At 39.1% G+C, this 288,358-nt stretch overlaps 5 protein-coding genes across 25 annotated transcripts; 4 read left to right on the top strand and 1 right to left on the bottom strand.

The window, feature by feature from the left end:
- Nucleotides 1-53,363: 53,363 nt before the first annotated feature.
- Nucleotides 53,364-71,489, top strand: epcip (exosomal polycystin 1 interacting protein). 6 transcript variants are annotated; one of them, XM_062975055.1, is made up of 4 exons: nucleotides 53,364-53,611; nucleotides 57,317-57,499; nucleotides 62,547-63,015; nucleotides 67,416-71,489. In XM_062975055.1, exon 4 carries the CDS (start codon nucleotides 67,973-67,975, stop codon nucleotides 68,648-68,650), a length of 678 nt encoding a protein of 225 aa, XP_062831125.1. In that variant the 5' UTR covers nucleotides 53,364-53,611; nucleotides 57,317-57,499; nucleotides 62,547-63,015; nucleotides 67,416-67,972; the 3' UTR covers nucleotides 68,651-71,489. The 6 variants fall into 6 exon arrangements, with proteins under 6 accessions (XP_062831125.1, XP_008105791.2, XP_062831126.1 ...); XM_008107584.3 differs by lacking the exon at nucleotides 57,317-57,499; XM_062975056.1 differs by lacking the exons at nucleotides 53,364-53,611; nucleotides 57,317-57,499 and adding an exon at nucleotides 58,041-58,501.
- Nucleotides 71,490-81,897: 10,408 nt separating this feature from the next.
- Nucleotides 81,898-122,695, top strand: paxbp1 (PAX3 and PAX7 binding protein 1). The gene is made up of 18 exons (XM_003219034.4): nucleotides 81,898-82,444; nucleotides 88,159-88,287; nucleotides 89,307-89,480; nucleotides 92,289-92,510; nucleotides 93,042-93,145; nucleotides 94,209-94,429; nucleotides 95,929-96,118; nucleotides 101,712-101,835; nucleotides 103,140-103,239; nucleotides 103,582-103,697; nucleotides 104,641-104,840; nucleotides 105,699-105,843; nucleotides 105,954-106,075; nucleotides 114,452-114,528; nucleotides 114,670-114,736; nucleotides 116,313-116,459; nucleotides 118,960-119,114; nucleotides 122,155-122,695. Exons 1-18 carry the CDS (start codon nucleotides 82,000-82,002, stop codon nucleotides 122,264-122,266), a joined length of 2,850 nt encoding a protein of 949 aa, XP_003219082.3. The 5' UTR covers nucleotides 81,898-81,999; the 3' UTR covers nucleotides 122,267-122,695.
- A 5,718-nt stretch (nucleotides 122,696-128,413) lies between these two features.
- Nucleotides 128,414-189,766, top strand: synj1 (synaptojanin 1). 11 transcript variants are annotated; one of them, XM_008107596.3, is made up of 33 exons: nucleotides 128,414-128,584; nucleotides 136,669-136,813; nucleotides 145,887-145,973; nucleotides 146,405-146,672; nucleotides 147,664-147,889; nucleotides 149,242-149,325; nucleotides 149,943-150,004; nucleotides 150,255-150,351; nucleotides 150,975-151,144; nucleotides 154,618-154,699; nucleotides 156,905-157,057; nucleotides 160,419-160,584; nucleotides 162,393-162,416; nucleotides 165,684-165,875; nucleotides 165,963-166,047; nucleotides 166,954-167,094; nucleotides 169,303-169,495; nucleotides 171,119-171,277; nucleotides 171,662-171,818; nucleotides 172,302-172,419; nucleotides 172,521-172,736; nucleotides 172,829-172,907; nucleotides 174,307-174,469; nucleotides 174,914-175,126; nucleotides 176,825-176,962; nucleotides 177,893-177,931; nucleotides 178,700-178,744; nucleotides 179,204-179,239; nucleotides 179,335-179,405; nucleotides 180,197-180,305; nucleotides 183,332-183,549; nucleotides 184,455-184,478; nucleotides 186,858-186,997. In XM_008107596.3, the coding sequence occupies exons 2-32, from the start codon at nucleotides 136,690-136,692 to the stop codon at nucleotides 184,473-184,475; spliced, it is 3,936 nt and encodes a 1,311-aa protein (XP_008105803.1). In that variant the 5' UTR covers nucleotides 128,414-128,584; nucleotides 136,669-136,689; the 3' UTR covers nucleotides 184,476-184,478; nucleotides 186,858-186,997. The 11 variants fall into 11 exon arrangements, with proteins under 11 accessions (XP_008105803.1, XP_008105805.1, XP_008105804.1 ...); XM_008107597.3 differs by having other exon boundaries at nucleotides 128,415-128,584; nucleotides 184,458-184,478; XM_008107598.3 differs by lacking the exon at nucleotides 178,700-178,744 and having other exon boundaries at nucleotides 160,428-160,584.
- A 5,354-nt stretch (nucleotides 189,767-195,120) lies between these two features.
- cfap298 (cilia and flagella associated protein 298) lies at nucleotides 195,121-208,610 on the top strand. Of its 3 annotated transcripts, none has more exons than XM_062975053.1 (8): nucleotides 195,121-195,312; nucleotides 197,766-197,906; nucleotides 199,144-199,311; nucleotides 200,083-200,150; nucleotides 201,537-201,695; nucleotides 202,613-202,744; nucleotides 203,705-203,800; nucleotides 206,788-208,610. In XM_062975053.1, the coding sequence occupies exons 2-8, from the start codon at nucleotides 197,768-197,770 to the stop codon at nucleotides 206,893-206,895; spliced, it is 870 nt and encodes a 289-aa protein (XP_062831123.1). In that variant the 5' UTR covers nucleotides 195,121-195,312; nucleotides 197,766-197,767; the 3' UTR covers nucleotides 206,896-208,610. The 3 variants fall into 3 exon arrangements, with proteins under 3 accessions (XP_062831123.1, XP_062831124.1, XP_003219100.1); XM_003219052.3 differs by lacking the exon at nucleotides 206,788-208,610 and adding an exon at nucleotides 203,897-204,244 and having other exon boundaries at nucleotides 195,123-195,312; XM_062975054.1 differs by lacking the exons at nucleotides 199,144-199,311; nucleotides 206,788-208,610 and adding an exon at nucleotides 203,897-204,244.
- A 6,664-nt stretch (nucleotides 208,611-215,274) lies between these two features.
- On the bottom strand, nucleotides 215,275-276,942 carry eva1c (eva-1 homolog C). 4 transcript variants are annotated; one of them, XM_008107599.3, is made up of 8 exons: nucleotides 276,541-276,938; nucleotides 246,507-246,703; nucleotides 238,380-238,503; nucleotides 235,308-235,460; nucleotides 224,062-224,205; nucleotides 217,372-217,443; nucleotides 216,996-217,085; nucleotides 215,275-215,824 (listed from the first exon to the last, which is right to left on the bottom strand). In XM_008107599.3, the coding sequence occupies exons 1-8, from the start codon at nucleotides 276,869-276,871 to the stop codon at nucleotides 215,394-215,396; spliced, it is 1,542 nt and encodes a 513-aa protein (XP_008105806.1). In that variant the 5' UTR covers nucleotides 276,872-276,938; the 3' UTR covers nucleotides 215,275-215,393. The 4 variants fall into 4 exon arrangements, with proteins under 4 accessions (XP_008105806.1, XP_008105809.1, XP_008105808.1 ...); XM_008107602.3 differs by lacking the exon at nucleotides 224,062-224,205 and having other exon boundaries at nucleotides 276,541-276,942; XM_008107601.3 differs by lacking the exon at nucleotides 216,996-217,085.
- Between the last annotated feature and the right edge of the window lie 11,416 nt (nucleotides 276,943-288,358).

The raw sequence follows: 288,358 nt of genomic DNA, 5'->3' as shown, positions 1-288,358 counted from the left end.
AGCATGACAGGTGGATGATATCAGTGGAGTGATGAAGGAGAAAACTGACAGGAAGTGTATAAACTCATTTGAAACATGGTGCTGGGGGAGATCCCTGAAGATAACCATGGCCTCCCAAAAAGACAAACATCTGAGACTAAACCTTCACCAGAAACCAAAATTACTAAACGGAGGCTATCATACTTTGACATAATAGATGCCTTAGCTCACTAAAGAAGAGAATAATGCTCAGTAAAGCAAAAGGTGATAGGAGAAGGGGAGAAGGTGGACTGGTTCAGTCAAAGAAGCCAATGGTCTAAGTTCACAAGACCTGAGCAGTACTTTTAATAAAAGGATCTCCTGGGGTTCATTGGGCAATCTTAAGTCAGAATCAATTTAAAAGCAAATAACAACAATGCATGTCTCTCTTCTCTGTGCAGCATAAAGCATTCAGTATCCCAACATTCTTGAGGACTGGGTTGTAAGAGATGGCACATAATGTAAGTGCTCAGTTTACGTGAGGAGGGAAATTAGCTTCAGAAGGTAAAACATCCTTTCCATCTCTGTGCTCTCAGGAAGCCACACAAACTTAAAAGGTCATAACCGGAAACTTATAGTGATGGATGACAGTGACAATGTCTTCTAATTAAAAAAATCATTCAGGTACCTTTGTAATAAGGGGGGGGCAATTGATTACAAGTAACTAGTTGTTTTTAGTGGCTTTTTACTTCTTGAGCTGTAATCACATCCATTACTAGATCACTTTGACAGGCAGGCTTAATTGTCACTGCCTATTTCCTTAGGTAGGCTGAACTGCCACTGAGGTTACAGATCAGGACTGGGTCTTTCTATGAAACATTGACCAAGGTCATGGATTTAGCCTTCACCTTGTGATCTGTGACAGGATGCATATTGCTGGACTCAGAAGAATAAATAATACTGCCAATAATAATAATAATAATAATAATAATAATAATCATAATCATCATCATCATCATCATCATCATCATCATCATCATCATCATCATCATCATCATCTTTATTTCTACCCCACCACCATCTCCCCAAAGGGGCTCAGGGCAGTTAACAAAATACAGCGAAGTGCTGCATATAGACAATACATAATCTAAAATGATAAAAATATAGAATTACAATCATACACACACATAATTACAATGTAAAACATTCAAATTCATAAAATGCAGTCATAGCTGTGGATAAAAACAAGTTGTTTCAATTGACAAAGCCCAGTACCGACATGATGCACACAATAAGTCCTCGGACTAATCCTTAATGCCAACAATTCTACACTTATATTAACTTTTTCTGATTTTCTGCAGATTTGACTAGGACAATGTTCTTGATTGTGTCTTGGTTTGATTCCTATAACTTACATCCTTAGAATTATGGAAACTGTTCCATTATTTCAGAATATGTCTACAACCATTGAGGCTGAGTGGAGATTTTTGGATTCAATAGCCAAAGGGATCCCTTCCAGCTCTTTGATTCTAACAGGTTCAGTAAAAGAAATATAATGACAATTAAGTGCTAATTTCTTTGGTCCCAAACCAGATCCTAAAGAAATCAATAACTAACAAAAGCCCCATCAAATACCTACTGTGTGAAGCTTTCCAGCATGAAAACTTTTCATTCTAAATCATTTGCAGACCACACAAAATTATAAAAAGGGTCCAGTGTGTGCACACTTTATCATTTCTGAACTAAACTTCAACCCTAACACATAAAAAATTCTCTGATATTAGAAACTGATCAGGGGCAGGCCTGGATAATATTTGAATGGAAGATGACGTAGGGTACATCTATTTGCAAAGTAGAATTAATGTAGTTTGATACCACCTTAATTGCCATGGTTTAATGCTATGGAATCATGGGAGTTGTAGTTTTGCAAGGACTTTAGCCTTCTCTGTTAAAGACAGCTGGTGCCTCACCAAACTGCAACTCCCAGGATTTCCTAGCATTGAGTAAGACCAGTTAAAGTGGTGTCAAACTGCACTAATTCTACATTATAGATGCACCTTTGGTAATGCAAAGGATCTCCAGGTGCAGTCGGGAAAGAATACTGTCTGCAGTCCTGCCACCTCATCACGTTTTTGGCATCTTTTTCCTCTTCTGGACAAAGCGGACTGAGCACCATCAGACAATGATGCTGGTTTAGCCCTAGCCCCATTCCTCCCAAAGTGGAAGGGAAGCGTCGCAAGTGTGTTTTTTGCTCTTTCCTCCATCTGATAAAGAAAAAGGCAAGTTTCCACCCTTTCCCCCATCTGATGGGAACAGGGTGCCAATGTGTCTTGTCCTGTCCCCACCATGTGATGGGGAAGGAGGGAGGGTGAACGGGGCGACTGCCAGCAAAATGGCATGGCCCCAGGAGCCGTGTGAAGAGGAGAGTCACTGTTAGTCAGAGAAAAATTAGATGGTAGCTATATAGTTAGCTAGCTATTGAGTGTCTCAAAATTATAATTTAAAAATGAATTTTGAAGGGGTGTGTGTCTATGTGTGTTGAAAATCCTTTTTCTATATCACAGAAAATACTTTCAAGTTAGTGTCATTACTTCTTTCCAAATTGCTCATTATAGAGGATGAACTATAGCACTGACAGGACTGCCCTAAGTGTCTGGTTTTAATGACACCGAGGCCAGTTGTTGTTTTTCTAAAATGGCTAAAACCATCTGTGTAATCATATGATATATAAAAACCATGTGGGTACATGCAAATGTAGATATGAAAGTTTAGCAAAAAAAAAAAAAACCCCAAAAAACCCCCCCACACATTCAAGTTTGTGGAATTATTCATAGAAATTAACATCATTACATTTGTCCGGTTTGCCAAAAAAAAAAAAAAAAATTAAGATGAGGCCATAAGCTCTTAATAAGGCTAGAAATAATAAACAGTGAAGCAATTAAATGAATGTGAAATAAAATGTCTTAGAGAAAGATTTCTACACAAATACTTTTATGCCAAATTAGTTATTACTGTGAGAAAGAGCCAGCATGCTATCCTTTTTTCTTTTTTCTTTTTCTTTTTGGAATGATGGACCAGGACTTCATGTAACTGTAAAAAGATTCCTGGCTTGTCTTCTCCTTTATATGCTAAAGTTTTTGCATGTAGAAAATATTCTACAAAGGGGCTGGACTTAAGGACATTGCACTCTCAATCTGGATGGTCCAGTCAAGGAAAAACGTAGCAAGTAAGGATGCTGTACACATAAGGCACTGCACAGTGGAGGCTACTTTTCATAAGGGAGAGGCACAAACTGTTATTGTGGTGTAGTACTTTGAGTACTGAACTAAAACTCCAGGAAACCAGAGTTTGAATCCTGGCTCAGACATGGAAATATACAGTGTCACCTAAATAAAGAATGCCAAGAAAACCTAGGACAGTATGACCATAAGTTAAAGACATATGACAACTTTTATATATAAAAAGATGGATATGTATCTAGCCATTTGTTAGGCCAAGGTAACCTCCTCTTTTGAACAAGTCTTGCCAAGAATACCGATGATAGATTCTATCTAGGGCACACATGTTAAATGCAAGGCCCGTGGGCCAAATATGTCATTTTATGTGGCCCTGGGGGCTTTCAATGCCAGGGCAACATAATCCCATGGATACAATCTTACAATTACAAACATCCCTTTGAAGGCAACCATAAGGCTGATGTGGCCTTTCCTGAAAATGAGTTTCACACTCCTGATCTAGGGTCACCATAAATTGGAAATGACTTGAAGGCATACAACAACAAATTTTTTTAAAAAACTGGTTTTATTACTTTATTTGAAGAACTTTCTTGAGATAGTATGAACTCATTCTTTATGAGTATGATATTTAATACCTGTTCCTTTTTGTGTTGAAAGTGCAAAAGAGCACAGCATTTGACTCTTTTCACTTTTAACGATTTTAGTATCATTTACGCAAGGCAGTATTAATAATAACCAGACATATTTTCCCGGAACCATGTCCAATTTATGTAGTTCCCATTTTGGTATAAACTCTGTTAGCCCGTTTCCTTTCTGCAATGGAATGAACACTCTTCTCTCCTTCGGGTGTCATGAATTAAGTCTACAGTCTAATGGACTGTCTGAAAGCTCTGTGGCGCACATGTGACACATCTCTCACATGTTAGGAAGGTGTCCTCAACAATATTCATCCCTGCCCCAGTGATGAAATTCATGGAAGAGGCCAGGCACTGGGCTGAAAGAATGGCAGCTCATGGCACCATATGCTGTGAGCACAAGGACTGTCAAGAAAGGAGTCCAACCTGCCTGTATTTAGAAGCTAATGATGGCTGAAACCCGGGTAGGAAAATTAGGGTTTTTGTTTTGGTGTTTTGCTTCTTGCAGCCTTGCACATATTGGTCCCTGCCTTCACCCCTTGTTGTGTGTGCCATTGGGGTCCAAATGTTATTACGCCAGGACAAAAAACTTCAGGTAGCCTGTCCCTCCTTCACAATGACAACAGTTAGAAAAGCTAGGCTCCCGCTGGGATGGACAAGGCCTCTGTGAAGGGAACTCGCCAAGGTCAATGGTGGGGATGCAGGCATCTGCAGACAAGCGCCCGCTCTCGTCACCCCACCCGCAATTCAACACTCATGGTCATTGTTGCTTTCCACTGACCAGCTGCCTACGATCCCTGGACCAAAAACAAAATGGGTAACACAGCCACCATTCAATGGAGATTAAATGCCTGAAATGAGCCACACCTCTGAACAATTGCTTTCTAGAAAGAGGAACAGCATTCAATAGCCCGCAAGCCCCATTGATCGGGTTATAAAAGAGGTGAAGGCCTGCATGAAAAAGGTTTCACACCGCCCCTTAAACTAGCTCAGATTCGCTGGCATCTCTTTCCATTCCCCCATTTTGACTGCCCATTTTGCCCACCGTGTGATCAAGTCTCTGTCCTCATTGCCCGAGATTCAAGCAGTAGTCTAAAAAAATGAAAGAAAAAATGAATTGCACAACCCTGCAAAGCAACTTATTCCTTGCTGAACACATTAGCACCATTATCGGTACAACTTTACTACTTAAAAAATTAGTTACTATCATTCACACTGTGCAATCAGCTGTTAAATCCTCATTTATGTTAATTTGAATTTGAATGTGCCACTGTGTGAAATGTTGGATTGCCATGTTTACAAATATACTACAGGTATTCAGAAATGTAGATGATACAAAACATGCTGTTTAATCTATTTGTGATGCAGTTTTAAATAAATTAAGCCTATTTATCTATTACTTAGCAATTCTGGGCACACATCCTCCCCTTTTTTACTTGTTACCACTCTATCAGTCAGATGTGAATTTAATAGATTTTGTGTTTTATGTTTTTAATAACTGGCACGAGAACTGATAGATATTCTATACTACTATAATTTAGATGGAACATATTCTACTAATCCATGGAGATATGGTTTGTAAACCAAGGAGTTGTATAAGGAGGAAAAGCATCTTCTTAGCTTGGTAAAAGTAGATGTAGTTTGGATATCTGTTGTTTTAGTATAAAACATTTTGTTTTAAACAATATACAATGTTCCTAAGAAAATTACAAAAAGACGTGTACAAGAAATACTTTGACTGTGCCAGTTGCTTCAACAATGTGGCAAATTTTAAAAGTTTGAATAATTTGTAGCAGTGCTTTAAGACCTGTTACACCCATCTAGAAGAATTTGGGGCAGAACAGACCAAGAGCAGTGTCAATCACAAATCAATGCAGCTCTGTTATGATAAGGCGGCAGCCTCAGGCAAAGGCAAACTGCTACAGCCTCTTCTAACTTGTATGTTCTTACTCATAAATAATCTTTGTCATCTTGACAACACTTGGATAAGTTTCCATTTCCGAAATATTGGGGTGTAAAAAGCACCTAAATACAGTAAAGGCACCAAAAATGTTATTGTGTCAGAAGCAACTTGAGAAGGTTGACTGGAAGGTTGCCGGTTCAAATCAGCAAGAAGCAACTTGAGAAGTTGCTTCTGGTATGAGAAAATTGGCCATCTACAGAAATGTTGCCCAGGGGACACCCGGGTGTGTTACCATCCTGCTAAGAGGCTTCTCCCATGTCCCCGCAAGCTAGAGCTGACAGATGGGAGCTCACCTCATCTTGCGGATTTGAACCGGCAACCTTCAGGTCAGCAACCCAATCTTCAGGTCAGAAGTTCAGCTGGCACAAGGGTTTAACCCAGTGGTTCCCAACCTTTTTTTGACCAGGGACCACTCTCCAACATTAGTACCAAAATTATTACGAATTGGTTTTTGGTCAACTTTAGATTCAGTTTGGTTATTTGGGGTGCTGATTTAGAAAATTGCATTGGATAGACCACATCAGCTCTAGTTTCTGTTACAAAACATATGTCATCCAGTAGTCTCCATCTGCTCACCCACATAAAACCATAGCTGATCTGGTCTATCCAATGCAATTTTCTGACTCAGCACCCCAAATAACCCCATGAACAGGTCTAAAAATTAAGACACCAAGAAAAAAATTCCCCAGCATGTCTCACAGACCTAATTTTAGGCCCTGCAGCCCACCAGTGACCCACTGCCCACTGGTTGGGAACCACTGGTTTAACTCATTGTGCCACTGCGTCTCCAACGCACCAAATACTGTCTAATCTTTGATGTTAAGCAGGGTTAACATAGATTGGAGACCCTGGGCAAATACCAGGTGCTGTAAGCTACATTTCAGAGGAATGAACAGGCAAAAACACCTCTGAATATTCCTTGCTTAAGAAAACTCAACGGAATTCATGAAGTTGCCATAAGTCAACAGGCAACTTGAAGGCACATGCACACACTCACAATGGGTGGGACTGAAAAATGTTTCTCTCTTAAATTTTGAACTGAAGGACCAGAAAACTGTAGACAGAAATTAAGATTTCTCTGAACTAATCTAACAAAAAAGGAGACTTCAGATCTACAAGCATGTTCTCTCTTTGGGAGTCTGGCATAGAACTGATGTAGCTCCAATTTGGAAGCCTATAATGTATACTCCAAATTTAGCAAGAATTAAGAGCAAATTAGCTCTGAGCACAAGGAGGTATGGAAATAATACGAAGTGCTTCACAGGATGATTTTAAACTATCTGATAAGAAGATAAAATATAATCTATCCACAAAAGTAGCATAGGGACATGGTTTAATGGAAATTGCAATATGAACTTCAGAACAAGATTTAATTTAGAAGCATATTGTTGGCTAATGTTATGAGGAACGACCTAAAGCTTTAAGAAAATTAGCAATTTAAAAACAAACTGAGAGATTAAATTGGGGAATGAAGACTGGTGAGCATTCAGAAAATCTACAGATCAATAAGAAATGCAGGTTTCTACATGCTACCCTTTTAGAAAATGTGCAGGTGTTAGACAGGCTAAAGTCTCCCAAGAACCTGTTCCAGTTTAGTCAAATGATATTGACTTTCTCAGTGCCTACATTTAATTAAGGAACTTATAATTTAAATGAAGGGTAAGTAACAGTTGCAACTATTTCTGCAGATCATTAAAATGCGATATTTCCTTTAATCTACTGAGAACATTTTTATTTGCTTCTCTTCATAATATGGCCTGACTGTTAGACTAGTCTAACTAGAAATATATTCATATTTAGTTAAAGATAGTTTCATGAAACTGGCCAAATACACATGAACAACATGCCTCTTTTTAGCTTTCAAAGTGCCCTCTTTCTATGAAGTTGTAATCCAGTGGGACTTTTAGTTCTCAGCAGAGCTTCATTTTTCTGTTCACACACCTTGAGACAAAGAATATATTTAAGACGAGGGAACGGTTGAAATGGGCTTTAGGGAAAGGGTTTTGTGCAAGATGTGGCACAAATTTATTCCAGAGAGTGCCTGAAATAGGCTTCAGAAACTGGATAGAGTGTCTTCTTGAAGAAAAGGCCTCTGAGTAAACTCTGGCACCATTCAAAAGATTTGCTCTGACACTTAACAAGTGGTGCAGGAAGAAAGAAAAATCTGTTGTCAGGTTTGGGGTGTTTATCAGCTACCCTCAAGACACTTGACCTGATGCCGCGGACCCCCTAATCCGCTGATCTGCATGCTACAAGTCCTGCGAGACTCAGGCCCACAACCGCTGCTGAAATTAACTGGAGCACTTGTCCTAATGCGCTGATCCCTGGGTACATTGTCTGCCACTCACCTACTCCCCCTTCCCTTCCAGACAACTCCTCCTAAATTTAATTCTGCTCACAAATTGTGAAATAAGTTGTTTGGGCTGGATTTGTCAAGTGAATTGTCCTCCTAATGAAACAGTCTGTTCATTATACAGTTGCAGAAGGAAGATTTAGCGCTCCCATACTCCCATACTCCAAGACTCATGCAGGTTAACGTTTTTAGGCTGGTGGTTGACAAAAGAATGAATAGCCCTGCGTTGTCAGGCTTACAAACAGCTTGGCATACAAACAGTTACTGCTTGTGTGCATGTGGATTTAAGTCCCCCAGTTTCTTAATGCCAAAGATTTGTCAGTACAAATGGGTTAGACTTCAAATTGTTTACCAAAGGAATAAAATGACCAAAAAAATTAGTTTGCGTTGGGCTATTCCCTCCACTTACCAGAAAGTAACTATGTTAAAACTGAGAGGATTCTGTGGTTACTCCGGCATACATCCTCTTGGTCACCTGAAAAATCTGCTCAATTCTTTTGTTTCCTTCTTTATAGGAGCTGCAGAAACACTGATCACATGGATAGTCAAATTTCAACAACTTGCTCAAAATAAAATTTGACGATACTCATGCAAAAACGTATTTGAAATCAAATTCAGATATCATTATTGAGAGAAGTCTGAGAATTAAGTTTTTTTTTATTGTTTGATTTCAGCAACAAGATAGGTTTTCTTCTAAATGGATATTGGATTCAGGATGTGAAGCCATTGCACAGAACAGAAAACTGAAAGGCCAATTTCATCATAAATACCCCCAAGGGTATTTGACACATTGGAATAAATGTTAGATACATTTCAGATACAATATAGCCCAGTACCTAGTTTCACCAGTGTGTATTTGAGAAAATATGTCCTCTCTACAAATTTTCTACATCCTCCAGACAATTATATGGCATGATTCCACCAATAGTTATCATAAAGTCAGACCACATCATACAGTAAGTCTCAGTCAAAGATGCAATAATCCTGCTCCAATTGTAATTTAGTGCCTCATATGATAAAGTCCTTACTCCTTGTTGGCTTGTTTGAAGTACTGGCTTGGTGTAACAACTTCTGGATCAGCTAATGACTTTGCTTTTATTCCTGCCTTGCTGGATAACTTATAAATTGAATTGTACTGAAAACCTTATATATCTTAGTTTTATAACCTTCTACTTTTAGGTCACTTGCTGACTGTAGCATAAGTCTAGACTGTTACTGTTACAGATCAGTTAACCAGGTCCACCTTAGCCACAACTAGTGTATCCTGTACTGGCGGAAAGGAGCGATAATAAATAAATAAATAAATATCATTTAAAATTGGGTCTAACTTCTTTGATATTTTGTCCTTCCTCTCCTCTAAATTCTATTTTTAATTTAGTGCAAATGATTCCACTTAAGCCTCAAAGACCTGCTTTGTGAAGTACATGCTTTTGTTATGTTTCCGAACTACATCGTATTAGTCTTTTCTGATTGCAGTACATAAGCTTGAATGGCTCCTAGTTTATTCTGATTACTCTGTGTGTTCTGCATAGCTTTACTGTTTTAATAATTTTAATAGTATGTTTTAAATTATTTTTAATGTTACAGAGTATTTATTTCCATTTTAATATTGACCTGTTTTACCTGTATATCATGTTTTAATTTATAATCTGCCTTGAAACCCACTTTTTTGGGGAAAGGCAGGATATAAATAATGACAGCAGCAGCAACAAAACAAATATTCTTTCTTAATCTCCTCTCCTTGTAAGTAAATCTACTTATAATTGATCTGTGCATATACATTGTTAGGAAGAGCCACTGTTCTAAATCCAGCACCTTATGATAGGAAATTGCTACATTATTGCTCATTTGTTGTGGCCCGGGACTTCTAGTGGGTAAAGGACTTGTTTCTCCTTGTCAGGGAGTCTCAAAGGTATTCTGTAAGATCTCATTATCACCCGAGTTTCACTGATTTGGACAAAAGCAGTGGTGACAGTTCTATCTTGCAGGATTGTTTCAGTCACATCAGAAATACCACTCCCTTACTAAATTGTCTAGTAGTAGACAGTGTTTACTACTTTTTCTTCCTCAACTGTAGCAGTTTAAGGGTTCCTTCTGAATAGGCTGGCCTAGAGCTCTTGGATTGTCATAATATGATGCTAGTTTTTATGATGATGCCTGTACTGATGAAAAAGGGTTCTTAGTTTGAATTATTTATATAATTTGATTTGTAGAACTACAAAAAGGATTTGTCAAGTAGACCACCACCTTCAATGATCAGCAGTGTTCAGTGGGAAATTTAAAACCCACTGGCTTGTGGGGTAATGAGATGAAAACAGTCAAAAAGAAGCATAAGGAAGGTGATGAAGAGCTAAGCACTAGGAGGTGTGTATGTGTGAAAGAATACTAGATGAGTGCATGAACATGAACAACATACAACAGTATGTAGGAGCATGCCCTTCCACTTTGTCTTACAAGAAGTAAATGGAAGCACTCAGAACCTATGATGGAGAAGATTGCAGCGAAAAAAACTATAACTATCCCTCCACATTTGTAGTTTTGACTTTTGTGAATTTGATTATTTAAAAATTTCTCTCCAGAAATCCAGTGTAATTTTATGGTCAACTTCTTTTACTCTAGAGAGAACACTTCTCTAGGAATCTGTTAGCACCTTCCATGTGATTTTTATGTTCAGTTGCACTGGATATTGACCATAGAATTATACTAGAAGAGTTAGAAATTCCTAAAGAGATGTCTCCTCAGGTAAAAAAATATAGAAATTACTTCTTCCTCCTCTTCCTTTTTTTCTTTGCAATGTTTCCAATTTCACAGGGGTCCTGTGTTCCTAATCCAGCAGTAGTTGCTTTTCCCTAGTTTGGTGCAGCACAGCTTCTGACAACTTGGTGTTTTCTAGGCATAACAACATTCCATGATAACAAAGCAGGTTTATAGAAGTTTGATGACCTCAAACTCAGTCTTCTCTTAATCTTTTCCCTGTTTCTCTATGCTGCTGAAATGGAGTCCCACAGAGTTCATCACATGATGTAAGGTAACTTCTGGTGGGACTCCATGGGGCTCTGTTTTGGCAGCATTGAGAAATGGAGCCCAGAGTGCCTTTTGACCCAACTCCAAATGGCAGAAAATGGGGGGAAAACAGATCTCTACAGGGAAAGGACATGGGATCGCAGAAGACAGATCTTGACAGGAGGAAACAGAGTAAGACAGTTCCCTCTGCTGTTCCACACTGTCCCCTGCTTTCCCCCTCTTTCCCTAGGCTCATGGCATGTGACCCCTAATCTAAAATGGATGTCATTGTCTTGAGGAAGTCTGGTACAGTGGACATCCATGTTGCCCAGGTTTAAATCCACACTCAACTTAGGATCTCATCAGACACAGTCCTCTCCCTGTCTCTACACACTTCTAATCCATTTCAAGGACAAAGTGCCACAGAGCCCAACAGATGATTTTTCTTGACTTCCAAGTATCATCTGTAGCATTTCATCCTCAAAATGAGTCTGAAGTGTGTAGAAATGGGGGAGAAGAGGAGACAGAGAAATCATCTTCTGGGCCCCTGAAGCACTCGAAAATGGGAGAAAGCGCTCAAAAACATGTGGGATGGGATCTGTCAGATTAATCCCACAGTGACATGGAGCAGTAGGCGGTCTTCTGGAGAGCATCGATGCTCTGATTCTTGTCCTGCGTCCTTTGGTTTGAGCCTTAATTCTTACTTTTTAAAATGTCACTGACAGAAATTGTACAATTGAAAGATATCAGTACTCCGATATAGCTGTATGCTCGCCATCTACAGTATGCTGTGCTTTCACAATACCGCTATAATAAACTTTAAATAATTTTTTTACCCACTGCTGTCAATTCAAAGTTTAGCAATACCTACTCACAATTATATTTCTTCCCTACATTTAATCATAGAACTGAGTAGCACTCTTTTTGTCTAGGTGCTTTAAACGATTATTTGAAAATACCTAACTAATTGTGCATGTTTGACAAATTTAATGTATGCATTCCTTGTATTGGAAAGAAAGCTTTAATATTTAATATTACATTTATAATGAGCGCCTTGCTTGAATGTTACGCAAATGTGAAGTACTGCGAGGTTTTGGAGTTTTAGAATTTTAAATATTTCCCTTTTTTTTGTAAAAAAAAATGGAATGGGCGGGGACAGTGGTTATGAACACAGGATACAATGGAGAAATGTCTAGGGAACATGTGTGTGTGATAGAAAGTCTATCAACAAAACAATACTTTTTGGGATAGAATGCTACAATTTGCTAGAAATACAATTCCACCTGCTTCCCACAGCTCATGTGATGAGGTCCTTACATTCACTCAGTAGTCAATCTAATCATTTATTTATTTATTTACCATATTTATATCCTGTCTTTCTCAACCCGGAGGGGACTCAAGGTAGCCTTACAACAGGCAGCAATTTGATACCATACACACATATATCAAAAAAAACAATTACAATTAAAACCAATAATTAAAACATGAATTATTAAAAACATCAATTAAAACATCAATTAAAATCACGCCATCCAAAACATAATCTGGGCCATTCCATTTGTCAATCACATATTGCACTGCTCCAACTACTTGTCAAAAGCTTGGTCCCATCTCTTGAGTTTTTTCCTGAAGGTCAGGAGAGAGGAGGCAAATCTGATCTCACTGAGCAGGGAGTTTCATAGTCGAGGGGCCACCACTGAGAAGGTCCTGTTTCTCGTCCCCACCAATCATGCCTGCGAAGGAGGTGGGACCAAGAGCAGAGCCTCCTCAGATGATCTTACTCTCCGAGGTGGTTCATAGAGGGAGATATGTTCAGATCATGTCCTCTTAAAGTTACACACTGCATAGAATTATGAGGATATGTAGGTATATATGTCCTTGAAGGTATGTTGCATTAAAGGAATAATAAGTGTTTACTAATTAACAGTAAACTAATATAGATCCACTTATTTTCTTAATAACTGCAGAAAATGTTTCACAAGTAAGGCCAAAAGCATTGTTAGGATGGTATCTTAAGTTTCTGCCCAAGCTTTATGGGCTTAAATCTAGAGTTTTACTCTAGCTGGATTAATATAGAATATAGGCCCACTTGATCCATGAAATAATACATTATTGCTACAGAAGAAGCAACAACTACACATGTAGAATGTTGAAGACAAGGAAAGGCAGCCTGCAGAAAATAATCCCTGTAATCCTCTCTAAGAAATATTTTGGGATGTTTGAGAACACTCATATTTTAAATAGAAGGCATTTGAATAAAATGGAACAATGCAAAATTTATTAGGATGAGCATTCATGAAAAATAGGAGCATTTTATACAGCCAGAGTCAACAGAAGTTCAATGATAGGTTTTCAGTATTCAGTCTTAAGAACAAGCAACACTTCATCCCAAAGATGAAAGATAATTGCACAATTAGCTGCTTGAGGTCAATCATGCCAGAGCTGGATGCTTCTGAGATCGAGATAATCAATTCCATGATGTATAAAAGACACAAAAAAAGAAACACAGAATAATATTGTGCGAGCATTTCAATATTATAATGATCATTATTCCATGTTATAGCACAAGCATTTATTTTGATCACCAACTTTTAAATTGTCCAGTTATTCTTTCTCTAAATTAGATTAAAAATGTGTATACCTGACCATATTTTTTCTTTCTGCTATGCAGCATCTCTATATCTAAGCCAATGTAAATTTCATAGGTAGCGTGATTAATACAGACCTTTCCTCCATTAGCCAAAGATAGGTTCCCTTTCTTCCTCAGTGTATGGACACAGGACCAAATTCTGGAATGAGAATTTGAAGTATGGATGGCATCCCAGATGTATGTAGGACATCCTGTACGAGGGCCTACTGAGCTCAGATCCACTGAAGCCAATACTTCAAGGGCAATGGGAAGGGTTACAGTGGCTGCTCCTATGGCAAAGCTGGATTTAACTGGGATTTTCATGTTATGTAAAGTTCTGATTTTTTTTGTCTGGAGTATTATTGATGGAATCTGTAGGATATGAGTTTAGTTTATATTTTGTAGATGAAGGTCTTTCATTGCTTTTCATTCATCTTTTGTGTGAATATTTCTTATTAACCTCACCCAGTTTGTTTTGGGACTGAGAGTACTGAGTGACATTTCCCCAAAGTCATGCAGTATTTTCTTCCTTCCAAAATTGCAAATACAGTAGCGTCTCGCTTATCCAAGCTTCTGAATTATCCAAGCCATTTTTGTAGTCAATGTTTTCAATATATCGTGATATTTTGGTGCTAAATTCATAAATACAGTAATTACAACATAACATTACTGCGTATTGAACTACTTTTTCTGTCAAATTTGTTGTATAACATGATGTTTTGGTGCTTAATTTGTAAAATCATAACCTAATTTGATGTTTAATAGGCTTTTCCTTAATCCCTCCTTATTATCCAAGATATTCGCTTATCCAAGCTTCTGCCAGCCCATTTAGCTTGGATAAGTGAGACTCTACTGTAGGATTTTAAATATTTATTCCAGTAAATTTAGAAATGCAAAATTATAAAATATTCATGACTGCAAATGTGATGTAGTGGTTTGAGTTGTTAGTCTATGGCTCGGAGAGACCAGAATTCAAATCCCTCATGAAAATCCATAAGGTGACTCTAGCCAAGTCACACTCTCTCAGCCTAAGGGGAAGGCAAAGACAAGCCACCTCAGAAGGGTCACAAGGCACATAATAACAATAACAAATAATAAACTTCCTCTTTTCCATAAGGCAAAGGTAAAGGTTTGCCCTGACATTAAGTCTAGTCGTGTCTGACTCTGGGACTCTGGTGTTCATCTTCATTTCTAAGCAGAAAAGCCAATGTTGTCTGTGGACACCTCCAAGGTCATGTGGCCAGCATGACTGCATGGAGCACCGTTAATCATGTTTTCCATGTAAACATGATTAATGTTGCATGCAATCTATTTTGAAAAGCTCTTTAAATCTATCTAGATGGGCCCCATCTACACTGCCATATATCGCAGTTTGAAACTACATTATATGGTGAGTGTAGACTTATATAATGCAGTTTAACTGCATTGAACTACATTATATAAGTCTATACTGACCATATAATGCAGTTATCCTCCCAAAGGCGCATGCAATCTATTTTATGCACATTTACTTATGAGTAAGTTACATTTTACATATGGAGGGCACTTCTAAGTACACACTATGCTCATAAGGATGTTCAAATAATAATGGATTGGAAAAATAATTGGTCCTCCTCTTGCAAGTAACCTGCCAGTGCTGAGCCACATTCAAAACAGTTCCAGAGTTCCCCAAAACAAATATAGCTTGAAAGCTGGAACTTTCTCCTAAATTTTCTGTGTGTATGTGTGTGTGTGTGTGTGTGTGTGTGAAAGAACACAAGTTACACTGGTTAAATGAATAACTTAACATTTTCCATGTTCATGCTCTTTGTTTACAAACAGTTTCCTAGACAGCAGACAATGTGGTATTTTAATAAACTCTCAGCCCAGTCTTAAGTATCCTTCTTGGAAGCAAGCCCCACTGTGTTCAATGGGATCTGCTTGCTAGTAAATATACTATGGGTTCCAACCTACAATATAATTCAACTGCAGTAATTAGAAGAATTAATTTAGTGATGTTAAAATCAGGCAAGGCCTTGTGATTCATTGTTCATCAATTATGGTCCTTGCCAACATGATGGCACATCATTCCCTCAAATTAAGCACAAAAGGGACATTTTAAAGAAACCATATGGCTCTACTTCAAAAGTTGTTAGCTGGCAAATTGAGCACATTGACTAGTCCTCGTTATCTATGAAACACATGAATAAGTAGATCAAATGAGTGTATGCGTGCGTTTGTTTCTCTCTTCAAATTAAATCTAATAGAAAGAGTCAGCTTTAATTGCTGTCATAAAGGAGAACTTCTCCGAGCTGCACATTGGTGGCATGGGAGAAAATGGTAGAATGGATGGCTCCTCTGGAAGTGAGGCTCTCGGGGTTCTTTCTTTTTTAACTAAGGAAAGCAAATAGGAAGTTAATTATATCATCATAACCAAACAGAAACAGAGCTTTGTAAACAGTTGTTAAACTCCTGATGAAAAGAGGAGGAGGGCGTGCTTAAAAGCCTGCCGCAGGATGCCGACTGTTGATATAGAGCCCCTCTAGAAGAGGTAAGTGACATTCTGGGAAAGAGTTACTTTATGACAATGCTTCCACTATAATGGTTTTGCTTGCTTTAAATAAACCCAGTCTTTTTTTTTTTTCTCCTTTCCTCTGCCATATTGCAAGGGACAGGGCTCAGCTCACTAACAGTGTTGAAGGGCAGAGGTGGCCTGAGGCATTTTACTATCTGAAATGCCAAGACGGCGTTCCTCCACCTCCAGTGTCCAAAAAGTTTATGTTGGACTAACTGTGAATTGGACACAAGCAGAGCTGGATGATCTGGACAGAAAAACAAGAAAACTGACAACAATCCATTACGCATTACACCCACGTAGTGATGTTGACAGACTTTACCTGCCCAGGAAATCAGGAGACAGAGGGCTTCTGCAAGTGAAAAAACGGTAGAAGAAGAGAAACATGCCCTGGCAGATTATGTGAAAGACAGTCAAGAACAAACATTGATGGGAATCAATAGGAGAAAACTGCTTAAAGTACAAATCAAAGAGTGAATACTGTAAAAATACAATGCTGAGCAGAGGAGAAACTGGCAAAAGGCAGCTCTCCGTGGACAGTTCCTGGGAAAAATTGAGAGCAAAATTGACAAGGAAAAACATGGATGTGGCTCACAAATGGAACTTTGAAAAGGAAAACCAAGGGCCTGATTCTTGCAGTCCAAGAACAAGCAATTAGAACCAGTGCCATCAAAGCCAGAATTGAAAAGCCGACTATAGATCCCAATTGTAGGTTATGCAAAGAAGCAGACAAACTGATGGATCACATCCTCAGCTGCTGCAAGAAGATCACACAGACAGAGTACAAGCAGAAGCATAATATTGTTGCTTAGATGATCCACTGGAACTTGTGCCACAAATAACATCTGCCTGTAACAAAGAACTGGTGGGATCACAAACCTGAAACATTTACAGAAAATGAACATGTAAAACTACTCTGGGACTTCCGAATTCAGGCCAACGGAGTTAGAGCACAATACTCCTGACCTCACCCTACTCAGATCTGCATGCATTATTTGCCAATACATCACAAAGTCCTAGACACTTGAGAAGTGTTCAGTGTGTGATCCAATACAAAAGCCAGCATAGTGATCTTATCTGCTGTGTACTAATCTTGTTGTGAACAAAATTATTATTATTATTATTATTAATAATAATAATAACAATAATAATATAGAGGCTCTAGCAGCTGTAATTGAAAGAGTAATTTTTCCAAGTTCTGCCCATTTCACAGAATTTTACTGGACTGGCAAATGGACCATGACATTGATTGACAGATAGCCCTGTTCTACAAATTATCATTGTCTGAGTGACCAATTCTCCTTATCCAGGGGCAGGGACAGCTCAATGACTTTTAACATGATAAAAATAATTAAATGTTAGATCATAAGAATGTGAGTACAGAAGGTACCATGTAATGATGATAGTTTTTTTCCTCTCCACTGATATATAACTAGGAATAGTTTCATAAAAAGTCATAGAATCATAGAGCTGGAAGACAACCCAAGGACCACTGAGTCCAATCCTGTCACTCTGGGATACACAACTAAAGCACTTCCAAAACATGCCCATCCAAGCTTTGCTTAATACCTGTCACCTTACAAAGCAGTCTATTCCATCTTAGAAGAATTCTTGCCATTAGGAAGGGTTTTTTTGGTCCAAATCTTCCTTCTTGTAATTTAAATCTATTAATTTGGGTCCTATCTTGTGAAGCAGCAGAAAACAACTTTATCTTCTGCATATCATCTTTTCATATATATTTTTTTAAATGGCTGTCATATCACCTTTCAGTGTTTCCTACGTTGTGCAAAACATACTGGACTCTTTCAATTATTTTGCATTGTGTGTAACAGTTAAAATGAAACCATGCTGAAATCAGGATGAAACTTGATCTTCTATTAATTGTTTTTTTATATATATACTTTTTATTTGTTTCTTTTAATACATTGATTAAAACTGAGAGGGGATAATCAGACATTAGGGAAGAGGGGGGGGCTGTCGCGGGGGAGGGTGTGAGAGGGAAGGGGTTTCATGCAGGGTCAATGAGGGAAGGGGGAAGGGAACGAGGGAGTGAGTAAGATGATTAGAGTGGGAGTGAGATTTCTTCTTTAGTATACTATGCCAGTTTCCGTTAGCGGTTTTCCATTTCCACTCATTTTGATTGTCCTGTTCATCCTTAGGTGTTTTCCTCATTTTTTGCCCGTTAACTTATTTCTTAGTGTATATTCTCTGTTTGTTCCTTTCTTTGCCTTATGTAATCCTCAAATTTGGACCAGTCCGTTTCTTTTATTGGGTTCCCTTGTTGTTTCTTCATTAGAAAAGTTAGTTTATCCATATTTTTTATGTCCCATATCTTTACTAACCATTCGTCCGTTGTTGGTATTTGGCTTTGTCTCCATAATCTGGCAAATACAATTCTAGCACTTGTAACTAAGAAGTTTAGCATCCTTTCGTCATTTGTTTCTAATTTTATATTTGTCAGGCCTAAGAGATATACTTCTGGTTTAAATGGGATCTCTTTTTTCAGAATTTTCCGACATTCTTTGTGAATTTCTTTCCAGTACTTCTTTGTTTTTATACACGTCCACCACATGTGGAAAAAGTTCCCCTCTTGTTCATGACATTTCCAGCATTTTGTATATATTTCCTTCTTGTAATACCCTAGCTTTTTCGGTGTTATATACCATCTGTACATCATTTTGTACAGGTTTTCTTTCGGATCCGAGGCGTAGCAAGTTTTTACATTTTTATTCCATATCTTTTCCCATTCTTCATACAGGATTGGTCTTCCAAAATCCCTTGCCCATTGGGTCATGCATGTCTTTACGTGCTCTGTTTCGGTATCCCATTCCAGTAGCTTTTTATATATCTTTGTGATCGTCTTATTTTCGGAATCCAAAATTTTTTCCCAATCTGAGTCTTTATTCATGAATCCTATTTGCTTATCCTTGTTGAATCGTTCTTTTATTTGCCTGTAATGTAGCCATGTTATTTGCGGGAATACTTTTTGTACCTCTTCTTGAGATTTTAGAAAGTAGTTATTATCGTGTCTTATTATAATATCTTTATACGTAGGCCAATTCGATTTTCTTCGGTGATACTTCAGGGTTACTTCTAAAGGCGAGAGCCACAGAGGGGTTTTTGGAAACATCCTGTTTTTATATTTCGTCCAGATCTTATTCAGGGAGTCTCTTATGGTGTGGTTCTTGAAGGTTCTCATTTCGGTTCTATCTGGAGTGCCCCATGTGTGAATGTGCCAGCCTGATTTGAGGTTATAGCCTTCTAAATTTAAAATTTTCTTACTCTTAAGAAACAACCAGTTTCTGACCCATGATAACGCACAGGCCTCGTAGTATAAGTGTAAGTTTGGAAGGTTCATTCCACCTCTAGTTCTATCATCTGTGAGGTTTTTGAGCTTTATCCTTGGCTTTCGTCCCTGCCATATGAATTTTGATATGTCTTTCTGCCATTCGGAGAAGGGTTTTAGGGTCTTAATTATAGGTAAGTTTTGGAATAAGAATAGCATCTTCGGAAGTATATAAGTCTTTATCGCTGCTATTCTCCCTAGTAAAGATAGTCCTTGGTTGTTCCAGATGTTAAGATCCTTCTTTATTTCTTTCCACTTACAATCGTAATTGTGTTTTATAAGATGGTTGTTGTTTGCTGATATGTAGATTCCCAGGTATTTCATCTTCGTTGTTATTTTTAGTCCTGTTTTTTCTATTAAACTTTTTTGTCTGATTTCAGTCATATTTTTCGTTATTGCTTGGGTTTTATCTAAATTTAGTTTGAGCCCTGATAGTTCTCCATAATCTTTCACTCTTTTTATCCACTTTTCTGTTGTGTTGATCGGGTCTTCGATGATACACATCATGTCATCTGCAAACGCTCTGCATTTGTATTTGTATCCTTGAATTTCGGCGCCCTTTAAGCTTTCATCTTCTCTGATGTTGTTTAGAAGTAGTTCCATGACCAATATATAAAGAAGGGATGACAGAGGGCATCCTTGTCTGGTTCCTCTCTGAATCTCAATGTTCTCCGACTCTAGTCCATTTGTTAATATTTTAGCTTCCTGAGTGTCATAAATTGTTTCTATTGCATTCTGTAGTTGGGGCCCAATATCTATCCTTTTTAATAATGTTTTAAGAAAAAGCCAATTTACACTATCAAATGCCTTTTCTATGTCTAATGATAGAAATAGTACTTCTTTCTGTTTTTGCTCTTCATAATATTCAATTAGGTCCAAAATAGTTCTTGTGTTATCACTTATTTTTCTGTGTGGTAGAAATCCGGATTGTTCTTCTTTTATCCATGTTTTTAAGAAATCCTTCAGTCTGTTTGCCAATATGTTTGCAAATAGTTTATAATCCACATTTAATAAAGAAATGGGTCTGTAACTCTTCATGTTACTCTCTGGTGAGTTCTCTTTATGGACCAATGTTATGGTTGCTTGCTTCCAGGTCTGCGGGATCTTTCGATCTATCATTACTTGGTTCATGATAATTTTTAAGTGTGGAATGAGAATCTCCTTATATGTTTTATAATATGCGGCGGTCAGGCCGTCTGGACCTGGCGCCTTCTGCGGGTTTAAGTTGTGGATTGCATCTTTAATTTCTCGGACCGTGATTTCTTTGTTCAGGACACTTTTTTGTTCTTCTGTAGTCTTGATTAGGTTTTGTTGGTCTAAAAACTTCTTGATTTCTTCTTCTTCCGTGTTTTCTCGCTTATAGAAGTTGCTATAGAAAATTCTGAATTGGTTCGATATGTCTTCTTCCTTTGTAAAAGTTGCTTCTTTCGTTTTTATAATATTTATATACGACTTTCCTTTCCTTTTCCTCAGTTTCCTCGTTAGCCACTTGCCTGGCTTGTTGGCATTACAAAAGTGGTATTGTTTTATGTATTTCAACTGTTTCGCTCCTTCTTCTTGTTCCCAAAGATCTCTTTGCTTTCGTAACGTTTCTAAATTGTGTCTAAGTTTATTATTTTCCGGTTCTTTCTTCCATGATTGTTCTGCTTCTCTTATTCCTGCTTCTATCTCTTGTTCTTTTGCTTTTCTTAATTTGTTTTTCCGTGCAGCATGTTGCAAGAAATATCCACGCATTACTGCTTTTCCCGCGTCCCAGAGTGTTTGTTCTGTAATGTCGGTTGTGGAGTTTAGTTCAAAATATTCTGTTAATATTTTCCTAAATTTTGTTATATCCTCTTCTTTTTTAAGTATATTGTCGTCTAATCTCCATCTTTGGGTTTTCTTCCTGTGGTTTAATATTAATTCAATTGCACAATGATCTGAGGTTGATCTGGGTAGTATTTTTATCGACTTTACTTTAGATGTCAGGGATTTTGAAGTCCATACCATGTCAATTCTGGACCAGCTTTTTTGTCTAGCTGAATAAAAAGTGTAGTCTTTTTCTCCTTCGTGATGGACTCGCCACGTATCTTACAGATCGTATTCTTTCTGGATGTTTTTTAACGACTGGGGAAGATTTCCAACTTTGTTTGTTTTTTTGGATTTTGTGGTTTGTGTTCTGTCCTGTTCTCTGTCAGTAACTGCGTTAAAATCACCCAGTATTATTAGATTGTCGAATTCTTGTTTCATTAGATGTTCTTTGAGTTCCCTGGCGAAATTTGTTTTTGAGTTGTTAGGTGCATATACACTGCATATTAGGAGTTTAGTGTTTTGGATGTCTATTAGGACTCCTATCATTCTGCCCTCTTTATCCTTAAATGCTAGTTTCGAGGAAAGTCCTTCTTTAATGTAGATAGCTACCCCTCTCTTTTTTTGCTTTGCAGACGAATAGTATTCTTTCCCAATCTCCGGCCTAATCAAAAAATTCCAGTGTTTTTGTGCAATATGTGATTCTTGAATGGCCACCACATCATAGTTCCCTTTTTTATTTCGTGAAATATTTTGTTTCTTTTTTTTTTGGTGAGTTTATCCCGTTTACGTTGTTAGATAAACATTTAAGTACTCTGTCCATCTAAAGTTTTTGGTGCTCAACGCAGATTTCCTCCTCTAGCGTTTTTTTATGTTCTGTTTCCTTTGATGAGAAAAGTTGTTCCAACTCTCTGTCTAATTCCAAGCTTGTCTTTTCCGGGGAGTTCGATCGAAGCCTTTTTTTCTTCTCTTTGTGTTCAGTGTCCGGTTCTTTTTCTTTTTTATTGCTTCGTTCCAGTATTCTGAGAAAGTCATTGGCTTTTTCTTCTGTTTCTATTTTCCATCTTTGTTCTTTGTAGAAGATTGTCAATCCTTCTTCTTGTTCCCATCTGTATCTAATTTGACGTATCCTTAACTCTCTTGTTAAATTAGTGTATTTTTTCCTTTTTTGTAGAACTGTATAAGGTACTTCTTTTAAGACCACTATACTTTTGTCTTTGAATGTAAACGTTTTTTCATGACTCTTTCTCAGAATTTCATCTCTCGTTGATTTTTTTACGAATCTCACGATGATGTCTCTTGGTGTGTTGAACCTTTTTTGCGTATCTAGTGCTTGTTCTGTAGCCTCTGTCTATGCCGTCTTTCGCCTCCTGTTTTGAACAGTCTAGTATTTGGGCTGTAATTTCTGAGATTACTTGTCTTATGTCTTCGTTTTTCTCTTCTACTATGTTCCGGTATCTTAGTTGAAATTCTAATTCCTTGGTTTCCAATCTGTCTTGTCTTAATTCTAATTTTGCACTTTTTGCTTTTATGTTTTCAACCTTTAAGTCTGTTTGTTCTATTCTGGTCTTCATTTCTGTTCTCAGTTCTGTTCTTTCTTGTCTCAATTCCTTAATCTCTTGTTGGATATTGTGGATCTCTTTTTTCATCGTTCCTAGTTCTTGTTGCATATCATTCTTGAAATCTAATAGTTGTTCTTGAGATATTTTTTGGTACATACTTTGAGTCTCTTGCATCTTCTGGAGTTCTCTCATGATGTCTCTAAGACTAATTTGCTCTGAGAGTGAAGACCTTCTTATTGGTTTTCCATTCGTAGGATCCCTGTCCATCTTCTTGTTTTTACTCCCTCGGAGTATATTTAATATATCTATCATTCGAGGGGATCACTGACCCGGAGTTTTGTTGAATGGTGAATGGAGGGAGTAGTGAAGACAATAGTAATATTTAAAATGATGAATAAGTATAGAGATGAAAAGAAGAATGATATTGAAAAAAAAGGGGGGGAGGGGGGAGGCAGGGGAGAGTGGGGAGCAGGGGAAGACGATTATATCGGTTATATATAATTTAATTCATTTTATAGAACCTTCTAGACAACAATATTTTCAAGTTGATTGGTTATCTGGATCAGGTTGAATTGATTAGTTTTTAATTGATTGATTAATTTAGTATTATATTTCTTCCGTTTGGCAGATGTAACGTTTCTAGGTTTATTCCAAGTTGGCCCTAAAGTCTGGTTTGCCTTTTGCTCTTCCTCCTTCTTATCCTTTATCCTTTTCTTTTTCTTCTTTTTTCCCTTATTGTTTGTGTCTTTCGTCTCCTCTGGAAGCTTTAGTTTTATTACTTTGTTGCCTCAATTAATTCCCTTGGTTTGCCCTCCGTTCCTGGTTTCCACTCTTTGAGGCTTCTGCGCTTTTTGTTCTCTCTCGCTTCCTTTGCTTTTTGTATTCTCCACCCCCTTTTGGTTTGATTGATTTCCTGTGGCTTGCGCTGCCGGCGTGCGTCTTCGTGTGGTGACGTCTCCACGCAGTGCACGTACTGGTACCTTTCTTTCTCTGAGGGGGGGGGAGTTTTTTTCCTTCTTTCCTCCTCCTCCTCCTCCCTCCCTCTTCTCTCCTCCTTCTTCTTCCTTTTTTCCTTTTGAACCGCCCCGAAGGCCTTGAGGGTGGCCTTGGAGACTGGTCCTAGACAGGACTATCTTGGGTTTACACCCCCCTGTCCATCTGGGAAAGGGAGAAGGCGTATTCAAGGTCAGTTAGCTTTTTTGACTCTTCCTCGCCATTTTGTCGTCCTGTTCCTCCTGTTCCTCCTGCTGCCCAGCTCAAGCCCTTACGGTCTCACCCCCTCCTCCTCCATCTGGGGGGGGGGGGGGAGAGAAGCTCGGACCTCCCGTCTTTGGTTTTCGGTTTGGGGGTTGGTCTGGGTCTGGGCTCAGGTTTGGGGGGGAAGGGTCTCTGTAAGTTTGAGTGGATTGTATTTTTCTGTGGAAATCTTGAGCAGTAAGGGGTATGACAGAACGGGGTTCTTACCGTTGCCGCTGCTCTGACTCCTTTCTCGCTCCTTTCGAGTCCTCTCGTCCCGTTCTCCCCTCTCTCTCCACCTTTGTTTACCCCTTGTTCCTGTGAGTTTTAAAAGAGGTGGGCGGCTGGAGATAGGACCTGTTGTGCCCAGGTTCGCCCGCCCGCGATCCGCCGTACCCTACGGTGCCTGTCCGGACCTTTTAAGGCACCCCCTCTTGAGGAGGGGGCCCCTTTTGAGGCCGTCGGTTGGCACCCCGGGTTGCGCTGTCTCCCGCTGCTGATTGCGCTAGGGAGAGGAAGCTAGGCTCTACCCAATCGCTTCGGGAAGGGCTGATCCACCGGCAGCTGCCAGTAGACCCATCTCTCCGCCATTCGCCCAAACCGGAAGTCGATCTTCTATTAATTGTTATCTCACATACAGATTTGTTAAGAGATAGCAAACCAGCTTTCTTCTCTCTATAAACACAAATTCTCATCTGTTTTCAAAATGTGCAGGCATCATATTTTTCAAAGCAATTTTCCCAGTCATGGCTTTGCACAGCAATTAATTGCTTCCTCTTGAAGCTTTAAATAAGAGATAGTTTCAAATCAAGGATGGTGTCTGTTAAATTTAATTAAGTTCTCATGCTGCTTCATGGCAAAAGGAGCATGGTGAAAGGCCAGGTACTAACTGAGAGCAGTTTCTGTGCTGTAGGAGAGGGAGCCATTCTGGCAAATGCAAAAGGCATTGCAAATATATGATCTGCTGTAGATTCTCTCCCCACAACCCACCCTGTAACCTCAAAATCCACTCTAGATGACTGGGGGAAAACGCCTTGGAGTAAGCTTTGGGGTAGAATTGAAGAGGTAGATAATGGCTACTTTGGGTCCCTAAGTCGGGAGAAAGGCAGATACCATCATATAAGAATTCAATTTCTGCCTTCTTTTTATTTAATTAGATATGAGTCTGAAAGTGTATTTTTTTCCCTCACACAACACACTCAAAACAGTAAAATTCAGATGGTATTGTATTGCCTGAACATCTCAGTATTTCAGCTGGTTGCATCACCAGACAAATTGTTCTAACAATTTCGAAATGTTGCCATTACCAAAATTGAAGTTTAAGTCTGAAGTTAAAAAGTGATTTAGAATTACAAATTTAATTGAGAAGAAAAGATGATTGTAATATAGTAGCACTCCAGGCTGTAACCTTTTTATTTCTTTTGATGAGGAGTTTCTTCCTTTTCATCTTAATGTTTTTTTAAAAAAACCAAAAAGTTAGCAAAAGTGACAGGAAAAGAAGGGAAGGTGCTAAGGTGGTAGTGTCTGGATACCCTGAACCCATGGCGTAAAACTACAGGACTTGGAGTTGATTTCAGAACCATGGAGAGCAACCCTGTACCTACTGTATAGTTCAGTGGTTCTCAGCCTGTGGGTCCCCAGATGTTTTGGCCTTCAACTCCCAGGAATCCTAACTGGCTGGGAATTCTGGGAATTGTAGGCCAAAACACCTGGGGACCCACAGGTTGAGAACCACTGATATAGATAAAACTGAAGATCAATTGACATATTTGTTAAGGCACACAGAAGAGGTTTCTCCAAAGCACTGTCTCTTCACATGTTGTATCTGGCTGTAAAAGGCCAATGCCTTTTTCTGTAGCTACTCACTTTTGTGGCAATTACAGAACTGCAAAAAGGAGTCCATCCTTGAAAACTAAGAGAGTAGCACATCGTGGGGGGGGGGGGGGGAGCATGTGAGCAGGATGTGGAACTGACAGCCTAGGCCCAATCTACACTGTCAAATACTGCAGTTTGAAACATTATTGGACTGGGTTGTATGAGTCTACACTGGCCATATAATACAGTTTCAAACTGTGTTATATGGCAGTGCAGATAGGGCCAAAGATCCCAGTTTAAAAGGATTGGAAAGTGGTTTTGACATCTCAGCACTTTACTCTCCAAGGGACCTTATGCCTGGATCTGGATACTTAAATAGGTAGAAGGTAAAGGTTTCCCCTGACGTTAAGTCCACTCGTGACCGATTCTGGGGATTGGTGCTCATCTCCATTTCTAAGCAGAAGAGCCAGCATTGTCCATAGACACCTCCAAGGTCATGTGGCCGGCATGACTGCATGGAGCACTGTTACCTTCCCGCTGGAGCAGTACCTATTGATCTACTCACATTTGCATGTTTTTGAACTGCTAGGTTGGCAGGAGCTGGGGCTAATAGTGGGGGCTCATTCTGCTCCCGGGATTTGAACCTGGGACCTTTTGGTCCGCATGTTCAGCAGCTAAGCGCTTTAACACACTGTGCCACCAGGGGCCCCTGGATACTTAAATAGTTCTTCAAAAAATACCTTTTGGAATAACTTTCTCTTTTTCTCTATGTGTGTATAGCTGTATGTGTATACACAAAACTATATTCTAGATATCCTGATAACTGTCATGCAATAAGAAGCTTTTCCATGCTATGTATCTCATTTATTAATGGGCCAAGCTGTTTTTTGTTGTGGTTGTCATTGTTTTGTACATTTAACTAGGAAACCTATCTTCCCTGCATAGCTTTTATTTCCTATACATTTGCTTAGCATAGAAAACAGAGCTACTCATTTGTAGTAACAGCACACAAATAACATTTCACCTTTCTGTCATGTTCAAAACATGTTTCTTATATATTAGGCAGTCAGTGAAGTTCATAACCCATCACAACCCATCAGGAAAGCTCTCTTCAGGGTCCATAGAAAAATGCTTTGTGCACCTCTCTTTCAATTAATTGAGACTAAGGCCCCTTCTACACTGCCATACAAAATCCATATTATCTGCTTTGAACTAGATTATATGGCAGTATAGACTCATACAATCCAGTTCAAAACAGATAATCTGTATTATCTGATTTGTTAATCTGAATTATATGGCAGTGTAGAAGGGGCCTTAGGATGCATTCCTAAACATCTGTACCTTTGAGGAATAAGTCTAATTGGTAAGACTTCCTTCTGAGTAGGCATGCACACGATTGCACTGTCACTTTCTTAGGGGATCAGAGTGAATAGTGAATACATCAAGAAAACAGTGCTTACCATCACAACAAGAGATGCCTCGCCTAGTAAATCCAGGGTCCTATTCACACACAACAGAGTGATGAGGCCCTGCTTTCAGTCCTACTTCCTTTGCAGGCACAATTGGTGGGGACGAGAGACAGGGCCTTCTCAGCGGTGGCCCCTCGACTATGAAATTCCCTCCCCAGTGAGATCAGATCTGCTTCCTCTCTCCTGAACTTCAGGAAAACACTCAAGACATGGCTTTGGGACCAAGCGTTTGACAAGTAGTTGGAGCAATGCAATCTGTAACTATGAAACAATGTGATTGACAGATGGAATTGCCATGAATTATGTTTCAGATGGTATGATTTTAACTGATGTTTTAATTGATGTTTTAAATAATTCATGTTTTAATTATTGGTTTTAATTGTAATTGTTTATTTGATATGTGTGTGTATGGCATCAAATTGCTGCCTGTTGTAAGGCTGCCTCTAGTCCCGCCCGGGATTGAGAAAGGTGGGATATAAGTATGATAAATCATAAATAAAATGTGCTATGATCCCACTTTGATACTATGGTTCCATCCTTTGGAGTCCTGAGATTTGAGGTTCAGAGGGATGCATTTTAAATTCTTATCCACAGGGCTCCTTAGTGCCTCACCAGTCCCAAAATTCCATAGAACAAAGCCACAATGGTTAGTTACAGTGGAATAATAGTACTATAATTCCACAGTGTGAATGGGCCCCAAGTACACAGATATTCCCTGCAAAACTTAAATTCCATGGAGATATTCATGGCATCCCTGGGTATCTAATTATGTTGCTACAATGCTTTCAAATGAAGACAAAACCTTTAATACATATATTCGTTTGAGAAACAATGTTAAAATATTTTTCAATTTGAATATATTCTTAAGGAAAAGCAAGAGTCTGTAATCTATGCACACTCTGCATATTTATCATAGATAATGTGCCATTCCTTTTTTTTTTCTACAGAGAAAGTAAAAGTCTTAATGATGTGAAAAATAATATTCTGCTGATTGGTTTATAAGAATGTTTGCATCAGGATACATCAAGATACTAATGAAACACCTTTCTCGATAGACAAAGGTCTTAACACCCAGAAGGGCTGATTAAAGTAATGTCTAGTTAATAGCTACCAGTGGGAGAAAAATACCCCTTTTTACAATAAGGAAGGGTTCTTAACCACTGGCTGTTAACAGATGCATGCAACCATATGAACTCCGCTTCACTTCGTTAGTCTTTACCACATCTCCCTGGAACTGTGACTAATCCTCTTTAAATGAACAACATCAGAGTCTTTGATTTGATGGATGCAACACAGATAGAAGAGATACCTTTCTGCTTCTAATTACCTGCTAGCAGTAACAACAAAAGTGGTGTCCGTAACAAATGGCTCGCTGCTCTAGTTAATGTTGCAGTTTCACAATAGGAATAATAAGAGAAAAAAACATACCAACCCTATGCCTGTTAGTATTGTCTCAAGAAAAGATTATATTTGTTTGCTTAAAATATGTATGGAGCAGCTCTTATCAAAAATTTCAGAACACTCTACAGCAATAAATATATACGAAACAACCAGCAGATAAAGGTGCAATTAAAAGTCAGCAGGATGGATCTCTAGATCTAGCTGTAGTATTTAGAAAATCCATGCAGCTTCTATCATCTGTGTCTAGAGTTAAGTCACATGTGAAGTCTCATTTATTTCAGTAAGTCTCTTCTAAGTATGACTAAATCTGGATTCAAGCCAGAGAGATTAAAAGTACTATTGTGATACTTGTAATGCATTGTAATACAGTAGAATCTCACTTATCCAATGTTTTGTATTATCCAACGCAGTCTACCTTTTAGTAGTCAATGTTTTTGTAGTCAATGTTTTCAATACATTGCAATGTTTTGGTGCTAAATTCGTAAATACAATAATTACTATGTAACGTTCTCATGTACTGAACTGCTTTTTCTGTCTATTTGTTGTAAAACATGATATTTCGGAGCGTAATTTGTAAAATCATAACATAATTTGACGTTTAATAGGATTTTCCTTAATCCCTTATTATTATCCAATATTTTAGCTTATCCAACGTTCTGAAGGCCTGTTTATGTTGGATAAGTGATACTCTACTGTATATACAATTGTAATAAAATAAAATGGTTGAGTAATATAAAAAGGGGATTGCCTAGTGGCTGAAAATATCAAGCATACCTCCTATTCTACAGGTGCAGTATCACTACAAAAATACCCTTTCCCTCTTAAAGAGCTTCATCTCCAATGGAGGTGATATTTGGATGAGAACTTGAATTAATTACCTTCATGTGAAACCAAGAAATGCTTGTTCAAGCACTTGGATTCCAGTGCTTTTAGGTCTTTAAGGGTAATCATCCGAACGTTGGATTTGGCTAGGAAACAAACAGGCAGCCAATGAAATTCCTTTAAGATTGTCAGGATGTGATCCCACTGTGCGTTAACAGTACCTTCAGACTTATTTTCAAAAGCTACTTGTGTAAGCTGTTGTGGTAGTCCAGATTATCAAAGGACTTTGTAAGACTGATTGCTTAAGGGTAAAGGGCCCTGAATATGTGCCAGGTTTTCTATTTGTCGTTTTCATTTTAAAGTTTTAGTTTTTGAAGAGTTTAATTTCATTTTAACTTTAGTGTGATTTTAGCTATTTTAACAGCTGTATGCAACCTTCAGTTACGAATGGAAAATGAATGATAGTTATCAGAACTTGGATTACCATGATGAAGGACAAGGTGGTCAAACAGCTACTTCTTGCAACAGTATTAATTATCATTAATTTTGTCCTGTTTCCCCATTGGTCATGTAGCTATCTCAACTTTTAGGTTAAATTTCTCTATTATTTCTTGAATCTTCTAGGGAAAATGTCATGTTCTATCCTTCACGTTGTTGTTGTTCCTGTTGTTATCTTCTTGTTTTTCTGCACTGGTTATAATAATAGTTCCCTTTGTCTTTGAGCCCATGTTGTGTACAAGATTCTGAGCCTATTTTGGCACCTTTTACTTTTGCTTCTGTTTTGAAAGTTGCATCTCTTCTTCAAATAGGCTTTTCTTCCTTTTTGGTCACACGTAGAAACTTTTTTTATTCTCTGTCTTCAGTCTAGAGTTCTCCTGGTTTCCTATCAACTAGCTGTAGTAGTGCAAATCTGTTTTTCTCATGACCTTTGAATTAGACAGGAATGTTCTTTAGATTGCATTTTGGCACCATGATTTACTGTACACTGTTTTCTGATATTACTAGTACACAATCTGTGCCATAATTCACAACTGCTCTTGTTTCCACTATTGGTCTTCATCCCAGTTGTGTAGTCTATTTGATTTCTGTATTGGCATCCTAGGTATATAGTACATTGCTTGAAGAATGTATTTGAAAAAACAAACTATTGGTCTTACAAAACCCAGTAAGTCACTCTCCCACTTCATTTTTTGATCATAGGCCAACTTTTTGAGCAATATGTGATTCTACTCTGTTTTTTACTTTTTGCATTCCAGTTTTGTATGGTTATCAGTAAGCCCTATCTTGGTGTGTGATGGGTTCTCTCTTGGACTCAGACACATTATCATTCAGTTTCTTCCTCTTCTGCTTCTGTATTTGGAGTATAAATTTAGTTTAAGTTTCTATTGATAGGCTTTCCCCGAAGTCTTATTAATATTATTCTATTAGACTTGGCTTTATACCCCTGACTGTTTTTGCTACAGCTCTCCTCATTATTACCATCCCCATTTATTCTCTTTCATTTTAGTAAAAGACTATGTAGTTATCTGACTGAAAATATTCCATTATTCCCAATTTTTGCCCACTGACCCCAATTATTTCAATGGTTACAGATATAACTCGGCCATCAAGATTATATAGTTTGTAAAACTGTGGGTCTGTTTAGCAAAATGCATAGAAGCATGGTATTCATGTCACACATACCAAAATGTGGCCAGTGGAGAGTAAGAAAATCACTATATTTATTTTGGAAATTGGGAAAGGGTAATAAAAAAAATCACAGCTCTGTCCACACAATATAGCTTTTTTTTAAAGTTCTAGGCAATCTATGTTCTATGTGTTGTCAAAAGCTTTCATGGCCAAAATCACTGGGTTGCTGTTAGTTTTCATGGCTGTATGGCCATGTTCCAGAAGCATTCTCTCCTGATGTTTTGCCCACATCTATGGCAGGAATCCTCAGAGGTTGGGAGACCTCACCATTGATGAGGATGCCTGCCATAGATGTGGGCGAAATGTCAGGAGAGAATGCTTTTGGAACATGGTCATACAGCCCAGAAAACTCACAGCAACCCAATCTACGTTCTTCTTGTCTTTCTGTCTCAGCCTTCCACCATTACTGAGTTTATCCACAAAAACAGCAAAGTATGGGGAAAGACTTCCAATACCATTCAAGAAGCTATAATATGAATAAAAAATGTAAGTGCTCTGTCATGAATAAAGCAATTAAATGCATGTATAAAATGATAGTTTTTGTTTGTATTTCCCCTAGCAATTCACTTTCTCCCCCCCCCATACATCTCTACTTTTGTTGCAATAAATGGCATGCAAATTCAAGAGCCTGTATAACACAGATTCTTGAAAGTGAGTGAATAGACCACAATTCCATTAGTATCACTCATAAACATATCCATGGGAGCCTGGATTTCACATGGACACACAAAACCATGTATAAGAACAAACCCTGTTGAAATAAAGGGTTTTTTTCCCCCAAGAATACCATAGAGTCATATTGGAGTACCTAGAAAATCCCTAGAGAGGATATATTTTGTTAAATGTGGATAATTGAAACTATAGGTACCAGTCCCAGAGATACAGGGGTCACACTGCAATGTGTTTCAAAACACATTCTGGCAAACTAATCATTAATATATTTTACACCAAGAGAAAATAAATCAAGTGATGATATTATACAGTTCTATAGAAACATAACCAAACCAAACCAAAGTGCTGAGTTTAACAGAGTACTAGCTAGATGCAGGAGGTCAGTCTCCCTGCCATGTGGTTTCTCCCTTGCATTAGATTTTCAGTGGCATTTGTTCAGTGTCAGTACTTGTTGATTCCTTCCATTACCTGGCATTAATTAACCCTCTAAAGTCTCTTTGTGTGGCTGGTGATGTCAGCTGCCACTCTGAATAGAAGCCACCCCTGTCAATAATTTTTGGAACAAGCTCTTTCTGAATGGGCCCAATGAGCCAGGAGGCCGTTCCTTCTTTAATCCTGCATTTAATAGCACGAGCTGAAGACAAGCAGCAGCTTCTTCAGACTCTTTAAGCCTGATTCCATTTGACAGATCCAGCCCCCTTTTGTCAGCCTCACAAGGATAGTCCACCTCCATGTACTCAACATAAGATTCACTTCACAAGTGTCATTGAGATGAAACGGCCAGAATGCTGGGATCGGCAATGCCAGGCTTCGACCTGAATGACCAGCACTGACACTCCTCTCCCATGCCTTTGTGACTATACACATCCAGTGAATAAACCCATTTTATTTTCTAGAGCCCTCATGCAGCTACGGTTATCAAAGCAGAGCCAACAAATACCGCTGTAGTACTTTCCCCCACTTTCCCATTCCTATCAGCGAATGAGGACATCTTTGCATCAAAGCATAAAGGATTATAGATTTCACCATGGCAACAAAGCATTATAAATTCAAATGTAATGTTGAAAAGGCAGTTAGTTCTCATACTTAACATTTCAAAAGGGCATAATATTGTATTTTCACTTTTTTAAAAAAACTTGCAGGCTCATACATTGCTTCATTCTTATAAAGCCTGTTTCGAAGAGAGGGTATTTTAAAAGACTTGTTCTTTTACACTTGCTCATATTTTATTCTGGGGGAAAAATCTAGAAAACCTATTCAGTTACCCTACATATATCCTTTTAAGAAAGATGTATTTTTTCTAGACAATAATAATAATAATCTTTATTTGTATACTGCCCTCTCTCTCTGACTCACGACAGCTTCCAACATGTAAGGCAAACATTCAATTGCCGGAAAGAAAACCAGACAATACATTGAAATAGACACATTTCATAATATAACACAACCTACTTAACTTAACAAACAAAATATCATCCTAAAATACTAAAAATCTGTTAATATGCACTAAAGGTAAAAATAACATATTTAAAAACCCATTTCATTGTAGCTCCATCAGTAAAACGTTCAACAAATCAATGGCCAAGATTACAAGATGAATGTGGCCAAGTATAAAAAGGGCTGGGCTAGGGATAGTGAATCAATGTATCATAGGGCCAGGAAAGTGGATGAGAAATAGAAAAATAGTATAGGTGAAGTATCCATTATTCAAAATGCTTGGGATCAGAGGTGCATTTCAGATTTTGGAATACTTGTACATACATAATGAGATGCCTTGGAAATGGGACTGAAGTCTAAACACAAAATTCATTTTTGTTTTGTATGTCCTACATGCATAGCCTAAAGGTAATTTTATACACAATATTTTTAATAATGGTGCAAAATATTTTCAATTATAAGTTGTCATTATCTCAGCCACTCATGTAGACAATTCTCAGATTTCAGAATATGGGACACTCAACCTGTATATAATTTTAAATTATGCAGAATTACAATTATTGTGGAAGATCCCAAGAATATAAGAAGTTTCTTAAGAGATATTTACAATGTTTATATTATATATTGATATGTTATAAGACATCTGAACTTACATTTTTGGGTTGGTTGGTTTTAACAAGCCATACATCTCTTAGAATTACTTCACAGGAGTAGCAACTGATAAATGAATTCTTTATACGTATTGGGAGTAGAGTTAGTTCTCTCTGAAAAAGATAACATTCCATATAAATAGAAAGCAGAAATCCTTTCCTGAAGTTTTGGATACTCTTCATAAAAATGGGAGGTTGGAGACAGGACGATAGTTGGCAAGGGTCATGGGATCCAAGCTAGGCTTCTTTAGCAAGGGACAAACCCTTGCCTCCTTTAGGTTGTCCGGGAATAATATAATAATAATAAAACTTTATTTATACCCCGCCACCATCTCCCCAGCGGGGACTCGGGGCGGCTAACATGGGGCCATGCCCAAAGCAATACAATATAATAAAATATAAAACAGCATATCATAACATAATTAAAAATAATACAATACATAATAATAAACATCACATCAAGAAATCAAGAAACAGTCAAACAAGAGCAGGCCGCATGAACACAAAGATAAAACCCGGAGTGTGAGGGACAGAGGGGTACTCCAATGTGTACAGGGACATATGAGAGTGGGGCAGTTTAGAGGATAGATGTTTGGAGGAAGTAACACCGAAATATATAACAGAAGTTACTCACCAAAAGCACAGCGGAAGAGCCATGTTTTCAGGTCTTTCCTAAAAGCTAACAAAGTGGGAGCTTGCCTGATTTCAGTAGGCAGTGAGTTCCATAGTCGGGGGGCCACAGCAGAAAAGGCCCTCTCCCTTGTACTCACAAGGCGGGCCTGGGATAATGACAGTGGTGATAAAAGGGCCTCCCCGGTTGATCGTAAAGATCGGGCAGGTTTATGGAGGGAGAGACGGTCACGGAGGTAGGTGGGTCCCGAACCGTTTAGGGCTTTATAGATGATGGTCTGCACCTTGAATTGGGACCGGAAGATGAACGGCAGCCAGTGGAGCTCCTTAAACAAGGGAGTGGATCTCTCCCTGTAACTTGCCCCCGTTATTAATCTGGCAGCCGAGCGTTGGACCAATTGTAATTTCCGGGCCGTCTTCAAGGGAAGCCCCACGTAGAGTGCATTACAGTAGTCCAGTCTAGAGGTAACTAAGGCATGTACCACCGTGATCAAGTCAGACTTCATGAGGTATGGTCGCAGTTGGCGCACAAGTTTGAGTTGTGCAAAGGCCCTCCCGGCCACCGCCGACACCTGAGCCTCAAGCGTCAACGCTGAGTCCAGGAGGACCCCCAAACTGCGGACCTGTGATTTCAGGGGGAGTGCAACCCCGTCCAGCACAGGCTGCCACCCAATACCCCGATCAGACGAGCGACTGACCAGGAGGGCCTCTGTCTTGTCGGGATTGATTCTCAGCTTGTTCCTCCTCATCCAGTCCGCCACAGCGGCCAGGCACTGGTTCAGCATCCAAGGGGCTTCCTTGGAGTCAGATGGGAACGAGTAGTGGATTTGCGTATCATCTGCGTAGAGATGGCAACGCCCTCCAAAACTCCGGATGACCTCTCCCAGTGGTTTCATGTAGATGTTAAAAAGCATGGACCCCCTGTTCAAGAGAGCCATTGATTATATTACTCAATGGATCGAGTAGACCTTCCAGGCAGCTCTTCACCAGCCAGGAGGGACACGGATCAAGGGAACAGGTGGTTGGTTTTGCAACAGCCAGGATTCTAGCGACATCTTCCTTGTCAAGCGGAGTAAATCAGTCAAAGATAGGCTGACTAAGCGGCCACAAAGTCTCAAGCTCACTTAAGGTATCAACTGTAGGGGACAGTTCCTGCCGAAGCACGGTGATTTTATCAGTGAAAAACTTCTGGAATGCCTCTGCTGTAAGAGCCATGGTTGCTGGGTTTTGGACTAAGGGAGCCGAACTGGTCAAAGCACGAACGATTTTGAATACTTGAGCTGGGCGCGATCTAGCAGAGGCTATTAAGGAGGAATTGTAAGATTTTTTAGCATCCTTGACGGCTGATTCGTAGGACCTGCGAAAAGCCTTGAAAGCGGGCAGTGACACCTCGTCGGGTTTCCGTCGCCACCGATGTTCCAGCCGCTTTCATACTTGCTTCATCGTCCGTAGCTCATTAGTGTACCAGGGGGAGCGATTTCGGTGAGGGCGAAGGAGGCGTCTGGGGGCAATCTCATCTAAGGCAGCCAACAAACTGACATTCCAGGTGTTGACTAGCTCATTGAGAGTGACGCACACAGTTCCCAGGCCCTTAAGGGCATTCAAGAACCTAGCAGGTTCCATGAGTCTCCTAGACCGGGCAAAGATTGGTGTGGCAGGATGGGGAGGAGGAGATGGATTCTCAATCCGGGCCTTCAGGACAGCGTGATCAGACCAGGGAACATCAATTACCGTGGATAGAGATGTTCGTACTCCGATATTAAAAATCAGGTCCAGAGTGTGGCCGGCCCGATGAGTAGGGCGAGTCTTGAGTAGTGAGAGCCCCAGAGCTTCAAAGGTTGGTACTAGGTCCTTAGTCACAGATGAAGATGGCAGTGCCTCGACATGTACATTAAAATTAATATTTTGAAAAAATATTTAATAATTTCTAAATTTTATTTTTAATATAACCCCTTTGTTCTATCTATTTTAAAAAACACTTCTGTCATTGTAAACACAACATGTACAGTGTTCCCCAATACCAATGATCAATAGACTGTTAGAGGCTTACTGGGCATGGAAAAGTCACTTTTTGGAACTGCAATTCCCAGACTGCCTACAAACATGGTCATTCCTCATGTGACTGGGGATTTTGAAATATTTAGTCTGAACAAGTAAACCTTCTCATGCTCTGCAGTCAAAAACTTAACCACATCTTTCTCTTTCCCAATACTGTCATTGAAAATCAATGAAAGTCTAGTTATTGGCACAAATGGATCATCCATTACTAAACTGATGCAGTGGCTCCAAGCTCTCAATGGATTAGGGCTCAGGGCTAAAGAGAAAAAAAGTAAAACTTCATTCCTTTTCTTTCTAAATCATTCCTTGGCAGAGTACTGGATATACCTCATGGTTGTCACAATATTCCTGATTGGGTGAGTCCTGGGTATATTCGGCATTCGAATGCAGAAGAAAAACTAAGGAAGACATTGGGGAGAATTGTTCTCTTGTCTTCAATAAATAGAAGCACTGGAACCTTCTTTAGTTATGCAGGCCTCAAGAATGGTACGCAGCAGCAGTAGCAGCTTAGAATCATAGAATAGTAGAGTTGGAAGAGACCTCATGGGCCATCCAGTCCAACCCCCTGCCAAGAAGCAGGAAATCGCATTCAAAGCACCCCCGACAGATGGCCATCCAGCCTCTGCTTAAAAGCCTCCAAAGAAGGAGCCTCCACCACAGTCCAGGGCAGAGAGTTCCACTGCCAAACAGCTCTCATAGTCAGGAAGTTCTTCCTGATGTTCAGGTGGAATCTCCTTTCCTGTAGTTTGAAGCCATTGTTCCGTGTCCTAGTCTCCAGGGCAGCAGAAAACAAGCTTGCTCCCTCTTCCCTATGACTTCCCCTCACATATTTGTACATGGCTATCATGTCTCCTCTTAGCCTTCTCTTCTGCAGGCTAAACATGCCCAGTTCTTTAAGCCTCTCCTCATAGGGCTTGTTCTCCAGACTCTTAATCATTTTAGTCGCCCTCCTCTGGACGCTTTCCAGCTTGTCAACATCTCCCTTCAACTGTGGTGCCCAGAATTGGACACAGTATTCCAGGTGTGGTCTGACCAAGGCAGAATAGAGGGATAGCATGACTTCCCTGGATCTAGACACTATACCCCTATTGATGCAGGCCAAAATCCCATTGGCTTTCTTAGCAGCCGCATCACATTGCTGGCTCATGTTTAACTTGTTGTCCACAAGCTCCTCCTCCTCCTCCTCCTCCTCTTCCTGGCACAAGATGGCCTAAGGTTGGTATTGTTAATGTGGGATTTGTGTATTAGTAGTGTTTAAATGAAATTTGTGTCTAGCATGTATTGCATCATCCAGGAAATGCTATAGTGTGTAAAGAGTTAATTTGGTAAGAAGCTGTATTGACCTTGGATATGTGGCTGGAGCACAGAGAGGAGTGTCCAGACTACAAGTGTGTTTGTATATAGCTGATTGCATCAGATGAGTTCTGTTCTGCCTGCTGAGAAGATCTGTGCTGTTTGACTAGTGTGGAAGTCCTATGTCTATTGTCTGCAAGTCAAATACTGCAAATACTTTTTAACATCATCTCTGACGTTCCTTCATTCTGCGCTCCACTGACGTCATTCATCTGCTGCTACGCTGTGCGCATTACTCTGACAGGTATCAAGGGGTTTCTTCTCCTTGATCTGCTCACCACATTGTACAAAGTGGTTGAGAAACCCTTACCAATGCACTGACCCCCAATACATTGGCACTGTTCTTAAAGTTGGATACCATCATGTACCAAACAAAAATTTACAAAATGTATGTAAGCCGTTACAAAATGTGAGGACTAAAAAACAGTTCTTGTTAGATGTCAGACCTCTAGCAATGGCACAAAAGGGATAATGGATAGTTTTTAATGTCCTAGGCCTAGAGGCAACAAATAACAGAAGAAGCAGATTTAAAGTGTTCAAAATTGTTTTTAATCACATTTTAAAATAATATTATTTCATTCTTTTAAAAATTTGGTTAACTAATGTTTTAGTTTGCTCTTTTAAAAAATTATTGTAAACCACCTTGAATCCCAACTTGGGAGAACGTGATTCAATCCATCAATATAGCTGGAGAAGCAATAATAATAATAATAATAATAATAATGATAATAATAATAATAATAATAATAATAATAATAATAATAATAATAATAATACCATATTTGTAGCCTGATCTATCTCCCCTAGGTGACTCAGGGCAGCTTCCAACATAATAGAGGCAAACATTCAAAATTTGTATAAAACAAAGCATACACACACACGCTATATAAACAAACAATACACTACACAAGTTAAAACAAGTAATTTAAATAATTGTCAGTTAAATAATCAACATTTAAGCCATTAAAAGCCAGCTAAGGTAGAAAAACTAACAGTCGAGCAGCCTTGCCCATATTTGGATTATCTAGAACAGTGGTTCCCAATCTTTGATCCTCCAGTTGTTTTGGACTTCAATTATAAGAAATTCCAGGCATCTTACCAGCTGTTGGGAATTGTGGGAGTTTAAGTCCAAAACAACAGGAGAACCAAAGTTGGGAACCACCGAGCCTTAGGAGATTCAACAGAAGACCTCATCAGATGGGCAAAATTACACTTTAATCTCACTTCTGGCACAGAGCCCATTGGATCCCATCACATGATGTTGATCTACTTCCAGCAGGGCTTTGTGCCTCAAGTGAAGTTGGCGACGTAAAAGGCAACACCGGCAATACGGGAGGCTTCCAGGAAACAACGGGAAGAAGTTGGGATGATGACATTTCCCCTTATGGGATGAGGTAAGGGCAATGCATGGCATGGGAAGTGACGGGTTCCTCCCACCCCACGCTGGATTCGCTATGAGCCATAGTGAATCCCCCAGCTATTGCCTGGATCAGGGACTGTCATGTGATGAGGTCCAAAGACAAAGAAAGCTGTTGTAGCCATGCCTAAAGCATTCCAGAATCTGTCATACAAAGTCAGCAAGTCACAGTCATGACAACCAAAAGGAATACTCTATGAGAGCCATTTCAGAAGGTAGGAATTCTCCATGAGGACAAAGAGCACTGAAACCACTGGTATAATGAACTATTTTATACAATATAACCTTCAATATTTCACAAGTGACCTACAAAGCCCTAAACGGTTCAGGCCCTGCCTATCTTTGTGATCGCATCTCGCAAACAATATCAGAGTTTGGTCAAGATGAAAAAGTATTAAGGAAGAACACGCAAGCTAGGAGAGGCTACAGCTTTTCAATTTTGCTGGAGTCAACACATGATTCTGCCACCATTCTTCGCCCTGCTGAGCTATTTGAACACAAACCACTTTTGCAATTTGACATTGGTTTGCATCAAAGGGCAAATGTGGGAGGTGGAGAAAGAACAGGACATTTTAGACGCAGCTGAAAAAGTGGGGCAAAAGAGGATTAACTGAGACTGCCCTGACTGGTGAGCAGCTGTCTTTCCTGTTGACTCACTCTGAACAATGGCAATGTCTTCTTGGTTTCTATCAATTTTGACTGATGCACAGGTCCATCTTCCTAAAAGTTTTACCCATTGTGTCTGTCATTAACTGCCCAGTTTCTGGAAGAAAACCATCAACTAGAGCAGGGCTTCTTAAACTTTTTCCACTCATGACCCCTTTCCACCCAATAAATGTTTAGGTGACCTCAGGTATATAGGTATATAAAATAGATACAAAAATCAAACATCTGCTGAAAATAAATCAGCATTTGCAAGGCTGGCTAAACAGGCTGATTTTTTCTTTTTTGTGGAGTACAACTGAAGTATTTTTTGCAGAGTCCACTGTAAACACTGTACATTGTTGCTAACAGACTTCTGTAAATGGGTGTCGTTCAGAAACATTTTACTGTTGCCATATTTTTGTGACCTTAGCATTGAGCTAAGGAGAACCCATTTGGAGTCAGGTCTTACAGTTTAAGAAGCAGCGATCTAGAGCAGGAGTTCTTAACCTTTTTCGTTTCATTGACCCCTTTTCCAGTCAGGTGACAACCATGGACACCTGCTCAGAATTTAACGGCAGATAGTTTTCTGACACAGGACATCGGCAAGTCTTTAAATTAAATTTTACTATTTTTCAAAATTATGTTTTACAGTTTTCCCACAATTTTAATACCTGATAACCTAACACAGTGCAACATATGTTCGAACAGTCATTTTCAGCAAACATATAAAAAATAGAGTTTTCCAAAGGCTTCTTAAAACCATCTCCGCCACCGGGTTGTTGTGTGTTTTCCAGGCTGTATGGCCATATGGCCATCTCCGGGCTGCATGGTTCATATGGCCATCTCCGCCATCCTTACCAACCTTTCTGAAAGCAGTTATCCACTACACCCAGAGCACGCTACATCAAAATAAAAATTGAACTGATTTTTCTACACTATATCAATTATTAGTCCACACTATCTATATATATAAAAGGGTAATGAAATTTCGGCCTAGGACAAAACAACAAAACTACACATCCCAGAAACACTAAACTTGGCAACACAACCCCTCATCCATGCCTCTACGTTCATACAACAAAAGGAAAAGAAAAATAAAGTCCTAATTAGAGGGAGAGGAATAATTGTTTTTATCCAATTGCTGCCAGTTAGAAGGCTAAGCTCCACCCACTTGGTCTCCTAGCAACCTACTCAGCCCAACAGATGGCTACCCAGCCTCATAATAATAATAATAATAATAATAATAATAATAATAATAATAATAATAATAATAATACAATCCTAAGGTTAGCAGATACCCCTAAGGATCATCCAGTTCAACTTCCTTATATCATGCAGGAGGACACAATCCAACCACTCCTGACAGATGGCCATCCAATATCTGCACAATAACAATACACATCGAATCATAGCATCAGGCAGTTAGGAGACACCCCTAAAGGTCATCCAGTCCAACCCAATTCTGCCATGCAGGACACAATCCAAGCACTCCCAACAGATGGCTACCCAGCCTCTCAATACTAATACTACTGCTACTACTACTACTAATAATAATAATAATAACAACATCATCATACAATCCTAAGGTTTGGAGTGACCCCTAAGGATCATCGAGATCAACTTCCTTCTACCATGCAGGAGGACACAATCCAAGCACTCCTGACAGATGGCCATCCAGCCTCAACAAGTTCTCACCAATACCACCAGACAACGCCACAGCAAAGTGTGGCTGGGCACAGCTAGTACTGTATATAGCAGTGGTTCTCAACCTTTTGATCTCCAGGTGTTTTGGACTTCAACTCCCAGAAATCACAGCCCAGCTTACCAGCTGTTAGGAACTGTGAGAGCTGAAGTCCAAAACACCTGGAGGCCCGAAGGTTGGGAACCACTGGTATATAGTTTCAATTCAAGTTCACACACACACACACACCCGGAAATATTTGGGTTCGATATGTGCTGCAGTGTGCATTGAGATAGATTCAAACTGCATTTTAATGCCTGCGTGGAACAACCCTTTGTATGCTTGCAACTGTGTTTTTTACAATTTGTTAAACTAGGCAAGTCTAAACCAAAAGTACTTTAACAAACCATTAAAATTATAGACTGTACTGTGATGGCAAAATCTGTTTTCAAGAATTTCATTTCATTTATTTATTTTATTACAATCAACAACTGAACTTCTGTTAAAGGATGGGTGCATTTTACCGTTGCTTTTAGTATTAAAATAGGCTTCTTTTTATTCTCACAAGAAAATGGTTACATTTGGAAAAGAAAGTACATTAATCATCATTTAGAATGGAATTCTGTGCACAAATGAGTAGGAGCAAAGCCATTGAATTTAGGGAAGCTCACTTCTGAATATACTTATTTTGGTTATATTTTGCAATGAGCAACATTTCTTATTCTGCAAAAAGTAAAAAAATCACCAGGCTTCTAAATAGGTAGTAGTTTCTTATTTCATGCCAAACATTGTATCAACATGGTTCATTTTACATTTACTCTTATTCACTAAATATGGCAAAACCCAGCAATTTTAAGTATTTTTCCAGAACTCTTGTAGTTCAGATATCCCTAAAGTTTTTGTATTCATACTGAGCTCTCAGTATCCTTAAAAGTTACCAGCAGCTGACCAAAATATTTAAGAATGACTGTATATCTCCAAACTAACCTCCCAAATACTTTTTGATTTATTCACTGCCTTGTTCTGTCCTGCTTTCATATATGAAAAATCTATGTCTATTCCGAATTTTTCTTCACTTTTGTATAGAAAACATATTTATGATTGTAGTAGGTCACTGTAGTTTTAAATGAATGAAAGTGGGAATACATGTGGTTTTTAAACTCTCACCCCTGAAAACTCTTTCAAAAACACAACTACTCAATTACAGTAGCCAGCATAACATAGATTGTAATACATAAATGCAGAGGTCAATTCTCTCCCCCCACATTTACTCTGCAAGCAATATTATCTGAAAGACTTGTATCACCTCACACAGTCCTTTCAAAATTTAGCACAAGAGGTTGCATCTTTCTGGATCCTATTGCATTCCATCCTATTCTCCAAGCTGTGTAAACATGCTTTATATCTGGCAATCTGGATATGCCCTTTATTGCTTATGAATAATAGGTCTATATCCTATTCTCCCCCCTTCCTATTTTTTATGCTGCCAGAGAATAACACTATGACTTGGATATGAAGAAATTAAACCCACAAATCATGAATTGTATAAAAATATGTAAAATGTGGGACACAGCTCTATTAGGAACATAGCAAGTCAGTGCACCCTTGCCTCATAGTAACCTTTGTTATTAATTGCCTCTGGAACGCTATCCAAACATACCCAGACCCCTTCCTTTAATTTCCATACTCCCCTCACCATGAACAGGGAGACAGGTAAGCACTCATTGGATTTGCATCAGGGTTCCTGGGTCCATTTCCTGCTCCCATTGATAAGATCAAAGATATCTGTGGGAAGATCTGTCATGCATGCCCAAGCCAGCCTCACCCATTGAAACAATTATCATCTTCATTGTGTACTTTGGACTAATCCCACTGTGTTCACCAGAGTCAGCCCAAGAAGCCCATCACAGACTCATTTCACAATGCCACACTATATTCCTTTAGGATTGCACCCCTTTCAGAGGTGGATCAATAAATAGACTGATACTTCCAATACTTCAATGACAGTTTATTGTATTTCCCACCGTATCAAGAGCCAACCAGCAATGGCATCTGACAGAGTCCTGAGCCACTCAGGATGCCGATTCTAGATGAGTAGTTTCTGGAACAATCAGGAGCTGGCTCAGGTTTCTGGAATATCTGTCAAATTCAATTTGCAATTGTAGTATGTCAGTGCTTTGGAGGGCTTTCCCCCACTCACATCCTCTTTAGCCATTGAGAACAAACCTCTGGTTTTTGCCTTTTACTTGTCTGTGTCTGATTTGGCCTTCTTGAAAGCTAGACATGTCGGGCTCCCAAATCCACGGTTTTAATGAAGCTGAAATCACTCAGCAACCTCTTTGAAAACTCATTTCAAATATTTTATCAAACTTTGAAGCAGCAAAGAAAGGTAAATAGTGCCCTCTTTGGATTTTATTTTGTCAATACAGACATTTCTTTGGCTGTCAGATAATGAGTTCAACAATACAGCCCTGCTTAAAATTTGTCCATAACCTGCCAGTAATGAAACAATATAATTTTCTGCCTGCTCTAAACTCCAAATCCTGGAATCACCTTGATGCTTGGATGATGGTTACACAAACCACAGAGCATTGATGTACATTAAGGGCTATCTTTCACATACTTTGTGGAAGTTTGTTGTCTGCTCATAGTAGTTTGAAGTTGCCTTAAAACTGCATTAAATGGTCAGTGCAGATGGTGCCTAAGGTGGCATGCATGTCTCTCCCCTCCGCTCTGTCCTCATAACAACCTTGTCAGGTCAATCAAGCATAAAGGATGCGATTGGCTCAAGTGGGTTCGATAGTTCTGTTTGATCTTCCTCGCCTAACCTGTTGGGACATGTACAGATTTTATTTATTACATGGTATTAAGTAGTTCATGGAAGGGAGCTGATTGTATCTTAAAGTTTGTTTTAATTATGAATTCATATAATACTTGTTGATTGAAAAATGACAAGTCAAAGCATACATAATATTTGTAGAAAAGCACTAATTATACAAGAAGCCTGTTCATATGGATTTAGGATAATTTCTGCAAAGAGCACAATACCATAGAATTAACACAAAATTCTAATTTTGCATTAAATACAAGTAAGATTTCCCAATTGATCAATCATATGCCTAGTTTAACAAATATAAATGTATTAATGCTCTCTGTTGTCTCCATCTGGTCAAATAAATCTTTGTCTGAATGGTGTCTCCAAACCACTGGGACTGTTTTCACCATATTTGAAAATGTAAACTGCTTAGTGATTACATTATAACCAGTGTTTTAAAAATTCATAGACAGATAGGCAATAGAAACAGAGAGACAGACAGACCAAAAGATGGAGTGCGGGGGGGGGGGGGGGAGAGAAAAAGAGATATTTACAAAAGATAAATATTGTATAAAAAAGTAAATCCCTGAAACAGGTTTAGTTTCTCCATCCTTGTTTAGAAGACTGAATGCTCTTGGTTTTTACTTATCAATTTGTATCTAACCTCAGAGTTCACTTTTTATTATTTCTGTTCCCAAGGTTGCAAACAATGATATTGCTTAATGAACAGATCATAGTCAACACCCCCCTTAAGTATATCTTAAGCTTTGGATTGGTATGTTAAGAAACTCCCACATGATTTAAGAAAAAGAAATAATACCCTGTGACAAAAGAAGAGTGAAGAACATTGTCATTAAAGTATATTTAAACTCTGGGTTGCTAAGAGTTTTCTGGGTTGTATGGCTATTTTCCAGAAACATTCCCTCCTGATGTTTCGCCCACATCTATGGCAGGCATCCTGAGAGGTTGTGAGGTCTGTTGGAAACTAGGCAAGTGGGGTTTATATATTTGTGGAATGTTCAGGGTGGGAGAAAAAAGTCTTGTCTGTTTGAAGCAAGTGTGAATGTTGCAATTGGCCAGCTTGATTAGCATTGAATAATCTTGCAACTTCAAGGTCTGGCCGCTTCCTGCCTGGGGGAATCCTTTGTTGGGAGGAGTTAACTGACCCTGGTTGTTTCTTGTCAGGAATTCCCGTCTTCTGAGTGTTGTTCTTTATTTACTGTCCTGATTTTAGAGTTTTGTATTTATTTACTTACTTTATTTCTACCCCACCTTTCTCTACCCAGGAGGGGACTCAATGCAGCTTAAGTAGCCAGATTTTGTTCATTTTCACGGTTTCCTCCATTCTGTTGAAATTGTCCACATGCTTGTGGATTTCAATGTATTTATTTAACTTCATTTGTATACCAAATAAGTGAGGCTGTCTGTGCTGTTCATACAACAAAGTTTAAAAGCATAAAAATCAGGTTTGAAACACAATATAAAATCAAAAATTCAACATCCACAGAATAAAATTCAAAGACGGCCTGCAGCAGCATAAGAATCTAAAAAAGTTCTAACAAGTTTTACCTTTGAGGGCTAAAGCTCCTGGTTTATATAATACAGTGGAGGTTACAGATATTACAGTACAATCTCATTCATATCTTATTCAGAATTAAGCCTTAATAGGTTCAGATAAATTAGTTTAGAACTGCTGCATTAATTGAGCATGATTAATATAAGAAAATATTTCATGTACTTATTTCATTTGTATTCTGCTTATCTCCCAGAGTCATTGAGAAGATATAACATTTAAAACAATTTAAATTACCACACAAAACAGTGCAAAATCATTTAAAAGACATGCAATTCGTTTTAAAAAGTCAGGAAATAAAAAAGCAAAAGAAAAAAGAAGGATTAAATAAATAAAGGAAAATGCATAATAATAGATGCTTTTAAAATAAACCCACATTTTGTTATGTCTTGCTACTTTGGGTGTTCTTCAAGTAAGCATAAAACTATTATTGCTGTTTTATCACACTGAACTTCATGATTTGACAACATAGCCTAAGAAAATGTGATTTTGAGAGAAATTGTGCCATCTGCTGACAAATTATTACAAATACATTCAGTACAAGCATTTATTTTTCCTACTGAATCACCCTCACAATCTTGGTTCCAAAATAATATTATCTCTCAATGCAGTGTCATTCTTGATCACTATTTGTGGCCTACTAACTTGCACTGGCTGCATTCCGTTCTACATAATTTGAATACGGTTTAAGTCGGAGCTATCTCTGATACCCATTCATCCTAAAGGTTCCACTCAGTTTCAATCTAGTTTAGGATCATGTAATGTGTTTACATGGACAGGACAGAGAGAAAAACCGCTGTAAGTTCTTGATCATTGACTGTTCAATCAGGAAAAACTGGTACTGTCTGAAGTACCAAGATCTTTTTGCTAGAAGAAAAGGAAGGAGGAAACCATTAGGATTCTCTTGAAGATGTGAGGGAATGTAGAATTCATGCAGTTTGACACCACTTTACCTGCCATGGTTTTATGCTACGGAACAATGGAATTTGCAGTTTGGTGAGGCACCAGCACTCTTTGGCAGAGAAGGCTAAATTACAATCCCTATGATTCCATAGCATGGAGCCATGACAGTTACAAGCTACATTAATTCTACAGTGTAGATAAGCCATGGGCAAACTTCGGACCTCCAGGTGTTTTGGACATGAGCTCTCACAATTCCTAACAACTATCCATTTTTATATTTTAAAATATAAATATATATTATTGTTTTTTAAAAAGGAGATAATGTGAGTTTTCCCATCTGTGTTATCCAGAATCACTTCCCTGTCTATTCCAAAGAGACAGTACTATAAAGTGGTGAGAGAAAGATAATCTTTTTCTAACAGAGCAGTTAGTTCTGACCATAATACATGATTACATATTAATTTTATTTATCCAAAGTATTTCTAATTGAAGTAAACAAATAAAGAAATGAATCCCTGGATCTAGGATGGATTAAGCAGCTGTATGGATTAAAAAGAGCTCTATACCTGGAAAGGGATTAGAGCATATAAATTTCTATCTCCCCTCCACCCCTTACTTTGCATATTAGCAGCTTGTTCTCTACAGCCAGTATTAACTAACGCCTCTGTAGGATTATTAGATCATTTTCCTCTGTAAATTGGGTCTTTCAGACTTATTTGTGTTTTAAAGCGTAGGAACACATTATAATAAAATGGGCATTACAGTGCAAAAGATACTAGGGCCAACTATGAAAGGATGTTATGAAGGGCGATAAAAGACAATTTCTGGTCAATAAATTATCTTCTTTAAAAGTCAGTGCTTAAGAGAGAACCCAAAACTCCTTGATCATACAGTAGGGTTTACTGAAAGGTAATGTCCTTGAGTTTCGTTAGGATTGTGTTAAGTGTAGTTAGTCTCAAAAGTTGAAACAGATTAATATTCTGTTTTTCTGCTCATATGAGCTGTCAAAAACAGCTCACAACGAAGTGAGCTGAAGATTTTAAAGCAGGAAGTGGATGGGCACCTGCCAGGAATGCTTTTGTTGTCTATTCCTTTGTGGCAGGGAATTGGACTGGATGGCCCTCATGGTATTTTCCAACTCTACTTCTGTGAAATATTCAAAATAACACATGCAATAATTAATTTGCAACTTGTGGGTACAAGTTATCAATCTCAAAGCTGTTGGAAATTCTCACCAGCTACAGTACCTGCTCTTCTGGATGGCTGGTGACTATATCTCTTTGGACCTTGCACAGTTTGATTCGCCTTCCAAGAACAAAATGCTGTGTCCTGAGCTTCCATGTGGAGCGGAGGTTGCACTTTCTTGGCAACTCTGTTCTTCCGTACATATGTATGTGTGTGAGGAGAGAGACTTTACTGGATGGTATGGAATCACTATTTCCTTCTGATCTTCAGCACTAGGGCACCTGATTCCTCATAGGAATGGATTGGAATGGGCCAGCCATGGAAGCCCCGCTGCCCTGCCACTGGGGAGAATGGAGGAGGAGAAAGAACGTGATCATGAAAGTATAATAGCCCTTTGCACACAAGAGCCACTACAACTGCCATCATCATCTTCCTTTGCTGATGCTGTGTTCCCCTTCTCCTCATTCCATCGTAAGGGACTTGTCTACATGGACTAAAAAAAATCATACCTGCCTCATAAGGACTCTAATGCTAAAACATGATGTCTGTAATTATTTATTTGCAATACATTTCTTGGGAATTTAATCTATTTCAGGAAACCTTGTCTTTTACCTCGAGGTTTTGCAGAATATCCCGATTTTATGACTGACACTCCAGACAGCATTGCTTTGCTTGGTTGTTTGGGGAAGATGCTAGTGGTAGGTAGAACTGGTTGGCAAGAGGTGAGCAATCCCACCAGGAAGTGGTTCTTTGTTGAGTTTTATAAGATTTGCCTGTGTAAATACGCACATATTAGTATATCAGTATTAGTGTACCTCTGCTTAAGAAAGAATACATTTATCCACATGCATAATGGGAAAACCAAAAAAAGGTCCATGGCTTTGGATTGGAATGAGGACCACCTCTAAAAGCGAGATGAGCTTGACAGGAAAAATGTTGGTTGCTTATGGCAATCTCATCACAATGTGTGTGTGATGAGTGTGGTGTTAACAGGGTTACTGCCCATCTTAGGCAAGTGGCCAGCCAATGCTGCAAGTAAAGCAGGAAAGGGCTGAGGTGGTTGCTCCTGCATTGGCTTTCTCTTGCTCCCCTCTCCCATACGCTTCCTTGTGTCCACACGGGAGACGTGTCCGCCTCCTGCTTCCCACCGCCTGCCCAAATGAGTGAATGAGAAAACCAGGCTCCCCTAACTCTCGCATACGTAGACTTAGACTGTGTTTAATAAAATAATAAAGATTTAATAAAATGTTAACTCTCACAACTCAGTGACTAGAAAAACTCAAACATTCAGATATGGAAAGTGGACAATGTTCACAGCTGGAGGATTACTTTGGCATCCACATCAGACAAGAATGGTATTAACATTATTAATTTTGAGTTCTATTCATATATGATTGTAGATCTTGACATATTTGAATAATATTTGAATAGGTTCTGAAATGGGAACCTCACTTTAGATATTCGAATATATGGAGACCTGCACACAAACATTTATATACTGAACTTTAAAAAAATGTCAACACCACACTTGTTGACAATATTTATTTATAACTGGCCACATAGTACTTAAGGAAGTGGTATACCAACACTAAGAGTATGTGACATCTCTCCTCTATCTTAATGTGATAAATCCTGAAGTCTTAAAGTACTGAAAAGTTACAAAGTGAAAGGTTAAAGCTATACTGCAACTGTAATGTACGAGCTTATAGCTTTCAAAGAAGCATGTAGTCATACTTTATTTATTTGAGAAATGAACTGATTAGAAACAACACAGAGAGACATGGAAACATATAGAGAGCTGGACTCCCGAGGTTAAGCAAAGTGAGGCAGTCTCCTGAGTGAATAGATTATGGATTTTATCAAATGGCAATATAATATTGTTTAACTTGAAATTTCCTTATAAATGCCTATTTACTCCCATGTAGGGGAAGAGGTATTTGCGGGACATTCTGCCTCAGGTGTGAAATAATGTAGCCTTTCCACTATGCACCACTGCTATTTCACCTCAACATTGAGCACAATGTTTTAAAATTGCCCTGAAAATACAAAAAGTCTTCCAATAGCTCACAACCTCTGAGGATGCCTGCCATAGATGTGGGCGAAACGTCAGGAAAGAATACTTCTAGAACATGGCCATACAGCCCAGAAAACATACAACAACCCTGTGATCCCGGCCATGAAAGCCTTCGACAACACAGCCTTTGAGTTAATCATAACAATGCTGAGCCACTAGATGGCACAATATTTCTACCTATAATGCCAATAAACATTCTTTTCTATCTCCCTTTGCCTGTAGTAAAAGAATTTTTGATACTGTTGAACTTTATATAAATAGTGTCAACTAAATGACTATATTCATTTTAAGACATTGGCTTAAAATGTTTCTACTTGTCTGTTTCTTTTGCAATGTGGGCAGGATCCAAACAATTGCGCAACTGTGCAAATTTTTTTCACACAAGAAGGTTTTGGACTTGTGTTCCTTGAACAGCAGACTCTTGTATCACAAACAGAGAAAATAATTTAGAAAAAGTGAAATTGAGATGATGGTGTGACATGCATGATGCACAAAAGCATTCATTGTAATTTCAGTAGCCAGAATTTCTGTACTCGTGGTAATGAATTGTCCATGTCTTCTGTATTGCATCCAGATCACAAGTAATGTGTGATTCAGATTGTAAAAGTCTCCAATTTCTATCACTTCCAAGAATAAAAAGATTGTGAGATCAAACCTATGTGTATACGAATCAGACCTCCTCTTCATATACAGGCATTCCCCAAGTTATGAACAAGATAGGTTTTGTAGGCTTGTTCTGAAGTTTATGTAACTATATGTAAGTCAGAACAGGTAAATTTTTAAGTATAACTCCAGCCACACCACACAAATACACATTAACACCCCTGTGGTGTTTGCTTTGCTGTCTATGCCCCTGTTCGGAAGATTTCACCTCACTATCTGTCCTTGTGATAATTGGATTTTGAAAAATTTGGCTTGTTCAGGAAATAAGAACTGGTGATAAAGCTTCAGTGGAGACACTTTTTCCCCATTTCCTTGGGCAAGGAAATAAATCACATGGCTTGAACTAGTACTTATTTCCTATCTAAAGTTGACAGCAAAAGAAAAGAAACTGGGTGCATAAACACAACCACTCCAAATGAGTTCCAGTAACCCCTGCAATATTGCTGGTGTATCTTATCATGAACACACATACATGCATACACATTCAAGCAATATTCCTAGATAGAGCAAGAGAAACTTTTACCTATCTATAGCCCTGTTGAGTGTGGTTCCATTAGTCCAACTAGCATCATGTAATGGCGAGGGATTGTGGAACTGACAGCAGAAAGTATCTGGAGAGCTGCTAACTTTTCCTAGTACAGACAGCCCCTGCTAATAAGCAAAATGTGGTGTCCATCTTAGGCAGTACAGTTTTGTGCTATTGTACTGGGTTGTTGTAGACATAAAGGAGGGAGGAGAAAATCATGCACATCATTTACTGGAGGAAGGTGAGATTGAAGTATTATTAAATGATTATCCAAAATAAGGGTGAGATACAAGAGCAGTCCAAAGTCCTTTCCAAGATGGTCTAAGCCAAGTAATCTCACCAACTGCAAGACAAAACAATCCACACACCAAAATCAAGATCCAATTAAAGGCAGAGTTCAACAGCAGAAATTCAGGAGATAGCAATTCCACCAGCATTGGTTCCAACACCCAGCTGATCTGCTCTCCAGCTATTTATGACACTTTCCCAAATGATGCCACCTGTTGGTCTTCCTCTCAGCCAACCAACTGGATCTGTTCAGGGGAATGGCATCTGTTCATAATTGCAGCCTAGCTGCTGGTTTGCTTCCTGAAACCCCTGATCCTGCCCTGTCTCTGCATCCCCCTCTTTCCTTGGGGCTGCTGCTCATGCTCTGCAGAAGTGGGTTCCTCGGTGTCAGACTGCTCGTACTGCTGATCTGTTTGCCACGGACTCAGATGCTGGATGAAGAAAGCCTTCCCCTTAAGCACAAGCCATGACATGCCAACTGTCCCAGTTTGACAGAGACAATCCTGTTAAATCCTCTGTTGTCCCACTTTTTCAACTTCTTTTAAAGCATCTCAGTTTTCTTTCCTCTCCACTTTTCCCCTTTGCCCTTAGCTTATTTCATTGTTGCGAATTGAGTTAATATTGCAAAAGTAGCTGAAATCAGTAGCGGGAGGCAAGACACAGAAGAGGAACTTTGCCCTTCCCAGTAAGTTCAGGTAAAAAGAAGCTGCTGAAGCCTGTCCTAACATCTGTGTTCTTCCACATCAGTAGCTTTAGCCATCTGGATTACAGTCTGCTTTTACTTGGCCACATATGTTCCAGTTTTTAATCCATGAGATATTGGAGTGTATGAAAGGTGCTTCTGGAGACTGCTGTGCCAAAAGTACTTTGCTGTGTGATCTGAGGGAGTTCAGTTGTCTCTGTGTGTGCATATGCCACATAATTTGCCATTCTGATTCAGGCACTAAAATGTGCTTGGCTATCCCTGCCAAGAAGTTGGTACTGTACTTAGCAAATCAGCACCCTTGTTGGGAACGCAAAACAATCCTGGTCTGTTCAAAGACTACCTTGAAATCCATATTCCTCCAGCTGCCATTCTCTTCCCCTGAATGCTGTCATGGGTTTCTTCCTTGAGCCTCTTCTACTCAAAAAGTGCTAATATAAAGAAGGGACTCATCTCTGCATCCAGTTCCTGCTAATGCAGACAATTGTCTGAAACATGGTGTGATTATTTTACTCCTCTATGCCTACCTTCCTAGGGAAGTTCTGTTATTTCCAAGGCACAATCTAAAGGTATTATGTTGCCAATTCGGGGGGGGGGGGAGGTGTGCAAAAAGGGCTAATAAATCCAGGTGTTTATTTTATCTGGGTATTAATGAAGTGGCGTAGTAGGCCTCAGGCGTCTCTCCTGGTTGTCATGGCAGCTTGGCGTGCCAGCTTCCAGAAAACATAAAAGAACAGCAAGTGCAAGACCACACATTCCTCTCTGCTGTGTCGATTAACCAGGCTGTCAAAGGAAAGGAAAGCATCTGTAAGGGCAGAGATAACATCTACAAAGGGAAGAGCAACACAGCAACACCGCCTCTGCTGGGAAGCAACAACCGTAAGTGCTCTTTGTTTGTTTCTAAATTCAAATGGTTACAAAAGCAGAATGCAACTCCTCACTACCAAACAAGTAGATCTAACCATAGTAATGTTATTTTGCTTGTCATCAAGAGGCTTGCAATCCCCATAGAATCTCCAACTTCAGTCTCAAGTTGTTTTGTTTTGTAGAAATCTGTAAACTGTTCAGGAAGATAGATCAGCCAAAATAGGATAGACATGTGTTACATTTTAAACAAAGTCAGTTGGCAAGCAATCCTGTATAAATATAAGCCCTAAATATGTGCGACTAGGAATGGCAACATCTCTGCTCTTACAAACTCTCTTAAAGACGGTGTGTTGACTCTACAGAGCAAAGATAGTCAAGCAAGAACTTAAAAAAATTAAATCAGTCTTTAGACAGTTATAATGGCCGGGATTAATTCAGGTCCTCCAATCCTGCAGTCGCCTCTAAATGCCAAAAATGCTTTCAGGAAGGTTGGGTGGTTTTCCTGAAAGACAAAAAAAATGTAGCCCTTTGAGTAAGTCTGGGTTTTGCTAGTTGTAATTTCCGTGTCCGTTTAAATTAGGCTGTTTAAGTGATTTCCTGGATCTTCACTAAAGATGCTTCTACCCTGTAGAATTAAAGCAGTTTGACACCATTTTATCTGCCATGTCTCCATCCAATGGATTCACGCTTCGACAAAGAAGGCTGAAGACCTTGTCAAACTACAACACCCATGATTTTCATAATGTTGAGCCATGGCAGTTAAAGTGGTGTTAAACTGCATTCATTTTACAGCGCAGATACACCCTAAAACTCTTCCAAGGCTTTTTAAAAACACTGGTTGGCTAAGATGATCTTATGGTTTGAAAAGCAAATTTTCTTATCTGATTTTTTTTTAATTCTTAGAGTAATATGGTTACAGTATTGTTGAGGCTCAGATGCGATACCCCTTTTTAAAGAAGGTAAACCTTGTAGAACCCCCTAGTGCCAGTTTTCCATTAAAGGAACTAGGAGGCAGAGGAGATAGAAATACACAGATTTATTTGCAAATAGAGCTGCGGGTGACCATCATGAAAAGGAGTGGCACACGAACTACTTAATGCCTTCTTTGCCTCGGTCTTCTCAGAAAAAGAAAGCCATCTTCAACCTCATCAACACGGAATGGACGAAGGATTGGGGGAAATCCAACCCCAAATAGGGAAACAAGTTGTCCAGGAACACTTGGCCTCTCTAAACGAATTCAAGTCCCCAGGGCCAGATCAGCTACACCCAAGAGTACTGAAGGAACTAGCGGAAGTTATTTCAGAACCACTGGCAATTATCTTCGAGAGTTCTTGGAGAACGGGAGAAGTCCCAACAGATTGGAGGAGGGCGAATGTGGTCCCTATCTTCAAGAAGGGAAAAAAGAACGACCCAAACAATTACCGTCCGGTCAGCCTCACATCAATACCAGGCAAAATTCTGGAAAAGATCATTAAGGAAGTGGTCTGCGAACACTTAGAAACAAATGCGGTCATTGCTAATAGTCAACACGGATTTACCAAAAACAAGTCATGCCAGACTAATCTGATCTCTTTTTTCGATAGAGTTACGAGTTGGGTCGATACAGGGAATGCTGTGGATGTAGCGTACCTGGATTTCAGTAAGGCCTTCGACAAAGTCCCCCACGACCTTCTGGCAAACAAACTAGTAAAATGTGGGCTAGACAAAACTACGGTTAGGTGGATCTGTAATTGGCTAAGCGAACGAACCCAAAGGGTGCTCACCAATGCGTCGTCTTCATCATGGAAAGAAGTGACAAGTGGAGTGCCGCAGGGCTCCGTCCTGGGCCCGGTTCTGTTCAACATCTTTATTAACGACTTAGACGAAGGGTTAGAAGGCACGATCATCAAGTTTGCAGACGACACAAAACTGGGAGGGATAGCTAACACTCCAGAAGACAGGAGCAGAATTCAAAACGATCTTGACAGACTAGAGAGATGGGCCAAAACTAACAAAATGAAGTTCAACAGGGACAAATGCAAGATACTTCACTTCGGCAGAAAAAATGGAAATCAAAGATACAGAATGGGGGACGCCTGGCTTGACAGCAGTGTGTGCGAAAAAGACCTTGGAGTCCTCGTGGACAACAAGTTAAACATGAGCCAACAATGTGATGCGGCTGCTAAAAAAGCCAATGGGATTCTGGCCTGCATCAATAGGGGAATAGCGTCTAGATCCAGGGAAGTTATGCTCCCCCTCTATTCTGCCTTGGTCAGACCACACCTGGAATACTGTGTCCAATTTTGGGCACCACAGTTGAAGGGAGATGTTGACAAGCTGGAAAGCGTCCAGAGGAGGGCGACTAAAATGATTAAGGGTCTGGAGAACAAGCCCTATGAGGAGCGGCTTAAAGAGCTGGGCATGTTTAGCCTGCAGAAGAGAAGGCTGAGAGGAGACATGATAGCCATGTACAAATATGTGAAGGGAAGTCATAGGGAAGAGGGAGCAAGCTTGTTTTCTGCTGCCCTGCAGACTAGGACACGGAACAATGGCTTCAAACTACAGGAAAGGAGATTCCACCTGAACATCAGGAAGAACTTCCTCACTGTGAGAGCTGTTCGACAGTGGAACTCTCTCCCCGGGGCCGTGGCGGAGGCTCCTTCCTTGGAAGCTTTTAAGCAGAGGCTGGATGGCCATCTGTCGGGGGTGCTTTGAATGCGATTTCCTGCTTCTTAGCAGGGGGTTGGACTAGATGGCCCATGTGGTCTCTTCCAACTCTACTATTCTATGATTCTATGATTCTATGTCCATCTATCAAAATCAAACTGAAACAGAATACCTTCTCTGATCCTCACATCTAGGACTGTTTCTAAGGTTTTATTGCCCTGCCTGCCTGTGTGAGTTCCTGGTCAATTGATTTCCTTTGCATCTCCAGGAAGGCAATGGGCTTGTTTATTAATGGCCATTTGGTGGTGTTTGTGGCAAACATTTCTTACCAACATCTTCTAACTATTAAGAAGACTATTTATTTAATCAAACCATTCTGAATACCATTGCTATTCATGAATCAGATTGAATCAAATTAAATCAGGCCTCTTGTGTCCCTTCAGTATAACTATATACACTATGAATATCTCTTATCCAAAATGTGTTTTGGATTTGGGATTTTGGAATACAGGAACTTGCATTTATTTATATGTACATAATGAGAATTTTTTCACATATCTTTTTTTAAATCCTGTTTATACCTTCTACATTATATTTTTATGACTGATGGCATTATCTCATGGTATTTTAATATTTTACTGATAATGTAAGCTAACTCTGTAATTTGGACTAGAATCTTATTGGGACACTACAAAGGCATAAAAATAATTGCACAAGCAGCAGTGCCTTTTCAAGCAATTGTTTATGTGGTCTTTTGGGCAATCATCATTTATAATAATATGCACAAACCTCTCTCACACTTTTCCCTTGGTGGTGAGCAGTGGCTTCTTGTCTGTTGTGTAATGGTGAGGCTAAAGGCCTTGGTGTAGATGCATGTGGGACCCAGTATGTACTATGTTAGGATAGGACTTTGGTTTCAGATTTAAAAATTAAAAATAACAGGTGATCAAGAACGAAGAGATAAAGTTGTATCCAATTATAGCTTTGCCTTAGAAAAAAATTCTGCTCATGTCAGCCAAAGCCTCTACTTTCAACCTACTTTTACTACGTATCTTCCTTTTTGACATGCAGATGAAACACTATTTTTGAAGTTTGGTGGAATCCCTGTGACTGTTATCACCTGGAGTAGAAAAAAAATGGGTTGTAGTATTGCTGAAAATCAGGTGTGCCAGTTTCAATGAATGCAAGGATTTTCCATTGAGATAAAGCTCCAATTGCATACAATCCTAACCTCAGAAACAAAGTGCAGCAGAGGTAAAATTTTATCCACTTGCAGAAACAAATTGAATATGTTGTTGTTGGGGAATCTAAACTCTGAGGGATAACTCAGGGAACCCTGCTACTTGTAGGGCAAATATATGACATGAATGTGGGGAAATGGACGAGATTCCCACACCCACGGTTTTTCACAAGCCTGAGGTTATATGGATGTGACCATGCCCTTGAGATCATCTCTTGGCATGTTGGTTGGGAACCGGGTTGGCTTTTCCACTCTGGCTTTCCCTTCCTCTCCTTTTGGCTTTCCCATGCAAGGCTGTCCAGGGCCAGCCCTAGATAATTTTCGAGTGTAAGCAAACAGTATTTTTGCCCCCCCCCCCCCCAAACCAATCATTTAAAAATAAAAGTTAGAAAGCAGAGGTGAATAGAATATATGTGTGTGTGTGTGTGTGTGTTTGTGTGTAATAATAATAATAATAATAGTAGTAATAATAATAGTAATAAATCATCCCAACAAAGGATTCCCCCAGACAAGAAGCAGCCAAACTTTGAAGCTGAAAGGTTATTCAGTGCTAATCAAGGTGGGCAACTGAAACATTCACACCTGCCTCCAAAGACAAGAGTTCTTTCTTTCTCCCACCTTGGACATCATTCCATAGATATATAAACCCCACTTGCCTAGTTCCCAAGAGACGTCACAACCTCTGAGGATGCCTGCCATAGATGCAGGTGAAACATCAGGAGAGAATGCTTCTGGAACATGGCCATACAGCCCAGAAAGCTCACATCAACCCACTTGTTTTGACCCTATTACACAAATGTAATGAGCACTTCAATTTTGGCATAGTCATTTAGACAAAAAAGGTGTGGCTTAGGCTGATGTATATATGATAGTTTTAGCCTTCTTACTAAGATAGAAGCTTGAATAGGGCTACAGTAACTAGGTTTTGGCATTTTGGAGAATATGCTCAGCATGATAACTATGGTGCTTGTTCTCTGATGAGCAGACCTTCTTCTCGGCCTCTGACAACTCTGATGGTAAGGCTGGGGTGACTTACTTGAAGTGGGGACAAAGTTAGTAGATGTGGGCAAAACGTCGGTATTTTAAAAACTCTAATATCAGGACAGTAAATAAAGAACACCACTCAGAAAACAGAGGAATTCCAGACAGGAAACAATCAGGGCCAGCTTACACCTCCCAACAAAGGATTACCCCAGGCAGAAAGCAGCCAGGCTTTAAAGCTGCAAGGCTACTTAATGCTAATCAAGCTGGCCAATTGCAACATTCACATCTGCCTCAGACAAGAGTACTTTTTCCCACCCTGAACATTCTACAGATATATAAACCCCACTTGCCTAGTTTCCAAGAGACCTCACAACCTCTGAGGATGCCTGCCATAGGTGCAGGTGAAACGGCAGGAGGGAATGCTTCTAGGCAGAAAGGGAGAGAAGAGGGAGGGTGCCAGGGGATCCTCAGCCACACCTCCTCCTCCCTGGCGGGCCACTCGCTCAGCGCCGAAGGTTCCAAGGGACTCCCTCCAAGGACCCTGGGAAGGAAGAAAGGAAGGGAGGGAAGGAGTCCCGACTTTCCCTCTCTCCCTCCCTGGAAGCCTTTCCCCGGCTCAGCCCTCCGTGTGCTCAGCTGGGCCCATGTGCGCTGCTCACCGTCCTGCGAGAGGCGGTGCCAGGGTGGAGGAATCAGAAGGGTGGCAGAAGCCCAGTGGAGGTGGTGGGAAACAAAAGGCTGAACCCGCTGCTGCTGCTGCTGGGCATCAGAGGGCAGAAAGGAGAGAGAGGCACATCGGGAACACAATTAAAGGGGCAAGGCGCAAATATGGCAGGGGAGCCAGGGAGGGAGGGAGGGAGGGATGCAGGCCCTGCGCCCTTCCAGGCTCTGCCAGCTCATGGCGCCTTCAGCAATTGCGTAATTTGCATATGGCTTGAGCCGGCCCTGGGGCTGACAGAAGGAAAGTCATTTTTTTTCTACCTCTGATCAGCGTTTAGCAAATGCAAGAAAGCAAGATTAGGCTCATAGGTTCCCGTTTTTATAGCGACCATCTGAGTTAGCTGAAGCTTTATGGAGGGCTGCACCCACTGATCTTAAACTCTAGGTAGCCCCCTATGGAGCCATCTGCCATGATATCTTGGGCGCGCATTCTGAGAGATAGCAAAATGTGAGCAAAGGTGTTAGTTAGTTAAAGTTATATGAAAATAAGCCAGCAATATGTACACCTTGTTTGGGATAAGGAGGAGAACTTTGGATTTGGAAAAGATGGGATAATTACATACCCAGAATTAAAAAATAGTAATCTAATTAATATCTAGGATTTCAAAACATTGGGATTTCATCAATTGTAAGAAATGTTATATTCCAGATGCATTCACCCACTGTAAATTTATCTAGTTTCAAACAGATTTTCAATTCTGCCTAGGATTATACAGGAAGCTCAAAATTAATTGTCAATTTGGAAACTGTAAATTATTACACTTTCCCTTGTACGCTTGACTTTGTTTTTTCAACTCCCGTTCATTATGAATTCCTACCTCCCCCCCCCCCCTTCTAGTTTAGGAGAGAGCTTTATATCGGGATCAGTAAAAACATTTCGTGGGAGTGACAGGCTGCTATGATACCACATGCTTGGATAAAACAAACATTGGCAGTGCAATCATTCCACTGGTATTTGCTAGTTTACCTAAAAGAGAAAAGAACTCCAAGACCTGAAACCTGTGAGTTTTTTTTACCCTTACAGTTTCTTCTCCTTATCATCTCTCACTTTAATGGCAGGGAAAGAAGTAGGGAAAAAGAAAAGGTATGTGTGTTTAAAAGCCTGTTAGACACTAAGCAGTGTTGGGAACCCTGAACCATATCATGGGGCTGCCCCAAAATGTTTTGCTGCCTGAGGCACAATAGCAAATCTTCCTTCCCTTCAACCAACCCAAGACAAAGTTCTTAGCATGCAGAATCTGCCATGATGCAAAAAATCCCACAAGTAAATCCATGTACTTGGTCTAGAATTTAATTACAGAAACATTTACCTTACAATTTTCAAGCAGAATGCTAAGACACCACAACACCAAACTGGAAAAAGGTATGTTATATGTAGCCAATCCATTACCAAATGTCCTATTAATTAATAATTATTATCATATTGACATTTTTTCTTATTTGCTTACTGGTAGGGTCCATCCTGCAAATCAGGGCTATGTGAACTGCGGCTATTAACTTAAGGTTGTAGCTACTTTACTGGCTGGTGAGGACACTGCTTGTTACTGGTTGGGTACTATATTCAAGTCAGGACACTTTTAAAACTAAAAAAAAACATATCTTTTGGTGCATTTACACTTTAGAATTAATGCAGTTTGATCCTGACTCAATGCTATGGGATCATGGGAATTGTAGTTTTACAAGGCCCTTAGCCTTCTCTGCCAAATGGCTCAGATGCCTCACCAATCTACAACTGCCACAAATCCATAGTACTGAGCCATGGCAACTACAGTAGTGTCAAACTGTATTAATTCTACAAGGTGGATTTATCATTTCTTGTGCTTTTAATTCCCTTCTGCTTTCATGGTTGGTGGTGTGCTTTAATTGAATTATTTTGATTACTCGATTGTGAGGTATCTTGAGTCTTGAGAAAAGGTGAGATATAAATTCAATAAACATGCAAGTTTCTTGGGGGGGGGGAGAGAGAGCTTAGAACTATAATTAACAACTTGTAAAAGTAGCATTCTGATCTGTAATATGAACATTTACGGTTTATCAGGAAACCAGAGCCTGAAGAGATTTCTGAAATGCCAAGAAGTACTTGGAAAACATTTTCCTTTAGACTAAGACCCTAGTGATTTATTTATTTGGATCAGACATTAAAGGGTCTGAGAGAAGTAACAGTGAGATGAACCATCTGTACACATGCCTCCTGATGTAGTCTCAGACCTAGAAATTATTTACAGGAAAATAGCTAACTTTTTTAGTAGCGGGGATGTGTGTGTGTGTGTGTGTGTTCTGAAGGACCAGGGAGCTACTATCTAGTTCTACTGGAATGTTATTTATTGAGTAAATAGATAAGTTTTTTAAAGGCCCACGTCCATTCGATCTGTTTAGGAGATACTGATTCCTATTCCTCCCACAGCAACTAATCCTGCCAACTAAATATGACATGTAAGACAGCTATTTAAAAACAAGCTTTAAAAGAGCTAGTAAAAAATAGGAACTTTTACTATATTAAATTCTAATCAGAGCTATCATTATCACCCAACTATGCCTTGAATTAATGGTTTCGCTGCATACACTGTTATTTCTGTTGCTTTTGTAGTCACTGATTATATCATTACATTCAGTGATATATGGGAATTATGATTTACGAGTAACATTAGTACAAAAAGCATTATCGAGGGCTGTGAATTGCCTGGTTTGAGAGGGGATCCATGGGGGTGGCACCAACTCTATTGATTCCACTAGAGAGGGACTGAACTGGGACCTTCTTCATACGCAGTGGGTTTTCTGTCCCTTGTTTCTGAATATTTCTTATTTTTGTTCACAAAAATATACATGCCTAGCTTGTTATAATTGTGTTGCTCGTAGCCACAAATGTGTACCAATATATTGTGAAGCTAAAATATTTTAAGGCCAGATCAGGCACATATATTTACTGCCAGTGTGTTGGTAGCCAAAGTGTTAATTACTCACACATTTAATTTGGACCAAAATATTAATGTCTTTTTTTTGTGAAGAATGACTGAGGGAAGCTGCAGTATTCAATAGAGCAGTAGTATGGGACAAGTAGTTATTCCTTAATAGCATTACAGTTTGTTATTTTATTTTAATTCTGATCATAAGGTGGGTGTTTTAATTCCTGTTTACTTTTTGGCTTATTTTTTGATCTTCTTTTTCTATTATATTATGATGTTGGTTTAGTGTTACTTTTATTTTCTACTGTATTTTTATATCTTTTTATTGTATTGCATTATGGCTTTTTCTTTTTAAAAATTCTATAATAAAGGTTTATAAATACAAATAACAAATAACATTTGCATATGTCTCAGCTGCAGCTCTTGCTCATGCACTTTTCTCTTTTGTTTAAAGGACGACACATCAAAGGAAGCATGAAGAACATGAACTGTGATTGATTGTAGCAATTTGTGGATGTTTTCAAACACACCTTCTGCTGTCAAATGCTTGTCAGTCACTACAGTGATACTATTTCCACAAATGCCAAATGATGCAAGCACTGAAGTAATTTGAGTAGGAGTCTTGTAACCACCAAAGCACATGAATATACACATGAACAATCTATGCAGGTAACCAGTGGATCAAGCGGCAGTGCACTGAAGAGTCTAGAGAAAAGAAGTTGCAGAAGAGTGTGTAGCTCAGAATAGGCGTTTCATGGTGCGATGCTTGCTGAGACCCAAAGATACTTTTTACCCAGGACCCACCAATACTAAGTTCATGTTGTAGACAATTGGAAGGCTCAAACAAGCATTTCCAAAGGACTATCCTCACACAGAATGGCTTTCACTCAGCTCAACTACTGTGACTACAATCAAAGTTTGAGGTGAGTAAACAAATGGAAAAAAATGATGAATAATGGCTTTTTTAAAACTTTAAATTTGTGTTACTATGATTTTATTTTTACTTTGTAAAATTTATTTCCTAAAATCACTCATTTTGACACACCAGGGACTGTGATTCTAAAACACCCTGGGTTATTCTGTTTGATAACACCACAGTCCAAGTCCTATATGGAATAAACCAGAGATCTTCAACCTTCTAAACTCACCTTTGGAAAGCTGATAGTTAACATTAGAATGTGGGTACTGTCCCAAAAAGTTTGTTGTGCTGGAATGACCTGTACATCCATAAAATGCTGTGGTGGGATTGACAAGCTATAGAATATCTAGTCCACAAGAGGCAAACCAAGGAAACTAAAAGACAAACAATTTCACCAAAAACTCAAGAACAAAGTGTAGTGGAAACTGCCCAAAGTGCTCCTTTAGTTCCAATTTTCAGGTCTCATTTCTCAGAAGACAAACAGACTTGGCTCAGAGACCTAACAAAAACTCTGAATACAAGACAAAGGTGAAATTTGAGCCTCAAATGGCATATCAAATATTTAGTCATCACAAAGCAAGACTGAAGTTCAAAGACACACATGCATACCACACACACACATACATACATACACACCAATGAACAAACATATATGCACAACATACCTGTCTTACATCCCACTCCTCTAACCTCAATGCCATCCTTCCTGGTCCTTTACTTTTCTACTTTGTCTTTTTCTAGAGTTTCAGCCTGCAACTGCCCTCCATTTTCATATTTTAAAATGCCAAGGGAGCATTATTTTGAATGTAAAAAAATAAAAAACATCATGGAGAATAAATGCTAAGGAAAATTACTTTGGCTATGAATCAAAGGCACCTAGGGCAAACAATACTTCTTATCCATGGAAGCCACACTGGCTTAATTGCTTCATATTGCCATAACTGTGCAATGGAGAACAGGCTGTCAGCAATACTTTACACCAGAATAGGAAGAAGCAGCTTTTGCCTTCAAAGGATGCCATTGCCCTTTTCTATGAGAAAGTGTGATAACTGTCCCATTAGCTGAATAAGGTTGTTTCCTTGGAAGACAGATTTTGAGCGTTATGCAAGGACCACAGATAGTCAAACATTTAATCTGTTTGATATTTACCATAGGCAGAGCACTGTTTCAATATTTGCAGACACCAAATGTCTTGGACATTTATTCAGGATGTAAGAGTTTTCATCTAGGTGGATAACAGGAAACTAATAGGTGACACAAAAGCTAAAACTGAGTTTAATGCTAATTTCTATTGCATGAGCTCTGATAAAAAATATTATATAGGCGCACACATATGGTCCTGTCCATCAGTTATGCCCACTGTTTCTTTTGTTGAAAACTATCATTGTCATTATCATTGTTAAAAAATGAGCAGGGCTGCTGTTATTTTAGATGGATAAATCCATTCAGAGCACAACAACATGTGAAAAATCTGGTAGAAGAGTAATTGGATCTGCTTGTTAATGCACGACTGAACTCTTAGACATTTGTTACTGGATCCACTACCGAGGGAATTCTATTGACCTTAGAGCCAAGATTATTTTGACCTTTGAAACTGAGCATCTCTAGTATATTTCACAAATGACATGAAGGGAGGGACAATGCCGGCTCTTCGGCTTGGAAATGGAGATGAGCAGCACACCCCAGAGTTGGACACAACTAGACTTGATGTCAGGGGGAAGCATATACCTTTATCTGAGTTATTAAAGATGTTAGAATGTCGGCTGCATACCTTAAATTGTTCATGTTCCTTCCCGCAATTTTCATACCTCCTTCCTCTGAGTCTACTCCTGTTTTACATATGATAAGCCCAGTGTTCACATTAAACAGAGGTGATCAAATGCAGCCTTGCCTGACTGTCTTGCCAATTGGAAACCATTTCATTTTTCCACATTCTGTCCTTGCAAGGGAAATGAACGCAATGATCTTGTGATTACTTCTTCTAATGTAGACAAAGCACAAATACTCTTAGGATAAGTGCAGTTATTTCAATTGTAGAATACAAGTCCTTCATACAACAAGACTGGATAAACACTAGAGTGGCCATAATACACTTTTCAAGAAGACATTCTGTATTCACCTATGCCCATTTCAAGAGTCTTAAATTTACCCATTAACGGTTATAATAGCACCTGGACAGATGCAAAAGTCTTCTGTACCACTGCCATGAGATGTTTTGAATTTTTATTCAAAATGATTTGAATTGTTTTAAAGTACAATGGAAAAGTACAATATGCAAATTTGTCCTGCTTTGCAGTCTTGCTTTATAACAATGTGGAAGTGAAGGGGATTGCAGTAGAAGGCCATTGAAGCAAAACTAGCAATTTTATAATACTTTGTGCAATGACAGCTTTATTTGGCATGTAGATACAGGCAGTCCACAAGTTATGAACAAGATAGGTTCTCTAGGTTTGTTCTTAAGTTGAATTTGTTTGTAAGTTTGAACTGGTACATTTTTGTGTTACTCCAGCCGTGTGTGTGTATGTGTGTGTGTGTATACAGTAGAGTCTCACTTATCCAAGCTAATTGGGCCAGCAGAACCTTGGATAAGTGAATATCTTGGATAATAAGGAGGGATTAAGGAAAAGCCTATTAAACATCAAATTAGGTTATGATTTTACAAATTAAGCACCAAAACATTATGTTATACAACAAATTTGACAGAAAAAGTAGTTCAATACATAGTAATGTTATGTTGTAATTACTGTATTTACGAATTTAGCACCAAAATATCATGATATATTGAAAACATTGACTACAAAAATGCCTTGGATAATCCAGAACCTTGTATAAGAGAATCTTGGATAAGTGAGACTCTACCGTATGTGTGTGTGTGTCTGTCTGTATGTGTATATATATCCATGCTTTGGATAGCATAGGGAAGGATTAATAATGCCATGGTGTTTGTTTTGCTGTCTGTGCTACAGTTCAGAAAATTTCACCTCACTTTCTGTCCCTATGATGATTTAATTTTGAAAAAAAATGATGTGTTGTGGAAACAGGGATTGGTGGGAAAGCTTCAGTGGAGACTCCTTTTCCCCATGATGACTCTTCCAGGAGTGAATTTCCCTTCTGAGGGGTAGATTTCTCTTCCCATTCCTGTTGTTTCACACCTGTTCTTAACTACAAGTTGTTTGTAAGTCTGATATTTGTAACTTGGGGACTGCCTGTACTGTAGCCCAGTTTATTAGATGCATAGAAGTACAGGGTATTGCTTGAATCATTATCATCAGTAATAAGTACAGGAACAGTACCTTAATTATAGTTATTAATAAATAATAGAGGGTGACAGACATTATGTAAAAAAAGCACATGCAACAAGCCCTTTGCATGGGTGAATTACAGGGATATAAGCAGTGGGGTGAAAGCAAGTGAAATACAAAAAGGTACCTAGATCACTAAATTAACATTGTTGCTAATACATAGTAGTTGGGTGAGAACACAGATATTATACATTTATGAACTAATTAACACATGTAGTGAGCCTTTGTCTCTGTTCAAGCCACAGCAGAAACATTTTAAGCTTTGATATTTCCTATTCATCTGTTTCCCATTGGAATTGTCTTTGAAATTCTTTTGTTCAAGGATGGCTTTTCAGGTGTTGTTGGACTATAACTCTTTATAGCCCTAGCCAGTACAGTCAATGGTGAGGAAGAATGGGAGTTATTGTCCAGTAACATCAGTAGCTTTATATAATTCCCACTGTGGGCCTCTGGACAACTGCTAGGCTCAAGTAGAGTAAAACAACTGAGTCAGTGAGATTTATACAAGTTGACTGATCATTCAGCAGTTGAGTCTACTTTAGTTATTATTATATTTGTTTATACCTCGCTTTATCTCTCCTGAAGGGGACTCAAAGTGGTTGGAGACTCAAAGCAGCTCAAAGTTGGGAATAGCAATTGTATTAAGGCTACCGTTTCCCAGAAAAATAATTTCTGAACAACAGGGATGTGAAAAAAAATTGGCAGGCTGCTGATCTGGAAAAACCACAAAGCTGAAGCTGATGCCTAGTTCCCTATATAACACAGAGTTTTTAAAGAATGGACTGAGGGTTCTGTATTGTTTTAACTGAATTGTTTTTTATTCCTTTTGTCTTTCGCATGGACTGGGCAAATGTCCAAGAACAGTACTTTTCCTGGAAAGAAGGGTTATAGGGTAGTTTACAAAAGCAAGAAGAAATGGAGTAGAAGGGAGAATTCTATCCGGCCTGCATTCTGGTATCAGTGCGGTTGGCGCTTGCATTGTTATCCTCCATGGATTGGCTTCAGAATTTAAGTACAGTGCACCTCACCCACATTTTATTGTGTTCTGGTGACTTAGTTAGAGAATGTGACCAAACAAATAAAACCTACTTACTTGTTTCAGGTCCCTTGAAGTGCTTACATGATGTCAGGATGCTTAATCGCAGCTATTCCAGGAAGAAGGAGTACCTACACAGAAGTTTCATTAGGAAAACAACAGATAAACTCTATTCTGTACTTTGTGGCAATTAAAAAATGATTCCAGACATATATTTTATTTGGATATTATATTAAAGACTGAAAAACTATTTAGACCGAGACCGATGAAGAAAGAAGAGAAGTTCATCATCAAAGAGTGCTTATTACTTGGCATACTTTCCATGTGCAGCATCCTTCATCTCATCTGCTCTTGTCATGACCCTGGGAACTAGACTGCTATTCCTCCCAAAGGAAGTCCCTCCTGTACCACAAGAATGAACGCAGGATTATTTACTGCCCCAACCCTATTGGTCTTGACTACTGCAAATGGAAATCAACTATAAACAGACAAGATATAACATTGTTGGAGAAAAATGCATTTGAATCCTATGTGCACTTTATGTTAATAATGCCACATCTACTCTCAGAAGCTGGCAGTTTTCATAAGATCCATTGATTTAAAGAAATGAGGTTGCCTGTCCTATGAACACTGCAATAATGATGGTAGTATTTGCCTACAGGCACTATTTATTTCTGGTTGGCTTGTTAAACTTCTGTGGGGACAGCTTTGCACAGGGTCAAATGAACAACACACTGATTTTCATTAAGGAGAACTCAATTCGCAATTGCATATGTCCTGATGATATGAGTGACAATGATTGTGATTACAGTCTAGCAAATCTGATCTGCAATTGTAAGACTGTTTTGCCTTCCATGATTGACAAAACTCACTACAGTAATCTGACCATTTGGTTTACAGAGCCATCTATACTGGGAATGCTGTTAAACGTTACAGCCATCTATGACCTGAAGCTCTCATTCTGCGGCTCTATTCCTGTATCATCAAAATATCTGGTTATTTGGGAACTACGGAGACTACAAATAAGAAGTGAGATCAATGGCCAGTTACAAGAGCAAATCTTAACAATCTGCAGTAGCTCTGATTATGAGCCACATGCGAAGTTCAAGATGTCATGCAGCGACAGGAACATGAACAATCATATTGCCATTTTGGACATATCTCTTTTCAATGGTTATGCCCCACTGAAATCATACAGTGTGGAAAACATTTCAAACATCACTGAACGCTTTCCAAAACTGCCACATTTGGATACATACTTCACTAGAAATAACAGCTTTATTGTAACATTTATTTACTGAAACAATATCCTTGGCCATTTCTGCAGTGCAGTATTTTTCCACACTGGAGGTACATGTAATCTATCGATTACAGAAATGTCTACCTGTCAGACCACTATATTCAGTTTAGCAGATAACTTAATACCTCCCTCAGTGCAAGCTCAGAATATGAGGATGGTGATGGACACTTACTGTATAGTACCTTTTTTAAGGAGCAAGATTTTAAACACTGTGTTACAAACTAGGTTTAATGTGCACTCAAACTAATGTATTTCTTTGGCTTATGGACAAAATATTTGTACTGGCCATTAATGTCAAATAAATTTTATAGAATTGCTCCAAGACATAGAACTTTGAACTACAAAACACACACACATATAAATAATAAGATATTATACATGAAATAAAAAATAGTTCTGAGCAAATTCTAATGTTGCATTAAGATACTTTTCAGACAAAATATTTTCAGACAAGATTCGACATACGGTTTTAGAAATGACTTTCATGCATAGTCATCATACACATATCTCTTCTTTTAAGACTATGACTCTTGATAGTGACTACTTAATAATACTCCTTGGATACTGCTCTTTGAAATATGATTTGGATGTGTGATATGAAGCCCAGTATGAAGCTGAACAAGACTATCTTTATGTCTATATATAGGCTCATGGCCAAATATGATTGTGTATCTTTATGATTTTACAATGTGTATATTCACTCAACAAAGCTAATTTCATTATTTCCTTGATTTTTGTGGTTAATATATAATGAGTGAAATACAGTTGTGAAGCAGTTTGTAATTGTTAAATTATTTTTTGCACTGCTACCCTATTTTAAAATTTCTATGTGGCTTGAAAATATGTGTGGTGATATATTAAAACAGATCTTTCACTAATATCGTATAATGTGATGTGACCAGTTGATTTCTTACTCTTACTAAACTGGTTTGTTTATCCTAATCATCCTCTTTTCTCTACTCCCCGCCCCCCATTTTCCAGTTTGCTCATACTTCAGCAATAGAGATGGCTGTCTTGTGCATAGTTCCGTAATTGCTCTCTGATATTATGGATGCCTCCTATTAGCAGGTTTTCACATCCTCATATTTCCATCAATAGTACATTAGATAGTAAACCAAATGTGAACTTTCCCATTAACAGATGCCAATGACTCCAACTTTTTCAATGCAAAGATATTGTATTAACAGTTAAAAATTTAATATACTGAAAACTCACGATTCTAAATATTTTTTCATTTATTTTTCCTTCATATTTTCTATTTTAATTTTTAATGTCCCTAAAAATGATTAACTTCTTGGAATCCCATTTATTTTAAAATAATTTATTTCTAGGCAATCCAAAAGTTGCCCTGATCCTGTTATATCTAAAGGCAGTGTTCTTCCTTTTATTAAAGCAAAGGTGGACATTTTGATCTTGTACTACAGACAACAAAAACATGCAAGTGAAGTAAAGTGCTTTGGTTCTGTGTTCCTGGCATGGCAAGGGGTTGGACTGGATGGCCTTTGTGATCTCTTCCAATGCTATGTTTCTATGAAAGTCAAACAAGTAGGGAAAATGGCAGAACTGGAAAAGTTGCTGGGCTAAGGAATATGAAGCTAATTTATAACAAATGCATATGATGTTTTCTCTATCATTTATTTCAGAAGTGTTTGTCATCATGGGCAGTGGGTGCCCAATGAGATTGATCAGGCAGATAATATGGCGACTAATTATACACCAGAACTAGGGTAATGATAGCTTAAGCCAGGGGTCCCCAAACTAAGGCCCGGGGGCCGGATGCGGCCCTCCATGGCCATTTACCTGGCCCCCGCTCTCAGTTTTAGACTTAGGCTCGCCCAAAGTCTGAAATGACTTGAAGGCATACAACAACAACAACAACAATCCTACTTGATTATCTCATTGGCCAGAAGCAGGCCCACACTTCCCACTGAAATCTTGATAGGTTTACAGTATATTGGTTAAAATTGTTTTTATTTTTAAATATTGTATTGTTCTTTCATTTACCAATATTGTAAATGAAATATTGTAAATGAATGATATGGTAATATAATATATATTATATAATACGATCCCTGGGGAAGGCAATGGCAAACCACCCCAGTATTCTTGCCATGAAAACTACATGGATCAGTACAATATATTGTGTATACATATAATATTAATAATATTATAATGTAATAACAATATAATATTTATTTATTTATTATTTATTTATTTGCAACATTTATATACCGCCCTTCTCACCCCGAAGGGGACTCAGGGCGGTTTACAAGTATATATACATACAATATATTATATTATACAACTATATCGCAATATTATTAGTAATATTGCATGTAATATAAATATACAATTATAATAGTCAATTATAATATTACATTGTATTACATCATATTATTATTAATATTACATGTATATACAATGTATTATAATATTAGTATAGTATAATATTATTATATATCATTATATCATTAAATTGATACAGGAGACATGGTGGAAAGATGTCTTCCCGGCCCCGCCTTCTTCATTCTGCTCCAGATATAAAACTAGCATAGCATGTTATTGCGGATAGGAGCCTCTAGCTAATGTAAAGAGACAAGATGGAACTGTCCTCATGGCTCCCTCTTAGCTCTGGCACCCGAGCGTCAGTTTGATGACCGTGGCGCCAGCTTTCAAATTGATTTGAACCCGCAGCGGAGAGTTCCGCAGATCCATCACCAAAGGAACAGAGCGGGACTGCAGCAGACTATTGTTAAAAGATCTTTTTTTCTTCACTTTCCCCTTCCCTGAACTATGTAACAAATCCCCCCAATAAAAGTAGCATTAATTTTTAACAGTAACACTCTCTATCTGGTTATTTTGTGTCTTTCCCTGACTCCTTCTTTTGCACGCCACCCCCCCCCCTCTCTCTCTCAAACCCGTCCGACCTTTAAAACCCTGGCGGAGGCTTCCCCGCCATAGGTTAATACGGCGGACGATACAAATTGGCTCATATCTTTATCAAAATTACCCCTAGCACGCTCCTCTTTTAGTCCTAACCCTTCCTAAGGCTCCTGACCCAAGGACCACCAGCGGAACCAAAATCGGTCCAGTTCTCGGCACCTCATCAGCTGACTGTCAAACGGAACCGACTGCTCTTTTCAAGCCAGACTGCTCTCTTCCAGCCTTATCCTGGACTTTCCTCTCCCCGCGACCCGCGGGATGGTTTTTAAGAGATCACTGGTCCCTTTCTGTGAACTGTGGATGGGGGATCGCTCTCCCGCTGGGGAGACATAGTTCTCCAAGGACCTTCACCCTCTCTACAGCTGCCAGGAGGGTGCCTGGACGGGCGCCCTCCACGTTTCATTCACACCTTCATAATTTTATGAATGAGAAGAACACTCTTCCCAGACCTACCCCTGAACTTATGAAACCCTATATTTCCAAAGACTGCAACCCACATGTACCTCTTCCCCATGCTATTTCTATGAATTCCTTCCACCACAGATGAACTCGTTTCCCAATGTATCCGTGAATTTTCATATTCTATGTACCTGGACACCCTCATGAATCACTGTTGTATGAATTTCTAATCGTTGGGCTAACTTCATGAATTGTAAAATCATGCTGCTAAAACTCCACTTTTATGAATTTCCATATTGGGTTCCCCAGATGTTGTGAACTTCGTTCTTATCAAATGTTTTCAATTGTTTATATCATTCATGATTCCCCTTTATGCAATGTAACCCACCTTTATGGATTCTCCCTTATTTCCTTGAAATCTATCTATCTGCCTATATGTATTTGTACTCTTTGGGATCCCCGGAAAATATGTATTTTTCCCAGCAGGGTTTATATTCCAACTTTATTTTATTTTTCATTTTATTTCATATAATTGTCAAGTCATGAAATCAAATAGGAAATATTTTGAACTCAACCTGAACCCCGGAACCCATCCCAGTTCCTATGACCCAGGCTTCCCTTCCCAAAAACAAAAGGATAATCCGCCACCGCTTAACCCAATCAAATTCAGATTGCATGGACAATATAGGGCTTGAGTCGCCGAATTCGGAGTATTGACCGAAAGGTGATTCGCCCCAAGGCAAACATTGTCATATCTCCTCCAAAGGAAAAACCAGGACACCTCAGGAAGGCGCCCTGCAGAGCCTGTCAATTATGGCCCATCACCACCCATCTCTACTTCCACCCCTGACACCTCAAGGCATATCTAAAATCTGTATACGTGACAGAAACTCGGACATCCTTGATTGCTGTCATTAATCCCTTTAGAAATCGGCCTGGCAGGAATTAATCCGATCTTTCCTGCTCAGTCACTTCATTGTTTCAATAACTCCCGCCTTCTCCTTCCTGATTGGCTCGAGTAGAGACAAAGAACAGCTCCCTATTGGGCCAACAGAGCAAGGCGGGAAACGAAAGCCCGCCTCGTTCAACCTTCTAGCCTATCAGCGATCAGATGGGCGGGGGAGCGGGGCGGGAAATTCAAAGGGCTGTCAGACTGAAACTTTGTATAAATATGGCTTTATTTTGATTATATGGTACCCTAGTAGACTGAATGATCACTACTAGAGTCCTTTTCAGCTGAATCGCTCAATAAAGACTCCTTGGCGGATTTTCCTTCAACTTTGGCGGACCTTCTTCATTTCGGCTTCAGGTTGTATTGCGGCTCATATTTTCCTATTGGCTCCGCCAAGGTCCGTTCTCTCCTCATGGCTCCCTCTTAGCTCTGGCACCCGAGCGTCAGTTGGAGATTGTGGGAGGGGCCTCAGCTGATGTAAAAAGACAAGATGGAACTGTCCTCATGGCTCCCTCTTAGCTCTATTACAGTATTTCTACCCCGTCCTTCTCACCCAATAGGAGACTCAGGGCGGCTAATAATAATAATACACTATAATAATCTATATATATAAAAGAGTGATGGCATCACGGCAATTCACAAAACAACAAAAGTACAGGCCCCCCAACCTTAAAATTTGACAACACAACCCATCATCCACGCCTCAAGGTTGATACAACAAAAAGAAAAGAAAAATAAAGTCCTAATTAGAGGGAGAGCAATAATTGTTTTTATCCAATTGCTGCCAGTTTAGAGGGCTAATCTCTGCCCACTTGGTTGCCTAGCAACCAGCCAAGGGACAGCCAGGTTTCAGTTAGGGGACAGGCAGACTTAGGCTTCACTTAGATTTCTTCCACAGATTATCTAATTTGCACTGGATTATATGGCAGTGTAGACTCAAGTCCCTTCCACACAGCTATATAACCCATTTATAATCTTATATTATCTGCTTTGCACTGGATTATCTTGACTCCACACTGCCATATAATCCACTTCAGTGGGCATTTTATACAGCTGTGAAGAAGGGGCCTCATATCATCCAGTTCTAAGCAGAGAATATAAGATTATCAATATAGAGTAGAGTCTCACTTATCCAACGTAAACAGGCCGGCAGGATAAGTGAATATGTTGGATAATAAGAAGGGATTCAGGAAAAGCCAATTAAACATCAAATTAGGTAATCGTTATACAAATTAAGCACCAAAACATCATATTATACAACAAATTTGACAGAAAAAGTAGTTCCATGCGCAGTAATGCTATGTAGTATTTACAGTAGAGTCTCACTTATCCAACACTTGCTTATCCAATGTTCTGGATTATCCAACGCATTTTTGTAGTCAATGCTTTCAATATATCGTGATATTTTGGTGCTAAATTCATAAATACAGTAATTTCTACATAGAATTACTGTGTATTGAACTACTTTTTCTTCCAAATTTGTTGTCTAACATGATGTTTTGGTCCTTAATTTTTGAAATCATAACTTAATTTGATGTTTAATAGGCTTATCCTTAATCCCTCCTTATTATCCAACATATTCGCTTATCCAACATTCTGCCGGCCCGTTTATGTTGGATAAGTGAGACTCTACTGTACTGTATTTACAAATTTACCACTAAAATATCACAATGAATTTAAAACACTGACTACAAAAACATTGATTATGAAAAGGCAGACTGCGTTGTATAAGCGAATGTTGGATAAGTTAGATTCTTCTTTAATATGAAATAATTACTGGGATAGAATAATGCAGAACAATATCATCTCTAAAACCAGGACAGTAAATAAACAGGGGAATTCCACACAGGAAACAATCGGGGCCAGCTAACACCTCCCAACAAAGTATTCCCATCATCAAAGTCTGGCAAATCCTGTTTTCTCAGGGCCAGACAGTAGAAACACATAAAATATCGCAAACAACACCACTCTGAAAACAAGGGAATTCCAAACAGGAAACAATCAGGGCCAGCTAACACCTCCCAACAAAAAATTCACTCAGGGAGGAAACAGCCAGGCTTTAAAGCTGCAAGGCCATTACATCCTAATCATTTTTCCTAATTGCAGCATTCATACTTGCCTCCAACAAACAAAAAAAAACCTTTCAGAAATATTGTTTATTCACAACCTTTAGGAAATAATATCCCCTGATGGCGCAGCATGTTAAAGCGCTGAGCTGCTGAACTTCTGGACTGAAAGGCCGCAGGTTTGAATTGGGGGAGCAGAGAGAGCCCCCACTGTTAGCTCCAGCTTCTGCCAACCCAGAAGTTCAAAAACATGCAAATGTGAGTGCATCAATAGGTACTGCTCCGGCGGGAAGGTAACGCCGCTCCATGCAGTCATCCCACATGACCTTGGAGGAGTCTACGGACAACGCCGGCTCTTCGGCTTAGAAATGGAGATGAGCACCAACCCCCAGAGTCAGACATGACTGTACTTAATGTCAGGGGAAAACCTTTACCCTTTACCTTAACGACCACCAATTCCTCAATACTTTATTTCCCAGACTACCAGACTTCGCCACAGCAACGCGTGGCCGGGCACAGCTAGTATTGTATAATATAATAATATTAATTATATATTATATATTAAATGTAATATTACTAATAATATTACGGTATAATGGTACAGTAGAGTCTCACTTATCCAACGTAAACGGGCCAGCAGAACGTTGGATAAGCGAATATGTTGGATAATAAGGAGAGATTAACAAAAAGCCTATTTAACATCAAAATAGGTTATGATTTTACAAATTAAGCACCCAAACATCATGTTATACAACAAATTTGACAGAAAAAGTAGTTCAATGGGCAGTAATGCCATGTAGTAATTACTGTATTTACGAATTTAGCACCAAAATATCACGATGTATTGAAAACATTGACTACAAAAATGTGTTGGATAATCCAGAACGTTGGATAAGTGAGTGTTGGATAAGTGAGACTCTACTGTATAGTACAATATAGTAATATATAATGCTAATATTGTGCTATGCTAATAATATAATATATTGTATGTACATACAACTTGTAAGCTGCTTTGAGTCCCCTTCAGGGTGAGAGAGGGTGGGGTATAAATGTAATAAATAAATACCGGTAAATAAGTAATTGTTGCTGGGTTTTATTTTTTTATTTTTTGCACTACAAATAAGACGTGTGCAGTGAGCATAGGAATTTGTTCGTGTTTTTTTTCAAATGATAATCTGGCCCCTTAACAATCCACTTAAAAAGTTTGAGGACCCCTGGCTTAAGCTAATTCTAGTTTTTGTCCCTATGTTCTGGTCTTGTAATCAAACTTAAAAAGTTATTTCTTTAGATTACAACTCCCAATGGTCACAGTAGCTACATGATTCTTAGGTTTGTATTACAAAAGGTAATGTTTATCAAAGTTCCAGTTACAATGACATCAGGTGTTGCAATTCACTTTACTTTCACCATATAAATGAATGTAAGAAGTCCCTTACCTTGGTTCAAAAACCTTGGGTGCTTCTCATATTTGATTTTCTGCTATGAAGAAAGATGTGGCCTTCACAGTAAATTCCAACCACTTCTGCCCTTCACTGATACCTCTAATCCATGTCCTACTCCTGACAGATACATTATCATAGATACATTATGGCTTCAATAATGAAACATTAGAATGGCATATTCCCTTTTTATTTCTTTTGGGATGTAACTGAATCTTTCCTTATGTTGATCTCACTTTTCACAGACACTTCAGAGAAGTGGAGGAAGGTGGGTCTTTTGTGGGACACAAGTGGAATGTGAGAAGTGAGCTAGACAAAGTTCAGTGTGGCAAACACCTTGGTCCACTTCTCTGTGTCACTGAATCTAGCCTCCAACCCCTGAACTATATTGCTGCCATATAATGAATGGGAGGATGTTATCATATTGTCTGTATTGAAGATTCACCTGTCAGCTCCTGTATAAAAATAGAAGAGGCCAAGTCCATTGTCTGAGAGGCAGTGCCACTTCTTACACTAGTAGAAGTGAAAAAGCAGGCAGAGGGAGGGACAGGGACTATTTCTAGTGGAGGAATGCTTCATTTTCTCTATTTGACCAATCATCTATAAACCAAAATGAGGGCTGTAGGTATTTCTATCCCATTCAAGCCTGTTAATGCTATTTCAATACAGACACAATGATTCCTTTAAAAACTCATCCAAATTTATTCATATATGTTGAGGAATTTCATGTCTGAAGAATGTGCATTTTATCTGGTAGTGTAAGAATGTTCAATAATTAAATGATCTATTTGACATTCTCCCATATACTAATACATTTATTTTCCATTTTATGTGTTCCATTTTCACTATTTCTCCCTAAGGCAAAACCTACCATTTAACAGTATCTATAATTTTGGTGTCCAATTAACATGAGATTGACATCAGAATGGATCCAAAATTCATTTCTCTGCATTACAGCCAATTAATAATTCCAAACAGGAATTTAAAATGATATTACATCATACTTTCTATATACAGTAGAAGTAAACTTGTAATAACTGGAAAGTGAAATTATACTGCCCTCTAGTTAAAAAGGGAGCTACTGTACTTACAAGTCAGTAGCAATGATGAAGAATAAAGAAGACAGTAGCAATGATGAAAGTGCATTTAATGTGAAAAAGGGAACATTTGAATAATGTATCAATTAAATCAGTGTAGATAGAAGAACAGTAAGTATACATTAGGCATGGGGAGCCCAAACTAAGGCCCGCAGGCGGGATGCAGCCTTCCAAGGTCATTTACCTGGCCCTTGTCTTAAACTTCAGACATGAAGGCATGCTACAACAATCCTAATTAACCTGACTCCCATCAGCCAAAAGTGGGCTCACACTTCCCATTGAAATACTGGTAACTTTTTGTTGGTTCAAATTGTTCTTCATTTTCAATACTGTATTGTTCTTTAATATTTTGGATACTACAAATAAGATATATGCAATGTGCATAGGAAAACAGTTCATGTTTTTTTCACACTATAGTCCGGCCCACAACAGTCGGAGGGACTGTGAACTGGCCCTCTACTTAAAATGTTTGAGGATCACTGCATTAGGCTTTGTATAGAAAGAACTGAAAATCTGGCAAAACAATATCAGTTGTATCCAACTGGGTGTTTTCAGGAATAAGACTGTTTGTGTTTAAACACCTTGGAGAAGGAAAAATCTCTCCAGCAGCCTTCAGGATATTTCAGCAGATATGGAGCCAGCATGGTGTAGTGGTTTGAATGCTGAACTATAAATCTGGAGATCAGGATTCAATTTCCTACTTGGCCACAGATATCTTTGGGCAAGTCTCACTCTTAGCTCCAGAAAACCCCAAGATAGAGTTTTCTTTAGGGCCATCATAGGTTAGGAAGGCACATAACTACAACTGGACTCAATAACCTGTGAGTAACTTCTTTGACCCCTTTCCCCACGGCATTCCTTCTAACCATGTTCTTAAAAAGACTCCAACCTTTGGTTCATATAAAGATCCTGTTTTCTGTCAGCTGTAGAAGTCAAAGATACAGCTAGATTTAGGCAGCCTGAGAATCATTGGCTGGTGCTAATAGCTGAGATTAATGCCATGACACTCAAATAAACCTTTCCAGTTATTACAAGTTCCCTTCTACGTAGAAAGTATGATGTAATATCATTTTAAATTCCTGTTTGGAATTATGAATTGGCTGTAATGCAGAGATATGTTCTGATGTCAATCCCATATTAATTGGACACCAATTCAATAAACATTGAATCTGTCACTGAAGGTAGCCAACATCAGATCAGGACCACACTTGGCACACAGACCCAACCTGGCCAACTGGGAATATTGGGGGAGTTTTGGGGGGATTGACCCAACATTTTTGAGGAATTGTAGTCCACCCACATCCTTCATATTATTACTGAATATCATTGCTATTGATTACAGCAGCCTGGGGCATGGGCCCTCTACTGAGCCCTGTCTTCTCCTGGTCCTTCTTCAAATCCCTGGACAGGAAGGGAGGGGCTTCAATCAGGGCCAGCTAACACCTCCAAACAAAGGATTCCCCAAAGGAGGAGGCAGCCAGGCTTAGAACCTGCGAAGACATTACATGCTAATCAAGGTGACTAATAACAGCATGCATACCTGCCACACTGAGACTATTCAGTGTATTCCAGCTCACCAAACTAGGATTCCATTAGGAAGAAAATGGCCAGGCTTTGCGGCTGCAAGGCTATGCACTGCTAATCCACCTGGCCAACAAACGAATCCAAAAAGCCACACCAACATGAATACAAAGCTTTCTATCAACAGATGCATCCAAACCCTATCTCCCAGGAGGCCACAGCCAATGCATAGAACCGTGTACACACACACAAACGCAATAAAGGGACAGAGCAACACCGACTCAGACACGACAACAACAGTAGAAAATTATAACACAAACAACAAATACCCAGACACATATATCTGGACACACGCTTACATACCAAGAAAACATGGACGCTGCATGTTTCACGACCTCCCGGACCATGTCCCACAAATATTCCCTCCTCGCATTGCACCCACATCTATGACAGACATCCTCATGACCTGTTAGGAAGCCTACCATAGATATGGCAAAAACGTCCGGATATAATACTTCTGAAACATGCCCAGGCAGCCCACAAAACAAATACAACACCCAAACACACATATAAAAAAAATGCCGACTACAAGGATACAACAGTATATTCAATACCACCACTTCCTCAACAATTTTTAGACACCACCACCAAACAACGCCACAGCAACGCATGACCGGGCACAGCTAGTACCTTTATAAACAAGCACCTTGGTATCCCTATGGATGTCCTGATCCTCAAACACACTCTGCTTCACACTTACAATGAATAGAAATTGTTTCGTTTTTGTACTTATCATAGTTTTGAAATTGGGATATATCTCACAGTTGAATATATAAATCCAGGGCAGCATCCAACTAAATTGTTTTTGGTGTCAGCATAAACAGGACAGATTTAAAACGATAGATGGACACAAAGGGGAGCATTGCAGGGCTGATAGCTTATCTGGCTACTGATGAGCATATCTCTATCAGTCCTAGCTGGAAGTCATTCAGTGGCAGATTCAAATTGATTTTTTAAAGCAGATGTACATTGAATTTCAATAAGACCTCTATATTCTGACACTGACTTTTTAATAATATTTTGAAGGCTTTTCGTGGTATCCCTAGGATCAGGCATGGGCAAACCTCGGCCCTCCAGGTGTTTTGGACTCCAACTCACACAATTCCTAACAGCCGGTAAGCTGGGTTGCTGTGTTTTCTGGGCTGTATGGCCAGGTTCCAGAAGCATTCTCTCCTGACGCTTCACCCACATCTATGGCAGGCATCCTCAGAAGTTGCGAGGTGTGTTGGAAACTAGGCAAGTGGGATTTATATATCTATGGAAGGTCCAGGGTGGGAGAAAGAACTCTTGTCAGCTTGAAGCAGGCGTGAATGTTGCAATTGGCCACCTTGATTAGCATTTAATGACCACACAGATTCAAAGCCTGGCTGCTTTCTGCCTGGCGGAATCATTTGTTGGGAGGTATTAGCTGGTCCTCATTGTTTCTTGTCTGAAATTCCACTGTATTTGAGTGCTGTTCTTTACTGCTATAGTTTTAAGTTATTGATTGTATGTTCTTATGTCAGCTGCCCCAAGTCCCTTTGGGGAGATGGATGTGGGATACAAAAATAAAGTTATTATTATTATATTATTATTATTATTTACTACCCTGATTTTTTAAAATACTGGTAGCCAGATTTTGTTCAATTGCATGGTTTCTTCCCTTCTGTTGAAATTGTCCACATGCTTGTGGATTTCAGTGGCTTCTCTGTGTAGTCTGACATGGTGGTTGTGAGAGTGGTCCAGCATTTCTGTGTTCTCCAATAATATGCTGTGTCCAGGTTGGTCCATCAAGTGCTCTGCTATGGCTGACTTCTCAGACTGAGATAGTTTGCAGTGCCTTTCATGTTCTTTGAGTTGTGTTCGGGCAATGCGGCATTTGGTGGTCCCTATGTAGACTTGCGCACAGCTGCAAAATCAGGACCGGCTAACACCTCTCAACAAAGGATTCCTCCAGGCAGGAAGTAGACAGGCTTTGAAGCTGAAAGGCCATTCAAAGCTAATCAAAGTTATCAACTGCAACATTCACACTTGCCTCAGACAGACAAGAGTGGGCGAAACGTCAGGAGATAATGCTTCTGGAACATAGCCATACAGCCCGGAAAACTCACAGCAACCCAGTGGTTCTGGCCATGAAAGCCTTCGACAATACAACCGGTAAGCTGGCTGGGATTTCTGGGAGTTGAAGTCTCAAACCCTTGGAGGGCCGAGGTTTGCCCGTGCCTGATCTAATGCACGGATTGTAGAAGGCTTTCATGGCCAGAATCACAGGCATCCTCAGAGGTTGTGGGGTATATTGGAAACTAGGCAAGGGAAACTAGGCCATATATCTGTGGAAGGGGTTTCCAAAAGAAGTCTCTGCATATGTAAGGATTTCTGACAGTCAAGCTGCCTGGAGCTCCATCACTGCATTAATTCTACAATGCAGACTATTGCATTCAACAGCCACCTTCAAATGATATCCCCTCCCTTGGAATCACGACGACCAAAGTCTCGGCCTCCATATTTGACGATTCTTTCTCTCTCTCCTGCTTTTTTTCCCGCGTTGCCTACAAGAGCGCTGACGTAATCCTTCTCCCGCCCCTTCCCTCGTTCTCAATATGGCCGCTCGGTCTCCAAACCACTCTTTCCCCTCACTCTATGGTGACGCGAGGTGACGTTCTATCCCCGGGTGGGGACTTAGTGGTAGAACAGGGCCGACGGTTTCCTTCCCCGCGTTAAGAGACAGGAGAGGGCGCTGTGGGAGGCTGACTGGGCCGGCAAGGTGACGCCGCTGCGGTGCGCGCGCATGCGCCCTGGCGGCCGTTTTGCGGTGGTTGCGCGCTTGCCTCTCTCCCTCCCTCCCTCCCTCGCTTGCTTCCTCGCTCTGCTCGTGTCGGTGTCGGTGGAGCAGAATGTTCCGCAAGGCGCGGCGCGTGAACGTGCGGAAGCGGAACGAGTCCGAGGAGGAGGAGGACGACGAGAAAGACGAGGCTCCGCCGCCTCAGGCACAGGCCTCTTCTCAGGCAGGCGGGGCTGGGCCCGAGGCGGAGGCCGAGCTAACCCCCTTTCCACCGCCGCCGCCGCCATCCCTACCGGCCCCGAAGCCGCCGCTCCTGCCGCTCCCGACGGGCTGCCTTCCCCTCGTCCCTCCCGGAAGGCCCCCGCCTCTGCCCCCGCCTCCCCCGGCCGTCGTTCTCCCTCCGCCTCCGCCGCCTTCGCAACCGGCCGGGAACAACGGGCTCGTGCTCAAGGCCAAGGAGCGGAGGAACAAGGGCAAGGAGGCCCCGACCCTCCAGGCGCCCCCGCCGCCCCCGCGAGGCAGCCTCAAGCTCCTCAGCTTCCAGGACGAAGAAGAGGGTAAGCCAGGCCCAGGCGCCCCTGGAGGCCCATGGAGGATGGAGGGCAGGCGGGCATGGGCAAACTTGGGCCCTCCCTCCGGGTGTCTTGGACTTCAACTCCCACAGTTCCGAACAGAGGCTATTAGGAATTGTGGGAGTTGAAGTCCAAAACACCCGGAGGGAGGGCCCAAGTTTGCCCAGGCCTGCTGTAGCACAAACCATATGTTCCCTCAGTCAAGTAGGACTTAAAAACATGACTGATGAAACAGGCTTTTGAGGTTAACTCTTTGACACTTTAGTTATGAATGGATGGCGGCTAGTTATCCATAGATGTTCTATGTTTTTAAATTGTGCCATTTTCATTTTAGGTTATGCTAGGTTGCAGGTCCATTGCCAGAAAAAACTTCATCGGAAGGGGGGCTTTTTTTTAACTGAATCATGAAGAATAGTTGCATAACGCAAAATAATTTAGAAATCAGGCTCCATCAATAAACTTCAGTTGGACACTCAAGACAGATAAACTTCAGTGGACACTCATGGGGATTTGGTTAGCCAGTTAAAATTCATGAGTAAACCAGTTTTTTTTTTAAACCTGAAATAATTCTTTTTTTTTTTTTAATCTGAAAAATTTCACCACCAACCCTGACTACAGCCCTGCTAGGTTGGGTACACGGCATTGCCCATTTTATTAGAAGAAGTCTATTTTTTTTACAAAATGCATAAGGTTGTGGGTGTACTACAACTCTCATCATGCCAGAGTAACCCCCTGAAACTCTATCAGTACTTAAAGTTAGTTATGCTAGGCAAGTTTGCTGTAGATCAGTGGTTCTCAACCTGTGAGTCCCCAGATGTTTTGGCCTTCAACTCCCAGAAATCCCAACAGCTGGTAAACTGGTTGGGATTTCAGGAAGTTGTCGGCCAAAACACCTGGGGACCCACAGGTTGAGAACCACTGCTCTAGATGTATCATCCGTAGGGTTCAGTGTGCTCTCTGGCTGCAGGGTAAACTACAACTCCCACTATAGTGAGTCAGTCCCCTCAAACCCCTCCAGTAGGTTGGGTTAGTCATGGGGATTCTGTGTGCCAAGTTTGGACCAGGTCCATCATCGGTGGGGTTCGTAGTGCTCTGCCATATAATCAAGTTTTACACAACTGTGTGTTAGATCTAGGGAAGGAGATATAGGGCCATTGACGGATCTCGATTAGAAAAGGGTTCTAAAGTGGAGAGTGGTTAAGAATCTTTCAATAAGATTAAAAGAAAATGTGTACAAAGTCATATGGAGATGGTATACCACACCAGTTAAATTACACCAGATGGATAGGAAGCAAAGTAACCTCTGCCGGAGATGTGGCATGCACAAAGGGACATATTTTCATTTATGGTGGAAATGCCCATAGCTGAAGGGTTTTTGGAACAATATATTTATGGAAATAGGTAACATTATAAGACTAAACATCACCTTAGATGCTAGGTTAGCATTACTAATGGACGCCACAAAGTTGAATTTAGAAATGGAAAAGAAAGAATTGGTGATTATTTTACTCACAGTGGTGAGATTTATAATTGCAACAAATTGGAAAATAGTATCCAATCTCTCACTGGAATCATGCTATGGGGAGGTATGGAACATAGCCTTAAACGATAAACTATCAATGGAAATGAGGGTGTTCAGGGGGAAACTAATACATTAGATTTTGATTCATAATGGTCGGTTTTTATTAAATATGTTTTAGGGAGTAAAAAGGGAAAACAGTACAACCTTGTTGGTCAAAACTTTTGTATATGACATTTGTTTACTGGTTGACTCGTAAATTTATGGCAAAGGGTTCAGGCCTTGGTAGTGGGGTTATCTGTTTGTAAAATGTTCATTGTTTTGTGTACTATTTACACTGTAAGCTGTTAATGTATGTAAATAAAAATTAACAAAAAATATACATCTGTGTTGAAGGGGCCATAGGGCTGAGCCAAATCCAAAGGACGAGCTTCTCTTCGGGGAACCACATCTTTCAATTAATGGCCAGGGCTCGATGCTATGAGATCCTGGGATTTGTCGTTTGGTGAGGCACCCACATTCTTTGACGGAGAAGGCTCAAGGCCTTATCAAACTACAGCCCCAAGACTCCATAGCATTGAGCCAGTGCAGTTAGAGTGGATTCATTCTACAGCAGGCATGGGCAAATCTGAAGTTTGCCCATGCCTGTTCTCTAGCATAGATACATCCAAGGTTTTTCTTTCCGTCACTGGAAGCTTTGGTGTTCAAGCACTTTTGTTTTTAAATAAGGAATTATAAGCATGCAGCCACTGTGATGCATACCTCTTTTGGCCAAATTACACTGTGATGCATACCCCTTTTGGCCAATTTGGCAGCAAATACCTTTTTTTGGATTTCAGGGTTTTGAAAACAGGTGCGCATTAGATGTGATGGCACATTATACTCAAGTAAATAGGGTGATTCAGAAGAGATATTACCATCAGATAATACCAACAGAAAACAATCTTGCATCACACACAGTAGATATTTCATAGAATCATAGAGTTAGAAGAGACCCTCACGGGCCATCCAATCCAACCCCCTGCCAGGAAGCAGGAAAATCACATTCAAAGCATCCCAGATAGGTATCCAGCCTCCGCTTAAAATCCTCCAAAGAAGGAGCCTCCACCACACTGGGGCAGAGAGTTCCCCTGCTGAACAGCTCTCACAGTTAGGAAGTTCTTCCTAATGTTCAGGTGGAATCTAGTTTCCTGTAGTTTGAATCTATTGTTCCACGTCCTAGTCTCCAGAGCAGCAGAAAACAAGCTTGCTCCCTCCTCCCTATGACTTCCCCTCACGTATTTATACATGGCCATCATGTATTATCTCAGCCTTCTCTTCTGCAGGCTAAACATGTCCAGCTCTTTTCGTACAAGAACCTGCCTTTCTGTTCTATTTTGTGGGAGGTTTCCAGAGTGGAAAAGACCAACGTTTTAGTTTTATCTTCCAGAAACATCTTAGAGTAGAAAGCAGAGACTACTTTAATCTCATAACATATACACCTTTGGTTCAGAGCACAGTAAAAATTGTAATTTTAGATTGTGTGCAGAGAAAGGTCTACATAATGCAAATATTCTATATTTTTAATTGTTTTAAAATTAATGTCATGAATAGTGTTGCTCTCTGGAAGTTATAAGAAACCATTTCTCCTAAAAACAGGTTGTATTAATATCAGTAGCTTAATGCCATAGAACCTTTACAGCAGAGCTTTCCAATGTTGGTGGTATACTTTTTAGACCTGCATAATTTCATGATACCATAATTCAGTTCTACGGCGCTCCATGCAGTCATGCTGGCCACATGACCTTGGAGGTGTCTACGGACAACGCCGGCTCTTCGTCTTAGAAATGGAAATGAGCACCAACCCCCAGAGTCGGACACGACTGGACTTAACGTCAGGGGAAACCTTTACCTTTTTTACTAGCAAATAAGGTGTTACATCAACTCCTTATAAAATATACATATATAAATTGTAATTGCAAAATGTATGGGGACACAGCACACCATGAAAATATTTCATTTATATATATTTAAAAACCTATGATTTATTGCTAATTTCACATAGATTCAATTTGTCATTGTGATCGCACGACTCACCCACACACTGCAGGTGACACAGTAACCTGTTGGAAAGCTCAGAGATAAGGAGTCAGAGGTTCCTTGATTAGAGGGATGTGTGGTCTGTTTGTGTTTTGTGCAAGTGTGTTTATGTGTGTGTTTTCCTTTGTGTTCATGTTCTGTTATTTTAGTAGGTATTTGGTTGTAGTACAAAATGTGGATATGTATGGGTTTTTTTAAAAAAAAAACATATAACCTAAAATAAACTTTTTTGTATGTTTTCTTTCTCTTGTGAAACCATGTTTTCTTTTTGTTAAAAAAATAAAAAGGATGGATGCACTTTGACACCAATTTAACTGCCATGACTTAATGCAATGGAATTCAGTGTGGCACCAGTATGAGTATGGTTGGCAGAGAAGGCCCAAGACCTTGTAAAAGTACAACTTCCAGGATGCTGTAGCACTGCGCCATTGCAGTCAAAGTTGTACCCAACTGCATTAATTCTACAGTGTAGATCAGGCATCCTCAAACTGTGGCTCTCCAACTCTCAGAATTCCTAACCATTCAAGTTGGCAAAGGTTTCTGGGAGTTGGAAGCCAAAACAGCTGGAGTGCGCCAGTTTGAGGATACCTGGTATAGATGCAGCTCCTCTTTCTCCCAAGGCCCAGCATTTCTCTTTTACTGGTTCCAGTAAGACTGAGAGGACTGGAGGGTCCCCTTCCCTGAGCAGCCTTCAACCCCCTCCTTTGGTTCTTAATAGAAATGGCAAGGCCTGGAAAATCCCCAGAAAACAAAACAGGTGTTGTTCCATTTTCTCCCCAATTTTTTTTTATTTTTCCTCCAATTTTTCTGTTTTTTCCCAAGCCTTTCCATCTCTAGATCTTAAATCTGAAATGCATGAGATACTTTTAGGAAAAAAAATCCAGGGTATAAAGCAACATAAAACATATGGCTGACAATCACGTGTGCTTTCCTTAGCATTTTCTGTTTAGATATGTCCCAGGACATTATTATCAGACTGTTAGCAGGGATAGGAACCTCTGGTCATTGCAGAAATTGTACTTCAGTTCCCATCACCCTTCTGGACTATAGTTCTTAACCGTTCGGACTACCATTTTTCCATTCCTCAACATTGATTGGCCAGGGCTGATGCAAGTTACAATCCAAAAATATGCTCACCCCTGAAATAGCATTGAATCTTTCGCATGAGATGATTTAAACAAAGGGGAAATATGTATTAGTAAAACAACTGGATCTGCAAAAAAGGGTATGTTTACCCAAGGCTTGGAGGCTGCAGAATGCAGTTTCAGAAGGTGAGGGTGATACAGCATGCAACACATCTCTTCCTAATATATGGTTAACAAAACTGAATTTACCTGTTCAAAGAACTCTTGTTACTGTGTTAAACTGGTGAAAAGCAATAAAACTCCAAGGGGACAAGGTCTGTTCTGTGCTTTTGAGAAAGGTGAGCTAACCTGCAGGAGTTCTTGGAATCCATTCTGCAACTAATGCAATCCAGATTAAGTTTGATTGTGGTATTGTGTTAAATGAGGCACCTTTGGTGGAAATCTGATGTTCTATGGGTGTTCTGTTCCATGGGGTCAGGCTGCCTTAATTTTATGGTGTAGACCAGGGATTCCCAAACTAAGGCCTGCGGGCCAGATGCAGCAGTCCAAGGTCCATTACCCAGCCCCCTCCCTAAACTTTAGACTTAGGGTCGCCCTAAGTCTGAAACGACTATTTCATCAGCCAAATGCAGGACCGCACTCCCCATTGAAATACTTGTATGTTTACGTTGGTTCAGATTGTTCTTAATTTTAAATATTGTATTGTTTTTTCAATTTTTTGCACTGCAAATAAGGTAAATGCAGCGTGCATAAGAATTCTTTCATGCTTTTTTCAAACTATAGCCAGGCCCTCCAGCAGCCTGAGGAATTGTGAACTGGCCCATGGCTTTAAAAGTTTGGAGACCCCTTTTCTATGGAGTAATTACTGTGCCAGAAAAATTAATCTTTATTTATAGCAAATTGATTGCTTTGTTATATTCTGTTGCATTATGGGGCACCTTTTCTAAAGCTAAATAGATTTCAGTTGAAATATGATCAATTTGTAATTATCCTCATTATTCATTATTCTCTTAAAGAAACTGAAGAGGTTTTTAAAGTGAAGAAGTCAAGTTACAGCAAAAAAATAGTAAAGTTGCTTAAGAAAGAATACAAAGAAGATCTTGAAAAATGCAAGACAAGACCAGAAACTAATTCTTCAGTAGATGGTAATTGTAATTATATCCTTTTAAAAATGTCTATCACATAATTTGGTTTGGGGTGGTTTACACTGATATTAATATTATTATTTTATTTCTATCCCACTTTTCTCAAAGCGGCATACAACATGTAAAATCAAGACAATTACAAACAAAAATATGAACTTGATAGAAAAATATCCATACAATTTTTAAAGAACACTTATTAAATATTCTGCCTTTCTGCCTAAAATTGTATTTATGGTAGGTAATAATGATAAAACCCAAATAAAATCAAGTGGCAGATAAAACAGAGGAGTCAAATCATTTTCAAGCCTAAGGAGAATAAAATTTGCTTTGACTTATGCCTTTAAAAAGAGCACTATTGCAGCTGGTCAAACCTGCCTGCGTGAGGCATTCCACAGATAAGCTGTCATGGTATTAAAACCCTGTTTTGTGGTTGTAATTCTGAAAAAGAGGAACCAGAGAGAAGGTGATTGACTGATTACCTTGTTTTGGACAGTATGATACAGGAGAAAGAGCTTATGTGGATATTTAAAAATCAATGTTACTCCCATGGAATTGGATTCAGAAGCAAACAGCTATCCAGTTCAACATCTTTTACACTGTTAAGATATGATTTGAATAAATATCTTCATTAAGATGCTGTCGGATGTGTCCTATTCTGACTGACATTTTAAATAATAAAAAGAAGCAATACAGTATGCTCTAATAATCTGTTTATCACTGCATTGATAGGTTCATTGAAAGATACTAAAAAGATAAATTCTGTGTCACAGAGACTTGTGTGTATAGTATCATAAGCATGCTCTGCATACAAATCTGCTTGTGATACGATACTTATATGCATATGCACACACACACACACACACACACACATACATATTGCAGTACAATAGAACTGTATGTTGACATTTTCAATATGACAGCAAATATATCAAAAGATGGAAGTAAATTTTACATTTCTCATGTTCAAATGTGAATTTTTTTTTTCAAAATGTCACTTTAAAAAGAGACTTGTTTTACAGTTGAACAATCTGCAGACAAAGGACAGGCTAAAGATGCCGTTCAAGAAGATGGTGTTGCCATTAGTGAACAAGGAGAAGAGGAGATGGAAGTTGAAAGTGAAAAAGAAGAAGAAAAATCAAAAGCTGCAGGAGCATTTTCAAGTGCTTTGTCATCTTTGAATGTTTTACGTCCAGGTTAGTTAATATTCCATCAGTGAAAAAGAGAGTCATGGAATGAGTTATTTCTTTTTCTTACTGCATAAGTAGGGTCATGTAAGCTATTGCATTTTTAATCTTCTGTTGGATGATACTTCATACAGTTGGATCTCAGTATTACTATTATTATTAAATTTTATTTCTACCCCTCCACCATCTCCCCGAAGGGACTCAAGGCGGCTAACAAAATACAGCAAAGTGCTTCATATAGACAATACATAAATCTAAAACGATAAAACCATAGTATTACAATCACACATATGCATAATTACAATGTAAAACATAAAAAAATCATAAAATGTAGTCATAGCTGCGAATAAAGACATGTTGTTTCGATTGACACAGCCCAGTGCAGACGTGATGCCCACAGTAAGTCCTCAGACTAATGCTTAAAAGCCTACATAAGATCAAAGGCTTGCTTAAAAAGCCATGTTTTTAAGCTGGAATGAAAGGCTTGAGGTGAAGAGGCTAGCCTGATCTCTCTAGGGAGGGCATTCCAGAACTGAGAAGGCCCTCTCTCGTCCCCACCAACTGTATTTGAGATGGTGGTGGGACCAAGAGAAGGGCCTCCCCAGAAAATCTCAATGCCCATGGCAGTTCATAAAAGGTGATGCTGTCTCAAAGATAGGTTGGACCCATGGATTGGTGAACCATACTTGAAAATATCTGGAAAATCAAGTCAAAAAGCAAACTTTGATTTTTCCAGACCACAATAACTACACTTATGCGTAGATGCACCCTGCTGTAACCCAACATTTAACAGCTTCTCAGATCTTTCCAGCACTTGTTGAGTTGTTCACCATTTTGTAGAAGAGCTGCCACTTTACTACACTATTATATACAGTGGTGGGAAAAGTATGTAGTCAGATACCAATTGTACAAGTTCTCCTGCTTAAAAAGATATGAGAGGCCTGGAATTGACATCATAGGTAGACCTCAACTATGAGAGACAACATGAGAAAGCACATCTTGAAAATCACATTGTCTGATTTTTCACGAATTTATTTATGGTGGAAAATTATGTATTTGGTCATATACGAACAAGCAAGATTTCTGGGTCTCACAGACCTATAACTTCTTCTTTAAGAAGCTGCTCTGTCCGCCACTCATTACCTGTAGTAATGGCACCTATTTGAACTTGTTATCGCTATAAAAGACACCTGTCCACAACCTCAAGCAGTCACACTCCAAACTCCACTATGGTGAAGACCAAAGAGCTGTCGAAGGACACCAGAAACAAAATTGTAGCCCTGCACCAGACTGGGAAGATTGAATCTGCAATAGGTAAGCAGCTTGGTGTGAAGTAATAAACTGTGGGAGCAATAATTAGAAAATGGAAGAGATACAAGACCACTGATAATCTCCCTCGATCTGGGGCTCCACGCAAGATCTCACTCCGTTGGGTCAAAATAGTCACAAGAACGGTGAGCAAAAATCCCAGAACCACACGGACAGGGGGACTTAGCGAATGACCTGCAGAGAGCTAGGACCAACATAACAAAGGCTACCATCGCCGCCAGGGACTCGGATCTAGTGGCAGACGTGTCCCCTGCTTAAGCCAGTACATGTCCGGGGCCAACTGAAGTTTGCTAGAGAGCATTTGGATGATCCAGAAGAGTATTGGGAGAATGTCATACGGTCAGATAAAACCAAAGTAGAACTGTTTGGCAGAAACACAACTCGTGTTTGGAGGAGAAAGAATGCTGAGTTTCATTCAAAGCACCATACCTACTGTGAAGCATGGGGGTGGCAACATCATGCTTTGGGGCTGTTCTCTGCAAAGGGACCAGGGCGACTGATCCGTATACATGAAAGAATGAATGGGGCCATGTATCATGAGTTTTTGAGTGCAAACCTCCTTCCATCAGCAAGGGCACTGAAGATGAAACGTAGCTGGGTCTTTCAGCATGACAGTGATCCCAAGCACACCGCCAGGGCAACGAAGGAGTGGCTTTGTAAGAAGCATTTCAAGGTCCTGGAGTGGCCTAGCCAGTCTCCAGCTCTCAACCCTATAGAAAACTTTTGGAGGACGTTGAAAGTCCGTGTTGCCAAGCGACAGCTCCAAAACATCACTGCTCTTGAGAAGATCTGCATGGAAGAATGGACCAACATACCAGCAACAGTGTGTGCCAACCTTGTGAGGACTTACAGAAAATGTTTGACTTCTGTCATTGCCAATAAAAGATATATAACAATATTGAGATGAACTTTTGTTATGGACCAAATATTTATTTTCCACCATAATTTGTAAATACATTTGTGAAAAATTAGACAATGTGATTTTCTGGATGTGTTTTCTCATGTTGTCTGTCATAGTCGAGGTTTACCTATGATGTCAATTACAAGCCTCTCATCTTTTTAAGCGGGAGAACTCGTACAATTGGTATCTGACTAAATACTCCCCCCCCCCCCCCAACTGTATAATGGGACTGAAACATCCACAAAATTAGGTATCTACAGGTGGGTTCTGGAAACATTCTGGAACATTCGTTCATTCTGCCTAAAATGTGGTAATGTTCTGGTTTCTATCACCTGTTTTAAATAGTAAAGGAGCAACAGAGCCTTTTATTTTTCTTTATTAATAGTGTTCATATTAATCCTTTGATTACTTAGTGCTGGGAGGGGAGGAGCTAATTGGCAGCTAACCCCAACTAAGTCTGTGGAGCAGATGATGACTTTTGCTATTTTCCATATTTAGCTAGATGGAATTATAGTCTTGCTTTAATGTGAATATCTATGGTTGGATATAAATGATTCCTTTAAAAAACATTAAACTATTTTTTCCAGGAGAAATCCCAGATGCTGCTTTTATTCATGCTGCTAGGAAAAAACGTCAAATGGCTCGTGAGCTTGGAGACTTTTTACCCCTTGACAATGACCCTGGGAAAGGACGCCTTATTAGAGAAGATGACAATGATGCTAGTGATGATGAAGATGATGATGAGAAGCGAAGAATAGTCTTTTCAGTGAAAGAAAAGTCTCAAAGACAAAAGATTGCAGAGGAAATAGGTGAGATGAAGGGAACAGTTGCATTGAATTGTTACTATTTGCTATTTGAATATCCTGTGTAATGCAGGGCTGGATAGTCTTGATGGACTAAAAAGTGGAGCATGTTTTATTGAGGGAAGGCCCATGGTATAACAGTGGATGGAGTAAGGGCCATTCCACACTGCCATATAACCCATAATATCTGCTTTGAATTGTGTTATCTTAGTCCACACTGCCATATATTTCAGTTCAAAGCAGATAATGTGGGATTTTATTCAGCTGTGTGGAAGGGGCTAGAGTTTTTCCTACCCATTATATTTTTCATTTGTTCGTTGAACAATCATTTAAAAAATACTTCTATAAAGCATCATCCACAACGTGGTGTAGGACAGTACATTCTTCACAGATTATTCTTATTTTGAAATGTTTCGCTGGAATCAATACATTTTGCTTATTTTTCACTGAAAACAATATATCTTTGAATATTGTACCGCATTTCCATATAATTCCATTATGTTATATTCCTGTTACTTGTTACACATTTGTGCTTAGGTATTGAGGGAAGTGATGACGACGCTCTAATCGCTGGAGAACAGGATGAAGAACTCAGTCGATGGGAGCAAGAACAGATACGTAAAGGCATTAATATACCTCAGGCATGTATTCAAATAACTGAAATCTAAATTTTGGGTCACATGACATGGGCACTTAGCCAGAACTAGCTCTCTGGTCTTCAACTTGCTCCAGTTGCCAGTTTTATAAGGAAAATGAGACATATCAGTGAAGAGCTTCTGAGGCACCAGGACAGACAGAAACAGAGCTATGCAGTTACAGTCTCAAAGCGTAATAATTTGCATTGGAATCAGTCATGTTGAACTAGAAAATGTAGTGATATATTTTACCATTGTCTTTGATTTGATTATCAGATTTTACTAGCTTTTATTTAATAATTGTGTTATTAGGCAACAACATGGTTTCTTTGGAGAGTGTAGCAGATAGCAGACTTTAAGGAGAATCAGTCCTCAAGACTTGGCTAAATCAATATCTCGCCCTCTAGTTGCTAGTTCAGAGGCAAGAGGGGCAAATGAAGAACGTTTATTTTGTGTCAAAAGCATTGCATAATAAGTTAAAAGTGATAAAAGAAAGGAATCACAAGCAGCTAAATAGTTTTAGACCAAAAGCGGGCAACAGCGACTGCATTGTCCGAGGCTTTAAACAACTCTTCCTCTGTACATGAGGCAGGACATTGTGGGCAAGCATACATATGCGGAGTTTGTTCTGAAGAATGTGATGGTTGCCACTATGGGCTTGGTAGCAGTGTACTTCTCAAGAGTATTTGAGGGGTCTTCCATCATCCTCCATCCTTCTGTCATCTTTCTGAGTGCCGCTTCAGTACAAAGAGAGACCACACTTTGAAGCCCCCAGTCAGTGTACTTGCTGATCAGAGATGCATGTATAGCTCACACATCAGATTCTCTAAGTAAATCTTTATTTGCTGATGTATTTTAGGAGTTGTGTGTGTGTGTATGTGTGGAGTAATGATAGTTTGGATGTCCATTTTTCATTGATATGTACTCATGTGTATAAGAAATGTGATAAGGTGGGTTGAATTTCAAGGATAATTTCTAAAAGTGAACTAGCTTTGTGGCCCATTGCTTTGATTTATAATACTGATATGATCTCAGTTTTACCATTACTAAACATATTCTATTTACTTAGGTTCAAGCAAGTCAGCCTGCAGATATGAACAACTTGTACTACCAGAATATTTACCAAGCAATGCCTTATGGGTCATCTTATGGCATTCCTTACACATATGCTGCTTATGGATCATCAGAAACAAAGGCTCCCAAAACAGATAACACAATACCTTTCAAAACTTCCAATAATGAGATGACTCCTGTTACTATTGATTTGGTAAAGAAACAGCTTAAAGACAGGTAGGACAGACCAGCTTCTTAAAATATAAGACCTGTCTTCTAGGTATCTGTCTGAGTGCCAAATGCAGAATTGCATCAACGGAAGCCCACAGACTATATCCTCATTATGAAAAGGAAGAAAGCAAAAACTTCTCAAGCAGCTACTTGGATGACTTCTCCGGGAGTGAAGATTGATGTATCTTCTGGACACAAAATACTCATATTGTAGCTGAGGAATTGAAAAAAAGACAGTGATAATTAGCTTACCACGTATTGAAATGAGCAGTATAAGTCAAGCTTTTCTGAATAGATCAACATTTTAGACAGAAGACACAAAATATATTTTGAAAAATCTTAAATACTATATTTTATTAATTGGAAATCCAGAGTGTCACACGAACACTTGTACCTCTTTCTCAATAGAAGCAAGTATATTATTGGTGTGAGTCAGATTACCAAAAAAAGGGGGGGATAGTTAAATCTGAGATCAGCTGTGTAAGAACTCATTATGTCAAGCTCCAAAAAAATTGATCTGTACCTCCCTAATTTCTATTGAGACCAACAAATACTCCTGTAGGTGTGAGAGAAGAAGCCATAGCTCAGTGGCGGAATACTTCTTTTGCATGCAGAAGGTTCCAGGTTCAGTTCCGGTCATCTCCAGGTAGGGCCTGGAAAGAATCCTGCCTGAAACCCTGGAGAGCTGCTGTTAGTCACTGTCAACAATGCTGAGATAGATGAGCCAGTGGTCTAACTTGATATAAGGCAGTTTACTTTCATTCTATTTCTCATGTTCCCTCTGCAGTGCTAAACTGGTATCTATATAGGTAAGATAATGGAATGCTTAGGAACTCTGTGGAAGGCAGTTCGTAGTGGGGGGTGGGTAACCAACCGAATTTCTATACTTCTTGTTGATCATTCCCTTTATGGGGCTCCTTGACACTTTAGGGATAGAGGTATATACAGAAAGAGGTAACAGCATTTCTCTTTGTGGTTGAGGATGAATGAAAGCATCGTCTGAGTGTGGAGGGTGTTTTGGGGATAAACAGGTCTTGGTTCTGCTTCTGGGGAAAGCACCAAGACTTTATGTTTTGGGGAGGATTGAGAAACCACATATTCAGGGGGTTTGATAGCTGCTTCTTCACATAAATGCCAGTGGTTCTCACTCTAAATCCAATTTACCAAAATAAATCCATTGAAATTAGTTGCTGTCTAGAACTAACCACTACAATCCCCATAGAATTTCCCCATTGTAAATACAGCTTTAAAACAGTTTTGTGGCACTTTGATTGTTTTATTATGGCTTAAGCTTTTGTAGACTAAAAGTTTTGTGCTGTAATTTTTTTTTAGTCTGTCAAAGTGCCATAAGCCTCTTAATCTGCTCCAGAATTTAAAAAAATAATGTTCATGGCTACTTCTCCAAAAATAGTTTGAAAATGTTGGTGTTTTATATTGTACTTCGTTGTCTCTAAGAAAGCTAAATATTGCAATACTGTAGCTTATAATGTTTGTGTCTCAATTAGGTTGGACTCAATGAAAGAACGTCACAGATCAAATCAACAACAACTCGAGAACCACCAACAAAGCCGTGATGACTCCATCAAGACCATTGAAAGATTGGAAGGGTCTTCTGGGGGTGTTGGTGAACGGTATAAATTTCTGCAAGAAATGCGAGGGTATGTCCAAGACTTGCTTGAGTGTTTCAGTGAAAAGGTAAGAATGCAAAATATATTAATCTTTTTCAGTAACGGGTTTAGTCTGTGATCAAACGTGTTCTCTTGTACATGCCAATGAATCAACTCTGCACATGTTTGAAGGTTTGTCCTTACATGTGTTGAAAGCAATGTAAGTCACTGTCAGAGTTCAAACAACAGAAGTTAAAGTAGAGATGCTAGCTATTTAATTTTTAGTAGATTGCCGTCCTAAAAAATATTTGTGGATCGTAGTCAGGTTGCTTTTTTAATGTTTGAATTTGATATTATGTACATATGAATGAAGCAATACAAGTGGGCGAAACGTCAGGAGAGAATACTTCTGGAACATGGCCACACAGCCCGAAAGACATACAACAACCCTCCAATACAAGTGTGATCATAAATAATCAGCACTGGTTTCTTAGTACATTAAATGAGAGCATTAAAAACTCTCGTTCTGTATTGAGATACCAAGGAGGTTTTCATAGGATTATAGACACTAAAAACTGCTAGAACTCTACAAGTGCTACTTTGTTTTTAACTGCACTATTTAGGTAGCTAAGTAGCATTTCTAATCCCCACTAGACATATTTTATCAGAGAGCATCTTCATGGAGAGAAGAGGGTTTGTTGCAGCCAGCAAGGCTGCAACAAGTGTCCAGCTTCTGGATGTTGCAGCTTTGCTGGCTAGAAATGTAATTCACCTGTGCCGCAGTCACCAACAGAACAAGTCCACCTCTTCCATGAGGCAGTTGCTCAGTAAAGTAGGTCAGGGACAATTACAACTTGGTCAGTAAGGCCTAAATTGTGACAACATAGGGACTGTTAAAACAGTTTCCACATGCCATTTTGTTAGGAGGTGCTGATTTAGTGTATACTACTATACAATATTTCCAGTACCCTGATTTGGGGTCATCTTCTACAAACCTATATTGTTTACTTGATTTGGTTAGTGTTGATCGATGTATAGGAAAATATGCAAAGCTTTATTATCAAATTGATGTTACAGTTCTGTGCATGTGTAGTCTGAAAAAAAATGTCTCAGTAAACATTTTTGCATGTTCAAGCTATTTCCATTATTTAGATAAAAGCTTAAAAACCTTTAAAGAAAACTGAATTAGAATTCTTAACTTTCATGTGCTGAAAATGTCTGTGTTAGATTGTAAGCTTTCTGGGCAGGAATGTGATACCTTGTTCTCTGAATAGTTTATAATTCTAGCATAATATAAATAGATAAGAATATTTGAGTTAGTAATAGTAATATTTGGCACACAGACATTTGAAATAGGATAACCTTAAGGAAGAGCATCAGAAGAATTAATTCTTCTATTCACAAAACACGAGCCGGCAAGGCTTCTTATTGGAGGAAAAGGGTAGTGGAAGTTTTCTTGCATTCCCTATGGCAGTGGTGGGAATCATGTGATGCCACAGATGTTGTTCAACTCCCAGCATTCACCACTCTGGACTATGCTGACTAAAGCTCCCATAACTGGAGAGCTGCTGTCCAAGGAGTCTGCCAACATAGTAGGAAATAGCACTGTTGTCTGAAGGAGAGAAAAAATGAGAAAACAATTACTTTTTTCTCCTTTCAAATTCCAGAAGAGCAAAGGGGGGAAAGAAGGAGCATGTCCACACAGGAAGATAATGCCTTAGTTAGATAATGAATCTGAGTTGTGGTTGCTTCAGGTCATAGTGGTCTATCTGCATATATAAGTGTTATAAATCATTGTTTGCAATAGTATATTCTGATTATGCAAACTTTCTACTATTTGCAGAAATCCTCTTTTATTATTTATTTACTTTTATTCCGCTTTTGTCCCGCAGATGGGACTCAAAGCGCAAAAATATTTTTTCTTTCCATATTTACACAGATTTCAAGTTCAGTACTGTGTTTCAGCTTGTGAAAGTCATTTGCATTTTCACAGCTCTCCATTAGGTATTGCCCCAATAGCACTTGTGTTGTTTCTAGCAGAATATGCAGCTTCTAGTAGAACAATGCCACCTCATGTACTATTTCTGCTATATAGCAGTATATTACATTTTATTTGTATTTGCATTTCTTATTCCAGACACTTATAAAATAGTCTGTCTTAGTCTGTAGCCTCACAAATTAAAATTTATCTTCTCCTATTGTGAAATAGAATTAAATATGCTGAAGCACCAGAACCTGTCTGATCTTATTTTATTTATTTACTTCATTTTATATCCCACCCTCTCACCCTCTCTGAGGGACTCAGAGCAACTAACACTTGGCATCAATTCTTGGAAGCTAATCAGGGATGGGAGAGAGCTGACATTTACCTGCTACTGTACTCTATATTTCAGAGAGAGGAAGTGACAAAACTACCTCAAGTATTCTTTGTCTAAGAAAATTTACATAAATTGATAGCCAACTTGAAGGCACATACATTTTCCCACTATTATTTGGCAACTGATGATTTTAGAAAAAAATATTTGATAATTTTATCTGTTTTACTATTTCTTATACTATTTCTAAAACAGCATTAAATCCTGCAACGTTGGCAGATGAATTATAACAAAAAGAAATTTCTAGAAATTAGTATGACGCTCACATGTATGCATAATTCACAGACCTGAAATATGTCAAAAGGCATAAGTTTAAGGGGGAAACATTAAGGGCCAAATAATGCTATCAGATAAAAAAAATTCTTGGGAGGCTATGTTATTATTGTGGAACAATAATAACATATCAAATGTCCAGTGCTATAGCTTGAGTCTGCTTGGCAGTGGAAATGTATGTGGAATTCAGTTCTGCTGCTGCAAGGGATAGTGACCTCTGATTTCATATGACTTCCCTTTTTCTACTTCAGTTTCCTGTATGACATGCATTGCTATTACCATTTTAGCCCCCAAACTTAGGAGGAGAATTTTCAAAATAAACAGATAATATTCAGATGCAGCTGTATAATTGAATGAACAACTTGGAGCAAATTTTACAATCCTAATCCTGCTCATTAGGCTGTAAATTTCATACCAGTAAATGTACATAGGGTTGTGTGTAAGTGAAGTAAATTTAGTTTTTCGTAAGGGTTTTACTGATTTTTCCTCTGTGGCAATCCAGATCTAGAGTTCTGTTTGTGAAATGACTTAAGAGCTTTGTTTGTATGATTATAATTTAAGAATAACATTTTTGCTCTGACTAAAACTTTGAATGTTTCAAACAAAGATGAGTGCAGGAGATGAAATAGGAAATTAACATAGGTAACCTGGCTCTGGTGGAAGAGGAGGGCAACTAAGTTGACAGTAAAATAACTGCTTATCTCATTGAAAATTGAAATGCATTGTGACTACACCAAGAATTCACCTTGCTTCGGTTCTGTGATCTTTTCTGAATTGTGAGGAACAGTTGGGGCAAAATTGTGATAACCTTTTTCTGCATAGAGTGCTCCTACTTGATAATCAGTAGCAGAATATACAGTCCTGCCATTTACCTTCTTTGGCTGTCTCCCCTTACATTTGTTGCCATTTTATTTTACCCCTTATGTTGACAAAATTTAACTTGCATACTTGGCAAAGTAAAATCTTTCTCAGGTTTCAGTTTTTGAATAAGGCAATAAGCATTATGTGAAAGTTTGAAGCAGGCATATGTTGTCGTACTTCTGGCTATTCAGTAGCCTGATATGGTTGGTCATATTCCAGTTGCTGGTAGCAGAATCCATCAGAACAAAAAAAATTATACGCAAAACAAAAACAAAACTGATGCTGACCACCCATGCCTTGGTTATTTTTGGTAATGTACGTGCCTTTAAATCTTTCTTCTGTTAAATAGTTTCTTCAAGTGATGTTCGGTTCAAATGATTCACAATTATTTTTAAAGGATTGTCCTTTAGATATTTTACTAAAATTCTGATAGAAGAAAAGCAATGACATATGTCCACAAAATATAAAGCTTATTTTATTATATTGATCTGAATTTACTATGTGCAAGTTCATGGGAATATTTTCTCTTAAAATGTTCTGGTTTTTCCCCCACTTCAGTTAAAAGGAAACTAGTTCTGGCTTTTGTGTATTTAATTAAAATACGTTTATGAAATCATTGGGAAGTCTCTGCCATAATACAGAACAATATTTTTAATATTGCTGTTAAAATAATTTCCAAATTACTTGGCTGGGACTGGAATTGGAAAATGAATTGTGGCTAGATTAAGATATCAAACAGTTGGGCTGTAGCAGTTTTTAAATCAGTTGGATAGTAAATTCTTAAATAACTTCCAAGTCCAGAATGAGAAATAGGCAGACGGCAGAATATCTCATCATTTGAAATACCTTAAAAATTTCCAGAATCGATTCTGAATCAGGACTCTGTCATCAGAAATGATGCAAAAAGCCAGGGTTTGTTGTTAACCTTTTTGAGTGCATTGTAGAATTTTAAGGAAATTACACAATCAATCCTAAGTGTGTCTGCAGTCATAAGCAGACTTGCTTCTAAATGTCATCAGAACAAATGATTTTCAAATGCCCCCTCCCCCAAAAGTTATTCAATTGCACTCGTCTCAACATTGTTCTTGATGGGCAAAATGCACCTTTACTTGAACATAGGGCCCATTGAAGTCAGTAGTACTTGCATTAAAACAAACGTTACACTCAGACAAAGTAAAATGAATTAAAACCCAACTTTGAGATTTTCCATATGATTGGAAATTTGATTTTAATGTGATTTTGCCTCAACAACGTTAATGAACTTTTATTGTACTCAGTTGAATAAAATTCAGGTTGTATGGGAAGGCATTGTGTACTCATTTCTGACAAGAAAATCATGTGATAGGTTTGCCTTAGGGATTCCAAAAATCTGAAATGACTGGAAGGTACAGAATACAACCACAAATGGGTAGATGTCAGGCTCGCACAATAAATCTTCCCTTCTCCCTGATTCCTTCTAAAAGCCTCCACAAAAAATTGGGAACGTTGTGAAATTTGCCTTATAGGCTGCAGTGGGAGATGGGTATTTCTGAATCAAAAACCTTATGTGGGCAGTGCAAGGTGCTGGCACCCAGTTTTGACCAATTCCTTTCTCCCATTGAAGCCCAGTAACATAGCTTTTATTGAGTTCTGTATTTCAACATTAAAAGCCTTCTGGATGTGCATTTGGAGGACATAGGTAATTTCAGGGGAGGGTATATGTGAGTCAACCTCTATTTGCACAACTTTGATGTTACCCTAAAAATACTTGATGAATGTCATCTGTTATGAGTGGTATATTTATTTTTAAATCCTCAAATTCCTTTGAAAAGGTGCTGCATTCATACTTGACTTTGGAGTAATTAGGAAGGTTTGGGTTGGAGTAGGAGTTCATTTTCCCCCTTTTAAGTCTAGTCCAAGTGAAACATGTGAGCAAATAATTTGAAAACATAATGTTCTTGTAATCTGCTTACTTCTCTGGACTTCTTTACAGGCCTGTCGTTTTGCTTTCAGCGAAATAACCTGTCATGCTTTTCTATACATTTTTCTTGAGCAAAATAATGCATAATTGAAAATAACAATAAAAGAAAGTGTCGCAGCTAAAAATGCAGCCGTACACTTTGGAATAGTGTGGCATCCCAGCCAGTTATGCACATGAAGATTTTTTTATTACGGAGTATTGTATTTTTACAGGTGATCCTGATAAACGAACTCGAATCATCAATGCACCAGCTGTACAAACAGCGAGCCTCCCGCCTTGTCCAAAGACGACAAGATGATATTAAAGATGAATCTTCGGAGTTTTCAAGCCATTCAAGTCAGTCCATCTTGAAGGTTTTTATTATTCATTAAACAACCTTGTTTATTTACTGCAGTTTTAAATTTAAAAGCTACAAAGTGTCTGGTTTAACTGTGGTAGAAAAAAAATGCATAGTTCAAACTATAAGGTGCCTTTCCTATTTTCTGTCCTGTGGTAATGGAAAGCAGTGCCGTCTTGCTTTAATTTCTTTTTAAAAAAGCAGTTTTTAATGTGATTATATGCAATCTTTAGTTCATCACCAAAAGTGTTTTACAGAATGTTCTATAAACCTGAAGAGAATGTAGACTGTTCTGCCAGTAATCTCCCTCCCAAAAATGTTGCTTTCTGGTTTTTTAGGAGCAAACATTTGTTTGCTACTGTTTACCATGACTTTCCTATTTTAAATATTGGATCTGAATAAAACAAGTAATTCTTCACCAAGAAGAAAAAAATTATGCAAACTATACATTGAAAGCAGTTATAACATTTCCTGTCAAATATTGTGCATTTGTAGGAGTATAGGAAGCAGCCTTATGCCGATTCAGACCTGTGGCCCATATTGCCCAGTATTATCAATCCTGATTGCAGAGGTTCTTCCGGATTTCACGCTGAATTCTGTCCTTGACATGACTGGTTTCCCATTCAGTGTTAACCAGGCCCAGTCTTGCTCAATTGCTAAAATCAAACAAGACATGGTGGCTTCAAGCAGTTGGCACTCTTGGGTCCCAGACTGCTAAATTATGGTTATCCAGTAGTCCCCTCCTCTTCAGTGTTTCCAGCTTCAGATTTTTTGTTGTTTTTGAATGTATACTATATGGCAACCATTTGCTATCAGGTAGCCTATTTCAGTACTGATAACATGACTTGAAAATCTGTTAATGTCTGTTATTTGTCAGTGTGACTCACCAGGATGAGACATCTGACCTGTTTTAGATGTGCTGAAAGCTTATTATTCTTTCTCTCTTTTTATAAATGTTGAACACTGTTTTTTCTAATACAAGTTTGTATTATAAATATATTCTAAGCATTTCTGTTTTCAGAAAAGGCGAGAGTAATGTTATGATGGTGGCTTTGTCTTTTTAAAATTTGCTTTGCACATGGTAATGAGGACACTGATTTTTTTCCCCACCAAATTGAAAATATTTTTAGAAGATAAATCACCTGCCATTGGGTTTTTTTATCTCTGGGAGGGAGAGTGAGGGTTATAGATCTATTGAGACTTGCTCTATCACATATACTCACGTATGCATACATTCACACTTAAAGTTATGCTTCTTTTAGCAGGAACAGAAATCCTAATTTCAGTATTTGTAAACTTATAGGTAAAGCATTGATGGCACCAAATCTAGATTCTTTTGGACGAGATAGAACACTGTACCAAGAACATGTAAAAAGAAGGACTGCAGAAAGGGAAGCCAGAAGGTAAAACATTATTGAACCTTTTTCTATATAAGTGCATTTCAAGTTATCTTGTGCAGAAACAGCAGTGACTTTTACCATATTTGAGCCCTTTGTTTGTTTGTTGTTTTCTTTTTATGAAAATCTGTCAGGGACTCACAGCCAGTGGCTTGTGTTCATAGTTCACGGACCACCAGTTCCCACTTCCCAACATGAAATACAATTTTTAGCTAAAATGACATGGCGGGCCAGTTTTGGGCCTTGCAAGTTTATACATGTGTCTTAGAGTATTGCATATCCTTAATTGCTAATGAATAGTCAGTGACTTAATATAGCACCCACAATGTTATGTTTTTTTTTCAACAGAGCTCGTCGTAGGCTTGCTAGAGAACAATCTGGGAAGATGGCTGATCACCTTGAAGGCCTTTCTAGTGATGATGAAGAAACCTCAACAGATACTACAAACTTTAATATGGAACGAGGTTGGATTATTCATATTAATATTAGAAATTACCATAATTGTTAAAATACAGGTTGGATATCCCATTTCTGAAATTCTGAAATATTCCAAAATCAGGAATTGTCCACATAAGTAGCTGAGATAGTGATGTCTTTGCTTTTTGATGGTTCAATATACAGTGTTCCCTCCCTACTTTGCAGTTCGCTTTTCGCTCTCTCACTGCTTTGCGGGTTTTTTCTGAGTGGCGGTGCCTGCCAGTTTCCCTTTTGCACATGTGCCCTTCCTCTCGTCGGCGTCCAGCCAGGCCACTCTGGATGCCGACGAGAGGGAGGCGCATGCGCAAAAGGGGAACTGGCAGGCGCCGAAGATGATGTAATGGTTTATGGGCGATTGTATTTTTTAAGTGGCTATTCCACTGAGAGATCAACCCATAAAATAAGTTATAAAATAATAAATTTAAGTTCCATAAATCGAGTGAAAATGCTGCTTGTACATTGAATATCTAAGGATAATAACAAAACCAGTTGTTGTTTTTTTAACAAAAAAACTACAACAGTTACTTCTTTTGAAAGAAAAAGGTTCTCCTTCATGGTCTCTGTGCCTTGCATAGTGCTCTTAGCACCTGTATTCCAAATGTTCCAGAGTTGAGTAACCTTGGAGGGAAATTCCATCTCCTTTCCAAAATGTGCATGCTCCAGTCTGCCACCCCATTCTCTCCTCAGTTTCCCTTCATTTCTGTAAGAGTAACTTGTTTGGAAATACAATTTGTTCAGATGTTAATGTCTTCTTTACAGTTCACTTGCTGGATCTCACTTTGAGAGAAAGGCAGAATATAAATGCAATAAATCAATAAATTGATAATTTGTTTATTAAACTACATTGTACACTTAAATCCTGTACAAAAAAAGGAAAGTCTTAGCAAACAAGGAGAGGCTGTTTATGATAATGAAATATTTCTTTTCTAGATCGTATTTTGAAGGAGTCCAGCAAAGTTTTTGAAGATGTATTAGAAAACTTTTCCTCTATTGACTGCATCAAGTCACAGTTTGAAGCCTGGCGTTCTAAGTATTTATCTACTTATAAGGATGCTTACATAGGCCTTTGTTTACCCAAGCTGTTAAATCCTTTAATAAGACTTCAGTTACTTACCTGGAATCCTTTGGAGGTGAGAATGTTTCCTAAGATGTTCAGTTTCTTGAACAAAGCAAAATGATTAAAGAATAATGGTATAACCCTGTGAAATGACTTTGAATTGATTAGATGCCTCATTTAAATTCTGCAATGAAATTTGCAATTTTAATCCATGATTTGTTTTATCTAAGCATCATTCTATAAATGTAATTATTAATTGGCGAGAAATGTCTACATGATATGCCTGAGCCAGCTGTTTATTTAGTCTACTTAGAGGAAGGGAAAGGAACCTCAGTTCCTAAGCCATGTCTGGTCTGCTGAGAGGCTAATTCGGTGAGATTTGTCTGACCCTCTGGATATTCTTCAACCAATTGCCAGTATCCCTTGCCAGCATAGCCAGTGGTGAAGAAAAACAGTGCCAATTAACAATATCGAGCTGAAATGGTCTAGCAGAAATCCCTCCTTCAGCCCATACAATCCACTGTGGGGCTGGATGCAGCAATGTTGTTGCCAACTTCTGCCCTTCTTTGGGTGGAGAGGCAATGAGAATGGGCAGGCTCACCTTTACTATTGATCTTTGGTAAATAACAATGTCATTAAGCCTGTAAGGGCTTAGTGGAAAGTTATGCAGATTTCCCACTCCCATTTAGATATAGTTTTCCACTTCTGGCTTAGAGAACAGAGTGGTGTTTTTCCAATGAAGTGGCTTTTGCAAATAGATAATGCAGTAAAGCAATCTGATTTCCATGCATTCACAAAACAAGATACAGTGTTAGCTTTGCAAAAATGTTCTGATGGAGCACAAAGCCTAAACATTTCAACTAGGAGGCGTTCGCAAATCATTTTTCTTTTGGTTAAAACGTCCAGTTGATGCTTGCATTTATTTTAATAGGGCAAGTGCCAAGATTTTGAGAGTATGTTGTGGTTTGAATCCTTGCTATTTTATGGATGTGAAGAAAATGATCAAGACAAAGATGATGCTGATGTTTCACTATTACCAACTATTGTGGAAAGAGTTCTCCTACCTAAATTAACAGGTACATTTATAAAAATGCAGTATTGAAAATAAACATTTTTAATATTATGTTTAACAATAGTTGGATTTTGGTATCTAGCTTTCAGTTACAATACTTTTTTTTTTTGCTAGTCCTTGCAGAAAATGTATGGGACCCTTTCTCTACAACACAGACATCAAGGATGGTAGCGATTACCCAGAAACTAGTTAATGGCTATCCTTCTGTGGTGCATGCAGAAAACAAAAACACACAGGTAAACATTTGCTTAATTTTATTGGTAGGTTGTTCCTTGCAGCATTTATCTGTGTTCTTCATGGATCATTCCAAATGTGGTAAAGTACAAAGCAGAACGGTAAAACTTTATTGCTAGAAGGACTAGCCTTGCTTTTTCGAGTTTGAAGTGCTTTGTTACAGGTAGTTACATACCATTTCACAGAGAAAAAGTGCTGTGGCACTTGTAGTAGATGCAGTTGAGGGTAGATGTACAAATATCAGATGGGATTGTAGATTTTTAACGCAGGAATGGAAAACCTACAGCTTGTCAGCAGAATTCAAACCATGCAAGCTTTTCTCTTTATTCTTTAATATAAACTGTAACTACCCCTTTCTAGTCCTGTTGGTTGCCTCTCCAGTATAGCCTTCGATACTTTCTGCATTCCATGTAGTAAGACTAGCTGGAGGCTGGATTCCAGGACCTCTGCTCTTTATTCTGTTTTCAGTAATTCCCATGTTGGATAAGCTGGGCATCGGGAGAAGAAAGGATACTTTCTTAAAGGAAAAAATAAACCAAACAAAAACAAAATTGTGATATTTTATATCAGGCAACCAAATGGGCGCAAAGTACATGACAGTAGTTTTTTTTAAATCAGGCAGAGATGGTTAAATAGCATGCAAGATGAAGAAACAGTTGAGATCACAGTTTCTACAGTTTGCTTTCGGATGTTATGTAAGAAGTTATGTAGATAAAAACAAGGACATCCCACAGTGACCATGAGTCTACTGGGAACAAAGGCAAAAAAATGAAGTTAGAAAGCATCCCAAACTGTATCTGCCGCTGTCTTGTATGAGACTCCAGGCCACTATAATGGAAAAGTGCCTTTATTTAGTCATTTAAAGCATATATTGCTTTAGTTTTGAACTTGGTTTTTACTGCAATTTTTAAAAAGAGAAATGTAATAATCTGGCTGCAATTAAACTACTTTAAAGGAACAATCAGTGAAATTTAAATTTTATTTAATTTGAATGAAATGTCCAGGACAGTATTTTATCATTTTTGGACAAGGGTTCAGTGACATCAGTAGGTGTGGGGCCATGGTTCTATTCCTGTGACCCTTTAGGGGCCCAAATTATCAAATGTGGAGGGAAAACCAAGTAGCCAGGGGTATTTTTGAAATACAGGCTTTAAAACAATGTTAAAACAGGGCTGGTGAACCAGTGTGATGACTCATGGGCCTTGTAGTCCTGCTCATGACATTGTAATGCCTGATGAAGAAGAAAACTTGGGTTTTTTACCTTCCCAGTCAGAACTGGAATCTTCTCAGTCAGATCTTTCCCAGGCAGATCTGGGAACCTTGCACCTGCAAGAAAGTTGTGTCCCAGAAGTATGTCAAACAAACCCTGAGCCTACATCTCCCGTGTTCTCTCGCCATGAGTTTTGTAAACAACAGAGGGGTTTGGAAGCAGCTTCGCGCAGGAGTGCGAGGATAGCAGCTAAGAATGTACCCAATTAAGTCTGCTTTTCGTGAGAATCTTTAAGGAGTCAAACATCTGGTCTCAGAGTTTAGCTTTCGTTTCTGGTTCCCAGAGAACTGCTTCGGTGGGAAAGTTAGACTCTATATAGGTGTTTTACCCGCGTAGTAACTTCGCGGAGTCAATTCGTCAGCCTCCGGAGCGAGTTGTGTTTGGACAGCGCACTCCGATTCAAGCCTCGTTCCTGCTCAAGCCTTGCCTTGTTTCCAGCCTTCGCTCCTGTTTCCCAGCCTTTGTTTACCTACGGACCTTGCCTTGTTTCCCAGGACTAAACCTTGCCTTGTTTCACGGATTTTACCAAGTTATTCCACGGACCTTGTTCTTGTTCCTCGTTACCTTGTTCCACGTTTCAAGCCTTGTTTCAAGTATCAAGTTATTTCCTAGCCTTGCTCAAGTTCATGGACTAAAGGACCTTGTCATCTCCCCTCACTTTGCCTGGCAAAGTGAGTGTTTCGGTTATTGGATTACAACTTTGGACCTTAATATTTCATATTGGACATTGTTTCTTTGGACTAAATTTGACCTTTCCTGAAAGGTCTGCTTCTGGACTAACTTTTACATTTGCTTTTACTAACTTTATATATTTCCTTAATAAAGATATTAGATAGAATCTGGCCTCTGCGTATGGTTATTGGTGCTCTGTAGCCTGGGTCGTGACAGTTTGACTCCGCCACCCTAAGCACCAATTAACCTCGGCCAGAATGTCCACCGGAACCGTACCTGGGCCGAGCGGCCAGCCGATTACCTACACCATCGACAAGGATGAGGTGGACCGAATCCGTGATAAGCTCAATGCACAGGATGGGGAAATAAAGGGTTTGAAGGAACGCGGAATCCGTCTTCCGGCCATGGCGTTGCCAACCAAGTTTACTGGAGAAGCTTCTAAGGTTCATGTTTTCCGTCGCCAATGCCAAGCTTATCTAGAGGCCCGTGATGCCGAGTTTCCCCAGGAAGACATCAAGGTGGCGTGGATTTACAGTCTCCTAGACGGGCCAGCGGCTAACTGGGCGACGGCTCTGTTCGACCAAGCCTCCCCACATCTAAGGTCAGCGCAACACTTCTTGGACCACCTTAAGGCGACCTGGGGAATCGAGGACAATTTGGAGGCCGCCGGGCACAAACTCCGCCGCCTCTTCCAAGGAGACAGACCCATGTCTCAGTACATAGCCGAGTTCCGAGTGCTGGCCCACAACACCGGCTGGAACGATGTTGCCCTCAGAGGACAATTTCGGGAGGGTCTCAACATTGAAATGCTGGAGGAAATCTCCAAGGTGGATCCTCCCCAAACGCTGGAAGCACTCATCGATCAATGTTTACGGGCTGAAGTCATGATTGCCAACAGAAAACAGTGGGTACGAGGCCAGAGCGGTAGAGCTGGGGCAAAACCCCCCGCTCCCGCCAGCGTTCAGCCGCGTCCAGTGTGGAGACCCCCACCACCATCCCCATACCCCAGAGGGAGCGAGGAGGTGCCGATGCAGTTGGGCAATGGGCGTCCCAGATTAGATGCCGCCGAGAAGGCCCCGCCGCCAACGCCTAAATCTCTGCTGGTATTGCGGGAATGGGGGCCACTTCGCCAGAGAGTGCCCAGCCAAAGGGAAGCCCGCCGCCCGTCTTGCGGCGGCGTCCTCCACGGAGACGAAGGCGTCTGAGGCGGCTGGCACACAGCCGGCGGGGGAAGCCAACGACCGGGCGTAGAGAGGCTCGCCAACCCGGTCAAGAAACCCGTTCAAGAGCCGCCAACCGGGGTCCTGTTCCTTCTAGTGGTCACCTTATGGTCAGCAAAAAGGGGACCCGTCATGATCCACGCCATGATAGACTCAGGAGCTACCAACAATTTCATTGATAGAGAGTATGCCGACTCTCTGGGATTACAATATCATGACTTCAAGAATGCCCGTGTGGTGCAAGCCATCGATGGCCGCCCTCTCAAGACGGGCCCCGTAAGCCAGTGGTCGGAACCCACCAGGATGTGGATAAGGGAACATATGGAAGAGATTTCCTTCTTTGTTACTGAGGTTCCCCATTTCCCTGTGATTTTGGGGATTCCATGGCTGACGCTTCACGACCCAAGCATCTGCTGGTCCAACAGAGAACTGCAGTTTGCTTCAAAGTACTGCCAAAACCATTGCCTCGTAGCCAAGGTCTGCCATGCCACAGACACCGAGCCCATTATCACCTTGCCAAAGAAGTACTCCGAGTATTGGGATGTATTCAATGAAAAAGAAGCCGAAAAGTTACCCCCACATAGACCTTATGACTGTGCCATTGACTTGGTGGAGGGGGCCCCGATCCCGCGAGGGCATCTCTACTCCCTGACTGAACCAGAGCAAGAAGCTCTCAGGGAATTCATAGAGACAAACCTTCGCAAGGGATTCATCAGACCCTCTCAATCCCCAGCCGCCTCCCCAGTGATGTTTGTGAAGAAGAAGTCAGGGGAATTACGCTTGGTGGTGGACTACAGAGCATTGAATAATATCACCAAGCGGAACAGCTATCCCCTGCCCTTAATCTCGGATCTACTAGACCGACTTCGAGGAGCCAAGGTTTACACCAAGCTGGATCTTCGGGGAGCTTACAACTTAGTTCGCATCAGAGAAGGGGACGAGTGGAAGACCGCCTTCCAGACCAAATTCGGATTATTCGAGTCCCGAGTTATGAATTATGGATTATGCGGAGCTCCCGCAACGTTCCAGCATTTTGTCAATGACATTTTCCAGGACTATCTAGATAGGTTCTTGATAATCTACCTGGACGATTTTTTGGTGTTTTCTAGATCACAATCAGAACATGAGAACCACGTCAAAATGGTGTTACAACGATTGCGGGATCATGGACTTTATGCCAAGCTGGAAAAATGCGCTTTTGATCTACAAGAGGTAGATTTCCTTGGATACCGTATCTCGCCTCTAGGGCTCTCCATGGATCCAGCCAAGGTTTCAGCAGTATTGGAATGGCGGGCGCCAACTAACAAGAAGGAGGTGCAGCGATTCTTGGGGTTCGCGAACTATTACCGCAAGTTCATTCCAGATTTTGCCCGCTGGTCTGACCCAATCACTAGCTGCATCCGTGGAAAACAGCCCTTCCGCTGGACTGATCAAGCAGAGAAAGGGTTCCAGCAACTAAAGAAATTATTCACATCCCAGCCAATCCTTCAGCATCCAGATCCTGAAACCCTTTTTGTGGTGCAAGCGGACGCCTCTGATGTGGCAATTGGGGCTGTGCTCCTACAACCGGTGGGAGATCACCTTCATCCTTGTGCCTATTATTCTCGTCAACTAACCGCACCAGAGAGGAACTATACCATTTGGGAAAAAGAACTATTAGCCATAAAGGCAGCTTTTGAAACTTGGAGACATTGGCTAGAAGGGGCCAAATTTCCCATTGAAGTCCACACTGATCATCGGAATCTAGAACATCTAAGAACTGCCCGCAAGCTAAATCAAAGGCAGCAACGTTGGGCTTTGTTCTTTGAACGTTTCAACTTCCAGATTCATTATGTGACCCCAGCCCAAACCAAGCAAGCAGACGCCCTGTCACGTAAACCGGAATACGCTGCAGGACGCAAGGAGACCTTTGAATCCCAACTACTACAACCCGAGAACTTTGCCACGCTCACAGTGGGGAACACCAAATCCACTCCCATTGATTCAACTCCCTCTACTCCAGGGCCCATCTGTGCTCAAGAAATCAGGGCTAGTCAGCAAGCAGATGCCTGGGCGCAGGACCAACTTCGTCAAGGTCTGCATTTTCCCTTTTCGCTTAAAGATGGACTGCTTTGCTATAGAAATCATGTTTATATCCCACCCGGACCGGGCAGGGAAAAAGCACTTCGTCTGTGTCATGACTGCAAACCAGCAGGGCATTTCGGACTATTTAAAACCATGCATTTGATCCTAAGAGATTTCTGGTGGCCCAAGATCCGCAAGGATGTGGAAAAATATGTTAACACCTGCCCAGTATGCCAGCGCTCCAAGATAAGAAGGGAGAAGCCCTCAGGGCTTCTACACCCCCTTCCTAACCCATCTCGCCCATGGGAAATAATTTCTGCGGATTTTATCACTGACTTACCACCTTCCTGCGGATTCACCACGATCCTAGTGGTGGTGGACCTTTTCACCAAATTAGCCCATTTCATTCCCTGTGAAGGTCTTCCCACGGCCCAAGAGACTGCAGATTTATTCCTCCAACATGTTTTCAGACTACATGGATTGCCCAAAAGTTTGGTCACAGACCGTGGATCCCAATTCACCTCTCGTTTCTGGAAGGCACTACAAAAACTATTGGGCATAGACTCTCGTTTATCTTCAGCTCATCATCCCCAAACGGATGGGCAAACGGAGCGCACCAACGCCACTTTGGAACAGTACCTTCGCTGTTATGTAAACTACCAACAGGACAATTGGGCTTCTCTGTTACCACTGTCGGAATTTGCCTACAACAATGGAGTCCAGGCTTCTACAAAAGAAACGCCGTTCTTTGCAAACTACGGCTTCCATCCACGTTTCTTTCCCCCTGTCATTGAAACTTCAGAAGTTCCCGCAGCAGAAGATTGGCTGCAGGAACTCACAGCGGTGCAACAACTTTTGCTCCAGCAACTGGAACAAGCCAAGAAGGACTATAAACGTCACGCGGACAAACATCGCCAGCCGGGCCCCGAAATCAAGGTAGGAGATCGGGTTTTTCTGTCCACTCGCTTTTTGCCCTCCCATCGCCCTTGCCGGAAGTTAGATGCCCGTTTCATTGGCCCCTATCCAGTGGTGGCGCAATTAAACCCCGTGACTTTCAAACTCCAACTTCCGCGTTCAATGCGCATTCACCCAGTGTTTCACCGCTCCCTGCTCCTTCCGGCGGATGGTGTGCGACCAGATGTAGACCGGCCGGCCCCTGTCCCTATTTTGGTGGATGGGGAGGACGAGTTCGAGGTTCAAGACATTTTGGATTCTCGCTTTCACCGCCGCCGCCTGCAATATCTCATTGACTGGGTGGGTTTTGGCCCTGAGGAACGCTCTTGGGAAGACGCCTCCACAGTCCATGCTCCTGATCTAACCCGTCGCTTTCATCAGACCTATCCCGCCAAACCACGACCTCGCGCCTCGGGGAGAGAGTCCCAGTTTGGGAGGGGCCTTGAGGAGGGGGATAGTGTGATGACTCATGGGCCTTGTAGTCCTGCTCATGACATTGTAATGCCTGATGAAGAAGAAAACTTGGGTTTTTTACCTTCCCAGTCAGAACTGGAATCTTCTCAGTCAGATCTTTCCCAGGCAGATCTGGGAACCTTGCACCTGCAAGAAAGTTGTGTCCCAGAAGTATGTCAAACAAACCCTGAGCCTACATCTCCCGTGTTCTCTCGCCATGAGTTTTGTAAACAACAGAGGGGTTTGGAAGCAGCTTCGCGCAGGAGTGCGAGGATAGCAGCTAAGAATGTACCCAATTAAGTCTGCTTTTCGTGAGAATCTTTAAGGAGTCAAACATCTGGTCTCAGAGTTTAGCTTTCGTTTCTGGTTCCCAGAGAACTGCTTCGGTGGGAAAGTTAGACTCTATATAGGTGTTTTACCCGCGTAGTAACTTCGCGGAGTCAATTCGTCAGCCTCCGGAGCGAGTTGTGTTTGGACAGCGCGCTCCGATTCAAGCCTCGTTCCTGCTCAAGCCTTGCCTTGTTTCCAGCCTTCGCTCCTGTTTCCCAGCCTTTGTTTACCTACGGACCTTGCCTTGTTTCCCAGGACTAAACCTTGCCTTGTTTCACGGATTTTACCAAGTTATTCCACGGACCTTGTTCTTGTTCCTCGTTACCTTGTTCCACGTTTCAAGCCTTGTTTCAAGTATCAAGTTATTTCCTAGCCTTGCTCAAGTTCATGGACTAAAGGACCTTGTCATCTCCCCTCACTTTGCCTGGCAAAGTGAGTGTTTCGGTTATTGGATTACAACTTTGGACCTTAATATTTCATATTGGACATTGTTTCTTTGGACTAAATTTGACCTTTCCTGAAAGGTCTGCTTCTGGACTAACTTTTACATTTGCTTTTACTAACTTTATATATTTCCTTAATAAAGATATTAGATAGAATCTGGCCTCTGCGTATGGTTATTGGTGCTCTGTAGCCTGGGTCGTGACAACCATGCCAGTGTAATTATATGTCCCATGGCTTCTAAGAGAAGTCCATTAACCCTCCTTTGCCAGAAAATGAAGAATAAAGAGGAGTATGGAAAAAGTCAAACATGGGGAAAGCAGCCACTCTTGCTGTCCTCTTGGTTTAGAAGTAATTTGATTTGATGATTAGCTGTTCAGTGCAGTTTCAAAACTAGAGCTACTGCTATACTGAGCCATTTACCTACCACCCCAGACCCACAACCTATTTATACCTGGTGAGGGAGCAAGAAGGGTCACAACAATGTCTGGCCATGTCCTCATAGCCAGATGTGAAGAAATTACCTCAGTCACTGAGTCCTCTGGAAGTTCCAGTAACTTATCAGTCTCTTTGCATCTGCCTTGGGAGACATATCCAGACACTGCTGGCCCCTTCCTTCTACTCCCTACCACACATGGCATGGATATAGGAAGGGGTGGTGTATGTAGAGGGAAAAGTGAATGCCGACCTCCACAGTGATCACAAATAAACATGTGTATGGATAATGTACACATTCATATGTTAGTGACAGGATGCTAATCAATGTGGGAAGAAGTCTTATTGAAGCCTGATCCCTAAAGTTCATAAAAGACTTGTTTAATGTAATGCATCTATGATTTTTTAAAAACTCTTGTTGTTTTATGAAAATCAGGGAACTAGTTAGAAAGAAAATGTTTGTGGTAGCCCTGGATTTGTTAGAAAGTGTATTTTGAAAGCATTCTGTAAAAATCTCTGTTAAATTTGAACTCTTTCAGACATTGCTAAAAGGCCTTTTACTTAGAATGAGGAGAACATTAGATGATGATGTATTCATGCCACTGTATCCTAAAAGGTAAGCTCGTTTTTCCTCTTTCAACTTCACTGATTTTCAAAGGTGTTCATAGATTAGATTTGCAGAACCTTTAATATTATGATCTTGAATAATCACAGTAATTTTTGTACCAATAAAACTTACAATGTCTTTGTTTTTCAGTGTATTGGAAAACAAGAATTCTGGACCTTATTTATTTTTTCAGCGTCAGTTCTGGTCTTCTGTTAAGGTAAGAAAAGGAATGCGTGTATCAATAATGGGAAACTGAAGAACACTGGCTAAAATTAATTCACTTTAGTTGGTAGGAAAACATTCATTATCCAAACCTGTGTCTTTAGATCACTTTGAAACTGAAAATTGCAATTCATGGTCTTTCTCTTTTCACATGCATGTGAGAAGCATCTTCAGAGTCTATGGAATCATCTTGATCAGCATGTGCTACGTCATGCCAGGCTGTTTGGGTAGATAACTTACACAAGCAGAACAAGGAAAAGGATTTGTTGCAAGCCAGGCTTAGAGCTTTTTCTTTAATTTTAGGAAGTGTCAATTGTTACATATAGTTAATATGAATATTTCTATCAGTTAAAGAAAATGCATTTTGGAAGGTTTATAAAAGCTCAAGAACTATTTAACGAATTATCAATTTTTGAGCTAAAGTAAAAGAAAAAAAGTGTAATTTGGATATTTCAGACTGAGTAATTGAGGACTTGGGAAATTGTTTTTCAAAAGTAATTTCTTCTGTTGCTCATTATAGTTTTAAAAAGGAACTCATTATTCATTCTGATGATGAAAAGGCTACTTCTTGCATTACCTTTTACTTTTATATTTCCTGTATATATTGGGGGAAAATACCTGAAGATTAATAAGAGAGTGTCTTAGAACTTTATGGCCTTTTACATAATTTTATGACTTTAATGTATATTTTAAAATAACTGCTACTTAGTATAAAGTAACTTTACTCTTATTACATTGCTTTTAATGTAACTTTATTACCTCTTCATTATTCCAAAAACCAGCTGGTTTTCAGTAACAACATATCTATAATTCTGTACTTCTATAACTCTTATAGAAGCAACTCTCCGTGTATCACTAGTAGAACTATTTGCTCCTCTGGAAGTAATTTAACACCCTAGTCCCATCCAGATACTTCTGCTTTGATTAGTACGGTAACATGTCAAATGTTCAAAGTACTCTCAAATTCTGATAGCTTATCTCTGATGTAAATTTGAGAGCAAATTTGCAGGTATATCTGTTCAGTAATTGAGCATGTAAGTGCCTACTTCTCTGCTGGCTGAAGTACTAAAAAGTTAAATGTTTTGCAGCTGGCAGATTTCTAGAAAAGGGGCTTATTGCTGGAGGAAAGAAGAAATTGCATGCATAACTTGAAAACCTAGGTATTAGTAAGATCCCCCTCTGCTTAATTTTGATTGGACCATGCAACTTCAATTGGGGATGTGCAAACGTGGCTCTCTACATGTTGCTGAACTTCTAAAATGCATCAACCATAGCTAGTATATAGAATGCTTGTAGTTGGTTAGCAATATCTGGAGCAATGTATGTTGGTCACCCCACCAAAAGTATTAGTTTATGTAGGTAAATAATTTCATAGGTTTCAGATAACCTGTTATCTTGGGGGGGAGGGGGGGGAGACAAAATAATCATGCCTATTTGAGTTGATTAATTTCATGTAATACACACGAGATATAGGTTGTAATGTTTTTTTCAATATATATAATGATTTGAAATTGCTCATACAGTTCTCTGTGTCATACTAATTCTTTCAACTTTATATTTTCTTTGCTTAGTTACTGGGAAACTTTCTGCAGTGGTATGGAATCCTTTCAAACAAAACCCTGCAAGAGTTAGCAATAGATGGCTTGCTAAACAGATACATTCTCATGGCTTTCCAGAATTCTGAGTATGGTGACGACAGTATTAAGAAAGCTCAAAGTGTAAGTCAACACTTAACTTCAGTAATCTCATTTATGTTTTTAAAAATACTGTCACAGTTGATGTTTGGGGTGTCAGAAATCTACATTGAAATATCCAATTAATCATGAAGTCCACTGAGTGAACACCAGGCCAATACCTTTTCAGCCTAAAATACTACACTGGACTTTTTTCTTTAGATGGGGAATTACTGAATTGAAAGGGTTGAAATGTTTTTACAAAAAAACATAAAAGTAGATAAAAGTTGAATAACCTTATCTGAGATTCTTGGGATTAGAAGTGTTCTGTATTATATAGGGCAATAAGATAATAATAACAATTACTGTAATAATTATTTATTTCTTGCCCACCTCTTCTCATGCCTTGAGGCAGGTTACAACATTACTAAAACATAAACAAACACATAATCATTTTAAAATATTCCGTAAAATACACATATTAAAACATACCTCCATAAAATATGTATCAAAATATAAAAAACAAAAACAAGGCATTCAGTGGAGTTTAAAATTCACCATTAAAACTGTCTGGGTAGGTCTGCCTGAAGAGATAGGGTTTCACTTGTACCTTAAATTCCAGGAGCTGATCCAGCTGTTGGAGCTCTACCAGCAGGTTGTTCCACAATCATGGAGCAGCCGATGAAAAGGTCCTCTGGGTGGTGGTTGCCAATCGAGTTTGGGCTAGCTGCCCCCCAGAGGACCTATGTGTGCGAAGTGGATTGTACAGGAGAAGGAGATCCTGTAGGTAACCTGGACCCAAACTATGTAGGGCTTTAAAGGTCAAAATCAATACCTTGTACTTTGCCTGGAAATTAATTGGCAGCCAGTGAAGTGACTTTAGGATTGATATAATATGCTCACTCCTAGGCTTAATCTGTGCAATTTCAATGTTTGATTATGCTTGTTTTTGTTTCCGAATGTACTTTATCTTGTTTTATTGTGGAAATTTGGGCTTGGCCCCATGTTAGTCGCCCCGAGTCCCTGTAGGGAGATGGTGGCGGGATACAAATATAAAGTTGTTGTTGTTGTTGTGTTGTCGAAGGCTTTCATGGCAGGGATCACAGGGTTGTGGTATGTTTTCTGGACTGTATGGCTATGTTCCAGAAGTATTCTCTCCTGACATTTCGCCCACATCTATGGCAGGCATCCTCGGAGGTTGTGAGGATGCACAAACTCTGAAGATGCCTGCCATAGATGTGGGCGAAATGTCAGGAGAGAATATTTCTGGAACATGGCCATACATCCCGGAAAACATACGACACTGTTGTTGTTGTTTTTGTTGTTGTTATTATTATTATTATGTTCCTGTAACCAGACTGGTTGCCATATTGTGAACCAGCTGGAGTTTCCAAACTTGATACAAGGGTAGCCCAATGTAGAGCGCGTTGCAGAAGTTCAACCTTGAGGTTACCAGTGTGTGCACTACCATTTTCAGGTCCCCCAAATCTAGGACAACTCCATTTGACAGACACACATTCGTTGGGCAGCACTGTCTCCAAAGAGAGATGCAAAGAGGGTGGAAAATGGCATGGCCCAGTTTGCAGTCAAACTTTTCAGAAGCCGCAGCTGCTGTGGTGGCTGCTGCTGTTCCTCTACTGCCACTTTTCAGCCAAAGTGATTTACACCGGGGCACAATAATTGCAACTGCTGCTGACCATCTCCAGCCTTAGCCAAGGGGAGAGCCCATGGCAAGAAAGGGCCCCTTCTCTGCCGTGCTTTCATCACGGGAGCCCGAATTTTCATCAGTTTCTTTCTATCCAAGTCTATTCCACATGATAACATGGTAATCATAGCGAAGCTGCCAGCCACGTATTTCTGCTTTTCAGGTTGCATCTATTGCATGCCTGTTCATTTGTTTGGCCCTAGACAAACGCAAAGATCTGTGAAATGGCAGGATATGTGGATGGCTGCCATTTCACAGATCCTTGCATCTCTTTCTAGCCTTGTAAATACAGTACAGGTATGTACATGCTATATTTCCAAAAGTGTTGGGATTTGGAACACTTTGAAATTTTGAATAAGTGGTACTCAACATGGAAAGAAATTTTGATGTATTATTGCTGTTAAATAATAAAATAGATTTTATTAATATTTTACCTTAGCTTCTATATCTTGCTTTTTATACAAATTTGATTTGGCAGCAGTCAATTTTGGCATGAAAGCCAGTGGAAAAATTCTTGAAAGTTAAGCATCCAAACTTCAAAGAATCAATTTAGTAGTTTAACAGGGACTCTGGAAGTTACTTACATTGTAAGCATCCTCTTAAGGAACCTCTCAAAGTAGATGATGATGTCTATTGTTGATACTAAATAGCATCAAGTATTTATACACTTAAGTTACATTGCCTTGAGTATCTTATATATAATCAGATTGTGTTTTTCACTTTTACAATGCAATCCTTGATTTGTCAACTCAGAAGTATACCCCACTAAATTAAATTGAGTTACCCCAGGAGTGAATATGGCATCACATTCATAACCTCTCTCTTTCCTTCATTCTCCAGGTGATCAGCTGCTTTCCTAAACAGTGGTTCACTAATCTAAAAGGAAATAAAACAATATCTCATCTAGAAAATCTCTGTAGATACCTTGTTCATCTTGCTGATACGATATACCGAAATAGCATTGGAAGCTCTGATGTAGAAAAAAGAAATGCAAGGTAACTGATCCTAAATAATGGTTAGATTCTGGAGGTGGGTTTCAAGTGGCATCTTGAATTGGGCTAGAATACAAATAGGAAGCCAGTAAAGTTGTTTCAAAACCAGTATTAAATGGTTTATAATATTCATAGTAAACCAAATTCTGTTTGCAGTTTTCTGCACTTGCTGTAGTTTCCCAACATGTTCCAAGAGCAGCAACATGTAAAGAACGTTAGTACTGATCTAAACAAAACACAAGATGAGTGAACCATGGGTTCCTGTGGCCTAGACTGGATTCCCTTTGGGTAGATAGGGTGGTAAATAAATAAAGTTTTTATTATTATTCCATGGGAAAGGGCATAATTAGTGCACCAGCTAAAACTGGGTAAGAGCACTTCTAATGGTTCCTGCCATCTAGTTTGGTCCACCTGAGTTTTAGTTTTGTCTACAGGCCCTCATTTTATTTCTTCACTGCACCCAATCTCCTACAGTCTCCTTCACATCAGAGAAAGAGAATGGCATGAATGGGTGGTGTCAACATTTTGATGAGACATGCAACCCTGCAGTGGCCAGCATTGGAGGACAAGTGCTACTTGTCCACGACCACAAAGGCTGTACTAGTGCATTCTGCAGAGGCTGATGGTGTTGTAACTTCAATTGTGTTTTGCTTTTAATGTTAAACCAGGTGGTTTCAAGTTTCCTCCTCACACCGAGGGAGTGTCAGGTAGTTGCGGGTAGATCCACTCATACTGTCATATTTGGGGAGCTATTTTGGAGCTGTACTTTGGTTTTTTTCTGACCAACAAGAGGGGTGTGTTTGCTTTGGAGGTGCTGTGGAAGTACTTGGTTGCTCAAAAAGGGTTGCAGTCCCTATGTAACTTGAAGGCTTCATCTTCTCACCTTTAATGGAAGTGTAAAAAAACCAGGAGATCAATATTCAAAGTTTTAAACAAATTGTAATACAGTTTTTTAAAATGTTTAATAGTTTTAACAGTATTCGATTTTCAGATTTATATGTTAATGTATCTGTCTTGTTTGTTTTAACTGGCATTTATTGCTAGTCACCTTTAATCCCTATATAGGGGAAAAGATGTGGTAAAGTAAATAAATACAGCAAAGTAGCTGCCCCATAAATGTGGAACACAGGTGATCCACAAAGAGATACCCTGATATTGAGAAGTGTAATGAGAAGAATGTAGAACTATTATCACCTCCTAATGGTCTGGCCCCTCCAGTAGGTCTTATAAAGCAGTATGACAGAGGTTTAAGGAATAGGTGATTGGCTTTTTACTTCCAAGCAAACTGTGTACATCCTCCAAGATAAACTTATCAATGCCATCGAAATGATTACATCTGGAACTTGATTAAAGTATGTGTTTAGAATGTGGAATCCAGAGTGGATCAAATATGATATTATCATCAGTCTTGTAAATTTGATCAGAACAGTTCTCAAAAGGTTGGACCTCATCAAGCTGGGAAACCTATTAGCCTTTGAACTAGTCAAAGTAGTTGTAAAACTTTTTTCTAATGGAAGAGGTCCTAAAAGAATTGTGTCAGCTGCCCAGATCATTTTCCCATATTATAAATCAGAGTTTCAACAAAATCGACAGACCTAGAATGCCTGAAAGAATTAAACCAACAGAATACTGTCTATTTTGCTGCTTTATTATCAAAATCTTTTGAAACTTCTTAGTAGAATACCTTGATAAGGGGCATGGATTCATCATAGAATACTGCAAATCAATCTCTTCTCATCACCATCTAGCGTTTTGCAACTTTTAAACTTATGGCTGCTGCTACAAACATTCTTGAAGATTGAGCCATAGTCCATTTCTAGTATTACCTGTATATACTTGAGTATAAGCCGACCTGAATATAAGCCGAGGCACCTAATTTTACCACAAAAAACTGGGTAAACTTTTTGACTCGGGTATAAGATGAGGCTGGGAAATGCAGCAGCTACTGATAAATTTCAAAAATAAAAATAGATACCAATAAAATTACATTAATTGAGGCATCAGTAAGTGAAATGTTTTTGAATATTTAATAAAACTGCAATTTAAGATAATAAGACTTTAATAAGATAAGACTGCCCAACTCTGATTACCTATATACTCAAGTATAAGCTGACCCAAATATAAACTGGCCAGTACCCTCACTTGAATATGAGCAGAGGGAGACTTTTTCAGCCTTTAAAAGGGCTGAAAAACTTGGTTTATACTCGAGTATATATGGTATATTGGACATTGACTATGATATATTATTTACCTGGCTAAATACATGATTATTATACAAATAACTTAAGTTCTAAAATATTTGATTCAGAATATAAACATCATAATTTTGAAAAAGTTGAGTATGCCTCAAGGGCATGTAATATATAAATATTACATATAAAGTGATTTATTACATAAAGTCCAGCATGGCATGGATGAACTCCAGATATGCTGCTTGCAATGATCTGTCTGCTTCTAATTGGGGAAGACTGAGAGAAAATAAATAAATTTCCATACTTGGATGACAGTTGTTGCCTAATACGAAAGCGGCATTACAGTACTCAGAATTGCCTTGCATGGTGCTACTGTTCTCAAGTGTAGTATTGTTTTCCTTTGTACAGTGCATTGCACAAAGTAGTATAGTGTAAAAATGTTTGTACATTCCAGTAGAAGGAATTATAAATCATGGTAGAAGTTCCAGAGTAGAGTGTGTTCCAGTAGTCCTTTATGGAAATAATTGATGATGATAACCCTAAACCATGGTATGGCTAGCTGGCCAGTATGTTATGAGAGCATCTGGCTATTTTATTTGTGTAGCTATGTATGTATATAATCTTTTTGGAAGATGAATGAATCACCACAAACATTACTTGAGAATCTTTTATTAGCCAGGGTGCTGATGCTGAGTACTGATCATGCTTTGACTTCAAATTTGAACAGTATTTCACCCCATTCACTGCAAGGGAGAAAGTGCATGTATCTGAAAATAATATCCAGAGTATTTAGTACTTTCTCACATATTAACCGTTTTTTAAAAATGCTGACTATTTTCTTTTCTTCTTAGGGAGCATATAAAACAGATAATAAAACTTCTATCAAGTATTCGAGCACTGGACCATGCTGTGACTGTGGCTAATGAACATAATGTGAAAGAGTTAAAAAGTGAGGGGAAATAAAGTTTTGCCATTAATTCTGGGATATAGAAATCATTCCTGAAGTGTAATTTTGTACATATGTAAAGTTTTATTAAACTGTAAACTATGGATTGTTTTTAATACAAAGTGCATTCTTATATACAGCATCTATACTACTAGATTGATGTCTCTGAGAAAGTGAAAAGAAAGCCAGGAAAATTTTGCGCCTACATCTTGTTTACGAAGACTTTTATACTCCATGGTGGCCATCTATTCAGTCGAATGTCCTTCCGTTAACAGGAAATTCCTTACTATAAAGCTCATTCACAGATCATCTGCAAAAAGTGTAACCCTCAAATTTGTGTTTTAGATAATGGAAGATTTCAAAGTAAGGTTTTCAGTTGGTGAAATTTGGTCAAAGATATATGTATATGGTGTGCCCTGCTCAGAGTAAAGAAATTTCCAAAACAATATCTTGTTTTCTGTTGATGTATTGATGATAATAACTAAAATTAACAATTGCAATTACATAACCGTCTTTTGGAGTTTGCAGTAAAATGCAGTTGTTTGCAGTGATAATACTTCATTATGTAAACAGAATTTTCATTCTGAAATGAACATTGCTAAATTAATGTATGTTTAATAATCACTAACTTCCACTGGAAATATTTTCTCATCTTATCTTAATTTAGCAGATTCCTATCCTAACTATGCATATACTTGATGCTAGTCCTGAATCTGCCTGATTAATTCTTGGCTAAAGCGTTTACATTCTATTTAGGCTGCCATATGATTTTAAAAAGCTGTTCTCGGGCATAATGAGGTGAAAAATAAGGTCCATGCCACACAAAGTAAATTTAAATATATGTCAAGACTCCCAGACAGTCATTTTTTTATTTTAAAAACTGCTCTTTTTTCAAGCTGTTTAAGTGGTAATCTGAGTGACAACCTACTATAGTCTTCTGTAGATTTGCTCAGCAATCATCAATTAATTATCATGCTCACATTTCATTAGTAGTCCCAGGCAATCAACATCAATTAAATTCTTTATTATAGGATAGGCACGGGCTGTTAGGAATTGTGGAAACATCTGGAGGGCCAAACTTTGCCCATGCCTATTACAGGACAAGAGCTCTTATGCAGATTAGGAGCTCCATTCCAATAACATATAGAGCTCCACCTATTTGCACATCTGTTTTAAAAATATACTGTCTCTATAAAACATTTATGCTATACAGAAGAAAAGTTAAACTTCTTTTATATTCTTTTAAACCACATTTCAGGTAGAAAAGTCAAAGAAGAGACTCTTAACTGAAAACCTTATCCTAGCATTTTATGTTAAGAGAATGAAATAGTACTAATTTATGAAAGGCAGATATAAATTATTATTTTACTGTTTGAATGTATTAACTCAAGTGAGAAAGTGATAGCTAGCTGTATCCAGTCTACTTTCGGTTTGCATACTTTCCCTTACTATTTTGATTTTGCTATTTCAATTTCTAAAAAGATACAGGTATAGAAGTCATGTACTTTGGGTTTCTAAAACCTGATGAATCATTTCGCTAAACTTGGGATCTGCATACAGACAACTGGGTAGATCTAATTCTGGCATAACCTTTCCACGTTAAGTAACTCGTGTCACCTAAAAATAGAACAAGACAGTGGCTATAGTCCTAAAGCTCTTAGAAAGAATAGGCCAGAAAGCAGTCTTGGCAGAAATTAAATATCAGAGTACAATGACAGATGCAGGGAGGTGTGATAGAGTTAATATGCGAAGCCTTCCTACTCTGACCTTCACTTTGTACACAATGATAAAGGCATTTAGTCATGCCATTAAAAAAGAAACACCATTAAAAAAGAAAAAAATCCCACTACCATAGGATTATGTAGTGTGACAGATCTGTCAAGTAATTATCCAGCAGCAATAAAACATTTTTAATATACAGGTAATACACTTTTTGACTTCATGCCTGTAATTACTACCTACTTTAATAAATTTGACAAAAAGCAGTGGTCCTGGGGGCCACATATACTTCTTCTGAGACAGTGGATGGCAACCCATGCTAAAAATGTGGGATTTTCTTTTTCAGATTCAAGCCACATAGCGTGGGGCTTTGGCATCTGTTGAGTTTGGTTCCAAGACCTGTTTATGAATCCATCAATGGTCAAGTCCCATTATTTACAATAGCATAATAAAATGGTGCCCCGTAAATGGAATAACAAAATCATGGCCTGCCTTTTGAAAAGTGTGTGTATATGTGTATAGTTAAAGAAATGGATGATTAAATCAATGGATACAGAGGGCCTACTTTACGCTCCGACTTTTTTTCCAAAGTAGGCTGAAAATCACTTCTCTTGTAGCATACTGCAAGTCACTTCTGGTGTGAGAGAATCAGCTGTCTTCAAATATGCTGAACAGACTGCACTCTGGCACCATGAGATGCAGAGTCAACCTTAAGAAATGAAGCTACAAAGTGAAGTCCACAACATTTGAGTGTGGAGAAGAACAAACCACAGGCCGCTTACTACAATGTAGCCTGAGTCCCACCACATGCTCAATGAAGGACCTTCTCGCTGCAAAACCAGAGGCACTCCAAGTGGCCAGCTTCTGGTCAAGGGAAATCTAGTATAATGTCAAGTTTTGTCTTTGTGTGTTTTTAAGATACATAATAACTGTACCCTCAATTCGCTTCTGACATGATCAATACTCTTGTTTTAAAGCGCACACACTTTTAAAGGCCCAAAACAGTCCAGTAACTTCCCAAACTGCATTTATTCCTTGATGCAATGTTGAGTTTTAAAATGTTTAAAATGACATAAAATTGGGAAATAAGGGCTGTAAGACAGACCATAGATGTGGCCCGTAAGGTATGCGTTTCTATAAGTAAATCCTACTGTCTTTGGACCCTTCCACACAGCCTTACAACCCATAATATTAAGGCTGAGGCCCCTGGTGGCACAGCAGGCTAAACCACTGAGCTGCTGAATGGGAAGCGGAGTGAGCTCCCGCTGTTAGCCCCAGCTTCTGCCAACCTAGCAGTTTGAAAACGTGAGTAGATCAATAGGTACTGCTCTGGCAGGAAGGTAATGGTACTCCATGCAGTCATGCCGGCCACATAACCTAGGAGGTGTCTATGGACAATGTCGGCTCTTTGGCTGAGAAATGGAGATGAGCACCAATCCTCAAGAGTCAGTCAAAACGAGACAATGTCAGTGGGAAACCTTATCATGGCAGAAAGTCCCACAGTATCTGCTTTGAACTGGGTTATCTGAGTCCATATTGCCATATATTCCAGTTCAAAGCAGATGTGGGGTTTTTATACAGCTGTATGGAAGGGTTATTCCATGACATTTACATCTGAGTTAACAGGCTTAGGCCCCTTCCACACAATTGTATAAAATTCAGCATCAGCTGCTTTGAACTGCGTTATATGGCAACTAGCTGTGCCCGGCCACGCGTTGCTGTGGCGAAGAATGGTGGTATGGGAAATAAAGTATTGAGGAATTGGTGGTAGTTAAGGTCAAGGGTAAAGGTTTTCCCCAGACATTAAGTCCAGTCGTGTCTTACTCTGGAGGTTGGTGCTCATCTCCATTTCTAAGCCGAAGAACCGGCGTTGTCCGTAGACTCCTCCAAGGTCATGTGGGATGACTACATGGAGCGGCGTTACCTTCCCGCCGGAGCAGTACCTATTGATCTACTCACATTGGCATGTTTTCGAACTTCTGGGTTGGCAGAAGCTGGGGCTAACAGTGGGGGCTCTCTCCGCTCCCCCAATTCAAACCTTTCGGTCCAGAAGTTCAGCAGCTCAGCGCTTTAACACGCTGCGCCATCAGGGGATATTATTTCCTAAAGGTTGTGAATATACAATATTTCTGATTGGTTTTTTTTGTTTGTTGGAGGCAAGTATGAATGCTGCAATTAGAAAAAATGATTAGGATGTAATGGCCTTGCAGCTTTAAAGCCTGGCTGTTTCCTCCCTGAGTGAATTTTTTGTTGGGAGGTGTTAGCTGGCCCTGATTGTTTCCTGTCTGGAATTCCCTTGTTTTCAGAGTGGTATTGTTTGCGATATTTTATGTGCTTCTACTGTCTGTGGCCCTGAGAAAACAGAGGATTTTCCAGACTTTGATGATGGGAATACTTTATTGGGAGGTGTTAGCTGGCCCTGATTGTTTCCTGTGTGGAATTCCCGTTTATTTACTGTCCTGGTTTTAGAGATTATATTGTTCTGCATTATTCTATCCCAGTAATTATTTCATATTAAAAAAGAATCTCACTTATCCAACATTCGCTTATACAATGTTCTGGATTATCCAACGCAGTCTGCCTTTTCATAATCAATGTTTTTGTAGTCAGTGTTTTAAATTCATTGTGATATTTTAGTGGTAAATTTGTAAATACAGTACAGTAGAGTCTCACTTATCCAACATAAACGGGCCGGCAGAACGTTGGATAAGCGAATATGTTGGATAATGAGGAATTAAGGATAACCCTATTAAACATCAAATTAAGTTATGATTTTACAAATTAAGCACCAAAACATCATGTTAGACAACAAATTTGTCAGAAAAAGTAGTTCAGTACACAGTAATGCTATATAGTAATTACTGTATTTATGAATTTAGCACCAAAATATCACAATATATTGAAAGCATTGACTACAAAAATGCATTGGATAATCCAGAACGTTGGATAAGCGAGTGTTGGATAAGTGAGACTCTACTGTAAATACTACATAGCATTACTGCGCATGGAACTACTTTTTCTGTCAAATTTGTTGTATAATATGATGTTTTGGTGCTTAATTTGTATAACGATTACCTAATTTGATGTTTAATTGGCTTTTCCTGAATCCCTTCTTATTATCCAACATATTCACTTATCCTGCCGGCCTGTTTACGTTGGATAAGTGAGACTCTACTGTATATTTCTAATCTTATATTATCTGCTCAGAATTGGATTATATGAGGCCCCTTCTTCACAGTTGTATAAAATGCACACTGAAGTGGATTATATGGTAGTGTGGAGTCAAGATAATCCAGTTCAAAGCAGATAATATAAGATTATAAATGGGTTATAGAGCTGTGTTGAAGGGCCTTGAGTCTACACTGCCATATAATCCAGTGCAAATTAGATAATCTCTGGAAGAAGTCTAAGTGAGGCCTAAATCTGCCTGTCCCCTAACTGAAACCTGGCTGTCCCTTGGTTGCTAGGCAACCACGTGGGCAGAGATTAGCCCTCTAAACTGGCAGCAATTGGATAAAAAAAATTATTGCTCTCCCTCTAATTAGGACTTTATTTTTCTTTTCTTTTTGTTGTATCAACCTTGAGGCATGGATGATGGGTTGTGTTGTCAAATTTTGAGGTTGGGGGGCCTGTACTTTTGTTGTTTTGTGAATCGCTGTGATGCCATCACTCTTTTATATATATAGATGCGGACTCGGGGCCCTTCCGCACATCCCTATATCCCAGAATATCAAGGCAGGAAACCCCACATTTTCTGCTTTGAACTGGAATATATGGCAGTGTGGACTCAGATAACCTGCCTTGATATTCTGGGATTTCCTGCCTTGATATTCTGGGATATAGGGCTGCGTGGAAGGGCCCTGAGATAAACCAGTTCAAAGTATTGTGGGTTATCTGCCTTGGCATTTTGGGTTATATGGCTGTGTGGAAGATCCTTTAGTGTTATAAAAGCAAGATGTGGAGACGACGAAAAAATCCAGGACTGGCAGCCAAATATTTCACACGCATAGGAAGGATTTTTTCTTAAAAGAGATGTGGACAAAAACGATGCTGGGTTTAAAAAAAACAAAAAACGAATTTGCTGAGTCAGCAACTCTTCTTAAAGGAAACGGATGCGCCTCCGGAGGGTTGCGTTTTCCAGTGAGTCATACTTCAAAAACAACCCATCTTGCCTCCTGGCAGACAGCAGGGATTGCTAGGCAAACCCCAACCATACACAATTAGAGTGACTCTAAGGCAGGCCTGGGCAAACTTGAGCCCTCCCTCCAGGTGTTTTGGACTTCAACTCCCAGCATTCCTCACAGCCTCAGGTCCTTTCCTTTTCCCCCTCAGCCGCTTAAGCGGCTGAGGGGGAAAAGGAAGGGGCCTGAGGCTGTGAGGAATGCTGGGAGTTGAAGTCCAAAACACCTGGAAAGAGGGGCCAAATTTGCCCAGGCCTGCTTCAAGATACAACAATTTCCCTGGAGACAGAGCGCCCCTCCTTCCCTCTTTCCTCCCACAACTTCCGGTCTGGAGGGGAGGGGGCGGGGCAGTGCGGAAGCGGCGGCCCCGCCGGAGAGGAAGTGAGGCCAGCGCCTCAGGCAGCGGCTGCACGAAGAACCCCGCGGAGGTGGCCGGTAAGGGCAGCGAACCGCATCTCTTCCGAGTGCCTGTTTTGCCTCAGTGTTGGGAGGATCTCGAGCCCCTTTAAGCCGAGGAAGCCGTTAGAAAAGGATCTCAAGATGGAGGAGTCGTGAGCGCCGGCCTGTCACGGCAAGGAAGGAAGCAGGGAGGGAGAGATGGAGGGGGGCCTTCGGTATAATCCCTTCGGTATGGGATTATGCCCAGCGCCTTGGCAAAGACGCTAGCCAAAGCTTCCCGCCTGCTTGAGAAGCCGGGCATCTGCCACCGGCCTCACTCCCTGAGGAAACGGAGATGAGGAGCCTTGGCGGCCGTCTTTTGCCCCCACCTGCCCAAGGAGAAGGGACAAGGAAGGGTCCCCATCTCCTGCTTCCTCCCCTTCCGTCCAGCCCTATATCCCAGAATATCAAGGCAGAAAGTCCCACATGATTTAGTCTGGACTCAGATAACCCAGTTCAAAGCAGATATTGTGGGATTTTCCGCCTTGGTATTCTGGGGTAAAGATCTGTGTGAAAGGGCCCAAAGACCCCTTTGGGCACCGCAGATGAAACATCGCTTTGGGAACGCAATAAAGTACCCCTTTTGCCTAATGGGCAAAAGAAGCCTGCCAGTTCTGGCCGCCCTTAGAGCATTTGGTATTTCTGTGTATGGCTCCCAAGGTGCTGTTTTCTTTGCTCGCAAATTCTGAGGCAGTTCCCGGCTGTGCTTCCATCACTGCTGTCATTAGTAATGAGATTTTTTTGCCTTGAGGTTCATTAAGGGCCCTTCTGTCCAGCCATTTGACCCCGAAAATCAAGGTAGGAAATTACAAAATATATGCTTTGAACTGGGTTATCTAAGGGCCCTTCCACCCAACCATATAACCCCAAATATCAAGGCAGAAAATCCCACAGTATCTACTTAAACTGGGTTATCGTAAGAGCCCTTCCACCCAACCATATAACCCCAAATATCAAGGCAGAAAATCCCACAATATCTACTTGAACTGGGTTATTGTAAGAGCCCTTCCACACAGCCATATAACCCAGAATATCAAGATAGAAAATCTTACAATATCTTCTTTGAACTGGGTTATCTAAGGGCCCTTCCACACAGCCATATAACCCAGAATATCAAGGCAGGAAATCCCACAATATCTGCTTTGAACTGGGTTATCTAAGGACCCTTTCACACAGCTATATAACCCAGAATATCAAGGCAGGAAATCCCACAATATCTGCTTTGAACCCGTTCATCTAAAGGCCCTTCCACACAGCCATATAATCCCAAATATCAGGGTAGAAAATCCCACAATATCTGCTTTGAACTGGTTTATCTAAGGGCCCTTCCACCTGGCCATATAACCTAGAATATCAAAGAAGGAAATCCCACAATATCTGTTTGAACTGGAATATATGGCAGTGTGTACTCAGATAACCCAGTTCAAAGCAGATATTGTGGGGGTTTTTACCTTGTTATTCTGGTTTATTTGGCTATGTGGAAGGGCCCTGAGTCCGTACTGTTATATGTTCCAGTTCAAAGCAGTTAATGTGGGATTGTATTCACCTGTGTGGAAGGGGCATCAGAAATCTATTTCCTTATGGTGAGGCTGTATCTCTGCCATGGAATTGCAACACAATTCAAAGCAAAACATGTCGCTTGATGTTCTTTTATATCACATTCTTCTGTATCTCATTGGAGTTTTTAAAGAAGCAGATGTTTATATCTGGTTATTGTGCATGTATAAATTACATCACATTCTTCTGTATCTCAGAGTTTTTTTTAAGAAGCAGATGTTTATATCCAGTTATTGTGCGTGTATAAACACATTGCAGTTATATATTTTTACCACTTGTAATCATAAATTATTGGTGGGTGTTATAGCCTTGGAGGCGTCTACATACAATCAGGAAACACATCTTGTGGAGGACCACAGTTTCTTAGATACCACTCAGTGGACCACCCTGGATCAATGCGCAGGGGATAGCCCTGACGGGGACAGTGCATCACCACAGTCACACTTACGTAATCATGCAAATGCTCCATCCCCAATCATAGACCAGGAGCAACAGGAACATCCTTGGGAGAGTAATGGGCTCTCGGATGTATCTCAATGGATTGTCATTGATGAATGCACTGGGGATGTTGAGGAGGAGGACAACACTTTACACCTACATGATTCACTTCAACAGGAACACTCTTCAGGGGACATACACACTGTCTTGCACAAAAGGGACCCTGTCAATCCTCAAAGGAAACAGGTCTTGGTAGTAGGTGACTCCCTCCTTAGAGGAACGGAAGCCATCATTTCCAGACCGGATGGGATGGCTCGAGAAACATGCTGCCTCCCGGGGGCAAAAATACACCATATCACTCAGAGGCTCAGCAGGCTCCTAAAGCCCCATCACCCTCCCCACCTTATGTTGATTCATGTAGGTACCAATGACACCGCTAGGCATACTTTTCAAAAGATCACAAATGATTTTGGAGCTCTGGGAACAAAGCTAAAACTGTATAATGTACATGTGATCTTTTCATCCCTCCTCCCTGTTGTAGGACACGGCTCTACAAGGGCCGGAAAAATAGTACAGGTCAATAACTGGCTCAGAAAATGGTGTCAAGAGGAGCATTTTGGCTTCCTTGACCATGGTCTACTCTTCCAAGAGGATGGACTACTAGCAAGCGATGGGGTGCATCTCACACAAGTAGGAAAACATCTTTTTGCACACAGACTCACAAACCTCATCAGGCGCACTTTAAACTAGATCCACTGGGGGAGGGGAACAACAGCCTGGCGAACACTATATTACCCACGACCACAGGGAACCGTCGAAAGGCTAAACGGAGGGCTGCACAAACACAGCAAGGACCAAGTACAGAGAGCACAATAATCCCAAATAAACAGTTCGAGGGGAGGTCACAGGGGCTTACATGTCTTTACACTAATGCTCAGAGCATGGGAAATAAGCAAGACGAACTCCAACTCCTAGCGCAGCACCACACATACGATGTCATAGGCATCACTGAAACCTGGTGGGATGACTCCCATCACTGGAATTTAACCATTGAGGGCTATAACCTCTTTCACAGAAATAGAACAAAGGGGAGAGGAGGGGGAGTAGCTTTATATGTCAAAAACAGTTACGTTGCAGAAGAAATGCAAGACTGTAATCCGGGAAACCAGCTTGAAAGCATCTGGATAAGAATCAAGGGAACCGGGACTCAAAAAGATCTTGTCGTGGGTGTCTACTACAGACCTCCGAGTCAGGATGAAGGACTTGATGAAGCCTTCTGTCAACAGCTGACCAAACAGGCACAAAGAAGAGATATAGTAGTCATGGGCGATTTCAATTATCCCGATATCTGCTGGAAAACAAACTCAGCCAAGAGTACAAAGTCCAACAAATTCCTCACTTGCCTTGCAGATAATTTTATGGTCCAGAAGGTAGAAGAGGCAACAAGGGGATCAGCAACTCTTGATCTAATCTTAACAAATGTGGAAGACCTGATCAATACAGTTGAAGTAGTTGGATCCTTAGGGGCAAGTGACCATGTGCTCCTGCAGTTTGCAATACAAAGGAATGCTGAAACTAAGACAAGTCAAACACGCATTCTGGACTTTAAGAGAGCTGACTTCCAAAAAATGAAGGAATTACTGAGCGGCATCCCATGGACACCGATATTAAAAAACAAGGGAGTTAAGGATGGATGGGAGTTTTTCAAAAGTGAAATACTCAAGGCGCAAATGCAAACAGTGCCAACAAAGAAGAAAAATAAGACAAGTGCAAAGAAGCCAGAATGGATGTCCAAAGAACTTCTAACTGAGCTAAAGCTCAAAAGTGACATGCACAAGAAGTGGAAAAGGGGAGAAATCACCAAAGAAGAATTCAAACGTATAGCCAACACCTGTAGGGAAAAGGTTCGCAAGGCTAAAGCACAAAATGAGCTCAGGCTTGCCAGGGACATAAAAAACAACAAAAAAGGCTTTTTTGCTTACGTTGGTAGAAAAAGGAAGAAAAAGGAGGCGATAGGGCCATTGCAAGGAGAAGATGGGGTGATGGCGACAGGGGACAGGGAAAAGGCAGAACTACTTAATGCCTTCTTTGCCTCGGTCTTCTCAGAAAAAGAAAGCCATCTTCAACCTCAGCAACACGGAATGGACGAAGGATTGGGGGAAATCCAACCCCAAATAGGGAAACAAGTTGTCCAGGAACACTTGGCCTCTCTAAATGAATTCAAGTCCCCAGGGCCAGATCAGCTACACCCAAGAGTACTGAAGGAACTAGCGGAAGTTATTTCAGAACCACTGGCAATTATCTTCGAGAGTTCTTGGGGAACGGGAGAAGTCCCAGCAGATTGGAGGAGGGCGAATGTGGTCCCTATCTTCAAGAAGGGAAAAAAGAACGACCCAAACAATTACCGTCCGGTCAGCCTCACATCAATACCAGGCAAAATTCTGGAAAAGATCATTAAGGAAGTGGTCTGCGAACACTTAGAAACAAATGCGGTCATTGCTAATAGTCAACACGGATTTACCAAAAACAAGTCATGCCAGACTAATCTGATCTCTTTTTTCGATAGAGTTACGAGTTGGGTCGATACAGGGAATGCTGTGGATGTAGCGTACCTGGATTTCAGTAAGGCCTTCGACAAAGTCCCCCACGACCTTCTGGCAAACAAACTACTAAAATGTGGGCTAGACAAAACTACGGTTAGGTGGATCTGTAATTGGCTAAGCGAACGAACCCAAAGGGTGCTCACCAATGCGTCGTCTTCATCATGGAAAGAAGTGACAAGTGGAGTGCCGCAGGGCTCCGTCCTGGGCCCGGTTCTGTTCAACATCTTTATTAACGACTTAGACGAAGGGTTAGAAGGCACGATCATCAAGTTTGCAGACGACACAAAACTGGGAGGGATAGCTAACACTCCAGAAGACAGGAGCAGAATTCAAAACGATCTTGACAGACTACAGAGATGGGCCAAAACTAACAAAATGAAGTTCAACAGGGACAAATGCAAGATACTTCACTTCGGCAGAAAAAATGGAAATCAAAGATACAGAATGGGGGACGCCTGGCTTGACAGCAGTGTGTGCGAAAAAGACCTTGGAGTCCTCGTGGACAACAAGTTAAACATGAGCCAACAATGTGATGCGGCAGCTAAAAAAGCCAACGGGATTCTGGCCTGCATCAATAGGGGAATAGCGTCTAGATCCAGGGAAGTTATGCTCCCCCTCTATTCTGCCTTGGTCAGACCACACCTGGAATACTGTGTCCAACTTTGGGCACCACAGTTGAAGGGAGATGTTGACAAGCTGGAAAGCGTCCAGAGGAGGGCGACTAAAATGATTAAGGGTCTGGAGAACAAGCCCTATGAGGAGCGGCTTAAAGAGCTGGGCATGTTTAGCCTGCAGAAGAGAAGGCTGAGAGGAGACATGATAGCCATGTACAAATACGTGAGGGGAAGTCATAGGGAGGAGGGAGCAAGCTTGTTTTCTGCTGCCCTGCAGACTAGGACACGGAACAATGGCTTCAAACTACAGGAAAGGAGATTCCACCTGAACATCAGGAAGAACTTCCTCACTGTGAGAGCTGTTCGACAGTGGAACTCTCTCCCCGGGGCCGTGGTGGAGGCTCCTTCCTTGGAGGCTTTTAAGCAGAGGCTGGATGGCCATCTGTCGGGGGTGCTTTGAATGCGATTTCCTGCTTCTTAGCAGGGGGTTGGACTAGACGGCCCATGTGGTCTCTTCCAACTCTACTATTCTATGATTCTATGATTCTATGATTTGTAGAAATAGTGGGAGGGGGTTGAAATTGCTGCGTAGGCCTAGCTCTGCCTTTCAGGCAAAGCAAGGTACAGGTGATTCCTGGCTTGTTATGGAAACAAGGATTGGTGAAGAAGCTTCAGTGGAGACCCCTTTTCCCCACAATAACTTTTCCAGGAGTGAATTTCTCTTCCTTCAACTTCCTGTTCTCTCAGCCTTGTTCTTAACTATGAGTCATTTGTAAGTCAGGTGTTTGTAACTTGGGGACTGACTGTATGGTAAAGCTATGTTACATTAAGTTTGTCTTTATTTGTCTTTATTTGCTTTTAATTACTGTGTTTTAATATAGATATCAAGTCAATACAGAGTTTATGTTATATCATGGGGTATACGATTAGTTATGCCTATTTTTAATAGAAACTGTCAACCAACATTTATGTGGTATCTACTAGTCCCCTTGGATGTTGATTAACTGAGTCTACTGTAGTTGTTTTCAGTAGCAGATAGGGCACAAGAAGCACCAGCACTAGGCCCTTTGCCTGCCCTCAGACTTGGTAGTAGATGCTTTCTCCTTCCCAGCAATGACAACCTGTCAATCCAGCTGGTTCTGGTGGTTTGTAGGAGCACCATTTAATTCCTGTCTTGAAGCACTAAAATGTGTCAGGTCTGGACAACTGCTACCCCTCATTTGGTAGCTGAAGCAGGGGTTTGCATATAGTGCTGAATCATATATTCTGTTCTCGTACCAGTGGTACGATTCGGACTGGTTACCAGTATAGACTAGTTTAGGAGTTTCTGGAAAATTTGCTGCCAGCAATTGGATAACTAATTTTCTTTACCAGAAGAGGGTGAAGCAAATGCACGTTTGCATTCTAAAGCTGAGCCCTGATAATCTTTGGCTCGTGCTAAGCACTGACTATATTTGTAGAAGGCTTGCTAGTATTATAAAACTCTGAGTGGTGCTGAAATCCATTGCACTCTTTTAAAAAACAGACTTGAGTCTGCTTATTCTGTATTTCACAAGAAACATCTGCAGCTACTAGGCCACACTGTATTTTTATTTGGTTTTATATCTGCTTGTATTTAATTTTAAAGGAAATGTTTGTGGGAAATCCTCATTGTGTAATTTGCACTTTACATGAGCAAAGAAGGAGTGCAGAAATGCAACACATTTTGCCAAGGTTAATGTGTTTCAGTGTTCAGACACTGTAATGTTATACAGAAGTTAGTACCTCTTCTTTAGGTGCCAGTTCTCCACCTTCCAAATACCATAATAGCTAGACATACAATAATAAGACAAAGAGTACTGGCATGTTTGAGAACATTTCCTGAATAGAGCAGCTGGTTTAGCTCTGTCGAAACAATTTGATGGTTTATTGTTTCATGAAGTATTACTGCATGGGCACTTACAGTTCTCCTGAAGTAGTAGTTGGATAAATATCAGAAAAATATTCAAGACAGAAAATATTATAGTCAAAATTGAGTATTCGTTTAGATTCAGATGATAAAATAACTCAATATAAAGTGATGAAGATAACTCAATATAAAAGAAATCAGATTAAAAAAACAAAACAACCCATGAAGGAAGCCCATTTAAAAGCATATTTTAGCTGCTTATTAAAAGGTTTACAGTATAGTGATGAGAGCAAATAGACTTTCTTTACTAAACTGTCCCATTCTCTCTACACTAGGGTAGAAAAAAACATTTCTTTTTCTGCAGTATTTCAACAGACCTGCTTAAGAATTGAGCAGAAACATATGATGAGTATTGGGAATTCTTTATATTTTTGTTGCAGAATGTTTAGGGTTTAAAACATTAGGACCAGCAATTTTAATTAAGCTAAGAAGTACTGTAGCTGGTAAACAGTGCATCTTATGTTGGGTCGTAATTACATATGCCCACTCTAGTCAGCTTTCTGGCAGATACTCTGTAGACCAACTAATTTTTTTGAACTGTATAAAAAAGGAGGCTTACATAGAGCACATTACAGTAATCTAATCTAAAAGTAATTAGAATATGAGTATCAGGCCAGTTGGATAAAAATAATTGATACATAATTTTCAATTTCATCACATTTTATTTACAATATTAAATCTGTTTCTATTCTACCTCAACTAACCCATCATGCACTTTCTTGGTTTTTTTGTTTTTGTTTGTTTGTTTGTTTTTTTGGGAAAGCTTCAGGTGGGAAAACATTTTAAGTTCCCTAAGTGGCTATAAATACATAAGTTTTCAGCTATATTAGCTAAATGTATGTTAGTGTCAATGTGCATTATAGTAGATTTATTGGAATAGTAGAAAACCTTTATTAACCCCTTTAAAAACTTTTTTCACAGTTCTGCCTCTGACAAAGGAAAATGGCATTCAGTAAAGGTTACCGAATCTATCATAAACTGGACCCACCACCATTCAGCGTGATAGTTGAAACCAGGAGCAAGGAAGAATGTCTCATGTTTGAGTCTGGAGCTGTGGCTGTTCTCTGTAAGTAGAGGAACTCTGCAAATAAAGCAGATGGCTAATTTGATAGAACTCATTAATACTGAAACAGATGAAGAAATGCTGAGTCACCCTTTCTGTTCTGCTATCACATGAATTTTCCTTTGAGTGTTTTTTAATTATTATTTTTTTGCTAAAATATGTTCTTTCTTAGTGTATTTTTTGGGTAACACATTTTGGTATTGCTCAAAATCCCACCTGGTATAATCTGGTTTGTTGGTAGATTGTCCATATTACTAAACTATACCCAAGCAATACAAAGAATGCTGGAGCCATGGCAGTTACAAGTGGTGTCGAACTACATTACTCCTACAGTGCATTATTTCTATAATGGAAAATAAATAGACTTTATTACCATTTATTTGGTATATTGGCCAGTGGCTTTACCTGACTTTTCCAATACCCTGTTAGATAGATGCATCATCATGAATATGTGCCAGAAGTTGAACTTCTAAAAGAATTGGCATTTATTTCATAATATGAATTTAGATGAATGTATAGCCAGCATGGTTATTAACAAATCTTTAATATCTGCCATAAAAATGATAAATTGTCTTGTTTGATTAGAGCACAGTTATTAGTGACTTTTCTTTTTAATTTTTGGAATCTATAATTTCTAATTTTTTGTTTCCGTTATTAGAAGGAAGTAAAGTTGCATTTTAGAGAAAGGAATGAATAGTTATGCATATGCAGATACATTATTATTATTATTATTATTATTATTATTATGTTTATTTATATCCTGCTATTTCTCTCCATAAGTAGGGAAAGTAAAACAGCTAACATTAAAAACATTAAATACAATTTAAAATATACAGATATTAAAACATCATTAAACATCATTAGTATTAAAAACAAATCAGATTAAATCCGTAAAAACATAAAACCACAGCAGCCTCTGACATGATCTTAAAAAACTTATCTTAAAAGGTATGACTCCTGAGCCAAAGATTGGAAGTCATATTTTTCCTTTTGTATCTCTCCCTCTCCTTCTTTTCCTTTTTCCTTTATATTTCTTACTGTCTTCTTATAATCTGCAATTTTAAAAAAAACCTGCCATCAGAGTAAATTATGGATGCAGCTAACTGAAATAATAAAATCTATAGGGTGTAATAACTTCTGAAGTGAAATTGATTTGTTTAGAAAACAACTCAATATACTGTTCCTTGCAGAACAGTATAGGATACATTTTTATGCATGTACGGCAGCAATTTAGTACAGGTTGCATATTCCCTATCCAAAATGCTTAAGATCAGAAGTATTTCGAATTTTTACAGATTTTGGAATACCTTCATTTGCATATGCTTACATATTGACATATCTTGGAGATGGGACTCAGTCTAAATTCTTTCACATACACATAGCCTGATGGTTATTTTATATAATATTTTTATTGATCTGTGAGTTAGACAAAATCTGTGTACAGTAAATCATCAAAAAGTAAATATGTCACTATCTCGGTCACCTAAATTTTTGGATTTTGTAGTATTACAAATATTGGATTTCTGGATAAAGGATGCTCAACCTGCATTTTCAAGTGTTAACAGTGCAGTCTTTGGATGCTTACTTAGGATTGAGTTGCACTGAGAATGAAGTTATTGCAATGTAAATATGAAATACTGGTCCTCATAATATTACATTACATATATGAGCATTTTTAAAGAATTTGCTGTAATAAATGTTAGACTTTCTACTGGAAGGTAAACCTAACAATTTACTCTTGACAGAAGAGTGCAAAATGTAGAATAAGTGTGAAGGGTAGCCATTGACTGTATGTCTTAATTGATGTGTCTTCCAGAGTCTGCTCTGGACTCAATTCAATAAAATGAAATTGCTGAATAAACTGTTGAAGTTTTTAAAAAGCTGAACAGTTCTTTGATTTACTTTATTCCTTCAGAATAAATACTATAATAGGCATGATGTGTTGGGTTTTACAAATGTACAAAGAAACTGTAGGGTTTGGATATGTTATGTTATTCTCTTAAAGGTATATAAATGACTAGCCATGCCTGGCCACGCGTTGCTGTGGCTTGTCTGGTGGTGTTCATGAGAACTTGTTGAGGTAGTGGTGGTTTTGAATGTCTGTTGTATGGTTGTCTTTATGTTTAGTATGCATTTGATTGTTTGTGTACTGTGAAAATGGTGAGGGTAGAGGGGGTCTATGTCCCTGTGTAGTATTGTATAGTATTTATACGTTGTCCATGTGTTGGGAATGCTTGGATTGTGTCCTGCTGCATAGTAGAAAGGGTTGGGCTGGATGGCCCTTAGGGGTCTCGCCAAACTCTTGTGCCTGTCCCCTGGGCTGAGTGTGTTGCTAGGAGACCAAGTGGGCGGAGCTTAGCCCTCTAACTGGAAGCAATTGGATAAAAACAATTATTCCTCTCCCTCTAATTAGGACTTTATTTTTCTTTTCTTTTTGTTGTATCAACCTAGAGCAGTGGATGATGGGTTGTGTTGACAAATTTCGAGGTTGGGGGGCCTGTAGTTTTGTTGTTTTGTCCGCTGCCCTGATGCCATCACTTTTATATATATAGATTATATTTCACAGATGACTATAGGTTTTATTTTCTAATTCAAAGCTTCTGATACATATTTAAGTCTGAACATATGGTTTTCTATTGTTGTGGGAATATTTCCTTAAAATGTATTATTTCTCATTCATTCTAGAAAAAATTATGAGTGATATTCAGCATTCTGCTCATAGACCTCTCCTTGCACAACAGAATTTATTCATTCTTCCCAGACCCTATAAAGCCTGAAATCTACATTAGAAATTCCTCTAATGCAAATATGGGATGGCATGGGAATGTGAAGTGAAAATCTGCTCCACATACACATGCAGTTGAGTAGGGGTTGGATACAACTGGAATCACTGTGTACTTACAGTCATCCAATAGTCAGCTTACTATGAAGAAGATGGGAGGTAGGATTCATTGCCAATTGAACACAGTTGTTGGTTTCCTCTTACGGCCCTTTCAGACAGGCCTTATATCCCAGGATCTGATCACAGGTTTTCTGCTTTGAACTGGATTATATGAGTCCGTACTGCCAGATAATCTGGGATAAACAGAAAACCTGGGATCAGGTCTTGGGATATAAGGCCTGACTGGAAGGACCCTTAGTGATCTACAGGCATTATTGTCTTACTCTTGCACTCAGTGCAAAAGCTTCCCACTGCTTAGCAGCTGACAGGTCCCGGGAAGGGGTCCTTACTGGTGTCACTCACTAGGAATGGGAGGAAGGGGTAAGATGAAACAGACTGTGAAGACCCAGCTGCTTTGGGGTCTTGTAAGAGGAAAAGGTGGGTGTCTGTGTTTGAGCATTCACCCTCATTTCTTCCCACACTCCTCAATCAAATTGAGATTAGGAGTGTCTGCATGGTCTGATCCCCCCCCCCCCCCCCCGCTTTATCACCAGACAATAACAGCAGCAGGTGCCTGTTTTTAGGGCCTTGACAGCATCTGGACAGTGGGAGGACATGGAACTAAGTGTGCAGAGCTATGTGCAGATGTAGAATCTCAAATGTTGTATGAATAGATAAGCATTAGCATAGTTTTGCATTTTCATGGTATTACATAATCACAAGTGGCAGCTAACCACAAACAACCTGCCAGCAAGAAATAGCAATACATCAGGTTTCATTGTGAGTTTCTCAATACCCAGAGGAAGAATTGCCATGAAATATGCTATGCAGCTGTCTGGAATTTTAAAACCTGAAATGACATCTTTATTAGTAGACATGATTATGCTATTGCAGACATGTTCAGACCTCCGTCTGCTCATGAGACTGCCACTGTTGAAGTGGATTCCTGCTATTTCTCTTGCTGTCAGTTACTGTCATGACACTGCTTAAAGATAGCTGCATGATCTTCCCTTGACACCGTAGAATTTTATAAGGATTGTAAAACCATTGTATTTGAGTAAGTGGAATATGATGGGCAAAGTAGATTTCTTTTGTTTCTGTTCCTAGGAACTCAGAATTAATGATACTGTTGAAATGCATAGTTACATCATTCTTTGGGTATAAGAATTTAATCAGCTCATAACTCCAGAAATTCAAGGGAGAAGGTTGAAGTAATAATCTGAAACCAGAAAAAAGTATCTTGTTGAATCTTAATGGATGTTAGATTTCATGAACTGTAGTCTCGGTAACAAATACCAACTAAGATATGTTAGCATTTTAAAGAGTCTTTGGGCCCTTCCATACAGCCACATAACTCAGAATATCAAGACAGAAAATCCGACAATATCAGCTTTGAACTGGGTTATCTGAGTGTACACTGCCATATATTCCAGTTCAGAGCAGAAAATGTGGGATTTTATTCAGCTATGTGGAAGGGGCCTTAGTTTTAACTTTAGAAGTAGTCCCTCTGAGGTTGGATATTGAGCTAGAAAAAACATCTCTTCATTACCCCCATCTCTGTTTCCCACCCTTATGCATGCCTCCAAACTGTAAACTCTGATGTCTGATATTAGCAGCAGCAGCAGTAGTACTGCAAACAGACATGTGCTGTTCTTTGCCTCAGGGTACATTTACATGGGCACTATACCCAGAAGTAGAAGAGAATTGGCTCCATGACATTTATATAGTACACAGAGCCATCTTGCCCCCAACCCAGGCCATAGTTTCTTAAAATGTTTATGCCCCATGTTGGCGAAAATCAGGGAAGTTTCCCCACACTTCAGGGTAGTATGAAGAACTGACTTCTTTCTGATTTGGAACCAGCCCTGTTGTTCAAATGCTGCCATCTTGGTTTCTCCATGTTCTGGGGAAAACAGGATGACACATACTTGTGTTATGTTGTTGTTGCTGTAACTGTAGTCCAAGCCATCCTTGGGTAACTTGGCTGATGTACGCAAAAGTGTTCACATGACGAGGGGACAGGCTTGTAAGCATCCTTGCCTGCATCAATGAAGGTGCCCAGGTGTAGCCTGGAGTACTCTGGAGCTCAGTGACTACAGCTATAGTGACAGCAACATGACACAGGTAAGAGTGGCCATCCAGCAGGGTCAAACTGGGTTCATCCCTGCTGGACAGTTTGGACCCCATCCTGCCACCATAGTGGGACAGAGGCAGGCAGTGTAGCTGGCCCCAAGACTGGGATGTTGTACAGCTACTTGAGACTGGCTCCACAGTACACAGCACAGCACCCATGTAGATGAGACGTCAGTACCCACATAATCAAAGAGAGGGTGACCCACATTATAATTCTTCTAGACTAAGTGAACTGCAGCAGAGACAACATCTAATTATTTTTTCCCAAAATCTTTTATTTTTTATTTTTAGCAATCATATTGTGGAAATTATATTTTAAATCAAGATCAAATATAAATCATTGACATGATTGCTTCCCCTCCCTCCCCATCCCAAAATCTACACACACACACACACACACACACACATATATATATATATATATATATATATACACATAAAACACATAAACTTCAGAACAGTGCTTACAATAATTGTTCACCATTGCACTATTTTCCCCCTTTCACCCTTTCCATTGCAGTGACTTCCTGTCCTTTGGATTGAAGACATTCATATAGAACCTTACCCTTACTTCCCAGTATAACATTCAACCATTCTTTCCTCTAACACAATAATCATCATCTAAAAATTACAAGCAAAAATTCTGTTCCACCAAATCCCAAGCCTAGCTTTCCTTCTTTTGCTTCCACTGGTGTAATTAAGTTTACTGATTTTAAATGTAGGCCTACACTGTCACTTTGTTTTTTTCCTGCATGTTTTTAAGCATCTTTTGTTTCATGAAGAAGGCAGTAGAACTTTGAAAGCTTGCATGATGTGTGTTTGTTTATTTTGGTTGCTCAATAACGGTATGATTTCTTTGTGGATTTTGTATTTCATTTTGTATTTCATTTTATTGCCATCATGTTTACCCATGGCTATACTATAAGCTGAGATAGCACCTAAATATTTTGTGAATTGAGATGCAAGTGTAGTTTTTTCACAGTAGTGTGTATAATAGGATCTTCCATGGCTTCCAGCTGTCATGCAAGGAAATAGAATAAAATACTACAGGTAAATGTTCTATGCTACTCCCCCCCGATATTTATCCTCTAGGCTGGTTCACTATCTGATGTCCCATCCCTCGAGGTTTTATTCTGATCCCTTTCTCACCCAGAGTTTTAATTTTTAATCTAGTTTTTAAATGTAGTATTCATGCGGCCCGCTCGTGTTATATTGCTGTTTTGATCTTATGTTGTACTGTTTATTTTATGTAATGTATTATTTAATTGTATTATGTTATGGTTTATTGTATTGTCTTGGGCATGGCCCCATGTAAGCCGCCCCGAGTCCCCATTGGGGAGATGGTGGCGGGGTATAAATAAAGTTTTATTATTATTATTATTATAATATACAGTTGAGGGAATATTAAAATAAAAGTCTTTAAGATTGGATAAAAAGTTGACTTTAATGTTGTCCAAATCGATAACCTCTCCCAACCTAGGTCTCTTGAGCAGAGGCATATTTTGTCAAATTATAGTAGAAAATATTGTAAGGAACAAATGCAGTTGTTTTGTTATATATCTAGTTCTCATTTATTTACCATTAGCAAATCCACTAAGCTTTGCTCATGTTAGAGTTGCCCTTATAGTGCAAAAGATTTCAAGCAATATTATGGAGTTCTCAGAGATAGACACATTGTTTACATCTAGTGTGAATAACACGGATTGTGAGACCCATTTGTACATCTTTCTTTTTTGTGATGACGCGTTCTTCACAGGATAGTTGGGTGCTAATTTAGGGCTTGCCACCACTTGTAGATTATCTCCCCCCCCCCCCCAGTGTCTTTTAAAAATCTGATTGCATGCTAGTGGAGTAAAGAAGTTAATTCCCTCCAGATGTGATTCCTATCTTAAGCCATTGCTATTATTTGCTTCTTTACATGTTTCTACTCTGGAGTATAGTCTCACATTATGTTTTTTGAAGGTTCAGTTCTGGTCACTAAAGGTTTTACCAGATACTTTTTGGCACTATAACTTCTTATAGAATCCTTTCTTTTAATGGGATCCTTACCTTAAATAATAGGAGACTTGTATGTAGTGAAGCCTTACATCCAGTGATGAAATATTTCCTATATGCCTTCTTATCTCCTGTAAAACTGTGGCAACCCCACGATGTACACATATTTAAATCCATTAATTTGCCACCTGATTACTGGAGATTTAAAGGATTGTCTATGTTGGGGCATCTGGTCTAAATACTTTTGAAGTAGCTAATCAAAGTGAGGCAGATTTTCATCAGTACAAAATTGTTTTTTTATCCATTCTTCTGTTTCATAAAATTTGTTCGGGGTCTCAGTGATACATATTGCACCTTCTGATACAAAGTCTCATTTGTTATTCCACATATCTATATATATAAAATGATAAAGTTGTTTGCGCAGTGACTATAACAACAAAACTAAACATCCCAGAAATACGAAATTTGGCAACACAATGCAAAAGGCTTGCCTCCAGGTTACAACAACACAACCACACCACAAAACCACAATCCAGACCCACAAAACTCACAACAACGCATCATGCGATAACAACACAACTAAACACCCCAGAAATACAAAACTTGCCAACACAATGCAAAAGCCTTGCCTCCCAGTTGTAACAACACAACCACACCACAAAACCACACAGGACCCACAAAACTCACAACAACGCATCGTGACTGTAACAACACAACTAAACGCCCCAGAAATACGAAACTTGGCAAAACAACGCAAAAGCCTTCCCTCCAGGTTGTAACAACACAACCACGCCACAAAACCACAATCAGGCCCCATAAAACTCACAACAAGGCATCGTGACTATAACAACACAACTAAACGCCCCAGAAATACGAAACTTGGCACACAACTAAACGCCCCAGAAATATAAAACTTACCAACACAACGCAAAAGCCTTGCCTCCCGGTTGTAACAACACAACCACACCACAAAACCACAATCCGGACCCACAAAACTCACAACAACGCATCGTGACTATAACAACACAACTAAACGCCCCAGAAATACAAAACTTGGCAAAACAATGCAAAAGCCTTGCCTCCCGGTTGTAACAACACAACCACACCACAAAACCACAATCCGGACCCACAAAAATCACAACAACGCATTGTGACTATAACAAATACAAAATTTGACAACACAACTCATCCACCTCCCCAATCCCTACATTCACACTTGGCCTCCAAAAAAACAATTACAATAATAACAATGACAACAACAACAACAACAATAAGAATCAACACCATCACAGGCAAGAAACAGCCAGGCACTGAGGCTGAGAGGCCAGTCAGTGCTACACTGGGCCTCCAAAAAATAATACAGTAGCATCTAACTTATCCAACCTTCATGACCACTACAACAACAATAATAATAAACACCTACACAGGCAAAAGAAAAAAAAAGACTATGGTACCACAATAAAAATATAAACCGCACTCAGCAGAATCAGACATTACAATTAACAACAAACCAAAGACAACAGGGATCTCAAGCAATTATCAATCAACACAAAAACCGAAGAAGGTAACAGATTTCAAATACTACTACTAATGTGAGTATAAAGAAGGGTGGAGGTCACAGCATCAATACAACCTAATGTAGACTGACCAACACCACCAGACTAAGCCACAGCAACGCGTGGCCGGGCACAGCTAGTATTAATATAAATGTGTAAATCACGAGAACTTTTAATATAACTGTTCTTTAAATTTTGTGCATCAGAAGGGGATTTAGACATTTATATTTTTAGCAGGTTGAATATGATATGGGTATCTACTGCTCAGACCTCTTTGGTCATGCTTAATCTTTGTATTTGCTGTGTTATTAAAAGTGGTATACAACCTAATTTCCAACAAGAATTATGTATATTCTATAGCAAAGCACCTTATGTTTACCTTCATATTAATACTTGGTTAAACAAATTAGGTTAATTCTTTTTCTATTTCAGAACCAGGGCATTGATCAGTTTTAGAATATATTCACAAATACAGTTCTTTTGACAGAAATCTTAATATTTCTTTAAACAGCATCTGCAGAGAAAGAAGCAATTAAGAACATGTACTCCAAGGTGATGGATGCATATGGACTTCTAGGTGTATTAAGATTAAATCTTGGTGAGTAAATCATCTCCCCCATTTACATGATGGCCCTTGTTCTTCATTTGAAAACAATAACAGCTGTACTTTTTTTTTTTAAAAAAAGGTTCATTCTGTACCAAATTTCAGTTGAAATCTGTTCATGCCAGTTTTTCTCTTGGTATTGTAAGTAACATATGACTACAATAGTACAGCTAGTGTTTTGGCTTAGCAGAATATTATCCATATAGTACCAGTAATGGCAAAACAGAAAATATAAGTATGTTTATCCTAAAATTAGATATTCCAATTAATTTTTAAAAGAGGTCATAATGAGACTTCATAAAAATCACTTGCAAAGAAGTCTTATAAAATGAAGTAAACTTTGAATTGAGTCAGTCCTTTGGAGAAAATAAACTTTGTAACAATTTAAATTACAATAACGTTTCCAATTTCTTTATTCTTTACAGGAGATACATTGTTACATTATCTAGTACTTGTCACAGGATGTATGTCTGTGGGAAAGATTCAAGAATCTGAGGTTTTTCGTGTTACTTCCACTGATTTAATATCATTACGCATGGACCCATCTGATGAAGAACGCATCTCTGAAGTGCGCAAAGTTTTGAATTCAGGAAACTTTTATTTTGCATGGTCTTCAACTGGTGTCAGTTTAGATCTTAGTCTAAATGCCCACCGTAGCATGCAGGAACAAAGCACCGATAACAGATTCTTCTGGTGAGTAAAATTCATACGTCTATATTTTGCATTCTGGATTTTTCATCTTTGCATATATTAAGGCAATTCTTAAAGCTTCACCAAGTATATTTCATATAACATAAGGAAAATATCAATGATGAAAATACAGTAACTTGTGTGAGCTTCCTTTTACTTATGAGATCAGGCTTGCAATCCTGTATTGTGGCCTAAACACTTCTGTTCTGAAATATGTGGCTTTATAGGGTAGAAGTTGTTCTTTCTCAAGTGTTCTTTTGCAGATTGCGGATACTGGAGAATTGTATTGAATGTACTTAGTTAAAAACTAAAACTAAAATAATTAAACCAGTCACATTTCTCTTCAATGATGAGGGAGTCATTTCATCTACAAAATAAAAAAAGAAGAAAACATTTTACAAGTTACATTTAGCTGTTCTAGGAAATACTGTTACCAAATGCTACATGTGTCCAAATATGAAGTGAAATTAGCACAGAGTACAAGTGACAGAGGGAAAAATCAGAAGAACGCTCTCTTGCTTATTTCCTGAAAGTGTTTTTCTCAATTTTATTGAATTGATATCAGGGTACTGTGTATAAAAATGCCCCCCCCCCCCCCAACCTTAAAATGCTAAGTGCTATGTGTGTGTAGCAATTCTGCGTACATTGAGGATGCCAGAATTTGGAAATAGATGTAGATTTCAGCTCAGAAGAATCTGATACTTTTAAAAAGTAGGTTCATGTCCTAATGACTGTAGTGAAATCCCTTACTCATATTTGCAAGCCTGATTAACATTCTGATGGTGAAAGAGAGAGTTCAGTGCTGCTGCTTTTCCCAATCATAGAGAAAATAAATTATGATTAAGAGCTTCCATGGCTTTAAAATCTTTTAGTATTCTGATTTCTGTACTCAATCATTTTCCATTTTGCTATTTCTAGTCTTTCAGGCTTTGTGTTCTGTATTAAATTTTTTATATTTCTTCAGTTAAAGGTAATGTGAATTTTTTTTTAATAGGAACCAGTCTCTGCACTTACATCTTAAACACTATGGCGTGAACTGTGATGACTGGTTGTTGCGTCTCATGTGTGGAGGAGTAGAGATTAGAACAATTTATGCAGCTCATAAGCAGGCAAAGGCTTGTATTATCTCACGACTAAGCTGTGAACGTGCTGGGACAAGATTTAATGTTCGAGGAACAAATGATGATGGTCATGTGGCCAATTTTGTTGAAACTGAGCAGGTATATTCCATAGCTCTTTTGTATTACTCTGATGAGAATGTATCTACAAACTGGATTCAAAGGCTGTGTTTCCAAAAGAGTGTGCATTCAACTTATATTTCTCTTGCCCTCTGTACCTCCAGTCATCTTCCTTGGCAAGTCAGAGACTTATTCTGAAGATCTAAATTATGTCTAAGTGGGCTTGTGAAGGGAGAAAGGGGAAGAAATGAACACAATTTCTTCCAGTATGAGTAGAGGGGGCTACAGAGGAAAGGGAGCAGTTGGCCGTATGTGTGACTTTTTGCATATACACCTTTTGAGTCCAGCCCATGGGGAGGAAAAATATGTCTATGGGTCATTATGACAAAAACACTATTTACTAGTTACTATTTAAGTTTCAAAAACAAGTTAACATCCAGCTTTTCATACCCAATACCTTCCAAATGATTTGTTTAATGGGTACCAATTTCCAGTTATTCATTATGTGTTAAGACAACACTTTGAAATTGTGAGTTGACACATAAATGCTCTCTAGCATGTTTCTGCCCGTCTTCATGCAATTGAAAGATAGGACTATTGTTTTCATGAATGTTCTACTAGTATTAATGCAATATGTGACATATTGCTAAAAAAAGTAAATGTTGTATTCATTAATGTATACCCTTAATTTTGCCCCAGAATACAATCAGAACAATCAGGGATAACTTTAATTTTTCATTTTATCTTTGATATTGTTCAGATCTAACCAATACGTTTATATGACATCTATTCTTGTCTTGATATTAGCTCCAGCAAACTGCCTCTTCGGTTTCACCAATGGTGCTCAAAACTTGTAGAAGATATTTTGAATTACAGTGAAGTGATTATGGAAAGTAATCATATAGTTTAGGATGTTATTTTTTAAATAGGAAACAGATATACCTGTGCACCCAATATGAATGAAGGACTGTGTACTGTAAGCACTGCAGCCATTTCTTTAAGAACATTACTGCTGATTTGGCCTGTTCTGTGCACTGATATTTATATTACACATTTAGGAAGTAATGTCTCTTTTTCCTAAGCCCATTATTAAATTTGGCTGCAGAGACTCAACTTGTCAACTTAGATTTTTACCCCTAGTCTAAAGTAAAATTTAAATATACACGAACTTGGAAGTAGGATTCAGAGCTAGATTAATTCAAAGGAAATGAAAGTGGGACAAACTCCCCAATGCAATGTCCTGTGCACCTTAAAAACCTGCTTGAGAGTTTGAGCCACCTGTGTGCCCGAAAAACCTGCTGAGTTTATAAGATACGCCACTTTCTGTTAAGAATGTCGGTGTATGTCGGATATCTGTTAGATGACTGATGTAATATGTATTATTTCTTCAACAGGTGATATTCCTAGATGAATGTGTTTCATCTTTTATACAAATCCGTGGATCTGTTCCAATGTTTTGGGAGCAACCTGGTTTGCAAGTATGGAGGCTATATGTTTTTGTATTTTCTCATATTAATTGGATTTTTCAACCTGTTTATTCAAAAATAATGTTCCAGTGGTTTTAGAACAGCACGTGAAAGGCTACTAAATTGAACCCTTGAAGAAAATGTTTTTTTTAAAACTCGTATTGTTGGGTCTAGTATTGTTGTTATTCCAAATTATTTCCTTTGTTTTTTAAATGCCAAAAATGACCTTAAGCTTTGTTTCCGAGTTCTTAAGTTATTCAGTGTTTTGGGTTAGTTACTTAGGTTAGGGCCACAATTAAATATTATAATATTGAGAAATTAAATGCTTAAAAAGAATTAAAGAAACTAAAAAAAGAAGTCACAGAAGACAGTGTTTTGTTACACCAAAAATAGTGACTTTTGACTACAATGTGTACTTCAAAAAGAAAACTTATTAAATATACTGTACTGTACTATACTCTTTCACAATTCTTATTCTATTTTCATTTGTGATCTTTATAGAAAAAAAACTTTTTAAAAATCCCAGGAAAATGTAGGAAAATTAGGGCTTTATGAATAACATGATAAAATCTAAAATGTTTTGTCAAGCCCATAATGTATATAAGTAAAAAATAATAATTCTCTCTCAGGTGGGATCCCATCGCGTTAGAATGTCAAGAGGTTTTGAAGCAAATGCACCAGCCTTTGACAGGTAAAAATATTTTCTCCTAGTCACTTCAAATACTCTAAACATATGAATAAGCCAATAGAAATCAAAAGACCTCATTTAAATTTCACAATTTTTGTATAAGTATCAGGTTTTCTCATTTGGCTAAGTTTTAAATTTTCATTTATTTATTTACCTAATACTGTGCTTTAATAATATGATGATGATAATGTTTCATTCATGAGTTTATAAATATTAGTCTTTTACTAGTAATAGATAATTTTATATTTTGCAGACATTTTCGTACTCTTAAAAATATGTATGGAAAGCAGATAATTGTGAATCTCCTTGGGCCAAAAGAAGGAGAGCATATGCTTAGCAAAGCCTTTCAGGTAAGAATGTTCCAAACCATAGTACATAGCTACCTTTGCTGGTATCCTAGCTTTTGAAAATTAACAAGAACCAAAATAATTATGGCTATATGTCAATTACTAAAATTAAAGGAGCAGTATAGAAATTTCTAGAAGGATTAATGTTTTACTTTTATTTAGAGGCTTGCCAGATAAGTATTACTTCAGAAGATAGGACTGTATTTCATAGAAGAATATATTGACTGCATTTACATATTACATTAAAGAATGATTTAGCACAATATACTTGATCAGGAACGAGCTATAAAGAGCATCTTGGAAGTTTTCACTTCTACTTTTTGTTTTTAACAGCTTCCTACATCTTATAAACCAGAAACAGTGGTTAGCTTTATTCGTGGTTAGCCAGCTTCAAAAAGCAATGGATTTTGGAGGTGGGGGTGGTGTAGGAGCAGGACATCTGCAGCCAAAAAAAGAGAAGTGTTTTGTAGTGTGAATAGATTTGACTTCCACCTGTTCTTTGTATACAACATATACCAAATGTATTGATAGTATCACATTTTTAATTGCCAGAACCAAGTTCATTATTGCACTGAATATGTTTTGTGCTAACATCTGTTTACCCTTTCTTCTACTGTTTTCATCAGAGCCATTTAAAAGCATCTGAACATGCTGATGACATCAAAATGGTGAACTTTGACTATCATCAAATGGTTAAAGGTGGAAAGGCAGAAAAGCTACACACCATTCTTAAACCACAGATCCAGAAATTCTTAGACTGTGGATTTTTTTTCTTTGATGGAAAAGATGTTCAAAGGTTTGGATAATTATCTTCTTTCAACTGGAAAAATAAAGGTTTTTGGAAGGGGATAGAGATTAAATTAGTATAAGGGTCAAACAGTTATAATTAAATATTACACAGATACCATATAAAGTCAGGTTTAATTTCATTTACATAGGCAGGATTATACTAACAAGCCAGGTACCATATTCCAGTTCAGATTTGCAAATAATTGCTTACCTCCTTGCTTGGAAAATAGCATGTCATAGAAAATTAGTGAGACCTTTGTTGCTAGAGTGCTCCTTTCACCATCTCATGAAAGGCAAAGAGACAGCATTCAGAGCAGTGCTCTGTTTTTAAATCAACTGTGTTCTGGTGGCACAGTCTCTCAGCAAGAGGGAGACTCTAGTTTCTGGTTTCATATAAATGCCCTGTCTACAACAGAGCTCTGATAATTGAAATCTTGTGCTAATTTGTGATTTTCTGCATGTTTTATCTCTATTTCCTCAGTTTCACATGGAGTGGTGAAAAGAACATATCTAGCTAGACCTTTTTATATTTGCTGGATTAAATTCTTTCTTTGTCAAATCTTTAAAAATCTTTAAAAAGGCTGAGCAGAATGTTCCATCCATATAGAGTAAAAGTTTGCTTATACAGTATGCAGTACCTCATTTGACTGTATGTAGTGATTGGTTGTCCTTTTCTTTCTCCCTTCCTCCCTCCCTCAGATGAGAACAGTACTCTCACTAGCTAGAAATCTGTACAGTCTTTCTTTGCCTAGAGAGAATTAATTTTTCCTGCTGCATAGGTTTTTTTTGAGTGTTTTTTTTTTTAAGAAATGCATTGGTCTTCAGGTTGACACAATAAGACTTGTTTATGGGTTCGTGCTCTTGTCCCCTTCTTACATAAGGACTGGGAGGATAAAAGAATGAGATAGGAAACCTATTCATTATCACTATGTATTTCTCCCAGAGTAAAGAGACATGATAGCTGCCACTTCTGGCTAATTCTGTGTAACAAGTAGATGAGTGGGTGGTATGAGCTGAACATTATCACTCCTTATAGTTAGGGATAAATGGCTGAGGGGATTTTGATTCAGTTGGTAGAATGCATAGGCTCAGGCAAGTGAATTAAGAAACTGGAACTCTTATCTGATTCACTATCTCCAAGGTAGGAGTAGTTTAACTAATGTGTTAGGTTATCTATAACTGAATAATTATTTCATAAATTAGTGTTTTAACACTATATCATCTAAATCTCTTTGCATCAACTAGACATAAATATACAGTAGACTCTCAATTAGCTGGCAGCCATGGGAATTGGTAGATACTGGATAAATAGTTTCTGATGGTTTGAGAGTTACTACAGTAGAGTCTCACTTATCCAAGCTAAAAGTGCCGGCAGAAGCTTGGATAAGCGAATATCTTGGATAATAAGGAGGGATTAAGGAAAAGCCTATTAAACATCAAATTAGGTTATGATTTTACAAATTAAGCACCAAAACATCATGTTTTACAACAAATTTGACAGAAAAAGTAGTTCAATACGCAGTAATGTTATGTTGTAATTACTGTATTTACGAATTTAGCACCAAAATATCACGATATATTGAAAACATTGACTACAAAAATGGCTTGGATTATCCAGAGGCTTGGATAAGCGAGGCTTGGATTAGTGAGACTCTACTGTATTAAAAGAAGGCCTAAGTAATACTTTATCCCATTTATGTATCATACCATAAACTCTGAATTGACTTGATATTAATATTGAAATTAAGTAAAAACTAACAAAGATAAACTTAACTTAATGTAACATTTATGCTAAACATTGATTTTTAAAATTCGTTTTTAAAATATTATTTCTTTCATTATTTTTGATGGTTGAATGAGAGTTCCAGTTGCTTGAATTCTGAGAGTCTACTGTAGTTGTAATGCTTTTTAAAAAATTGAACCTATTCTTTCTATCAAGTTGGTCTGCCACCTACATCCTATTTGTTTGGTTGTAATGAAATTTTGTGAAATTGCAGCAGAAAGTTGTGTCAATACAGGAAGCCATTCTAAAAAAATATCTGGAAAAAAACATAATGAAAAAGAAACAAATCTAACAGAGATGTATAAATTGTGTACATTTACATCTTTAAAGCTGTTTGAGATTTTTTCCAATTAATTTTTATTAAATATTTACTAGTAAAGTAGGGGATGGGAGAACAAGGGAAGGAAAAGGAGAAATTTGGGAATAATAGATTAATTGATTTTTGTTAGTTGCATCTGTACAAATGTCTGATATGTCGCGAAGAGAAAACAAATAGGGTGAAGCTTGTTGAGGAATGAGGAGTTCTTTTACAATATTATTATTGTTACAGCAAGTCTCTATCTCTATTCCTTTAACACATATTACATAATATGTTGAGGATTCTAACTATTTTAATTTTAAATCCGTTGGTTGTATCTTCTTCTATCTCCTCACATAGTCTCCTGGTCTTCATATATCCTTTTCCAGTTTCTTCAATGGAAATGAAACTGAATTTTTCATAGCAGATTATTTCACATTGAAACCTTTCTTAAATTATTTATTATTAATATCTACAAAGAAAATTCTACAATTTTCATTTAGATCGTTAGTAGGTTAGTGTTTTATCATTTTATCATTATAATGCTGTCTCCCTTTCTGTATACATCAGATATATTTTTCATCTATAACTCTAGGGGTCAAAAGCTCTTCTGACTTAATCATAATCTCTCAGTATGATAATATCAATCTGTTTCACTCTCACTCTCTTTTTGTATTGTACATACATAAACACATTAATATAGATACCTAGAGAGAGAGGGGGGGGATTGATTTGTGTATGTGCTTCTGTAATTTCTATATCATTGATATTATGCATTTTTCTATTTTTTCTATTGTAATTTCTGCTTGGGATTTCCTAAATTGCTATATTCATGATGAATGGCAACCATATAACAGCTATACTCGGTGGTTTAATATTAATTCCTATCAGTTCATTTGAGGAAGTGAAGTGAAACGCACAAAAGCTCATGCTAAAATAAAGATACTGATAGGTTCTTCCCCTTTTATTTCCTTTTTATACGAATGATAATATTAATGGTACTATTACATTTTTCAACTACTAGTTTGAATGATTTAAACTCACATTCCTTTAGGTAGCCTCTGTAAAATCTGATCAATGCCTTTACAATTTTTTATGCTTTTTTGCCTTTACATGAATTTGTATGTATTTCTATTTTAGTTAAAAATTTCTCACTTGAACATTTCAGCCTTAATGTCTTCAACACAGTAAAATAATGTATTTGTTAATCTTTCATATCTGAATTTGGCATGACAGAGATTGTTCTCAGTTCTGGAAGACCAAAATTGGGAGGAGATAATCGTCTCTGTCTTTGCATTGTTTTGTATTTGCTGTATTTTATTTCCAGTTAAAACATGGAAGATCCTTTTTGTTATGTGCAAGATTCTTAGTTTTCTTCTTTATCTTGTTTTTGGCTTAGAACTCAGAGCGGTACTATAAGAACAAACTGCTTGGATTGTCTTGATAGAACAAACAATGTGCAAGCTTTCGTTGGTTTAGAGGTAAGAATCTTATGATACTATTATCAGTGTTTTTCCAGAGAAATATATGGATACTGCCTATCTGAAATGCTGCCTGAAATATCAACTGAGAAAAGAAATATTAAAATATCCTATGACATATTAAACTGATTCATCAGGAGGCAAACTAATATTCTTTTAATGTAATTCCTGTAATTTTGTGTGGCAGTTTTTCCTGTCATATATTCTCCATCATTGTAAATTGAGGTAAATCACTCTCACTTTAGCATTTCTAGTATTTTATTTATTGTAGGTATAAACATCCATTTTCAAAGATTGAATGGTACTAATTGTTGTTATTGTATTCCTGCAAGTTGTTTTCGACCTTTTATGAGCTTCGGGCAAAACTATCATGGGGCTTTCTTGGTGATATTTGTTCAGAAGAGGTTTACCATTGCCAAATGTGTTATCTTATGTGAAAGAGAAGTAATTTTCTCAACAATAACCTATCAAATATTTTTTAGATATGGCAGCTGCTGTCACAGATTTATTAGGCCTAATGATTTGGTCATTTTTGTTTGTATTCTGATTCAAAATCTAAAGATGGGTGACTGTGATTAGAAGAAAGAATAACCATTCGTGCTAAGGTCTTTCATTAAACCCAAGCTGAAATTCTGCATCCATTTGTCTAGATTTATAACTGAATAGACATACATAGGATTTCATTGTTACTGTGGTTAGGAACTGCATTTTGTAAACTATCTCAGATTGTACTATGTAAATGATCTTATCTTCTGTAAGTATGTTCTATTTATTTTCATTGTCACAGATAACACATTTTAATCTTAAAGATAATAGTGTTCATTTATTCTGTTTTTCATGTTTGATCTTGCATGTGATGAATAGAAAAATGCCTAGTTTTCAGAGATATTCCACTTGGCAGAACCAGTAAATAGCTGTAACACTCCTAGGCAGCGCGAACACTGGGAACCAACACGGAGGCCAATAAACAATCTAATATCTTTATTAAAGCAATAAAAGTTTCAAACAAAAATAAGCAGAATAAATAGTCAAGCAGTTGACCTTTTAGAAAAGATCAAAATTAGTCCAAAGAATGAAAGTCTTATGTCCAATATTAGAGTCCAAAGTCCAAAATCCAATAACCGAAACACACTCAAACTTATTGGAAGTTTGAGTGGGGAAAAGAGCAAGTTCCTCAGGAAAGTACTTGAAGTAATAGTCCAGAACAAGGTTTCAAGGTAAGGCAAAGGCTGTTCATGGTGGATCTGAAATGCAGTCCAAACTTGGCAAGGGACGAGGCACAATGCCTGGTCTACTCGAGAGTAAGCGCGCCAGCAGGCCGCTTGGAAGCTCAGGATCAAGAGACGATGTATTCTTCAATCAGAAGTTCAGTTGACACAGCAACAGAGATTCTCTGCGCAGAAGTCCAAGGGCTCCCCCAAAGCAGGTGCGTGACTCCCCAAATCTATTTGAAGTCCAAGGGCTCCCCCAAAGCAGGTGCGTGACTCCCCAAATCTTCCCAAGAGAACGAGCTGCTAACAACGAGGTGCCAGATGCCTGCCTCCCCAATTCTTCCCAAGAGAACTGGCTTAGCCACATTCTCCTCGCTCTGCTAATCTCACACTTCTCCTTAAACTTTGTCTTCGAGAGCGATCTGTTTGGAAAGTAGCCCTTGTATCAAATTCTAAACTCTCTGGAGATCCAGGAAGAGCCGGCAACATTTCAAGGGCATTCCTAATTGGCTCTGGCTCTGCAATGTCAACAGGAGACATCTGGAAAGGGATTGAATCTTGCTGAGGTGGGAAAAAACCCAAATTCTCTTCAGTTTGATCAGCAATGGCTGCGGGATCAGGGGCCAAAGGTGCCTGAGACATCACAATAGCATCAACTCCCTTAACCCGATGTGGCTGCTGCTGAAACTATTGCAACACAAGTACTGGATGCAATAAACCATTGCTTTTAGCCTTCATCAGCAGTTTTTGTTTTGCAACAATACTAGAGATATAGATGTGGCTAGTGCTATCCCTAGGCAACCTGAGGCAAGCAGCAACAATTCTTTAGCTCTTCCTCCTGATCATTCTCCATTTGTTGCTTCTGTTAGATCATCCTCCGTGCTCTTTCCTTCTATTGGAGAACAGCTGTATGTCATATGGCCAGAAAGTTTCCCCTAATATAATGATTTACATTAGTTTTTTTTAACTTTCCATCTGCCTCCTATTGTTATAGATGCTAACAAAACAACTGGAAGTTTTAGGTTTGGCTGAAAAACCTCAGCTGGTTACTCGATTCCAGGAAGTATTTCGATCCATGTGGTCTGTTAATGGGGATTCAGTCAGCAAAATATATGCTGGAACAGGAGCTCTTGAGGGAAAAGCAAAGGTAAACAATGTTTTAGTAGTAAAAATTGAATAATGTATAGGGCGAGGGACTCTTGCCCTGTTAGATTTGTTATTTACTAATGATTTAACTGTTTGATTATATTCTTCCCAAACGAGGTATGGGTGCAGTTCTGAATTTATCCACTAATCATGTATCTACTTAAACTTATCTCATTTTCATCTGATTTTACTTTAATAGTTTATTTAAAATCAATTAAAATCACCCAGTTAAAATATTAGCATAATGTGCTTCTTGCTATATTTTGCCAAAATAGGCTATTAACATTGCAATAACTTTCAATAAGTATTTTAGAGCTGTATTTCAGTTAAATAAAAAGATCAGAAATTATTCAGTTCATACACAGCTGTGAAAGCAGTAGTCAATGGTGCCACATAGTTATGAATAGCCATGCTAAGGATCCATATTACTTGCCTTAATTTCAGTCACATGTGTGTGTTGCATCTGAGGGAACCATTTGATATGGTATTCTTAGCAATGGCTTTCTGTATATATCTTTTGTAGGCATAGGTGTTAAATAGAAGAAGAAAAAAACAGACATTTGTATGTTTTCATTGCTGCTTTTTTCCTATTAGTATTGGGGGCAGGGCCTTCTCAAACTGTGCAATTAGAACTAGAGGATATTTTTCCAGATTGCTTACTGAATGCATTTAAATAACTGCATATTTCATATTTTCTCAAAACTATTGTGTTACTGTCTAACTTCTTAACTAATTTTCTTTTTGCTTTCCTCTTGGTTCATTTCAATAATTGCCTGATATGTAATTGGTGAGTGTAATTCTTGAATCCTGTCAAACATTGTCTGTTCATACATTTTAAAACATTTATTCCTATCCAAATTATTAAATAATACAGTGATAAAGAATGCATTTAATTTATGTAAACCCTCCAAAGACAGCTTTCCTGAGCCTACTAGCAAATGTATTTATCAGCTAACTTGAAATGAACTGCCTTAGCTCCCATATTGAGAAAAACATAGGATATTGAATAAATAAGGCTTTGACATATTTTCTTATTTTTACTGTCTGGAACAGTTGTTCAAGGGTTTTAATAGATTCAGTAAGATCTTTTTCCCTGTAGCACCTTACATTCTATATCAAACAGCTCTTGATCACCTTTTAGATGCTCATGTGGCATGGGGACCTAGTGTTTGAAAAATGCTTGCCCAGAAGACTCTTGCATGTACACAAATAGTTAGTAGTTTGGCTTCCAGTCACTGAAAGCTTCCAGTTTAAAAGGCTGATGACCCATAGATTTCCTGAGTATATTAAGCAAATTGTTTCATTGGCATTTCTACAATATGAGAGTAATATTGGTTGCTTTTACATGGTTTTAAGGATTATAAAGAATGAAGATAAGCCCATTAGGAAAAATACTGCAATAAGTACTATTGTATGTGCTCTTCATGTCTTAAGTAGTGTTGTCCCATGTTGTATCTTTGCAGATATAATAACCTCAATTCTTATAACATCACAATCTGGTTAAATGAAAGTATTTTTTATGATTCAGCTTTTGTCCCTGGTAACCAGGGTGGATTATAAATATCCTTAATAGTAAAAGGAATCCATCAAATGAACCAACAAATTAAGCATTTAAATTGTTAGACAAACTATTTGAAATTCAGACAAATAAGACATACTTAATCAAATTTCTGAAATATGATAATGATTAGGCAAGCTTATTTTTAAAACCATACTGTGGTGGCAGGTAACTTGGTTAGCGCTGAGTGCTACTGAACATAAGGCAGTCTTGAAAGCTACAATCAATGTGCTTCTTTAATTTATGCTTGACTTAATTTGCCTGCCATTTTAATGTACCTGCCAAATATCTCGTAGATATTTTTGTTTTCATTCCAGTGCGTATTCAACCATGAAGCCTAGAAACGTTTTGAAAAAGAGAGTGGGATTGTAAAGGTTCTCACAATACTTTGCAGATGAAACAAAATATTTCATTGGGCTGCATGCTACTGAACATTGCTTGCACATTTATAACGTTTGATTTCTTCAGTTTGCATGTCTTTAAACAGCCACATAGACCCATATATATATAAAGATTATACACTATACATGTAGCTGTAACTGTAACTGAAATGAATATTGGTCTGTGTATAAGAAATAAGTATCCTTTTAACTGGATCCAGCAGCTACTTACTGCTAGAAAGGAGAAGTATTATAAATAATATTGTTACCTGTAATGCATTACAGTTGGCATAACAATGTTTCCAGGAATATTACTTTTTTTACAAGTTATTTTCAACAATATTATCTTTAAAAAGTAACTTGAGTAACATGTTGACTGGTAATACCATCACCTTTTTTAAAGCGTAACAAGAACATTGACTTATTCCTAATTGTGGGATTATTTTGAAGAATTATTTCGTCCATATATACATTTTATTTGTGTTTCAAAGCAACAATAAAAATAACCATGTTAATAAAAGATTAATATAATAAGATACTTCTAATTATTACGGAGGCATTATTTAGAATCTTCCACATTTACTAGGATAGGGCACAGACCCCCTGTAAATCTAAAAAACCATGAATTAAGAAACAATGCTTTTTTCTGAGATAACATCTCTCTAGGAATCTCTAGGTCCTCCCACACAACTCTGTGGTCAACTTCTGGTTGACTATAGGAGCTAGTGATTTCTAAAGAGACCATATTAACTAAATCTGCAAATAATAAAATCAGTAAAAGTCACGTCCACAAATGTGGCTTGCCATCTGTAGCTACTTTGAACTAAATACATTTTTAAAAATAACTTTCTAAGCTCTGATTTGCATGGTGAGTTTTTCTCATTCCAGTTTGAAGTGCCAGTGCCAAGTGGTTGTAGATAGGTGCCCAAGTCTTTCATAGTAGCTTCTTTGGGTACAGAGAAGTTTGTGAAATAAGGAAGAGTTTTGGAGAAAAATCACTGCCTAAATGCCCTTATTCCATGATGAACAGGTATTCTGCAAATCTGGATCCAACCCATTGCAGTTAAAAGGACTGAACTGCATGCATTTCATTTGCATATTTCTGTGTTGGCATTAATGACATGTTCATGCCTCGCTTCTTTGGGTAAAACTACACTGCATAGTTTGTTTCCTTCCCATTCTTAGCCAAGTTTAGCTTTATTGAGGATTTCTTTAGATACATTCATGTTATAATCCTACTCCAAAAATCCATACAAAATATAGCATTTTCAAACACATTTGCAAAAAGTTAATAAATTTAGCACTCTACTAAATTATTTTTCTTTTATAAGATACTGATGAATTAAACATTAATTTAGAATAGAGTGTAATGTAATTGGGCTGCAGTGTTTTCATAGTAACTTTTACATATTCCTTTCCAACAGGCTGGGAAGCTGAAAGACGGTGCACGTTCTGTGACCAGAACAATTCAGAATAACTTTTTTGATAGCTCAAAGCAGGAAGCTATTGACATTCTACTGTTGGGGAATACCCTAAATAGTGATTTAGCAGACAAAGCACGGGCCCTCTTAACAACCGGCAGTTTACGTGGTAAGTGTTTCTAAGGTTCTTAATTTATATGGCAACAACTTGTACTGATAAATACAGCGATTCAATCCAAAGCTTCTTTTCTGTATATGGAAGGTGATGTTCCATTAGCTGAAGAGCAATGCACAGGTTGTGTAGGTCTGTATTAGAGCGTTGTGCAAGAAAAGGGAAACTAGAGCCAAAGATGTTACATCTGTAGTGCAAATCCTTGTTGAAGCATAAGAACGGCTTTGGGGATTGTGTACATTCTTATGCTAAGTACTTGAGTTTTTGGCTCCAACGCACTATGTTCTGTGTATTCAATTAATCTTCAAAGTGTTAATGTCATCTTAATGGCAATCTGTTTATAAATGGTCTTCATACTTTACTAATAGTATTGTATTACTGCTTTTAAGAAAATCCAATTTATCATACCTAGACAGAGTTAAGTTCGTTTCTACAGAATGAAAATCCTGCTTGTTCTGTAATTGAAGTATATGTTAGAATAGATGTGGATAATCTATCTGCAAGTGGTGAATCCTGTGAATGATTTATATCAATACATGTACCCCTCATCCTCCATCTCTCTCTCATGCATATTTCATATGATAAACCTGGGTTTCAGGGAACCCCTGACCTGAGCACTGAGCCTGGTGGATACTTGACTGCACATGGCAGCAGCTAAACAACAAAACAGTGTGTTCATGCATACTAAGCCACAGACCTAATTTTAGTGTTGTATTCAGACCAGTAAAAACCAGCATTGAGAGAAATAGCCCCATGAAGTCTCCTCTTATTGTTTTACTAATTTGCCTTACCATATTCTTAATGTCATCCTAAACAAATTGAAGATGGAAGGTCTCTGTCTTAATGTCTGTAATATTACTGTACCGTTTAGTCCCACTGCATTAAAAAGCAAATCGTATCTTTTTTCGGTACCCATCACATGGTGTTGGGACTCGTCTTTTCTCCCAAAATGATCAGTTTTCAGATTTATTACATGAGTGAATGCAGTTAAGACAGACTCCATTTCTCCCCATGGGCGCTTTTGCTCTCTCTCCCAATGCCCCTACTCCCAAACAGACAGGAAGCTTTGTTCTTAAGGCAGACCCCATTTCTGCTCTTTCTCTCAATGGGGTTTTTTATGGTTCACTAACTCTAGTTTATAAAAGGGGGAAAGAAAAGACAGGAAAACTGCAATTTCAAAAGGTTATAATCAAGTGAAAGTAAGGTAGCAGTCTCCTGAAGTAGCACAATTTCTGCTGAATACATTCAGAAAAAAAACATACTGTGCAAGGATCAGGCAACTGGATTTTGGGAGATTACTGGGACATCACTTCTTTGTAGGACACCAGACATAGGAACAATCATTCCCCCACTTCACCAAATCAATTCAATGTGGGCAAATCTGAAAGATCTCATACCCTGTCTTTTTCATTGTTTTCTTCTGTTTCATAATGATTCCTGAGCTCAGAAAACTATATCTGCCTGTCTCCTTTACCCCGTTTCTTCACACCTTTCAAACACCTCATCAGGCATGACGGATGCAAGGGGAAAATCTTCCTGCGTAGTGTGATGGGCTCCGTTGTACTTTGCTTCGTTAATTTCGAAGTGTTTAGAAATGTGGAGGGAGGGGCTTCATGGGATAATGTCCCAGATAAGGTAATTCTGGACGACTAAGTAATATTATAAAGCTGAGTTAGTAAAATGGTGGAACTTTTTCAGGAATATTGCAGCAGTATGCTTAAAGTGTCTTGGAGGTTTACACTGGTAGGTCAGTAACACAACTGTTAAACTAATTTCTTTTCTTTTCTCCTTTACTGCATCAATAGTTTCAGAGCAGACTTTGCAATCAGGTATAGTATAGTACCTGTAATTTTCAACACCTGGAGTGTTAAATTTGTCATATTTTTCCTCTAAATGCATGCAGGAGAATTTGTAAAGTATTCTTGTTCGCTTACTCTCAGGGATGGACGCATTATATTTCTAGACATTATCAATGAATGTTCTTTATGTTCAGTCATTTCTGTTTTGTTCTGTTCGCAAATCAGTCTGAGATATGTTTTATTTGCAGAGAATTACATTTATATATATACATAGTTTCCCCATATACATGTCATTTATACATTTTTCATCTGAGCATTTGGAAAAATATGTAAACTGAAAGGAAACTGCATTCGAATCTGGGGGATGCCAATTCATTTAACTTAAAAATGTGAAACCAAATGAAAATTTCTACCATCCCAACTTATTGGTAGGCGAATTTACCATGAGCCCCTTTCAATTATGAGTAGCATGGCAAAAGCCGTTACAAGTGTATAAACAAATTTACATATATGCAGCAACCTATTGACAAATCAGGATTTGCTTTCCATGTTAGGAAGATGAGAAAAGTGTAAGAAATAGGAGATACGGTATTTCTTTTTTTATTGGTATTGTCTTTCCCAATCAACTGTTGTTTTTAAAGGAGCATTGGAAACTGCCTCAAGCTTATTTTAGACATTGGGCCATCAAATTTCTATAGTTGACAGTTGAGTTCCCAGAGTTTAATGCAGGAGTCACTCTTAGCTCTAGCTGGAGATGCTAGGATCAAACCTGGCATCTTCTGCACTTCAAACAATAACTTAGGATGACCAGGTGTTGCCGGTTTCAAAAGGTTACTTCCCAGTTGTAACAAATCTATAGATAGCCCATTTCCACTTCCACTGTCAATTATATGTACAAATTCCCTGCTGATTGTTTGGAGATGTCCTGATAGGAGTTGAATTTATAAGCTCAGTGTGGATTGCAACTCCTACCAACCCTTGTCAGTATAGCCACTGGTGGAGAGTTGCATTTGGGGGGGGGGGGGGGGGGGACACCTCAGTTATGGTCCATGCAAGCAGAGGCTAAGAATATTTTCTTTATTATATAGTGCAATCATAATACATCCCATGCCATTTAGTATGATTCAACTTTGCATGATGTATCGACAACCCACTCCATGTGTTTTTTTACTGCAGATATCACAATTATTTCTTACTGGCTGCAATATTTTAGTGCACATGGGTATTATAGGTCAAAAACTTCTGAAGGAACACAATTTCCTCACCCTTTATGCAGCATGATCAAGATCACCTTCTATGATGTGCATTTGCCTTGTATCCGTGATTGCTAATGGTGTTAACTTTCCAGTAGTGTATATTTAGGAATCTTTTGCTTCTGGGTTTTATTTGGTTTTGTTTAACACACGGATAATGGGACTTGCAGTACCCCCACCAACAATGGACTGGGACCAAACTAGGCACAAAGAAGCCCCATGGCCAACTGAACATAATTCAAGGGTTTGGGGGAATGGGCCTTGATTTTGGGAGTTATAGTTCACCTACATCCAGAGAAACTGTGACCCCCACCAACAATGGACGAGGACTGACCTTGGCACAGAGAAGCCCCATGACTAACTAAACATAATGCAAGGGTTTGGGGAAATGGACCATGATTTTGGGAGTTGTAGTTCATTTGCATCCAGAAAGCACTGAACCCAGGCAATGTGGGATCTGGACCAAACCTGACACACAGACCCAACATGGCCAACTGCAAATACTGGCAGAGTTTGGGGGTGGTGGCCCTGGGAATCTGGGAGTTGTAGTTCATCCTTATCCAGACAGCACTGAACCCAGACAGCAACGGATCCAGACCAAACTGGATATTACCCAACATCCCAAAATAAACAATGCTTTCTTCTAATAGCCCGGGCACCACCGGGTTCCCAAGCTAATGTTATAATATAGATGAATGTGTAAACTTCAGTATATGTGTGAAGAAAATACAGTTTGCTCCTTTATCATAACAGTAACAATTGGTATGGCTTTTTAATTGCATGCTGACAATGACCATCTGAATGTCACCAGTTTAAAGAGATCTAAAATAACTTTTTACATTCAGAGTAGAATGAAAACTTCATCACAGTACTGTCAGATTGTTCTTAGTAAGGAAAATGTGAAATCTATGTCAAATGCTAATATAATGCTAATGTCAAATGCTAATATAAATTACTGTTGCCTATATAAAATAGGTATAAAAATTGAACAGGTAGAGGAAAAGAAGGAGAAACATTTGCTTCAGTATTGCATTTATAATGCATATCTGGTTATTTAACAAATACCAGAATCAAACCTCTGCATTTTCATCTCTTGAAGCAACACAATCAGTTCAAACATAGCAGTCTCTGTTATTATACTCAGTGTTGTTCCTGTGCATTTCTTTCTTTTTTTCCTGGGATTTATTGAAATATTAGTTTTTAAGGGGGAAACTAACTTAAATTGTTTGGATTCCACTGGATCAAATCTAACATTGGATTTATGCCTTTGACATAATTTTATTAGAATGTTTATAACTGAATACTGTGCACTTTTCCTTAGATTGCTTAAATCTTGGGAAAAGCCAATTAAATTAATTTTGGAATTCCCCAGTTGCACTGGTGGTGTAATCTGTTATTTAAACTACAGACATAGTTCAGTTACAAAGCTTCTGACCAAGAAGCTCCTTTTGTTCAAAGTCCTTTTATGTCTGCCCAGCCCTTACCTTTTCTTCCTTGCCCTCTATCTAGCTGAAAGAGTTGTTAACAGCTTCCGCACCGGGAGATTGTTCAGGAAAGGCTGGATACTGCTGCTTGGGTTGCAGCAGTATGTTTCTGATAAATTAATATAGTAAAGCTTGAGTTGGGGGAAAATGGGAATATACTCTAGATAATCCTACTGTAGCTAGGAATGCTAGCCTTGAACAGCCAAAATAAACAACACCTCCAAGAACTCCAGCATTAGAAATGGAATTAATGGGGAAGCATTTTACCTATTTATATCTATGTGTAAATGATCTTCAGCTAGTGTAATTTACAGTACAATTTAATCAGTAACGACTCAGAAATAAGCACCATGAAGTTGCTGAGACTTAATTCATGGAAGGGGGAGAGGGTTGATTTATGCTAACTGACCTTGGTATTTGTTTTTAGAGGTGCATTACTGTTAGATTTAATGACTGCTTACAGTTATGAATTTATCTGTGGCTTGCTGACTTACAGGTTCTAAAGTATTGTACACAAAATAATGTTGGTGTTTAAGCAAATTAATCTTAATGTTTTGTAGCATCAGCAAAAATATTGAAGAGCATGTGTGAGAATTTTTATAAGTACTCGAAGCCAAAAAAAATCCGGATTTGCACTGGAACATGGAATGTGAACGGTGGGAAGCAGTTCCGAAGCATTGCCTTTAGAAATCAGACCCTCACTGACTGGCTTTTAGATGCACCAAAGATTGGTGGCATTAGCGAATTCCAAGGTGAGAGTCATTAATAGTTTGCATGGATTTTTTTCCCTTCAGGTATTGTTTTTTAAAGTAATTATCACAATCTTATTTTAACCCCAGATCGAAGGAGCAAGCCTATTGATATCTTTGCTATAGGGTTTGAAGAAATGGTAGAACTAAATGCAGGAAACATTGTGAGTGCAAGGTACGTGCCATTGTAACTTTAAAGCAAGATGAGCAAATTGTTATCAGGTTGCAAGAAATGTGTATGTGTGTATTTTACTATGCTAAATAATTCAAATCCTCTGGTTCAAGATTTCCCTAGTTCTCTGTAACAGGGCAGTTTCCATTACAAATAATAATTCAGGGGAATTAAAATATAATCAGTTTAAAATTGAAAATAGGGTTCATGTTACAGAGTGATGACTTTATAAGCAAAGAGGCTTTAAAATAGCAGAACTATGAAGCAGTATGTTTTTTGATTCAAACCTAGCAATAACCACAGTACAAACAAAGCAATAGGGGAAACATCTGATTTATCAATCAAGTGAAGGTGCTGGGTGGTTGCTAATTAGATGAGACTTAATGAGTCAGTTGTAGTTGGGATTAGCAACTGGATTGAAATCATGCACTTGAACCAGGATGCCTGCCAGAATCCGAAGCCAGGCTTTGATGTTGGTTCCTTGGCCTGTTTGGAAGCAGTACTCTAGGAGCAAGTTCAGAAATCACCAGTCTTCCTTTTCTATGTACTAAATCATTACTGATAATGAGAGTTGGAAAGTTTGAGCAGCTGTTTTGCTTGTGAACAGCTTCAATTTTTGATTATTATTTTGCAAACACGATCATTGTGATAAGTTTAAAGAGTATGACCTGTTGCAATTGGTACCAAATTTGCTGTTCACACCTATTGCATTTAGTTTTTTTTTCTTTCCTAATTGGCTAAAATCATTCTGGAAGTTGTACTTCCTCTATAGTCTTTTTAAAAAATTATGTCCTTCCTGTTCTGTCTTGTGGACAGGAATAAAACCAGGTGATTTGTTGTATTTTGCAAAGTTGTGTGAGCTTTTTCAGGCTGTTATAATTAAATTGTATTTTTCCTTCATGCTGGCAGCACAACCAATCAAAAACTATGGGCTGCTGAATTGCAGAAGACTATCTCAAGAGATTACAAATATGTTCTGCTGGCTTCAGAACAGTTGGTGGGTGTCTGTCTCTTTGTATTCATCAGGCCTCAGCATGCGCCATTTATCAGGTAGGTGAAGTACCATATTAAATAAACAAAGTCATTTGAAGTAGAACCACTTATATTGGCCCTTGTGTTTGTATTTCAGTTATAATTTAAAGCTCTGTGTTTTTTAAAAATGATTTCATCAGGACCAGAATTATTGCTATCCCTACTAGGGCATATGGCAGCACTTTACAGTGGTAAACAGAAAGGATGTTTCTTCCCTATTGCACACTTTTCTGCTTTGATAATTATCTAATATAAATGGTAATGTTTGATTAAACATATCACTAGCATTGGAAATAATTAATCAAAACCCTGAAGAAATTGAATCTTTCCTATTTAATCTCTTCTCTGACACACATCATATTTAGCTCAGAGCTGAAATTAGATATTATATTTTCAGATATTTTGAAGTAATCTTAGTAGTTTGATTTGTTATGGAAATCTGTATATAACAGTATTTTGTCCAAGGATAGGGTCAGCAAAATGCAGGCCGTGGAGCACATGTACCCCCAAGTCCATTTTTGTGCTCCGCATGGTCAAAATAGTTTTTATTTTATTTTACAAAAATGCTTTGCTCCATAATGTCCTTATTTCATTGTATGGTATGTGAAGGACATTTTCACTATATTGAGGGGAGAGGGAGCTAGGCCATTTAGAGGTCAAAAATAATGTTTGCTCTTTTTTCTTTTAAAAAATGTTCTCCAAAAATGTTTCAAAATGTCTAGTGTCTTGGGATTCATTTTCACTGCATTTTGCAGAAGCATCAATTCAGCTCCAGACAAAGCCTTTTTTGGAATCCAGTAATGGTGTAAAATTCCCCCATGTCCCCAAAGGCAATTAGGAGTAGGTCCAGCTTCCCAAGGTCTCCTTGCTACGGCCTCTTAACCTTCAACAATTGTCCACCCTGTCCTAATAGGATGTTGTTTGCAATAAATATTTCTGATGTAATGCCATTGTGACTTGTCTTAAATCATATTGCAGCAGGTGCATGAATAACACTTGCCAACATATTTTGGTGCCTCAAATGTTAGACTAGTTTCTGGGTATATTTGACCTGCTGATTCCAAAAATGGTGCCACTTTTGCACTTTCAACTCTCATTTTTGAGATATAGGACAAATGCCAAATACCAGTCAACATCTGCTCACCTGTAGAAAATCATGATAAACAGTATATTATACAGTAGAGTTGATGCAGTCTACCCAATGCAATTTTCTGAATCAGTTCTCCAAATAACCCAGGAACAGGCTTATAAACCAAATCACCAAGAAGAAAAAACATTTTATTGGGCTGTGTAATCTCAAAAGCAGTTGCCTCTTTGAGAATGTATTTGTTCATATTCTTTAGTGTCTTCTACTCAGATAACAGAAACCTTTCACATTCTAGGTTTTAGAGTGCTGTAACATTTCTGGCAGGGCGAAGCCACGTACAAGCTGTTCCTAAGTTACAAACAAGATAGGTTCTGTAGGTTTGTTCTTAAGCTGAATTTGTATGTAAGTCAGAACAGATACATGTTTTAAGTGTAACTCCAGCCTTATCTATATATCTATCTATGGATAGCATAGGGGTTAACACCCCTGTGGTTTTTGTTTTACTGTTAGTGCCCGTGTTCAAAAGATTTCACCTCACTTTCTGTCCCTTTTATAATTGGATTTTAAAAAATTTGGCTTGTTGTGGAAACAAGAATTGATGTGAAAGCTTCAGTTGAGACATCTTTTTCCCATGATAACTCTTTCAGGAGTGAATTTCCCTTCCGAGAAGTAGATGTCTTTCACATCCTGTTGTCTCACCTCTGTTCTTAACTAAAAGCCATTTGTAAGTTGGATGTTTGTAACTCGGGGACTGCCTGTATATGGATTTGAAGCAGATGTATGGGATGACACCACTTTAACTGATCTACTGGCCATTGTGAAATGGCATAAAGCTTTCAATTGCATAGGATTGAATACCTTTTACAGTGTTACATATATCATATTAATGGTTATCAACTGCTAGCTACCAGACTGCATGCGAAAGATAAGAATTACCTGCAGATAATCATGTTTTTATATGCTCAGAAATAATTGTTCAATTTTCCCACAAGTGACTAATATAGTTATTTGGAGACCATCAGCATAGCATAAATGGTCCTTAATTTTCTTACATAGAAAGATAAGTTTGAATATGACTGAAATTACTAAAACCAATTGCCAATAAAACTCTATTGAATTTGTTTTAACTATCTTTGTAGGGATGTTGCAGTTGATACAGTGAAGACTGGCATGGGAGGAGCTACTGGCAATAAGGGTGCAGTGGCAATTCGAATGTTGTTTCATACCTCTAGCCTCTGCTTTGTATGCAGTCACTTTGCTGCAGGACAGTCACAAGTCAAAGAGAGAAATGAAGATTTCATTGAAATATGTCGAAAACTGAGCTTCCCAATGGTAAGAAGTGGTTACATCTCTAATTGGGATATCTAGTGAATATCTAGTAAATCCATTTTTCAAGGCGTGCTCCACTTGAAGGGAACTCTTAATAGCAAAAAAAAGCAATACTGCAAGTGACACTTAAACAAAAGAGTCCTACGTTAGATAAGATACAGAAATAAATACAAAGCTTAAACCAATTGTTATTTCCAATTAGAGTGGACCAATTAAATTAATGAAACTTACATAAGGATTAACTTATCTTTCAGTACTTGATTATGCGATTCTGCTACAGCTGAGATTAGCCATTGTATTTAAGCCTTAAATACTAATATTATAAAAGTTTGATTGTAATTAGTATTTTTTTACTTCCAGTTCAATGCAAGGAATTGTTCTTTTTTGCTATATTTGATATGTGATCCCGTGTTCCACGCTCTGAAAGAGAGCCTGGCATTCTCTGAATTTTTATGCTAGAGAAACAAGAGAGTGTCTACAACCATTTCTTTCTCATGCCTATATTTCATTTTATTGCTTTTAGACAAAACACCACATTTCAATAACAAAATAGCATTAATTTTACAGATAAGAAAGGAAGGAAGGGAACCCCAGTTATTCTTGAAGGAGCAATTGAGTTACTCGTAGGTGCACTAGGTGATGAAGCAGGAATCTGAAGCTCGATCTACACTGCTATATAATGCAGTTTGTAACTGCATTATATGATCAATGTAGACCCATATAATTCAGCCCAATGGAAGATATTATTTGTTCCCATCTTGGCAATTAGGGGTTTGAGTAAGTGCCATAAATGAGTGGATTGCTTCTCTCTTCCATCCCAAGAAAGACCGTTTGTTATTTACTGTGAATGGTCATTCTGAAATGGCAGAAATCCACCAAAAATAATTTTTTTTTGTAAATTAGTCAGGTGAGGACTTTATAACTAAACTGGTTAGTAAGAGGCAGAGTCTCAACAATCACAGTTGAAAGAACTCAGACTCCTATCCTGTTGGTTGGCACATGGGGAATAGAGAGGTGAGTGGATTGCTCCTCCTGCTATCTCAGAATGACCAGTCAGGGTAAATACCAACTCTCATTCATTTTAAAGTGGTGTTTAGTCTTCATGTCTGACATAATTTTTACTCCAGGTATTAAACACAATCCCTTTATCCCAGTGTTCAATTAAAAATTGCTTTTCAATGAAGATAGCTTTTTTTTATAATTTTAAAATTCAACTGGTCTTATTTTAAAGATATTCTAATGCATGATGTGCTTCTAATCTACAATTGCATCTATCCTTATGATTTGATGAAGCAGGAAATGAGAGTTCACATTCTTGCAGCAGTTTCAATGATGAACATTTTATTGATGTTTTTCCACCCAAGGTGTTGTGATAGATAGCAACATTGTACCCCACTTTCTTTCAGTCTGTTCAATTCAATTGTATCATAACCTGACCCAGGGATCTTGTATCATATCCTGACATTTTAGAAAGGCATAATAAAAATCTAATTGATAAATGAAAGCATGGTATACCTTGACAAAATTTGAATTGTTCCCTTTTAATAAAATTATAATGCTGCTTTATGATGTATATAGTTCTCTATTTCAAGTCTGATTTTGCATGTGCCATTGTTGTCTTTTCAGGGCCGAATGCTTTTTTCCCATGATTATGTGTTTTGGTGTGGTGATTTTAATTACCGAATAGATCTTCCCAATGAGGAAGTAAAAGAACTAATTCGGCAGCAGAACTGGGATGCCCTTATTGCAGGAGATCAGCTTATTAATCAGAAAAATGCTGGGCAGGTAACACTTTGGATTTCCTTTACAGATGTGTTTATTTTTTATCAGCTGTCTATAGCTAAGAATAGTATAAATTAGTGTGTGCTTTAGATACATCTGATTAAACATCTGCAGGTCTGGATGTTGATAAATTAAAATTACATAAAATCTGACCTATTTGGTACTATCCTTTACTGGAATCAGTTGTGTCACTGGTTTGTTTAATCCCATTTTATGCAATTTATTTCATGTTAGAATTTTTACATAATTAAAGAAATTCTTAACATAGTTAAGTTTTTTTATTTATGGATTAATAAAATATTCAATTTTTGTAAGTCAAGTAATTTTTCTTCTGAAGAAAGAGTGTAATAAAGCAGAATTCTTGATGATTTAACTTTTCTCCTACAGATATTTAGAGGCTTTATAGAGGGAAAAATAGCTTTTGCCCCTACATACAAATATGACTTATTTTCTGATGACTATGATACCAGTGAAAAATGCCGTACACCCGCTTGGACAGACCGCATCTTGTGGCGGAGAAGAAAATGGCCTTTCGACCGATCAGGTCAGATGACGAATTATTATGAATAAAGTGGTGTAACTACTTCTGACAGGATAGCATAATGTTTTATGGTTTTATTTAAAATTAAAACAATAGGAAATTGTTTTTTGTTTTCTTGGGATGCATAACTTCTGCAATATCGTAATAATACAAAAACATATATAATGAATTAATTTATTGTAACCATTTTCACTTTACATTTTCATATATGGCTCACCTGTTCAATACTATGTTAACTACTTAAATTGTGCAATATAAACATATCCAGAACCTTGAGGCATTCAAAGTTTTGTGGAGAAGTTTCTTGAAAAACATATAATCAAAAGCTCTGTCTTATCTCAGATTACATGTCAGGTTTTTAAAAAAATAAAGACACTCCTATTTCAAATCGTCACTGGATGAGGTGCCCGTATATTTGTAAAAGTATGCATACTTCAGTTTCCATTGCTTTAACATGTTCATATAATTTCTCTTATCACTTTCTAGCTGAAGACATGGATCTTCTAAATTCCACTTGTCATGATGAAAGTAAGCTTATTTATACTTGGAGTCCTGGAACTTTATTATATTATGGAAGGGCAGAACTGAAAACATCTGATCATAGGTATGAATTTGTCTTTTATAATACTTTCTAACTTTTGGAAAAGTGATTTCATAGTGTCTCAGCCGTTGCTTGATTTTTTTTAATTTGATTATATTTTTCAGACCTGTTGTTGCAATGATTGATATAGACATTTTTGAAGTTGATGCAGATGAGCGACACAACGTTTACAAAGAAGTAATTTCAGTACAGGGGCCACCTGATGGTACTATCATGGTGTCCATAAAAGGGTCTTCCTCAGAAGATAATTATTTTGATGACAACTTAATTGATGAACTTCTTCAGAAGTTTGCAACTTATGGTGAAGTTATACTAATAAGGTTAAGATGTTCTCATTTCAAAAACACTCTAATATTTCTATTCTGTTAGTTTGATAATGGGGTTTTTCATTTATCCTGTTTATATTTTACAGATTTGTGGAAGACAAAATGTGGGTGACATTTTTGGAAGGAAGCTCTGCTTTAAATGTTCTGAGCCTCAATGGTATTGAGGTAGGGAACATCCCTAAACATTTGTAACGTGCTAAGCTTCTGTAATGTATAAGATTGTTTTAGAATGGCGTTTCCTATTCATAGAGTATAAATGTCCAAATTGTTTGCGAATTTTAGATATGAATTTTAAGCAGAAGTCTGCTGAATAGTCCACTGGAATTCTAATTCAGGAGTATAGTATATTAGGACAAATCATGCCTCACAAAAGTGTACCCTTGGCCTCCAGCAGGAATGCTTCTATTCAGAACACACTCCAGTCTGAAACAAAACACTGTATAGTGCAGTTCGAGATTTGCAGTGGGCCCTTTTTTCCACCTCCTAAGACTTTCCTTTGTTCTGCTATATAATGTATCAAGGGTAAGATTAACTTCTAGCTTTGAACGGCAACTTAAGAAAGTGACTGCTTTAAATGACAAACAACCAGAACATTCCCACCAGAGTGTCTGTTGTATTTGAAAATAGATGCTTTCCCAGTTCTGATCTGAAGTAATGTGTTAATGTGATATAGCAGAGGTGTCAAACTTGTAGCCTTCCAAATGTTTCAGACTCCAACTCTCAGAAGCCCTTGCCAACTTTTCTAATGGCCAGGAATTTTGGGAGCTGAAATCCAAAACATCAGGAGGACCACAAGTATGACACCACTGCTATATAGCTTATCTATGGCTGATATAGTATGGAAGAGACTTTTTAAACTTCCTTTCTTCCAGACTCTACATGCTAACATATTAGTAGCACACAAAGCTAGTATATTCACATCTTCTAATAGCTCTTTGTATGTGCATATTTTTCCAGCCATTCATATTCTGTAAATTCCATTGTAGTATAATCTGCTTATTTGTTAAATGCAAAGAGGTAGTTTATGGACCAATGTCAGTCCAGGAAGCATCAGTTATGCACCCATATCACGTTTCTACAAAGGAAACAGTTATCGCCAATGGGCACAAATATGGAACCAGTCACTGGCACATTGGAACCACATTTAATTGCCAGTCCTTCCTGTCAGATCACTTGAGAAGCACTGCCTTAGAGCATAGGAGATTCAGGGCTCTCCTGGACCTAAAATGATTAAACAAAGGCCAAAAACATTATGAGATTGCTTCTGCCACATTGGGAGATAAATACATTTAATGAGAAATTTGAAAGGAAAATCTTTAAAGGGGGGATAGAAAGACATGGCAGATAGAGTAGAGCCTTGTGACCCACAGCAGCTTCCCACTCATGCTTTAAAGAATTTGAGCATAAATACTATACTTTTCCATATAATATAGATATTAGCTATGCTTAGCATCTCCCACTACAGTTTAAGGTGTTTAATTAGGATTATTTATATTTTTTTCTTGATACTTTTGTAACCCATTTGTAACAAAAACTTTATATGAATTGTCTAATACAAATTCAGCTCCTTGGGAAAACAATCGATATTAGTTTGAAAAGCCCAGACTGGATTAAAACCTTGGAAGAAGAGATGAGTCTGGAGAGAGTTAACATTGGATTACCTTCATCCACAAGTTCCACTTTGCTTTGTGAAGATGCAGAGGTTTCTGCAGATTACGATATGGAAGGTTTGCCAAGCTAAAACTTTAATGTGTATAGTGGCAGCTTAACCATACTACATGAGTTAGTCATTACTAAAATCCAACATGTATCAGCTTGCTCTATAGTTATCTCACACTTTTGCGTTCTTATACTCTTGAGACTAATTCAGGAACACTAGATTTACTAAAATTGTGAGATTTTTATTTGGTGCATGTTTGATTCGTCATGGTCTTAATATGTCTTTAAAAATCAGCAGGAATTTCCAAGAGCCTAAAGCTATTGAATGCTCAGTTATTATTTGTAGTGAAATACTGAGATTGCATCCATTCTGGATACATTAACAAGGTTATGAAGTTTGATGCTACTGTGAAAGACAGATATAACTAATATAGCTGTTTCAGATCCCTCTGTAGTAGTAAATGTTTGGTTGGTTATAGTTACACAGAAATAATATTGTCCTTCTTTTCAAGGTGATATTGATGACTATAGTGCAGAAGTAGAAGAAATTCTTCCTCAGCATCTACAGCCAACACTAGGTTCTGGTCTTGGAGCCTCACCGGGCTCTTCCCCTCGTTCGAGCCCCTGCCAGTCACCTACACTCTCAGATGGACCACCTCCAGCCCTTCCATCAAGACCAAGTAGGGCACCTAACAAAACTCCTGGCCCACCTACGTCATCTCAAGGTATTATCAAATCCTAATGTTTTGCTCTGGTTATCCTGAAGTTTGATCCTCACCATCCTCCCAGTTGCAACACTGCTAAAAAATAAGTTCAAGCTAGAGCAGCCATGGGCAAGCTTCAGCTCTCCAGACTGTTAGGAATTGTGGGAGCTGAAGTTCAAAACACTTAGAGGGCCAAAGTTTGCCCATGCCTGAGCTAGAGGATGAAAGGAGTTGGGTGGATGTAAAAAGAAGCAATCACCTTAAAGTATTCTTTAAAAGCAGCAGAACAAATACTGCAAGTACACAGGATCTGGCTAAGTGCATAGCTGATTTTTCTTTATTCAGGAAGGAGGGCACACAGAGAAAATCCCCATGGTTATCATTTGTTATTGATCAGATATAATAGCACACATTCAACTGTAGGGAATAGGCCATGGATGTTGGAGCCCTTGAGAGCAGATTGGATCTTCCAACTAAGCCTCAGGGCCAGAAATCGGTGTCCATATTAAACTATTTGAGCAAAATACTACTTTTTAAAAAAGATTTATTTACTGATTTCAAAACATTTCACATAATATAGTAGTCTTGTTAACATCATCTATTCCCAGATCTATACTCCCTCCATCCCTAGCCCATCATTCACATAGTGATATATACAATATAGCTCTGTCAATTCTATACTACTACTAATAATAATTATAATTATTATTATTATTATTATTATTATTATTATTTTATTATTATTATGCAGTCATTCGGGCCACATGACCTTGGAGGTGTCTACAGACAACGCCGGCTCTTCGGCTTAGAAATAGAGATGAGCACCAACCCCCAAAGTCGGTCACGACTGGACTTAACGTCAGGGGAAAACCTTTACCTTTACTTATTCCAGTTTCATTCATTACATATAATTATTGTAATATTTTTCTAATTGTTCATCCACAGTCTCTCTTGATCATTTGGTGGTTTGAATTCCCCAAGCAAAGTACTTCAAGAACAGGATTTAACATCATATTAAAAGTATTAGTTATTCAATGTGATGATTTAGCATTCCTTAGTATAGTCATATAAACCTATATACATCAGCAGGGAACATCCCCTCAGCTATTTTAAATATTAGAACTTAATTATTTATATAGAAATGTTTTTGTGTGGTTGTATATATCTGATGCAACATATCACTGTTTTCTTTGCATATGAAAGTGGGAATCATGATGGAAAGTAGAATGAAACTGTTGTTGAGAGTTTGTGAAAATATATTGGTTAATCCTAGTAAATGTATGCAGAGAAGAGTACTAGATACCCTCTTCTGAAACAATCTTAATCATATTTATTCTAATATAACTGGAGGTTATATCTGATAAGCCACTGATAGGATTCTGGCCATAGCTGGACTTTGTTTTCATTTACTTCTGAGCTCAAATAGGATGTAGAAAGGTGCATCCTGTCACATTTTGTACAAAAACATACACATATTTTTTTGCTGCTATAAAGGGAGAAATAAAGCAGTAGGTTGCATTAAAATAACAGATGATTCATACAATCTAGCCAAGTGCCCATGGGAGACATAGTTGATATATAGGGCTCTGAAAGAGCTGGTGTAGAGCATCTGTATTGGAATGATGTGAATTTCTTTAAATAATGTATTTTGGGGAATGAATCATATTTAAATAGTGCAAATATTAAATAAATCTTTGTATATATTTTACTGCTGGCCAGGTTCTCCAGTAGATTTCCAACCAATTAATCATCAACGAGAGTCTGCTCAAGGCTTGGAACCAAAACGCCCACCTCCACCCCGCCCTGGGGCACCTCCTGCTCGCCCTGCTCCACCACAAAGACCACCTCCACCATCAGGTAAGCATCTGAAACATTGAAATTAAACCTTGAAATTATTTTGTCCTTCGTGTTAAATGCATCTTGATACTGGCAGTATTTAAATGTTACACTAAGACTTGCTTAAGCAGAAGGGTTGAGAACCTCTCCACATGACATTGGATTATAGGTGCTATTATTCTTGGCCACTGGCCCTGCAAGCTGGATTTATGAGAGCCAGAATCCAAAAGCTACATTATATCACCAACTCCTGGTTTAGAATGATATGACTTCAGGCTCACAGTCTCCCTGTTACTATCTCTTAAGCACAGCATAAAGAAATAGTTTGGAAAGTGTCAAGCTGGGTTAATTTAAATAAACCATAATATTCATCATACTCTGCTAGTTTGAACAATGCAAGATGTGCCATTGATCTCTGAAAAGGGAAGTGGTTGCATAATTAAATCTTACCTAGATTCATTTCCATGTCTGAAGTACCTTGCTTAGACTGCTTGGATCCCTTAATCAGGGTTTGATACAGTCGGTCCTCCATATCCACAGATTCTATAACCATGCATTCAATCATCCACAGCTTTAAAATATTTTAAAATAAATTCCAAAAAGCAAATCTTGATTTGGCCATTTTATATATATGATACCATTTTATTAAATTGCATATAATGGGACTTGGCCTTCCATGGATTTTGGTATCCATGGGGGAGTCCTGAAAATAAAGCACAGCAGATACCAAGGGCTCACTCTATTTGAATTCTTAAGTTGGATTTCTCACTCTGTGTTACATCAGCTTTGATATTTGTGTGTTTGGTTGTGGTGATTACATAGCTGTTGCAAATTTGATGTTCCATGTGAAATTTGAGCATAAAGATCAACAAATGTACTGATTGTAACTCTTGATTTTTCCTCCTTTTTCACTGGATACTTTTTTTTACTGCTGCATATCTTACTCTTAAGGGGGTAAGAGTCCTGCACTTGCTAGAAAAGAAATTGGAGGTAATGGCTGTTAATTATGATTAAAGAAATGAACAAGCAGTGATTTTGTATTTTATATATTGTTTGGAAATAAAAGAAATGTATTTGTTGTAAGTGTGTTCACACACACACACAAGCTAAATACTTAAATCTTTAAAAACAGGTTTTTGCTCATGGGATGGGTATTGTCCGTTTATACTAGATGGGACTTGAGTCATACCTTTCCTTTTCTTTTTGACTATTGTACTTTTGCATCTAAGCAAAAGACAAAGACTTAAGACTGGATTTGGTCTTCTGGGGTGTGTTTATCAGCTTCTTGATGAATTTGAAAAGTAGTTTTGCATGGAGTTCACTGAGATAATGATTACAGGATATCAGGAAACGGTTTCTATAGAGTCCATCATGTGAACAGTGTTAAAATTAGTGGCTTGCATTCTAGAGTTTCTTCTGTGATGTCTGTTTGTGTAGCAATTGTGTGTGCATAACAGAAGATATAAAAATACTTTGCATTAAAGTTGCAGAGAGAACAGAGCAAACAGCATGCATTTTAACTTTTTCTTGCTTTTGAAATACTTTCATTTCTGTCACTCAGATATACAAATTGTCACCTTATTGATATGATTATACTCTGCTATAACAAACTAATTTCACTACTTCATTGAAATCAAAATATCTTGCAGGGTTTTTTTCTGCCTTTACTCTATCTTCTGCATTGCCTTTACAATCCATATTGCTTTTCTGCTTTTTTTTTCTTTGCTTTTTTTTCCTTTTTTTTTTTTTGCTAATAAGGTCTTGGCGCTCCTCCCAGCCCTAATGTAGCTAGGAGAGAAGAAGGTAATTGCTTTTCCTGACACTTAACTTGATTTTAAAATATTTTTTGTAAACATAGTCTATCTTCACATTCTATTAGTGAGTTTTAAGGTCTCTTTTTATTTCATAATATTAAATGTTGCTATTTAAATATATTTAAATCATGTTCAGTGTAATCAATTCTATTTGCTTTCAAAATAATTATGGAAACATTAATAAAGCTTTAAACAGCAATGTATTGCATGGATTTGCCATGTAAATCTGCATACTTATACAGATTTAAGTATATAAGTCTGTATAAGTATATATAGATGTATATATACGCATACAAACAATTATTATATAATGTGACAGTTGATTACCTTGTAAATTCAAGATTAGGGCATGTGCAGTATTCTGTGCTAAACCTCAATTATCAACATATAAATTTATATTACCAATAGTACAAATTTATTTCTTTTTGTTGTTCTTCATATGTCAAAGCTCAGAAAAGCCCTGGGCCACAAAGAAGAGACATGGGTACTGTATTGTATATTCAATATTTTCTGAATTTAAGAGAAGCTTTACTACTTTGAAGTCTATTTTAGTATAATGACCTACTGCTTTTTCTATAGTTCAGAATCAATCACCGCCTCTAACTGGAGTTACAAACACGGGAACTTCTGGATACACTGCTGGTAGACCGGTAGGTATTCAGATTTTGATTCAGATTTTGTAATACCAACTAGTTCCCCTCCTTCTCTGTAGGACAATCTGATGTTATCCAGATGTGCTGGATTGCAGCTTTCATCATCTTAACCAACACTTGTATACTGTCTGAGAATGGTAGATCATGTGATTGCATTTTAAAAGTGTTTCAAAATTCTTACTAGTTCCTATTTTGGAACACAGTCTTTACATCATAGTCTTAAGCCTGGAAATCTCAGTGAATATCTCATGGAGAATAATGTTACTCTGCTTTGTGTATTGCTTTTCAGTCTGAATCCTTGGTATCCTGGTCCAGTGCTCACAATAGAACTGACTGATGTGAATGTCATGCTATTCCTACTGATCTGATTTAGCTGTTTGAAATCATTGTGCTGTGTTATTTATTTATTTATTTATTTACAGCATTTATATTCTGCCCTTCTCACCCCGAAGGGGACTCAGGGCAAAACACAGCCTGTGTTTAGCTTTACCTCCTTTCTTTTGAATTAGGCATAAGGTTTCTGTCTTCTAAATCTGGAAACAATGTGTATCTTCTGATATCAAAACAAAATCCTCTTTTGAGAGTAAATATAATTCATAATATTTTCCGAGTGCAATGTTAGAAACATAATAATGTTTACAATGGCAGATTTTTACATTTTAAATGTAAAGGTAGGATTTTCATGTACTACTCATTTTTAGAAAAATGTAAAATAGTTTTAAGAGATTGAAATAGCTGGATATTCATTCACAAATAATGGCAGAAGCACTGTGCTTGATGTATTTCAGACTATTCCTCCTCGAGCTGGCGTCATCAGTGCACCATTAAGCCATGTCCGTCCTCCCATGGGAAGGAACACACCAGAACTCCAACCGAAACCAGCAGAACTGCCAAGAGGTAGGGTTGTTAGTGTCTTTTCATTTAATAAAACTGCATCTTCGTTTAATGGATAAGCCTGTATTGCGCAGTCTTCTTCTTTAGAGGCTTTTAAGCAGAGGCTGGATGGCCATCTGTTAGGGGTGCTTTGAATGTGATTTTCCTGCTTCTTGGCAGGGGGTTGGACTGGATGGCACGTGAGGTCTCTTCCAACTCTATGATTCTATTATTCTTTTGGCATAATCAGTTCTGTGAATTGTCTCTCTTTTCCCCTGTAACAATGGCCTAAACCCAATTGTTCATTCCAAACAATATAGACTTGTTGATTTAATGGAAACGTATGTATGTTCCATTGATGCAGTGGATTTGTGTACCTATATCTCTACTTGAAAATAGCAATTTAATGTGGGTGTTAAAATGTAATCTGTATTGGGAAACTATTTTTCACATCAGTTTTGAAACAGCTGAGAACTAATTCCCAATCCCTTATTAACATCACATTTATCAAACATATGTCTCTTACGAGCAGGATGTTTTAGAAAATCAGTGGCCACATTTGGAGCCCCCAGTTTTCAAATTTAACATCCTCAAAAAGAATGTGCGTATTTATCAAAATCTTGCACAAGAATATCAAGAAATACCCATAATGGTGTAAATTACTGAGCAATCATCTTACAGTGGTACTTTTTTCACATAGTCAATATCACTCTAGAAGCTGCTTATAAATTATATTTAGTGCCTTAAAAGTGTATCCAGTGTCTCTCCAAAAACAAAAATGCAGTTCAAACTCAGTGGGAAGTTTGTTATTGACTGCTTTGAAGTATTTTCCTAAAGATTACAATTCCTTTTTACTCAAATCTATGCCCTTAAATTTAGTGTTATACTTCATTAAATACCACTTCTGATCCATCAGAAATTGTCAACTATATGTGTTGTAGATTAGGCAGCCACCTCTCCACCTCAAGATTGCAAGTTATTATAGATGAGTCTTCAGCACTATCCAGATAGTGAGAGATAGGTACTCATATTGAAGAGTCATTCTCTGACTTTCTCACTTAACAGTTTACCTTTGACAAGCTTGTGTTATAAAACTAAGAGAACGAGAGAAGAGTCAGAATTTACATTTCTGATTTTTATCGTGTCAGAAGTGACTTGAGAACATACTGCAAGTCACTTCTGGTGTGAGAGAATTGGCCATCTATAGAGACATTGCCCAGGGGACACCTGGATGTGTTACCATCCTGCTGGGAGGCTTCTCTCATGTCCCCACAAGCTAGAGCTGACACACGGGAGCTCACCCCATCTTGCGGATTCGAACCAGCAACCTTCAGGTCAGTAGTCCAGCCAGCACAAGTGTTTAACCGATTGCGCCACCGCGGCTCCTTTCTGATAGTCACATGACTTCTGCATTTGGAACTGCCATGTGCAGAGATAGCCATATGATTATGGATTGCTCTTCAGCACTGTCCCCAGAATACCTGAAATGTTCGAATGTATTATGTATCCATGAAACTGTTTGGACCATTTTGCCTTATCTGAGCCCGATCCACTTATGGCATATTCACAGTGTGTAAGTTCAAAAATATGAATTTGGTGAATACCAGGATTATAAACAAAATCACTGCAGAGGAATTAGAAGCTGTGAAACGTGTTTCATGAACTCAGTGAGACTTCGTACCTGCTATTGACATGGAGCATGTCTAAGTTTCAAAGCAGAATAATTCTGAAACTGCCAATAATTTAAAAAGCAGTTATTAATATGGGATGGAGTAAATTATTCAAATAATAAAAAGTATATAATTTGAGCATTGGACTATGACTCTGGAGACCAGGCTCTAATCCCCACTCAGCCACAGAAATCCATTGGTGACCTTGGGCAAGTCACCCTCTGTCAGCCTTAAATCAACACCCCCTTTGAACAAATCCTGTCAAGAAAACCTCATGATAGGTTAATCTTTGGCTTGCTATAAGTCAGAAATGACTTGAAGGTACACAAAAACAATATACAGTAGAGTCTCACTTATCCAACATAAACGGGCCGGCATAATGTTGGATAAGCGAATATGTTGGATAATAAGGAGGGATTAAGGAAAAGCCTATTAAACATCAAATTAGGTTATGATTTTACAAATTAAGCACCAAAACATCATGTTATACAACAAATTTGACAGAAAAAGTAGATCAATACACAGTAATGCTATGTAGTAATTACTGTATTTACAAATTTAGCACCAAAATATCATGATATATTGAAAAGATTGACTACAAAAATGCGTTGGATAATCCAGAATGTTGGATAAGCGAGTGTTGGATAAGTGAGACTCTACTGTAATTCAATTAATCTAGTGCAAGATTTTTCGTATAAACAACTGAGTTCTGGTTTGAGTTCTTGTGGAATACACTACATCATCCAGGATTCCTGTCTATATATATACAGTGCCCATAGTCGGAGGTGAGATTATGACCCATAACAAAAAGTTATGCTATCATATTTTTTCAGTCTTTAAGATACTATAGTATTCCTTGGTTTTATATTGGCATCAGTTAGTAAGTAGATGCTTAAATAAAATGTCTAGTAAATTTACTTGTGTGTATAGAGCGGTGAATGTTGTGAAATTGTTTTGTATAGAAAGGAAGTTAAGTGAGTATCTTTTCAGACCATAAAGCAAATTACAAAAGGTAGAAATTCAAACTCAGTGAGACTCACCAAAATATCATGATATATTGAAAAGATTGACTACAAAAATGCGTTGGATAATCCAGAATGTTGGATAAGCGAGTGTTGGATAAGTGAGACTCTACTGTAATTCAATTAATCTAGTGCAAGATTTTTCGTATAAACAACTGAGACCCCTGTTTTTCACACGAACTCTTCACTCTTATGCATTTTATATTTACACATGATTCTATGATTTATATTAAAGAGGAGGTAATTTTTCCTACCTGCTGACATCCATGTTTCAGATATTAAGTGTGCTCAGTAACATGTTTAGATGTTGACTGACAAAATAATTATGTAGAACATTATGCATTACCTGTATTTGCAGGATCTCCTATGCTTCCTGAACCTATTAAACCACAGGCTGCAACTCCAGTTCCCACCCCTCAGCAGCCTCCTGCCCTAAAAATGCAGGAGCCTCTTATACCTACGGTCACACCATCTCAAACACCTTCTCCACAAAACCTGGAAGCCCCACCACAGCCGCCCCCACGCAGCAGGTCATCCCAGAGTTTGCCTTCAGAACCCGTTCCTTCAGAGAAACAAGTATGTATGCCATGTCTATGTAATATTACATTTTGATATTGCTTTTTAACCATAGTTCCCCTATAGCCCTATTTTCCTAACAAGCCTATTTAACAGTAGTGCTCACAGTCTGTTGCTACCTTCCTTGTTTGTAAACTGACAGTACAGAGCAATGAAAAGCCATGAGAAGGAAAGGAAATGTGCTAACCCATCTGATAAGGAAAACAATACCGCTGAATTAGGCTATCAATTTAAAGTGGTTAGTTTAATCAACAAATGTCTTTTCTCCCCAAAGTGCATGTAGCTGGGAAAAGGATTATGATGATGTATGCTTTTGTGTCTAGATTATTATTAAGCAAAAAAAAAAACCCAACAATAACAGAGCTTGTTGTTTTACTTTATTTTAATAAGATCTTATTATATAAGCTCACCCATTGAACATTGTTCAGACCAAAAAGGGGAGGAAGGAGGGAGGGCCATCTTATTCTAGATGGCCATTTTTTATGCAATTACAAAATTTAAATATTAAAAAATAGAATACAAAAATGAAGTAATAAACAGTAAAATGAAAAACAGCATTAATCTGAAAAGAAAGCAAGAAAAATAGTACCAGTGCAAAGAATTTTAAAATCCCTAAAATATTTATTTAAAAGGCCTTAATCTGCTGTCTTATGATATGGGAGAGGGCAAATTTAGGTGAAATCTATGATGTTTATGTGGTGCCACAGTTAGTCTCAGCAGCGAGTACCCCATGCAAACTTAATGTCTTTCAGCTGGTGACAAAGTCTGTCTGCATGTATTTGTTATTGGAGTAACAGCTAACACTCACATATTTGGGTTAACATAGTGCTGAGTCACTTTTGAAAGATTTTATATTGGCTTTCTTCCTAATATTTTCCCTTTAATGTCTGTCTCTTTCTCACAAGCAGGATCAACCAACAGGGTAAAAGGTACCTGACTCTTTACTGGTCTTAACATTATCTCCATTCATTCTTTGTTCTCCATGAGTTCAAACAAAAATGATGTATGAACAGTTATGTGCCATACATCTGCACTTGCATTCAAGCCACCTGTCTACAAAAATAGGCAGACATACCTTAGTTTATTTTTGTTATTGTAGCTTATTATTGACCTAAGGGACTTCGTTTAGCTTGATAATGTTATAGCTTGGTAGAGCAAGAGTTCTCAGATTGCATTGTGCAAGCTCTTCTCTAAGATGTTTAAGTGATCTATTGATTATGGCCAGTCTTTTGAGGTAGAGTCTTAAGACAGAATGCTAGAAAAGCAAAATGTATGCAACAATTTCATTATTATTCCTGCCACTGATGCCAACAGTGGACACAAAGAGATGCAGCTTGCTGTAGTGAATATGGGTGGCAGTGTAACAGACTATACTTATTCTTCCCTAAGAGGGCCCACCTTGCACTTTGAGAACTGCTGCTGTAGAGATTTCATAATTCTTCCTTAAACTAACATTGATCAACAAGGTTAGCCTCAGTCTATTTTGCAGTTATAAAATGGATATAGTGAGGAATAACATTATGTGGGTTTCTAATTTTCTTTTCATGTGAATCAGTGCTTCTCTTTTAAGTTTAAAATAAGTGGACATTTTATCTAGTTTAGTTTAAGGAATAATCTTGAGTTATTAAACATAAATGTTCTCAGGTTCTGAGATGTGTTTAACATCTAGTTAAATATGACTTAAGTATTTAATTAAATGTACAAAATAGTGCTTCTTCCATTTTTAGTCTTTATAATTTTACATTAAACTGTCAACACAGCAAATCATCACCATTACAATACATTTTAACCTAACTACTAGCAATTGGATTTAATATTAAATTATTTTTCCTTTGATTTAAGCTTTATCATACTTCAGCAACAACAGTTTTAAAAATCCAAGCTGTTTCTGTGGTTTCTGTGCTTCACACAGTAGATCATTAGTCTGCACAGAGATTTGATTGGGAAATTTCAAATCGGATTAGTTTTTGTGGGAACCCTATTTACTCCACTCCTGTTAAGCAAAGTCCAAATATTGTATCTACCGTACATACAAAATGGATTTTTAGATTTAAAACATCAAATCAGACTTATTGAATGCAAACCTTGGTATTGGGTTGGAGTACTTAACATAGAATTGAGAAATCCAAGCATTTACAAAAGAAAGGGCATATTCAGTCAGAAGTAAAACTCATCAAGGTCACTGGACTTGTAGTCAGTAAGTGTGTTTGGGGATTACATTCATAGTAACCGAACATTGGTCCTAAACATGAGGGCATCTCCTGTACTTGGACATGCTGGAATGGAGAGGTGGCAGTGAATCCAATACAGGACAACCTTTAGCTGCAAATACTGCACTTGCCCATCCCTCATGCTTCAATGGTGCAGTTGAGCTCTAGGTGAAATGTAGTCAATGAGATATACTTGTATGCTTCAGATAGATCTGGAAGTTCAATAGAAGAAGTGTTTTATAGTATGACCTAATTACCAACCAGACAATTCAGCTGCATTACCTTCCAAAAGATATGTGTATCTACTTAAAAATGTAGAAGCTTAGAGTATGAAAAACATAATGTTGCTAACACTTTCATTGTGGTAAAGACTTCATAATAACATCACCCCATTCTGCATGTGAACATGTCATTATATTGAATCATTCATCTAATGTTTTAATTTTGCAAATACAGTTTTTACCTAAAAATGTCTTTATTCAATAGTTAAGTACCATTTTGCTCAAAGGATTGTCTGAAACATTCTATCTCCATCAATTTCCGAAGGGATGGTTACCGTATTCCATCACATAATAGTTGCCCCCGGATAATAGGGCAAAAAGGGGGGGGGGGGGAAGCATGACTACTATGTGATAAAAAAATTGTATATTGGTCTGTTCAGACAAAAACAACAAAGAGTCCAGTGGCAAATTATAGTCACATTTCATGGTTTGAGTTCTTGTGGAATACACTACATCATCCAGGATTCCTGTCTATATATATATACAGTGCCCATAGTCGGAGGTGAGATTATGACCCATAACAAAAAGTTATGCTATCATATTTTTTCAGTCTTTAAGATACTATAGTATTCCTTGGTTTTATATTGGCATCAGTTAGTAAGTAGATGCTTAAATAAAATGTCTAGTAAATTTACTTGTGTGTGTAGAGCGGTGAATGTTGTGAAATTGTTTTGTATAGAAAGGAAGTTAAGTGAGTATCTTAAAGCAAATTACAAAATTACAAATTACAAAAGGTAGAAATTCAAATGCCATGGAAAATGTAGAAAGATCCTTTAGCAATCAAGTTACGTGTTTGAGCACTGTATTTACTTTTCAGATTAAAGCAAATGGAATTCATGCCATTCAGCTTGAAACAAAGCTAAACAATGATCCTTTTGAAGATCTGTCCCTTCAGCTGCTTTCAGCATCCAAGATTCAGTCCTCAGTTCGAATGTCACCAGTACCTTTAAACCAAAAGAAGCTGACAACGTTGCCTTCTGCAACAGACTGTTTTAATACCTCGAGTAACATCAATTGCATGCCAGCAATACCACTTATTCCAACATATAGTAAACCTGAAGAATCAAAATCTAGTTCTTCAAATTTATTTGCTATTAGCACAAACCCATTCACTGAGGAAACTATTAATGCTGGGAATCCATTTAGAACAGAGATCCAAGGATCGAGAGCAACTTCACAAGGCTCATCAGAAGGACCCGCTGCTTATACATATCCAGCCCTAAAGCTTTCTAGTAATCAAACAGGCAAGGCCACATTTTCTGTCAATGTGTTTAAAGATGATTTTCATTTGCAAAGTGCACCTTCCATATCTAACAATGGAAAACCGAAAGGATGGGTAACCTTTGAAGAAGAGGATGTCGTGTTGAAGCTAAAATCGCCAGTAAATCTCACTGAATTGAAAAGAGTTAGTTCCCTGAAAGCAACTTCTTTTCCAGATTCACTGAGTACTGATCACAATATATTTAGTTCAGACTCTACCATTTACAGCACCCAGAGCAAGAGCTTAGATTTTCCCCACCCATTACCAGCAAGACCCCCACCTGCACCCCCTATACCCTCCAGATCCGCCAGCACCAGATCCACTATCAACCCTTTCATTCCCTTGACGTCTAAGGTTTTATCAACCCAAGATTTTACAAAAAGATAAATTCTTTTAGACTGGGTATTTAAGCTACTCACTAAGAGTATCCACTAGAATGGGCATTGATGTAATTCATTGTGTGCAATAATTTTGTCAGATGCACTGAACCTTAAATATTAGATCACTATGTACAAATTTTAAAGTTGTATCTGTATATATGGTAATGCACAAAGATAATTCTGTAACTGATCTGATTATGCCACCTCTAAAAGGGCACAAAAGGAAAAAATGTTTAAATCCCATTATAATTCATAGGAGTCTCCTAGAAAATTTGGTGTTCTTTCCACTAATGAAAAAGAAAGAAAAGCCACAAGTACTACTTTCTCTGGAAAATGCACATAATTTGTATTATTTCTGTTCCTTGTGTAAGAGTTGAATTGCTATTTTAAATATATTTCTTGCTGGTAGAACCTATAATTACTTCCATTATTTGATAATTCATGTATTTATAAGTCCTGACCAAAGAACTGCCAAAGTTTAATTAAAATACTGACTGTTTAAAGGTAATATAGGGGAAAGTAAATTCTATTTCAGAGGTTTATGAATATTTCATAGAGTGAAATTCTCATAGGAGTCAAGGAAACATTGACATATAGCATATAGTAATATATATTACGTTTCACTGCAAATATATTATTGTTTCACACATGTGGGAAATGTGATTTTATTATTATCCAACTTTACTTTTGCTTTCGACACAATTCAAGATGAACAACGTTCCTATTCTAACCTTCCAGAAAAACGATTATTTGCTTTCAATGTAGAGCAAAATCTCATTACTGAAGTATTCAGTGCAGTCATTTTGATATGAAGATGTGGGTAAAGTAGTAGTCATATGTATGGTCCACAAATTTCAATTTTGTTTGCTTCCTGCCTTGCTATTTATAGAAGTGCTGTGTTTCAAATTTGGTTTTGGAAGAACAGACTATTTTTGTACTGTCCCATTACATTTTTTTAGAAGTATGACCTTCTCAAGACAGAAGCAAGCTGTCAGAATCACACAGAATGTTTAGCGGATGTAATTTTGTCTGAAGTTGCACAATGCTTTGTAAATCCAAAAATGGGCATAGCCCTATGTTTTTGCAACAAATGGCATTTAACTATAGTATTTCAGTGCCAGGAAGGGTTTTTTTCATGAATACTTTGTTAGATGAGCTAGATTCCCTTTCTTATTCTTGTCACAGATATTTATATTGCTTGCTTGCTTGCTTTTTTAAATTTGTGAAAGATCATTTTTTAGAGGGGCCTCACCAAATGTGTCTGTTCTTATTACTCTGTTAGCAGTCTGCTCTTAACTGATTAGTCAAGCAAATCTGTTTGTCTGCTCCTTCATAGCCTGTGAGTGAACCACAACATTCCTTGGAGCAGGGGGGAAAACATTTCTAAATTCTTTAATACTTTCTGAGTATATTTGTAGACATCATCCCATTTAACACTGCATATCTGTCAGCTGCAATTGATTAAAGAAGTAAATACAGTAGGTTCTATATTGTGCTTTTAAAAGTACTTGTACATTTTGAAACAGCAGTGGTACCATAATATAACCCTTGTGCTTCTGTATGTGACTTAACTATTTAAAACTCTGATTATTAACATTTATGTGATCGTGCTTTGGTATAATATGCTAGCAAAGCAACTGTGTTCTGGAAAGTTAATGCAAATTACAGTTCAGTGATATGTGGTCCTTGTTGAATTATTTATTTTCAATAATTGCAGTTTTTCTATAGTATTTAAAATACATGCCCCAAGTGCTACAAAATCTGGCAGCAAAGTACCACAAAATTGCAACAAAGCACCTACAAGCATAGAATTAATAATTAACCATCACAGTGTCTATTACTGAAGGTAATAACACATAGAAAGTCAGAATTACCAACTGTGTAAAAACTGTTATATGTTTTCATGGAGTGTGTTCCCTGTGGCAGATTGCTTTGTTAATGTGTAACAAATTATTGCTTGTGGTACACACAAGACTTTACTATATCCATTACAAAACTACAGTATTAATTCAATAGTCTACAATATTCCATACATATCCTGTGAAATGTGAAGTTGCATTAATGAAATAAATAAATATTTCAGAAGATGAGTTTCCAGTCATTGACATTGCAAGGGTTTTGCTCACTATTGTGTCCTCGGGTTTTCAGCAGTCTCATGCCAGTTATGAAAGACCACAAAGAGAATGTGCTAAGCTGATTAATGGTTTTGTTTTTTGTGTTTTTTTAACCTACTCCTGCACAGACAGATATAGAATTCAAAAACATTGTGTATGATTGACGGGAAGCTGCCCAGACTGATAAGAATCATGTGTGACCCTGTGCATTTTGCTTGGCTGCATTTGATACTTTCCAAAATGGAATTTACTCCAAGGGCCAAAAAGGGCTTGGTCCCCCCATCAATATCTAATCTTTAGACCAGTGGTTCTCAACCTGGGGTTCCCCAGATGTTTTGGCCTCCAACTCCCAGAAATCCTAACAGCTGGTAAACGGGGTGGGATTTCTGGGAGTTGTAAGCCAAAAACATCTGGGGACCGCAGGTTGAGAATCACTGCTTTAGACTGAGGGGTTGAGTGTCCTTTGCCATTTGTCATCTAATCTGTTTTCTGACTGATGTTCCTTTATCACCTCCTGACCATGTGATGGGGTGAAAATTGATGCAGGGAGAGTTAACATCAGTACTCCAGTTAAGCATTCTTAAGTTCTGGAGTCTCAGGATATTTATATGGGAAAATGTGCTGGTTCTCTGTTAATTGCTTAGGCTATTTATTATAGCCACTTTGAGTCTCCTGCAGGAGAGATAAAGCGAGATATAAATATAATAATAATCATAATAATATGAGGTCATACATATACATTCTTTTTAGGAGAAAATACAGATATACTCGAATCAATCTGTAGTCACATTGCTTTTATTATATTACATGTAAGGGACCATACATTCATTGCATTACAGCATATGGCAGGGAAGATGTTACACTTTCATAAGAAACTTTAAATTTCTCTAGAAGGCATTTATCTTCTTAACACACACTGTAGAACATTGTCTTAAATAATATCTGTTTATCTACTAAGGCAGAGCTTTCCAAACTTTTCATGCTGGTGACACACTTTTTAGACATGCATTATTTCATGACACAGTGATTCAGTTTTACATAAAGCAACGTGGATCAGTTTTTTTCGACTGCTCAGTACCTGTATGATTCCTCGACCTCTGGATACGACAGAAAGGGAATATACTAGTGTGGCATAGTAATTGGCCACTTGCTTTAAAATACATGCAATTTACTATTGCTTATTTCAGACTCAGGTTTCTCGTTAGGTTCACACAACATAACACTGCAGCCGACACACTAATGCATCAAGACACACAGTTTAGAAAGTGCTGCACTAAGGAATACCATGTCTTCTGTTGAGGGAATATATTAAATGGGCATCTGTGAACACACAAGGCAACTAATGGGTTACGCCCCTTGAATATTGCTATAGGAGTAAATGAGCTATCTCAACAGGGAAACTGGAAAGGATTGCTTAGGATATATCATAGAATCATAGAATAGTAGAGTTGGAAGAGACCTCATGGGCCATCCAGTCCAACCCCCCCGCTAAGAAGCAGGAAATCGCATTCAAAGCACCCCCGACAGATGGCCATCCAGCCTCTGCTTAAAAGCCTCCAAAGAAGGAGCCTCCACCACAGCCTGGGGGAGAGAGTTCCACTGTCTAATAGCCCTCACAGTGAGGAAGTTCTTCCTGATGTTCAGGTGGAATCTCCTTTCCTGTAGTTTGAAGCCATTGTTCCGTGTCCTAGTCTGCAGGGCAGCAGAAAACAAGCTTGCTCCCTCCTCCCTATGACTTCCCTTCACGTATTTGTACATGGCTATCATGTCTCCTCTCAGCCTTCTCTTCTGCAGGCTAAACATGCCCAGCTCTTTAAGCCGCTCCTCATAGGGCTTGTTCTCCAGACCCTTAATCATTTTAGTCTCCCTCCTCTGGACGCTTTCCAGCTTGTCAACATCTCCCTTCAACTGCGGTGCCCAGAATTGGACACAGTATTCCAGGTGTGGTCTGACCAAGGCAGAATAGAGGGGGAGCATGACTTCCCTGGATCTAGACGCTATTCCCCTATTGATGCAGGCCAGAATCCCATTGGCTTTTTTAGCTGCCGCATCACATTGTTGGCTCATGTTTAACTTGTTGTCCACAAGGACTCCAAGGTCTTTATTTATTATTTATTTATAGTATTTATACCCCGCCCTTTTCACCCCGAAGGGGACTCAGAGCGGCTTTACAGAACACACATACGGCAAACATTCAATGCTGATTATACAGTTAACAAGGACAGACAACACAGAAGAGGTGAAGGCAGTTTTCCCATCTTGTTTCTGGCACCTTAGAGGCTGTGCTTGACTCCGGCCATGGGGGAGGGGTGGTGGTGCTGTCACTCAATCTCCCATGCCGAGGAGCTTCCTCCTGATCGCTGTCCTTAATGGCACTTTATAACCTCCACCCTAAAAGCGGTTCCTATTTATCTACTCTCACTTCTGCTTTCAACCTGCTAGGTGGGCAGGTGAACTGGGGCTAACAGCAGATGCTCATCCCCAACCCGGGCTTGACCTGACTTTTTGAGCAGGATCTTTCTGCAGCACAGCGGTTTAGCTCTGCTGCAATTTCCTTCTAGATTTTATGTGTATATGTATATAAAGCCCTGAAACTGGATAGATGAATAATACCTTTGTGTTCATTGTTACCACCATACGTCTTTATTCTGCCTTTATCACAGGGCTAGACAACTTATAAAAATTTAAAAAAGTAAAACATACCACTAAAAGCACAGAGTAAAATGAAAGTAAGTATACACTGTTGACCACATTGTTGACACAACCCCTTCCCCAATATATTGCTCTGGGATGTCCATGGTTTGGGGAAGTAAAGACAGATGGGCCGGGATCATTGCTGTCAAGCCCAGCACTCCCCAAGAAACGCAGGAAAAAGCAGCCCTTTTCTACAAATTCAGCTAGTTCCATGCAAATATATATTGTTGATTTATTTATTCCAACTGTCCCAATTAGGCAAGAGAGCTCCCACTTAATCCTTCCCTTGTTCTATTTCTTGAGCTTCTTCTAAAATGCCCAAGTCTCTTTTCCCCTGGCTTTCCTCCTTTGTCCTCAACTACTTCCATTGCTGCAGAACTTGTTGCAAAGCACAAAAAGTAATTGGCGCTCAGTTTACAGATGGAGGGGGTGCAGAATCTTGAACTTCGTTGTCGATTTAGGCCAAAACAAATTCTCACAGCTTCTTCACTTCCTGATGGTAAACAATCTGTTTCAAGCACAACATTATTAAACCTATTGTCAGAAATCACCTCTTTGGGCTATGTGTCCTTGAAACATAAATGAATTTCATGTTTAGACTTGCATCCCATCTCCAAGACCTCATTAGGGACAAGTGTTAAGAAATCTGGAATAATCTGAAAACCAACCCACATCTGGTCCCAAGCATTTCAGAAAGGAGACACTCAAATAGAGGTTAGTGAGTTATGCTATCTCTGCAGGTACAGAATAATAATAATAATAATAATAATAATAATAATAATAATAATAATAATAATAATTTTATTACCCTGCCCTCTCTCCCCAAAGGAACTCAGGGCGGCTGACAAAGGCAAGAGAAAAAACAAGTAAACTATAGCTATACATAACAAATGGAATGGGGTTAAATCATTAAGCACACATGAAATAGGAAATAATTAGGAACATGAATAAAATAAAAACAGAAAAAATATAACAAATTAGATGTTATTAAGATGGTATAGAACTCCTGAACAACTGGTTTATATGGTAAAAGGGAAGAATTTGAAGTGTTGGCACTGTAATAAAGAAAAAAGTACTTATTCACATATGTGGTGGGAGTGTTCTGAATTTTAAAAATTCTGGCAAATGATAGAAGGAAAAATTCAGGAGATATTGCAGATAAAAATTCAAATTAATAATGGTTTGTTACTTTGGGGAGTGTTGGATCACCGATTATAAAAATCAACTGCCAGGAGTTATTTAAAGTAACAAGATCAACACATGCGCTGATTGCTGGAGAATGGAGAGACAAATCAAAATGGACGTTAAGCAATTGGAATGATTATATGTATGATCAAGTGTTATTAGACATTACAGGAACTATTACTAAGCAAATAACAAGAACGAACAAACAGAAGGACTTTATTTATTTATTTATTTATTTACATCATTTATATTCCGCCCTTCTCACCCTGAAGGGGACTCAGGGCGGATCACATTACACATACAGGCAAACATTCAATGCCTTTTAACACAGAACAAAGACAAGACAAACATAGGCTCCGAGCGGGCCTCGAACTCATGACCTCCTGGTCTGAGTGATTCATTGCAGTTAATTGCAGCTGGCTTGCTCTCCTGCCTGTGCCACAGCCCGGACCTATCTATTACAAATAGATAGGTCTACTTCAATTGGGTAAAAAATGGAGGAGCCAAAAATCTCATCAAAGAAAAAATATAAAGACTTTATCAGTGGCTGGACCTGCAAGATTAGTAGAAATATACTGTGGTTGAGGGAGGGAGGGAGGAAGGGAAAAATATAGGAAGATTTGGAAGGCAAAAGTTAAAGAAAGGGAAGTACTGTACTACTGTTATGATTATTATAAAATTCAATAAAAATTAAAAAAATTAAACCACAAAGACAAAAACAAAATAGAAGTAAACAGCAGTTAAAAACCATTAAAAACAAGCAATTAAAAATTATGGGTTGCTCTGAGTTTTCCGGGCTGTATGGCCATGTTCCAGAAGCATTCTCTCCTGACATTTCGCCCACATTTATGGCAGGCATCCTCAGAGGTTGAGAGGTCTATCAGAAACGAGGCAAGTTGGGTTTATATATCTGGAATGTCTAGGGTGGGAGAAAGAACTCTAGTTTGTTGGAAGTATGAATGTTGCAATGAATCACACTGATTAGCATTGAATGGCTTTGCAGCTTCAAAGCCTGGCTTCTCCCTGCCTGGGGGAATCCTTTGTTGGGAGGTGTTGGCTTGCCGTGATAGATGTAGGTAAAACGTCAGGAAAGAATGCTGTTTCTGGAACATGGCCATACAGCCCGGGAAACTCACAGCAACCCAGTGATTCCGGCCATGAAAGCCTTCGACAACACAATTAAAAATTCACAGATAACAATGAATGCAGCTTGACACCACTTTAACTGCCATGGCTCAATGTTATGGAACCATGGGATTTGCAGTTTGCTGAGACACCAGCAGTATTTGACCAAAAAGGCTCAAGACCTTGCAAAACTACGACCGCCTTAAGCCTACACAGAGTAGCAGTTGCAGCCTCGGACTGGAGGCACGTCTCCCGGTCTAAGAGGAGAGCTCCGCCCCTCTAGCATGTCAATCTATCATTTCCCCGCCCACTAGGGGGCGGGCCAAGGCAGCTGAGTGAGGATAGAGCATGCGCGGGCCTTCGGCGGCTTCTTCGCCTGTGCGCCTTTGATGGGCTAGTAGGCCTTGAGAGGAGCCCTCTGCGTTGCTTCCACATTTCGGGCTCCGGCGCTGGCACAAGCGGAGGAGAAGGAGGGGCCGGGGAGATTCGCTGCCTAGGCCTGGCCTGGATCAGGTGGAGGGCTCTCTTGGCTTTCCCGGGAGCGGAGGGAGGAGGGAGGGAGAGCTGTTGTGTTTGCGCTTGCTGGTTTCCATGGATACGGAAGGGCCTGTTTTCAGGAAGCCGCCTGGCCTCCCGTGCCCGCCTCTCCGCTCAATCGGTTTGATGCATACTTTCTTTCAAGCCACCTGTTTGTTTACCGAACTGCTTCCCCTTTCCAACTTGGGGCTCCCTTAAAAGTAATTTCTACCATAAAAGTAACTACAGTAGATTCTCATTTATCCAACATAAACGGGCCGGCAGAACGTTGGATAAGCGAATATGTTGGATAATAAGGAGGGATTAAGGAAAAACCTATTACACATCAAATTAGGTTATGATTTTACAAATTAAGCACCAAAACATCATGTTTAACAACAAATTTGACAGAAAAAGTAGTTCATTATGCAGTAGTGCTACGTAGTAATTACTGTATTTACAAATTTAGCACCAAAATATCACGATGTATTGAAAACATTGACTACAAAAATGCGTTGGATAATCCAGAATGTTGGATAAGTGAGACTCTACTGTACTTTGATGGAGTTTGAAAAGAGAGTGAAATAGAAAGTGGGTTGCTCTAATGTGTTGTATGCTTTCATGGCCGGGATCACAGGGTTGTTGTATGTTTTCCGGCCTGTATGGCCATGTTCCAGAAACATCCCCCCCCACCCCCGACATTTGGCCCACATCTATGGCAGGCATCCTCAGAAATGTGAGGTCTGTTGGACACTAGGCAAGACAGGTTTATATATCTGTGGAATGTCCAGGGTGGGAGAAAAAACTCTTTGTCTGCCAGAAGCAAGCGTAAATGTTGCAATTAGCCACCTTGATTTGTATTGAATGGCCTTGCAGATTCAAAGTCTGGCTGCTTCCTGCCTGAGGGAATCCCTTTGTTGGGAGGTGTTAGCTGGCCCTCATTGTTTCCTGTCTGGAATTTCCCTGTTTTCAGAGTGTTGTTCTTTATTTGCTGTTCTGATTTTAGAGTTTTTTCAATACAGGTAGCCAGATTTTGTTCATTTTCATGGTTTCCTCCTTTCTGTTGAAATTGGCCACATGATTGTTGATTTAAAAGGCATCTCTGTGTAGTCTGACATGGTGGTTGTTAGAATGGTCAAGCATTTCTGTGTTCTCAAATACAGCCAGAGAAGTCAGCCATGGCAGAGCACTTGATGAACCAACCTGGACACAGCATATTATTTGGGAACACAGAAATGCTGGACCATTCTAACAATAATAATAATAATAATAAAACTTTATTTATACCCCGCCACCATCTCCCCAATGGGGACTCGGGGCGGCTTACATGGGGCCACGCCCAAAACAATACAATATAAACAGCATATAAAAGAACAACACAATACAATAAACAATACAGTAAATAATATCCATTACAAAATAAAACAAGGAGACAATAAAAACAAGGGCAGACCACATGAACATTAAGTTAAAACTCGGGGTGAGAAAGACATAAAAATAAAAACCACAGCAAACAGGGTCATAAGGGAGTGGGGTATTCTGGAGGATAGATATTAGGGGGAGCAACGGAAAAGAAATATAAAATGGTTACTCTCCAAAAGCGCAGCGAAAGAGCCATGTTTTCAAGTCTTTCTTGAAGGCTGCTAGTGTGGGGGCTTGTCTAATCTCCGCGGGCAGAGAATTCCACAATCGGGGGGCCACAGCAGAAAAGGCCCTCTCCCTTGTTCCCACAAGGCGGGTCTGGGATATTGGGAGTGGGGACAGGAGAGCTTCCCCTGATGAGCGAAGGGATCGTGTAGGCTTGTGGTAGGAGATACGGTCACGAAGGTAGGTGGGTCCCAAACCGTTTAGGGCTTTATATGTGATGGTATACACCTTGAATTGGGACCGGAAAATAAAAGGCAGCCAGTGGAGCTCCTTGAACAGGGGAGTAGATCTCTCCCTGTAACTCGCCCCCGTAATTAACCTGGCAGCCGAGCGCTGGACCAATTGTAGTTTCTGGGCCGTCTTCAAGGGAAGCCCCACGTAGAGCGCATTACAGTAGTCCAGTCTAGAGGTAACTAAGGCATGCACCACCGTGGTCAAGTCAGACTTCACGAGGTATGGTCGCAGTTGGCGCACAAGTTTGAGTTGTGCAAAGGCCCTCTCGGCCACCGCCGACACCTGCACCTCAAGCGTCAGCGCTGAATCCAGGAGGACCCCCAAACTGCGGACCCCCAAACAACTACCATGTCAAGGTATACAGAGAAGCCGTTGAAATCCACAAGCATGTGGACAATTAAGCGGCTGAGGGGGGAAAGGGAAAAGAAAGGGGCCTGAGGCTGTTAGGAATTATGAGAGTTGAAGTTCAAAACACCCGGAGGGCTGAAGTTTGCCCATGCCTGCCTTGACAGGACAGCTAGCCATGCAATTACAGTGTCACCTGAACTTGAAATGAACTTCCTTTACAGAAATGGTTCTACTCCATATTAAGCATGGCGATGAAGACCAATTTCTGCTGAAGGAAACATGCAGTACTTCCATCGAGAATTTAACACAAGAAGTAACTAAGATCTACAATGGAAGGCTCAAGGTTCAGCGTGTTTGTGCAGGTACAGAATGTGTTCCTGTATGACAACAGACCTGGACTAATTTTGACACACAGACCCAACAAGTTCAACTGCAAATACTGGCAGGATTTGGGGGTGATTGCCCTGGGAATCTGGGATTTGTAGTTCACCCTTATCCAGACAGCACTGAACCTAGCCAGTGATGGATCGGCACCAAACTTCAGTGATACTACCTAACATCCCAAAGCAAACAATGCCTCCTAATAACCCAGGCAGCGCCTGGTACCCAAACTAGTATACATACACTTGTCTGGAGCTCCATTTAAAAATGTATATTTTCCGACTTACATATAAATTCAACTTAAGAACAAATCTACAGAACCTATCTTATTTGTAACTTGGGGACTACCTGTAGTCGGAACTAATAATCTATGCATTTTCTTTCTGTCTTAACATGTTACCCATTTCAATATAGAACTATTGAATTGTTATGCATGTTGAGTATCCCTTATCTGAAATACTTGGGATAGATGTAATTCTTTTTTCTTTTTTTTTCAGATTTTGAAATACTTGCATGTATATCATGAGATATCTTTCAGAGGAGACCCAAGTATAAACACTGAAATCATTTCTGTTTCATATATATATATACTGTGTATATGTATATATATATATATATCTTATAGCCTTGATGTAATTTTATATACAGTACTGTAAATAATCATGTGTATGAAACAAAGTGTACACTGAACCATTAGAAAACAACAGTGTCACTATCACATACATCCATGTGGAGTATTTTGGATTTTGGAATTCCTGATAAGGGATGCTCAATCTGTACTGACAACTGGAATCCTTTTTAGTCTTGTTATGACTCATATGATTTCTTTGGAGTCTTTCTGGCCAAAGCGTGCTGTGCAAAAGTTTCATATACCTGGTGGAACTCAGAGACTACATGGTTTTTCTATTTAGAATGATAACCAATGTATTTTCTAAAATGAAAGCTTCTTAATGATTCCTTTGTCATCCATGTAACATTCATATATGGACTTATAGTAATACTTATAAACATGAACTGCATCATTTAATATATATTCTTACTCTTTGTGTGTCTGTTTAGGTTTCATGAATTTCATACGCAATTCTTAGCCAAAAATATTCAGTGTCATGTAAAATGTGCAATTCTTGTTTTTAAAAGTTAAAGTCTTTGCTGAACTGTTAAAATGAATCTAACATTATTATTTTCCTGTTCTCTAATTGTTATTATTTTTTTTGGAAGAGATGGAATCTCTCGCAGAACATGGTATTTTCTTGCCCCCTAATATGCAAGGGCTGACAGATGAACAAATTGAAGAGCTGAAACTAAAGGATGAATGGGCAGGAAAATGTATACCTAGTGGTGGAAGCGTTTTTAAAAAAGATGAAATTGGACGGAGAAATGGCCATGGTAAATAAATATAGTTTATGCGTAGATAAAGATTCAAATTCTAATCCCCCCCCCCACACACACACACACCTTTCCTGCATGCCTCGGAACTCACCTTTGTATGCCCAAATTTAACGAATCAGGTACAAGTTCCAAATCTAATCCGAAATTATATACCAGCCTACTAGCTACAAAGCACGAGAAAAGCTCCTAAGGTAATGTTGTAACATTGGGAAAGATGTCTAGCACTGGATAAGCATGAATTTTGTTGGTGAAAAGTGTAGCTTTTATGATCTGCCATACACAAAGTAAAAAATACTTTTGTTTCCCCAGTGTGACCTTTCTCAAATTTACAGCAGCGCTCTCCTGTACTGCTCTGGAGAGTCTCCCAATCTTCAGGAACAGTCTTTGGAAAGGCTTCAGTGAAAAAAAGGCACCCAAAAAACTTTGGTGTATGAGCAAAATTCCATTTTGATGTCTTTGGACGCAAACCTTTTGTTTGCTTTGTTCTGAATGACATTATTCATGTTCCTAGGTGTTCAAAATTAGGTATAAACTATAACAAATAGCCAGCAAAAGTCTACTTTGTATGTTGTGCTGCATTTTTAAAGTCCTCTTGAGTTGATCAACGAGTCCATTAGAGGGTTTTTTTTTGCACAGAGAATAAGCTTTGAAATCTGGTTTTTATTTCAGAGAGCATCTTTTGTAGTGCATATATTCCTCCTTTTTTAAATACAGCTTTATTGTTTACACAATGTTTTGTGGTATTAACTGCGTTTTTCTAATTTTAAGCTCCAAATGAAAAAATGAAACAGGTTTTAAAAGCAACAGTAGAAGAAGCTAAAGCACTAATATCTAAGGTAGGATATTTGTATTGTTGTTTTGAAATGCCACACATTGGATTGACACTTTTAATGTGAATGATGAAGTTACAATGCACTTTTAGTTTTCCGGGAAAAGGTAGATAAAAATAAAGTTACCTCACCTATTCAAGGACATAGCTGAAGCCCTGCTTTTGTGCCATCAGTCAGCCAAAGGGTAAAGCTGTCAAAGGCTGCCATCTCATGGCTTGAAAAAACTGTAGTTAATCTAGGAGTGTCATTTATGCCTCAAGTGCTTTGTGGAGTATTTGATCTACTGTACTGGTCCCCAGAACACTGTAGGTGCTGTGGTGCCAAATATTTTGTTATTAATTAGATTCCCCTATGGCTTTCCAGTTACTCTGGCATTTTGTATTGTTTATTTTCAAAACCAGTCAATAATAGTGTGATCCCTGTTTTTCAGTTTGGGTATGTTTGTTAACATGCAGTCTTAGAACAGAATAGGCAGCTGAACTCTGGTAGAGGCAACTTTGCCCGTGCACCCCCCCCCCCCCCACACACACACACACATTGGGCTGCACCAATGCATTCCTGAAAGACCAGGGGCGATATCACTTGGTTTTGAGGCAATTATACTTTTAGGAATTTTGTGGGGGCCAAATCCAAACAGACTGCCAAAGTTTTGAGCCATTTTGTAGCAATTTGGGCTATTTGAAGGTGATTTTCTCCACCAAACACTTAGAAAAATGTGGTGAAGGGATCCAGGGCGTTTGAGTCAGTCTAATGGGCTCAGAATATTTAAAAAGAGAGTGGGGAATATCACACAGTCATCAGTTTTACTGTTACTGGTTTAGAAGCTGCCCATTGCTTTAGATTAGTCCAGGAGAGATATTTAATACTACCCAAATACTACCCATTTTTTTCAGAAAAAATCCTAATAATAATTGCCCACTAGGAGTCTCTCTTCTTCCACCTTCTTGTCCACATCTGTTCAGTTAGGGGTTTTCTCTATATAAATTTTTTTGTAAGAAAGTGAAGTAGACCCCTAGTTCTTCTTTTGTAGTAGGCAGTGGATCTTTCTGATATGCTGAACTCTGGATCATGCTATTGGCTCTAGCTAATAAAAGTGCTTTTTGAAATATATTTTATAACTTGGGAATGGTAAATTTTAAAAAAGTGATTGAACCCACAGTTTTGCAATAATTACAAATCTGGATGTTATCTGCCACTGTTTTGTTTAACATTTCTTTGCTGAAGGAGTAGTAAAACAAACATTTATATGCTGGCTGTTAATGAACCAGGAAAAAAAGCAGTGGAGGCATTCTTTGTTATTTGAAATGCCATGCTGAGTTCCATTGTACACTGACGGGAAAGCTCTGTGCCTTGTTAGTTTGTTAATTTCAATGGCATCTGTCTTTATTGCAGAAACAAATTCAAGCCAATGTGTGTGTTACTATTGACATGGTAAAAGATGCACTGGACCAGCTTCGAGGAGCTGTTATGATTGTTTACCCCATGGGCCTCCCTCCATATGACCCAATTAGGATGGAGTTTGAAGATAAAGAAGATCTAGCAGGAACTCATGTAAGTCAGTTCTGTTCTTCCCAAAATGAAAAGATTTTGCAGAACATAGATTTATTTATTTGTGTATCATTTCTTAATTTAATATATATATTCCTATATATATTCCTGTATATATTCATACCAGAGGCTTGTGCAGCATCTATATTTTACATTAAAAGCTTTCCCAGTTTGTAGTTCTTCTTGGGAGGGAAAGGGACAACAAATTAAATGTAAATGCAAAAGTTTTTATTGAAGAAATGGCTACTACATTAAACAGAAATAAAAAGAAAATCAACAAAAATTTCTTGAGACTTAAAAGTTGGCTTCCTGACTTATTCTTATACCTGATAAGATACCGTATTTTTCGCTTTATAAGACGCACTTTTTCCCCCCCCAAAATAGAGGGGGAAAGTCAGTGCGTCTTATAAACGCAATCTGCGTCCAGGAAGGGAGAATGGGGCGATCTGTGCCGTCCGTGCGTGCGCACGGCGATCTGCGTCCAGGAAGGGAGAATGGGGTGATCTGTGCCGTCCACACGCGTGGACGGCACAGATCGCCCCATTCTCCCTTCCTGGCGATCTGCGTCTTATCATCAGGTGCGTCTTATAAAGCGAAAAATACGGTAAGTGAGTTTAGGATGGTATGACAGAGACTTCACTTTTTCTCCATGGTAGTATCTCACTAATACTTGAATGAACCCAGTAATCTACTAGACCTTTCTGTTCTTGGGCTTTTTGTTAAAAGAGGGCAAGCAGGATTTCCTGTTCAGCTGGATTTCTGTTGCTTTTCTGTTTGTTCAATGGAACTGTTTGGTAACAAGGAATAAATAGTCCTGTCCAACACTGCTCTGCTACTCCCTAAAATGGAACTCTGTACAAACTGTAATCTATGTATTCATTGCCAAAACTTTACACATTTTATGTCTTAATTTGTCATAGGCTTCACTTGAGGTGATTGAGGAATCAGAGGCGCAACTATGGTGGGCAGGAAAGGAGCTGAAGAAAACAAACCAGCTTTCTGATTATGTGGGCAAAAATGAAAAAACCAAAATTATTGTTAAAATACAAAAAGTGAGTAGAATTCCTTCTTAATGTGATTTTGCACTGATTGTTTAAGGCTGTATCTGCAGCCAGAGCTCTTAATATATATCATTGCATTCATTTCATTCTTGTTGTCCTGAAAGATATCACAACACACATCTTGGACCAAGAAGAGCTTTTCTAACATCCGAAGTGCACTGCAAAAATTCATCATTTCCATTTTTTTTCTGTGTCAGGAGCAACTTGAGTCACTTCTGGAGTGAGAGATTTGGCCGTCTGCAAGGACGTTGCCCAGGGGATGCCCGGATGTTTTTGATGTTTTTACCATCCTTCTCTCATGTCCCCGCATGGAGCTGGAGCTGATAGAGGGAGCTCATCCACACTCTCCCCGGGTGGGATTCGAACCTGGCAGCTTTCAAGTCAGCAACCCAACCTTCAAGTCACTTAGTCCACTACGCCATCTGGGGGTTCCATCATTTCCATGAATGAATGGCAATTGTTTATTCTGCTCCTCATGTACATATTGTAAAATGATGGGTTTGGTTATGGCTTATCTCTGACCCAAGGACCTCAGCCTTATGTTTTGTTTTCAAAAATCATATTTAAGCAGGGTGAATAGTCTATAGACTGCAAGCTAGTTTCCGTTGATTTAGATGCAATTCCTTATTTCCTCACTCCTTCCCCATAAAAGTAGATAACGATGCACAGAAGAAGCAATTAATTCTATCCCTGATAAAGATAACGGCTCTTATTCTTGCAGTTGCAACCAGTGCTTCCATATTGCCAATGGCAGAGTCTGATTCTGCTTGGCATTTTGGACAGGATAGCTCAGGTGGCTCACATGTATGTGTAGCCTTTGAGGTTAAAAATTGTACACAGCAGCATCGGAGTGTAACAGATTGTTGCAATGTTTTATGTCATGCTTTTTAAGCATTAGTGTATTTTGAGTGTCATGACAGAATAATGTGTACCGATGACATATTTCTGCAGAAAGGACAAGGAGCTCCAGCCCGTGAGCCTGTCATCAGCGGTGAAGACCAGAAACAGATGATCCTCTTTTATCACAAAAGACAAGAGGAGCTCAAGGTATCAAGTGTTGGTGCAACATTTGTTTTTATGAAAAAATATGTATATAAATGTGTTTGAAGTTGATGACATTTTTTCTTTGCTATTTTCCCCCAGAAATTAGAAGAAAATGATGATGATGCGTGTTTAGATTCTGAATGGGCCGATAGTCATGCCTTGAAAAGACAATTTCATGGTGTAAAGGACATTAAGTGGCGACCAAGATGAAATTGTTGCTGCTGATTTTTTTTCTTTACAAAATGTGTTGACCGACGAAGCTCTACCAGTAATATGGATACAAAACTCAACATTATAATTTGTGTGAAATACTAAATTTTGCTTCGTTGAAGATATTTATTACCATGTTTGAATGCTGAATAATTTCATCTTTCCATGGACACTTGCCCTTTACAAGTAAATTTTTTTTTGTTTTGCACATATACTTTAATAAACTTATATAGTTCAGGTGTCTACCTCTTCACTTATTTCACTAACTTGGATATTACATTATTAGATACATTACATTTATCCTTCTCTTGCTATTTGTTTCAAGTGAAATCACTCAAAATATTACAACCTAATTTACAAGACAATACTTTTTTGAATGGTTAGACAATGTTTTTAATGGATGGGGGATTGGGATTGGTCAAAGTTAAGTGGAGAATACATCATCCATTTTAACATATTTCTTTATTTCGATCACTGGATAAACAAATGTTACTTCGCTGTTTTCCCCATGACAAATAAAAAAATTTCCTTTTCATTTCTTTTTTTTAAGAAATAGACATAATAAAACATAATTGGCAGAAAAAATGGAATGTCGGCAGAAAAAATGGAATGCAAAGATACAGAATGGGGGACGCCTGGCTTGACAGCAGTGTGTGCGAAAAAGACCTTGGAGTCCTCGTGGACAACAAGTTAAACATGAGCCTACAATGTGATGCGGCTGCTAAGAAAGCCAACGGGATTCTGGCCTGCATCAATAGGGGTATAGCGTCTAGATCCAGGGAAGTCATGCTATTCTGCCTTGGTCAGACCACACCTGGAATACTGTGTCCAATTTTGGGCACTGCAGTTGAAGGGAGATGTTGACAAGCTGGAAAGCGTCCAGAGGAGGGCGACTAAAACGATCAAGGGTCTGGAGAACAAGCCTATGAGGAGAGGCTCAAAGAGCTGGGCATGTTTAGCCTGCAGAAGAGAAGGCTGAGAGGAGACATGATAGCCATGTACAAATACGTGAAGGGAAGTTATAGGGAGGAGGGAGCAAGCTTGTTTTCTGCTGCCCTGCAGACTAGGACGCGGAACAATGGCTTCAAACTACAGGAAAGGAGATTCCACCTGAACATCAGGAAGAACTTCCTCACTGTGAGAGCTGTTCGACAGTGGAACTCTCTCCCCCGGGCAGTGGTAGAGGCTCCTTCTTTGGAGGCTTTTAAGCAGAGGCTGGATGGCCATCTGTCGGGGGTGCTTCGAAAGCGATTTCCTGCTTCTTAGCAGGGGGTTGGACTGGATGGCCCATGAGGTCTCTTCCAACTCTACTATTCTATGATTCTAATTTGGTTTAACTGTGGCCCTTTCTACACTGCCATATAATCCAAATTATCAAATAATATAATCCTCATTTTCTGCTTTGAACCGAATTTATATGAGTCTACACTGCCATATAATCCAGTTCAAAGCAGGTAATCTGGATTTATATGACAGTGTAGAAGGGGTAAAAGAGGAAATCAAGCAAAAAAGAATTTTGGCAGATTTTCTGGCATCCAGTCCCAATGGTAGCATTGCTTGAAGAATATTGCCGTTATCCCGATCTTGAAAGGACTGGTTTTCTAAGGTCTGATCACTATTGTGCCATTGCTGAATTACAGTGTTCCAGGCCAACAAAGGATCTGCTCCCAAGCCAGGCACATATGTCATTATACAGTATCCAGGTTTGCTTTACCCACAGTATCTTGGAAATCATAATCATAGCCCAGCAGAAGAAGAAATCTGGCACAGGAAAGTTTCTGTTGCCCATTGGCAATTGTTTGGCTACCACACAGACTTCATTCTCATCAGCTAAAAATTCTCCAGTCATTGATGAGACTGGACAACACTGGTTATCTAACCTAAGATAAAGATAAAAGAGGAGTGCAGCTAAAGCATACTGCTTTCAACTCTTTATCGGGATATATACATTTACAGTGCCTAGACTGATAGTCACTCATAGTATGGGGTTCATCCATGCCTTCTTTCTAGGAGCACTATTGCTGTGAATGTGCCTTCGGGGATTGTGAATGATAGTGGTGGGATCAGGAGAGGAAGGAAAAACCCTCGCGAGGAGGGCTTGCTGGAGGATTTGCTTAGGAAAAGTGTCAGGGAGACTGATGGAGAGTGTTCTGAGGAGGATTCATGTGGGGATCTTGAAGTGGAAATGGATGCTGGGGAACAGGTATTAACGGAGGAATTGGGCACGGACTGGGCACGGGCACTGGAGATGTTTGGGGAGGAATCGGGGGCCATGGATGCTGCTGATGTTGGGGAAGCTTGGGTGTCTTCAGAAGCAGATCCCACTTGGTCTGCTTGGAGGAGTGAGAGTGGGTCCACAGGCGTGGATAGAGTTGGGCGTGGGCAGGATGATTGGGACTCCGATGAAGAATTCGGGACGCCTGACCCAAGGGCGTTAGCTGTGTGGAGTTCTGATTCAGATTGAGAAGTTGGGACACCTGTTTTTGGGCATGAGTAAGTTTGGACACCCAAGGAGATCTGGATATATTGGGGTTGTTTGGCCACTATACTTTGCGTGTGGCAAGGTGTTGCTGGGCGCCATTGGGTTTCCTGTGTGTGTGTTACTGAAGACTGGACTGGGACTTTGCAACAGATGTAAATTTAATCCTGGTTATTCTGTAACGGAGGGCTGGAATTGTGTGGGTTTTCCTGGACTGCACTGTTATTACTATTTTGCATTAGCTGCTGCTCGCCCTCATTGCTTTGGCTCTCTGTGCCATTTCGTGTTGTGACCATCTTAGATGACTTCAACCTCTCGGACCTTGGACCTTGGACTGGAACTTGACTCGGCTTTGCTCTTCGTTCTCAAACTGCGGTTTGGTGTCATTCCCAATTCTGTGGCTGTCTGACTACTGCCTTCACTCCTGACGCGGACGCTGACTGCTTATCCCAACTTCGGACCGGCTTGACGATGTCTTCCCACTCTGCCCCTTTAACTCCTGGCTTGGTGTTTGCTTCTGCAGCGGCTTGACTCTGCCAACTTATCTCGATTTCGGACCGGCTTGACGAAGCTTCCCTGTTCTGTTCCTTTAACCTCTGTTTTGGTGTGTGCTCCAACAGCGGTTTGCTGCAGGCTTGCCAGTGTCTCGCTCTCCCGCTGGCTTTGCTGCTCGCAACTGAGAGTTCGCCAGAATGGTTTGAGCGTTTGTTTGTTTTTGAACTCCTTTTGAACCTTTAAGTTTTTAGAAGAGCTTGTGGGCTTCGATACTGCTTGCTTTAGCTTTTGCCTCCATTGCTTAGCCCATTGTGAACTTTTGGGTCAAGTCCAGGAACTTTAGGTTTAACCCGGATTATATATCTGGTTAATCCGGTTTATTTGCTAGCTTTTGTTTTTTTTGGAGTTTTTCCTGCTCATTTTGCTTAATAACACTGAAGTTAAGTGTTTCAAGCCTTTTTGTGTTTATTGAGCTATTTTTTGGACAATTGTTTAAATAAACTATTTTGCTCTCTAACTGGCGTCTGACTTTTGATAACTATTGTCTGTTCTGAATAGTCATGGCATGTCTGCACCCATTCTTTAGTATGTACCATTTAGATACCCGCAGTCAATAGTATTTATGTTGCAGGTATTAGCTGAAATAACAATATATGACCTGCCTGAATTACCAGGCAGGGATGTTACGACAGCAGACGCTTCCTCCCCCGCCCGCCCTCCATCTCCTGGGACTTCTTGCGTCCTGTTCACTTTGACACCTCTGAGGTGCCCAGCCAATCAGGGCCGGACTCCACCCTGAGCCCTGATTGGTTACCCCCACACCGGCCTCGATCTGCCGTGGTAGATTTGAAGAGGTGCGCTGGCTCTTGGACCAAGGCCTCTGAGCTGCACCCTGTCTATCACCCTGTGGTTATTTAACCTGTGTTTGGTGTTATTGCTATTTTACAGTCATGTTCTTTCATCACAACTTGGAGTATTTGGCATGGGCCCTGGATCCGGTTTGTGTACCTCCCTCCCCTAATTGGAACGGGGGGAGGGGGAGTGTACAGGCGGTTTATTAGGGATGTGGCAGTACCAGTGTCCTGGGATGGAACTGGTTGGAAAATGGCCTGGGACCTCTACCGTTGTTTGGTGCAATTGGTCAGCAGTGGGCTGTCGGATTCGTGATCCAGAACCCATGCATAGCTGCCAACTCCGTTTGCATTGTAATCAATAAAGTTGTGGTCTTTGGTTATCCCAACACCATATATTCATCTATTTGTACCAGGAGAATGGGTGGAGGATGGTCGTCCCTGCCCATGCAACAACTAATCTTTCAAAGAGAACTTTGAATTCCACAAACTTAGAGGGGAACTTGGCCCAAATTGTATACTTTAAAAACCTCAAATAAGTGCTAATATAGTCTGAATAAATTCCTCAAGGGGAACTAGTCTTATGTTTAAAATATTTGTTTGCTTTTGTTATAAATGGCAAAGGAAGGGAAATATGAAGATCATTTTCTTTGATGGGAGGCTTTCCAGATAGCTTCTATTGGCTTTAATGGATGTCTATATAGAGAAACACATGAAATTGCATTGTTTTTGTTTGCTGTGTTCTTTTAGAAGAATAAATATAAAAAGTTGATATACAGCTATTTGGTTTTTGATTTTTTATAAACATTCCAAAGTATCCTGGAAATGAAATAATTACATACACTAAAGGACCAGATTATGTATGTTCATTCACTTGATCTTCTAGTAATAAAAGCTATTGCACTGATAGCTTTGGCTTTTCCTTGTTTAGCTTGCCCATTGCCCTTTTTATAAAATGCAGTAAGATCCCATAGTCTCCCTAACAGCTGATTTCACTGCTAAACTTGTCTTCAGCCACTCTGATAATTTCCTGTAATTGAAGCACATTGCATCTTAGAATCCTAAAGTTGAAGAGACCCTAAGGGCCATTCAGTTCAACTCCCTGCTATGCAGGAAGATGTAATCAAAGCACTCTCAGCAGATGACCATTAAGCCTCTTCTTTAAAAACTCCAGAGAAGGAGACTATCACACTCTGAGGAGGCAGCATATTCCATTGCCAAACAGCTCTTACTGTCCTCCATCTGTGTTATATTTAGTTGTGCCATACTCCATTTTGATTGAATTGTGCAGTGTGAATTTTGTTGTGTGGGATTATCAAATAACATTACAAAATTGTTTAGTAAATAAAATGAAGTTTGATGTATCTCTTGATTTCTCATCTTCTCGGTTAATGGATTAACATCATATCTACTTAGGAATATCTTGGCAACACAAGATTCCCATCAAGTGCATCTGAAGTTAATTATGTTTTACAGTCTTATCTCTCTCCCTGATCAGCCAAAGCACTTGTAAGGGCAATATGCTCAGTGGCTTGGGAGAATAATAGTACCTTGGGCTGTTCAGTGACCATTCCACCAATGCAACTGGAATGGGAGCTGTCAGTTCTCATTAGTTTTGAATATAGGTGGTATGAAGTGAGGAAAATTCGTGGATCCTTGGCTCATGAAAGATACTGAAATAAGTGTAACTGACAAAATTTCGTTGGACTGTTTTCCCTACATTATTTCAATATTTATTTTGTTTCACAAATAATTCATCATCTGTAACAAGACTTAATAAATTTGCCCATTTGCATGGGTTAATCACTAAGATCCCTGTAAAATAGACCCAAGCAAGCATTTTGGGGGCAGTGGACAAAAGCTAATGGTCCTCAGTGTGTACAAAGACGTTCAGGATGTCAACCTAAGCATAAATATCAAGTTTAGTCAAAATCTGTTTATAAGTATGCAGACTAGAATAAAAAATATAGAAATCCTAGATAGTCAAGAGATATCCAAGATAACTTATTAGATCTAGGACTTGCTATGTATTCATGTTGTTCTCATTAAATTTGACTATAACACTATGTAACACAATTTCTGTTTCTGGGTTATAAATGTCATTTCCTAATTGGTTCTATCATAAAAACATGGGAAAAGTTTATTAAACTGCAAAAACTTTGTTTTTGTGGGATATTCGACAGCACATTTCACTATAGTTTTTCAATTAATATCGCATAGAGTCTCAACCAATTAAACATAGTTTTTGGCAGCCACAAAAATGACGTTTCTGGAGTATAACTACCTTCAAAGTAAGTAGCACACAATTAAACAGGAATAATAGTCCTTTCAAACCAGGAACAGGATTTTATCAATGTATGTTACATAGTGTAATCAAATGCACCCTCTGTCTGCCTTTGCTGAACCAAGAACAAGAGCATACTATTAGAAAGCACAGCATTCCCAACTATCCCAGTCATCCTTTACTGCTGAGCTCCTGCCTGTCAGCTTCTAGGGCTTGCTTTTTGTTGTAAATCAACAAGTACATGCTGTACTACAATAAAATGTTGGGACCTTGGAATGAGGAAGGTGTCTTTAGAAAAGCTAGGAAACTTGGCACTTCCTCCAGTGGAACAAAAACACCCTTTGAGTTATTTTCCTATCCGAAGATTGTGTTTGTGAAAAAGCAGACCTCGAGCGGAAGCACAAGTCATAAATTAATGTATAGTTGTGGTATATTTCTTGCTTATCGCTCACTAAAAAGGCCAGTGTTTTGTTAAGAAAAGCCATATGAATGTTTACCACTTGTACTAATTTTTATTTCTTTGTAAAGAAAGCACTTGTCACACGAAGGAAAAAAGAATATGTGGAACTAGGTACTGCCTGTTGGAAGCTGACAGGTACCAAGTGAGCTTTTTGTCCTTTCTCTCTTTAATATTAAATTGGCACAGACCATTTGGGCAGGATTGGATGTGGATACATGATTCACCCAACATCTGCTTGTGGTGATATTGTGTGTTACCAAAGATAAATTTGTGAAGGTTAGTGTTGGAATTAGAAACATTAAGTTTTGAATAATTTCCAGAATCCCACAGCTGCCACGGTTATGCTGAAAGAGGATTAATTCAAATCTTCATGTCTTGTAATAGTAATTATGTAATTGCAAACCCAAGGACTTGGGCAATGCATTGGTGCTGTGTGGAGTAAAATTATCTTACTGTTCTCCTTGAGGAACAATTTCTCAGACCTATTGGGTGTATCTGCAACATACCATGGAATTAATGCAGTTCAACACCATTTTAATGGTCATGGCTCAATGGTATGGAATCGTAGGAATTGTAGTTTAATAAGGCACCAGTACTATTTGGCAGAGAAGGCTAAACACCTTATAAAATTACTCACCTGATTCAATATAATTGAGCCATGACAGTTAAAGTGGTGTCAAATTGCATTGATTCTACAGTTGATTCTATTAATTCTACAATTGATTTTATTAATTCTACAGTGTAGTTGCACCCATTATTTCAAATGCTCTTTGCAGCTTCTGCATTGTGACAAGGACTAGAGACACCAGCCTGTCACTCACACTAGATGAGTCATTCCTACAAACCTGGTGACTGTTTCCTCGCTCATCCTAATTCCATTTTATTTTTGTTTGTTTGTTTATTTATTTATTTATTCAAATAGGCATACATTTATAAGTGTTTGTTGCATACAGTGCAATAGTTCCAAGCTATTAGTGTTCCATAATCATTTCTGAAATAATATATTTTCTTTAAGGGGTCACAATCTTCTATTTAAATAGTACATATAAAGGTATCATAGGCTCCAAACTAATATCAATTTCTTCCCTGTCTACAGTTTTATAGTTTCCCCTATAAACATTTTATATTGAGATGGTGGATCATTGGTTGCCATTCATTAACAAAGTTCTCTAAAGGTTCTCCTCTTAAGAGTAGTTATTTTATTCATTATCAACAAATATGTAATGTATTTTTCCCATTCTTCTAAGGGAGGTATCTCCGAGTTTTCCAATATCTAGCACATACCACTCAAGATGCCACTGTCATGTAATTAATTTCATTTTATTTTTATTTGGGATGATCTTTTAATGCTTGAAGGAAACATCTTCAATGAGTGAATGATTGAAGTGCCATTAACATGGTTTCTGGTAATTTGGAAATAATGGAGGCCTTAGAATTATATATATTTTTCTTTCTTCCTGATACCCAAGATAATTTAGATATTGTACCAGATTTGCTGGGACTTATCAGTACTAGGTACTTGATGCTATGCAGGTGTTGTTCCAAGAAGTAGACTTTAGAATAATTCATTTCCCAAGATTGATAAATCCTCCTTATTTATCATGATGCCAATATGTTCTAGGTTCACTTTTTCTAAGCAGAATTTGGGAGTAGATACTAGCTTTTTGATACATTTCTAACATTGGTATAGGTCAATTAACTTTGACCAAAATTTTAGGCCAAAATGTCTTCTTAAAGAATTGAGAGACAAGTGAAAGGAGGAGGGAGGGAAGAGGTACCCTATTTTCTGCCTGCTTCACTTTGGTGCTTGTCTCTTTCACTGGCAAAGCACTATGCAGTGCATTGCAAGACGGAAGATCCCATTCAAACTGCTTATACCCTGTTTCCCCAAAAATAAGATATCCCCTGAAAATCATGATGCGTGTTTAGATTCTGGTTTTGCTGAATTGCTAATTATAAGGCCTCCCCTGAAAGTAAGACCTAGCAAAGTTTTTGTTTGGAAGCATGCCCGCTAAATAGAACATCAGAGCATGCAGGATTGGTCAATGTACGTACCATAGATTGTTGGAAATACAGTAATGGTGGTAACAAGAAATTCTTGATAGGATTCACAGTTTGTCTGGTTATGCTGGTTTGTGATGACAATTACTGTACAATATATAATAAATGGGTTTTTTTTGTTCAACAATGAATGTGAATTCTTTTTCAGGAAAAAATAAGACATCCCTTGAAAATAAGACCTAGTGCATCTTTGGGAGCAAAAATTAATATAAGACACTGTCTTATTTTGGGGGGAACACAGTATTTATAACCAATGGCTGCATTTGCTTTGGATTTCTCTGAGGAAATCATTTGACATTCTGCTCTGACATCTTCTTCCCTCATGCATACCCCAGCAACTGGCATTCAGAGCAAGTGTCTCTGATACTGGATACAAGACATAGCCATTATGGATTGGTAGTAACCAGTTATATATTTACCCCCATGCTTTTTTCCTTTTAAATCCATTTTCTATTAAATATGTATTGATTCAGCTGTCTCTGGTTGAGTCCTGGAAGTAACTTAATCCAATGCTTTCACAGGAGCCCTAATTTCATGGTGAAAGCAAATGTCTTTATTCAAGCCCTTTCAGCCTGAAAGAAAATTCTCTTTTGAAGTGCTTCTATTTTAGTTAACTATTTCTAACTTAAAAACAGTCATGAGTCATAACACATCACCAAAGCCATTTCATCCTTTCAGTGTCAAGAGGCTTTGGAGCAAGTCCTTTCAGCTCTGAAACGACTTTCATTGTTTGACTTAGAGTGAAAGCATCCAAGTTTCTCTCTGATGTTCGGGCATGTTACAATGGGAGAGATTGTATTACAAGGCATCTGTGCATGTCACCGTGCTTAAGTCAAGCCAGTTGAATGGCTTCCAACGGTTTACTCCTTCCAATCATTCTCCATCCATGACATACCTGTTGAATATTTTTTCCATCTACTTCAGGTCTTCACATGAGTGGAAGTAAACCTCAAAGTTACTTTAAGGTGTTGTCACACCCATTTCATCTTCACCACTCCTTTCCAACAGTAGTGCCTTGGCTGGCTGATCACAATAGCTTCCATACAAACCTATAAGGGCAACTGCATACTTTAGGCCTCAAACAGCACATATGCAACAACTGAGTGAATCTGGATAAAAGGGCTGAGTTTCCAAAAGAACTAATTTTCAGCTTTTTTTTCAGCCTTAGCATGGGCAGTCCCGATGGTACACATTTGATTCTTAAAAAAAAAGTAAACAATAGTAAACATTTGATTCAACAGAAAGAATAAAGAAAAACAAACAACGAAATCTCTCCAGAATGTTCACATCCAGCTCTTCAATACTAAAAGTTATATTGTAACAGAATACAATGTTTTCAAATGCATATGTATTTTGTGTATGGTGGTGCAGCGGGTTAAACCGCTGAACTGCTGAACTTGCTGACGAAAGGTTGGCGGTTTGAATCCAGGGGGGGTGGGGTGAGCTCCCACTTTTAGCCCCAGCTTCTGCCAACCTAGCAATTTGAAAACATGCAAATGTGAATAGATAAATAGGTACTGCTCTGGCGAGAAGGTAACAGCACTCCATGCAGTCATGCAAGCCACATGACCTTGGAGGTGTCTACTGACAACACCGGCTCTTCGGCTCAGAAATGGAGATGAGCACTAACCACCAGAGTCAGACACGACTAGACCTAATGTCAGGGGAAAACCTTTACTTTTACTAGGTAGACTCTAAAACCTGTAGGAGACACACAACCAGCAAAATAACATAAAAGTTGCTATTGCATAATATTTGTTACGATCTTTGGTCCAGAAGCCTTCTAAAGATCAATCGGATGAAAACAAAACAGGATTTTTCTCCGAATCTCTCTCTTTTCTCTTTCTATGCCAACTATGATTATTCTTTTTCCTTCTGCTCCAGGCCATATCTTCATTTTCAGTCAATGTCAATACTTGCATTTCCATGGGCTGCTTTACATGTATTGTGGAGAAGTGTATGTGAAACAGATGGTGCTTAAAAACTATGCTATAAGGTCTAACAGGGAGTCAGGAAATGTGTGAGCCACTCTCTAGCACAGGGACTGTGCTCTTAAATGTAGATAATACTTTTTAGCTGTTTTAGAATGCATTTTTGTTCTTTCCCACTCTCCAATTTCTCTTTTTAAAGACTTCTTGGCAAGTCCATACTTCCTGTCTTACTAGGAAATGAATCAGACGAAAGGTTTTCCAGTTCAGTATGACTTCACAAATTAATTATTGGAAAATGTTTCCCTCTTTCTATTTTATTTAAGATCCATTTTTTTCACTGCGCCTTTTAATTTGCCATTGTTTCAAAGCTCACTCCACCCTTGGAATATTTCATGCCATTGTAGGAATGTGTGGGTTCTGTCTAGAGAAATTACGAACACTCCTAAGTATCGCAAGTAGGAAGTGACATTTTTCCTCCTTTTGTTCTTTGAGTTCCCTGCAGATTGTAATTCAATGTTTGAGTCATTCTGTATAAAGTCAGGAATCTGCCTCTGATTTAACTTTAAATTTGGCCTCAGCCAAGCAGGTTCATACACAGTGGATCTGCAAAGTGTAATTATGCAGCAGTCCTGCTCTTTATTTTCAGTATTATCTGAAAATGTAAACACTTTCTTCAAAATGTGTTATACAAAAAGCCACATTATCAAATATTTAAAAGATTTTTTAATAATTAGTAATAATAGAATATTCCAAATAATTATAACATAGAGTTGCAAATGTTCCTTCACAGAAGGTACCCCTTTGTGTTCAGAAAAACAGCTGATGCTATCCAAAACAAATGCACTCCTGTTCATTGATATAAAATGGACTGAGGCTTCTAGTAGGAGATGCATCCAAACCACTGTTCATCCAGATTTCCTGGATGATCTGTTCTCGACGCTCTATCCTTTCAGCAAGCTCAGCTGAGTCTATTGAATAAAAAGCTGAATATGGAGTCCTGCAGAAGCCATCAGGAAAGTCTGAATCTGAAGAGTCATCTCTTTCTTCTTCGTCTTCCTCCTCCTCCTCTTCCTCCTCTTCCTCCTCTTCTTTGCCATTTTCATCAGCTTTGTCCTCTGGCGCCAAATGCTTTTTTATCCTCCGCAAGTTTTCTAGGTCATTAGAACAGGAAACGTGTACCACCAGCGCACAGAGCGTGAGCACCAGGCCAACACAGACACTAGACACAAACAAGAGAGCAGCTCTTTCAGGGTGATCTGAAATTAGAAACAAAATCCCAGACTAGAGGCTGATAAAGAGAATTGTAGATGGAGTCAGGGGAGAGGACATTAACAATGAAATATCATCTCTGAGAAGCCCTGTACTGTTGTGCCAGTCTTCTAAAGCCTAAGCCTACAGAGGCTATCAAGTCCTGCTAACGTGTCTCTAACTGATCAAGTTTGCATACATCAGCAAAAAGCATAAAGTGCCAAGGAAACAAAGGGTGCCAAAAAGCATCATATCCCAAGGCAACAAGAAGTGCCTTGAGATGTTGACACCATAAGGCTCACAGAGCAAGCCTGTCTCTTCAAGTGCTTCTCTCCTGGTCTAGGCAATGCTACACTTCTCCCAAGTGGTACTTGCTCAGAGGTTTGCCTACTCCAGTGGTTCTCAACCTGTGAGTCCCCAGGTGTTTTAGCCTACAACTCCCAGAAATCCCAGCCAGTTTACCAGCTGATAGGATTCTGGGAGTTGAAGGCCAAAACATCTGGGGACCCATAGTTGGAGAACCACTGATCTACTCAAAGAGAGAGGGAAAGGGGGAGCAGTAGAGCTGAAATGCCTCAGCAATGTGCATGTATCTGTCTTAAATTACCAATTCCTAGTAAAATCCATCCATGATCATTCATTCTTATCTTTTAATATTGTACTAGAAAGGGTAAAATAACATGCAACAACCTCTGTGTGCTTTTACTATAAATCCTATCTTTATAATTCAGTAATACTCCAAAGAACTTGATTTTGAAAATATATTTTCCTTGTTCATGAGATAAAACAATCACATTTGCCCAAGCCTTAGAAATAAATAATGATTATTCTTCTGCCACTAAGTACATGTGGGGGATAGCAGCGAAAGAAAATACTATTTCTCTTCAATGTTAGTCCCCTGCATACTGGCCTGTTCAAAAGGAACCAAAGTTAAGTAGATTTGTACAAAACAGTTTCATGTTACATGAACAACCACTGAAGCCCATTGGATAACCTTGGGAAAGTTATGTTCTCTCAACCTCAGAACAAGACCATGGCAAACCTCTGTACAGATTTTGCCGGGAAACCCCCGTGATCGGATTGCCTGCAATCGCCATAAGTTGGAAACGACTTTAAGGCACAAAACAACACAAAAGGCGAATAGGTCAGAATACCAGCCAAAAATAATAGTTGTTCTACCTCTAATGTAAGCAAAAGTAGCCAGACTGTTGCTAACTATAATCCCATCTTTCTTTGGAAATCTTGATTCCCGTGGATCAAAATCTTTATCTATGAAAAGATTAAGAATTGGTTGTTAGATGTGTTAGATTTACAGTAGAAACAATCTGTAAAATATAAATGTTACAAGTTGGAAATGATGGTAAATTAACTGAATGAAATGTTAATATGCTGCTCAGAAATAAATCCTACCATCTACTGTACTTCTGTTGCCTATGTATGTAAGTCAAATAGGAAATAATCCCAAAATAAAATTCTCACTTCACCTCAATCTACATCAGAGGTTCTAACTTAAAGATAACCGCTGGTAGTGATCCATACAAATGACTATATTCACCTTTGTTTGGCTTCTGAGAAGACTGTAGATCAGTTATCGTTGGATCAACTGCTGCTAATATGAATTTGGGAACTGTAGATTTAAAAAAATGAAAATGTTATTCCCCAATAGTTAAGCATTTTACATCAACTGAAGCATTAATCATTGTATAAGGCAAATTAGTTAAGGCATTAGATAAAACAAAATAACTGAAATACTTGTTAAGTTCAAGAAGGACATTGACAAGCTGAATGTGTCCAGAGGAAGGTGACCAATATTGGAAGCTACCTGGAAACTAAACTCTATGCAGCAGAATGGCTCAGGAAACTGGTTATTTTTAGTGTGACTAAATGAAGATTGAGAGGCGATATGTTAGGTGAAATATTTGAATATTGTCATGTATAAGATGGCATTATCTAGTTTTCATGCTGCTCCTGAAACTAGCACATGAACCAACAGAGTCCAATTACAAGGGAATTCCATCTAAACACCAAGAAAATGTTGTTTTCTTTTTTACTGAAAGAGTTGTTCAATAGTGAAAAAGACTGACATGAAGGGTTGTAGACTTTCAATCTTTGGAAGTCTTTAAACACAATTTGGATAAGAATAGTTTTGTAGTGCTCTAATTGTGTGTATGGCAGAGGGTTGGATGAGATGGTCCAAGGATTTTGTGATTCTAATCAACCCAGTTTTAATCAACGGATGAATTTGTGTCCCCTTGATTTGTATGAGTCTACTGTAAGTCCGGACCCATCTCACTGTAATCAAGTGCCAAATAACTGCCAAATGCTCCATCACCACCCACCTCCCAGACATTCCAATCTGGCTTGTCAGTTCTTATTTCTGCTTATGCCACTCTCCATATTAGGCAATGGAATAATGCTAAATACACCCAGAGGTGGGGATTAGCAATGGCTGTTTATTTTCCCCAGAGATTGGTGTCAAGCTGTAAAGTCTTCCTGCTGTAGGTTCGCAAATCCAAACATGCAGCAGGAAGCTACTCCTACCATTGTGCTTGCCTAAAAGAAAATTGGCACAAAAACATCAGTTATATAGGAAGGGGATCACTGAAATGTGTGCCCACTATTCTAAAATAGGTCTTCCATGTGGCCAAATCCAATCACACTGTGCACTGTGATCTGAACTAACGTGGTCCGTTGCCTGTGCAGCTGTGCTTAGAGAAAGACCAAATGATGGGGAACATGGGAGGATTGCCAATAGAAGACTAGAATTGCCCTATAAACGTGTGTTTGAACAAAAACAAGGCTTCAAAAACATTTGATTACATTGAGTACCAGGAGTGGGAAGCATGAGGCCCAGATTGCACTTTTGGAGGTTGAATGAAGACCCACCGATCTCCCTAATGTCCCCAGCACTTCCCTCCCAATGTTTCTGCATATGCATAAGAAAAATAGTTCATGGGGAAAATACCTACGTACATACATATTTTCTAACCTGTGTAAAATAAGGTAATGAAGGGAGGTTGTGAAGGTTTTAGTGGGGTTGTTTTGTTTTGAGGGAGAGGGTTGTCAGAAATTCATGGGCCCTTCCATAGCAATCCAGGCCTCAAATTGATGTTCCAGCTCAACTTCCCATTTATAGCCCAGTCTACAGGATTCTAGGATGAATATTCTAAAAGCTTGCTTTAAAAAACAAAATAACTACTTACAATGTAAATGAATGATTCCTCATCTCTAAAGTTTTATGTTATGTCATGTTAACTATGAATTTTGATCTCATGTGTTTTTAACTATGTTCTGCCCCACCTCAAGCCACAAGGAAAGGTAGGTAAGAAGTAAAATAATAAGAATTAATATTATTATTATCATTATTGTAATTAGTATATGTACATAGTTGGTCTTGGTTTCATTTTACAGCAAGTTTAATAAGACTTTATAGACTACAAATTATTTTTGTTGCCTCACATTTTATGTTATTTACATTAATTTTATTATTCTACTCTGAGACCCTTAGGTTTAGGTTAAGATATAAATATGTAGGTTAAACCACTGAGCTGCTGAACTTGCTGACTGAAAGATTGCCAGTTTGAATCTGGGGAGCGGTGTGAGCTCCCACAGTTAGCCCTAGCTTCTGCCAACCTAGTAGTTCAAAAACAGGCAAATGTGAGTAGATCAATAGGTACTACTCTGGAGGGAAGGTAATGGCCCTCCATGCAGTCATGCCGGCCACATGACCTTGGAGGTATCTACGTTCAATGCCAGCTCTTCGCTTAGAAATGGAGGTGAGCACCAACCCCCAGAGTCAGACACGACTAGACTTAATGTCAGGGGGAAACCTTTACCTTTACCTTTACCTAAGCAATTAAATGAACTTGCTTTCTTTTTAAATGGCTGGTTAACAGAGTGAAAACATGATCCTCAGTCAACTTATGGAAATTCAATTAAATAGCTCCTCATGGTGCTTGTATGCAGTGATTTACCATACAGTTTATGTTGAAAATACAAACAAACCCTGATCTCCCAAGTCACAAAGGATACTGGCAAGCAGAACTATATTTCTAGCTAACTTATGCCTAATTGTATCTGATGTTCTAATCCATCATATTATGAGGTTTGGCACGAAGCAAGTGTCCAGTAAAGCCCTCTTTGGCTGTTGGCGTGTGTGTGTGTGCAGGCATGTGTACTCACACAACTCCAAGGAGGCTAGCAATTAGTCTTAAACACTGAACATTTTTCTTCCAGTCATGTCTGCCAATCCATTTCTGTGCAGTCAATTTGGACATTTTTCACATTCTTGAAAAGATGAAAGATGAAAACAAGTGTGGATCATGTGTCTTATCAGGCAATATCTTGGATCAGGCCAGCTTCAATTTTTTGTCTCTTTGTGCAGACTTTCTAGTTTAAAAAGTTGTTATTTTAAAACTAATTTATTTCCCTATTTGTAGCTTTGTCATGAAAAAGAAAAAAAATCTTGATCAAAGGCACTCTAGTTTTGAAAGAGAGAAAACACACTGTCTCAGATAGATAACAGAGCAGAAAGCACTTTTGGACCTTTCTTGTTTGCTGAATGAAAAGTAGAAATGCAGTTCTGAACCTACTAATGGTCATGAGGTAAGCCTAGTATTCAACTGCAGTCAAGTTTTCTAAGCATGTGTCACACTACTAAAAGATGCACTCTGCCAGCACCATATTATCCCATCCCCACTTGCTATGGCCTTCCTAGAATTCAACACATTTGAAGCATGTTAACTACATTTGTGGCTCTTAGGTCTCTTCCACACATCTGTATAAAATCCACATTGAACTGGATTATATGGCAGTGTAATTTTTGGATTTTTAAATGTATTTTCAAGCTGTGGCTGGAATATATAGATGTAGAATCCATGGAAATGGAGAACTTAATTTTTCACAGCACACTGCAGTGCCTTCCTGGCATACTAGTATGCCCAAACACACACTTATCAAAAGAATTGGCAACTTACACACACTGGGGTTGTTGAGTGCATGTATCAGTTCTATATGGCACACCCACAACAGCCATGAGTAATATGCATGTAGAAGGAAAGATTTAATAGAAAATCCAGTTCAAAGCAGATATTGTGGATTATCTGCCTTGATATTCTGGGTTATATGGCTGTGTGGAAAGGCCATCAGTAGTGAAAGATGTAGCTCTTTTCCATTGTTTTTAGTACAGCCATCTGGTCTGCAAGTGAGTGCACCTTTCACTAGTGTGGGTAGCTGTGCCTATGTGTATTTCTCTGGCATCGATTACCATAGGAATGTTTAAAATGGCAATGAAGAAACACTGGTGACAAAACTTTCTTCCACATTTGTCAGTTACAGATAACTGAAACAGTGGATTTCTGCTTTGGGACCCAGATATTTTCATTCCAAAGTATTCTTAATATAGCTTCTTTTCTATTGGTTACAACATAATGCCTCAATATGCATTACATTTAAATTTGCAGAGTGGCAGACCACCACACAAAAGAAAAGTGAATTTAAAGCCATGAGCGCAAACATTTGTGAACAGACTTGCTTACAATAATTGCTGTGCTTATAATCTTGACGTACTGTCAACACAACCCCCCTCCCTTGGTTCTGTGTAACATCTCACACATTCCAAAACTCTGCCTTATTCACAGTCTTGAAGCCTGTTTGAAAAACAATTAAACCAGCAAGTAACTGGCAAATGCTCCAGGCAGCATCAAATCAGTATGCCAGAAAACATCTTTAAAATTAATCAAGCACGAGAGAAGAAAAGCTTGACAGACAATTTTCCCTCAGTCTTATGTTCCTTTGGGGCTAGATCTTCTATGAAGTAACATGTGGTAGTGACAGATGCTGAGAGTATGTATGGTGCCATCTCTCAACACTCCAGCACTACAATTTGTCTGATCCTAGAAGCCATTTTATCATGAGAGAGGGCCAAAAAGGAGATAGATAAAATGGAGATCTTGTGGATAAAAATATGTTGATCTGGACGGAGATGTACAACAGGCTCTATCATGATTGTTTGAAGCTTGGTTATTTTCTTGGACCCAGCCAGGAGGGATTCCTTTATCAGCTTAAGCAAATTTGCCTGCTGTGACCATTATGCAGGGAAAAGGATTGTTGCCAGAATCATATATTTCGTGGACTAGATTAGACAGTCATTTTATGTTCTGTGCGCCTTAAAAGATTTGAAAATTCTGGGTGGTGTAACAGATGGTTAAGATAATCTAATACTTATTTTTCATCAGCTGACAATTCATTTCTGGGGCCAAGTAGACATGATGGTGGTTAACTTTCAACACAAAATGTTTTTGTCTGAGAGAGATGAAGATCCACTGATACCTGTATGTGTTTGCTGAGATGTTAAGATTGGCCTGTAAGAACTTTCTTCTAAGCCAGTGGTTTCAACCTGGGGTCCCCAGATATTTTTGGTCTATAACTCCCAGAAATCCCAGCCAGTTTGCCAGCTGTTAGGATTTCTGGGAGTTGAAGGCCAAAAATGTCTGGGGTCCCCAGGTTGAGACCACTGTTCTAAGCCCACCATCAAGATGTTTTTAGACTGGAAAGTGCTAAAGACAGGTCATTTCCAGTGGTAGCCCCATGACTTTGGAATTCAAGATTATTATTCCAAACAACTTTAATTAATATATATGCTGGTAGTTAATTGATTCTTAAACTAATGATGACAGTTTTAAAAACTTTATTTTGCCTCCCAATATATATATTTTGCTTTGTTTTTTGCACTGCTGAATTTTTTTGACCCAATTATAATATTTTTAGATCTTTTTGTATGTTGTGTCAGATAATCAATAAAATATAGTATGTCATTGTTTTAATATGTAGTGAACTATGATCTAAGCAATAATAATAATAATAATAATAATAATAATAATAATAATAATAATAATAACAACAACTTTATTCTTATACCCCACCCCATCTCCCCAAAGGGAATCGGGGCGGCTTACATGGGGCCATGCCCAGACACAACAATATAAACAAAAAGCAACAGAAATAAATACCATTGGCCCTCAATATACATGGATTCTGCATCCAGAGATGCAACCATCCACTGCTTGAAAGCATTTACATACCAAAATCTAACCTTGATTGCCATTTTATATCAGAAACATCCATTGTGCTATAATGAGACTTAATCATACAAGATTTTAGTATCCACAGGGGGACCAGGAATCAAATCAAGTGGATACCAAGGTTCCATTGTACATCATCTTGTTCATAACATGCAAGCATTACATCTGTATCTGTCTTTTTAGGTTCATCACAATAAGAGGGATCCAGCACTTAGTTTGTGTAGCAACTCCATAAGCATGCAAACTATCTTTTTGCTGCCAGAGTACTCCCACAGCTGGGCAGTGGGCGGGTAAGCAGCCAAGTAGATGCCAACTGAGGCACTACACGATGAAGACAATATTCTCTTGGATGTCTTGGAGATTCTCCCAAGGTGTAGGAGGAGACGTTTTCTTCATGTATCTACCTGTAGGAATACAGACACCTAGCAACTGCCACCTTCCTTTATTTGTGGAAGAGTTTCTTAGCAGCAAAAAGAGGGGAAGGAGTGTAGTTAAGTCTGGTGGCACTTTACATGCCATTATTATGACGAAGGACCTCAGCCATTGATAAATAAAATTAAAGGTTCTGCACCACTTGGGCGGAGCCAACTTCAGATGCGCTTTACAAATGTCAGTTGGTTGAGATGAAAGTTAATGATCATAGCCAAAACCATACAGAAGTCTAAAAGGGTGAAGGGAGGCCAGCAAAGAAAGGGTGGCAAAAACATCAAGAGATAGTGGTCAAGGAGTTCTTGGCCCAGTCTGCTAGATAATCTTTGGCTCTTTGATTGGGGAATGAATTGAACTGGGTTTGACAACTTGGCAAAGTTTCTATATAAGGAGGTACTGAATAACTAAATATAACATTTGAGAAAGTACTTACACTAGTATAAACTCTAGTTATTCCACTTTAAGTCACCAACAGGATTCTAGGCCATAGGGGTCTAATCCTAACAATTGTTCTTCTCTTAGCAATGCAATGCAATCTTTGTCAATTTTATTCAGAATAATTTAGGAAATATAAATCTGTGGCTGTATCATAATACCTAATTCAGGCATTTAAATGTGGTAATTTTACATATGTACGATGAAACCCAGATTCTGAGACAAATATATCTTTGTATATGTGCTGATTTAACAAGTCACAGTGCACAATCTTTGACATTATTTGTAATTTTTCTTACCACATGCATAGCTGACATTGAGATATTTTTTCACGCCAGGGAGGCAGGGTCTTCCAAAGTTATGACTGTTTGCAATGATTTTACACCTCTGTTTTCCATAACACTTCTTTGATAATACTTCTAAAGCTGAATAGGAAAAGCAATCTGAAAGGAGGAAAAAGTAAAATGATATTCATTTAGAGATATCTAAGACTGGATCAAAGAAAATGGGTACTCTATATAAGTGTGCATGCAGATGTTGGTCTGTTGTGACAATAATGCCCATTTATTGCTAATGTCTCCATAATCTGGGGATGGCACAATGTGTGGATGTGGCTACCAGGTCTACTATGTAGCCCATGCGAGTAGGAATCAGGTTCTCCTCCTTACTTTTCTGGATTGCAGTTTCCAGTATTCCCTACCACTGGTTATGTTGTCTAAGGCTACTGGGATTTGGAGTCCAGAACATCATAGAATCATAGAGTTGGAAGAGACCTTGTGGGCCATCCAGTTCAACCCCCTGCCAAGAAGCAGGAAAATCACATTCAAAAGGGCCACGTTTCCCACTCCCGATGTAGTCCTACTTAGTACAGATGTGAGACAAGAAGCACCAAAAGACTTGCAGGCAGATCAGAATTGATAAGCCAAATGAAATGGCAACCAAATGAAATGTGGGCAAACCACAGTATTTAGAGAGGTTTAAAAATAAATGTTCAACTTGAAACAGCACAGCTTTGAAGAACCAAAGTGTCTTCCCAACGTTTAAAACTACCACTTCTATAATAAAAAAATCACTTATTGTGAAATGCAATGCTAAAATACATACATACTAAAACACATCACATTAACACAGAAGAAGAGATTCTAGATATTTTCCTTGAGTAAAATCAGTAAAGTTCTGAAGCAAGTGCCAATTGATTTCAATTTCTAAGGTGGTTTTTCCAATGATTGCTTGCCATGGAATAGACAGTAAGCTAGTTGTTGTTTTCCTTCATAACGCTAGCCAAAGTTTTAATTAAATTTTCATCTCTTCACTCAGCTGGTGGGAAAAACAATCCTTTGTTACAGAATATGCTTTTCAGTTCTACTCAAACGTGATTGGACCATCCTATGTTTTAAAAAAATCTTTATAAATATCAGTTTAGGAGACCAGAATTCAAAACTGTAAGTAAAAGAAGCATTTGCCTTGATCCATAAATGGTTTGTGCATTGGGTTGTTGTGTGTTTACCGGGCAGTATGGCCATGTTCCAGATACTGCCCGAGAAACACACAACAACCCTGTGATCCCGGCCATGAAAGCCTTTGACAACGTTTTGTGCATACTTATGCCAATCCTAATCTGTAATAAAAGTACTCAACAAGCAGAACCTACTTGGCGGGGGGCACTGAAAAATCTAGTTTAAATTTCCACTTTTTGCTTCAATAAACTCTTGGGAAAGACTTAAAATTAATATTCCACCACAAGAGTGTAATATCTCAAATTTGGGCAACTGTCAGTACTTAACAGTTACAAGAGCTCTTTCAATTAATGAGGCAATTAATCAAGGCCCAGAGGCTCAGACTCAGACTTGTTAGGACCCCCTCACACTCCACAATCATAGTTCTGTGATCCAATTTTAATTATTGGTGCCCCATTCTATGGAATCCTGGGGTTTGGGGGTTTAAGGAGGGATACTTAGAATTATCTTGCAGAGAACCCTAGTATCTTGCCACACTACAAAACCCAGGATTCTCCCAGGTGCAACCATGTCGGTTAAAGGGAATAATAGCACTGTAATGGTGTAGTGTGAAAGGACCCTTAGTGTCTGCAGAAAAATAAGATGTATCTTATACTTCTGTAGTATGGCAAGGTGCATCCCATCTGGATGTTTATCTCTGTTTGTTCTTAGATTTGACTGAAAATAGCTATGAGGTGATGGTCCCTATCACAAGACAGTCCCATATCACAAGATCCTGCTGCCGGTCTGACTCCTCCTCTTCGTGATTCTCCTTTCTCTAGCTAGGTAAAGGTAAAGGTTTCCCCTGACATTAAGTCTAGTCGTGTCAGACTCTGGATGCTCATCTCTATTTTTAAGCCGAAGAGCCAGCGTTGTCTGTAGGTGCTTTCAAGGTCGTATGGCTGGCATGACTGCATGGAGTGCCGTTACCTTCTCACTGGAGCGGTGCCTATTGATCTACTCATATTTGCACATTTTTAAACTGCTAGGTTGGCAGAAGCTGGGGCTAACAGTAGGAGCTCACCCCGCTCCCCAGATTCAAACCGCCAACCTTCAGTCAGCAAGTTCACCAGCTCAGCAGTTTAAGCTGCTGCACCACCGCGGGCTATTAGCCAAGTGTGGTCCAGATCTGTTGTTGGCTGGTCATCGCCTGGCTGCAGTGCTCTCTGGATGGGGTGAACTACTACAACTCCCAAATTCCAGGGGCAATTGTCCAGAAACATCTGTGAGTATCCACAGCAGGCAATGTTCAGTCTGTGTGCCAAGTTTGGTCCAGATCCGTCGTTGGCTGGGTTCAGTGCTCTTTGGATGCAGGTGAACTACAACTCCCAAAATCAAGGCCCATTCCCACAAACCCCTGCAGTATGTTCAGTTGATCATGAGGCTTCTCTATGCAAAGTTTCGTCCTGGTCCATTGTCGGTGGGGGTCACTGTTTCTCTGGATGCAGGTGAACTATAACTTCCTTTCCCCCAAACTTGTCCAATATGCTCTTTTGGTTATGGGGGTCTGTGTGCCAAGTTTGGTCCTGGTCTATCATCGGAGGGGTTTGGGGTGCTCATTCATTGCAAGTGAACTATAAATTCCAGTATCTACTACTCCCAAACGTCCAGGTCAATTCCCCTCTAAACCCACCAGTATTCAAATCTGGGCATATCAGGGATGGATGGCAAGTTTGGCCCAGAGCCATCATTGTTTGGGTTCATAGCGTTCTGGGTGTAGGTGAACTACAACTCCTCTAAATTCTCCAGTAGGAGTCACAGTGCTCTGACTTGATGCAAGGTGAACTACAACTTCCACCATGTAGAGTCAATCCCCCAAACTCCTCCAGGAAGTGTAGTTGTGCTGTGTTTGTTATGCAGACAGATTTGAAAGGGAAGGGCAGTAGGCGGGGTCATGCAAATTCCACACCAATGGAGAACCCTGGGATGCCTGCCTATGGTGGAGGACAATGCACAATCTAGGAAGAAATGGTCCCCAATGAAAGCATTCCTTGGATGATGGGCCGTAGTGTTTGGGAAGGACATAGGCAGGGTTTGGGCTACATGTTCATGGAGCTCGCTGTAACCACAATGTCAGTGGAAAAGAGTGACTTGCTGGCTTCTCAGCACTAGGAACTATTGCCTGTTTGTGGAGGCTGGAGGCTGTCTGCGTGAGTGGACACTCATACCACATACACACATATGGGTTTTCACTTTTATTATGGATATATGGATGGATATGGATAGATATAGATATAGATAGATTGATATAGATCTAGATATATAGATATAGAAGACATAGATATAGATATTTTGCCTTTTTTTCTTTTTAAATGTTGGAATTGTGAAACTGCACTAAAAAGCATAACAAACAAATTAAGAGTATGGGACTAATAATAATAATAACAATAATAACTACTACTACTACGTACTACTACTACTTTATTATTATATCCTGTCACCATCTCCCCAAAGGGACTCTGGGAGGCTTACAGATGGCACAAAGTGCCTAAAAACAACATAAAAAATGAAGCCCAATATAAAATACAATAAAATAAAACACATACACATATAAAAACATCAATTCAGACTCAATAAAACATTTGCACTAATGAAGAGAGATAACAACAACAACAACAACAACAACTTTATTTCTACCCCATCCCTCTCACTGAGGGGACTCAGGGCAGCTCACAAGATATAACAATCACAATAAACAATAAGCTAATGGAAACAATAAATAAAAATAATTTAAATTAAAATCAAACAAACAATAAAACTACAATGATGTTAAAACAGCATAAAACATAAACTGCAAGTTAAATAATAATATAAAAACAATACTTATATCATTAAAACATTAAAGTAGCCCAACCACTTACATAGTTGGATCCAATATAAGATTTCCATTTGGTTTTCTATCCTATAGATAATACAACTTGTAGCCATTTTCAAACACTTGCTTCCACAGCTGGCTTTTCAAATCTTTTCTGAAGCTCGGTAAGGTGGAAGCCTGCTGAATCTCCCTAGAGAGGGTGTTCCAGAGGTGGGGGCCACTACCAAGGAGACCTTCTCCCTGTGCCTGTGACGGAGGTGGGACCGTGAGGAGGGCCTCCCCGGCCGATCTTAAGACCTGAACAGCCTCGTAAGGAGAGATGCAGTCACGTAAATAGTCTGGACCCGAACCGTTTAGGCCTTTTTAGGTAATAACCTGCACTTTGAATTGGGTCTGGAAGCAGGTTGGCAGCCAGTGGGGTTGTTTTAACATGGAAGTCTTATGCTCTCTATAGCTCACTCCAGTTAGGAGCCTTGCTGCTGACCTTTGAACAAGCTCAATTTTCTGAGCCATTTTCAGATTTTGTGTTCAACTGCTATCTGCTATCAATGTTAATATGAGTGTAGTAGAATACTGGTTTTGTGTGATAAGGTTTTTAATGTAAATAGCATTTGCAGGCTTTGAGACAGGTTGTAAAAGACAGGATAAAGATTGAAACAACCTAACTTCTGCAATCATTTCAGGAGCAAGGACATGGTTAATTTGCTAAATTCTTTTAATCCTCTGTCTCTTTTCTGTAATTAGGGGTTACTAGTCCCTGGCCTGCCAAAATAGTGCTTGGTGGTTTTAATGTCATGGACATGCATCCAGTTAGAACTGAAAGGAGATGGCCATCAAACCCTTTCCAAAGCATAGTCGTAAATATCAGCACTGACTTGAGCTGCTGTTTAACAGATCACAGCCTATTGTCCCTGAAGGAAAGTGCTTTGAGGGTATTAATTAGCTTTACTTTGTACCTGTTTTGACATGCAAATTATTCAGAGAGGCTGCAGCCATAAATTGTGTCCCGTTTAATGAGTCTTTCCCCCTTTTACAGCTTCTCCCATTTTCAGACAGATTTTGCTGTCCCTTCTGCAGGGCACAAAAGCCTTCCACCCTATACAAACACCCAGAGCTAATGGCAAAGTTACAGCTATGCAACACAATACTGTGACATTCAAAGGATACATTTGAACAGAAGATCTCAAGAACTGTGCTTGCTAAACTGTATCATGTCCTTACTCCCTTCCTTTGCTTTTATACCCACCCCATCAAGTCCTGGAAATTTCCAAGTGCTGGAAATTTCTAGGCAACAGACTAAAGATATTTTCTCTGGTGGGACACAAACAAATCTAGGTTGGATACAAGGTTTTCACCACTATTACTCTCTCAGGATATCTACTTTTTCTTTCAAGTATATCATGTAGTTACAGTAGAGTCTCACTTATCCAAGCTAAACGGGCCGGCAGAAGCTTGGATAAGCGAATATCTTGGATAATAAGGAGGGATTAAGGAAACGCTTATTAAACATCAAATTAGGTTATGATTTTACAAATTAAGCACCAAAACATCATGTTATACAACAAATTTGATAGAAAAAATTGTTCAATACGCAGTAATGTTATGTTGTAATTACTGTATTTACGAATTTAGCACCAAAATATCATGATATATTGCAAACATTGACTACAAAAATGGCTTGGATAATACAGAGGCTTGGATAAGCGAGGCTTGGATAAGTGAGACTCTACTGTACTTACTAACCTTACCTTGCACATATTATCCATATTAGTTGTTGATGGGACCCAGATTCTCTGACAGGTGGATGGGATATGAAACATAAAAGTCTGAAAACCACTTTTTCTTTTTTTTAAAATGATGTTGGTTACATTATAAACTTGTCATGAATATGCTCTCAGTGACACATCAGGTTAAAGCGCTGAGGTGTTGAACTTGCCGACTGAAAGATCGGTGGTTTGAATCCGGGGAATGGGGTGAGCTCCTGCTATTAGCCCCAGCTTCTGCCAACCTAGCAGTTTGAAAACATGCAAATGTGAGTAGATCAATAGGTACCACTCCAGAGGGAAGGTAAGGGCCCTCCATATAGTCATGCCGGCCACATAACCTTGGAGGCGTTTGCGGACAATGCCAGTTCTTTGGCTTAGAAATGGAGATGAGCACCAACCCCCAGAGTTGGACACAACTAGACTTACTGTCAGGGAAGAACTTTTACCTTTACCTTACATGAATATGCCACTGGAAATCATGGAAGCTGTGACTTTCCAAATGTGTATTTCATCAACAATAGTTAAAAAACTTGTGAATAATCTTCACATTATAGTACATAGCACAGTGTTGGTGCAGATATTTTATCTGGTATATGAGAGCTTTTAATGTGCTAACAGATTCACAAACTGGAATGTGGCATTTGTGTTCCTACGAACAAAACCTCTTCTCAGTATACAGAGGCCAGTTTCATAAAATTCTTCCCATTAACACAGTATCTTTCAGGTTATTTCTAGTCTGTAGAAAATTTAGAAGTAAGTAGTGGATGGTTTAATTCATAAATGGAGAATCTGTGGATAGGGAGTGCTGAGTTTAGGCTCACTGTTTATGCGTCACATCATGGAAACGGAAATCAGAGACACTCTGCCATGAGTCAAGGTGCATTCCTTCCTCAAGTGGTGGGTGGATCAGGAGAAGAGGATGGGAAAGAAAAGGACATTGTGTGTCCTTCCACTTGTGCCACTCTACTTCAGATGATGGAACATCCTGTACTTTCCGAAAAGATCCGAACTGCCACCAGATATGAGTAGTATCTGTGACGTATGTGAAATATGTATTAATGGTAAACATTGGGCAAACCTCAATGAACTCATTACAGTTTCTGAAGACTTAACCAGTTGTGATGTCAAATGTGGAACTGTCTTTAACATAATTTCTTTGTTTTAAATAATAATAGCACAGCAAGAAACATCATAATTAAGACTGTGACATTCAAGAAGGATTTTGTAATACAATTGTTCCCTTCAAAACTCGAGTAAAAATCAACCCTCCAAGGGTGTGTGTGTGTGTGTGTGTGTTTGTGTGTATGTGTGTGTGTGTGTGTATGTGTATATAATTGAAAAATTCAATATGCTAACACATATTTAACATCACACCTCATCTTGCATTGGATTATAGTTGCATTGGAACCTTGCATTGTATTATAGTTGATTGTTGAACTTTTCTCAAGTATTTTCATGTTAGCCAGCATAATTTATAGCTTTGAAAACATTTACTCTTTTAAAGCATTTACCAAGCTTTTTAAGGTAAGTTCAATTTGGCACAATATGCCATTTCCGTTGGCCAATAAATTGTAAATTCTGTGCCCTTTTATACATTGCTTCCAATTTGAAAAGAAAATTGTTAGTTGGAAAGTCAATGTGGTAAACACAAGAGAAAAGAGCTCCCTGGCTTAGCAAAGTCAAGTTAAAAACACTTGGCAGGAGACATAGTTCAAAGTAGAAAGGAGGTAATTTGTGTGGATCATTAAGTCAAAACGACCAAACCTCAGATTTTATTACCCTGTTTTGTACTTACATGGCTTTCCTTTATTATTTTTCCATCACTTTTATTGGAATGCATTACTATTCACTCGTACAAACTTGTTTGATTCACCAAAGTATTCCATTCAAGCATTGTTGAGCCTATCAAGCCTTCTATCAGTTAAGTAAATGTGATGTTATGCCTTTAAATGAAAAAAGTAATACGCTAAATATCTGGATTTGCCCTGCCACATCTTGATCCTTCCTACAGCAATATTGGGCTGGCAAGGAAAATAAAGGATAGATGGATTTGGCTGTCCTTTCTTGCCCACCTGGCGCTTAAGCTTATATGATGCTTAGCCTACAGCAAGCAAGTGCAGTGAAAGTAAGGTTGATGCTTGTCATTTCTTCACTAAAGTAGTTAAATTTTAGGAAGGAACACAAGTAAAGAAACAATGGAAACATGTCACAAAGACACTGACATCCTCAGGCAGTGTGCAAAATCAATCAAGGCAGGTATCACTGACTTCTCTTGGGTGCCAAAATAAATAAGGTAAGTCAGTTCTGAAATGTAGGCATTTCCAACACATGAAGTCCAAGCTTTTTCTTTGCCAGGAATCAGCTCAAACTTATAGCACATTGTACTAGCAGATTCAATGCAGTGATTAGAGCCAAATATATTTAATCATTAAATAGGCTTGGGCAAGGGGCCAAAATATGTGGAAAGTAACTCCCTTGTGTTTTTTGTGTCATATGCTTCTTTACCTTCAAGAGAAAATCCCCAGGTCATTCCATGGACACTTTATTCCTCCTCATATGATTTCATCTTATGTCTCCATTGCTATTACTGCTGCCACCATTTGAACAGCATAGGCAGAAACTCCCTTTGCTCTCCAACCAGTGAAATCACGAGACAACACAACAGTGTGGAGTTAACCATGGGCAACTTTCATTATATGTTACCAATCAATCTCTGTGTAATCTGCAAATCAATTTAATGGCATGAACATAAACTTGACCCTGAGCATGAACTTGAACTTGAGTTTCAACTTACACTTGAATTTGTTGTGCAATAACGAGGCAGTGGCTATCACAGACCAACTCATCCTTGATCAATGGGTGAGACACCACGGATGTAACCTAAATGTTGTTTCCAAGCATCAGGTAAATGGGTGGAGAATTCAGTCTCACTCTCCCCTCTCCCGTGGTGCACACTGATGTGTACCTGTCCTTATTATACACACTTGAAGACTATTTATAACTCCCTCACCCAATTTGCCATGGATTAAACAGTGTAGGGTAGGTGAACCCCCTCCCCCCCTTGAACGTAGGGGGGAATTCCTATCTGGCCCCATCGGCAACCCTTGTTAAGTACATTGTTAAAGAGGTGGACAGGTGGGCTAGCGCTGCAGAACAGGGTGGGGAACGTACTTCCGCTGTCCCAGCCGGAACTACTTTTCTCTCCCTTCAAGGGAGCAAAGCGCAATCCCGCTCTCATGCTGCAAATAAGGAACAGTAGTAAAAGTACATGATAGACGTGTACAAAAACATGCAGGTTGGAAAGGTAATAGATAGAAAAAGGGGTTTTCTTCCTCTTTAATTAAGAACTTGTGGTTATCTACTGAAATGGAATGGTGGTAGCAGGTCAGAAAAAAGAGGTCCTTTATCCTTTGGTGCTGTGGCATTCACTACCTCAAGAAGTGTTGGATGTTGACTTTGAAAGCCTTAAAAGGAATTGGGACAAATTTATGAAGGCTATAACTGGCTACTAGTCATCATGGATATGTATTATCTCCATCCTGGCTCTGGGACTCATCTACATTGCCATATAATGCAGTCCAATGCAGTTAAACTGCATTATATGGCAGTATAGAGGAAGTCACTGAAAATATACAGAAACAAGAAAGCTGATCAAGAACCTCTGCTGCTTTGTCTCATTAGGCCCTAGGAACTAGGAACTAGATCTTCCAAATAAGATCTTGTTGGGGTTTTTTTTTTGAGACACACATGGGTTTGGACAATTATTGACTTATACTAGGCTGAAATGTTACTGAAAAAAGTATTCACACTGCATTCTTGGATCCAGGGCAAAAACAAGTTTTGCTCTGGCTGAAGCCCTAAATACTGTTCTACCCTCATGGAAGTTATGCTCCCCCTCTATTCTGCCTTGGTCAGACCACACCTGGAATACTGTGTCCAATTTTGGGCACCACAGTTGAAGGGAGATGTTGACAAGCTGGAAAGCGTCTGGAGAACAAGCCCTATGAGGAGCGGCTTAAAGAGCTGGGCATGTTTAGCCTGCAGAAGAGAAGGCTGAGAGGAGACATGATAGCCATGTACAAATATGTGAAGGGAAGTCATAGGGAAGAGGGAGCAAGCTTGTTTTCTGCTGCCCTGCAGACTAGGACACGGAACAATGGCTTCAAACTACAGGAAAGGAGATTCCACCTGAACATCAGGAAGAACTTCCTCACTGTGAGAGCTGTTCGACAGTGGAACTCTCTCCCCGGGGCTGTGGTGGAGGCTCCTTCCTTGGAGGCTTTTAAGCAGAGGCTGGATGGCCATCTGTCGGGGGTGCTTTGAATGCGATTTCCTGCTTCTTAGCAGGGGGTTGGACTAGATGGCCCATGTGGTCTCTTCCAACTCTACTATTCTATGATTCTATGATTCTATGAATGTTTAACTAATAGTTGAATCCCATGAGTCTTTACAATAGTTTTCCAAGTCAATGTTACCTGGCATCACTGAGCAAAGGCTTTAATACTTTAATAGGCATACTTTCCAATCCTTAGTTTTTTAAATTTATATTATATTTTCTTAGTACATGTATAGCTTATCATTGAAAATCCAGTGGGGAGTGGAGCTAAGCAAACTGGGCAGAAAAATCTAAAATCCACAGTTGAACAACAGCTTTATATGGACCAACCAAAATGTCACTGAGAGAGGACAATCTAGATCACTAAGGTTGTGGGAGGTGACACCAGTCAGGATGGCATGCATTTGGGATGTTGAAATCTTATTAGTTTTAAGTTTCCATGTTGTAGAAAAGAGTGTTAATTTTGTTGAGGTCAATCTGACTCCTATTTAAGATGGCTTCTGAAATAAAATCTTTGTTGTTGGGACTCTTATCCTGAACGATCCAGAATAATGTATGGAAAAGGCTTTTGCCACAAAAAAAGAACAACAATCCTCCCCCTTTCACTCTCTTCACCTCTCTGTGTGTGCTTCTTCCACACAGATAAACAGTTAGTTACCAACAATAGCCTGCAAGATGTTTCCATATGGTTTCTTCTCATACCAATTCTCATACCACAGGAAGAGAGGAAATGGAATGAAGTCATAGAATCAAGTGGGAAGATTCCAGTAGTGAGAATAGAGTCTGGCCAAGTTCTTCTCATGTAATCCCAGACCATCTCACGTGTTTCCTCCAAGCCTATGTTTATTGAGTAAAATGGAAGGAGCCATGAACAATTTCCTCACATATCAGTACTGGAATTAGCACCTGTGCTCTTAAGAATCTGAGCTTTTGGCCTTCAACTCCCAGAAATCCTAACAGCTGGTAAACTGGCTGGGATTTCTGGGAGCTGTAGGGCAAAACACCTGGGGACCCACAGGTTGAGAACCACTGTTTTAGAATACACTCGATAGCATAGCAAATAACTGTTTGAGTTTTTTTCTGTAAAAATATTCCAACATTAAGAGATCTGATGAGGGCTTGGTCAACGTACCAAATTGGGGGAGGCGACCCATTTCTGTAGAGCAGATGTCCTTCTCATGTGCTGATCTGCCATACGAGGCAGAATAGATGTTCAGGAATTTTGATTCTTTGCAGTGGAGTTTCAGTTCTTCGTTTTCACACACTGATCTTGTTTTGTATTCAGCTGGAAAAGAAAGAAAGGGGAAATGCTCCTTATTAGGGGAACTGGATTTTTGGAAAGCAGGAAATGAATAGGTGTGTGCCCTGCTGTTACTAACATCAATAAAATGAGGTGGGATTGTATACCTCTTGAAGAACCCAGTTAAAAGTACATGACTATTCTCCAGGTGCTAGGGTTGTACTTCTCCAATAATTTTTCTTCTTCAAGAAGAAGATAGGTAATTTTAGCTATCTTCTTTCCACCATAAGAAAGTCTTTGAATACCAGCTTCTTATTCACAATACAGGATGTATTCTGTGCCAAATTTTCATACTGTTTTGCATAAAAACTGCAATTTATCTACAGGGGAAATTTTCTGTACACAAAATTTTGTTTCCTGTGTAGAAAATACTGTTTTCTATGCAAATTCACATGTTAATCTTTCATAGAATAAGCCCCCAATTTCTGTACAGAAAGCATTTCCTGTACAGAAAGCATTTCGATAAAAAAGTTTCAAAGGTTATTACAAAATTAGGGGGCACTGGTGTTTCGTTTCTGAAGTATAGTTAGTGAAAATTTTGTTAGTATAATGAGAGTAAATACATTTTGTTCCTTTTTGTTATAGTAATTGCGTATAATTACTATAATTGAGGAAACTTCATGGGCTTCTTTCTCCCTCATTTTTACAGCTATTGGGGAGAAACTTGCTACAATGATAGAACACATTTACCACTTTTAGCCCATCAAGTTTCAGAATGTTTCACTTATCTATAAAATTTTTGGGGTATTTTCAATTTTTTTATAAAAAAACATTTTAAAAAAACTACAAGAGCTATCTCCTTGAATTTTCTATACAATGAGTCAAGATAAAAGAGGAACATTCCCCACAACTTTCAGAAATATTAATACATCTACTGATTTCAAGTATTTTAAAAAAGCTTTGACAAAATTGTTTTTTAAGCCACAACAGTTATCTCATTTAATGTCTCTCATATTAACCAATGGAAACCAATATTAACCCATTCTACATTTTCATAGAATCCTAGAGTTGGAGGGGATCCCCAAGGGCCATCTAGTCCAACTCCCTTCTTCCAGGCAGAGGGGCACCATCAAAAGTCTCCTGACAGATGGTCATTGAGCCTCTAAACTCCCCTACTGAATTGGAAGGGATCCCCAAGAACCATCCATTTAGGGATTTCTTCCCAATACAGAGATTTACTTACTAGAGGTATCAGTCAGCCTCAACCCTCCTCTTTGCAGATTCAGCAAATTAATGGCTCTCTGGCTGCCTGGCTGCTGCTACGGAGGGACAAATCTCTCCCCTCTCCTGATTGGGGCTTTCTGATGTGAGCAGAATTCTGGGAAATGTAGTTTAGGGCAGGGTTGTTAGCATTCTCTGCCATAAGACTCCTTGCCTTTCCAAACTACATTTCCCAGAGTTCCATGCTTCCTTTCCCAGCAAACTCTGCTTTCTCCCTGCTGCTTCTGTCTCTTAATGGTGAGAAGCCATTAATTTTGACTTTGGGAAGCTTCCGAGATTTAAAAAATGCAAACGAAAAAGTATTGGGTAAGTTTCAATTCTTAAGTTTTTGGCGTGGGCCAAGCGCTGGTGTCGGATATTGCATCATAAGTACAAATTTAACGAATGTGATAGAACTTACGAGGACAAACAAAAAATGCACACCTCTAATGGCTACATTTCTCTTGGCTTGATTAAATGGGACTCCAATCCACAGAACCTTTTGCTGTGAGGCATTTTATTGGGGGGGGGGGGGGTTAGCTCTTGGAAAAATCTCAGTGAGTATGCTGGCTGGGAATTCGGGTGTTGTTCAAAAAAGGTAACTTTTCCAGACTGGTTTTGATGGCAGAGCTCCTTGTTAATTTTAAATTGCAGTTCCAAACATAACTATTAGAAAGAAAATCCACTGAAATCAAAAGTAAACAGTGTTTAAGAACCGTGTTCCAGAGACACAAAATTGGTTCTTTTATTTGACATTTAACAATCTATGGCTCAGTTTTCCTTGAAAACAACTTTACATATTTTTATCAGCTCCAGAAACAATGCCACTCAGACGACCTTGGCATTTTCCCTTTAATTGCCTGTTATTTGTGCCAAAGCTTTTATATGCTCTTTAGTAGGTAAACAAGAAATGCATGTTTTGGTATGAAAAGCTGACGTAAAAGGATGAGAATAATAAGGAAAGAAAAGGTGACTATTCTCTAAAACAATAATAACTATTTGGGTTGAAATCCAATACCATTCTCTCTATCAGCATACTGAAGGAGACACTCCCCTCCACAAAAAAGCTTCAGAATTTCCTCTAAAGTCTTGGGGAACTGATTATTAATATTTCAGATTCACATGAACACTTCAAAATTGTTTCAAGAACAGGAATGATTTTTCTCAAATTCCCTTTCACGTGATCTCAAAACACATCTCAAAACACTGCTAGCATAGGGCTGATATTTAGTACACTCTAGCCAACTTATTTCTTTTACTCCACTCGTTTATTTTAGCATGAGGTTTTTTTTATTGCAGTATATTTCCTCATATACTGAATTAGGCTATTTATTTGAAAAGAGGATACATGGGATGCAAATAATAGCAGGCTAATACACAGTGGTCAGAAATGCATATTATTTCAGTATTCCCAAGGAGCGGTTATTGCCAGAGAAAGTCATAACCAGCAGGCTAAATCTAGCATATTTTCTTTGTAGATCCAATTTCATGCATCTTATTTTAGTTTTAGGCCAAGTCTTTTTTTAAAAATGAAAATGCCTGCCAACAATAATGTGATGATCGCATTTCTACACTGTCCATGTATAACTCTAGTTCAATGATTCTCCCAGATCTATGCATTGATTTCTTTATCAGCACAACAATAAAAAAAAAAAACAAATAGACATGCAGAAATGACACTTGCCTGTTCTACAAATTACTTACTAGGCTTGCATTTAAAGGAGACTAGGAGGTATTTAGTGATTCCTGGACATAGATCAGGTCCGAAAACCCGACTATTGACAAGGAGCTGGCAGACTCTCAGGTCCTGGCATTCATCCAGTATTTTCTAAAAACAGTGAGCAAAGCAAGAGTCTTGAAAAACAGATTATAAGACTACAACAAATCAAACTCTGACATATTAAGACCCATGCAGAACAGCTGTCACCCATTTGTTACTAAAAACCTTGGTAAATTAATCCTTAAACTGCTGTTACAGTGATTTCCAAAGCAAACTTTGCATGACTGCATAGTATGAATTATGCATAATTCCCAAGAAGGTCTCAGTTCCACAATGCAGATTGAGACGCGAAAATCTCAGGTTCATTTGAGAAAATGGAGCTCCCCAATTAAAAACTACAAATGACTCCTGTGCAGAAGAGGACGTTCCTGCAGGTGATGTGTGTTACCTGGTTGTATGACAAGCAAAATAGGTGGAATGCCCTCTTCTATACACCCATGAAAGTACAGGAATATGGTTCTCCCTAGTTTTAATCATGTTGTTGTTATATTTGTAGCCTATCTTTTTATTAAAACTAGGACTCCAGACTTAGGGCAGGCACATATAGGGGGATATAATCTGCCAGACAGAATTGGACCAGGGACATATAGGGCTTTATAAGTCATAACCATGGATGGCAGATATATTGGAAAAATAGGACCATATGGATTTTGTTACAACAGCTGAGATTCTAAAATTTTCATTTGTGAAGCAGCCTTGAGAACTCATAAGTGTTCAAAATAGGAGGTAAGAGGTTAATTTTACAATTAAATTTTACTATTAGAAATAGTTATTTAGATTGCTAGTTTTAATTATATCTTAGACTCTACTGAATTTTAAAAAATTGTTAAAATGCATTATTCATTAAAATATAAAAATATAGTGATAAACAAACTAATATGAGTGGTTAATTAGACTTCATATACTATAGACTTGCTGCTGCCGTTAACATGAAAAGACATTGTCCTCACATTCCTGGAAGTAGAACTTCCTGAACAGAATTTAGAAAAGCTGGCAGAACATTACACTTTGCCTACAAAGCAATGAAAGATAAATGTCAGAAAATGATGCATAGCGTACACTATACATGCACAGTGAAAAGTGCTAGAAAAGCGTCAGATAGTCTACATGTGAACCACACAGGTAATTTTAAAAGAAAAAACCTAGAATCTATAAAGAGAAAAAAGGATTCACCCAGATCCATGCATTAAAACTTCCAGTGGCTCAACCTCTATTTTAATAATTTCTTTAATTGTTGTTATTGACTGCCAAATTAAAATCTCCAATAGCCAACAACATTTCACTGATGCAAACAATAACAAATGTGATACAAGTATCATCAGACTGTGATCAAGATGGCAAAAGCTTTTCCTGAGGGAGAATACAAAGACTAAGAGAGATTCACTGAGTGCAAACTACTTTCACAATTTCACCTCAGTTTGCAACAACTACAGTATACTGAGAACAAAGGGGAAAATGGGAGGAGAGGAAAGAAGGCAAGACATTCGCAAAACTGCTTAAAAATGGAACATCAAGGGACTAATACAGATTATTCCTGTCAAATTGAGACAACTGGATGGGATGATCCTTTGTATTTAACTTGTATTTCATAATTGATGTTAGTTCAAGGTTTAGTTACCAGGTATCCCTTATTATAACAAGTGCCCTCTCTTTAAGAAACGGAAAGCTTTTCTTTTAACATTGACCAAACAAGATTCCCCCCCCCCCTCAAAAATTCCAGTATATTTTGATGTAAGCCCCTCATCAAGACAGAAACATATGCATAATATAATGTACGAATGTTCATTTTACACAGCAGCTCATGGTTAAGTTAACTGAAATCAATACTTTCATTTGGCAATTAGATACAATGCAAACTTGTTGATAGATGCTTTCCATCTATCAACAATGCATATAATTATTTCTGACTATTCATTATTGCTGTTTTGAAAACCAGTACTGACTTACCTGAGAGTAAGTCAACTGAACCCAACAGGACTGACATCTGAACAGTTAACTATAGGATTGCATTGTTAACATGGAATTCCTTATGCAACATGATCAAATTCACTGATACCCTCAAAACTGGAGGTGGATAGGGTATTCACAGGATTAGAAAGGACATAAATTTTGTTTGCCCTTGCAGTGATACATTCCAGCATAACATTTGTTTGTTCTTTTGGTAAAATTACACTGTTCCTAAGTTATCTCTGTGTTCCAGAGAGAGTGGATAGGATGAGATCATCAGTGATCGTTCCCAACGGTTTGATACACTGCATGTGCCTAAGATATGAGAACATTAGAGGCATTTTATGAAAAACCAAGCCAAACATGAGTCTTTCATCTGAATGATAAGCAAACATCCCTGAAAAAGTATATTGATCTTTTCTTTTGATAAGCATTTGTTGATCAAAACATGTAAACACTTGCAATTTATTTTCTGTGCAAGGCCCATGAATCCCCAAGGACTGAGTATGCAGAATTCAGCCCTGATGTCATGCTAACAAGGACACTTAGGACAGATGTGACCCTCACATTTTTTATGAGAACAACTGTACTTTCACATGATCCAAAGGTCACTTTTCAGTTACATGGCAGTATACACAAACCATGCTTATGAAGCCATTATTCCAATCACTGCTACAGCTGTTGCACTGAGAAATATTAGGTTATTATTGGAGTTTGAAAAAAAAACTTCTTGGACTACAGCTACCACATTCTCTCAGAATCCATGAACAGTTCTTACAGTAAGTTTTTACTGATGCTTAGGTGGAATATCTTTTTCTGTTACTTGAATCCATTAGTTCAGGTTCTGGTCTCTGGAGCAGCAGAAGACAAACTCCTTCTCCTTCTACATGGCATGTCTTCTGATATTTAAAGACAGTTATTATTATACCACATCTCAGATTCTTCTTCTCCAAGCTAAAACATTTAGTTCCCTCAATCATTCCTTATGAGGGTTGGTTTTGAAATCTTTGATAATCTTGGTTGCCTTTGTCTTAACACATTCCAGATTATCAATATTCTTCTGAACGGTGATGCCCAAAACTGGATAAAGTGCTCCAGGAGAGATCTAATCACATCATACTGTTGACTAACATTTAGCTTGTGGTCTACTAAAACCCTTAGATACTTTTCACATGTACCACCTTCAAAACAAGTGTCCCTCATTCTATAACCCAGTAAGGTACCAGTAAAGGCTTTCCCCTGACATTAAGTCTAGTCATGTCCGACTCTGGCGGTTGGTGCTAATTTCAATTTCTAAGCTGAAGAGCCGGCGTTGTCCGTAGATGTCTCCAAGGTCATGTGGCCGGCATGACTGCATGGAGTGCTGTTACCTTCCCACCAGAGCGGTACCTATTGACCCACTCATATTTTCATGTTTCCAAACTGCTAGGTTGGCAGAAGCTGAGGCTAATAGCGGGCGTTCACCCTGCTCCCCGGATTCAAACCGCCAACATTTTGGTCAGCAAGTTCTGCAGCTCAGCGGTTTAACCTGCTGTGTCACCAAGGGCTCCATAACCCAGTACAAAACCCAATTAAAAGCTGTTTCTCTAAAAACAGTCAGTTCCTGTAAGACTGTCAGAATAAAGTCACTGCCTCCTGGTAGAAGTAGAAAGCTTAGGAATTTGAAGCCTTGGAACAGCTATGGTGAATACCCTCTTTGGCTTCTCTAACAGATGGATCTCACATGAGGGTTGCAGAACCAAGACAAAGGTCTCTCAGGCATGAAAAGACTTGCACAGGACAATATGGCCTTTCTGACAGCTTGGACTTAAAACATATAGGATTTTATAGTTCAAAAATGGTACACGGTATTGTGGCCAAAACAGACTGATAGCCTGCGGAGTCTCCAACAGTCCCAATTAATCAGAGACACTCCTGTTTAATCTTTGATCATTCACCATCCAGTATCTATGAAATGTCCAATTTCCTTTTTCCTACTTACAATTTCCCTATTAATTCACCAATTTTTTCAGTTGCTGCAAACTCTTTTCAAAGTGCCAAAGTTGCTTGCACTCAATTAGCTGAAAAGGGGGAGAAGAGGAAGCAGAATCTTGCCCTTCCCAATAAATTCAGGCAAAAGCACACTGCCGCAGCATCTCCTAATTGTGTGTTCTTCCTAGTTGATAGTTTTTGACATCTTCATCACAATATGATTCTGTCAGGGGAAAGGAAAAAGGCAGAACTATTTAATGCCTTCTTTGCCTCAGTCTTCTCACAAAAAGAAAGCCAGCCTCAATCTCAGCAACATGGAGTGGATGAAGGACTGGGGGAAATCCAACCCCAAATAGGGAAAGAAGTCATCCAGGAATACCTGTCTGCTCTAAATGAATTTAAGTCTCCAGGGCCGGATCAACTACACCCAAGAGTATTGAAGGAACTAGCGGAAGTTATTTCGGAACCACTGGCAATCATTTTTAGAGTTCTTGGAGAACGGGAGAAGTCCCAGCAGATTGGAGAAGGGCAAATGTGGTCCCTATCTTCAAGAAGGGAAAAAGGACGACCCAAACAATTACCATCTGGTCAGCCTCACGTCAATACCAGGTAAGATTCTGGAAAAGATCATTAAGGAAGTGGTCTGCGAACATTTAGAAACAAATGCGGTCATTGCTAATAGTCAACACGGATTTACCAAAAAACAAGTTATGTCAGACTAATCTGATCTCTTTTTTTGATAGAGTTACGAGTTGGGTCGATACAGGGAATGCTGTGGATGTAGCGTATCTGGATTTCAGTAAGGCCTTCGACAAGGTCCCCCCTGACCTTCTGGCAAACAAGCTAGTCAAATGTGGGCTAGGCAAAACTACGGTTAGGTGGATCTGTAATTGGTTAAGTGAATGAACCCAAAGGGTGCTCACCAATGCGTCGTCTTCATCTTGGAAAGAAGTCACGAGTGGAGTGCCGCAGGGTTCCGTCCTGGGCCCAGTTCTGTTCAACATCTTTATTAACGACTTAGACGAAGGGTTAGAAGGCACGATCATCAAGTTTGCAGGTGACACCAAACTGGGAGGGCTAGCTAACACTCCAGAAGACAGGAGCAGAATTCAAAACGATCTTAACAGACTAGAGAGATAGGCCGAAACTAACAAAATGAAGTTCAACAGGGACAAATGGGGGACGCCTGGCTTGACAGCAGTACGTGTGAAAAAGACCTTGGAGTCCTCGTGGACAACAAGTTAAACATGAGCCTACAATGTGATGCGGCGGCGAAAAAAGCCAATGGGATTTTGGTTTGCATAAATAGAGGTATAGCGTCTAGATCCAGGGAAGTCATGCTCCCCCTCTATTCTGCCTTGGTCAGACCACACCTGGAATACTGTGTCCAATTCTGGGCACTGCAGTTGAAGGGAGATGTTGACAAGCTGGAAAGCGTCCAGAGGAGGGCAACTAAAATGATCAAGGATCTGGAGAACAAGCCCTATGAGGAATGGCTTAAAGAGCTGGGTATGTTTAGCCTGCAGAAGAGAAGGCTCAGAGGAGACATGATAGCCATCTACAAATATGTGAAGGGAAGTCATAGGGAGGAGGGAGCAAGCTTGTTTTCTGTTGCCCTAGAAACTAGGACACAGAACAATGGCTTCAAACTACAGGAAAGGAGGTTCCACCTGAACATTAGTAAGAACTTCCTGACTGTGAGAGCTGTTCGGCAGTGGAACTCTCTCCTGTGGTGGAGGCTCCTTCTTTGGAGGCTTTTAAGCAGAGGCTGAATGGCCATCTGTCGGGGGTGCTTTGAATGAGATTTTCCTGCTTCTTGCAGGGGGTTGGACTGGATGGCCTGTGAGGTCTCTTCCAACTCTACAATTCTATGATTCTATGATCTTGTTTTCCCAATATTTATCAGTGAAATGTTAGAGGGCCTGGTTGGAAAATTAATGATGTGTAACCATCCAGTATCAACAATATGGTTGAAGCTCTTTTGCCCAAAACAGTTTTGAAATCCAGTAACCCAAATGTTTCAGGGTGGCAAGCTCTAACACTGGCAAGCAAAAGGCATGACTGACACACTAAATTTTAACTATGCAAATGTACTCCCAGCCACTAAGAAGTCTGGACATCCAAGCACAGTGCTGAACCCAGAACACTGAAATTGCAAGATTTGCATCTTCAGTCTTCAAACAATTTCTCCCAGCAATTCATCAGTGTGCTAAAAAGTATGGGGAAACAAAAAAAAGTCCTTTTAATGTACCATTGAACAGACCAGTACAATGGCTGCCAATGTTTCAGAATACACATTATTGGTAATCTTTGATAATCCTAAATAAAATTAGTTCTGCTGCTGCTCAGAAACTGGGACCGGAACTGCTTCTGAAAAGATTTAAGTCTTTCACGGAAGTCCACTGACTTCAATCAGTGCCAAAACAACTCAATCAAAACTAGTAGAGTTGGCACAAATTAATGTTGGAGTATTGGGTGTGAATCTTAATGGAGATTCTCATTGTTCAGTGCTGTCTTGACCCATCCTGCTTGGCAATCAGACAGCTCATACAGCCAGCTCTTCTCCTCTCTTCCTTCCCTCGTTTCCTTGCCAATCTCAATTGCAGATTTGTCAGGTTTGCACCACAAATACAAATCATAGCTAGGCACATTATCACTAAAACAAGTTCTGGAAAATTTGTGCTATTGGATCTAACTGTAAACAGTTTTATTTAGGTATTGGGATGTTTATTTAATAGGTATGTCTTTTAAATTGGTGCTGTTTAAACATTACAAATCCAGACCAAAATATATACCCTCTGTTTTGAAATGAATTGGTTTCTTTCACTTTGCAGGGACAGGGTGGGCAGGGTACTAGTCTAGCAAACCATCATACTTGTCTGCCAGATTTACAGAGTGGTTTGCAGCATTTTCCCCCAACCTGATACCAATCAGATATTTTGAAATGCAGCTTCCATCAGTCCTAGCTAACATAATTAGTGGTGAGGGATCACGGGAGTTGAAATGTCAAGGGCAACAAGATTAGACAGTTACAGAGTCCTTCAGAAATACCAACAGTTACCCATCTGCAAACCTAATAAATCCCAACTACAATAAATACACATTCCAGATATAACTCTTTGAAACAGTCAATTGATTTTCCTTTACTTTACTTTATAATTTGTTTATGAATTTATTATATTTCCACCCTGTCCCATATCATAAGATGTCTGGGCTAACTGAACAAATGGAAATGTATTAAAAGAAAATTTCAAGTAATAATAATAATTTAAACATTCTAAACCATATTAAATAATTGCATAATTTAAAAAAGTAGGAGCATAAAATATTTAAGTATACATATTAGGTTAATCATTAGGCCCCAAAAGCTTTTATTAAAAGTTCAAGTTTTAACTTGATGGCAAAATGAGACCATTTGCACCAAGTGGGTCTCCAAGGGTGTATGTATGTTTTGTAGCTGGATTGCCAGAATGAAGAAGGCCTTTTCTCATGTCTTCACACAATATATTGCCCTCACTGGAGGGACATAGAGCAGATCCCAGTTCTTGGCTAGGGATGTATAGGGAGACATGTGTCTTCAAATATGGTTTTAAATATCATTACTAGCACCTTGAATCAAATCTGGATATGTATTGACAGTCAGTGCAATTCTTCTGAACTGTCATAACATGGCTTCTATGAGCTGTTTCTGTAGTCTTCAAGGGCAGTCACATGTAGAATGCAATGTTTCTGTGTAGTCTTCAAGGGCAGTCACATGTAGAATGCAATGTAGTAATCTAACTAGGAGGCTGTCAATGAATGAACTACTGCAGCAGAATTACCCCTGTCCAGTTGTTGGACCAGCCAAAGCTGGTGCCAAGCATTTTGACCCACAGAGGTCTACTTGGTCCTTTAGTGATAAATAGATACGCTTCTGGTGTTTCAGGGGAAATGCAACCCCACTCAGATATGTCCGTTCCTGGACTTGGGAACTGCCAATTCATAAAATATCTGTCTTACTGTGATTCAGCATAAATGTATTGGTTTTCATCCAGCCCATTACTTAGAATGTTTATAATTATAAGTTACAACTGAATAATTTTCTAGAAACACTTTAAAGCTGATGCTTTTACAAATACTGCTATAGGCAATACCTGAAAGGTAGTAGATGTCACACAGTTTAGGGACTCTCTCATCATGGCTTCAGGCTGCTGTGCGCTACACAATTGGTAAGCTTGACCATAATATGCAGATTGGACACTTATTGTTGAATGTCGAGGACACTGCAGATGCAATTGTTCACCATCGCAGGCATACACAGTGTGGTTTTGCAGAAGTTTGGTTAGGTAACCTAGAAAATATTTAGCTGTGTTACATTTCATGAGGACTATAGCTTTTATCCTTATGTTAATATGAAAATTGCTTGACTATAATTAGCTTTGCTTGCAGTTCAAGGTGCTGGTTTGAATCCAGACCCAGTTACACTTAGTGTAGACCCGTGATATTGAGTCCACCTGACTGGTTTCAGTGGATCTACCCAAGTTATGACTAAGTCTGGATCCAGTTCTCTGTTTTCATAATGTACTGTGGTTTATACTATCTATCAATGGAAGACTACTGAGCTGTTGTATTAGACTATAATCCAGCCTTTCAGTAGGTGGTTCTATGGCCAGGGTTAAACCTATCACTAGGCAGAGTGAGATGGCTATCTCAGGTAACTGATGGTATGAAGCAAGTCTTAGTAGCAATTGCTTGGCCTTTATCCACCACCAGATGACAAAATATGTTTTACATAGCTCACTTTACACGTCTCAAACTAGTCTGCTATCTTCAGAAGAGTGTCCAATCATGAGTACGTGGGTGCTATTTATCCCAACCACTGTCACCAAATATGTGGACATTCATAAAACCCACTGCTGCTACCAATTGTGAGGACTTCCACTTATCCGTTTACAGGAGAAGATGTAAAGACCTTCTCCTGTCCTATTCTCATGGTTTCAAATGTGGAGATCTACTAGACACCCTTTACTTCCATTGTGAGCCTTTATTAATCTTCCCACCAGACACTGTCACCTTGATTAACTGTTGTGCTCGCAGACACCATGTGTTTCATCTCAAGCTTTCCATTATTCCTTTTATAGGATTGTCAGGGGCTCCAGTAAATCATACAAAAATGATTTAGTACGTAAATAGAAATTGAGCATAGAATCAAACATTATTTACGTCAGTGTGGTCCAATTTTTAGTTACCCGAGGGCCAATCAAACTTTAGTATATGTAAGGGCCAGAGTAAGGGCCAGAGACATTCCAGAAAGAAAATGAATTACATAATTAATATTGAATTACATAATTAATTTTTTTTTTCAGTAAGAAGGGCAAAGGCCAACAAAAATGAATTGGTGGGCTCATGCGGCCCGTGGGCCACGGGTTGGACCACACTGACTTAATATATCTAAATCCTAACTGACACTAATCTAACTCACATAACTCACTCATATTCTTAACTAACTCTGAGTTTGTGTCTACATCAGTTGAAATAATCCAGAGTACTCTGCTCCAGAGTTGCCCTGGATATAGCATGGGAAAGCCTCAAAGCTGTTTTCTTGCCCAGATAGTCACCTGTGCAGTCAGCACTTCAGCACCATATCCTGTCCTTCTGGAGGCCACCACTGCCATTTTGCTAGCCAAAAGCAATGCCCTGATAGATCCTTGCTCCCCATCATTGTGATCACCAGAAGTGACTGTCCTCATATCAAAAACATTGGGTCACTCTACATTTTCCTGAAAGCTCTGGAGTAACTTGTTCTTTTCATGGCAAATTAAGATCAGCAAGGAGACTTCCTGCAGCAGAGTTGCTTTATGTTGTGTGGACTGTTCATAACAAATCTGATGTGAGTTTGTTTTATTTATCCCAGCCTAACTTTTCTAACCTCTCTTGCTCCTCATTCTGTCATGCAAACAAATCTTTGTTGAAAATCCCTCAGACATTCAGACAGCCAGCAGTTGCTCCTGACATTCAATTCTCTCAACAAATCCTTGCTTTATAACATATAATACACATTGCATACATAAGTATAATTTGGCTTATCTAATAAAAGCAAGAACGGCTTCTACTTAAGTCCAGAACATGATATAGTGCAAAACAGAAAAGGAGTGAAATAGTCCAAGGATACTTCACAAGACTGTTTTTGTGAGGCATCCCAAAACAGAGCAATAAATTTCAGAGGGGCTACTGATTCATGCCTTTACATCTAGGTGATGTGTAAATTGAATAACTTAAATAAAGTACGACTAACCAAAATATCACAAAATACAAGATAATATTTATGTTACCTTGGCCCTGAAGATATCTGCTTATTTGTATGGCGAAAGCAATGTATTCTTACAGTACATAAAATAAACCTATACAATAGAGTTGACAGTTCTTGCCTGAAGAATACTCCTGAGCTGTCATTGTTAATATAATCTTCTTAGGAAAGACTTGGCTGATGTAGTTTCTTCTTTCATTGGAACTCCTTCAAAACAAACCAATTCTTCAAATGTGGAGAAGTGCCACCAACCATGAGCCCTATCACTTTACTTAATTATACCACTATGATTCCACTGAACACTGGACGCCACAGAGCTGTGTGCTGAGTCCTCTGTTTTATACTTTGTACACACATGATTGTACTTCCATCCACCATAGCAATATCATTACCAAATTTGCAGATGATCCAATTGTGGTGGGTCTTATTTCTGAAGGGGATGAGTCTGCCTATCAGGATGAGGTCGATCGGCTACTCTCATGGTGCAGGGACAATAATCTGGTTCTTAACATCAATAAGACTAAGAAGCTCAGAAAGACTATAGAAAGAACAGACCAAAAATTCAGCCCTTGGTCATAAATGGAGACGAAGTGGAGTAGGGGGGCAGTTTTAAGTTCCTGGGCATCACGATGAAGGAGGATCTGACCTGGGGCACCAATATGGTACTGTTGGTGAAAAGGGCCCAGCAGAGGCTGTACTACCTGAGACTTCTCAGAAACCAACAACTGAATGAAAAACCTCTCATGACTTTCTACTGCTGTGCTATAGAGAGTGTCCTAACGTATTGCATCTGTACGTGGTTTGGTAACTGCACAGTGGCAGACACGAAGGCGCTCCAAAGGGTCACCACTTCTGCAGAGAGAATCATTGGTTGCCTTCTCCCCTCTTTGGAAGAACGTTATAATTCCTGCAACCTTAAGAAAGCTCAGAGCATTCTTGGGGATCCATCTCACCTGGCATATTTTTTTTATCATTGCCATCTGGCAGACGGTACAGGGTGACAAAGACAAACAGACTGAAGGATCCGTTTTATTCTAGAGCTGTAACTATATTGAACTCCATGGTTTTGCACGGATGTGTCTTTGGGGGCTGTGTGGTGGTGGTTGGGTTGTGGAGGAATGGGTGTGTTGTTTAGTGGTGTGTGCTGGGGGAAGCATGTAATTTTGTTATGCAATAGCACAATGACAATAAAGTAATTCTATTCTTTTCTAACTACTATTGTTTCATCCTATAGAATCGTGGGACTTGAAGTTTAGGAAGCAGCATTTAGAATGATAAGCCAGAGCGTTCCTTTGATGTCACAGTTGACATATCGGAAGGAGCTATGGCAGTTAAAGTAGAGTCATATCTGTGTAACTGTATAGTGTATATTTCTTGGCTCTTCTCCACAATACATTTAGCATTCACTTGTGCATGGTTCTGTGTAACAGTGTCTCTTTAAGATACCTGCATGCTTTTAGCATGATTTAAAGGAAGCATTATTCAAAGAAGAGGCTCTGTAAGCAGCATTCCCTCAGGACACTGAAGAATTTGGTCCTAAAACTGCAACAGTATAAGTCTCAAATTGCTTGGAACCAAATGTTCCCATGTACAAAGCTGCCTAGTATTCCCCAAAGGACATTAGGTATGCAGAGACTTTTGAATACATTCTGAGCATCTGAACAACTACAGTAGAGTCTCACTAATCCAAGCTAAACGGGCCGGCAGAAGCTTGGATAAGCGAATATCTTGGATTATAAGGACTGATCAAGGAAAAGCCTATTAAACATAAAATTAGGTTATGATTTTACAAATTAAGCACCAAAACATCATGTTATACAACAAATTTGACAGAAAAAGCAGTTCAATACGCAGTAATGTTATGTTGTAATTATTGTATTTACGAATTTAGCACCAAAATATCACGATATATTGGAAACATTGACTACAAAAATGGCTTGGATTATCCAGAGGCTTGGACAAGCGAGGCTTGGATTAGTGAGACTCTACTGTACTTTGATCCTATGAATTCCTATTCCACTATCTAGTTCCTTTTCATTAAGAACTGATTTATTCAGTTTTAAAAAAATGCCTCAGTAAAATCAACTGCTTCATGAATGCTGGTAGCATGTATTCTTTTCTCTTTTTCAGTAGTGTGGGCTGGATAGAAAATACATGTTTTTCTCTCTCTAGGTGACATTTAAAAGGTCAGTGATGTAATTAAACTGTGCCACTAACTTGTACACACTGAAGGATAAAAATAGTCATGGGATTTGGCTGCTATTCTTTGATAAGAAAACTGGTGATGTACTGGTATGTGGATTGCTTCACTCAGACACTGCTAAGGCATTAATAGCTCACATAATAATGCACTTTTCAGGTTTCATACTGCCAGGTCTGGCCTCTACAATTTGAATTCCTAGAAGAAGGAAAAACAACCAACCTCCTCCCCATTAATTACTATGGATAGCAATGCACAAAATAATTCAAAAGTAATGTACGTAAATATAACCGTCTGTTCAACATACTGGTACTGTCTAGTTTGACTGCAATCTCCATATTTCCCTTTGGTTTTGCTCACTGGCTGCCAGTCTGCTATCGAGCACAAAGTGCTGGCTTTCGCCTATAAAGCCCTAAACGGCTCTAGCCCAGCTTACCTGTCAAAACGTATCTCCCTCTATGAATCATCTCATAGGTTAAGATCTTTGGGGAGGCCCTGCTCCCAATCCCACCCCCTTTGCAGATGCAGTTGGTGGGGATGAGAGACGGGGCCTTCTCAGTGGTGGCCCCTCGGCTGTGGAACTCTCTCCCCAGCAAAGTCAGACCAGTTCCCTCCCTCCTGACCTTCAGAAAGAAATTAAAAACGTGGCTGTGGGACCAAGTCTTTGACCAGTAATTCAGTGCAATAAGTGGATACGGAATAAGTGCAATCACGACTGAAATGGCTCCTGGACTATGATTTTGGATTGTGTGATTTTAATTATCAGTTTTAATGTTTAGATGTTTTTAACTTTTTGGTTTTAATGTATATGCATTTTATTTGTATTTCTGTTTATGCAACACTGAATTGTTGCCTACTTGTAAGCCACTCTGAGTCCTCTGCAGGGTGAGAAGAGTGGGGTATAAAGATAGTAAATCAATAAATAATAAATAAAACGTGCCCTGATGTTAGCAGGAAAAAATGTCTGAATCCATACAGGGTGGGCAAAGTATTGCTTTGATTATTTTGTTGGACTACAGCTCCCAGTATTTGTCATCACTGGCTACATTAGCTAGGGCTAATGGGAGCTGACAGTATCTAGTGTACTGCACTTTGTTGTAAAGAGTATCAAAAACATTACCACAGATCTTCATGTGAATGAAAGCCAACAATAGGTTTCTGTCAATTAATGGGAAGTATTCTGTTGGGGAGTATTATTTGAATTGGAGCTGATAGCTATGCATCGGGAGAAGTGTGCATGCTACATAAGCTTCAGACAAGCTCATTGCTTTGAAAGCAGAATTACATGGACTGCAGCAATGGTGGTTCTTTGCAGTGTCAATTCCTGGTTCAGATTTCTATCTCTTGGATGAATACCTACAGGGACTGTTGGAAAGCCTGGTGTGAATATTGCCAAAGAGTTATTAGTCCCATACACACTCTTCTACATGCTCCATCATTTGACAAAGGAGAAGGACACTTCTAATTGGTTCAGCCCTTTAGTCCTTTTCAAGCTGACTTGCGTCACCGATTCTGCCAGTGCAGCTCTTTCAACTGCTGTTTGGCAATCCCTGTCTCAGCTGTCTCTCACTGAGCTTCTGAATGGGACAAGTAGGACATGATCTTCCGTTCTTCCCTTTCCCCAGCTATTGGCCAGATCAAAATAGAGGTACAGGAAGCTCATTCAAGAAGGCCTCCCTTGGGCAGCCTCAGTTTTCTATGGCTATGCTAGGATCAGTAAAACTCTTGGGTTTTTTTTTGTTTTTTTGGGGGGGGGTGGGTTGCCAACAGTAAGAATTGCACTGAGTCAATACAAGAAGAAAATGTTACATTGATAGACTGCACACACTGCCTTCCGAATTCTCTACATACAGCCCAAACAATAGGACAGGAATTAAATAGCCTTCATTTTACGAACACGTTTGTGTTGCTTATCATCTTACATTTTGAGGGGAAATGCAGTATCTCATGGAAATGGAAATTAGTGTATTACTATGCTTATGGTTTCTTTTCCATCATGAAATACATGGAAGTGGGGCCCAATCACTTTCTAATTCCCCAAGCTGAGATAGCTTAAACATGCAACCATTGACACCTGACTCCATAGTAAAGGTAAAGGTTTCCCCTGATGTTACGTCTGGTCAGTCTAGTTATGTCTGACTCTGGGGGTTGGTGCTCATCTCCATTTCTAAGCTGAAGAGCCGGCATTGTCCTTAGACACCTCCAAGGTCATGTGTCTGGCATGACTGCATGGAGCGCCGTTAACTTCCCACTGGAGTGGTACCTATTGATCTACTCACATTTGCATGTTTTTGAACTGCTAGGTTGGCAGAAGCTGGGGCTAACAGCAGGAGTTCACCCTGTTCCCCAGATTCGAACTGCTAACCTTTCAGTCAGCAAGTTCAGCAGCTCAGCAGTTTAACCCACTCCACCATTGGGTGCTCCCACACACATGACTCCATACCTGTGCATTTTTCAGAGCTTGAAAAAGTTACATTTCTGGATTACAACTTGCAGAATCCCCCAACTCACATTCTGACTTTCCAAAGTCTTCCTATTTGGCCAGACAAAACTAAACAAACCTTCAAACAGAGGACTTAAAAACAACTCATTACTAACCTGTCCTGGATAATGCAGTTAGATAGACACTAACACAAGTCTGTGAATACATGACACATTAAAGAAACAACCACTTGTGAGGTTCCATGAAACTAAACTTCATGTCATGGAAAGCTGAACTTGTGATGTCACAAATAAAATCCTAATTAAGCAAAATACCTAAAGCATTAACCACAGTTGCACAGAATATGCCATTAAGATAAAAACATACCAAGTCAAACAAATAGCGAGCACACACACACACACACACACACACACACATTTTCAAGACAGTGCTCTTGTTCTGAGTTTCCTCTGTCTTGACTGAAAAGGAAGAAGGGTCAATCCTTGAGATCTGGCAACCCCACATATATTTTCAATACACGGGGGAATCTGTGTAACTCACTCCAGTCTATTGCAAAAAAGCAAAACTCAGAAGCCAGCATAGGCGAGCACTTGCCAAGACTTAAAGTCCGAAGCCCAGTTATGGCCCTGCCACCAGTGCTGATGTCTTTTACTCCAACTCCTCTGTTTCCTGGCTTTTGGCTGCTCCAAGAGAATTAGCAATAAGGGAAGTGAGAAAGACATCACACTATCTAACTATTATGATGATACAATAAGCAATTCTGAAAAAAAGACTCACTGAGACCATATTATCCAGCCTTCCAAACTTAAGTCCTAGTACCAGCACTCAGTGGAGGTATTCTTAATGCCATTTCTGAATAAAATCAAGCTGTCCTAAGGGAAGAGCTTTAGTTACTTGATAAACTGTAAACCGAAGGTGGCCATTATGATGCCATTCCAAGCGACAGTCATTTTCAATCTTCATTAATTTTCAAACTGAGCTTGAAAAGATTTTTTTTTTTTTAGATTTGTATCTCCTCAAATTCTTCAGCCAGCATGGACAGTGACTATGCTGGTTAAGGGACTTTTGGGGTTGTAGTGTTCATTCCAGTCAGCAATGATCCAGGAATCGGCTGTTGAAAGAGCTGTTGACAGGTTAATTCAGCTCAGGCCAGGCATAGGATATCCAGCAGGATGAAGGGAGAAGCAAGACAGCAGACATCAGCCACTCCAAAAGCTGTTAGCTAGTAGTCAGTATGCAGATAAACAAAGCCACCAAGAAGTAAAACAAGGTCACAAATCATAGCCAGTACAAGGTCAAGAAAAGTACTATTAGTCAACAAGAAGGAGTACTGGAAATAGCAGAATTGCTAGGAACTGGCTGGGAGATGTAAGCAGTTACCTTGAGACACAGATTCAAAATCAGATCAATGTCTCCTATTTAATAACCCTGGGAGTGACACAATCTCTCCTTGTCTCTTTGTTGCTTCATGAATGGTGGCAATGGGTCTGCAGCATTGGCAGCCTCCTGAAGGGAAAGAGAGTGCCCCTTTGCCTCAATTCTTGGCTCCTTGGACTCAGAAAGACCATCATGATCAGAAGCTCCAGATTCTTGGCAATCTCCCTCCTCTTTTTTGTCTGAATTGTCTGACTCTAAAGGGTAGGTTATATATCATATAACATGAGGTCTGAAGGCTCCATGTTGTGGTGGAATTTGGTTCAGAGATTTTTCTGAAAATACTGTTGTAGCATATGACCTTTTTCCATAACCTAGCATCAAGCCACTTGATGTTGGCAATCATGAAAAAGGATATCAATAAAAGTTACTTTTAAAGGAAAATATTTAATGTTGAAAGAAAACTATATGAATGCTAATTAAAATAGAATACTGATTGACAAATACAGAAATCCTTTCTCACTCTCTACTCACGTAGATGAATTTTGCCTCTCAGTAAAGAATTAATGCAATGCATGAAACAACTGAGCATGTGGTGAGGATTATCACCACTTAACATCAACCAAAGATAGGAAATGTCTAGCCCTCCAGGTGTGGTTGAATGGCACTTCCATCATCCTTCCTGTTTGCTTATACTAGTCCTGACTGAAACTGAAGGGAGTTGAATATTCCCATTCCTACTGCAACCACAACCACACCAGGTTTCATTTACACAAAGTGAGAATTTCACAGCCTTTTATTTTCTGAGTCTGAAGATTAACATCATGAAGCACAGAAGTTGATAATTAAAGCACATACTTTTTAATTATGCCCAGAAAGTTGCCTTAATCCATTTTGCATAATAAGCACAGCCTATTTACTATGTATTTTTCATGTCAAGCCTGTCCATTTCAGATCAAAATAGACTGAAGTGCCACACAGATTGTTAGTGAGACTCCTAAAAGTCTCATCCATCAAGCTCTTACATGTTTTTTTTCAAGAGACTACCAGCTACCACTATAAAATTCATTACATCACCATTTAGACAACCATGTTTGCAAAGAAGAACAAGGCCAATTGCTATAGTGGCATCAGCAGTATTGGTAAGAGTATGCCACACCACCCTGAAATCAACTGTAGACTGATTTCAAACAACACCAGCTAGCTAGCAATGCTTCTTGGAACACAGGAAGAAATTGTTCTAATGTGAGTACTAAGGGATTTATCACAAGAACCTGCTTTCCCATTACAGTCATATTCTTGTCGAAAGTGGATACAGACAGCACAACAAGCCTTTTTTTTTTTTTTCAAAATCCAGTTATCACAGGGACAGAAAGTGAGGTGAAATCTTCTGAACAGGGGCACAGACAGCAAAACAAATACTGCAGGGGTGTTATCCCTTCCCTACGCGATTCAAATAAAACATATTTTGGACTGGAACTGCTCTTTAAAATGTGCCTGTTCTGACTTACATACAAATTCAACTTAAGAACAAACCTACAGAACCTATCTTGTTTGTAACTTGGGGACTGCCTGTAAATGGTATATTTTGTCTAAAAGCCTACATTGAAAGTTGCCATTAATATGAAGCAGTGATAGAAGTGTGCTCATATGTTCTCATGTTTTGAAATTAAAAAGCTATATATATATGGAAGACACAGCTCCATTGTGTCTCATCCACCAGTAGTTGGGACTGAGCCCCAGAACTAATGCAAGCACAAGAGGCTATAGTGTCACAATGGCTAGCAACCCGAATGACACTGCTGCAAAAGTTAATTGCTAACACACCAAAGTCAAAATATTATCTGAATTTAAGCTATTCGGCCAGAAATTGAAAAGAATAGCATAGGATCATATATTTTGACAAATGGTAGATTTGCCTGAAGCCCAAGAGTGGATCGACGACAAATCAGATAAAGGAATAAAGGAAAGGAATATTTTTTATAATTTTAAATAAAAATCAGTATTATTTATAGTGGGATAACTTTTCAGTTATATCCTTCTCTCAGCCCCACCACTGTTGCAAGCATGACTGGTGAATGGAGCAAGAGATAGACTTCTTAGGGCTGCCCCTAAACTCAGGAAATTCCTTCCCAAGAAGGCCTGAATAGGTCCCTCTCTGGTATCCTTCCATCAGCAGCCAAGGGCTTTATTTTTCCAGCAGACTTTTAAAATAAAATATTTTTAAAAACAATTGGCACTGTTATAGACTGAATTGTTCTAAAGGGTTTTTAAATCATTTTAATAGCAATTTAACTTTTTATGTGAAGCGTTAAATCATTTTGATTATTTAATCCTATTTCCAATGTTCTCCTTTTAAAATGCTTTTAGTTGTGTGATGTTTTTAAAAAAATTATAAGCTGCACTGAGTCTAAATTTTGGGAGAAAGGCAGCATATGAGGAAGAGGAGGAAGGAGGAAGACCATGACTGTTGCTCTGTTTGTGGCAAATATTTGTACTCTCTCTGAACACAACAGCAGTCACCCTGAACCCTCAGGGTTTTTTTGAACCAACATTATTCACAAAAATGATCAGGAATATAATTCCAGGTGGATATATGGCACATCATCCCATCACAGCTATTTCATACTTGTGTTTGCACTATTTCACATTTATGGTTTTACTTAATTAAATAAAATACAATTTCTGTTTCAGTTATAAGCTCTGTATTTGCTATTTGCAATTAGCAAAACCAAAGCAAAAAAAAAGAAGAGCTAAATTAACAGCGCATTTTGGAAACAAATTGTCTGCAGCTATTCTTTATTCCCTAGAATAAGATGGAGAATTTCTTGTCTTGGACTACACCTCCCACAATCCCTGATCATTACCCTTGCTGGCTAAAGCTCATGGGAGTTGGAATCCAAGAATATTTGAAGGGCTGCAGATTTATTGTCTTGAAAAACTAGGAAAATTGGTGACCTACAATACTTTCATTCAAAAGTTGGTCATTCCCAGCCAACAAGACTAATGGCTAGGGATTGTGAGAGTTGCAGTCCACAAGAGTGGGAAGGAACCAGCTGTCTTACTCCTGCTTTAACAGAAAAATTGTGCTATAAAAATCCACACATACATTACAAATCATGCTATCTCTTAAAACTATATTATCTGATGAGCTTCCTTTCACTGACTTTGCTTCAGGTAGACTGTCTTATGTTCCTCTTTCCATCTGTCCCACAGCCTTAGCCAGACAGCCAAAGTACAGGCACACAAAGCTAAATCTTATCTCTCTCTCTCTCTCTCTCTCTCTCTCTCTCTCTCTCTCTCTCTCTCCTTTTGTTTTCACTGTGGATTGTAAACATTACTCAAATTCTTGCAGTGTGGGTTGGCAATGCGCATTCTCACAGTGGCAACCGGAGGGGCAACATTGCCACATAGGGGAAAAAGCTCTCGCACAATAGTCTACTTTTCAGATACAGGCTCTTTGCCAGTAGTTGGCATTCTCTTAACCCCTTGTGATAAGGAGATAGACTCTCACTTTGAAAGTCTAGTAGAATGCTTACTTCTCAAATATCGGTTCCTGGGTTGAGTAGCAATGCAGATTTTTAGAAAAAGTTTTAGTTCTCCGTTCAGAATCAAGGGCCTTGGTCCAGAAAAGAATTATCCACATGGGGCCAAGAAAGGATAAAGCTTTGCATGATTTCTCTTGCTACAGCACCATTTAGAAATGAAGAGATAAGCAGTTGTTCATGCTCTCAGGCCAAGTCCTTTCTTTCTTCAAGAGCAGAAACTGCTGTGGCAGTAAAACATTCAAGGTTGGATAAGCATAGGATTGTAGCCTGTAGTGTACAATTTTTTTAAAGCCCTGTATTTTTGTTTGTCGGATGTAACAGACTTTGTGGGTAGTTAACTCTGCCTTCAAAAGCTCTCACTTCACACACAAGTGCAGACGTAAGTGAAGTAGTTTTACTGAACTAAAAATAACACTAAATAAACCACAGTTGAGTCTCAGCCAAAACCAAAACTCTGAGCTTATTGTTAGGAGTCCAAGATTGGATTCAAACTCAGTCATGCTTATGAGTATATCCAGTGTAATCAATATTATTTAATTTATTGACTAAACCAAGACAACCTTCATTTCATACCTTCATTTTGATATGTAAAAAAAGTCTGAATTTAACCAGGAATAGTATGGGGCCGGGCTGTGGCGTAGCTGTTGAGCAGCTGCCTTAAATCACTCTGACCATGAGGTCATGAGTTCGAGGCCAGCCCGTGGCGGGGTGAGCACCCGTCAATTAAAAATAAAAAATAGCCCCTGCTCGTTGCTGACCTAGCAACCCAAAAGATAGTTGCATCTATCAAGTAGGAGATAAGGTACCACTTATAAAGTGGGGAGGCAAGATTAACTAATTTACGACCTGGAATGAGGAAGTGCCGTCAGTGTGGATGATGAAGCAGCTGCTCCCCCCTGTGGCCAGAATCGAACATCCCCTCAGGAGAAGGTTAACTTGCCTCTGCGTGTGTTTCTCAGTCTCTGTTTGATGTGTTTATGGGCATTGAATGTTTGCCCTATGTGTGTTATAATGTGATCCGCCCTGAGTCCCCTTCGGGGTGAGAAGGGCGGAATATAAATACTGTAAATAAATGATAGCAAAGTATTCAGGAGTAAGAATCATCAATAATACATAACAAAATATGATTAAATATAATTTTAAATACATAATAATTAATTTGTCATACCGTATAAAAATTAATATAAAACATGGTCATTAATTTACATTGCTTTCAATTCAATGTTAAAGTTCCAAGCTTGAGTCCACAAGTTTTCTTAGGCTTCAGCTCTCAGAAGCCCCACTCAAAATGGCCAAAGATCAGGCATTCTGGGAGTGATTGTCCACTTCATCTGGGATTGGAAACCACTGCTTCAGGGGGGCCTACAGCATCTGGCAGTTGTTGACAATTTCCCATCCAAGTACTAACCAGGACTTCTCTGTTTAGCATCCAAAATTGACAGGACCTGGTGCCTTTAGGGTATTTAGGCTGATGCTAAAACTAAACAGTGGAAAAATCAATGACCCAAGAAAGTATGCCTCTTGATAATCTTAATATAAAAACTAAAGATCTTTACAGAGTGAAAAGGCTTAAGTCAGTTCCTCTACAACTCCATGTCTACTATTAATATCTCATTATTGGATACTATTATATAAATCAGTTGGATGTCTTACATTTCAACTTTGATTCTATTTTTTTAGGTTAAAGATAATTGGAGCATATCACCCTTTTGTTGCTGAATCAAGTTCTAAACTGTTATTTTACCAGAAAAGTCATATAAAAAGAGCAAGAAAAGAAGAAGGGGGGAAGGAGTTATTATAATGTGGTGTAAGTCACAGGTGATGTCTTCCTTGCAAACTGTTTGTGTTAGACTGAAGGAGTGACCTGTCTCTTTAAAACAATTTGCTTTCACAAAATTCAGCCAAGCTTATGAAAATATATCTCCCTGCTGCTGAAGGAGGAAATGAAAATCTGAGGCAGGTCAGAATGCTTACTTTTCATAAATCTGTAATATTGCTTTTGATTACTTAGCAGGAGTACAGTATTGGTTTTATTCAAGCAGAAGAGTCACAAGACAAAGAGTGACATTTATTCCTGCCACCCACCCTCTTGCATTTTAAGTGTGTTGTGCTTGTTTAGGGCCAAACGGAGTATTTATGATAAAGGTTCATTCTTGCCAAACAAGAATTAATGTTTTTTCATGTAAAGGAATTTGCACCAAGTTACTGTTAGTATATTTATGCTGCCTTACATAAGAACATCAGAGGTAGAGTGTGTTATAATGATTTCAATTGTATTTGTCTTTAGAAACAAATGTTTGGACCTGGAGACTTTGCAATCACAAAATGGTCCCTGTAGCAAGTTCCTCATGCCAAAACATAATGTTGGTTGCAGATTTGTCTCAGATTTTACTATCCATCCATATAATTCTGAATTCAGGATGCTCTTCTGAAATGTCTATAACTTTTTATTATTTTTAATATTTCATTTGATATCTAAGTGGTGCTCATATTTACAAGTGATTGGGTCCAAATCGCATGTTTGAGTTATTACAAAACTTGGAGCTTACTGTTTTCCTAATTGTTAGATGACACAGACTAAGAAATATGTGCTTAGGCAGAACAGGATACAGCAGTTAGCAGCTCTTTTTTTCAAACAGAATATATTTAAAATTGCTTGTACAAAATTAAGGCTTTTGAATGTTAAAATTTTTACATGCAACATTTTAGTGTCAGCTGGATAATACATGAAGTATTTTGTGATATTAAAACAAAAATATAACGGTAAAAGTTGATATGAAATAAAGTACCGGTATGATACCTATTTCAGTTTCTCCAATCTGGACATTCTCCTCCCCAATGTCTTCAAAATGTCCAGAGTAATCCCTTTCTCTCTCCCCTACACTGATTTGGTTAAAGATAGCTGTGCCACTGCTTGAATGTTGTGGGGTGTGTGATAAGGCTTTCTACTTGTACACATTTATTACTTTGCAACAGAATTCTGGATTCTAAAGGCTGAAATTGGTTGTGCTTATGGAACACTCCAAAAAGGAGGTCTTAATTCATTTGGGGCTAATAAACTTTATATCCATGCCTACAAAGCCAGGATGGGATTCATGCAGCCCTCTAAATGTTTTTGTATTGTAACTTCCAACAATGTTTACTATTGGCTATGCTGTTGAAGGCTACTGAGAGTTGCAGTTCGACATCATCTGAAGGGCTGCAGAATTCAGGCTCTGATAGATTTTTGAATGAACTCTCCAAGGTGCTGAATCCTGGTTTCTTTCCAATTAGGTTCAGTACCCTGAACAGCTCCCTCAAAGTTTTGACTAAGCAAGAGCAGCTGCATTGACCTTTCATGTCATGAGATCACAGAGGTTTCTTCTCATCTCTCCCAGAAAGTGATACAATTCAGATTACTTCCATTGTGTCAGAACAGCTGCACTACACAAAACTCTGTGTGTTTGTTGGGGTGCTGAGAAGCCATGATGGTTAAGAAAAAGGAGTGTATTCACGATCAAACTCATCTAAGAACTACACTGGCAGTAGTACAACCACAAAATATCTACCTACAAATCTTAATGACAGCTATCAAGACCTGTTACCTTAAAAGGTAGATATAAAATTAGAGGTGCTATGCTACACCTTGCTAAACACTATTCTGTATATTAGATGGTGCTAAATATGCTTTCAAACAATACACAGGCATTGCCATAGCCCTCGAATGTAAGGCATTGGGAAAAAAGCACTAAGTTGAAAAAATAACTGAATAAGTAAAACAAAGTAATCAAAACTCTCAGGATGAATTATGATGCTTCCTAATTTGCTTGAAAACCAGGCAAAATGTTATTGTCATATTTACAAACACAGAACCAGAGTTTAAGAAACAGATTCCATTGATCTATTACATAATCAATTAATCTAATGCCAGCTGAGTATCCTTTATCTGAAATTATTGGGACCAGAAGTAATTTGGATTTTGGGGTGGATTTTTAAAGATTTTGGAATCTTTGTATTTGAATATGCGTACTTGAGATATCTCAGAGATGGAGACCAAGTCCAAACATGAAATTCATGTATGTTTCATATGCACCTCATACATATAATGGAAGGAAATGTTATCATTTTTTAAAATAATTTTGCATGAAACATGGTGTAAAATTTCAGAGTGTTTTGGTTTTTGGAATGAGGGATGTTTCTTCAGCAGTATTTATGCTTTATCTGGACCAAAATCAGATGAGTGTACGGAAAAGATTTCATCACAGGACTAGGTTAATTTAATAGAATTAAGGAAGTTATTTCAGATCACTGCACATCTGCTTGGGATGCTGGCATAATGTTGGTAGGCAAACATATTGTAATTTTAAAGGAATCATGGTAAAACACAACATACTGCAATATGGTCCTAAATTTTGAAATAATATCTCACATTATTTTGCTAGATCAGGGCAATAAAATTAAGTTTAATATAGATGTAACACATTTTTACATCAAGTATAACCTAAGCCATGAACATCATGTAAGCATTTTTAAAAGTGATGATGTATTCATGGAAACCACATTCATATGTATTATGTGTTTTAATTGTTTATCCAGTATTCATTTCTGTCAAGTAAATTTGAAGATTCATTGCTAGTTCAGATTGCAAAATGTTAATGCGAACAGGCAAATGTAAGCTTGCATCATGCTGGGGAATACCAAACATACTATTAAATACTAACAGGCAAGTGATTAAACTTGAGGGTGCTTTCAAAACCACAATTAAATAAATGATAAAGAACAGCCATAACAACGTCTAGGGAAATAAACAGCAACATAGTGCTTTTAGATTATCTGAAGAAGTGAGCTATGTTTCATGAATGCTTATGCCAAAGAAATCTTGTTAGTCTTCAGAGTTATTTTATTTTAGTTTTGGAGCAGATTTCATCATATTATTTACACAGAGCTTCCCAAACTTACCAGACAGGGACTGATATGGCTTCAAGATCTTAGAATGATCTGATCTGTTCACTAGAGTGTCCAGTAACAGTTCTGGCTCTCTTGGTGGCATATTGGCACATGAGCTAAATAAGTTTATTACATTCACAATTAATACAGCACTGGCTTTAGAAGCTTTCTTCTATTTAAAAGGAGGATCTATTTCAGAGGAAGAAACCTGATATATTTATTTCATTTTATTTCTTAAAGGATTTGTAGCCTGCCTATGAGTAGTCTAGAGGCACCAATTTTCATCTGATCTTGGAAGCTCAGCAGAGTCAGCCTGGTTAGAACTTGGATGGGAGATGACAAATGAATACCAGCTGGTGTAGGAACTGTCAACACCATCTCTGAATATTCCTTGCCTAAGACAATGCAGTGAAACCCAGAGGGCTGCCATGAGTCGACAGGCAACTTGAAGGCACAGACAAATGCATTTTAACACTAGGAGATCTAAATCATGTTCCTGTTGTTTTCATTTGCAGACCATCTGTCTTCATTCCAGCTGTGTTCCTTTTCAAGGCTACAGTGCTCATAAACATGTCTCTTTATATGAGCTGTTTGTATGCAGGGGTGAGGAAAATGTTAGTTCCTGTTGATTCATGCTTGTCTTGCACCTCTACAATTTAAATATTAGGTTTTTACATTCATCCAGAAGTCCACCCTTTGCTTTATTTATCAGCTCCAGTGAATTAGTACTCTACCACCCAATTACTTATCTTCTGTGTTTTCAATCTCTGGATATTGTTGACTTTGACAGAGCTTAAACAGATCAGTATCATCTCACCAGTACAGGCTAACTCTGTTAAAGCTGTTGATTGCTCTAACTTTGAGGTCAGTCTCAGCATAACAACCTAGAATAATGATATGAACCTTCCATGTTAGGCAAATCTTTGAAAGCAATCTAAAATGTAGCATATCATGAGCCAGAGTTTTGATACATTTCCTAAATTGCTATGAATTTCTCCTGCTAAAAAGCAGAATAACAGAGTCATAACGCTACAGCTGCTCAGAACAATGTTGTCAATAATTGCAAATACTGATGGGGTGAGACACTTGTGGTTTTCCACCAATTTCAAGCTCCAGACAAAAGGAGGAAAGGATTTAATATTCTTCCCCCAAACTTGGTGCTAAGCAACAACAATATGTGAGATAAGCATGTGCTTAGCACCAAGTATAGGGACAGGATATTAATATTTATTTTGCTAATAAACCACTTGAGTGTTCAAGTAGACCATCCTAACAGTAGCATCAACAATAATAACAAGCAACATTGCAGATGGACATTTTATTGGCTGGATGCAAAATCAATATTGAAGATAAGAGATCACTGCACAGAGAAAATGTGGACAAACAGAATGGTTTTCCATTGGTAAAGGAGTCACTGACAACTACGTACATTTCATAACCCTATCTATTTAATTTATATTCAAAACATATATACAAAGCTAGAATAGATTGGAAAAAGGAGACATGAAAAATGGAGGCAGGAGATACACCAAATTAGCAAAGACTTGAAAAACTAGTGATGAAAGTCAGAGAAGTAAGTGCAAAGGATGAAGATTTGAACAAAGATGAAGATTTGAACAAAAAATTACCATAGATAATTTTAAAATGGATCATCAAGACAACTAAATAGTTAAATACTTTGGTCTTAAACCAGAATGGAAACTATGTTGTAAAAAAAAAAACAGAGTAAGACTAGGACATGGAAGGCAGCCATAAAGGAAGTAGATAAGATTGTATAGTACAGTATCAAGATAGAACACCAAAGTTAGGATTGTCAAAACCATAATATTTCTGATCTCTTTTATAATTGTAAAAGCTAGACAGTGAAAAAAGCTGACAGGAAGAGAGTCCCAGCTCTTTTGAAATGCAGTGATGGGGGAGATTTCTATAGATACCATGCACTTTCAAAACATTTTTAAAGAAGTGTCTAATGCAAATCAAGCCTGAAATCTTCCTGGAAGCGAAAGTGATAAAACTGAGGCTATTGTACTTTGTACTTGTCATGTCCCATTAGAAAAGACAGCAATGCTTGATGAAGTAGGAGGCAGGGAAGAAAGGAGGATTGTATTATTGGAGGGTAGACTCAATCAAGGAATCTGTAGCTCTGAGTTTGCAGGATCTCAGCAGGGCTGCTGATGACGCTGTCTTGGAGGTCTCTCACTCATAAGTTTCCCACAAATTGAAGCTGACTTGATAGCAATTAACAACTCCACAAAGTAGGTGGAAATCCACTGGAGGTGGGGAGACTACCAAATTTATTGTGCTGTGAATTGGTTAGGTTATCCATGACTATCTGCCTGATAAAAAGAAATTTTGTCTGTTCAGCTAAAGAAGTTTGTTCCCTTGAAGCTGAAGCTCCATCTACACTACCATATAATGCAGTTTGAAACTACATTATAAAGTCAGCATAGATGCATATAACACAGTTTAACTGCATTGAAGTCCCCTGCCAGTCCCTCCAGGCCTCTCCCTTTTTTGGGTACTATTTTGAGGCAATACTTGAGCTCCAAACACATGAAAACTGTCCCAAAGGGCACAATACCAAAGGCATGCATCAAAAGGTCATCCATGGAGGATATGGCTAATTAAAGTTATACTCTAGATTGCTTTCTATTATTTCCACAATGGTTTGAAAAGCGATCTTGTCAAACTTTTGAGGCCCCATCTACATTGACCATTTAATGCAGCTTCAAACTACTGCAGCCAAAGAACAAAACTCTCACAAAAGCATGTGAAAGAAAGCCCTTAATGTTCATCAGTGCTTTGTGTAATCACTGTCTGGGCCTCAAACTGGTTCCAGGAGTTCCTCTGTAATCATCTGCACAGAGAAACTATGTTCTTCAATACCAATTTAAAATTTCATTAAATAGTCAGTGTAGATGGAACCAGAGATTGAGAAAATGGAGTTGATAGCAGGTCGGAGTTGATAGCAGGATCCTCAGGTGTGATTTATTTCAGTTGTTTAAATATATAAAGCAAAGAGAGAAGTGGTTGTTCTCAATTAATTTAGAACAGTGTCTTCCAAACTTTGGTCTTCCAAGTGTTTTGAACTTCAGCTCCCAGAATCTCTGACCATTGTAGCTGGAGTTTGTGAAGTTCAAAACAAGGACTAGAGGTTGGAAATCATTGATTTAGAACAAAAAACACCATGCTGATGATCTTGTGCATGTTCACCTGAGGAAGTAGGCTTATTCTATGAAAACTTATGATGCCAACTTCCTTCTCTTTGTTAGTCTTGATATTCCAGATTAATATGGTGATGTCTTTGAACTCCAAAGAGATAGCACATCTCTAAATATCTCTGAAACAGTTGCAGTAGGAATTCATTATTACCAGTATATACATGCTCTGCTTTCCACAGACAGTTGATTTACATCCATGTGGAAAGTATGCTGTTCTTTAGACCTTTAGTTTAGATAGACCTTTAATTTGATAAAATATGGGCTTTATGTTCCTATGTTGTTGGAATCCAGTCCCTGTGATATACCTGTGAATCTGGCCAGTTATGAGGGAGGATAGACTGGCTGGAGACCACAATTATTGAATGAACACATGCTCTCGTGCTATACCCTAAGTCATTAGACCAGTAGTTCTCAACCTGTGGGTCCCCAGGTGTTTTGGCCTACAGCTCCCAGAAATCCCAGCCAGCTTACCAGCTGATAGGATTTCTGGGAGTTGAAGGCCAAAACATCTGGGGACCCACAGGTTGAGAACCACTGCAATAGACACATGCACAAATCCACTAGCATGGTGGACCTTTATTCTAAATGAACTCAGAAACACTTCCCTCTTCGCTTTATATTTAAACCACTGATTAAATTCCTCACCTATCACAAATGAGCAATATACCTCGATGAATGGGTTTTGCTAAAGCTTCTGATTACCCTGGTAGTGATGATTGGAGAACAATAAGGGGCAAGTCATTTACACTAGACTATCTTAGGTATGTGCCTTCATGTTTTAAGACAATTTTCCAGTCCTAAGCCCATTTCCTTTTGGACACAATGAATGCATCTCTTGTAAGAAAATGTGCTAACTCTTACATGCCACATTTGCTTTCCTTTCTGAGATAGTATGGTCTGGCCGTGAACCTGCACCCACTTATAGTAACTTAATTCTGCCTGTCTTCCTTCCTCTCCACCCCTGCTTAACTAAAGCCTTGCAAGCTTACACGCCTAAACAAGCAGCTGCTCCACATCTAGAGACTCAAAATGTGTCCATTCAGTGCATCCATGTTGGTTGATCAGCTCTCTACAGTACCAGAGAGGATGCTTCCAGGGTTGATAAGGGCTCTGCTGATAAACAGCTTAAGAAACAGTATCAGTGTGGGTACATCTACATTCATGTAGAATGAATGCAGCTTGACACCACTTTAACTGCTGCACCTCAATGCTATGGAATTATGAGAGTTATAGTTTCACAAGATAAAGATGGTCTGTAAATTGTCTATTATGTTTTGTATTGGCATTGAATGTTTGCCATTTTTTAACTTTGGAAACCACCCTGAGTCCCCTTGTGGAGAGGGAGCGGGTTAAAAATAAATAAATAATAATTATTATTATTGACACAATGACGTTGTATGACACAGCAAACAAGATAGATATGCTGGATTTCGTTTCACAAAATCACAAGTCGAACACTTCCCAAGTGTCTAGGACTGTGTGATGTATTTTCGGATGATGCGTGCAGATCCCAGTAAGGTGGCCTTTTGCAGTTGGCAGATCGTAATTTTGTCAATGTCTATTGTTTCCAAATGCCGGCTGAGATCTTTTGGCACGGCACCCAGTGTGCCCATCACCACTGGGACCACCTGCACTGGTTTCTGCCAGAGTCTTTGAAGTTCAATCTTGAGGTCCTGATAGCGGCTGAGTTTTTCTTGTTGTTTTTCTTCAATGCGACTGTCACCTGGGATGGCAACATCAATGATCCAAACCTTGTTCTTTTCCACAACTGTGATGTCTGGTGTGTTGTGTTCCAGAACTTTGTCAGTCTGGATTCGGAAGTCCCACAGTATCTTTGCGTGTTCATTTTCCACAACCTTTGCAGGTTTGTGATCCCACCAGTTCTTAACTGCAGGGAGGTGATACTTGAGGCATAGGTTCCAATGAATCATTTGGGCCACATAGTTGTGCCTCTGTTTGTAGTCTGTCTGTGCAATTTTCTTACAGCAGCTGAGGATATGATCAATGGTTTCATCGGTTTCCTTGCACAGTCTGCACTTTGGGTCATCAGCTGATTTTTCGATCTTGGCCTTGATTGCATTTGTTCTGATGGCTTGCTCCTGGGCTGCAAGGATCAGGCCTTCTGTCTCCTTCTTCAGGGTCCCATTCGTGAGCCAGAGCCAGGTCTTCTCTTTATCAGCTTTTCTTTCAATTTTGTCAAGGAACTTTCCATGCAGTGTTTTGTTGTGCCAGCTGTCAGCTCTAGTTTGTAGTGCGGTTTTCTTGTACTGGTTTTTTGTCTGCTGTGCTTTGAGGAGTTTCTGATTTTTGACTTCAATCAATGCGACTGTCACCTGGGATGGCAACATCAATGATCCAAACCTTGTTCTTTTCCACAACTGTGATGTCTGGTGTGTTGTGTTCCAGAACTTTGTCAGTCTGGATTCGGAAGTCCCACAGTATCTTTGCGTGTTCATTTTCCACAACCTTTGCAGGTTTGTGATCCCACCAGTTCTTAACTGCAGGGAGGTGATAGTTGAGGCATAGGTTCCAATGAATCATTTGGGCCACATAGTTGTGCCTCTGTTTGTAGTCTGTCTGTGCAATTTTCTTACAGCAGCTGAGGATATGATCAATGGTTTCATCGGTTTCCTTGCACAGTCTGCACTTTGGGTCATCAGCTGATTTTTCGATCTTGGCCTTGATTGCATTTGTTCTGATGGCTTGCTCCTGGGCTGCAAGGATCAGGCCTTCTGTCTCCTTCTTCAGGGTCCCATTCGTGAGCCAGAGCCAGGTCTTCTCTTTATCAGCTTTTCTTTCAATTTTGTCAAGGAACTTTCCATGCAGTGTTTTGTTGTGCCAGCTGTCAGCTCTAGTTTGTAGTGCGGTTTTCTTGTACTGGTTTTTTGTCTGCTGTGCTTTGAGGAGTTTCTGATTTTTGACTTCAATCAATGCGACTGTCACCTGGGATGGCAACATCAATGATCCAAACCTTGTTCTTTTCCACAACTGTGATGTCTGGTGTGTTGTGTTCCAGAACTTTGTCAGTCTGGATTCGGAAGTCCCACAGTATCTTTGCGTGTTCATTTTCCACAACCTTTGCAGGTTTGTGATCCCACCAGTTCTTAACTGCAGGGAGGTGATAGTTGAGGCATAGGTTCCAATGAATCATTTGGGCCACATAGTTGTGCCTCTGTTTGTAGTCTGTCTGTGCAATTTTCTTACAGCAGCTGAGGATATGATCAATGGTTTCATCGGTTTCCTTGCACAGTCTGCACTTTGGGTCATCAGCTGATTTTTCGATCTTGGCCTTGATTGCATTTGTTCTGATGGCTTGCTCCTGGGCTGCAAGGATCAGGCCTTCTGTCTCCTTCTTCAGGGTCCCATTCGTGAGCCAGAGCCAGGTCTTCTCTTTATCAGCTTTTCTTTCAATTTTGTCAAGGAACTTTCCATGCAGTGTTTTGTTGTGCCAGCTGTCAGCTCTAGTTTGTAGTGCGGTTTTCTTGTACTGGTTTTTTGTCTGCTGTGCTTTGAGGAGTTTCTGATTTTTGACTTCAATCAAAGCAGGTTCTTCACTTTGTTTTACATATTCTGCCAGGGCATGTTCTTCTTCTTTGCTTGTTTTACTTGCAAGAGTCCTCTGCCCCCTGATCTTCTAGGCAGATACAGCCGGTCAACATCACTGCGAGGGTGCAGTGAATGATGAATGGTCATGAGTTTTCTTGTTTTTCTGTCCAAATTGTCCAGTTCCATCTGTGTCCAGTTTATAATGCCAGCAGTATATCTTATGACAGGTATGGCCCAGGTGTTTATGGCCTTGATGGTGTTGCCTCCATTGAGCTTGCTTTTGAGAATTTTTCTGACCCTTTGTGTGTATTCTTTACTGACCACAGTTTTCACATGTTCATGCTTGATGTTGTCCAGCTGTAATATGCCCAGATATTTATAGGCCTCTGGCTGGTGACACCTTATTGTTTGGCCATTGGGCATATTGATGCCCTCACTTTCAATTATTTTTCCCTTCTTCAATGCCACTGTCGAACATTTGTCCAAACCAAACTCCATGTTGATATCAGTGCTAAAAATTCGGACAGTGTTGGTCAGAGATTGGATTTCAGTTTCCGTTTTCCCATATAGCTTCAGGTCATCCATGTACATCAAATGTGAAATTTTGTGAGAATTCTTAGATGTTTGGTAGCTGAGATTTGTTTTTTGTAAGATTGTTGACAGAGGGATCATGGCAATAATGAAAAGCAGAGGGGACAATGAGTCTCCCTGGAAAATTCCTCTCCTGATGTTGACAAGTCCATAACTTTCATTTCCAACATTTTCATTTTCCAGTGCTCCATCATGTTTTCAATGAAGGTGCCAACGTTTTTACTAATCCCGATGGCGTCCAGGCACTTGATGATCCAGCTGTGTGGGAGTGAGTCAAAGGCCTTTTTGTAGTCAATCCACGTCATGTGAAGATTAGCTTTTCGGCTCTTACAGTTCTCCAGAATCATTTTGTCAATCAATAACTGGTCTTTTGTGCCCCTGCTTTTCCGTTTGTTGCCTTTCTGTTCATCTGGCAAGATGTTTTTTTCTTCAAGATAGTCTTGAATTCTGTCAGCTATGATGCCAGTCAGTAGTTTAAACATAGTGGGCAGACACGTTATTGGCCTGTAGTTTCCTGGTGCTGCTCCTTTTGCTGGATCCTTTTGTATCAGGTATGTTCTTCCAGTTGTTAGCCATTCACTGATACTTCCTTTCTGCAGCATCTCATTGAATTGTTGGGCCATTTTTCCATGTAAACTAATCAGATGTTTGAGCCAAAATCCATGGAGTTGATCACTACCAGGCGATGTCCAGTTCTTGACTTTTTGCACTCGTTTGCTGATCATTTCAGTTGTTATTTCCATCAGTTCCATTTTGTTCTGTGAGAATTTTCCTTCAAACTCCTTTATCTACCTAGCGTTTTTGTTGTAGTTCTTATTGTTTTCCCAAAGCTCTTTCCAGAACTTCGTTATTGCAGTTTTCTCTGGCTTTATGGTTACTGTGTCTGTTTTTTGGCTCTGATGTCTTTGGTCTGATTGAAACAGTTGATTTTGTCTGTACTGGATGATTCTGGCTTCATACCTTTCAATTTTTCTGGCTGTTGCTGTAATTTGTTCTTTCACAATTTCCAAAGCTTCTTCAATTTTTCTGGTGTTCAGCCAGTACTTTCGGATCAGGTATTGCTTGATTTTGTCATTCTTCAGTTTCTTCTCTTTCATATTTTTCAGGTTACTTGCATCTGATCTAAGCTTTTTGATTTTCAACTCTAGCCTGACCTTCCACTTTGGTTTTCCAGTCGATTTTCTTTGGGGCTGCCTTGGTTGTAGGAGCCCAAGCTCTTCTGTTACTATCACTGCTGCACTGTAGGCATACTGGTTTGTTTGTTCAATTGATGTTATTTGGACAGTGGAGAGTACTGCATTCACATCTTTCATGAGAGGCGCCAGGTGTCTCTTGGGCACTGTTTTTAGAGTTGGGAGCCTCTTTCTTATTGCATTTGCTGCAGCATGAGCCATGATCTTATCCTTGAGCTCTTGTTGTCTTGCTGTCAAGGTTCCTGGTGGTTCAGCAGATGTTTCAAGTGCTGGTTCATGAAATTCTTGCAAAAGCTCCACACTTTCTTCTGGTTCAATCTGTTCCACCATTCCAAGTGTTGCTGGAGTCTCTGCTGCTGTCTGTGCTGTGGTCTGATGGTAATTTACTTTGCAAATTTTCTGGATTTCTTCAAGTTCAACTTCACTGAACACTTTGTTTCTGATTATGAATCTTCGTTGGTCAGCCAGTCGGGGTTCTGTTATCTGTGAGTCAGGGTACTCTTGTTTCCACAGTTGATGCATCCTTTTTTGGTAGCCACGCCTTTGAGGTTCAGATTTGTAGTAGCATTTCATAATTGTGCGGTTTTCTGGCATTGTGTATTTCTGCCGCTTCTGTGACTGTTCATTTGGGGTTTGATGATTCCGTAGCCCACTTGTCAATGGATGTCCAGAATCAGCAGCATCCACCGCGGTCCTTTTTATCCTGGGCGACGACCGAGCCAGTATAGACTTCGTTTGGGTTTGTTTCTCCATAATGCTAATGGGTTAGGTGCTCTTAGTTCTGCTCCTCAGCTGAGGCCTCTCTGGCTTGGTTGGACCTACCGGTAGTTACACTACCGCCAGCACAGCCCTCAGTCATCATTGGAGCAGTTAAGCCCCCACCACCACGTCAAGGTGGCACCTGCGGGGGGGTTTATTATTATTATTATTATTATTATTATTATTATTATTATTATTATTATTCTCTGGGAAACAGTGCTAGTGCCTCACCAAACTACAAATCCTAAGATTCCATAGCACTGATCCATGGCAATTATAGTGGTGTCAACCTGCATTCATTCTACGGTGTATATGCACCTAGTGGGCAATTGTTCTACAGCTTAGAATTAAAAGTGAATTTACTTGCACTTCTTGGCATGAAATCTACCATTTTTTATCATGTCAGAAGTGATGTGAGAACATATTACAAGTCACTTCTAGTGTGAGAGAATTGGCCATCTACAGAGATGTTTATTTATTTGTTTATTTACAGTATTTATATTCCGCCCTTCTCACCCCGAAGGGGACTCAGGGCAGATCACATTGCACACATATAAGGCAAACATTCAATGCCATAACATAGAACAGAGACAGACGAAGGCACGGGTTGGCCTCGAACTCATGATCTCTTGGTCAGAGTGATTTGTTGCAGCTGGTTGCTAACCAGCTTGCGCCACCGCCCAGCCTATGTGTTACCATAGATGTGTTACCAGATGTTGCCCAGGGGATGCCTGGATGTGTTACCATCCTGCTGAGAGACTTCTCTCATGTCACCGCAAGCTAGAGCTGACAGACAGGAGTTCACCCCGTCTCACGGATTTGATCCGGCAACCTTCAGGTCAGCAACCCAACCTTTAGGTCAACAGTTCAGCCGGCAGAAGGGTTTAACCCATTGTGCCACCAAGGCTCTGAATGAACCTACCAATGATGTCCATACAATAGATCATAAAATGAAAAGAGGTTTGGTTCACCCCTCATCTGGAAGTTCCCTTTTGTCCCAGTTCCACTGGGATTTAGCTGTGGCTATGACTCACTAGAAAAAAAGAATTCTTGATAAAATGGAAAGTAGCAAGAAAAGGAGAAGACTGCATTCCAGATGGATAGACTCAGTCAGGAAAGCCATGGCCTGAATCTATAAGACCTGAGCAGGGCTATTAATGACAGGGTGACTTGGAGGTCTCCCATTCATAGGGTCCCCATAAGTCAAAGTTGCCTTGATGGCAGTTAACAACAACAACAAAAGAGACCATTTAGTGTGGCCTTCCCACAGGCCATTGGTTGGCCACTGTAGGCACTGAATGCTGAACCAGCAAAGTCTTTGGTCTGATCCAGTGGGAATCTTTTTGTGATCTTTGACTTCTAAGGAGGAAGTATAATAGTTCTAGCCAACACACAATCTATTTTAGGGGGTACAACATCTGATAGTTCTAGGATCCAATTCATACTCCAACTAGTCCTATATATCTGGGATATGTGTGCTTTTATGAGATAAAAGGGACAGATGGAAAAAGGTTAGAATCTAGCTATCTAATCATATGATGAACTACCAACAGACGGAGTGTGTTTGTTAGTAGTTCATCTAATGATCAAATTGATGTAGTCTGATACCCCTTTATTATGACCCAATGCTATGGAATCTGGAGAGGCACCAGCACTGTTGGGCAGGGAAAGTTAAGGACCATGTAAAACTACAACTCCCATGTTCTCATAACATTGAGTCATGACAGTTCAAATGGTATCAATTAAACAGTGTAAATTCACCATGAGATAAAACCATTGCAAAATACACCGGTCTCATACTACATGTATTAGGATTATTGTTTCCCTTTTCCTGGAACCATATGGAAATTTTTTCGAACAAGATTTCTTCTTGGAGTAAATAGTAGTCCACTGAGCTTTCCTGTTGGGATTGGGAGATGAAAAATTTGGGGAACACTCACACTGTAGAATGGATGCAGTTGGAATACTTTAACTGTCATAGAGTATCGTCATCATTGTCATTATCATCTCATTTTCCTCTTTCAAAGGAGACTTAAAGCAAGTAACAACACTAAAAACAATACTATTGACAATTAAAAACCCACAACAGAGAAATACTAAAATAGAACTCAACATAGAACAATTACAAATAAATAGTTAAATCTTATACAGACATTAGGAACTATAAAAATACTTAAAAACACTTCATTCAGGCACCAGCACTTTGGCAAAAAAGGCTCTAAACTTTGTAAAAATAAGACTCACAGATTTCCATAGCATTAAGCCATGGCAGTTCAAGTAGTGGCAAACTGCATTAATTCTCTAGTGTAGCTGCAGCCTTGGAAGATGTTGCTGTACTTCAACAGAGTGTCTCTTCACATGTGCAACCCCACTGCTGACAGCATCACACTCCCAAATACACTTTCTTGCTGGCTAGGTGATTCACCCACCTCCTGTTAGATTCAGGGCCCTTCCACACAATCATATAACCCAGAATATCAAGGCAGAAAATCCCACAATATCTGCGTTGAACTGGGTTATCTGAGTTCACACTGCCATATATTCCAGTCCAAATCAGATGTGGGATTTTATTCAGCTGTGTGGAAGGGGCCTTAAAATCATGTAACCCTAGAGTTGGAAGAGACCCCAAGGGCCATCTAGTTCTACCGCATTCTGCCATGGAGGAACACACAATCAAAGCATTCCTGATGAATGGCCATCCTTCCTCTGCTTTAAAACCTTCAGAGAAGGAGACTCCACAGTGCTCTGAGGCAGCATATTCCACTGCCTGAACAACTGTCAGGAAGTTCGTCCTAATGTTTAAGTGGAATCTTTTTTCCTGCAGCTTGCTCTGTTTCCTAGGCCCCTTCTACACAGGTTATCAAAGCAGAAAATCCACATTCTCTCATTTGAACTGGGTTGTCTTAGTGTACACTGCCATATAATCCAGTTCAGATCAGAAAATGTGGATTTTATATGGCAGTGCAGAAGGGGGGCTAGTCTCCCCAGCAGCAGAAAAGATGCTTGCCCACTCCTCTATGTGACATCCTTTCAGATGGGAGTTTTCTAGGCTGTATGGCCATGTTCTAGAAGCATTATCTCTTGATGTTTCGCCCACATCTATGGCAGGCATCCTCTGAGGTTGTGAGGTCTGTTGTAAATTAAGCATGTTGAGTTTACATATCTGTTTTTTTAATTGAAATCCACAAGCATGTGGACAATTTCAAAAGAAAGAAGGAAACTATGAAAATGAACAAAATCTGGCTACCAGTATTAAAAACTCTAAAATCAGGACAGCAAATAAAGAACGAAACTCAGAAGACAGGGGAATTCCAGGCATGAAACAATCAAGACCAGCTAAGACCTCCCAACAAAGGATTCCCTCAGGCAGGAAACAGCCAGGCTTTGAATCTACAAGACCATTAAAGGCTAATCAAGGTGATTAATTGCAACATGTACTTGTCTCCAACAGATGAGAGTTCTTTCTCCCATTCTGGACATTCCACATATATATAAATCCCACTTGCCTAGTTTCCAACAGACCTCACAACCTCTGAGGATGCCTGCTACAGATGTGGGTGAAATGTCAGGAGATAATCTTGTGGAACATGGCCACACAGCCCAGAAAACTCACAGCAACTCAGTGATTCCGGCCATGAAAGCCTTCAACAACACATCCTTTCAGATATTTAAACATGGCTATCATTTATTTCTGGGCCCTTCCACACAGCCTGATATCCCAGAATATCAAGGCAGAAAATCCCACAATATCTGCTTTGAACTGTTATCTGAGTCCACGCTCAAACAATGTGTAACTTTCTGCCTTGATATTCTGGGATATAGGGCTGTGTGGAAGGGTCCTCAGCCGTTTTATCCTCTCCAAGGTAAACATGCCCAGCTCCCGAAGCTGTCCCTCATGGAGCTTGATAGTTTTGGTCGCTTTCTCTGGACACAATCCATCTGGTCACTATCCCTGAAGTGCCCAGAGCGGGGCTGGGGATTCCAGGTGAGGTGTGACCAAGACAGAGGCGAGGGAGTGGGAGTGGGAGTGGGCGGGCGCCTCTTCCGCTTGGTTCAGACCCCGGGGCTCGGTCTCCTCACCTGCGAAGTCGGCCAGGGCGGCGCTCTCTTTGGTCCAGAGCAGGAAGAGGCAGGAGAGGAGTCGCAGCACCTGGCGCCGGGTGGGATGCTGCCCACTTTCCCTCTCCCTCATAATGCAGGGGGGTCTCTGGTCACATGACGCCTCCGGACCCCCAGTTGAGAGAAGGCGCACTTCCCAGTCCCGCTCCCGGCCCCGAAGAGGAGAGTTTGGCAGCAAGCGCGCAAGAGAACGGGGCGAAGGAAAGGGGCGGGATCCGGGCTCTCCAGGGCAACTGGGAAAGTCCGCAGAAGGAGGCTCTCTCTCTCTCTCTCCCCCTCTCTCTCTTTCCATGCAGTTTCGGCCGAGAGAGGAAGAAGCCCCGCAGCAGCAGAAGTAACTAATTGACTGACTGGCTGACTGAGAGGCGCGGCGTGGAAGGAGGAGGAGGAGGAGGAGGAGGGGGGGGAATAGGAAAGGAAGAAGCGCCCTTCTTCTTCCTTTCCTCCTCTTCTGACTGTGCAGAAGAGGGACTTCCAACAGGTGTGGCAATGACAAGCCTGTCCTGCTGCAATTCTTTCCTACCCAAATAGGAACAGCCTGGGAGTGCATCACTTTACACAGGCATGGGCACACTTGGGCCTTTTCTCCAGGTGTTTTGGACTTCAGCTCCCACCATTCCTAACAGCCTGAGACCCATGTGTTGACGAAGGCTTTCATGGCCGGGATCACAGGGTTGTTGTATGTTTTCCAGGCTGTATGGCCGTGTACTTCTAGAACATGGCCATACAGCCCGGAAAACATCCAACAAGCCTGAGACCCCTTTCTTTCTCCTATCAGCCACTTGAGCCCTGAGGCTGTTAGGAACTGTGTTGTCCAAGGCTTTCATGGCCAGAATCACTGGGTTGCTGCTGTGAGTTTACCGGGCTGTATGGCCATGTTCCAGAAGCATTCTTTCCTGACGTTTCGCCCACATCTATGGTATGCATCCTGGCTGATTTATTTGTGACCTTCATTCATGCTCATCCTATCCTGGAATGAATGGAAAGGCAACTCATTTGCTTTATTATTTATGTATTCATTAAAATTGGTTTGTATCTCACTCTATATTCAAAGGGCTTAGAGTAAAAAGTAAAAGCTAACTTACAGATCGAAAGGTCCCAGGTTCAAATCCCAGGAGCGGCTTGAGCGCCCGCTGTTAGTTCCAACTCCTGCCAACCTAGCAGTTCAAAAACATGCAAATGTGAGTAGATCAATAGGTACCGCTCCGGCGGGAAGGTAACGGCGCTCCATGCAGTCATGCTGGCCACATGACCTTGGAGGTGTCTACGGACAACGCCGGCTCTTTGGCTTAGAAATGGAGATGAGCACCACACCGCAGAGTCAGACATGACTGGACTTAATGTCAGGGGAAACCTTTACCTTTTTTACTATTTCATTATCAGGGTGGAGGCCACAAGGTGGCGCTAGAGGGAAAAGGCTACTTCATTTTATGGGGAGGAAGGAGGAAAACCCTAGTTGAATTGATGGCAGTTAAGTCTGCCAGTGCCTACAGATCTTCTGGGTTTTTAAAATTGTGATATTTTGATTGTATGTTATATGTGTTGATAGTGGTTTAATTTTATAATTTTATGTGATAGTTTTATACTCATGTACCATTTTATATTATATGCTACACCCTGGAGTACCTTTGTAGGCTGGAGTTCCTTCAGGGAGATGGTGGTGGGATATAAATAAAGTTTATTATTATTATCCCCCCCCCCCCCCCCGTTTTCACTGGGTATTCCCCTTCCACAACAGGGACATGGTTGGGGCGAATAACAGGAAACAGGAGGAAATATTTTTTTCCTCCTTCAACCCACCCTCTGCCCCCATAAAATGGACTACCCTTCTGTCTCTAGAACCCCTTTGTGGCCTTCACCCACAGTATGAAAACGAGAAATGATCACAATTTAGGTTGAGCAGTCATCCATAATTTCAAAATCCAAAATACTCCAGAAATCAAAATTATCCACATGGATAGCTGAGATCATGACACCTTTGCTTTCTGGTGGTTAAATGTACAAAAACCTTGCTTTGTGCACAAAAGTATTAACAATATTGTGTTATCAAATTAACTTCAGGCTATGAGTGTACATGGGGCATAAATTTCGTGTTTATACTACATTTCATTATATACACACATATATGTATGGAAAAACAAAATCCATGAATAATCCAAAATCTAGAACATTTCTGGTCCCAAGCATTTTGGATAAGGAGTATTCAGACTGTAGTTTTGAAAGTTTAAAAACATATTCAGTGGTTTATCAATTTCAAAATATTATTATTGTTATTATCGTTGTTGTTGTTTGCCTCGAGGTGGGGAACAACACAATTAAAATGGATAAAAACACAATTTTGAATACAGATTGCATATCCAAAATACTCAACCTGTAGTACAACTATAAAAATGTGTAGCCTGGATAAAATTAGGTAGGTCCTAAAGCTTTCAAAAAAACCAAAGTTAGACTTGCCACCAAAATTATCCCAAAGTTGGTGCCAAACTGTTCACCCAATGAGGGATTGCCACAACTGGGATGGCAATCTTTCAAGTTCTCCCACAATCTATTTGTCCTGCTGGTAGACATAGAGCAGTGGTTCTCAAAGTGTGCTCCGCAAATCATACTGAGGAGCTCTGCAGTTCCCTCCTTCTCCCTCCACCCCTTAAGTTTTCCCCCATCTTTCCTGCTCCCCCCTTCCCCCTTCCTACTAAAAGCCCTTTCAACCCGTCTCTTTCACCAATTTTTTTTTCCTCGTCCGCCTTCTACCAAAAGCCTTTTCCCTTGCTTCCCTTGATGCCAAAAGCCTTTCCCCTGCTTCCCTCACTTTCCAAATACTTTATCACTTACTTCCAAAACCCTATTTCCCTCCTACTGCTTGGGGGGTGCTTTGGTTGTGCTTTTCCTGCATGACAGAAGGGAGTTGGACTGGGTAGCCCCTGTGGTCTTCCATAGAAATACTGTTAAATTTATGTTGTTCAAAAAGTTTGCCCATGCCTGATATATATACATCCTATACAAAGTAATATATAATGTATAATTATTTCTTGGGGCATCAAAAGGGCTCTGCGGGTGAAAAAGTTTGAGAACTCCTGACATAAAGGAAGTCCCATCCCATAGATAACATCTGTATATAGAGAGGTGCATAGACACTGACAACTGGGAAGCCTTGGCACTTGAGCACTCTAATTGGAGGTCAGCTGTGACCAGCAGTGCTGCGGAGTTCGAAGAGGCACAAATGGAGGGCTTAAGGGAGAAATGTGCCAAGAGGAAGGAGCGTCAAGGCAACCCTGACCGGGACCGCCTTCCACCTGGAAACCGATGTCCTCACTGCGGGAGAACATGCGGATCAAGAATAGGTCTCTTCAGCCATCTACGGACACCCCCCCAAGGTGGAAGACAATCATCCTCGAACTACGAGGGATTGCCTAAGTAAGTAAGTAAGTAAGTAAGTAAGTAAGTAATAGAGAGGTGCTTCCCTAAGTATTGAGTTCCCAAGTCATTTGGGTCTTAAAAGCCATCATCAGCCCCTCAAATTTAGGCAGGAAACATATTGGCAGCCAGTGCAATTGCTTCAGAACTGGTGTTATATGGTATCTTACTGGACTCCAAGTGACTGTCTAACTCAGGCATGGACAAACTCTGGCCCTCCAGGTGTTTGGGACTTCAACTCCCATAATTCCTAACAGCCTACCAGCTGTTGAAGTCCAAAACACCTAGAGGGCCAAAGTTTGCCCATGACTGGTCTAGCTGCTGCATTTTGCAGTCATATTCAAAGGTAATCCCATCTAACTGAGATGTTACCGTTATTCTGTTTCTGTTATTCAGAAAATGTTGTAGCTGGCTGGCCAGTTGGAATACCTCCTGAACCTAGTGTTTGGATTTTAAATGGAGACCTGTGTTTGTAAACATGCACACCAAATTTATTTGTAATATTTCAGTGCTCAAGGAAAATTCTGTATTTCCAAGTCTCTATATGTGGGGAAATCTGTATTTTCAAGCCTTCTTAAAAACATCTTTTTAAGACGGGAAAAATCTCACCAAGGAAGCATGGCTGGAGAAATTAATAGACATCAAAAATATGGATAGACTGACTTTTTTGTTAAAAAAAACCACTGGAAGACCAATGAAAGAAACGAATTGGACACTTCTAGAAAACTACCTACAAGAATCAACGTCTTGATGTAATAAATGGACGGGAAGTTAGAAGATCGGAAGTCTACCTCCCCCCCCCTTTTCCCTCTCCCCCCCTCCCCCGATAGGGACCTTTCCTTTGGGTTATGACCCTTCCCCTCACCCCATTCCTGCGCCCTCTTTCCCTGACCCATACCTGCCCTCCCCACACTGATGTCCCCATAGTTTACCCCACCCCCCTTTTTCTGCTTTGATGTAACACAGCAAAACTTAATAAAAAGTATTAAAAAAAATAAAAAAATAAAAACATCTTTTAGATCTGCTTCTTAGACCCTGCAAATACCTGCACAGAGATAAATAAAATAAAGTGTTCAAAAGTCCAAGTTGAACTTGCCAAACTTGATAGCAGCTGTGGTTCACAATAGAAAGAGTGAAGCCTCCGACTGAAATCATTCTCGGCTCCTCCTGTCACTATAATGGAGCACATAATTCTTCTTATCCCATTCTTTCCTCTGAGAATTGTGACACGGCAGGGCTTCCCAGAAACTGGAACAGAATAGAATCAGTGAAAAATGGCAGGTGACTCCATAAAATAGAGGCTTCCATATATCCTATGATTATAGCCAAATTCATATGGCTAGTTGCCATTATTACAAATTTACTGTTAGCTAAGTAGACTCACCATGACAGTACCTTACCACAGTGGTGGGATTGCATGCATACTGCTTTGAGGCAAGATACTGTGCTGATGGTGGCAACACTAGGGTCTTTCATGTCAGGCTTTTGCTGAAGAGCCAGACTAAATGTGCCAAAGAGATACTGGGCATCAGCAGTAATAAGGGGTGAAACTGGTGAAGGATCTCTGAGAGACAATGTAATGGTGCCATTGCTAACACTTGTTAGTACTGCACAGATGGAGGCATGATAAACTTATTTATCATGAATGCTATTCGTTTCAGATGAGGGCTCATCCTCAGCATGGAAAATGCTGAGAACTGTTGGCTTTCATCTCCTTTGCTTGCCCTTCTAGTAATTCTTTGTCTTTGCTATCTGAGATGGCCATGACACCGGTTTCCATCCTCCCTGAACCCCTGATTTTCCCCAGGAGAACAAAAATTTACCTATGGTATGGTATGAAGCCTTTTCTTCCTAATTCTGTGCTATGTGATTGGCAAAGAAACTTGGGAAAAATTGGAGGGGAGTGGGTGTCCCTCTTCCTAGGTTCCTTTACCAGTCACATGGTATGGAAACAGAAAGTGGCTGCATACCATGCAGTAGGTGGATTTTCTTTATTCTCCTGGAGAAAACTGGGGTGCAGAGGATAGGAAGGGAGAGCCATCCACCTCCCTGGGCTGTCCGAGCCAGATGGGTGTGGAGAGAGTGATCCGCAATCCTGCAAAGGGATCCAGGGTGGTTGTTCCCACTTCCACAAAACAGGGGAAGATTTGAATTCTGTTCCAAATCCTGTGTTTTTTTAAACTGGGGTGCCCCTGCATTAAGTGGCTTACCCCAGGTTAAACTGCATCAGCCTATGTGCATTGTGCATGTGCATTGTATAGACTCAGGCTGACGTGAAACCCACAGTACATTAAATAACAATGTAGATAGACATCACCAGAAAGGCAGTTCTAGAAACCAGGTAAACTACAAAATTTGAAGTAGATGATGGAGAAGCTCTATTCACTCTGAAAAAGAAGGACAGGAACTGATTGTGGCACAGATCATGAATTGCTAATATGAAAAAAAGAGTAAATCTAAAGATGATCTCTGAAGCAAAATTTTGCCAAAATACAACCTGAATATCATCCCTATAGAATTTAAAACTATTTGATCAGGAGCCAGAAAAACTTTGGACTGAAGTCAGGGATATTAGCTCACATTCACTCTGTGAGCAAAATCAGAAGAGAGTCCTCCAACTGGTGTCACACAAACCAAATTCAGAATCTAGGCAGTGGCGTCTTATCTGCTGACATCACTTTATTTCCGTGCAAAAAGAGAAACAGAACAAAAAGCAGTTTTGATATACAGTACCAGCAATGTACATAGTAACTGTCTATGAATTTTCATAAGGAGAATTCATTTCGTTTTGGCGCCAGATGAAAACATTTTAGTTTCCCAGCCTTTAAAATCTGTTTTGGTGCTAAGATTATTATAATGTTATATCTCTTTTTCTTTTTTGATGTTTTGTTGCCATTTTTCTTCTTATTGAATGTTAAAACTATTTTGTTATTTTTTGTGATACATTATGACAATAGATCAGCCTATAAATAAATAAATACTATAAATAAAGTAGATTGCATTTCATAATATATTTAATGTTATCTTGACTGGTCTCCCATTCAATTTATTTTCCCCCCAGTTTAAAACCCAGGTCACATTTTACTCTATGTACACAGAAATTAAATTGATGTTACCTAATTTATAAAAACAAAACAGTCTGAAAAAATGGGAGCAACTAGAGACTATCAGTCAATGTTAATTAGCTAAAAGTTTAAAACTGGTACAACACGGTAATAGCAACCTTTACAAACTATAATTGCACTACATCTTTACAATTTCTGGTGAATCTTCAGCTTCTAAAAAATCCCATCTTTTGCCTGATGAATGTATGTCCATCTGAATCCAGCCATGGGAGAAAAGAAATTTTTCCCTTCACTAGTTAGAACATTTAAGGTACTTTTTTTCCTGCATTTTGACATAAAGGGGAATATATGGCAAAGGTTTTAGCAACTCTGGTGACATTTCTGCCCGTTTCTATGGAAATAAATGTCAGGCTAGATGAAACAAAGCAAGCAGCCTAAAAAATAGCTATATGGTCCTTATTTAAAACTAGGCACCTCATGTTTGCAGACTCAGCTTCTGTTTCTATGGAAATGGGAATAAACAGTTCAATCCAGCTACAAGTAACTTTTCCTTACATATTACAGTTCTGTTAGCAAAAGTCCTACCACCACTATTTGTCAGTACTCTACATTATAAGGTATTTTTACAAGCTGAAGTGGTTCTGTGATGTATTAAGCAAGACACTGTGTGATGAGAAAAAAAACATTTTTTCTTCAGAAACAACTTTGAATTAAAAATAGTGACAAAAGAGGGATTTCTCCCCGTTTAAATTGGAAGAGGAAGTTCTGACATAACTCTAAACTTTAAATCTATTGAATGCTAGGTCTACATTTTCTTATTTCAGCAAGATTCAGCCAAAGCTTAAAATTAACTGTTTGCAATGTTTCCTATGATTTTCTGATATTTTCCCTATTTTATTGGAATAGCAACAGAATACACATTAATTTGTTGACAGATTTACATCAGATCCTTGGTAGTCTAATTAAATGTCTTTATTTTGATTTGGACTGTAAGGTTAAAGCTCTTTTTTATTTTATGAGGACAGCAGATACAAAAAGATTTTTGCTAGCACTCCTGAATGTATTAGTTTGTTCGCATTTCTTTTTGAATTTACAGATACAATCCAGTTTAAACTACTAGTTCTGGCCAAATTTAAGTCTATAAATCAAGTATCACTGATTTCATTATAAAAAGATATTCAATCATGCCAACATTTTCCCCAGCAAAATCATATACTTTTTGTACTTTTGTTAGATTGTGCTACATTAGACACGGTGATATTATATTCAAACAGTTTGTATATTTTCCTGTTTTTAATATAGTAATAATATGGACAGCAAGAAAATACTGCATAAGAAAAAAGATCACGTTGGTGCTTCTAGGCAGGTGAATTTTAACATTACCAGATATTGCATCTATAGTTTGCCTTTTCTCCGTAATGGTTTTCTGTAGTGAGAAAAAAAGACAGAGCCCAGGCAAAGCACAAAAAGGTTATACATGAAAGACAAGAACATCTGGACTCCTGTCTTCCCATAAAAGTCTGTGAATGAGGCAGACAGACTAAACGCACAATGAAAGCCTCATCTGGAAGCATTCATTATCACTCATCATTAATGATAGCCTGGGAAAACAATTGATATTAAGAAGATTCAAAGTGTTTGTCCATTCTGCTGGAAAGGGACAGTACAACGGAATGCACTTTCTAACTGGTGTTGCATTTACATTTGCTTTGTAACTTTAAATTTTAGGTACACGCGTGCAACATAGCATTACATCCTAAAAACAAAATAGTGAACTATGTCCCTTAAATACTACTTAAAGAAATATAACCATCAATATGTTTGTAGATTGTTTTACAATGAAATAAATAGCAAATAAAAGTAACTATAACCAACTAAACAGACTTGAAATATACAACACATTACAGGAAATTAGCAACAGAAAAGGTTGAGAGCACCAGGGTTATATGATAATAGAACTCTTTTAAACCACAATAAATCTTGATAAACACCCTGTATTCCCATAAAATTTAGAACAGTCTTTTCAAGCTGTTTTAGTCCACAACTCCTGCCAACCCCAGCCAGCTTGGCCAATGGCCAGGGAAAATGGGTAGTAAAGAGCAAAACAGTCAAGAAACACCAGGGCTTAGAAAATGTGATAAAGTGCCAAAATAGTACTCTAATAAACTTAATTCTATATTGAGCATTTTTAATCACATTTCAGAAGCAGGTTCTGCAGTTTAGGATTACAAATTTTAATTACATGGAAATATAAGGGTGCTATCGTCCATGTAGATGTGGGAAATCAAGACTAAGCATGTGTCTGAATATGCTCTGGCAGAATGACAGGGTTAGATGAGGTCAAATGGCACAAAGACCAAGTCTTCCTCTAACCACTGGCTCACATCAGCCATAACTTCACAAAGTTGACCTTACATAACACTTTCACAACAACATAATGAGATGCGTAGCTTTCATGAAACCCTGCAGGAGTGATGGGAATACATGAGGCACAACCATTGTCAATGGGCAGGTAGGGAACTGTTTGAAGGTCATGAAGAAGCAGCAAATTATTTAAATTTTATTGCATTTTGACTGCTAGGGATGGGAAGAAGTTATTGCATGACTGTCTGCCTCAAGAGGCCAGAATAATTCGGTTGGCCATGATTATTACCCAACTAGACGGTGCACACTGTTTTGGGCCAACTCTGGGGAGAAATTAGCCTTTACATTGAAAGAATGTATGTTTTGGAGCTGAGCATAATGGGAGGCCCATGACATAATATAGAGCAACAAACTGAAGAAAGGTGTGGCCGGTCTTCCTATAGGGCAGGAAATGGTAAAAAGAGGAAGTCAACGAGAGGGGGCATTGCATGGCTAGACTTAAAGAAGGAAAGAGGCTGTCATGCTGGCCTTCTGAGGTCCCATCTACACCACCATATAATGCTCCACTGACCATCTAATGCAGTTTCAAATTGTATTATATGGCAGTGAAGATGAGGCCTTAATGGCTGCCCCTAGGCCCCGGAACTTCCCAGGGCAATTGACATCTCCCTGGCTTATTTTTACAGACAAGTAAATACTTTTCTATTCTAGTGGGCATTTGATGAGTGACTAGTTAAAGCTTGTCTTACACAATGCATTGGATATTAAACATTTTGCCAGTGTGTGTTTAAAATGTTTTTATTTTTTTCATTGTTTAATCGTGGTTTAACTTTGTATCCCATGGACTTTAACAACATCTTCTTAAATCTTGTACTTACTTACTTAGACGATTCCTCGTTGTTCGAGTATATGGCCTTCCAAGTGTAGTGTCTTGGAGATGGGTATGTAGGTGACTGTGGAGCCCTATTCTTGACCAGCATGTTCTTCCACAGTGAGGACATGTTTCCAGGTGAAAGGCGGTCCCGGTCAGAGTTGGCTTGACACGCCTTTCTCTTGGCACATTTCTCCCTTTCACCCTCCGTTCATGCCTGTTCAAATTCCACTGAACTGCTGGTCACAGCTGACCTCGTTAGAGCACTCAAGGACCAGGACTTCCCAGTCATTGGTGTCTATGCCAGTTATTGAGGTTAGCTTTAAACACATCTTTAAATCTCTTTTCCTGTCCGCCAACATTCCGTTTCCCGTTCTTGAGTTGGAAGTATAGTAACTGCTTTGGGAGATGGTGATCGGGCATTCGGACAATGTGGCCAGTCCAGCGGAGTTGATGGTGTAGGAGTATCGCTTCAATGTTGGTGGTCTTTGTATCTTCTAGCACGCTGATGTTTGTCCACCTAGCTTCCCAAGAGATTTGCAGGATTTTTCAGAGGCAACGCTGATGGAATCATTCCTGGAGTTGAGTGTGACGTCTGTAGACAGTCCAAGTTTTGCAAGCAGGGTTGGGAGGATAACAGCTTTATAAACAAGCACCTTGGTATCCCTACAGATGTCCCGATCCTCAAAACACTTTCCGCCAAGGTAGCGGATCTACGTAGTAAGCAGCTTGGAGTCCCAATCAGTGCAAATGGCAGGATGATAACAATAATAATTAATAATCATAACAATTAGATTTAGAATACACTTTAGAAGCTGCACTTAGTCTGACATAGAGAATGAATGCAGCTTGAGAGCACTTTATTTTATTTATTTATTTAAGGTACTTTTACCTCACCTTTCTCAACACCGGAGAGATTGAACGTTAAATGACTTCAAGGCTATTTTTTTTTCATGTCAGGAGCAACCGGAGTTGCTTCTGGAGTGAGAGAATTGGCCGTCTGCAAGGACGTTGCCCAGGGGACGCCCGGATGTTTTTGATTTTTTTACCATCCTTGTGGGAGGCTTCTCTCATGTCCCCGCATGGAGCTGGAGCTGATAGAAGGAGCTCATCCACACTCTCCCCAGGTGGGATTCGAACCTGGCAGCTTTCAGGTCAGCAACCCAACCTTCAAGTCACTTAGTCCACTACGCCATCTGGGGGCTCCACTTCAAGGCTATGGAATCATGGGAGTTGCAGTTTTACAAGATATTTAGCCTTTTCTATCACACTACAACTCCCGGGGTTCCATAGCATCGAGACATGACAGTTCTATAGTCATTCTTTCAGTGTAGGCATCATCCCTCCAGATGTTTGGGACTCCCAGAAGCCCTTTCAATGGTCAGGAATTCTGGGAGTTGGAGGACTAAACAAGTTTGAGAAGTGGGTTGCTGTGAGTTTTCTGGGCTGTATGGCCATGTTCCAGAAGCATTCTCTCCTGACGTATCACCCACCTATCACACATCTATGGCAGGTATCCTCAGAGGTTGTGAGGTCTGTTAGAAACTAGGCAAGTGGGGTTTATAAATCTGTGGAAAGTCCAGGCTGGGATAAAAAACTCTTATAATAATAAATAATAAAACCTTATTTATATTCCGCCACCATCTCCCAGACGGACTCGGGCCAGCTCACAAAACACTCAAGGTGTAAAACAAAATATAACAAGTGCAAAACACAACAGAGGCAATAAACAGTCAACACAACATCATAATAACACTGGTAAAAACAATAAAACACAGCAATGGCTGTAGATAAAACAGCACTATTCAATCTCAGAATTGTAAAGTGCCAAAAGAGTCTAACAGTCCTCATGTATTATAAAAGAGTCTAAACATGATCGAAGGCTTGTCGGAAAAGCCAGGAAGGTTTGGAGGGTGGGGACTAGTCTGATCGCCTTCAGGAGGGCATTCCAGAGCCGGGGGTCCACCACCGAGAAGGCCCTCTCTCCCATCCCCACCAACCGAGCTTGAGGCGGAGGTGGGACCGAAAGAAGGGCCTCCTTGGTCGATCTTAAAGCCGGTGCCGCTTC

Source organism: Anolis carolinensis, chromosome 3 (assembly GCF_035594765.1).
Source record: "Anolis carolinensis isolate JA03-04 chromosome 3, rAnoCar3.1.pri, whole genome shotgun sequence".
NCBI lineage: Eukaryota > Metazoa > Chordata > Lepidosauria > Squamata > Dactyloidae > Anolis > Anolis carolinensis.
This window is presented reverse-complemented; position numbering and strand designations above follow the sequence as displayed.

What these genes read in the sequence shown, in the direction of transcription:
- synj1 (XM_008107588.3), top strand. Translation starts at nt 136,690, where the DNA reads ATGGCATTCAGTAAAGGTTACCGAATCTATCATAAACTGGACCCACCA. An exon ending in GATGGAAAAGATGTTCAAAG is followed by an intron (nt 151,145 to 154,617) that starts GTTTGGATAATT and finishes TTTTTGGCTTAG; the next exon opens with AACTCAGAGCGGTACTATAA. An exon ending in ATCAGAAAAATGCTGGGCAG is followed by an intron (nt 171,278 to 171,661) that starts GTAACACTTTGG and finishes TTTCTCCTACAG; the next exon opens with ATATTTAGAGGCTTTATAGA.
- epcip (XM_008107584.3), top strand. Translation starts at nt 67,973, where the DNA reads ATGAACACTGCAATAATGATGGTAGTATTTGCCTACAGGCACTATTTA.
- cfap298 (XM_003219052.3), top strand. Translation starts at nt 197,768, where the DNA reads ATGGTTCTACTCCATATTAAGCATGGCGATGAAGACCAATTTCTGCTG. An exon ending in AAGATCTAGCAGGAACTCAT is followed by an intron (nt 201,696 to 202,612) that starts GTAAGTCAGTTC and finishes AATTTGTCATAG; the next exon opens with GCTTCACTTGAGGTGATTGA. An exon ending in AAAGACAAGAGGAGCTCAAG is followed by an intron (nt 203,801 to 203,896) that starts GTATCAAGTGTT and finishes ATTTTCCCCCAG; the next exon opens with AAATTAGAAGAAAATGATGA.
- paxbp1 (XM_003219034.4), top strand. Translation starts at nt 82,000, where the DNA reads ATGTTCCGCAAGGCGCGGCGCGTGAACGTGCGGAAGCGGAACGAGTCC. An exon ending in GCAGAAAGGGAAGCCAGAAG is followed by an intron (nt 103,240 to 103,581) that starts GTAAAACATTAT and finishes TTTTTTCAACAG; the next exon opens with AGCTCGTCGTAGGCTTGCTA. An exon ending in TTACCTGGAATCCTTTGGAG is followed by an intron (nt 104,841 to 105,698) that starts GTGAGAATGTTT and finishes TTATTTTAATAG; the next exon opens with GGCAAGTGCCAAGATTTTGA.
- eva1c (XM_008107599.3), bottom strand. Translation starts at nt 276,871, where the DNA reads ATGGAAAGAGAGAGAGGGGGAGAGAGAGAGAGAGAGCCTCCTTCTGCG. An exon ending in CAATGTCAGCTATGCATGTG is followed by an intron (nt 217,444 to 224,061) that starts GTAAGAAAAATT and finishes TTAAATCTACAG; the next exon opens with TTCCCAAATTCATATTAGCA. An exon ending in TACTTTTGCTTACATTAGAG is followed by an intron (nt 215,825 to 216,995) that starts GTAGAACAACTA and finishes TTCTAATTTCAG; the next exon opens with ATCACCCTGAAAGAGCTGCT.